Here is a 238,867-nt window from a genome sequence, read left to right on the forward strand (position 1 = left end):
AAGTAAAATTGTACACAAAGAAATTGACTACCAAATTGGCAGAAATGGTAGACGCTCATTTCGCGGAAGTGCATTCTGTGTCATTCAAGGGGTCAATTAACCGATTATTCAATTTATTAAATCCAAGAATTTGCCAGGGAGAGTCAACAACAACAAAGTAGTTGGAAACCAACAATAGGAGTATTTATGTATAGCAATTGTATGGCTTTTTGTGATTATTGCAAGTTTTAAAACAATTTGCTAAGAAAAGGGGGTGGTTGAGTTGTCAAGCACAGGGGCCGTCTGGACCCCGTCCCCATGATCAGCCCCCTGGCACTGGATCTTAATACACAAAAAGTGCAGACTGGGTATTTTCCCTAAGAATTTCAGCTTTGATTTTCTGTGTTTTTTAACAAATTGTTCAGAAAAACAAGAATTGATGTACTGGAACAATTTTTTGAAAATCATTAGTTTTGTCATGGAAAATGCTTGTTTGTATTTTAGACAAAAATGTTAGTTATCATTCATCACATTTGTATTATCGTTATAATCTAAAACTACGTTAAGACCATTATTATTTAACAAATTATTATTTTATTGGATTTTTGTTTTTCTTTCTTTTTGAATGAATGAAATGTAAATAAAGTATACATATGCAATCACATAAAACTTTCCTGTAATTTTTTCCCTGTACTGAATACAAATTTCACTTTTAATAACAGCCAGAATAACAAAACAATTGTAATTGTTCTGTGGAATGTGTTTCTACATTTTCAAAAATAATCAGGAAAGTTGAATAACCTTTATTATTTGCCAATACAGCCCAATAAAAGCAATTCCCATTGAGTTATAAGCAAAGTTTGGGGATTTTATTATGGGGATTCAATGTGTGGTGAAGAGGTTTTCAAGTAGTGGTTTAAACCCAACGAGGCCGGGTTCTTGATAATTTTACCGAGACGAAGTCAAGGTAAATTATCAAGAACCAGGCCTCGGCGGGTTTAAACCACTAGTTGAAAACCGATTCAACACACTTTGATTCCCATTCATAAAGACCTTTTTGGTCAAAAAACATCAATACTTTTTGGTCAAAAAGTAAAATAAATGCAAAAATTATAATTGTTCAATGATTTCTTTCAACACAACACCCCTCCAGCTATGAAATGGTAAGGCCCTCGGGTAAACAACTCCTTATAAGGGAATGCTGTGTGCGTATCGTGTGATGTGGCACAACTGTTTCAGCCGTTGCTCTCGACCAATAGGAATGAAGAAACTGTCTTGAAAGCACAGGTGCAAGCTCGCGTGTCACGCCCATGTTTTTAACATTTTTTACTGGTCATAAACAAAGGTTTATACACACCCACATGATGCACTCTCCACCAATAGGAATAGCCAAACTGTCTTTTATGAAACATATTCATGAATATTATTTTAAACTTACTTGTAGATGAGGGTGTGAGTATGTTATCTACAGGGGTTTCTCCCATCATGTTCAATTTATAGGAACAAAAATGGCTGAGTTTGAATTGCTGGAGTAGCAAGAAAAAGCACAGAAAATATATTTTGTTGATAAAGAACAAAGAAAGAAGTATCTCACCAGTAGTGACAGTTTTCATTTGGGGGCCAGATAGGCAAAGTTGGTTGTGCTTTTGGGAGCTATTTTGATCAAACCATTCCTTGCTCTATAATCAAACCATATATCCATGCATTTTTAATCTCTTTTTCTCTCGGGGAGGATGGAGGGTTGGTCTGGGTGGGCTATAGGTTCCGGATGGTGGCCCATATAACCACCCCTTCTCTTTTCCCCCCACTGTCTGTCACAAGTCAATTGGTGCGTTCGTTCAGCTGCCCTGGGTCGACCCCGGTGTGTGGCGGTTTTTTTTTGTTCCAGGACGAGTGTGTGCAGATAATTACCCACGTTCGTCCTGGTCAAAAAAAAAGCCACGCACCGGGGTCGACCCAGGGGAGCTAAACGAACGCACCAAAAATCTTCCAGTTGAGGGCGTGCGTAAGTTTATTTCTATTTTAAGGAATTATCTGACGTCATCATCGTGACTTGAATATTCATGTAATCCTAAATTTCAACATGGCGGACAACACAGCTGTAGCAGAATCGGCTTCAGCCAGTGGAGGTGATTTGGTCCCAAGCGATTCTGCAGTGGCCGAGAATCAAAATGGACAGGTAGCCTTATTGTTAAGATATGACGGAACACATATGTGTTCTTTTGAATAGATTCAAGATCTTTTTAGGGGTAGAAAAGTAAATTTTAAATGCAAATGAATTACCGAAAACGACTCGATAAAACTGCATGATGATCAATGCATTGTCATGTGTGCGTGCGGGCGGCATGTGCGTGTGCCTGCCCGCATAATGAACGGGTTTAGTTCAAGTTCTACTCTGCTGGGAGTAATTGCAGAATTTGGGATCATTGACCAGTTCCAGATCGCTTCGAGTTTGCAATGACCACACGTCTTCTCATATTACCAATTTCTGTTGATGTAAATTAAAATTGCAATAACATCAAAAATACCCCCCCGGCCCCATCCCCCGGCCCCACCCCAGAGTTATATTATAAATAAAAGTGCTAAACACCATCACATAAGAAATATTGTTGTGCCCAATTCTCACCTTTCAAATTTCAAGTTTGAAAGCCAGGGCGAAAAACAGTTGAGAATAAGGGAATCAATGTGTGGGGAAGAGGTTTTCAACTACTACGTGGTTTAAACCCGCGCCGAGGCCTGGACTTGATCATTTTACGGAGACGAAGTCAAGGTAAATTATCAAGAACCAGGCCTTGGCGGGTTTAAACCACTAGTTGAAAACCAATTCAACACACTTTGATTCCCATTCATAAATACCTTTTCGGTCAAAAAACGTCAACACTTCTTGGAAAAAAAAGGTAAAATAAATGCAAAAATTGTAATTCTTCAATGATTTTTTTCAACACAACACCCCTCCAGCTATGAAATGGTAAGGCCCTCGGGTAAACAACTCCTTATAAGGAGATGATGTGCGCGTCGCGCGTATCGCGTGATGTGGCAGAACTGTCAGCCGTTGCTCTCAAATGCTCTCAACCAATAGGAATGAAGAAACTGTCTTACAAGCGCTGGTCCAAGCGCGCATGTCACGCCCATGTTATAACACTTTTTACTGGTGTTATATCATCCGTTCAAACAACCCCTCGTGATGCCCTCTCGACCAATCAGAATTGATAGACTGTCAGATATTTATGAATGTATATTATAACTATATTAGAAATATTTACTATGATAAGGCCACATAACAAAAAATTGTTGATCGTTCTTTTTTTTTTTCGGATAGGGGAGGGAGGGAGTTTTTTTTGTTTTTTTGTTTTTTTTTTATATAAATTTTTGTTGACATGCCAAATATGAAATCTAGAAAAAAGAAATCATCACAATCAATATAAAACAGAGGGTTTAACAAATTTAACTCCTAGATGACATTTTCTGTCAACTTTTTCAAACAACTAAGCATAGTGTAGCCCAAGTAAATATTTAAAGAATTGTTCTTGCTTTAAACATCTTTTCAAACCTGTACATTTTGAAAAAAATATCAGCTGAAAAGGTTGGGGTTTTTTTTTTTTTTTGTGGTCTAATACTGACCTGAGCAGTCATCCTGTGCCTGTGTCCCCCCCAACTCTAAAAAAAAATATATTAAAAAAAAACCAAGACAAACAAACTGACTTTGGTAATTTTATCTCCTCAAAACTAACCACAGTGTGTTTTTTTTTAGGAGATAAAATTACCAAAATAAGTTTGTTTGTTAGTTTGTTTTGTTTTGTTTTGCTTTGGGTTGGGGTTTTTTTTTTTTGGGGGGGGGGGGCATAATCATAATTTAGTCTTGTGAGTGATGCAGGATATATAAAAAAACGTAAGTGGGTGCCTCATGGCGATTTCCTTTCTTTGCTCATGACATAGGGTGCAGGCCAAAACAAAATTGCAGAAAATCTTTATGCCAACTTGTGTAATACATTTAGTGTAAGCGCAGAACTATAATAATAATAATAATAATAAAACAGTATTTATAAAGTGCCAAATTGCCAAAGGATACAAGGCGCTGAGAAGGAAAGAAGAGGGAAAAAGACAGAACAAAGATAAAGATGACCAGCTACGAAGAGGCAAAAAGGTGGGTTTTGAGAGCACGTTTGAAGGCTGGGACACTGTTTGAGCTTCTGGTAAGGGTAGGTAGAGAATTCCATAGTCGGGGAGCAGCAATTGAAAATGCCCTATCACCTGCTTCCGTTAAGTGCTGATTCTTTGCTTATGGGGATGATAAGCAGAGCCATAAAATTGGGCCCTGTCTGTGCTTGTGTTAATTATTAAAGCTTGAATATCTCTTAACTTTTTGCTCTATTATAACAGGCTGGTGCACAGGAGCAGGCACCTCCTCCCCAACAGAGCACATGGCAAACCGTCAAAGGTATGGCCTTCCGTGTCTTTGTTTTCTACATGGTTATGAGCTTCTTCCGCAAGTCCGCAGCTCCTGCTGAGAACACAACCACCACAGAGGACGGTAAAGCTGTAGTCAGTTCCAAGTTGGCCGGTAATCTCTTCCCAAAGGGGATGGCAATGGTATGTATACATCCTTGTGTTATCCCCCATCTTTGATGACGAACAATAGAAACATACAAACGCATACAATCACACCCGCAACTTGCAAAGCCCTCGACCAATGTCAGCTCTTCCTTTGTCATCAAAGATAGTGGTTTTGAGCTAGTGATGTTATGTGAAATCCACCTATTGTCCTGATAAAAGCAACTGCAAAGCTATTTACATATTTGTTTGGAGAGCTTGAATTAAAAACTTTGTTTTTCTCAAAAGAACTCGCTTGAGTCTGAAGGATTAGAACAGTCCATACTTGTGAAAGAGCCTAACAGAGGAATATTGAAGTCTACGATCAGGGTTGTAGCTAGTCCACCAAGGGGGAGCGGATCAACAATATTATTCATCATTGGGCAGTCATTGATGGAGTGCAGGCTTCAAGCATGATGCCAGGTTTCCAAACTGTTCATTTTATGGGGCCATGCAATAAGTTGAATGTCCTTTTGACTGTGATCTTTCTATGTGACATTTGATACTCCTTATCATTAGCTGTGTCTCAGATCAATGCACAGTGGGCAATATATTAGATTTATTTCAGGGGAAATCTATGCTGGGCAGCACAGTGTATTTTTGCTCAGAGTTCTGGGCGAGTCCTTAGCAGGCCCACCCAGCACTGCCCACTGTGGCTTTCTACGATGTGTGCTCAATTTGTCAAATTATTTTTCAATTCATTTTGCACTTGATAATGACCAAATGTACCCTTCCCCTGAGAGAGCTGACAATGGAAACACTGCTCTGCTAAAATCTCCATCGCTGTTATTGCCTAATTATTAAAACGATGAGTGGCATCCCCTTAATGTGATCCCCTGGCTGCCGCTTCCCAGGCTGTATTGTAATTTGGGTTTGATCCCTGGCTACACGGCGGTTAACAATTAGAGGGCTTCTGACTGGCACCCCAGAACAAAGATATTGACAAAATAGGAATAGGGCTAGTTACCTCAGTTGGTAGAGTGCCGGCACATTAATCTGGAGGTCGTTGGTTCAATTCCCACTCTAGTAAATTTGTCTTTGTTCAACCCCAAGTCATCTAATTATTATCGTTCTTCTTCTTCTAAGGATCTTCGTATTTACGTGACCGACCAAGAGAAGTTCACACAGTTCAATGAGAGTCAGTACATGTTTTGGGAGCTGACGGACCTGGAGTATGGGGACTGGTCTAGCGGTCCCAATGGGGACGGATCATACGAGTTAACAAACTTTGTGGAAGTATCGGAGGTAAGCTTGGGCAGTTATTACCAAGTAGTCACAATACCGCAATATAAACAAAACCGTAGCCTCTATTAAAAAAAGCTTATCTTTTAGGCCGTAAATAAAGAGAATACTAAGCCCAATCATCCATTACGAGCAGGGCCAAATTTCATAAAGTCTGTAAGCACAAAAACTTGCTAAGCATAGAGAAATATTGCTTAACAGAAACAGGTTACATTGTTGTGACTGACCCAGGCCTACCCCATTAATGTTTTTGAATCAGCTCTGCCTAATACACCCTCGCTGAGCATGTTCAGAGTCAAGTTTTTGTGATGCAGATATAATATTTGCGCAATATAAATGTAGAAATTATTCTTAATCTTGACTCTCTGTTGCTGTTTCTCATACCAGGAAGCAATGAACAATGGTTCCTTGTACATCCACATCTTCTTCACAAAGAACGGTTATTCCCCAGATCCAAGACAGAAAGGAAAGTTTGCCAAGAGATACACAGTCTCAATGAGTAAAAGTAAGTCACATCTGCACTGCTCTTTTGCCCAGAATTTTCATTTTAAGATCAAGATGTAATCTGGATTTCATGTGGAACTTATACCGAGTTCTTGATGTATATAATAATAATAAACAAGGTACGAATAATAATAGTTTAACATCTATTATATCATTGCGGTACATGCTGCCAAAACATAGGATTCGAACTGCCTCTAGCTGCCGGGCAACCTCGGTAGTCTAGTTGGTAAGACACTGCTCTAGAATTGCAAGGGTCGTGGGTTTGAAACCCACTCGAGTAACATGCCTGTGATATTTTTTCACAGGACTCGGGAAGTACTGAGTATACAGTGCTAACACACATCGGTGTATGGGTAAAAACCAAAATTAATATTCTTTATCCCCGATGCAAATTTAACATCTATTAAATAACAAAAACATTTAAGGTTTTAACGTTTTGCTTTGTACAGACATGGTATTCTTCTTTCTTTAATTTTTTTTTATATTTTTTGTTGACCATATGAAAAATAAATGGATTGCAATTTTTATGTACCATTTCAGATTTGCATTTTACTGTTATACAGTCTTCACTTATTGTTGTACATACGATTGTAATTTTAGGACTGAATCGATTCAAGAAACGTCATTTCACCAAAACAAAGAACCTACTGACAGGAGAGACTGAAGCCAGTCTAGAAGACCTTAAGGTACTTGTATGTTTTTATTTTAAATTTGACGTCACAATTTTAGGCGGCACACACACCATGGCCCAATTTCATAGAGCTGCTTAAAGACAGTGGACACTATTGGTAATTGTCAAAGAATAGCCTTCACAGTTGGTGTATCTCAACATATGCATAAAATAACAAACCTGTGAAAATTTGAGCTCAATCAGTCATCGAACTTGCGAGATAATAATGAAAGAAAAAAGCACCCTTGTCACACGAAGTTGTGTGCGTTTAGATGGTTGATTTCGAGACCTCAAGTTCTAAATCTGAGGTCTCGAAATCAAATTCATGGAAAATTACTTCTTTCTCGAAAACTATGGCACTTCAGAGGGAGCCGTTTCTCACAATGTTTTATACCATCAACATCTCACCATTACTCGTCACCAAGAAAGGTTTATGCGAATAATTATTTTGAGTAATTACTAATAGTGTCCACTGCCTTTAAGCAGAAAATATTACTTAACAGTGTCTTGCTTAGCAGAAATAAGCATGATATTAGTCAAAATCTGTGCTTAAGCAGCGCTATGAAATTTGGCCCATATATTTATGTACAATTGGATTTCTAAAATGGCACACCATGAACAGATAGTGGCCATGTCAGTTCAAAGGGTCAGTGTTTGGATAGTCAGTATATTGCATTATGTTTGCTTAAGGCAAAACCTGATAAGAAATGTTTGAGCAATCATAACTTCTTGAATGTGGTGTTGATTTTCCAGAGGGCAGAGGAAGAGGGTCCAACGCAGATTGTTTCCCACTGGCATCCCAATCTCACTGTTAACATTGTAGACGATCACACCCCATGGAGGGCTGGCAGTGTACCTTCGCCGCTGGATGAATGTAAGTAAAAGAAATAGTGTTTTGAATTCAGTAAGCCATTTTGAGATATACATGTAGTGGACACATTGTGCGCTGTTGGTTTAGGTACATCTTTCTGTATACACCTAATTCCTATTGTGTTTGCCATATCTCAAAATGACTAATTCACCCTGCAAAGATGGCAGCATATACCTTTAATTCCACCCAGATGTGGTTACTTTTGGCTTATAACACGACTGCAAGCTTCATTAGACTTTCGGCAAGCTTCATTAGTTTTAGTCTATGTATTCCAAACTTAATTTATCTTTTTTTTTTTCGTATCTCAGATGTCAAATTTCACGTGTCTGGTGATTACTACCCTATGGTTTATGTTAACGATTACTGGAACCTCAACAGTGATTACACACCCATCAATGAGTCGACTCCGTAAGTTATCTCTACTCTCTGGTCTGGTGGCTCGAAGGGATCTATCATGTCACTGCGACTAATAAAGGGAAAGAATGTTATAAAATGAGATTAAAAAAATAGGAATTTATTGTAAATACTGACATGGCACTAGCAGTGATAAAAATCAACCAATTTTTCATGTTCTTATGAACACGTTACTATTTTGAATGTAATTCTAAATGAAGCAGGTACTTCTAAATTTAAAACACATCTCAAAAACTCATCTATTTCAGAAATCATAGCTTTGGGCTTTGGTTGTCTTCATGTGTAAATAGCAGAGTCACAGGCGTGTCATTCTTGGCAGAAATTGCTCCATCCGTTATTATCCTTGTTATTATCATTGGATATCTCTGTGATTGTTGTATAAAATCCCCCCGATTGCAAGATGAAAATGTTGGCAGCACTGCGATAGAAATACCCTTTCAATGTGTGAATCGTCTTCTTTCATCTTTCCTTTCCTCAAGGCGCCTTCCTCTCACCCTGACCTACACACCCATCTCACTGTTCAAGCTTCAATTCTACGCTGCTCAGTCTATGCGTAATCAGTGGACGATGATCATGGGAGATGGCGGAGGTGGGGAGGACGATGATGAGCAAGACAGCTTAAAGGTAGGTGTCTCCACACAGTCTCCATTAAACCTGAATTGATTGATTTATCAACTAACTTCTGTAAGGCACCAGTCTATTTAGAAGTTATCCTCACTGTGGCTGTGTCCCAAAACGGAAACTTCATCTACAGCTATGGCTAATTCAGCGTGTCTGTCAGTGTTGAAGAATAAGCAGACGAGCGCGATCTAGCCGTAGCTGTAGCCGAAGTTGCTGTTTCAGACACGGACTCAGATTCATAAATACTTGTTTGTAGAATCCAAGATGTCATCGGTAATACTTGTTCTTGTTTTCACTGTACAGAGAGCTATGCTGGAGACCAACCCATATCTCTTGGGACTCACCTTCATCGTCTCTATCGTCCACAGTGTCTTTGAATTCCTGGCATTCAAAAATGGTAAGGAGTTCTTGTGTTCTTTAATCTTTTCTGTAAATTATTTGGGGTTGAACAAAGAAACATTTGTAAGAGCAACGACCCCGGATTAACATGCTGACACTCTTCCAACTGAGCTATCTAGCTCTATGTTGGTTGTCTCCCTATTATGTAAATATCTTTGATTTTTCGGGGGTGCCAGTCAGAAGCCATACAACCTTTCACTGCCGTGTAGCCAGGGATCACACCCAAGTTAACGATTCAACCTGGGAAGCGGCAGCCAAGGGGTCACCTTCAGAGGGTGCAACCTTTTTTTGTTAACTTACAATAGTTAAGTTTTATATTGAAAAGGCTCTTGTACAAATTGTGAAACTAAATTTCATAGGGTGCATTCGATTAGCTTCCCTGAGTTGACCCCCGACTGCCCCCGGGTACGTTCGAATAGCTTTGACGTCATTCCAGGTGCTCACCCGGGTCAGCCCTCAGTGCCCTGCTTGTGGAGCGGGTCACTTGGGGCTGGCCCGAGGTGCATGACGTCACCACGAGAGCGCTAGTTCGATCGTTCGATTAGCTCTTGTCAGGGGGGTCACTCGAATGAGCATCACGGGGAAGCTATTTGAACGCACCCATAGTGTCATCAGCGTTACGATTAACTTCAATAAACAAAATAATGAAAAGGAGAAGAAATACTCCCTTTCACATATAAAAGCTTCCTGTGAGACTTCAACATGTTAATATTGTAAATGCGATTTTTGTATATGAAACATATCTGTGAACAGTTGCTGTAAAGAAACATTTCAAGTTTCAGGTAACTCCATGTACATCGTGAAATCTCTCTTATGGGTTGTGGTATTGACAAGAAACCTGTGGTGTAAAAAAAACTGGGACATTTTGATCAGTGTGGACTTATCATCTTCAGGAAAAGAATTGTTTCAATTGACCACACTGAGAGGTAGTGAAATCACATAAACAAGGTGTATGCAAAACAAAACCCGGCATCAATCCACCACCAGCATCCGGTTTCAATACAATTCCCTTGATGCCTTACAGATATCCAGTTCTGGAATAACCGCAAGTCCCTTGAAGGCCTGTCTGTTCGCTCTGTGTTCTTCGGTGTGTTCCAGTCGCTGATTGTGCTTCTCTATATCATGGATAATGAGACCAACTTTGTCATCAAGGTCAGCGTGTTCATTGGTCTGATCATAGAGGGATGGAAGATCACCAAAGTTGTCAATGTCAAGGTGGGAGGCTATTTTTTGTCCTTGTTTGTTCGTTTTTTTTTGTTTGGTTTTTTTTTTTTTTTTGAGGGGGGTATTTTATTTTATTTTTGTAGACGATCTTCCCATCAAGGGAACTTGGCAAACTCCCACAAGTGGGTACAAACACCAAACTGACAACAGCCAATCTCTCTCACATGCTTGTATGCTTCATTTTTGAAAGGGCAAGGGCACCAAGACATTCTCCTTGTGACATTCCTATTAGGAAATTATAAATTTCTACTTGAGCACTTGAAGGGCACCAAGGCAATGACCAGGGGGCATGGAGGCAATTGCCTTTCTTGCCTCCGCGAAGTATTAGGCCTCCTCGCATACAAACATTGGTTAAATGCCCATGATTAAGAATTGCTCAAATCAAGAAATTGTGATTCAGTAACTAGATGACAATACTAATTGTAGTCATCGAAAAACCAGCGGTTAGCTTGGTAGGATTTGAACCCACAACCTTGGGATTGCAAGTCTTGCAGTCTAAATACTTGACCACAGAGATGCTAAAGTGTGTAGTCCTTCCAGTGTTTAGATAAACTTTCTTGAGATTAACACTGGGTCGACCACCAGACCCAAGACTAACGATTTTAGCTAAAACTTAAAACCCTACAAGTCCGGCGGGCTTGTGTTTTTGAAAAATAACACCTCACTGTATTTTTAATTTAAACTGAAAAATAAGATTAAATTATTTCAATTATAAAGAATGGAAGTATAACCCCTAAGAAAAATATGATAGACCTGTCTTAGTGCTTGTTCCAAAAGCGCTCAAATGTGAGTCTATAGATAGTTTTCTTCTCATTTTTGTTCCTGCTCCAGCATTACACCGAAACCAAAAGATACCGACTCAGCTCGCCAAGAACACAACAAAACCATATCTCATAACTTACACTGCATTCTAATTTATCGGCTGATTTGATTTTTATGTTGACAGTTTGACAGGGAGAATCCATACCTTGGATTCATCCCGATACGGTTTGAAGATAAATCCTCCTACACGCAGTCCTCTACTAAGAAATTTGACCAGGTGAGTAGTTAGATCTACAAATCAGGGGGACGAAATTAATCAAATTGGTAAAGTGGGACTTCCTCTGGTGACAACCCAAAGGTGTTGTTGAGGAAGGGGTTAGCGAGGGCTGCAACGACACCATGTACGTGGACTGCAAGCCAGGCCATACCTCTTTGGGCCCCCGTGCCCCCTTTCATTGCGCGGTCTTCTGCGTTCCAATCAACATGGAGTGGGGGATGGGGGACAAAATGTTTATTTGTCAGGGGGAAGTGGACATGGAAGGTTTATTGTAACATTGCAAATGGGTGGCCCAAGCATTTTGGCCGGGATTGTAGTATTAGTTGTTGCACCACCAACTGCTAGAGATATATTTCATGTGCATGGTGTGCACCCAAATCATCACCAGAAATAGAAATTTTATCAAATTACCACACTTCAGACAGAGAGTGCTCTCTTTAATGCTTGAAATTTCACACAAAACGCGTAAAAGAAATGTCATTTTGATTGATATGTAAAATAGTTGTGTGTTTTTTTCTGCAGATGGCGTTTAAGTATCTGTCTTGGTTATTATTTCCACTTCTTGCCGGATACTCAGTCTATTCAGTCATATATCAGGAACATAAAGGCTGGTACTCATTCGTCCTTAACATGCTCTATGGCTTCCTGCTTACATTTGGTGAGTAAACGTATGGCTGGTACTTTGCATTGCCTTCGTATCCAAACACATTGTTTACAAATATTGAATATATTGATACTTTCAGGGTTTCTCTTATTTTGTTCAGTGACTAGCCTGCTGGTCCAGTTAGCTTGTCAAGTCACAAGTCAACTACATGTTTCACTGGTTAATATTTTAAATGAAATAGGGATGCTTTTCAATCCTGAACTAGCCAGCCTGACTACAAGGAGTGAAGTTTGACTGATTCTCTGGTGTTTTAACTGCCATTTGGCCAGTTGACCACTGTTAAGCTGACTTAACAAAAAGCTGGCAAATGTTGGTTCTGTTGACGCTTTAATAAATAGAGAATCTGTTGATACTTTTTACAAAAATTGAATCTGTCTACACTTTTACAATTATTTAATCTGTCAACACTGAAATTAGAAATATCAAATTTGCCAATGTTTTCACAAAATCTGTTACAGATTTGTGCCACAGTGTCATGTTTGACAGACAAGGTTTCTTACCTATGTACACTGTTATTTCTCCACAGGTTTCATCATGATGACACCCCAGCTGTTCATTAACTACAAGATGAAATCAGTGGCTCACCTTCCATGGCGTATGCTCACCTACAAAGCTCTCAACACCTTCATAGATGATATCTTTGCCTTTGTTATTAAGATGCCGATGCTTTATCGTATTGGATGTTTACGTGATGGTGAGTCAACCCAGAGCTCTTACCAAACTCAGAATCTTATTTTCTTGCCTGCATTCATCGCACTCCATTAATAATCAACCCTTTTGAGAGACCATAGCGGCCACCAGGGGCTTGTACTAAAATGCCCATAGTCATAGGAGTTCCATGGGCATAAATAATAATAATAATAATAATAGTAATAATTGTGGCTTCTTATATAGCGCACATGTCCTTCACTCAGTGACGCTCCTGGTGCTGTAACGTACAGTATTTCCTGCAAGATGTACGACTACGTTTAAATTATGAGACCTAATCCTTAGATAACACCATGTAATGGTTTACCAGGTGCTGTTGTGCATTTTTTGCTGCCGATCAGATCAGGGACACCGGGGCAAACCCCCTTCTCTTTTTGATAAGTGCACTGAGTTCTTTTACATGCATTATACAACACATGGGACCAACCAACGGCTTTATGTCCATCCGAAGGACAAAGCAATGGTTAAGTGTCTTGCTTAAGGACACAAGTGTCATGGCTGGGGACTTGAACCCACACTCGGCTGATCAGAAACACCAGAGTTTGAATTTGGTGTCAAAGTAAAAGTCACGTCTGGATATGAAATTTTCCAATTTAGTATATGTAACATATGTAACATACCACATTGGAAAATTTGTACTATATTATAGTATCCCAAATTGTTGTAATCCTCACACTGATTTGCCTGTTAAACTTTTAAAACAATTTAAATCGCCCTTCCTAGTTTGGAAGATTTTAATGAATTTTGTACGGCTTTGGTTAAAACAGTCAGTTTTTGAAAAAAAATTCCAGATAATACCTTTGATTTCTTAGAAAGATTTTATGAACTTGGCGTCACCGCAATCCTTACTGGACTGTATAGCCACCTTGCAATATTGGTTGTTTTCTTTCTACTCAATAAAATCAACGTCATTAAAATTAAATTATTCATAAATGATATTTACATTTTTTATTCAAATCAGATGTGGTCTTCTTAATCTACGTCTACCAGCGCTACATCTATCCAGTAGATCTGAAACGAGTCAACGAATACGGCACTACGGGTGAAATGCACATAGATGCAGACACCAAGAAGCTTGGAAATACCCCGGGAGAGGATCCCAAAGCAATAACCGCCGCCCCGAAGACAGAGGAAGAAAAGAAGAAAGACTAAAACTGTCAATTTGGTACACAAAGGCTTGCAGGTTAAAGCCTAATAATAATCTACGCGTACAGGATGCGTCAAAATGAAGTTAATGATTTAAAATCAAAACAACAACCGACACCAACAAAAAAACAGTGAAGCATTCTTTCCTGCTTATCTGAAGAAAAAAAAGAAAAAAATTTCCAAGAGAAGTTATGTTTTAGTGAAAGCACTCATGTATGTAGCTGTCCATGGAATGTTAATGCTTGATTGGCTCTAAACATTTGAGTAAGTAGCAAAGGGTATAAAAAAGTATTCCGTGGACAGCTTGCAAAATGAGTACCTTTATTAAAATAGACAATGATTAGGAATGATCTATTTCTTTCATTCATTTTTTTTTCTAATGAGCAGTAGGAGAGAGTGCTTGTTAAATAAATGCTTTTCTGAACTTCTGAGTGTCATTTGTTTGTTTTGAAAAATGTCTCTAATCATAATAGATGTTAAATTTGCATCGGGGATAAAGAATATTAATTTTGGTTTTTACCCATACACCGATGTGTGTTAGCACTGTATACTCAGTACTTTCCCGAGTCCTGTGAAAAAATATCACAGGCATGTTACTCGGGTGGGACTCGAACCCTACCCAAGTAACATGCCTGTGATATTTTTTCACAGGACTCGGGGGAAAGTACTGAGTATACAGTGCTAACACACATCGGTGTATGGGTAAAAACCAAAATTAATATTCTCTAATCATGGTCAACTTCTATTTGACTCACCCTGTATTGGGGTGGGGTTTTCCTAATAAGCTATAATGGTAAAAGGTGTATTGTTTCTGTGTACTTGTGTATATGTTGTCTTGTAGTAATGTGGGTTAAGCCATGTGTGAATTGGTGGCTACGGTTATGGCTGTTGCTAAGTATGTTGCTATGGGTGTCCTATACTTCAACACATGTTTAAGTGAGGGTCATGAAGCCACTGCTGCAGCCGCATTTTGAACACGGCCTTTGTCAGTCTATTTCTTATATGCAAAAAATAATACCTGATTAAGTGTAATGTAATTGACAGGATTCTATCCTTGTGGCTGATGGCAGTCAAACATTGATAACAAACTACTTGATGCATGGCATCATTTTGCCGCTGTGTTCCCTGTTTGTATTGTAAATCAACGAGAGACCGGCAGCCAATTAAGGTTTTAAAGGCAGTGGACACTATTGGTAATTGTCAAAGACTAGCCTTCACAGTTGGTGTATCTCAACATATGCATAAAATAACTAACCTGTGAAAAATTGAGCTCAATCGGTCACGAAGTTGCGAGATAGTAATGAAAGAAGAAAAAAAACCTGGTCACACGAAGTTGTGTGCGTTTAGATGGTTGATTTCGAGACCTCAAGTTCTTAATCTGAGGTTTCGAAATCAAATTCGTGGAAAATTACTTCTTTCTCGAAAACTATGGCACTTCAGAGGGAGCCGTTTCTCACAATGTTTTATACCATCAACCTCTCCCCATTACTCGTCACCAAGAAAGGTTTTATGCTAATAATTATTTTGAGTAATTACCAATAGTGTCCACTGCCTTTAACACCTTTTTAGTTGGACAAATGAGACCAATGAGAACCACTCTGATTCAAAAATACATTTTTATTTGAGTTGTCACAAAACCCAAGTGGCTTTCCTGGGCGCAGTAATGCCTGGTCGCAGTATTATCATTTATCAGTAGGTGTTCATTTACAGATTTTCTTCAGAGACCTTGGGTTTGTATATCAATATAGATATACCTAATCACGACAGATTTTGATTATAAGTGTCCCAAAGCAAAACACATGGAGAACTGATGGGCTGTATGGTACCATGGAAGATTGTTTGTTTATTTGATCTTTTTTAGTTGACTGGAGGTGGGTGATGTATTGGCCTTGATTTTTCAAGACGAAACAACATGATCAGTTCACAGTTTGTTCATTCATTTTCTTGGATATTCCTGGGTTTTTTTAATAGATTTAAGTATGGTCATCTTTCACTTTAAAAACACTGACATCAAGTAAACTTAAAGATTACTTTTTTGTATTTTATGCTCTACTCTCTTTTGCCTATTTTGTTCCTATCTCCAGCAGTTGTTAACGGCAGTGGACACTATTGGTAATTGTTAAAGACTAGCCTCCACAGTTGATGTATCTCAACATACGCATAAAATAACAAACCTGTGAAAACTTGAGCTAAATCGGTCATCGAACTTGCGAGATAATAATGAAAGAAAAAAACACCCTTGTCACACAAAGTTGTGTGCGTTTAGATGCTTAATTTCGAGACCTCAAGTTCTAAATCTGAGGTCTCAAAATCAAATTTGTGGAAAATTACTTCTTTCTCGAAAACTATGGCACTTCAGAGGGAGCTGTTTCTCACAATGTTTTATACCATCAACCTCTCCCCATTACTCGTCACCGCGTAAATTACCAATAGTGTCCACTGCCTTTAAATTCCAGAATGAGATCAAAGTCTTCATCTATCTTTCATTTCTTCTCCCTAGAGTGTTGATGTTAACCATTGCTTCACAAACACCAGTTAATACGATTAGAAATGAGGCTTAAATGACCCCAAACCCAAGTAGCCAAGTGGCAAGTAAATTGCTTGTAAGAGTCGATCCCATTCTACGCTGCTGTAAATTTCATTGCACTCTATACACATTTAGTAAATATACTTCATTCCCGGTCCCCGGCAGAGTCCATAAAATGAAATAAAAACTCCAAGGAGCAATTATAGTTAAGTGTAAAGTGACAGAACCAAGATTCAACTCGCATTATGATACTTGCCCACGAATTCGGTGCACTATACTTCTCAGCCATGATACGTTATAATAGGCTCCTTCTTAACTCTAACAAAATCCAACACCATATTTTACCTCAACATCCAAACTGTTGGACTCTGATGATGGTGTTGCTGTTCCCATGAAAAGCACTCCGCAGTCCGACAGAATCAAACAAAATGTGCACTTGGATTTTGATGGGTTAGGGGTGGTTAGAAATTAAAGAAAGAAAATGGCAGAATAACCTGACAGATACCAATTTGAGATGTAACCCGCATGTGTAGTGAATCCCCTAATTCGTCTTTATACCAGTCATTGTTACTTAATGTTGTGCTCAGGCATTTAGTATTTGTACGTCGTAGAACTATATGTTAATTGTAAAACATATCTGTAAAGTACATGGATTGTTTATAGCTATTTTACAATGATAAAATTAAAATTGTGTGATTTATCCCTACAGCATCATGTCAGATTGCAGAGCATAAATCCAATTCCATACAACTGCTCCGGCAAATAATATTTCTCTCTAAAGTTTATATGCTGAGCAGAAATAAGCCAGGAATCATCACACAACATTGTGATCAGTATCTGCTAAGCATCGTTTTGTAATTGCTTAGCATGTTGTATGCTCAGCAGCTCGTTGAAATGAGCCTTGGTTTGTTGGACTAGCATAATCAGGGAAAAGAGCTGTTTGGGTCTTCTTCTTTTTGTAGATATATGCAAGAAAAAATAAAAGATGAACTAGGAGTTTGCTGCTAGGCTGTTGTCTAGGGTGCTAAAAAAAATGGTGTACTCTCAGCTTGCCTTGGCTGTGCTGAAATGTGATCGGTTGCCAACGCTATGAATGCATTTAACAATGAGTGGAAAAAAACACAATGTACATGCAGCCCTCTGTATGCCCCGGACATGGTGGGGGAGAGGTGCTAAATCTGTTGATCATGCATAGTGTTATGGAGTGTCAATAATAGGTGCGCTGTGCGCTGTTTTGATGCACTGTCTACCGTTTCATATTATTATTATTATTATTATTATTATTATTATTATTATTATTATTATTATTATTATTATTATTATTAAGCATTTAGGTACGCTATTCATGGTAAAACCATATCACAGCGTTTACAAAGAGCAATAAATTAAACATTATACAAACAAACAACAATAGAACAAAACAAAAAAAATCATTTAGGAAAGAGGTAGGTTTTAAGAATCTTCTTAAACACATTCACTGTTTCAGCAGATTTAATATAGGAGGGAAGTTCATTCCACTCTTTAGCTGCTGAAACAGTGAATGTTCGATCTCCCGCCTCACTGTGAGTCATGGGAAAAGTAAGGCGAAATGGATCTGCATTGGAGCAAAGATTTGTACGCAAAGGTCGATACAACTGAATACATTCATTAAAATACACTGGTGCCTGAGTGTGAAAGAATTTGTAAACGAATAAAAGAATCTTAAATACAGCAAATATTTCATATCAGCAAATGTTCTGTTTTCCGAGGGTACACTATTTTAGACGCCATAAGGAATGACTTGGTTACAAGGGTGGTTACTGTTTTAACTTATAGCAGGCATGGTATTCTTCCTACTTAAAGCCATTGGACCCTTTCGGTTCAGAAAAAAAAAGAATTATTCACAGATTTACAAATAACTTACAGGGTTTACAGAAGGCAATGGTGAAAGACTTCTCTTGAAATATTGTTCCATGAAATGCTTTACTTTTTGAGAAAACAGCAAAACAATATAAATTCTCGTTAACGAGAATTACGGATTTATTTTAAACACGCCATGACACGGCGAAACGCGCGGAAACAAGGGTGGGGTTTTCCGTTGTTTTCTCCCGACTTCGATGACCGATTGAGCCTAAATTTTCACAGGCTTATTATTTGATATAGAAGTTGTGGTACACAAAGTGTGGGCCTTGGACAACACTGTTTACCGAAAGGGTCCAATGGCTTCAAGTCTGTTTTTGCATTTGGAAAAGTTAAAAACATTGCCTAAAAAGTCCTCTAACGCATACATGTAGGTCACCAATTGTACTTGATGAAATCTTCTTACCATTTTTCTGAACCCATATATCATGCCTGTTATAAAAAGTGGCCATTCTCTGATTTATTTCTATGACTGAAACTTAATGATCAGTGAAATTAAAATGCTTCCTGCTGAGGGACTCTTAAGTTCTGAATGCTGGTAATTAATTATATGATTTGTGTGTTGTGTGCTTGTATGGGAATGTATGTGAATTTGTAGTCTTTGGTTTTAGACATGGGTGCGTTATCGGTATTCGTAGGGCCACATTGCTGAATTCCAGGGCAAATCCTTCTCGTACAACTTGTGCATTCTCCTAAAGACAATTCAAGCAAGGTGTATTGTTCAAAACATCGTTGTGACTGCAATTCAGAACCAACACTTATTTGTTATATTGCCAGTGGGTTGGTTAGACTATTAAGCAATTTGCAAGTTACATTTATACAACTTCTGGTGCAATGACTTGCCAAGTCACACTGCTTTGGTTCGGGGCAAGCTTTTGTGTAGTTGCATACAAAAAAAGCAGTGGACACCTGAACGAATGTCTAAATGGCACATTGGTACCAGGGTTTGCTCATCCAAAGGCATACAAAAGCTTGCCCCGATACAATTCATCTGTCGACATCAACACAGTATTCTTTGCTGCACCATTTTGGACTTATTTTCTTTGCTTGTTGTGAAGGACACTATCATGTTAGGCATTGGCGTGCAGGTAGTCACGCGCCATATTTGAACATGCAAATTGACTCAAAAAATGTCAGGCCAGGCACTAGATAGACAGTAGCCAAATGTGACCTGAATGCAAGGGTTCAAAGTTATGTGTGTGTTTCGGACTGACCATGTCTATCAAACTGGAAACAAACATAACTGTTGTGTTTGTGTGCTGAAAATGTTTGAGTTGAACAAGTAAATGCTTAGCACTAGTTATGTCAGCTACACCTTGATTAACCATTCTAAGCTTCTAGCAAAACACACATTTATTTCCATAACAAACCACCAAGAAACTCGTACAAAGACAAATTTGATTTTGTAATTTGTTTTTGTTTTTCCAATCTCCCTGCACAGGTACAAACTACAAAGCTATTTAAAAATGTTAAGTTTATAAAAGAAGATATACCCGTAACATATAAATACAACTATCTGAGATACACACTTTTTATTTTTAAAAATGCTAACCGTTTAGACATATTTATAACAATTGAGGGGCTAAAATCATTCTTACTTGCTGCTGAGAAGCTGAATTGCAAAAACTACAGCATGGTTAAGTGTAAAGCATGTAAGGACGCCTTTGCCAACAAGTGTTAGGTGAAATGGTAAAACCTAAATTACATTATAGCAAGAGGTGTTTTATAAACCTTATTAAATAACACCCAAGCAGATCCTTGACATTTGATTGGAGGATTGTCCGTCACATGATAGCAAATAAAAGTACTACATCACTCACCGTGCATCTTTTGTACCATTCACCATGCATTTTTCGTTCCATCCGAAGAAAAATATGGAATGTTCCATTCAACTCGGCTCCGCCTCGTTGAATAGAACATTCCATCTTTCAACTCATGAACATATTCGCACCATTGCACTCATAAACAATCATTATTTGTATGTTATTTCCTATCAGCTAGCATAAATAATTTTAATTTACTCTTTTAGCAATAGCAATTGCACATATCAAAAATTATATCAATTCAATTTAGACCTCCAGTAATTGGCAATCGTTAACTTGGATCCATCATATCTCGATATTTCTTGGAATAATAGTGATCAGACTCCAGTTCTGTCTTGGATGTTGACAGTTTGACGTAGACTGTTTGACCTCTGACCTCAATGTGGTGGGTTCGCTGCTTGACCCCCTTTGACTTCCAGCAGGGGGGTTTCTTTCTATCATGTGGGTCTGGGGGGGGAAAGAGTGTAATGAAAAGTACAAATGGTTAAAAGTTTATTTAAAGGTAGTGGACACTATTGGTAATTACTCAAAAAATAATTATCAGCATAAAACCTCACTTGGTAACGAGTAATGGGGAGAGGTTGATAGTATAAAACATTGTGAGAAACGGCTCCCTCTGAAGTAACGTAATTTTTGAGAAAGAAGTAATTTTCCACAAATTTGATTTCAAGACCTCAAGTTCACAATTTGAGGTCTCAAAATCAAGCATCTGAAAGCACACAACTTTGTGTGACAAGGAACGACCAATCGAGCTCAAATTTTCACAGGTTTGTTATTTTATGCATATGTTGAGATACACCAAGTGGGAAGACTGGTCTTTGACAATTACCAATAGTGTCCAATATCTTTAAACTGGTCTTTTAGCTGATCTTTTCTAGCAAGTGCAAGTGCTGCTGAACTGACTGTATAACATTGCTGGGACGCTGGCAGCGCAAGGTTTTGTACGAAATGACATGGAAAAACTGTCATATTTTGAATTTTTTATGTGACTTGAGTGTCTTTCTCAAAAATTTACACAATTTCCCTGACAGGGCAGCTTGACAAACTGATGTAAAATACTTGTTGAGTAATTGAAACTAAACAGAAAGTGAATACTGAAATTCTGTCTCAAAAACCTTGCTGATGTAACACTTCTTACACCTCACAGTAAAGTTTCTTACCAGACTAAGGTTACCAGCCAACCATGTAACATGTATAATTCTCAACTGGTACTCTGGAAATTTTGTGCTAAGCAAAAAACTCAGTAGCAATATTTTCTGCTTAAGCAGCTCTATGGAGTAGGGCCCAGCTCTTTGAATAGGGCCCTGCTCTATACATTTACAAGACTTGAACCAGTGGGCCACACACTTCAGGGACAAACCTGGAGTACATTCTTTGGAATGACAACGGAGCAGATTGATTACTATCTAAGGCTCTTACCGATGGACTGATAGAATCCCTCGCCTGACCCTAAGCTGATCTTGTACTTATGCCACGGACACACGACGCAACTTACTCCATTTACTTCCTACAAAAAAGATACAAGATGGTTTGATTATTTCAAATTCAGTTTGGTTTCAGAGAAAGTGTCACATACTTAGAAATGTACATGTAACTGTTCATGATTATTTTACCATCTTTTTATTAATATTGGTAAGACTAAAGAAATAATTGTTCACAGATTTGCACATAATATAGTTTACACACCAGTGTATCGACGGGTTCGACAACCCTATGTTGAGGTATGGTTTTTTTTCATGTGTGGAGATGGCAAGTGCAATAGACTAAATAGAAGTAGATTCAAAAGTTGGCTTTTGAAGATCGCTCATACTGATAGGGGCTGTACCTTATATTCTCGGGTATTCATTTTCAGGGAAGATTAATAGAAGAAAAAAATATTTAAAAAAAATCACTGATGACGTGCCAGGGCTTCATTTCAAAGAGAGATTGCAAGCCTCCAACCAACGGCACCCACAGCAATTGCCGTGGTACCCTGTTCTTTTGCCATGTGGTGCCCTGTGCAAAGTTCAAATACAAACTTACGTCTTCCCTATAGAATTTGCCACTCACCAGGTGAAATAGCTGTGCCGCTTCAAGATCGAAGTTCAAGGACTCGGATTGGACTGATAATTTGTCTTAAGATGATTCTTAGTGTTTTGTGAAAACTAGACAGTAATTTCCTGACTCAAAGAAACTAAAACCAACCTCAATATTTCCAACATCCAGTGGTCCTCCGGCATCTGTTGGAGTAAATCAAACAAGAAGTATATCAAAGAATATAGGAGGGAATATTCATTTCTTTTGACTGTCATCTGTCGCCCCATCACTGAAGATGGTCAGGGCACAATAATCTAAATTTGCTTTTTTGAGAAAATTACCATGTGGCACTTATGCAAATATCCCTCCTTATTGTTTTTCAAACTTACAAAAGTTTCTAAAGGCATTGGTTTCAGTCCCTATCTGACTGAGGGGTTTTCCCTGAATAATTCTGTGGTTTTGGGATCTGATATCTAAAACTTCAACTTCCTTCCTCGTCTTATCTCCATGGGGTTCTTGGCTAAGTAGTGCAGTGATTAAGTTCACTTTTCTTAAAGTCCTTGGCTTCACAACCCAAATTATTAAACAAAATGAAATGAAACAAAATGATCTGGACACCGTAATGTATTCTTCCTTGAATGGTATTTGAACTTGCAAGCACTATTTCATGAAGTTCCAGAGCAGACAAAAACGCTGTCCAACTCCAGGCAGTAGTAAACTGCACTTTCTCTTATCTCCACAATTAATCCTACAATCTCATTAGCATCTTACAGATCCTCATCCAGATGATGAGGACTATAATCAGAATAAAAACCATGTCTGGCATTCCAGATCTTAGAAACCCATCTACATTATACTCACGGTAGCAATGGAAATCCAAGACATAAAACCTGCCATCTTGAAAGAAGATTGTGACCTTCCTGTCCGATACCTCCAACGTTTTCCTTCTCTTCTCCTTCAATTCTGCCTCTTTTCCCACGGCAACCCATTCCAAGGATTCAGATGTAGACTGAGATAAGATTGATGATGCTTCATCCATCATTACCGATATCCCAAATCTGTCAAGTGAATAATTGGGGGAAATTCTTGGTCGTTATTCTTGCTGGAGGTGAACTAGCCCACTTGTTTGGCCAAGTCTAGCTGAATCTAGGATCCAGCTAGCCTTTGCCACACGAAAAAACAAGCGGGGCTAGAGGGTGAACATGGGTTTGGAGAGCTTTTCATCAGAGGGGGATGGGGGGCTGTCATTGGCAATGTTCCCTTATTGTGAAGTTTTATCAAGGGTTTTTATTGCATACTGCGAAATACATTTGTTGTGCCTATAGTTTCTTTTTAAAATGCTTTCTCATCAGTACGCAGCAGCAGTGTCTGCCATTGTTCCAATGTTGTTGGTAACTTGATAATGCATGCATATCTGCTCTGAAAAACCCAAAAGTTTCTATTTTTACCCCCTGTGGGCGTCGATTTCATAAAAAAAATCTGTTCTTGTAAATAATAGAAACTCGCAAATTTGAGAAGATCTGTATTATTTGAAGAACTTGTAAAAGCAGGGTCCACCTTAAAATCAATTGTTAAATGTACTCACTGTGCTGTGGGCTTGTGAATCGAATTGGGCATGGGCAACCCAGAAAACTTACACCAGTTACTTCATAAACTAACGTACACGATAACTTGTTGTTCATTATCTTTAGAGTCAACAGTTATCCATTGTTGGAACGTGGCTTATTAAAAACTATTATAAGTAACTTTCAGTATCCTGTGTCGGCACTTTTTCATTTGTATGAAATAAAATAAAACAAAAAAGTCAACACGATCAGTCAGATATGAGATAGGGCATACTCCTTTTTGTGAAAATAAGTGAACAAAGTGGTGGGAAATTTATCTCAACTGTACTAAAGTGAAACAATTGAACAATATATCTAATGTCCACACAAACCATTCACTGCGTGGATTTGTTTACTGCCGCGGCCATGTTACTTCCGCATAATTTTCGCGCGACAACCCTACATTTGGCGCAAAAGCCCTTTAAACTTGCGCCCTCATCGTCGACTTAAATTTATTTCAACGACTGTTTTATGAAAATTGTGCATTGCACATGCAACGTTTAAGACAATAGTTAATTCTTCCAATCATGATGCATCTTGTTGTCACGTGACAATACACCGCCAAGCTCAAGAATGACGGTCTTTAATTTTGACTAGTTAGTTCTCCGTTTCTTTTCTGATTTTTCGTGAATATTCAGCCAATGTTAAGATTTTAAAATGGATCGGCCGGAACATTCCCAAACTGAGTCGTTACTGACTGCACAACGGAATTTTGAAAAAAGGTAAGAAGAAGTGAAAAGGCTTCTGATTGGTCACGGACCTACGGCGTTTGTGTGGTCGAGGAAGGAATTCCAGCCGTCAAATGCGTTGAGGTCACGGATCGTTATCAAAATCATGCATGTCAATGTCATAAAGCTGAATAACTTGTGTTATGTAGAACAAAAACTGCTTAACCAATTTCCACATGTTGTGGTATCAGTCGGGCATCAGTCGCAACAGTGGGCTGGTTACCTTGGCCCAATTTATTTTATTGTTACTAATTATTATAATATTAAACTAAAAAAGATGCTATGGGAATGGGGGGATGTCAGATTTTTTGCCCCAAACATTAAAAAATAGAGTCTAGAAACTATAAGGCTCCCCTGTGAGCCTTATTTTTGTTATAGGGGTCTCATATTTAGGGCCTTTTTAACGCTATACGTTTTTCAAATCAGCGTTGATGGGTGAAAGTTTTGCGACCGTCAGTAGGGAGGCCGGCACTTTTCATGTTTTTTTTTACGAACCCCACAAGTTTGGTACCATTGTAAAGAGAATTTAAAGAGAAATTCAATGGTGTAAAAATCAGCTTCATAGCTGAAAGTATAAAGAAGTTATGGTAATTTAAAGTTCAAAAATAGGCGTTTTCTGTCTGTAAGATTTTCATGACGCAAATCCAAAATCACAAAATTGTATGTTGGGTGGCCATAACAAAAATAACTTCAAATTCATCATACATGAACTAAATTACCTTAAAAAATAATTTGGAGGTCTCCTTTTCTGTAATCTTCCATTAATTGGTATGTGTACAGCTGCTCGTCTTCGTCATATTTGATGTTGAACCAAGATGGATATCAAGGGACCTATTAACAAAATTGTTATTTTAACAATTTTGTTAAACAAGAATGTGTGCTTACATTGTACCAGCCTTTATTTTCGTCAATATATGCTAGCCACATGGAGTCTTGCTCCTCATCTGATATATCTGACTCCGACATATCTGTATATCTGCATATTAATTGTACAAAAAAGGTAATTATTAATTGTACTTGATTTGTCAGGGCCCTTGAAAAAGTTCATCATAAACCATAGATGGGAAGCAAATTCATCCTCTTCTAGTCTAGAGAAAATAAATAAAACAAATTATAAGAAAAATTTAAGTTTGTTTTATTTATTATTGAATTAAATTTAAATGTTTATCATCAACAATGTCATTAAATGGTAAAGAAATTGTGGTATAAACAATGTAAACAAAAAGTATAGGCCTTACAACACATGCACTGTGTTGACTGTTGTCAACAAAGCCTGAATAAAATTCCACTCACAACTGCAACGATGTTTTTTGCGTTTGCCATTAAGGCCGAGTTATAGTCGGTCGCGCGATGGTCGGGCGTCGGAAATCTGGACGCGCGATCATAAAAAGACACGGTTTTTAGGCCTCAGTCTTAGGATTGCGCGCAAGATTTCCGTCGCGCGACCGACTATAAACCGGCCTTTTAGACCTCCCCATTAAAATCGCCCATGCGACCATTTTGCGCCTTCGTTAAAAAAAATAAAAAAATGTATCCTTTATTGGTGAATGTATAAGTGTTCAGAAAAACATGGTTTCATATAAGTTTCATCGACTCCTGATGTGTGTATTTTGGAGTTTTTTAAGTAAAAAAATGGTAGAAAACTACCTTTTTTGGCCTCTTGCAAACAGTCTTGTTAAGGAGTCACCACATTCGCGAAAGTTGGCATGTCACACATCAAACGAAAGAGCTTGCTTTCTTCTACAAAATGATGACATCATCTATGCAAACCCCCCTAAATCTCGCGAGATCTAGCCTAAAACGCGAGTTGGCATTAGGACCAGAAATCAAGATGGCCGCGCCCAAGAGTTGACGCGTCGTAAGTCAGCGCTGATTAAGCGGGATTTTCTTGAAATAATCCATCTCATAAATCATACCCATTGGGACAAAAAATAACACAAATGAAAAGATAGATCTTTCATCTACTGAAATATTGTTTAAATTCCTACTTTTGATGAATGAAAAGGTCAACAAACGCTGATTATAAATTTTGTTTTTTACACGCTTACATATAAATCTGAAAACAGTCGTTTCACTGGCCTCCCTACCGTCAGCCAGCCAGAACTGAAGTTTCAATGTGTACCAGTACTGTACACCTAAAGCATTCCCCATCCTACTCCATATACATTCATAATGCTTGTATTTCCCTTTTGTTGAGTTACGTTCAATAGTTTCTTCAAAAAAGGCAATTTTCTACTCGGTACTTACTATTGCTGTCCGTTGCTTCGTTGTCGTGGCGCACGTTCTGTCACGTCGGGGTCACGTCTGTGACCTCTCGCAATATGTTCAACGCTTTAGCGCTGTGTTCGCTGGTATCAGTCGATGACCTCACGGCGCATGACCACCGATCGGTGTGCATGACAACCCAACGAGGTGGGACAAACCATTCTGTGGAAGGGGTGTTACAAGGCTACTACAACACAACGCGTTGGACAGGTGTCAAATATAATGCACTTTTATGTGTGTACGTATGCGTGCGCTCTTCTCGAACGGCACAGCCACGTGTGGTGAAACTACGAATTATATTTGACACCTGTCCAGCGCGTTGACCCACTACTAAAGCGTTGAACATATTGTGAGAGGTCACAGATGTGACCCCGACATGACAGAACGTGCGCCGCGACAACGAAGCAACGGACAGCAACAGTAAGTACCGAGTAGAAAATTGCCTTTTTTGATGAAATTATTGAACGTAACTCAACAAAAGGGAAATACAAGCATTATGAATGTATATGGAGTAGGATGGGGAAAGCTTTAGGTGTACAGTACACATGAAACTTCAGTTCTGGCCGCTGGCTAACGGTCGCAAAACTTTCACCCATCAACGCTGATTTGAAAAACGTTTAGCGTTAAAAAGGCCTAAATATGAGACCCCTATAAGGCTCACAGGGGAGCCTTATAGTTTCTAGAAGTACACCCGCTCTAACGAAAAAAAGTTTAACTTTTACTTATAATGGTCAGGAACCATGACAAATATTTAAAACGTTTCTTATAAAACACATAAGAATTGGTCACGTGATATATTGTCGGGATCCCGGCAAAAACTAATTTTGAACACTTTATTTCACTGAGCACTACTAATAATTGGCGGATTTTTTTCGAGCAATGGCTCAAATGAAAGCTTGTAACTTTCTCGACCCCCATCAAAATACCTATTGAATTTTAAATCTAAATTTTTGGGTCAAATCGACCAAAAATCTGACATAGCATCTTTAAGTAGGTGATTGTCAGGCTTTGGAGCTATAGTGATTGAAAAGTGCTTTTATGGTGCATTGGTTGCATTGCAGTACTAGAAATATATAATAATAATAATAATGGAATTGATGTTTAACTTTGCCAGATTTAGTTGCCCACTTTTTTGTGGAACCTAGACTGAAATTAATTGGTTGTGTCAATTTGTCATTAGGTTTTAGAGATGTACTAGCAATTTAAAAGTTCTTTTATGAATATGAGGCATCCTTTGTTTCTTTACCAAATAAAATGTGTAAAGAAGAATGAAATGATGTTGATTTTTCTCCTTTCCAGGTTTAGCTGCCCAATTTGCTTGGAACCCCGACTGAAAATGGTTGTGTCAAGCTGTCAGCACAGAATCTGCGCAGAATGCCTCTACGACAAACAGAATAAACTCTACAAGGCGATGGCCAAGTGCCCAACGTGTCTGAGAGAAAATGTTTATCCAGCTGAAAGGTAAAACAGATATTGCTTTTTGGTGAATCTTATGAGTTTGAATGTTATTCTTTGTCATTTTTATAACTGCTGACTTGTTGAACTAAGGTCGTGTCCGAATTGGCGACTTTGGCTACAGCTACGGCTAGATCAGCGCGTCTTCCAGTGTTAGCAGACGCGCGCGCCCTAGCCGTAGCTGTAGCCGAAGTCGCCAATTCGGACACGGCCTAGGACAGTAAAGTAGTTTTTTCGACCTCTTGCAGTGTAAGGATGATCAAGGTGGAAAACTTCTCTCTTAGTTTTTGAGATCAGTAAAACAATTTAGCTTTGTACTTCTGAGTCCAAAACGTGATGTTATAAAAACACATTTCCCCCCCCCCCACTAAATTTTGGGGGCTTCGATGACCAATTGAGCTTGAACTTTTTGGTTTCCCTGTATTATATTGGGTCACATAAAGTGCATTTATACTGGTCTTTGACATATGTTGTGTGATTCAAATTGCTAACAGACATTTGAAAAATCAGGAACTTAGTTGATGTCTTTGATATAATGCATGATTATGTCCTTAGCTTTTATATGATTGGAGTGAATTGAGTTGAAGTGTGATAAAAACAAAATGTAACACTAAAATCAAATGTGTGTAATATACATGTATTGGTAAAATTGTTCAATTATCTTGAGGAGAATGAAGACGAGCAAAGTACACTGTTCCAAATGTCTAGAAACACCGGCTCTTCTCAGAGTCAACACTCCCACAAAAGAGATTTAAAGGGAAAGTACAGGTTTGGTAGTTACTCAAAACAAATATTAACTTAAAACTGACTTGGTAACGAGCATTAGAGAGCTGTTGATAGTATAAAACATTGTTGGAAACGACTCCCTCTGAAGTAACGTATTTTTTGAGAAAGAGGTATTTTCTCACTAAAAGACTTCTAGCTAGAAGTCTTTTATTCTTATCTGAAAGCACACAAATTCGTCCAACAAGGGTGTTTTTTCTTTTATCATTTTCGCACAACTCCGATGACCAATTGAGCTCAAATTTTCACAGGCTTATTATTTTATGCTTATGATGGGATACACCAAGTGAGGACATTGGTCTTTGACAATTACCAAACATGTACCTTCCCTAATAAACATGGTTGTATCGAAAGTTCACTATTTATTTATAGTTTTTGTACAGGTGATTTTTTTAATGATGTTTTTGTTCTGTTTGAACTATTAGACCAGACATACCTGAAGACAACATTGAGATTCAGCGGCAGCTCGGTGTTACTCAGTGTCCCCTAGATGGCTGTGACGTAGGACTCTGGATATGGGACGTTGAAAAGCACATAGAGTAAGTATTGCAGGCATGTGAGACTTCCTCTTTTCAGCTGATTTCCTCTTTTTGGGGTTTTGACTTTCCTCTTTTTTTTCTTCACTTTCTGTTTACAAAAGTATAGGAATAGTATCTTTTCCTCTTTTTGTCATGGACAGGTACTCACATGCCTGGTATTGACACCAAAAGCCATGTGCAAGTTATATTTTAAATAATGTCTCGGGCCTGATACTACATGAAGGCGATTCCATGCCCCCTGGTCAATGCCTTCCTACCCTTGAAATGCTCTTGAATTACCAATTTCCTCATCCGCCCTCTACATTGTACCAAGGAGAAAATGCCTTGGTGCTCTTGCCCTTTCAAAAACGAAGCATGTCTAATGTCTGGTACAATAGACCGATCCAGTAGGCTTCGCCCACGACGTACGTGTGAGCAAGAACACGTGGGGCTCTCCAATGCCTTTCTGCACAACTCTGCCGTGCCCGCCAAGATATGCGCACGCATGTCGGACCTTCGTTGCGTTGTGATTGGTCATTACACAATGGGGCGGAGCTTAGTGGATCGGTCTATTACTTGAGTAGTCACAGTGTTTAAGTTTGAATTCATCAGGCTATAGAGACATGCTGTGTCAAATGCTTCGGAAAAGCTTTTGTATAGCAACCTCCAGATGAGCAATTACTGGTACCAGTTGGGTCTAATGTATTCATTCAAAATTGTGTGTGGGTGCTCACTGTCTCTTAAGCCCACTGCGTTAAGCTTTACCCTGAACCAAGAGAAATAGCAGTGGTCTTTGTTTGTGATTAAGTTTTGGTAATTGTTGTTATTTCAAAACCAGTGGGCAATATTCTTGAACAATTTTCAAAATTTAATGTGCATGAAATTGGTTTAGCAGGCCATCCAAGTAATGGATTTGAAATATTAACAGTTGCACGTCTCTTTTTCGGTCAGGTCTTGCTCTTATGCTGTGGTTTCACCCAAACCAGGATCGAAACGAAAACGAGTGCAGAAAGCCATAACCCAGAAAGATTTGCCCATCTCCCCCAAGTATAAACATCCGAAACAGGAACCCTCATCTCAGTCCGAGTCACCTGTTAACAAAACCCCGCTACAACAAACAACAAACAAAGTAGAGAACAAGATCTCCCTGAGACCACGGCCCCAAGTCAGAAACACACCACCGAACAATCGTTGCAATAGGCCCAGAGAATTGTTGCCAAGCCCGAGAGACTTTCACTGCAACCCGGCAAGAGATTGGTCGCCAAGGGGACAAATTTTCAACCGTGAGAACCTCGATGCTACCAATAGATATCAGTACCTGTTGCGTTCACATCAAATGCAAGGCCAGCCGTTTCCCTTTCCTGTGTACCGTCCGTAAGAAAGCACGACCCGGAAGCTTAACTGGTATGCGGAAAGGTGTTTTTGAATCAATGAGAAGGAAATAAAATAAAGGAAAGGTTGTGGGACAGGTAAGTTCTCAACAGAGTCCTGTCTGGGAGAAATTACCACAGAGACCAAGAACTGTTTAAAGATTCATTTTAAAGGCACTGGAAACTGTTGGTAATTACTCAAAATAATTGTTAGCATAAAAACTTACTTGGTAACAAGCAATGGAGAGCTTGCGGTAACACCATGATATGACTATCTCTAATGAGTTGGGATGGTTCTGAAAAGAACAGTTGGTTTCAGATCGTCTTCTGGAGAAAAGAGACATTACATGGTGTTACCGCAAACCTTTCTATATCGTATTTCCACCATGCAAAGTTTAAAATCCTACAATGGAGAGCTATTGGAGAACATTGTGAGAAACAGCTCCCTCTGAAGTAACTTGGTTTTTGAGAAAGAAGTAATTTTCCACTGAAAAATTTGATTTTGAGACCTCAGAATTAGATTTTGAGGTCTCAAAATCAAGCATCTGAGAGCACACATCTTCGTGTGACAAGAGTGTTTTGTCTTCCATTATTATCTCCCAACTTCGACGACCAATTGAGTTCAAATTTTCACAGGTTTGTTATTTTGTGCTCGGTTGAGATACACCAAATGAGAAGACTGGTCTGTGACAATTATTACCAAAGGTGTCCAGGGGTGGATTTCACAAAGGTAGTCCTAACTTAGGACTAGTCCTAGGCAATGCTAAGAGATAGGACCAGTCCTAAGTTAGGATGAGTTACTGGTCCTAACTTAGGACCAGTCCTACCTCTTAGCATTGCCTAGGACTAGTCCTAAGTTAGGACTACCTTTGTGAAATCCACCCCAGTGTCTTTAATCTACAAGTGTAAGTGGTATGAACATTTCATAGTTCTTTCTTAACATTATGTTTTCGGGAGACTGTAACAGTTTGGATTTGGATAATGTTTCACACCATAACATTTGAATCTGAGAAACGATTTATGGATGAATTATTTCACTGATTTCTGAGGGTTGGTGTCCGTTTGTGAATGTTGCTGCTAGTGGTGCGGATCCCCTGTAATCTCGCTAAACATAGATGGATTTGACGTGCTAGAGAAAATACTGTGACATTAGAAATTGTATTGAGCTGAACTTTCACAAGTGAACTTTGTGTTGTATCTCTCTTTATCGGCATTTAGGCCTAGGTGCTGAAAGCCAATCTATGACCCTACCGTTGAGTGTATTCCAAAATGTATATTCCTGGCTTTTTTAATGCTTTATGATGTTAATGTTCAAATATGTTGGGGGGGGGGGTTTCAGATCGTGTAATTATTGTATTGATGTATATAGGGAAAAAAATGAGGTACTTAGTCCTTGAATTCGGAATGAATATTTCACATTTATTCAAATCAAATCAAAAAGAGTAAAAAATCTCTATGTAATATCGTGTACAGTTTAAGTTTTTTGTGTGTAAATCCTTAATTGTATATTATTTGTCTGAAAGCCAGTAACTGGTTAACTTTTTCTAGAAATAAAACACACTTGATTTTTGGCCTTTCTTGAATAACGATACTGTTCTGTTTAGTAAGGTTTGCGTTTTGCACGAAATCTCTCAAATTGTGATGGTTCTGAAAAGAACCCGTGTGGCAGGAGATTCGGTCCCCCATATTGTAAACGCCCCACTGTATAAACTTCTTCTGATAGAAACAACCCTGTTAATTTTCCATGGGGGACAGATGTGGGGGATAGTTTTCCCCAGGACACGGGACCAGATTTCACAAAGAGTTAGGACTAGTCTTATCTCGACTTAGGATGAGTTACTCTAGCTAGCTATGCGTTAAGTTAAGACTAGTCCTAACTCTTTGTGAAATCGACCCCAGATGCGTTACAATTTGACGATTACCAAGCAGACAAGCAAGAACTGAATTTCATGCACTACACGTACATGTATCTTAGTGCAGGTCTTGTGACATTTATATATTGAGTAAGCCCTCAAGTAAGACTCTGCTGGGGTCAAAACATCAGGCCATTAACTATTTTCTTGTATTTGTACCATCGGTTTTTTGTGGTTGGTAAGCGTTGGCAAGCAGTTTGCAACAGCTAATTCTGTTTTCTTTTACAATTTGAGTCGTTAATTAATTGAGGTATTTCATGTTGTGTCTGATTTCATTACAAATGTATAAAAATTGTATATTGCTTGTAAATAATGGTTTATGTGTGTATTTGAACAGGCCAGATACGGCATGACACGAAACACGGTAAATAGGTTATGGGTTATATGAAAAATCTAGTTTTAAAATTGTGTCACCAATTACTTTTAAAGCACAAATGAGGAAAATGTTCTTGATTACCTTTTTTATATGAACAGAAAATTAATAGAATAGAGTTGTGCCACTTTTTAACTGGCAAAAAGAATGCCTGGCACATTATGTTGGATCTTTCATTGTGAAAATAACAATGGGCCACCAAAAGAAGTGAATTTGGAACTACACATACCATGCGTTCCTCTGTGGTTGAACCAAGCTCAACTTTTTGTGAAATGAAAGTTTGATGTGAATTTCATTTAGTTTGCATCGGAAATAAAGAAAATATATTCTTTTTCTTTTTTTCACAGAGCTGTATAAGCACAAGCAGCTAAGCACACAGCAATGTTGCTTACCTTATTAAGGTTTACAGCTAAAATACAATGTCATATGCAAAACATGTCACAGGTATTCTGCAAATTTTTGCTAATAACAGAAAGTTGTTTTGTAATAGTTTTTGCTTTTCAAGCAGCTCTTTGTATAATTGGCCCCCTAACTCGACTGCAGTGTGATCTTTTCGACAATGAAACGAGAAATTGACAAATCAGCCCTCTTCAACCAAACTTGGGCTCAAGGAAACTTGACCCATACTAGAGTTCGGGGTGGGGTCAAGGTACATAAGGTACATGTAAGAAAGGTCGTTTGTCTGTTGTTTTGTTAGTCAAGTTCAAACTGTACCTCTAAGGAATGTATTTGAAGCAAGTAGGCTATGCATTATAGAGAAAGGGCCACAGAAGGAGCTGCATCTTTCTTACTTCAGAGGAAACACGCCCACTGCCACATTAGCCCACTCTGTGGATGCTATCCCTGTTGCCTCAGAACTCTCCACACAGTTTTGTCATTCAAAAAGCATATCGAAACTCCTCTTTTCCAGTAGTTCAGTAAATAAATGTCACTATTTTCATCCTCGCAAAAAAAAGTAAGTGGACAGACATTTCGACCCTAGCCGAGTCTCTGCTGCCAGGGTTTAAATGTCTTGCCCCTAACTATTTTTTTGCATTTATAACATACATCGTTTTGGTTGGTAAGCAGTTTGCAACAGCTAATCATTTATATCTTTTTGCTAAGCACCGTGACTTCGAAAAAATGGCACTGTATAAATCCAGTTACAGTCAACCTTCATCATAAAAAGCACCGTTATAATGATGTTCTGCTTATGAAGAGTTCATTCTGGCCATGAATCTCATTTCTGTTTTGTGTTTCTTTGTTCTGCTGTCCTCTCATAACAAAATTCCTGTTTATAAAGAGGTAATTTAGCCATTCCCAGCGACCTTGTTATATCGAGAGTGGACTGTGTTATTATTATGACAACCGAAGGTTTACATGATTGATTAAAAAGAGACAAGGAATGCTCCCGACAAACAAGTCATCAACCACACTCGAGCCGTTCTTTCGTGTTCATTCATATTTATTTCTCGTATTGTTACCTTATTGTGCTGAAAGTCAGTCAGTGATCAATCCTTCGTTTGTTTGTTTTTTTTTGTTATGAAAATTATTATACTTTGGAATGTATGTAAGCAGTTGCATTAAGCACCACAGTGGTCAAAATGTTCTATAGTGTTTGTTTAATCTCAAATACAACACCCAGCTCTGCTGAGCTATTAAAACACATCCATACAGCTAGGCATAATTTAGCTGAAACAGTTCTATACAAATCATACTGATAACATTATTTAAGTGTATTCTCTTTAGTTGGTTATTTTTTCGCTGGTGTTAGTCTAACACAAGGTGAATATCTATCTGGCTTTCATTTAGAAAATAAAGTCCAGCAGTTGGCGAGTGAGTTACTTAAAGCCGATATATTATTTCATATAATATATTATATATATATGAAACTGAACAATAGAAAAAATGGTTTAAGGGTCCTTAACGATACAAACATCTCATATAATCATATTCATACTTAGTAATTTATTATAAATCTGTAAAAATGAAGTCAAATACACAGGTGACTTTGTACTGAAAGTAAAAATAGCAAGTGTTTCTTTGCACTTGAAAGGGAAGAAGAGGCTTTGAAACTCAACTTTACATATGACATCACAACGTTATTTTGTCTGCCATTTTGCGAGTCAAATCGTACACAAAGGAATTGACTCTTATAATAATAGAGGAATCGATAGGCTTGTTGATGTAACATTTTTTGCTCATCCCATAAAACAAGTAAGGCAGGCATAAATTGTTGTGAAACTTCAACTAATTTGTACTCCAATCTTGTGGGTAAACAATTAGGTTGTGCTGGTAAAATTCACTTTTCCAACTTCCAATTTTCCAACTTCCAATTTGTAAACTCAGTTTGTTTCACATGCCCTATGCCTTATCACAGCTTCATTTGGTCACGCCAATGTCTTGTTAATTATTGTTAATAAAAGACTACCTTTCATAGAAAATGAAGTTTCTTTGTGTGCTTATTTAAGACCAAGATGTCAGATGGAGTGCTCTCTCATTAACATTGTAAGATTTTTGAAACAAACATAAAAATGCTACATAATGTGAGAGTGGATTTTTAGATTAATAGTGATGTACTCTTTAATCTACTATATAGATAATTCTGTGCTTATCTGCAACTTTACTTGCATCATCATCATTCAAATTCTTACTGACCTCCATTTTGTATCCTTTGGTTTACAAGTTGTACTGGGAAATGGCCAAAGATTCTGATAATATTGGGGTTTTTTTTGTAAACAGGGTCAATGCATTTGTTAAAAAGCACTAGGAACTTTCATTTCTCCATGTTCTCTTCATTTCAAGTGTTGGTGGTATCACCTCTACGAAATTCCACAGAACCAAATGCTAGGCACTAAAAGAAACGTGCCTACAGGTTACCAGCTACAAATTCTAAGTGACATATAGAGTTTTTGACTGGTTCCGATTCCTCCTACAGCAGAGATAGTTGTAAGCAATCTTTACTGTTTATGACAATTTGGCATAGCTTTGGTGAGAATAAGCACTATCAAAATAAATACGACAGGTTCATCTTGTAAGCAATGATAGAAGCACAAACTCTCTTGCAAGATGATCAAAAATATACACCAACTAAAAGCTCACGCTTTGTACAGCCTACAAGAACAGCAAATCACCCTTTAATTTCATGTTACTTCAGACAGAAGTTTAGAAAGTGTTTTACTGGTTGAATTGGCCAATGCCTATCTTTAGTTTTAACCATTATTTTGACAGGGACAGAAGCTTATTTACAGATAAATTCACATGTGTTAACACATTCATGGTCTGAAGTTAAATAGTACCTGGGATTTTATCAGTACACCAGAGATGTTAATTATGTTTGAAGCTTTGCATGGTTCGAGTAATAGGAAGAAATATACTTGGTAAAACTACGGGTACAATTAAGTATAAAGCTCTTTTGTGAGAACTGTTGGCTCTCAGAATCACTGATCACGTTTCAACCAGTCTCTGGTCGTCTTATTTTCTTCTGAAGACCAGCAGAGGATACTGTCCAACTTTAAGACCACGTCGGTTCTTCTCAGAGCCAACACTTTTAAACATGGTTGTACTTGCAAGTTTACTACCATAGTTTTTCTCAGAGCGGTCAAGTTCAAAACCTTGTGTCTTGCAAAGCATTAACTGAACATGGAGAGTCGAGTAACTAGTTCTCGACAACACATACACATCCATGGTAAAGTCTGTGCTCTGATTTCCAAACACTAAAACCAAAATCTTGGACACTGTTCTTGTGGAGAAATATACCTGTTCCCAGTCACTTTGGTCCAAATACTTGCATGATCTGCAAACTAGAGGGCTGTGTGTACATGTCCCTATTTCAGACATGATATTTGGTCCTTGAGGGGGGGGGGGGGGGGGACGACAAGAAGGAATTTTGTTTTATTGAGTACATGGGCTGACACACGTGGTGTAGGCTTTGATAGAATTTACAGGCTACTTACTAAAAATTTTGCTTCTTTTTTTGATGGACAGAAGTGACAAAATATCACGCCTGCTTTTAAAACTACACTGGACACACGTCAAAACACACTCCGCAACAGAATGGTTAAAATACAGACTGCTAATTTTGGGAGTTTGAAGTCAGCACTCCGTTAAAAAGCTTAGAAGACGATGTCACAACTTTCATGTCTTGTAGCGACGACAGTGGGTCAAACAAGATCAAACTTTCTAAATTTGCAGGTATCTGTACAATGTTACAACATAGAGTAAAGAATACAAGTGTAATCTGGATTTAACAAAGATATTATTCTATAATAAAACAAGGTATTAGAAATAAATTTGTTAACACTGGCCTGTAAAAACAAACCTCTCAATATTAAAGCTATCATTTAATATAAATTTAACACGTTTACATACACAGCTGTCCAAATACAGTACTGGGTTTTTTTTTTTAGTTTTTTTTAGCCGTACCTTAAATTTTAAATATAGTTTCTAATCCAATCACCTCCAGAAAAAAAATCTCTGATAAAATATTGTCCTCCGATTTAATAATAGAAAAACCAAATAAACCTATAAACTTGAAGTCATTTCTGGCTTGTTTAGATAATTGAGTGCAATGTGGAAAAAAAAGTGACGCCCAGAAAGTTCTTTTCTGAAACACGAGTTCAGTGATCCATACAATTCTAACGGTGCATGTCACAGTCAGCATTTGCATAACCTTATGTCACTTTTGAACGCATTCCAAATCAATTTGCACAACACATTCAAACAGACTTCAAGTATCTACTTTCCATCAGTCAAGTCAGTCATGTGTTTCATGACAGCACTAGTCAGTCCTCGCAAACAGCCGCTCAACGACTTAGATTAAGGGATTTGCAAAAGCTGGCATTTTGACATCCCGGTTTTAAAAGACGACGGTTCCAGTCAGGGTTTGAGTCAACAGGGTAACAACTCTATGTGCATTATGGAATATGAATGTGGTTGTTATAAAGTCTGACACCCGATCGGAGACCATCAACACCTTCATTTTGGAAGAAGATTCCAATCGAGGCCCAATTTTTGGGCTCTGTTTACCATAGACAAAGAATCAGTGTTTACAGAAGAGGGAATTCCGCAAGGGCATCTAGCATATTTCACAGGTAAGCAGGGAATGTTTGCTAGTGTGCATGCGTAATCCATGTTACTACGATTCTGCGCTTTATACACAGCTAGTGTAGGAGTTCGGCACTTGCACAGTAAGCGGAGGATGGTGATCGTCAGTGGTAACCAGAGCCATGAAATCGAGCCCTGGTTATAACTATAGCCAAATCTAGATAGTATAGGATAAAATGTTCCTTGAAACCGGAAACCCATGCAGATAGACTTATCAGACTTAAAGATGGACTTTAGACAAATGAATATCTTGAATTAACCAACAGTACCCACACCAATTGCCACGGTGCCCTGTGCTATTGCAGTGGTGCCCTTTTGAAAGTGCCAATACCAGAGCCCCTTCAAGAGTGAAGTGCAAGGCCCTGCCTTCTTGAAATGTTTCTCCAGACATTGACTGATCTCGTACAAAAAGCTACCTCACCTACATCCCAGAGAGTTAGTTAGAAGTTTAATTGATAATATCATGAACCCAAAACCTGCCACTGGAATTCTTGATTTGTGCTCTTCTTCTAAAGGCGACCTACATGGGTGGTAAAATGACAAGCTCAGTTAGTGAATAATGAACACAATATTGTTCAAACACTAAAATACAACTGTGAAAAATTTGTATTAAATAAGGATCCCATCAACCATTGTATACATAGAGCATTTCATTAGCTACACATTCATTACGGCAGTTGCTTTTGAAGAAACAAAAATTACCTCACAGGTTTTTTCCTTCTTAATCTTAATCATTCAGATACTTCTTCATCAAGTGTGTTAAAGGAACACGTTGCCTTGGATCGGTCGAGTTGGTCTTTGAAAAGCGTCCTGTAACCATTTGTTATAACATCGATATGGTTAGAAAGATGTTGTAAAAGTAGAATACAATGATCTACAAAACAATGCCTCGAAATTGCGTGGTTTTCATTTAACCTCGTCGACAAACACGGTCGGCCATTTATGGGAGTCAAAACTTTGACTCCCATAAATGGCCGACCGTGTTAGTTCGCAACGTAAAATGAAAACCATGCAATTTTGAGTGATACTTGTGTGGATCATTATATTCTACTTTTAAAATATCTTTCTAACCATATGCATTTCATAACAAACTGTTTCAAACGCTTTTCATAGACCAACTCGTCCGATCCAAGGCAACGTGTTCCTTTAATAAACATCCTACTAACCGCTCTATTACAATAAACTCATCAATAAGTATTCTTCAATCTTGAAAATAATATCTTTTGAATAACTCTGAGATAAGTAGAATATTGACATCGATTCCTGATAATTTTCTAAGATACCAAATACGTTTGCAAGTTTATTGGAAATAACAATTAAAATTATATTTTTGGTTCTTTTAAGATAATATGTACAAGAATAAACCCAGATATATATTTTTTTTTTCTATTTTGAAAACTTTGTGAACTACAATGGGAAGGGATAAACTTGATTTAAAATAACATTAATGAAAAAAACCACTCAACAGGAAATCAAAATATATTTTTCCCTTACATTTTTTTACAAAAAAATAAGATATTTTTATTTTGTTTTATTCATGAGACTGAATATGAATTTATTTTGAAACAACTTTTATTGACTGTTCAGAGTCTGTAGGCAGTGTTTGCTCACAATTTTATTCCGGTGGTACATATGTGATAAATGAAACATTTCTCACAGACTTTGTTCAAAATTATATATTTTTATTTTGCATCAATGCTTTTGTTTCAAGCATTTTCCTTTGTGTAGTTTCTGAGGAGAGAGGGGTTAGGATTGACAAGGTTGTAAACTTTGTAGCCTCATGAAATAATTTCCTTGACAATTACTGATTTTTGTTAAAAAAGACTTTTGAAAAAGTTCTGACTTTTCCAAACAGGAAGCATTATAAGTTGCACGCCCCAAAATGGCTGGGCAACCCAATAAGCTTGTAAGTTCACTCACTAACAGCGCAGACAAAGTGCACACACTGGAACACACATCAACAAAGAAGGTCCAACAAACTAAATAATCATCAAGCTCATTATCTTTCCCTAAATTGCGCTCATAAATTGCTGTGCGACAAGCGGTAAGCCAAAGGTGGTCTACTTACATTTCAATATCACCCAAAAAATCACTGTGATCTTTGGGCCAGGGAAACCGTATTTAGAACGGACTACAAAATAAATTCACATTCAGTCTCGGACATTCTCACTAGCAGGAAGCTGAAAAAAGTTCCATCATGTCGCATGCATACCACATTTTGTATAGTACATATACCAGTATATATATCTGTGAGCTGCATAGAGTACACCTAGTTTAAAATTTACCTAATCACAATGAGCGGCAGTTGAACATCACACTTTCTTTTGCAAAGTCTTTTTTTCTTTTCTTTTTCTCCAAAGAACACGGACAACATTGGTAAAGTTTGAATGTCTCCCCCTATTTGCTTAGCAGTGTGAAAGGGGGGGTGGGGGTGAATGTGATTAAGCCTCTATCCATTTTTGTTCAAACAATATTCTTGAGAATCATTTGCTCAACAATAATTCTTTGGTAATAGAGAATTTCTTTTCCACTTGATCTTTAGTCACTTTGGAAGGAGAGTATCTTTAAAATATATGCCCATTCTGAAACAAATTTAGAGCATAGTATTTATTTTGTTATCTCCCAAACCAAATAAGATTTGTTTCTTTGCATATCTTTTAAATCTTATACCACCTGAACCAAAAGAATGAATGATTTGTGTAACTAAGCTCCTTGAATGGGTGAAAGAGGCGATTATGAGATAACCGTGCCTTTAATCACATCGCTAAGAGAATTCTGTAACACTAAAATGTTTATTTGCCTTAAGAATCAAAGAAGAAAAAAATTGGCTTTGACTGGATTTGAATGCTTTGCTGTACCTAGCTAGCTTTGTCTTGCACCCAGACTGCAAGACAATCCCGAAAGCATTGAGTTCCCAAGACAGAATACCAACCACAAAAGCCTCGCCTTCAATCACATTCAAATAATGGTTTAACAGACAGCTACAGCATAATGCAAGTATATCATTGTGATGTTCAACTGCTCGGTGAAAGGTTCGAACCCTTCTATGACCCTCCTCCTCATCCTCTCTTCCGCCAGGATTACACTACTCCTTTTAAAGCCGCACTAACTCCAACAACCAATTAGTGGTATACGATTTACATTTTTTTACCAAAGCCCCCCATGTTTTTTCATCCACAGTACTTCCTGCATGTGGAAACTCGACTGCCCCCCAAATTCTATACAATCACAGCATTGATTTGGTTTTGGGTATTTTCTCTTCTTTGGTAGGGTAGCAAGGTCACTCACTCGGAACCTGTGTTGGTAGTTTGTCTCGTATAGATTCTGGTACTCTCTCGATGTAGAACTGATGGTTGTTGAAGGCTGCAATGACGCCACCCGTATTTTGATGCTCAACATCTTTGTGATATTGATAGCTGTGATTGTGACAATCTGTCAGTTTACCTGGAATTGAAAAAAAGGGAAAAGGTTTTCAATTATCAGCAGCTAGTCTATGTGTATGCCTGCTTATTTGCCAAAATGCCAGTAATTTGGGTGGCATTGGATTGGCAATATCCGTCCCCATGTGGGATCTGAAAGACCATCAGCCAACCAAAGGCTTTTAGACGTCCTCCATAAGGATAAACAGACTTCAAACAAAGCTCTACAACCAATGTGGTACAATGCTATGAATCGGACTTGAAACACAACTAGACAACCAATGTGGTACAGTGCTATGTTTCAGGCTTGAAACATAACTAGACAACCAATGTGGTACAATGCCATGATTCAGACTTAAAACAAAACTAGACAACCAATGTGGTACATGCCATGATTCAGACTTGAAACAAAACTAGACAACCAATGTGGTACATGCCATGATTCAGACTTGAAACACAACTAGACAACCAATGTGGTACAATGCGATGTTTCAGACTTGAAACAAAAGTAAGCAATTAATGTGGTACAATGCCATGGTTCAGACTTGAAACACAACTAGACAACCAATGTGGTGCATGCCATGATTCAGACTTGAAACAAAACTAGACAACAATGCCATGGTTCTGGTTCAATACTAGACAACCAATGTGGTACAATGCCATGAACGTCACCTGAAATCGAAGTGAGTGTTCTTGTGTCACAGTCAGAAAAACAGTGGGTGCCGACTATTGCTTCACCAAAATTTGCTTTGCTTTCGTGTGAAGTAATGTATAAACTGCAGTCCAACTGTTGTTGAAATACTTATTCCACATTGAACTTACCCCCAACAGCGTGCAAGATGGCCTCGGGTGCACAAGTGTCCCATTTCTTGCAACCCCGACTAGCGAAAATGTAGGCACTGGCTCTACCTTCCAACAGCAAAATCACCTGCAGGAATAAATGGAATTTGTCTTCAGGATTTACTCAAACAAAAAACAAACTGTAACAAAATGTTATTGTCTCTGCACAATAAAAAAAAAAAAAAAAAAATGCTGTCATCTTTGAGAAAAAGTGTGTTTAAATCTAACTCTTACTATCAGCACAGAGCAAGGACAGATTAAGGACCACTCTATGCTATGCAAATTCATTTTTACCACAAAAAGAGGTCACTGCAAAAGAACCCCCAAACTTTTCCGTTTTCAATGAGATTCAAAAAGAGGATGTCGCCAGATCTGCTGGAGATACATCTTTGACTAGAGCGGGATTGAACCAACGACTTACGGATTAACAGTGCCAGTGCTCTACCATCTGAGCTATCTAGCCCTATGTTGGCGGTCTCCCTTTTTGTCAAATCTTTGTTTTTGGGTGCCACTGCCAGTCACAAGCCATAAAGCCTACTTGCTGCAAAGATGGTTATGGAAGTAGGCATCTTGCAAAATTATTTCTTCTCAAGTGCCGATTGTTGATAAGAAATCTAAACAATTATGTTGTAAAATTTGAAACTGTGTCCGGTTGAATTTGTGGCTGTTTGAATACTGTCCTCAATAATAGCCAAAGAAGTGATCAATTCCTATTGTCACCTCTTTTAACATGGATGGATTTGACATTCTTGATGCAAAAAACATGACAATTGTTGCTGTTTACCTGGTGAGTAGGTACTGTATTCAACTGAAACTTTCACATGTGACATTTATTGTATTTTTCTTGATAATTTTGTCAGTATAAATCAGCATGACGTCGACAAAAACCAACTGAGGAAATTTATGTTCACAATGTAAACCTCACATACCTTGTGCCCGGCACCTCCAACCCTCAGGATCTCATCCGGTTTCATGGCATCTATCGTCTTCTGTACGTCCTCCGTTAGGTGTGACCGTGTCGTCGTAATCACTCGTTGAGGTAAGTCTTTGTGCTCGAATCCGAACCCGCCGAGTCCGAGAATACCCCACATGGTACGGCCCTGCTCAATTACTGGTTTCTCTTTGTAGTTGAAGTACGGTTGGTGGATGACTCCAGCCACAGCGATTCCTTTGACGGCTACTCCTATTAAAACGGTAACGTGGTCCAAGAAACCTGTACACGCAAATATAGAGCGATAATTAAAAATTGGTAAATGACAGCACTGGGTGTTTTAATAGGGTGGTTAGCTCAATGGAAGAGATAGTGGTATAACTGCATAGCACCATTACCCTTTTTGAGATATGGTGGACAATATAGGAGTTGCACTGTGTAGAAAAGATCTTGATAAGTCATCCACCGAGCGCATTGTACATACTTTTGTTTCTTTCCATTTGGATTACTGCAATGGGTTATTAGCAGGTCTTCCAAATACATGTACTCATCTTGCTCCTCTACAAAGAATACAAAATTCCGCTGCCAGATACATCACCCTTACGAAAAAATTAGAACACATAACACCCATCATTCGCTTTCTCCATTGGCTTCCAATTCACCAAAGCATCCACTTCAAAATTCTTCTTCTTGTGTATAAAGCTGTTCATAATTCGGCTCCGGTATATCTCCAAGACCCCATAGCCCTTCCTTCTTCTTCACTTTCATCAGGTACCCGACACCTTCGCTCTTCTTCAATCGCTCATTTCCAGCTGTCCCTGGGACCCCACACCATGACACGCTATGGTGATCGGGCCTTTTCAGTCATAGCTCCAACACTTTGGAACACCACCGCCAGCAGTCCAGCATTCTCCTGAAGACGAGCAGAGTATACTGTTCGAAACGTCGAGACCAGACCGGCTCTTTTTAAAGCCAACACTCACCTTAAGAGATTTACACATGGTTGTACCCGCAAGTTTACTATTTATTTATAGTTTCTTCTTACTTTGGAGCAAGCTACCCACCCACATTCAAGCAGCTCCTTCATTGGACACTTTTAAATCTCAACTTAAAACCCATCTATTTTGTCAATCTAGTTATAGTCAATCTGGTAATGGCGCTTAGAAACATCCATATTTAGTGCTCTATAAATGTTTTTGTTTTTATTATTATTATTATTATTACTATTATCACTGTTTGGTTTGGGTGTATAAAGACAAATGTACCCAACCTAATAATAGTACCATAGTATTATGTGCACCATATCTCAAATTTTGTTCATTGGCTGTGGTCAGTAATTGGTGGCTTCTCTGGTTGGACATGATAGGGCTCCTTAACATGAAGAATGCAGCGTTCCAAAGGGATGTAATACTGGGAGTCCTGTAAAATTATGTAATGCACACAAAACACCCAGCGTCGATTGTTAAAGACTCGTCTTATCTTGAGATAGGACAAGTTGCTAGTCCTAAGTTAGGACTATCTTTGTGAAATCCAGCCCATGACAATTTCTCTTCAAAGAGAAAAGAGGGGGGCCTGCACAGTTATTCCTGGCTGTGCTGCCTAATGTGCCCTCTTCTAGTCTCTATTTTGTGGGGCGCTCATTTGAAAATATCCATATGGAATTTGCGCCATGAAAATAATTTAGTTGCCCCATTGCCCTGCGTACACATGCCACGAGTATGCACTTAATCAGTAATTTTGTGCACTACAATAATACACATACAATAGCCTTGGTTCAAAGATGATAGCGCCCTCTAGTGACGAGCGGTTTGTGGGGTGATAGCCAATTAGAGATAGTGATTAGGTTTTCCCATGGTTTTCCAGACTGCACAATTACTGGAGCATATTGGAACCAAGACTACACGTACAGCTGAGTTTTTTTTTAATTTTATTTACATACATTCCACTTTTGACTTCAGTAAAAAGCTGCTCTTTCATCATGCTTGATTTGTTTTCTGTAATGATGTCTTTTATTAAGATGGCCTCTCGTTTATGGCTATGTGACTTGAGGTTCAAGAGGTTGCCTTCGGTTTGGGTGTTTGGGCTTTGAAAGGATTTGTTATGAAACTAATACAGTTGGAAAGGTATTTTAAAAGTAAAATATAATGATCCACACAAATATTCCTTGAAATTGTGCGGTTTTCCTTTTACCTTATGAATTAACACAGTCCACCACATTATGGTTCTACAAAAATGGAACAACATGTTAGTTCACAAAGTCAAAGGAAAGCCACATATCTTCAAGGGATCGTTGTACGACACATTATATTCTACTTTTAAGACATCTTACATACATACCAACCATTTTAATTTAATGACAATCGCTTTTATAACCCAAGACACCCAATTTAAACGCAACCTTCCCTTTAATAAAATCTACTCTGAGAAACCAAAAGACCTTGGAAAGCTCGGCGTATATTATTATTTGATATTCATTTAGCAACCTTCAATACAGCAAATTAAAAAATTATTTGTTTCTTTACCCCGAGGCAAGAACTATTAATCATAACTATATGAAACTTTGATTGCCCAAAATTGAATGTGTTGTTGTGGCTGCATTGTGGCTTCCATATTTGACATTTTTCTAATTTACAACACAGGAAATGTACATAATTTTTAAGAGAATGTTTTGGGGTGTTTTTTTTTTCCCCATTATCTAACTTTCGATGAACTCATTATGCAACCAACCAGGCAAATTCCAAGAAAAAAAATTGGTTCGTGTTTAGCCGGTGACATTATTTTGATTGAAGCAAAATTTTGTGATTTGTGAGGTCTTCAAGTACGGGTTGAAAACTCTTACCTGACAAAAAGGTTTAAGATTAAGACCTAAATTTTAGGAAGTGTGTTGAAATAACCCATAAGAGTTATAGAATCGAAGAGTTGAGCTGGGAACAGTACCTTTAACGCTAAAGATATAAATCAGAGAGCAGGATTTCTTATCTGAAAATAGTTTTTTTAAGTGTTGGGCCAGTAAACAAAAAAAAATTTTAAGGTCTGAACTCTTTTAACAATTGGTCCTGTATAATTGCAAACAATTATTCATAAATACCTCAGACAGTTTCGCTATTAGCGCATCACATGGGTGTGTATAAACCTTTGTTTATGACCAGTAAAAAGTGTTGAAACATGGGCGTGACACGCGAGCTTGCACCTGTGCTTATAAGACAGTTGCTTCATTCCTATTGGTCGAGAGCAACGACTGAAACAGTTGTGCCACATCACGCGATACGCGCGAAGCGCACAGCATTCCCTTATAAGAGGTTGTTTACCCGAGGGCCTTACCATTTCATAGCTGGAGGGGTGTTGTGTTGAAAGAAATCATTGAACAATTAAAATTTTTGCATTTATTTTACTGTTTGACCAAAAAGTGTTGATGTTTTTTGACCGAAAGGGTATAATAAATGGGAATCAAAGTGTGTTGAAACCCGCCGAGGCCTGGTTCTTGATAATTTACCTCGACTTCGTCTCGGTAAAATTATCAAGAACCAGGCCTCGTTGGGATTAAACCACTATTTCGAAAATTATATTCTACTTTTCAAACATCTATCTAACCATATGCATTTCAGAACAAACGGTTTCAAACGCTTTTTCTAAGACCAACTCGCCCCATCCAAGGCAACGTGTCCTTTAAGCAGCGTTATGAAATTGGGCCCTAAATGATTCTTCTCACCCTGAGTATATTCTGTAGTTCCATCGACAGGATCCACCCACACAACAACCTGTTGACAAATCAATTCATGTAGATTTTAGTTGTTTGTAAATGAATCTTGTGAGAGAGATTATATTTTTGTTAACCCTGGCCATCTTAAAATGAATTGCTTCCCTCGGTGCCCCTTGAAATGTTGCAGTAGAAATTATAATTTTCCTAATAGCAGGTGCCCCCGACTGAGGAAAAACTGGCCAGAACCTACTACTATTATTATTATCCTACATTTCCCGTCATGAAACCAAGGATGCCCCATAAGTTAAATTCATCACTGTAGCTTGCAAGTGCTTGCTCACACTGGTGTGGCAGTTTCATTCTTCCACCGTGTTCAGTTTTCCGGGACTCAGTACAGCACTAACAATTGACTACTTTCGCTTGCTGTGCGCAGGCGTCGCATCAATTGACTACTTTCGCTTGCTGTGCGCAGGCGTCGCATGAAGTAATGTTACCGTATTTGGTCATTCGGAAAACTGAACATGGCGGAAAGTTGAAACCGCCACACCGAGGTTAACCCTACTCTTCCAAGTAAAGTGTTCTTGGTTCTTGGGCATATCAATCCTAGCACACAGGACAAACCGGCTTAATGTCCGATCCAAAGGACAAAGGAGTTACAAGAATGCATCTTGCTCAAGGACACAAGTGCCACAACAGGGACTGGAACCCATACTCTGCTGATCAGAAACACCAGAGCTTGAGTCCAGTGCTTTTAGCCAATCCACCACGACACAATATAAGTTTTCTCGGTCAATTTCGACAAATGAGCAGCCAATTTAACCACCAAGCTATTCTATTTTGCCGAATGGCCGAATTCTGAATTTGAAATGCAGTAACAACTGGAGAAGCAAAACATGAGCTTTAATTTGAACACATAAAAATGAAATTGGCTGCTCATTTGTCGAATTTGACCAATAAAACCAATAGTATTCAGATTACAATGATAAATAATAACTCTCAAATCTTTTTAGGGTTACGTTTATTGTAAACTGGGGAAATCTATAAGACGTACATCCTTAAGATCGATGTCTTGATATTGAGCAGGACACTGCACTCCAAGAACCTCCTCCGATTCACCCATCTCAACTTGCCTGTCTTCTATCCTCTCTTTCTCCAATTCCTTTAAAATAAATGTAACCATACAAACAATGAAACAACAAGGTTTTGAAACAGAACCCATAAATTTGTATGTCTTTTTCTTATGATTCACCTCACTCAAAAATGTGTCTTTTTGCTAGCAAAACCAATTCTGTAATGTTCCTTTAGTAAAAATAAAAACAATTTACATTTGAAAAATTGTAAACAATTATGCCACAAATGGCAAAGTAAGTTGTTTAATTGTTCTTAAAGCCTATAAGCATAGAAAAAAAAATTGCTATGCAGAAAAAAAACTGCTTAACATAATCTGGTTACCAGCCAAAATTCTGTTAAGTTTTGTTGTTGCAACTGGTTCCCCGTTCATTTTTTGCTTAGCAAAGAAATTTCTGAGCATATTTTTCTGCTTAACAACTTTATTAAGTTGTGGATTTGGGTTGGAAGTAAGTGGGCAAGGGGCATCATGGGTAACTATTACCTCCTCTCCAATAACAGTGATTCCGGGGAATCTTGTAACCAGTGATGCCACGATGCAATATTGGGCTCTCCTGTCTGCCTCCGTCTGAGGATCAAAGATACCCTCTCCTCCCTGAAGACACACACAAATATAAAAACAAACGTTAGCCATCATTTAATTTATCATTTTCTTTGAAGGTTATGCACCTGGATAAGACTCTTAAATGATTAATTTTTGAAATTTGTGTGGGTAGTGATAAGTTTCCGGTCGTAGGGATGTGACCAAGAGCTATGCTTATCACAGCTTCATAGAGATATGGTATTGTAAAGTTTGCTGCAACAGTTTGGAAATCTCTCAAACAAGCTACATGTAAGTAGGATTTGAAACTTTGCATGTTTGCGGTAACACCATGTAATAAAAATCTATAAATGAGTTGGGGTGGTTCTGAAAAGAACCATTGGATTAACTCGAGCTACATGTAGATGGTCCTCATATTTCTAATTGATCAAACTTTGGAGAGTAGGGTTGTTCATCTCAATTCTTTTCCTACAAAATTTGTGATTTCCCGTTAACCATTTATACATTTCTAATGATTCAAATCCAGATTCAAATCCATATTGAGCATTGAAACTATGAGCAACCTGTAAAAGAAGCAGATGTCAACAAACTTTGCAGGATACAAAGTAATGCACAATTCTAAACCCGGTCTTGACATCACAAAACCTCAAACCACAGTGTGGTGGCACATCACACCTGTGTGCTATTGTTTACAGGGTACAAAGAAAAATAACGAGTTGTATAACAAATTGTAGGGGATTGAATATGTTGTAATACACATTGTAGGGGATTAAGATTTAAAACAGGGGATTAAAAATATTGTATCACAAATAGTAGGGGATTAAGAATTAAGACACATTGAGTCTGACTGGACTGACAATTTATGTCAATCATTCTTCCTGAAAAGTGTCTGGGACAATCCCATTTTTGTTATTCTTTTCTGCTTTGTTTATATACATGAAGGGAATCTGTAAATGGATTTCAGCTTGTTACGGTTAAAGGTCCCAACCCTAAAATGAAGCTTGCAAGCCAAGAAAACAACAATGAGCCAATCAATGGAGACAATCTCAACGACACCTATCATCTCTTATGCTGTTTCTCATTCCTGACATCAGATAATAGATGTAGGCAGGTGTTAAAGCTTGGTGTTCTGTATCCATACAGCAATCACGAACACTGATCTTCATAACGAACAGGGGCCAGACTCTTTCCCTTGCACTGATTTCAATAAGAAAAAAAACACCTTGAAAACAGCATAATAAAAGGCTCATGTCACATGAGGCAATTTACAGACAACCAGTTCCATGCAATCTCAGAAGAAAAGGCATTCACATTTGAATGTTTACTCATTTTTAGAGGGATGTAAGACTTTGCTTGGAAAGTAACTAATGTGCTACAGATGTGTTCCTGTAGCATGCACTGCGCTTGGTTGCCTCCAAGTTGCTGTAAAAGTTGCCTCGTGTCACAGCCATCGGGACAACAAAGTCACTCTGCATTTTCTTGGGGTGCTGTTCGCGACTATTACTGTTGGGCAACATGTCCGCAAGCTAACATTCACGCTAGCTATACAGACTGGATACGTACTGTCATGTAATTGTACATGATATACAAATACAATAAACTACAACACATGGGGAGGACCTGTGTAGTTTTATTATTATGAATGACACACACAAAGATCATACGCAATTCAAAACTAAACAGATGGATCTACGATTTGAACTTCTGTTATTAGCGTCACAACGTCCTGGATGGTTTCTGAATTGTAAATATGTACATTCCAGGCATTTTGAAAACCGTTTTCGGGCAATAAATATTTACAGGAGCCATGAAAATGTAAATAAATTAAAACGAGTGATGACAAAAATGTTTTGAAAATCACTCCTCTAAACTGCTATGAGGTCATCCCCTTTTTCTTATCATACCTAAAGGCTTGGGAAAAACTTCAAGTTTGCTCATATGTGCATTATGTACAAAATACTAAAATAAAAATCATGCCTACGTGAATGCTCTTCCTGCTTTTTACGATGCTGGGAAAAAAGAACATCATGGTAAGATGAGAAGACGTAAAAAATGTCTTCAGTTTCCTTCTGAAAGTGACTTGTACTATGGAAAGTTTTAACGTTGAACCCTGGTGCGGTAACGCAGAACCCAAACTCAAAGAAAGCCGTTTCGATTGAAGATGGCAATCGCTTCCTACAAATCAGAAAGAAAATTATTAATTTCTGATCTATTTTTAGGCAGATTCTCGATGAAGGTACCACTTTTATGAACTTTGTTACTTTTAGTGTACATCAACAATATCGACAACATTTTTTTAATTTAACGTCTTTGTCTCTATTATTTTAAAACTCTCAAAACCAAACTCGATATTTTCGATACTACCCCACCATCTCATCGTACTAACATCATCTTCATATCTTTCAGCACTACATATTACTTTTCTGCTCTACCGGCTAAGCTTCGAATTGATGATACCCAAGCCTACATTCGTATGGACTGTGAAAGGGGTAACCCTGTTTCAGCCCTAGGAGTAGGTGGCAATGGCCTCTGGAAACAAATAATTGTAGCCCACACCTTGAAGTGGCCTTCAGGCCTTGTGTGTCAGGCGACTTGCATAAAATAAAATTAAAATAAAAAAATAAAAAAATACACATGTGTCGAATACTGAACAAAGTAATTTAAAAGGACACAAATTTGAAATGTGACACTATCCCCTAGCCATGACAAAACGGCATAAACTTTTGTTTTGACTAAAAGAGTTACACATGAAGAATGCAAGATCTGATACTTCACATAAGGTCATGATCAATTGTCCAAAATCATTTCTTGTGTGTCCTTGGAATTGTCCCAGTACAATTTTGAATTTCCCACACTTGCCCATCCTCATGCAGTATCAGGCCTGGACAGTACATGGTATCAAGCACATGGAACACGCACCAAGAACACATACATGAACGTGCATCTAAGCACTTCTCCAAGAAAAGAAGAAGAAACTAAATCAAAACCCAGTACTTCACTACACCATGCTTTGATAACTAACCAAATAAAAATAAAAAACTACAGTTCTTAAAGAATTTTCAAATACGGCCCTGACTATATTGGAATATATGAATACTACAAGGCAATCAAGGCTGTATGACAGGCGTCATGAAATGAGAGCTGGACAGGTGATGACGTACGCAGTGGCAATGGCAGGTTAACCGAGAGTCAGGACGATGAACTTGTGATATATCCAGCGTTAACTCACCACTGATTCATGGGCTATCACTGCCGCTATATACGTAGGGACGTTACGAACGCTGTATATGGCTTGCTGAATCTGATCAATTCTCATTATTCAAATGAGTAACCAATGGTACTCCGCTCGATGACGTTTTACAAACGAAAATTCCATTACTTTACAACTCATTATTATGATATATATTTTTTTCTTTCTTTTTTTTTCTTTTTTCTATTTTGCATGCAAATTGAATTATTGAAATGCATGGTCATTTTTTTTCCCCTTAAGAACGTGAAAAGAAGTCAGTTTCTCTTTTTCTTGGTAAGGCCTGGTGCAGCTTTCATCGCAACTCAAAGTTATTTTGTTTTAATAAATGCTGTTATTTATAGTATTATTATTTTAAACAACTCTTCTTTGTGCATGGAAATTGCCACACTACATGCATTTAGATACCATGTAATGCCTAGGTAAGTAGAAATGAACATCATGAAATTGTTAATGTGATAACTTACTTTACTTGAATGAAGGGAGCAAGAACATTTTTATTCCCGCCAAAATATTGTTTGTACAATAAATAAAAAAATCGGCCGATTACAACCTAAGTCCATCTTTTTCCAAATATTGATATAACTGTATAAATATTCATAACTTGACAAATGACCAGTTTTGATTTGTTTGAAGAGTAAATTACATTAAGTGGAGCAAATCTTGCCGTGACCTTTGTTTGGCTGCCATGTGATTTTCTTTTATAACATCAAACTTGAGATTTTTGGGGGGGATTTTTTTTTTTATTTGAGATGGCTGTTTTTATATTTGGGTTACCCCAGCTCAAGAATAACGCAGGGAACTTAAAAGTCTGTCAATCATTTTTGGTAAGTCAATGCCTTTTCAGCATTACAAAAAATAACATTCACATTAATATTTCCCCTCCTAAAATCTAACCTTGCCCCAGATGTTGGCCAAGATTAATAGTGCTGCTGCTGTTGGTCTATAAATGCCCGCAAATCATACTTTCTATGGTCATACTGGTGTATCTACACATCATGTGGCACATCATGTACTGTCTCAACAAGGAACTACAAGCTCCAATTGTATTGCAATCATTTGCAGTTTTCAAGTTATTGTTGAATATATGTGTGCATAACGGCATGTGTATCGATTGCAGGGAAAAAAAACACCTCATTCCTCAAGTCAATAAATAACTGTATACAGTATGAGGAAAAACCCCAAATACGTTTAATGCATTGGCACAAATTGCTTTTATAGTGTTCGTTTGACCCTTTAAGTTCATGTGTCTGCAACAATGAAACAGCCTTGGAGAACTACTCAATAATTCTGAAGACCCAGCATCGATGCTGCACTAACAAAAAATGTATTAGGCCTAGAACATACTTGACATCCAGAGCTCTATTCAACTTGCCATCTCTACTGTCAGGGGAATTTAATGTTCAATTATATGGCATGACGTAGTTAGATAGAACATTAAATGAAGGAATAACACCTTGGCAATGGCAGTGTAAACACTACTTTCAATATGCTACACACATCCATAAGACAACAGGCTGAAGGGGGGTGTTGGCAACCAGACTACATCACACAGCAATACAGCATAATGAAGCTACTGGTACTAGACAATGATTCACATGACTAATAAAGACGAACTCCTGTGACAGAGAGAGAGAGAAAGCTGCAAGGACTGATGCAACTCTACACTGCTGCTGCGCTAAAAATAGATGCTGCATTGAGGGTTATTTATAGATGCGCTATGAATAGAACCGAGATGGTTGAAACTAGTCAATGGAGTGTTCTACTACACACTGTGGCACATGTGTCATATCATACAGCGTAAATGCTAGATTTTTTTACCAAAATCATCAGGACAGCAAAGTCTTTGAATGGAATTGATGTCAAATGTAGAAGATGGGGGGCCTATACTGATTTATTTTGAACAAAAAGGTTTCTAAGCAGATTTTATTCTTGTATTTTCTGACGTAAAGAGAGAAAAATGTCATGTACAATGTACCAAATATAATGTGTAGTAAATATAAGTTTTCTGGTTCTTATCATGAGAAATATCTTGTTCACTTATTTAAAAGACTTTGTGACAATTGCAACATTTTCAACTGTGTACTCCCTAAAGCTTAAATCCTGAGCAATATTATTCGTGTAACATTAACAACTACTGTAGGCAACAGCTTTCAAGCGACACATACTATTGAACGAAAATGAACCATGTTTAGATTAGTATTAACTAAAGCTCCGACTGAATTGTTGTTTTTCTTTCTGATGTTTCTAATCTTAATAAGGAAATGAAATTATGCTCAGTTTAATTTATGTCTATTTATTTAGTCAGATCTCACCCAAAAAAAAGACAGAGTCCAACAGATAAAACCTTTTGCAAAGCATCTAGTACTTCTCCAATTCATTAGTTTTCCATGTGTCAATTAAAAAATGCTCAGTTTGAATTAATGTGGCCCATCTCTTGTTATTTACGCCGTCTACAAGATGTCGTATTTCTTTCTCACAATCCACCCTCCAAGACTAATATTATAATGAACATAGTCTTATACACTGTCACACAACCCCCCCAATGCCAAACCATATAGTACATATTTATTTTTAGATGCTCGATACGCAACAATAATAGCACCAAAGCAGACAAGTTTGCGTGGGTTGATGATATATGTGCATACTATGACCAAATATAGCATAAACTTGGAGATGAAAAGGGTTCTACTCAAAGGGGAAAACCTTTGGGAGAATAGCTGGCCTTGGCCAGTGGTTGTTAAAGAGCCATGAGACGGGGTCGTTATTTAAAAAGAAAAATCACAAGCATTTCTCTTGTGGGTTTCTCACTCCTTTTTTTAAATGCACAAAAAGATCGTCAAGGTTATTTATAAAGATTTGAGATGTGAAGTTTCTGTCCTTTACCAGGGAAAAGGTCCTTCCTTTTAAAGGGAAGGTACACGTTTGGTAATTGTCAAAGACCAGTCTTATCACTTGGTGTATCCCAACATAAGCATACAAAATAACATGCCTGTGATAATTTTAACTAAGTTGGTCATCAAAGTTGCGAGAAAATGATGAGAGAAAAACACCCTTGTTGGACGAATTTGTATGCTCTTAGATAGAAATAATTTAGTGAGAAACTACCTTTTTTCTCAAAATCTATGCTACTTCAGAGGGAGCCGTTTCTCACAATGTTTTATACTAAAAACAGCTCTACAATGCTCGTTTACCAAGTCAGTTTTTAAGTTAATATTTGTTTTGAGTAATTACCAAACGTGTACCTTCCCTTTAATCTATAAATATTTATCTTTTAACAATGACGAATGATTTGGTGGCAACTTTTTGACCTTTCATTTCATTATAGTTACTTATACCAAAATACCAGCCAAAGTCTAATAAAAAAAGACGATTGATACAGACAAAATAAATACTCAGGATACTAATTGCAAACCTGCTTTGATGAAATTTAAAACTAACAATTTCTCATATAAACAATATGTTTTGTTTAAATTCAGTAGATTCCGAGCTTGACTTCCATTTTTAACTCCGACCAGGAGACTTTCATAAATGGAAATTTTATTTAGATGCTTGGTCTTAACTCCTCACAGGTTGCATCTTAGAGTAACAATTAATTACACGGTCTTGTGCTCCATTCAGTGTGACCATGACCCCTTTAGAAGTGTCTTTAGCCTTTCATTCCAAAAACTTATCAAATCATATAAAACAAAATTTACTTGTTTCATCCATCCTCTTTAATTTCTACAAGTGAGTTGTTTTTGTTTTCTCTCCAGTCAGTAAACAACATCAACTTCATTGCTTGCATTCACCAAGCATAGTACCCCCCCCCCTCTTCCCTCGCCCCCCCCCCCCCAAGAATAAAAACAAAAAAGGATATTACCCCAGGCCTGGAGTGACACGCAGGCCACAGCCTCGGTTGCTCATGGTCTTGGTGCCCTTCAAAAGTTACCCATTGACTTAAAGATTTTCTCATAGAAGTGCCCTTTGCAAATGGAAATGGCCTTGCCCTTTCAGTATGTTCAAAAATGAAATTCAAGGCCTGGCACCCGGACTACTTCAAAAGAAATTAAAGGTTTGGCAGGGGCGGCCCGCGGATGAGCACCATGCTACTAGGTAGTCTTGACTCCAAGTGAGTACTATTGGTCACGTTTTCTTGAGACATCACTGCAACAACTGAGGGTGATGAATTAACAGTCAGTTTACGCTTCTTGCCGTGCCAAGTGTTTTTCCACTTTCTACAGTAAGTGTTAAAAGTTTTTTGGATGTGTTTTTTAATTAAATGGGTGCACTTTCGCCAGTCGGGCGAGGATGCTATGCAACTTTTACATTCACAAGGCATTGTCATCACAACACTTTGCTCATTACATTATAATTAATTACATTATTACATTATAATAATAATACACTGTACTTATATATTTTATAGTACCTCACACAAATGTCCTTTAAAAAAAAAGATAAATTAATTAAAGAAGTGCATTACTCACATTGTTATATGGAAATTACAACGCGATTTCTTTTCATTGTCAATCAATTCTTCAGTACATGTAAACAGAAATAAAAATGTAAACATGTATTGCATGCACCATCAGCAGAAAAATATTGTTGTAAAAAACTTTAAAAAACTGTGAGTTAACCGTACACAGAATTGAAAAAAATATTAGCATTATGGTGAAGATACTGTGTCTGTAGTCACTGTTACATACAGTATGATGTTGAATTGCTGCCCAATGAAAATAAATATGTACTGCTATTAACCACTTGAAAGCGCATGAGTGAATTAAGTATCTGATTATCTCAGTACAGACTCTTCAGTGACTAAGGAATATGGTCACACTGTGCATCTCTGTATACAGTCACAACAAATCATACACTAAGGTACTTTAACACAGCTTGTTTTAAAATACATGATGTGTTTGCATACCCTGCAAAGACAATCACAACGAGATAATATATTGTGGAGGAGGGTTTATGTTTCCTTCAATTAAATGCCTTTTAATGGTGCCTTTTAATGGTGCCTAACCTATTTAACTGTATATGGTTCGCTATTCTCATCAGATTCAGTTTATGCGAAACTGCATTCTGCTACAGCAGAGTACACCAGTCTAGTGTGGCAGCACATGTTGACGGTGAACTTTTTCGAATTAGATCCTGATAAATAAAAAAAATTCACATGCATCAGGCAGAGACACTGTGTGGCATAATATATTTAGAATGTCGTAACGTAATTCATAATCTGCAAAGATGAACCGAAAGCAATATATTTATATCATGCAAATGATACATGTACACACTGCCAGCGAAAAGATTTGAGTAGCTAACCACTCCTTGATAAGAGCACAATGTACATTCATCATCTGCAAACCACGTTATTTCCAAAAAAATGAGGTGCATACATGTATGCCTGAATATTGGACAAAAGATTCCCGCCCAAACTTGTCATGGGATTAAATTGCAGAAATCACATTTTAAGACTCTTTTAAAAACCAGGGGCTGGAAAGAGCACAAAATAAAATGGATGCAATTAATGACCATGCCCGTGGCGATGTCTTCCACACCACATTCACAAACCAGATTCCGATCCCAAGATCTATTTTTGACTATTATTATCTCTCCCGTTCTTATTTTAGCCGTAATTCTAGAGCCCTGGTGTTATTCCTAGCCATTGACGTCACACAGTCGCTGTTGCCCTAGCAACAAGCAATACTTGTCATCCAGAGGAGCTCCCATGCCTAATGATCGACACTCGGAACGCTGGAAATATTTAAGGGGGAATATATGTGGTTGTGTATGTGTGTGTGTACGTACATGAACGTGTGGTCCAGGGATGCTTAAAGCCTTGCAATATTACTGCATTGAGATCTTGCAGGGAAAAACAAAATACAGACTCCAAAGAATTACTGCATTTGCATTCGTTTTATCAATTACACCATGTTATATAATGCATGTAGCGTTGAAATATGCACACTGATGCAGAGCCCAAATAATTCTTAGCACTGAATTTGAAGTAGAAATTCAATCCAAAATGAACAATATGTCAGTCTGTAATGAGTGTAATTATTTTATTGCCTTGACTTGACATGCACTCTAAATCCTCTACTTCATGACAATAGTTTAAGCTAAGCTGAAGGGCTTGTTCCCAGCGCACTATCCCGTCATTATATGATATTTGACATTGGGATCAACTAGAATCATAATCATGATCATAGTCATAATCATATCCATCTCCAAATCTGTGTCTGTGTCTAAAAGAACATAATTTATTTATAGATATAATAAATTTTCAGCTCTCTTCAACTCACCAACCCCTTTTCTCAGCTGGCCCATTTTCATAGAGCTGCTTAAAGCAAAACAAAATTATGCTCCAGACCAGCATAAGGTTAAGCCAAAACATCATGTCACAAGTACATTCTGTGCACGGTATCTTGCTTATTTTTGCTACACGGAAAATAATAAGCAACATATTTTGCTAAAGCAGCACTATGAAATTGTGGGCCCTCTGGATCTAAAATTTTCATCAAATGTTTGTCCAATAGCTGTGTTCAAGATGTATTACATTAATTTGTTCTTTTGTTTATGAAAACAAGGTGAGATTAGCAAAAGGGCGTTTTCTAAATTGTCTAATATTTGTGGGAGCAAACAATTTTTTTTTTTTCTGAGGATGTTTTATACAGTCTGTAAAAAAACAATTTCAAAAATCTTTTGCAAAATAAATAATGAACCGCCCATCTATTCGGCAAAAAATATACATATTATTGCTTTATTCTAGCCTTCGAGAAAGACTCTAATAGGGTCAAAACATTGCTCTATTAACTACCATTTCTACCATACATTGTACATGTAGGTCCTTTTGGTTGGTAAGCAGTTCGGCTAATTCTATTTTCTCAAAAGTCTCCATACTCAAGAGCAAATCTTGCCTTAAATGATGCATATCAGAAAACTCCAGATAACTAACAAAAAACAACGATTTCTTTTGCTTTCTACTTTTAACTTGAGGGTGTTCTCTAAAACAAAACTCATGTTGTGCACTATGTAATTTGTGCTCTATATACGTAAATAGTGCTGAGCTGTGTTGCACATTACGCATGTAACACGCCCATTGGGACCAAACCTCACATGGACTCAGCAATCCGCTCGCAAACGAAAGTCCCAAGCAGTACATTTTGCCAACAACATGAGCTCTCTGTGGGAAATATTTTGATCAACGTTCTCTTGGTGCAATAGTAAATTAAAAAATTTATATTCAAAATATTTTTTGAAGGAATTTGGAAAACAAGTTAAAAATATTTACATGAGCTCTGACTAAGAAGTAAGATAAATCCAGGCACCTCTGATCAGCAAAACAACTGCCTGTGCAACACAACATTAAAGTTGAATTGTATTTTGCAAATGACATCCTTGCTTAAAATTCACAGTAAATATTTTAAAGAAATGTTAAACTGTTAGGTTTGGGATTTATTTTTGTTTTGTTTCCAAAAAAGCTTTATACTGCTTTAGATTGTTATTGGAGGCCTATAAGATTATCTGGCAATTTTTTTAATTTTTTTTTTAATCAGCAAAAATTACTTGTGCTCAAACAGAATGGGGGGGGGGGACTCTTCTACCACATACCATTCATGAATCAGCCGTGTGATTATTGATACAGAAAAGATGTAATCAGTTCGATTCTCCAAACCCTAATCAGAACATGGGAGGCAAGAAAGACTTTGCGAGATAACTAAAAAAACTCTGAGCTGCTTTTGTCATTCTCCAACAACGGTGGTGTCTCATTTCATCAATTTCTTTTTTTTTCTTTTTTCTTTTTTATCTTCTCTCCCTCCAGGGGCCTTCACACCATTGTTGTAAAACACTGACGTCATCGCCTGAGCATTCCTGAAGGGGACTACTGCTAAATCGGATAAGGAGGCAGTCTTTATGGGTCAACGAAGGAACAGGGTCTCCTTTCTCCATCAGACGTTGGGACTCTCCGCTCCGTCCGTGAGAGTAATAGACAAACTTTGCGCATGTAGCAACTATGACGTAGGCAACAGTGGAGTGTCTGACCATATATGGAGAAATCTGTTTTGATTTTGATCAGGCTGGAGTTTCATTGAACCAGGGCTCTCTCTCTCTCTTGCTCTGTGGATGCATTAAGGCAGCCGGACATATCTATGCCCACCAGCACTCACAGAGAATCAGTATGGGACTCAATCAAACCCATTCACAAAATCCCTTCACGTGTCTCCTTTTTAGTTTGGACCTAATGATATTCATATAATTGTCACTTTCTCTCAGTTTGTCCTTATTATCGATTTTCCTTTAGACTGAAATATATTGAAAGATGTAAAGTGTACAATGATTTTGTGTTCCCTTTCAAATAGCAGTTTAAGTTTTGGCCAAGCATGTTGTCATTCTCACTATCTTCAATAGATAATAATAAAGTTTTTTTATTTATTTATTTATTTATCCGATGTAAAAAATTCATTAAAGTAACATAAATTATTGTGGTCTTTAGAGTAAAATGTATAAAAGAGTTGGAATAAATACCTTAAGCGGTTGTTTAACAAATGGCAGGGTCATGGGCTTGTAGTATTTGGCTCAGTCCTTTATTGCATGGCCACAACCCAATCAAGGTTGTAAATGGTCCTATGAGACCACATCACTACTCTTTCCCTTTTATAAATGCCCTTTTTGTTAATAAGTAGTACTAAGTCTGCGCCTCATTCGTTAATTACTTACTATTTTTCCCCACCTCTTCCCACCCTTGATATTGTCCTTTGTGTTTCCATCTTCTTGTGGCCAAGCCAGTCCCTTCCTTTCAACCCCCCCCCCCCATTTGTCCCCCTATTAATTGTTTACCCCTTGTTTTTTTCTGTATGCTTTCTAACCCACTTCATGTATTTCCACTTCACTGCTTATGTTTCACTTAGTTACCTGTTCATGTTTGTTGTGTTGTCATTTAGTCTTCCAGAAAGACTCTGCTAGGGTCGAAACGTCAGGCCATTAACTATTTTTTGCATTTATACCATCGGTCCATTTAGTTGGTAAGTTGTTTGCAACAGCTAATTTTATTTTCTCAAGTTTAGTAATATGCGTAAAAATGTAAAACTTTTCTAAATCTCATTACATTTTCAGGCAGCTAACAGTTCTGACTGGCTCCCCTGTACAAAGATATTGTCTCAAAGTTGGTAGAGCGCCAGCATGTTAAACTCTGTTTAGCTCTTTGGTTCAAATCCTGCTCCAGTAAAATGTTCTTTATTCAACCCCCAAATCATTTAACATTACGAAAGTCAGTTTCCCTCATTGTTTATTATAAAATAAAACCTAGTCATCTAAGAGATGCAGACTGCAGATGAGTGCATTTTGCGTAATGATTATTATAGAAGCTGTCATCAATATTGCGGGCGGCCCATTCTCAACTCAATTTTTCCTCAGGTAAACATTTTGTTGTTGTGTAACAACACGAAAAGAGACAAATAACAATAAAGATAACTTTGAAGACTCGGAGAGTTAGCAAAGCAGTATTCTTTGAGGTGTGAACAATTGTCAGGAAGGCTCGTAAATCAACAGCGAAATTTGACAGCACTTATGTACAATTTGTACGCTCCACGTCAGGCTACGACTTTGAAACAATGCAACATGCTGCGTAGGTATTGTGAAACAACAGCACAGGGTTAAGCAGTGCATACAAAAAAATGGCAGATGTTTCAAACTGCAATAATAAAACAAAATTATGTTTTTTTTTCCTTCAAAATGACAGAGCGAAAAATTCATCATATTTTTCCATTTTTATAACCCTAGCCTTGAAAGTTACCATTGAACTTTTTTTGCATCCCCTCCATGATACAAGTATATCAATATTAAATTTACATAGACATACGCGGTATAATCTTCCATTGATATCTCGATAGTGGAGCTTGTTTGCAATACTGAACAGATACAGATACCGTAAAGCAATTGTTTAAGCCAAAATAAAATCAGTTATTCACCTGCCATTTATAGTTCTACCTTAACGCTCAGATGAATATTTCAGTTCAATAAATAGCAAGGATGGATAAGTTACCACAAAGTCGCATGTTAATAAGTGTTGCTTTTGAAGAATTTGGGCAAGAAACATCTACATCATTTCACAATACAGAAGGAGAGTCTCAACATGTTAACTTTAGAATTGGATGCCTGAAAAACCTGTGCCGTCAAAATGTACATTTAAGCAAATGTGTGTAAATATCAATAATTTTTCTATATTAGAATATAAATGATAGTGTAGGTGATGAGTGTTTACATTTTTATTTCATTCATAAATTCAAGTTTCTTGGACAGGCAAAATATAAGTGGGGCACCAGTCGCAAAAGTGCAAAATGTTTGGAACTTCTGTTGGGAAAGATTTTCTTGTGCTTAAAGGATGTTTTTGCTAAGCACAGTAATATCATGCTCATAAAATAAGACTACCAGGCAAAATACTGTGTCGCATGTTCCATTTGTGACTGACATCCTGCATGTGGCTTAGCTGAAACTTTTTAGCAAAATTGTTTGCTTAAGCATGTCTACAAAGTTGGACCCTTGTATGTTTTTCTACTCTCGGCAAATGTGTGTGATCATCAGATACTGGATACATACCACAGAGGGGGAAGAGTACACGTTTGGTTCTACATACAAAATGATTCAGCAAAGATCATTATCCTAAATTCATATTTACAGAACAACTCATATGTACCATGTAAGCCCTTGCCACAAGAGAAACCTGATAAAAAAAACTGTGCACTGCACAGAGTCTGCACTCATTGCAAGGCAACCTGTATTTTGAATACCTCTGTGGGTCATTTTTACTTTATTATGTATTTTTAATTCTTGGTGCAATTTTTGTTTTATATAAGATCTTGTTTGGATTCTTTGTATTTGTTCGCCTACCAGCCTGTTTCAGCTATTTGCCATTACAATTAACTTGACTTACTTTATTCATATTCTTTTGTGATCATATATTTTAACCCCATACATTCCTCATAGTTTTTAACATTAAAGGGAAGGTACACATTTGGTAATTGTCAAAGACCAGTCTTCTCACTTGGTGTATCCCATCATAACCATAAAATAACAAGCCTGTGAAAATTTGGGCTCAATTGGTCATCCAAGTTGCGAGAAAACGATGAAAGAAAAAACACCCTTGTTGGGCGAAATGGTGTGCTTTCAGATAAGAATAAAAGACTGTTAGCTAGAAGTCTTTTATTATTTTAGTGAGAAATTACCTCTTTCTCAAAAACTACGTTACTTCAAAGGAAGTCGTTTCCCACAATGTTTTATAACATCAACAGCTCTCCAATGCTTGTTACCAAGTCAGTTTTTAAGTTAATATTTGTTTTGAGTAATTACCAAATGTGTACCTTCCCTTTAATTGGTTTTATTATTCAATGTTGTTCAAATTTATCAGACTGAAAATCAACATTTTGAACAAACACACAAGGCCGCTGGACTTGTCCAGTCTTAATTCTGCTGGTCAGATGCTAAAAACAACTATGTAAATTTAGAGCCCTGATGAGGGCATGGTTATGTTGTCACTTGTTTCCTTTTAACTTGTACTGTTATTGCACCACATTTTGTATTGATCCTCAGCCTAATAATAATTCATTCAAAATATTGATACTAATAGACTCAATATCTGGTGACTGAGACGTATTAGTGTGGGTTCGAAGCCCGGTCGTAACACTTGTGTCATTGAGCAAGACATTGAATTTATTATTGCTTCCCTTAACCCAGGAGTAACCCATCATAGATACCTGTCTGTGTGGATATTTTTTATGACTATGACCCCATGTGCCCATTTGACTGTCAATGCTACACAATTATTTATCACACATCCAATAACCAAATAATTGCCAATAACAGAGAAAGAATCTGCTAGGGTCAAAACGTCAGGCCATCCGATTTTTTTCATTTTTTTTGTTCATTGATACCAAAATGTCCTTTTAGTAGGTAAGCAGTTCCCAACAGCTAATTCTATTTTCTCATAACAGGATGAATATGAAACCAAAAGAACTGCTTGGTTTTGGATGTGGGTGGGAAAACCTACACAATCCGGTAGGGACTGAAAACCCAATCCAGATGCAAGGCTCTGATCACCGAGAGAAAAACCACTGAGCAGTCAGATCCCTAGACTTGACTCAAGTCCCAATCCTGTGAGAGTCCTTTTTATTTTCAGTCCCATTGCCTGATGACAGAAAACTTTTGCGTGGTCGGAATCCCCCAACCAGTTTGAACCTGTGCCCATTCTCGGGACTACAATAGCTCAATTTTGATGGTGAGGGCACACTATGGCCTGTTTGCTAGTTGGCGCGATACTATTAGGGACCTCTCACATGAGAACGGGACTTGAATCAAGTCTACCTGATCCCTGATAAGAGATGCTCCAAGACTTCTCCTCACATCACTCAAGATCATTCTTTAAATTAATTGAAGCAGTTAATGCCATCACTCCACATCAACCCACTTCATTCTGCCGCATTTTATTACTAAACAGCAAAATGCATTGCAATATTTCTCAGCTAAACGTCCCGTCCGAAGGACAAATAGCAATATTTCTCAGTAAAAAATGCCACATGGTAAAAACACTGATTCTAAACAACATGTTAATGTCTGTATTTACTTCATGGTATTTTTCCTTGTGTGATATACTTTCCATTATTAATGTTATTTTTTGCTTTACATCTCTGGTGATAAAACCAAGTATTTCTATATAGCTCCCAGGCATGAGGGACACCTGTAAACAAGGGTGCTTGCAAAGAACCAGAAACACCAGGGTTAACCCCTACTCTGGCTTTCAAAGGGGCCATCCACAGCGAACATCCCAACAATTTCCATCATGTAAAAATGAAATCCAAACATAATTTCAGTTCAGAAAAAAATCTTGTTTGGCAGATACATGTAGACATGCATGCACCTTTTAATAATATATTAATAAATACCCCAGACAGTTTCGCTACTCCTATTGGTAGAGAGCACGTCACGTGGGGGTGTTTAAACGGTTGTTAATCACCAGCTGGAGCTGTTTATAACTGGCTGGATTCCGCGTGTCGGGCGCGCGCGTAGGCCAATATTATCACGCGGAAGCCAACTAATAGCTATTATTAACAGCACGTAATCTATTGCGTACACACAACCCACGCGCATCAAACAGATTCTTCACAAAGTTTTTTTTTTTTTTTTTTTTTTTTTTTCGAATTTTCAAGTGTCAAAGTGTCTATAATTGTATTTTTTCACGTTTTTTAACAAAAGGGCATTAATGAATGGAAATAAAAGAGTAGTGACTCGTTCTTAAGCGTCCGTTTAAAACCATGAGGGCCGTTTAAGAACTTGTCGCTACCCTTTTATCCCTTATTTATTTCAATGAAGCAGGGTAATCGTAGACATTCTGTAAAACGAAAATTTCATCGCTTACTCTTGTGAGAATACAAAAGATGAAACTGTCTATATGGTAGTAATCCAAGTGAATCATTATTCAGCACAAAATAGGGAAAATGTGTTTTTTTAAGCTCCAAAATTTCATTATTTGTTTCCGCAAAAATTCTACTCTCCTGATTTTTAATTAAATTCTTGATAACAAAAACATAAAACACAATCAAACAATCAATGAAACAAAACTAATCAATGATGAATATTGGAAATTTTGTTTGAGTTTGTACGAACTGAGTTCATTAACCTTTTTAGTCAGTAAGATGTAAATGAAAAACAATTTCTTTTTTTTTTTATGTTGTTGCTGTTGCAATTGTTGTTGCTCATTTAGCATACCATGTGATATATGATTTAAGATCTACTACAGCAATGTAAATGTACATATGGGATATTTGTACACTTGCATTTTGTATTCCAAAACCTCTGTGTTTATTTTTGTTTCAAGGGGGTAGATTCCATTAATTTTGCAAATTTTCTAAGACTGCTAAAATGTTCTGCACTTTCAAAACAAAACTAAAATAGTCACAACTTTTGCAGTTTTTATCTCTTGTTAGAGTGATTACATAACGTACGATGGTTTGTTTTTTTTCCTACAAAGCCAAATCTTCAATTTTAAGAGAGAACAAAATCTACAAAAATCTACAAAAATCTACAAAAAATTGTGTTACATAAAAAAATTAATTGTTTACTCCTTACTTTTTTGCTGTGTGCTTTCTGATTCTCTCTCGCATGTATTTATACTTGACTGCATTTTTACCTGTTCATGTATATTGTGTTGTATTGTCAATTAACCTTCGATAAAGACTCTGGTATGTAATGGTTGATACAACAGGCTATTAACTATTTTTTTCATAAAATAATTCACTTGATTTCAACAATTGATGTAAAACGTTTTCAACGATGTATGATTTCTTAGAATAACTCAGGTGACTGATAAAAGGGCTTCCAAATTCCTACCTTAAGATCATCAAACAGTAGCTCCCAGGTTCTAATGATGGCATTAACTACTTTTTTATAAGGTTAAGTTTCTTTCAAAAGAAACCTTGTAAAAAAAAGTGTTTAAATAATAGCCTTTAATAGACATTTATGATTTCCACTGACGATAACAAAACAATTTTTAACCAAACTACAATTGATCTGATTACAATTTCACATCACATAGTTTCTTCATAGAAACTATGCAGTTTTTTCTCCAGTAGACTTCCTTTTTTATTTGAAGAGGCTGTACTTGGTATGATTGTCACTCTTAAAAAGATAAGTCAAATATGAATTGGGTCTCAAAAACCTGATGAATTCATCACTGCAAAACCTATCTTTCTGAATGTTTGTATATAATTATACTCAGCGCCTTGAGTACCCTTGTTTGGTAAATACGTGCGCTATATACGTAAGACTTTGATATTATTATTATTATTATTATTAATGTGCATGTAATTACATACAGGCTACTTGTTTCTTGTTTTGGGTGTTAAAAAGATCTCAGTGGTCTAGTTTGGTAAGACACTGCTCTAGAATTCGGTTCGGATCCAAATCGATTAATATTAAAATGCCTGTGATTTTCAGTAAAGTACCGAGTATACAGTGCTAACACACGTCTGTGTACGGAGAAAACCAAAATCAATTTTCTTTATCCCCGTTGTAAATTTCCATCTATTAAAAAAGAACTTGTAATAATTCTCCTCTATTGTGATTTCAAATGAGAGCGTTTTTGCCGTATGGTTCTCTTTGTCGGGGAACTGTTTCTATTGTTTTAAGTCCTTCAATGAATTTGGAAAAACGGTGTAAATTTTTATCCTGATGTACATAAGATAGCCCACTTTGCTTTAGACTAATGTTTGGTTCAATCAATCGCAAATGTTGTTTTGACCACTCCACTCCGCAAAAAGAAAAACACTGACTGTACAAGTACATCACACGCGTCTTCCGTTTCAGCAATCTAAACCAGAGCTTGGTCGTTCTACCTCCCTCCAAAATCATCCTGCCGCTCATCTTTCCCGAACATCCTCCCCCAATCATCATCATCATCATCGTGTAATTGCAAATTTGCAATTAAATAAGATAGATTAGGTAGGTCTGCCTCTGCCCTGCCTCCAGCCTTCCAGGGTCCGCTAAGCTGTTGTCCTTGACCCTTCCTTTTACATCCTCCTACCCTCACTCTTCCACTCCCGATCTTCAGGCTTTCCTAAAGGATCATTCTTTATCTCTTCTTCCATTTCTAAATGGATGCTGCTATACTCCAAGACAGTCTATCCCCTTGGTACGAAGAGTTACGTACTTCCGGCTCTCACAAGATAGGGCAAGCTAACCATGGACTCGTACAGGCTGCCTTGGATATGTACACACACTGTATACAAGCCACGTCTGTTAACTTGCATTACATTTCTGGCCACTGTTATCTTACTAAAAAAGAAGGGGAGGGCTTCAACAAAATATAGATAAATTCTAGTATCTCTTCTTTGATCTAAAAACACCAAAAGAAATCAGATTTAATTTTAACATTCTTAAAATTTAAAAGTGTTTGTATTCCGGTTTTGCCTAGTAAACTCAAACTTATTAACCCAATTAAAAACAAAGGTTCATGGAATTATTATGGGGAATGAGATAGGATTCTCTTAGTGCTTGTTCAATTAAAAAAAATTTATGAGTTAAAGGCAGTGGACACTATTGGTAATTACTCAAAATAATTATCAGCATAAAACCTCACTTGGTAACGAGTAATGGGGAGAGGTTGGCAGTATAAAACATTGAGAGAAATGGCTCCCTCTGAAGGGACGTAGTTTTCGAGAAAGAAGTAATTTTCCACGAATTTCATTTCGAGACATCAAGTTTAGAGTTGAGGTCTTGAAATCAAGCATCTGAAAGCACACAACTTCGTGTGATCATGTTGTTTTTTCTTTCATAGTTATCTCGCAACTCCGATGACCAATCAAGCTAAAATTTTCGCAGGTTTGTTATTTTATGTATATGTTGAGATACACCAAGTGAGAAGACTGGTCTTTGACAATTACCAATAGTGTCCATTGTCTTTAAACTGTCTAGAAAGCTCTTTCGCATAACGATGATCGTCTATTCTATTTCTACTGGTTCAAAATCTCTTGGAGACACATCTCTTTCTATAGCTGGTCCCAAACAGTGGAACTCTATCCCCATCAATATAAGGAAAGCTCTTTCTATCACCTTATTCAGGAAATGTCTTAAACCATTGTTTTTCATGTCACCCCAGTCTTTGTCTTCTTGTTTCTCGCCTTTTCCTTTTCAGTGCTTCAATAATTTTTGTAAAGGCGCTATATAAATACATATTTATTATTATACATATACATGTATTATTTTTATTGAGAAATGAATTCTGGTCCAGTAAACATTTTGAGCTACAAGCTCTGTGGTCTTGTGGAATTTTACCCCAAATTCAAGCCTTGAACATGTTTTTCGCAGCTTTGTGTCTTCACCTCCTAAGATCTAATTCAGTCTTGATATTTTCTATAATCCTATAAATCCCCAACACAATGGCTAAATAATAATTGCAAAATACATTGCAGCAAGTAGTACACGATGCACAGCGCTAATAAATACACCCCTGAATTCTGACATTCGGTATGGGGGGGGGGGGGGGTACACAGGGACAGAGCAACCACTGCTGCTTCTGACGCCCCCTTAAACTGAGTTGTTTAATACAAAGCCGCGTACATGTAGTCGTGCTTTCAGAATCAATTAGTATTTGTGCATCTTTAATGCTGTTGTCTGTGGTGGTGGCTGAATGCTTTGGGCAATATCATCATCAAAGACAGGCCGTTTCTACCAAGTTAATTAATGTGCACACATCATGATTATAGGCCAAAGAAGACTGGGTTTGATACTACCATACAGCCTCTGCCAACACACGGGGCCCTAAGAACCACTGCATGAACATGCTATTATTAGTACCAGTTTGACAATACTTGCTGTACATGCAGTATCATGTCATTGAAATTACTGTAATTACAATTAGGGCGTAAATTCTACAACTGAAACAGCCATTTTGTTTTATTTACTAGTGTATTATACATGGCAAGTTGTGTTCAGGATAAATTGCCTTATTTGGTTGGCTGTTATTTATTTTGTTAATTAAAAATTTATTGAATTCTTGGCGGGTATTTTTGAGAATAACTGTAGTACATGGTACTTTCAGGTTACCAAAGGATCCAACAGCAATCAAGCCATTGCAAAAGACAACATGAAAAGAACTGAAAACTGGAAATATAACACATTCTACAAGTGCCAGAGTGTTCTCATTTATGTTTTGGGTTTTTTATTTTTTTAGAAATGAATCAATCTTAGCGTCCAGCGTGACGTGGTCGAGCAAATAAGAGCATCGGATTCGAGCTCTGGTGTGTCTCATCAGCAGAGTGTGGGTTCGAGTCCCTGTCATGACATTATGTCATTTTAAAGCAATACATCCATTGCTGTGTCATTCTGATTGGACATAAAGCTGTAGGTCCATGTAGAATAACCCAGAGGAGTTTTTAGTTTTATGGAAATTATTTAAAAGGTCTTATTTTGAAGATACTTTTAGATTACATGTATGTTGTCCGAAATGAAATATAAATTGAATTAATGTCAGTCTTAGTCTGTCAACTTTCACCTGATTTTGATATTTTCTATTGTGTACATGGACCCAGTACAAGACTTGAAGTTTAACTCTGAACAGTCTAATATCCTTGTACTGCTAAAGTGAAGGATTCAGAAGGACTGGGGCAAGTAGGCCCAAAACAACAACAGCTGAAATCACAGGGTCAGTTACATGTACCAATATTGTCTAAAAGTCCAAACGATTTGATGTGGAGTGACATAGGAGAAGAGGATAATGGAGGAATTTGGCCACACGCTAGCCAATAAGCCATTTTGAGGTATGGTGTCAGCACATAATGTAATAGGGCACTATTTGATTTGGGTAAATTTGTCTGAATATACCCAAACCGGTGTACTCTCGCTTCATTTTCACTGCGTACGTAGCACGTGGACCCTGATTTCTCAAAGTCTGCACGCAGTCGCAGTGAGTATGAACCGGCCATTATGTCCACCATACCTCAAAAAGTCCAATACCTGCAGGAAGTGAATACACGTGACAGGAAATTATAAAAGATACACAACTTGTATGGTAAAAACACAGGAACAATTAACATGCATGTTGAATGTTGAATGTGTACTTCATCTTTCAAAATTGGACATAAACAAGATTTTGTTCAAATAAAGCAACTTTAGCAACAGCTACGACCATTGGCCGAGACGAAAACGTTGGAGTTTTGGACTTTTCGGCATTCCGGCCAGAGCTACTGCCATCAATTTGGACTGGATCTTAAACTGAATATTAAATGCAATTCTACCATTTCACTTCATTTCATTTATTCTGGTTGTGAAGCCAACGACTCTCAAAAAGCAAAATTTATTCCTGTACTAGCCGAGAACGATTCTTAGAACCCAATGGAGAGAAGACAAGGAAGGAAGTTTCAGTTTTAGATGTGGGAGGAAAACCTTCAGGGCTTGAATTTGACACTGGACCCCCAGGCCTGAGACCAGTGATTTTAGCCTTGGGCCTGTAGTGTAAACTAAGGCAATGTTTAACATCTCTAACAGAAAGAAATGATGTTCAAATGTTGACTTTGAGTCTAGTAAAACAATGATGTTGACTATCAAAACATTCTAATCCACAACATAAATGAGATACTCTTGGTGCTTGTTCAAATAAAAATTGTACATTAAGTAGCGTGTTAAAAATCTGTGGAAAGTTCCTTCTTCAATGAAGATTTTGGTCTTGTGAAATAAATTCTTGTCCAGTACACATTTTAAGCTACACGCCCTGCAATCTTATGCCAGAGAATTGTTCCAGAGAAAACCAGTCAGGTAGGGACTGAGACCCCAATCAACATACATGTAGTGCCCGAGACCCAAATCAACATAGTGCCCACTAAGACTTAATGCCCACTACATCGGTGGGATTAGAACCAGTGTCCTATAGACGATGTGACCTATGCTTACATTCAAACCGCCCTCTGTTGAAAACAAAACACTGTATACGTCATGTTTCGCCGGGCAAAAAGACACGTAGTCATGGTAAGATTGCATACACTTTCTAGCTGGCTGCCAAAACACAGGTTTTGCCCGGAGGTATGCGCGCGAATCATGTTATGGTTTTCGTGTGATGTCAGGGGTCACATCGTCTTTAGGTGGAAGAAGAGGAAAGATACCACTACGCCCACCCAAGCCCGACCTCGACTACATTAATGTAGAGTAGTGGTAAGAGAACCTCTGCTTTATTGCTGGATACTAATGATACCCAGACGCCCACATCTTGTACTCATTACCCAAACAAGTTTCTCTACATTTTAATGCTTGATTTGTACTGGTACCTGCCACTCACTCCACCGCTGAGAAACAGATTTAAGTGCAGTATTGCCACAAAACAGTGCTTTGTACAGAAATAAAGCCAGATAAAGAAGGAAAAAGTCAGCAGAAAAATGGTTTTAGAAAGTATAAAATGACAGGGCTAGACAGCTCAGATGGTCAAGCGTTGGGATGTTAACCGAAGGTCGCTGGTTCAAATCCTGCTCCTGGTCAATTCGTCTTTGTTCTGATGAGGAAGTTGTTCTTATTCTTAACCTGATAACCACTCTGGTGTTAAAAGTTCTTAACAGGTACATGTACTCTATGCAGTAGTGGTTACTCTTCGGGAATGTTGCTTTTTTAGAATATTGCTGTCACATTCAAACCCTGACTAAACGATACAAGACATCATATAAGTGAACTTAATCACTGTAAAAAAACCTCATAGCCTTGACTTTCATCTTTGAGAGGGCAGGGCCTTTTTCATTTTGCAAAGGGGCACTTCCAATAGAAAACCTTAACGTTATGAAAACTTTTGAAGGGGCACCAATGCCTAGGCATGAGGTAATCTGTATGAAGGGAGCTTGCTAATAATATGTGAACCAGCAATGCCAGAGATAAATTCCCTACTCAACCACAAAGTGTTCTGGGTTCTTTTATGAGCACTACAGGCGATCCTAGTAGATGAAACCTACCTGCTTAATTTCCCATGTGAAAGACAAAGCAATTACAGAGCTGCCAGCAATTGCATAAATACTAGCAATCCGGGAGACTTTGTATACTTGTATATTGTCCAAACCAACAGCAGACGAACTGCCAATTACAGGACAGAAAATATTATCCATGACACTTTTATAACAAAAGAAACAATGGTGGTCATGTACAGCATGCGAGCTGTTACCCTTCTTTTCTGCAATCAAGCGATTCTGGTTCAACAAAAATGCATTTATGACAAAAGAGTGCAAGTTATCATTTAGCCTAACATGTTTTTTTCTTGTTGAGTTACAGTCACAAACAAATTACTTTTTCTTGCTGGCACCAGGCAAAATGTTTGTCTGCACTATAATATATTTATTTGCAATTTAGAGATACAATACATGTAGATAATTAGTATCACTCAGAAAATCTGAAAACTTAAAACCAGGGGTGAGAGTCATTACTAACGAAAAAGTCTACCTTTTGGTAACCCCAGGGGGTTATAGATTCCATGGAGCTTTTGGAAACACTATCCAAAGCACTAGAAAAGTAGACCAATGAGCAGGATTTCTTTATTTGTGGAAAAAAATATTGTCTGATTTTTTTCACCAGGCCGACATAAAAAGTCTGAATTCATCCAAAAGTCTGAACAATCTCATCCCTGTAAAACTTAATAAGCTGCATGAACCTGATACCTAGTGACAAACTCTTAACAATCCATGTCAAGAATATAGAGTATTCTGTGTGTGTAAATGTCGGTGTCACATTGATAGTGTCAGGCCGAATCCGAATCGGTGGTTACGGCTGCGGCTACGACCGTTGCCAGGGGTGTTGCTAAGGGTGTCCTATACCTCAATGCATGATGACGCGACGATCCAGCCGTAACCGTAGCCGTAGCCGCCAATTCGGATCCGGCCTCAGTCACTGAGTGTCAGTGTCGGTCACAATGAAAGTGTCACTGGGTGTCTGTAACTAAGGCCGCAAAATCATCAGTCTGTTGTTCTATTTTATCACGTGATAGGAAAGCCCCACACATTGCCAATACGCAGAACTACCTCTAATTCTTCTTAGCCCTAGCCCCATACATAGCATCAGGCACAGTGATAGCCTTTCAAATGAAAACTCGCTGACGCTGTTCAAACAGGAGTAGTTGCCAGCTCCAAGATTCTTCAATACCAAATGGAGCTTGCATAATTGTTTTAACGTACTCTCCACTGGCAATGGTTAGTGGTAAATGGGGGGAAATATTTGCGAAAAAAACACAAGTTTCTAAAAAATCTAATTGAAAGATAATCACAGTTTCAGATGCTACATTAGTCAGTGCTGGGACTAGGGCTAAGATTAAGAAACAGTGAGATTCCAGCGTATAAAACCTGTGTATTATTATTATTATTATTAATGCCCATATTAGACCTTATCATGAATCCACCCCCCCCCCCCAGCTTGCTGATTTTTCTCAAGTGTCGAAAGGCATTGTGGGGAGGAACGGGGGCATTGTTTTCTCTGTATAATGGCACTACTGACTATTCTAATCTTAGTACAGAGTGTAGGCCGCCATGGGCTCAGCTCCACACACTATACCAATCCTGGACATTCACCACCAACCAAGATCAAAACACAAAATACATGATTTATGATGGCCAGCTTGACACAACAAGTTCAATTCAAGGCATGTCCATAATAAAGTAAAAGTATTGTGATAATAAAGAGGGAGAATACTGTGATAATCAGAGTATACTTTAGTGTTACCAGTCATGCCATTGTACTGTAGTGTTAGTGTTAGTGTATGTTTTACCAAGTAGGAAGTGTCAAGGAAGGTGACCGTTCATGGAGGTAGAATTTGAATTAAAAATGGGTTTTATATTTAACTCCACGATACACAGAAACTCCCACTCCCAGACAATCACAGCACAGACCCAACACACAGCAGTGCCAGTTGTAAAGTAATCGGGTAATCTTATTCATCTTACCTTCTGGACAATATTCAGAGAACCGTCCTTCATGATTTTTCTGATGATGCTCCCCGCTCTGTTGGCAATTGCCACAGAGGCCGAAACCAGCCGGACTATTAACGGTGTTGCGCTACTGGCTGCCATTTTTCCTCGGTCTTTTTCACTCAGCTTCAGCTAGATGAACTGCCGAAGAATAGGAAACTTTGCTTGCCCTCAACACTCACTCCAGTTAGCTAACCAACCTGTATCAGCTCTCTGCTGATGATCAGGTGCAAAGTCGTGTTTTTATAAAGTCCCTAAATCGCTGGTACGCGTTCTGACGGTACACGTGAAGACATGTTCAATACGGTTTCATTGTTGTAGTACCAGCGTATCTAAAGTTTTTACTTTTATTTTGTACCCAAAGAGGGCGGGCTACAGTCCATGGTAGCAGCACGGGCGAGTATGCACATTTTGCTTTTTGGGGGGTTTCCCGTCAATAGCTTATGGTTTTTCCATAGAGTAAGGACTCACTAATTGTTCTGAATCAGTGACATACTCTAAACTATATTCATATTATTTGGAATCAAAGTTTGTCATCAAATATATTTTAAGGCAAATATTTGATTTCAGAAAGAATGAAGTTGTTCGTTTGATGTGCTTTCTCATTCCGAAACGCGCGAAACTCTGCACAGTCTAGTACTCAGGTCACTTTCTTATACCATAACATTCTTAAAGGGTAGAATTAATCAAGTTTTATCGTTGCTATTTAGTAGGCTTACAACTACTGCAATACTAGTTACGGTGTGCTGTTGGTGGAAAATACGCTTTTTAGGACGGTGGTCAGGCCAAGGTCGATTATCCGCTGGACACTTTACACCCTAGACTAGTCCGCTAGTGTCTCAAGGGAATTCCCCATTGACTCGTACACGAACGAGCTTTGGTCTGTCTTGAGATAATAAAATTATTTCGTTAAAACACCTGACCCCACCGGTATATCCGTGGATCTGATACAATCCCTAGTAGACCATCTAACTTGACGACTGGGGTTGCTAGGTCAGCTGGTTTCTCGGTATAAATTATGACTAGTTTATTGAGATAAGCATTACAAGTTCTTAAACAAAACAGCAGGATTTATTTTAAACTTCCCATATGGACCCCCTTGTGCATAATACGAGAGTATTCGCTGAGAATGGACGCATTGTTCAGCCCGCAGCCGCCACGAAACTTTTTGCTCCCAAAAAGCCACATTTAATTTCTCTTTCCCTCAATTTGTTTTTCTCGAGGTTTACACAAAAGGCGACCGACCGTGTCTTAGCATGGCTCAGTCGTTCTATAAACCCTCAGAGGAGGATACTCCTGCCGTCGGCCGGGAGTAGTGTTACGTTATCGCAACTAGGCTCAGTCAGTATTAATGCTCACATGCAGCCGTAGGCATGCGTCAATGAGAGACTGAGAAAGGGCATCTCAAAATTATGAGTTAGTTTGTTTGTCTGGATGATCTCTTCCATCAAGGGAACTCAAACTCACGCAAGGGGGTATAAGCGCCAAGCTGTAAACAGCCAATCTCTCTCATACGAAATTGTTTGACGTCTGTTGAATGAATTGCACACATCAAGAAATTGTGATTTTAGTAACTAGACGACAATTTTTTTTCTAGTCAGTGAAATCAGCAGTTAGCTGGGGGATCTGAACCCACAACCTTGTGATGTGCAAGTCCAACAGTCCGAACTTGACAACCGGATATGCCCTAAGGTTTCATAAATTATGTGACTTGTTGGCACATTAAGTCATCATACATGCTATTGAAGAAGATGAAGGGCCAATGATTGTGAGACCACGGTCATATATAGGCCTAAATAATGGCATTTCATTTATTTTCTCAGTTAAAGCTTTCAAGTACCTATTCATGTATTGCTCTAGTAATTTTGATTCCGAAATGTGCACAAATAAAGAAGGAAGGGAGAAACTCTAATAAACACTGACAACTAGCCCACCTTTTTTCTGTCATCAAAAAGAACAGAGCCATCATTCTCTTTTGACTTTGCTCTTAATTTTTTAATTTTTCTTGTGTATAAATTTTCTCTCTGCTTTTTAAAATGTTTATATTACAATGTAAATCTGTATTTTAATTCAGTCTCAGGACTGCGACAAGCAGATGTTTTTACAATAAACCAGTAATAATTCATAAAGGTTTGAAACTGACTGTAAGGCTAACAGGCTTACATGCGGTTTTGAGTCCTCCTCCATGTTTTGACGAAGAAATTGTTGTATAGGGCGAACACTAATTATTAATGTCCGTAAAAAATTATTGACTTCATCTCCAAGAAACAAAAAAACGCCTTTCGTGAAATGAAAATGAGAGCATATAAATATCTTTGGGTTATTTGAAACTGTTTCCACTTTTGTATATAGCCGTTTCATGGCCAGGATTTGAACCTTCATTGGCACCTAGGTAACATAGATGAGTAATTGAGTAAGGGGATGGGACTTCGATTTCTGTACATCAAAATTGCCACTGCCCTCGTAGTGCTTTTCAATTGGGAAATTTTGTTCTTCTTAAAAATAAAAGTCGATCCAAAAAAGGGATTTTCCTTTTTTTAAATCAGGATTAATTTTTGTTTCAAGGTAATTTTACCCTTCAGGGACAACAGATCGCGGACGGGACGCGCTGACGGCCGCCAGCGCTAAAAATTATATTGACAAATTTTGCAACCCATTAATTATAAATAGCGCCCTCAGAGAAAGTGAGAAGAGCGCTTTACAGTCTTGAGTCAAACGTCGTTGTATGTTGTGTGTATGTGCTGATAGCAAGGCACCAGAGGGTAGGGTTGCCAATGTAAACTGAGCTGTGTAACCAAGAAGAGTGAAGATGAGTAGATGTGTGAGATAGGGCTCAAAACATCGTCAGCAAAACCCACCAATTCCGGAAATTGCCATGGAAAGAAGGTAGGAATGATGATGTATTGTTTGTTCTATTTTAATTTGTAATAACATGATAATAATTCGGCAGGAGGGTTACCATTATCGCAACCAGATAATAATAATAATAATAATAATAATAATAATAATAATAATAATAATAATAATAATAATAATAATAATAATAATAATAATAATAATAATAATAATAACTAGACATAAGAATTTGTTTGATAACAAATTCGAGGTGTTCGGATTTCTGGCCTGAATTAACGAGCCATCACTTTTTAAGTTTAGTTGACTGGGGAGATAGTGAGCTATGCTGTGTGTTATTGTGAAAACAAAGTGAATAGCTATTAAATAACCTTTTTTCTAAGCGTTTTTTGGTTTCGACCGGAAGTAAAGGTCAAATGGGGTCACACCCTGTGTAAGATTTGTTTAATACTTCATGACCTTTCATATGGTGTAAAGATCACGTATGTAGCATATCTGATTCTGGAGATATGAGTATTTTAATAAAAAACTTCAATTTAATATAATGACGTCATCGATGACGTCATCATTCCAAATTTTGTTCTTTGTCATATACACGCTTTGGTCTAAGTACGTGGTAAGTTTCAAGTCCGTACATGCTGTATTTTTTGAGATAGCAAAATAATTTTTTTTTCGACCTCGTGTACCATTTTCGTTGTGACGTAGCTATGACGTCACACATTATATTTTTAGAATGCTCTTGAGTTTAAAAAAATTTTATGCATTGGACATTTTTTCATATTTTTATTCACTTAGGCTCTAGAGCCCAAAATAACATGATTTGTTACTTTAACTTCCGGTTTCGACCGGAAGTAAAGGTCAAATGGGGTCACGTTGTGCACCGCATTTGTAGATCTTTATAAGAGGTTTTATGTAAAAAAAGAATCTTGAACGTAGCTCTTTTGGTTTTGAATATATGATTTTTCTAATTATTTAAGGTTTATTTCACGTTTATTTAACGTAATGACGTCATCAATGACGTCACCATTCCAAAAAAGTTGCGGTGCCGTCTACTCACCGAGGTTGATGTTCATGAGAAGTTTCAAGTTCATACAAGTTTCAGTTTTTCTCAAAATTGGCGGAGAACGTTCAGGCAGAAGAAGAAGACGGAGAAAAAAAACCAAAAAAAACTAGACATAAGAATTTGTTTGATAACAAATTCGAGGTGTTCGGATTTCTGGCCTGAATTAACGAGCCATCACTTTAGTTTAAGAATGTCACTAATAAAAGACAGAATAATTTAGGAATTGCAGTATGGTGATGATGTATAATTAATTTTGGTGAAGGCCTACATGGTTATTCTAAGAATGTCAATAAAGACAGAATAATTTAGAAAATGCAACATTCATTATTAAAGTGCAGACCTCGCTACACTACACTTACACGCGTCGGCGGTAAATCGCTAAACATTTCACTGGAACTCCCGGTTTGGACACAAAGAAGGGTTAATAAACGAGGTCACAATAAATCACTTTTAGAGCAATTTGAAAAGCTCAGTTGAGGGGAGGTCATTACTGTGTGCAGGTTTTTTGTCTTTTTGTGCTATGCTGACGGGCGAAATATTTATTTGTACTTTTTTATCTTTATGCATGAGGGTTTGTCATATTAAACTTCAACTTCCAGTTTGACAGGATGTAAAGGTCAAATGGGGTCACACTTTGTGCATAACATCTAGAATTGCCAGAGAGCTCAAAATTGATGTAATAATTATTAACGTACCACGTTTCATTAATAAAATACACAATTTTGAATGGAAATTTTTTCATATTTTCATTCACTTAGGCTCTAGAGCCCAAAATAACATGAGTTGTTACTTTAACTTCCGATTTCGACCGGAAGTAAAGGTCAAATGGGGTCACGTTGTGCACCGCATTTGTAGATCTTTATAAGAGGTTTCATGTACAAAAAGAATCTTGAACGTAGCTCTTTTGGTTTTGAAGATATGATTTTTCAAATTATTTAAGGTTTATTTAACGTTTATTTAACGTAATGACGTCACCATTCCAAAAAAGTTGCGGTGCCGTCTACTCACCGAGGTTGATGTTCATGAGAAGTTTCAAGTTCATACAAGTTTCAGTTTTTCTCAAAATTGGCGGAGAACGTTCAGGCAGAAGAAGACGGAGAAATGAAGGTTTGTCATATTAAACTTCAGCTTCCGGTTTGACAGGATTTAAAGGTCAAATGGGGTCACACTTTGTGCAAAACATATAGAATTGCCAGAGAGCTCAAAATTGATGTAATGATTATTAATGTACCACGTTTCATTAATAAGATACACAATTTTGTATGTACAAACTTATACTTCCGGGTTCGACCGGAAATGAAGGTCAAATGAGGTCACACATTGTAAACATTTGTAGAATCGTCGAAGGGCCTTAAAATTAAGTTATTATATTAATACACAAAATAATATTATTCAGATACGATTTTTTATAAAACAAACTACTACTTCCGGTTTCGACCGGAAGTAAAGGTCAAATGGGGTCACACCCTGTGTAAGATTTGTTTAATACTTCATGACCTTTCATATGGTGTAAAGATCACGTATGTAGCATATCTGATTCTGGAGATATGAGTATTTTAATAAAAAACTTCAATTTAATATAATGACGTCATCGATGACGTCATCATTCCAAATTTTGTTCTTTGTCATATACACGCTTTGGTCTAAGTACGTGGTAAGTTTCAAGTCCGTACATGCTGTATTTTTTGAGATAGCAAAATAATTTTTTTTTCGACCTCGTGTACCATTTTCGTTGTGACGTAGCTATGACGTCACACATTATATTTTTAGAATGCTCTTGAGTTTAAAAAAATTTTATGCATTGGACATTTTTTTATATTTTTATTCACTTAGGCTCTAGAGCCCAAAATAACATGATTTGTTACTTTAACTTCCGGTTTCGACCGGAAGTAAAGGTCAAATGGGGTCACGTTGTGCACCGCATTTGTAGATCTTTATAAGAGGTTTTATGTAAAAAAAGAATCTTGAACGTAGCTCTTTTGGTTTTGAAGATATGATTTTTCTAATTATTTAAGGTTTATTTCACGTTTATTTAACGTAATGACGTCATCAATGACGTCACCATTCCAAAAAAGTTGCGGTGCCGTCTACTCACCGAGGTTGATGTTCATGAGAAGTTTCAAGTTCATACAAGTTTCAGTTTTTCTCAAAATTGGCGGAGAACGTTCAGGCAGAAGAAGAAGACGGAGAAAAAAAAAAAAAAAAAAAAAAAAAACTTAACAATAACAATAGGTTTTCGGCTAAAAGCCGAACACCTAAAAAACTTAACAATAACAATAGGTTTTCTGCTAAAAGCCGAACACCTAATAATAATAATAATAATAATAATAATCTCATCTCATCTCATCTCATTGACATAGCGGTGCCAGGTGATATAAGGGTAGCTTCGAAGGAGATTGAAAAGATCGAGAAGTACCAGGACCTGGCCAGGGAACTTCGTAAGATTTGGCAGGTAAAGGTAAAAGTAGTCCCCGTGGTGGTTGGAGCACTTGGCACCATTCCCAAAGCACTGGGGAAACATCTAGATGAAATAGGGACAAATGTGAGGGTAGATCTATTACAGAAGGCAGCGCTTTTGGGAACAGCGAGGATCCTGAGAAAGACCCTTGAGATCTAAGGCTACGGGACGTAGCCCGGCTCGAGGAGTTACCGGCACAAAGGAAAATGAGATCTTTCTTTTGCATGCTGTGATAAAATGAAATAATAATAATAATAATAATAATAATAATAATAATAATAATAATAATAATAATAATAATAATAATAATCGGATAAATATGCCCTTGTTGGATGAATTGAAAATACAATTGATAAGTTAATATTAATCATAATTGTCTGTTGACCTGTGTCCAACTGATTGGTTTTTCTTCCTCCAGTTCCAGTTCTTCCATGATATTGTAAAGTTGTTACAATAAATTATATGACTTTCTAAATCAAATTTTCTTGTCCTCCTGCCGCCATGAATAATTTTCTTTCTCCATCGGCATCGGGTGCATGTCCATCCCTGATCATCATCATGAACAATACATAAGTAAACAACTGACAATAAGGTTTATCGCGATTCAGAAACGCAATGCATTGTGGGAAAGAATATGGGGCGATTTCTATGCAGTTTCTACGACTCATGCACGCAACGCCTATACCTTTGTGTGGGTTCAACAGCGCCCTCTCTTGATATTTTGCTATTCGTGATAAACCTTATTGAAAAGGAACTCGCCTGTAATTTCTTTTTGTTCTGCTTTTAGTCTTTCTTTCTTTTCTTTTTTTTGGCAGACTTATGGGATGTATTGTGCCAACTGAACATGTGCAATGACCAAATTTTAGGTCTAAATTTAAATTTCAGAATTTTTCTCTTAAAAAAAATCCATCGTGAGCCACAAATCAGAAAAAAGAAAAAGGTTTTGATCCCATATAAAACATAGAGTAAACTTTATATTTACAATCATCTAAATAAAAAAGGAATGTTTATTACTATTATTTATTTGTTGGAGATGACTGTGGTAGTGAGAATTTAAATTCAAAAGGTGTTTAATTAATAAATGACGGCATTCCTCCAAGTAGTGGTTGAAAACTCCTGGAATTTAATAGTATATTGGCTACTCATTGCTTTTTTTTAAAAAGCGCTATAGTATAGTGTAAAGATTGGCTAGTCTCAATTGTGTTTCAGTAAAACTTTGTACTAGTGTTTGTGCCATTGGGGATTTCGTCCCCAGAGGTGAGTGTGTGTCCCCACATACAGTAAACTAACATGGGCTAGAGGAAGTCAATTCAAACGAGGGCATTATCTGACAAAACTTCAACACAATTCACTTTATTAAGGGGCAGATTCTCAGGGTGTAGGGGGGGGGGTGGGGGAGGAAGAATCTCCTTCCAGTACCAAACCAGAATTATATTGATTTTGGAATAGAGAAAATTAATACTTTTTATTGTTAGGCAATAAACTAAGCCTAAATACAACATAATTGCCATGTTCCTAAGTATCAGGTTGTTAATATATGGTGTAGCGCTAGGATGTCAGTCTCCCTTGCACTGCAACTATTTAACAACCCCCAGCGCTTTTCTCTTATTTAATATCCTGCTTACATTTCCTTTTGCAGGAAAAATACGTTCGACCCTTCATCATGAGTAATGGATTTTTGCAGCATCCCATGAATGTATGACCTCTGACCCATGATGGGAAGTACACCGAGCTCAACGAAGAACCAACAACTCAAGAAGAAGGCAGGGGAGGCTAATGGGACGATGAACAATAACAATGAAAAGGGAACAGTGGATCTGTCCTCGCAAAAGGCGGCAGGAGATGGAGATGCTGACCTGGTAGGGATTTTTTTGTACATCTTAAGTCAATTTGAGTCTTAATTAGATCTGTTAGTTTTGCATCGGGATAAAGAATAAGTTTTTACCCTTAGACTGATTATACTCAATACTTTCCCATAGGATTTGAACCCATGACCTTTGCATTGCTAGGAGCAGACGTCTCACCATTAGAAAACACAGCTAGGCCGGAGCTTGAGGCAGTTTGAAAAATCCTGCGGGGATCTCTTTAAAGCCCGGCCTCTGGTCCACCTTGTGTCAACAAAAAACAGACGGCGACTGACTTTTCAGGATTACATTACGCCTGAGCTAAGACCATTGGGAACTTTTCGGTCGGCGATTATATACGACCTGTGCGTAACTGCGATGATTTTAAGACAATCTGAAACAGTCGCTGCTCAAAAAAAGTAACAGTCGCACGAGTAGAACAATTTCAACTTGTACGTGATGCGGATGGTCGGGAACCAATGCAGGCGCACGATTTCTCAGTTGTTGTGACCTGAGCATATTTTGTCTGCGCGTTGCCGACGGTTTGTTGCGGGTGCAAGAAAATCTTAGGTCGACCTGAGGCAGGCTTAGTAAGTTTGTCACATTTTGTGACTACCTCACTTCCTCTGGAGTCGCCTGGAAGATCTTTTGACTATGAATATATGTCTAAGATTAAACTACATTAAAAAATACAATTAGCCATTGTGTGGTCGGACTGTCTAGCTCCTTTAGGGACTGCTCGCTAGGGCAACTATAAAAAAAATCAGTCAGTGGTAATGTGGGCAGCTGTTTGGAGGGCAGCTCCACACTCACAGGCTGGACTTGCAATCAAGCCCATCCAGAACACATTTGCCCCAAATCGACCATGACCTCTAGGCATCTATTTAAATCGGCACTAAGCTGCTCTGGGTAGGTGACCTCCAAGCAGCTTGTGGTTTGGTTTGAATAATAATGGGTTAAAAAGGGGAGGTTGATATTGGCAAAGCTATTTTATACGAATATGTTTGGTTTAATTCCACAGGCCGAGAAAAAAGAAGAAGGAGAAGAGGCACCCGATGAAGAGACCATCGAGGATAAGATAAATAAAATTGCCGAAGTCGTGTCTTACTTAAAAACTGTGGATGACTTTGCAGCAGAGGAATGTTTTAAGAAATTTGCCACTCTTGGAAAGCTGTCATTTGACAGAGCAAATCGTCTCCAGCTGGGAAAGTATTTGGTCGAACAAGGTTTTGGCGAACTGTACCTGACGATTCACACGAATCTATACACTCATGATTTATTCAATAAAGAGAGCGAGGACCCCCAACGTAAGCAGGCGTTGATCAACCTGAAGAAAATGCGGATGTCTTACTGGAACTATACCGATAGCGTCGAGGAGCTTTGTGTTGTCCTCGGACAGACCGGCGCTTTAGAAGCCTCCATTCAGGAACTCTCCAACCCTGCTCTGAACTACGACCAGTTGAAGAATGAGAGTAGGAGGCACGTTGTACGAGGTGTTCTGGGCATACTGAGTAACTCCATCCGGTTGTGCGGAGACAACCGTGAGATTTACCGCAAGGCAGGAGCTGTGGAGATCCTCTGTACCCTCATGAAGTGCACCTTCCTCATCGTTCGTGTTCAGTGTTTACTCATCTTGTCTTACATCATCACAGAGGAAGAAAGTGAAAAGATCACGGCTACGGATGGCTCCATTGACTTTCTGCTGACTTTAGTGAAAGAAGCACTGAAGACGAAAGAACACAAGACCAAAAGGTAGGTTTATTACTGAATAATGTAAAAATTAACCAGCATTAGAAAAAACTTTTAACAATTTGGACTACATTATAATACGCACATCCCCAGAAAACTGATTGAGGAACATACAAATAAAGCCAAAAAAGGATGGCACAAAAGTGCAGAACAAGTGAAGAGAAAAACTAGCCAAACAATGGGACTTCAATTCCCTTTTTAAGATATCCCAACATGTTGTTGGAAGTAAGTATGTTGAGAAAAGGTTGTCAGAAATCAATTAACACCACAATGAAAACTGACTGGGTAAAGTTTAAAATGGTTTGGGGAAAACAAAAATTGGCTTGAGTGGGGTTTAAATCAACGACCTTCGGATGAACGACTAGCTCTACCAACTGAGCTATCTAGCCCTAATTTTTCAGAGGACAAAACTCACTTCTGATCATAAATAAGCTTGTCAAGTAATAAAGCACAAGGGAAACTGATCGAAGAAGTTTTAAACAGTTTTAGGTTCTAGACATCAAAGAAAAAATTGCTTGTGGGGGCCTGGAACCAATGACCTTCGGATTAACGTACATGTACCAGAATAAATAAGTTTGACTAAATTATTATCACTGAAGCTCTACATTCTAAACTTTTGTTTTCACCCAGATATGGTTTCACTGTCGAAGAACTCATGATTGGCATAAACAACTTGGCCTTGAATGATGAGAACAAGGTGAAGATTGTCCAGAAAGGAGGACTGGATCCACTGGTCAAGATGTTGACAGTCCACTTCTCAGATACTGAACAAGAATTGGCTGCTGGCTTAGTGTGGAAGCTGGCATTCGTGCCGTCCAATCGGGCCGTCATCAAACACAACACGCCACTTTTTGAAGGTAATGCACTGATGTGACTCACCCCAACCTGTGTGGTTTATTTATAGAGAGGTGTACTTTTGGTACAATTATAACCATAAATACTTACATGGTAAGAAGCACTACAGCTGTTGATAACATGTGACATTTTCAGAAACAATTCCTTTCAAAGAATGTGGTTTTAGAGAGAGGGATTCAAAAATATTTTAATTTGAGAAACATTTCTGCATGCGATATTCTTCTTCAGTGTAAACTGTTCAAAATGCGATAACATTACAATTGGTTTTTTTTCCATAGACAAAAATCCTTCCACAGGATTTTGTTCTACATGGCTGAACTCACAATTTTACAAGTTATAGTTAAGTTACTTCCTATTTTTGACACACATAACTAACTTATAACACTTTTTTTCTGCTCCAAAGCTCTGACTGAACTAAGGACATGTCACAACGCAGCCTTGAGAGAAGCTTGCACAGGAGCATTATGGGAAACTACTGAGGGGAAAATCGATTTGCCGGGGCACATTCACAGTGAAGGTGGCTCGTCACACGAGGGCGTTACAGTCAGCAACAAGCATATAATGATTAGCTACCAGTGGGATGTCCAGAAACGAATGATCATGTTGAAAGATGAATTGATATCTGCCGGGTACAATGTTTGGATGGACGTCGATAAAATGGGTAGGACTTTCATTTGCTCTCAAAAAATAAAGCAATTTTCCTGTAAATATTGGCTGACATCCCCAAGAGGTTTCACAAGTTTAGGGATATAAAATGGAGAATGCATGGACACTTTGTGTCTTCCTGTAAGGTGTTACTGTGGCGTTCTTGTTTTGTATGCTCTACTTGGTGCGTATCATTAGCAATGTGCCTTATGCAAGGGGGTCTATTAAATCTACACTGATGAGAATGTGACTCTATGATCATTAAATATTTTTTTTTTATGTTCAGAGGGCGATATTCTTGGTGCGATGGCAGAGGCAGTAGAGAACTCCGCTGTGGTATTAGTGGCTCTGTCCCGCAAATATAAAGACAGTCATAATACACGAACAGGTAATTTATTACTGAAACATGCAAGAAACTATGTAGTGTAAAACACTCCACTGTGGAGATGGGGGTAGAGCGATTTTCATATTTGTGACGGAGGGAACCACAAGAGCTATTCTTGTTCCAGTTTCCTGACTTCGTGTACCATTGAGCTAGGCCTACATGTCAGCTGAACCTTTTCTGCAGTCCTTCAGCAGCATACCTATTGATCTTGTTGTTGAAGGGTTGGGAGCATCAACCTCTTTCCCGCTGTCTCTTCTTTCACAGTAAATGTGCCACCAGTGTGTCTGACCTGGTTCCTCCTACAAGATGTTTTGAGCGTGAAACCAGACTTATGTTTCTTCTCACCCATACACTCTTGTGTTCCTGAGATTGTAAAACAAAGAGGCCTTCCAACAGCTTTATTCCCTGTTTCCCTCCATCCAACATATCTTTAGCAAGTTCCAAACAAACTTGTTTTTTATTAAATTTTTACCAATTCATTGACTTTCTATTTCTTAATTTTTCAACAGAAGCAACATATGCCTACAAGCAGAACATCCCCATTGTTCCTCTACTAGTAGAGAAAGATTATTCAGCTGACGGATGGCTTGGCGCACTTGTTGGCACACTTCTGTATTTCAAATTCTTTGAAGACGCCCAGTTGGAGCAGAATTTGCCGTATTTGGTCCAAGAACTTGGGAATCGTGCTAAGGAAGGTGAGATAAATTGATAAGTTGACAGATATTGAGGGTTTTCCAAAGGACTTCAGAAATTGATGAGCTATTTTTCCTTCAGTGAAAAGTATGTATGGTGTACCTTCAAAGGTGCAGTAATGACCCCAACGAACAATTGTGTAATTATTATCGCAAGGCTATTTGTTATAAAGATGGTAATGGTAGTAAGCATCCTTCAAAATTATTTTGTCTGAAATAATAATAATATCGAAGTTTTATATAGCGCACGTTTCTACCAAACAAGGTACTCAAGGCGCCGAGTATGAAATGCCCCCTGTTGATTAGAACCCCCCCCCCAAAAATGTTCATGGTGTCTAAAGATGTGATGCGTACCTGTTGTCACCTCGCTAAAATGAATATACTTTGACAGTTTCTTGAAGTTTTTCAATAAGTAGACATCCTATTCAGCTTAAACTTTCACAGGTGACTTATATTGTATCTTCATTGATAATTGCTTATGAATCAGCATTATGTTGACAGAACAAACTTTAAAAATTGTAAGTAGTTTTTTGGAATAATTTCTTTGATGAATTTGTGAAAGTGAAAAGTGGTTTGCTTTGTGCCACTTCCTTAGAAATATTTCTCAAAACTAGAGCCAAAGTTCTTCGAGAAGGACTGTCTTTCATTTTGTCACCATAGGCTCCTTTCCCTTTCTACAAACAAATATGTCCTCGTCTTAACAAGAGGTAAACATTATTTTATACCTCAGGGGCGATTGTTGAAAAAGGCATCGTCCAGGCAACCAAGGCATCGTTGACAGCAAGCAAGCCAGCGGCTTCCAACCCCACCAAAGTCGGACGAGCGGTGGTTGCCACGTGGGAAAAGGACCAAGTCCAGAAATGGCTGAAGGACAATGAGCTGATGGACGCTCATAAGAAAATGCTGCAGTTCAACGGAGAGCTGTTGGTGCAGATGTACAAGCAGTCGCAGAGAGCGCCAGAGTTCTTCCACAGTAGCCTCCGACAAGAGTTGGGATTGGATTTCCTAACTATTCTGAAGTTGACAAGCGCGCTGGATAAACTTATGATATGAGAACTGCCAAACCATTATGGTTTTCATCTGATGGTAGTGTCAACCTGAAGCTAAACTGAGATTATTATGTATGCCTCTCAGGACATTACAATATCTATTTTTTTTTCAAGTATTCGACAAGAGTTCTGTCACAGCACTCTCCGACGGAAGTTGGGATTAAATTTTTTTTTTATTTTGAACTTGTATGAAAACTAGAAAACCATTAAGTATTCCAATATTGACAGTTTCACACAAAATGTATGTAAACTGAGATTATATATACTGTATGCTTTATCACATATTTTTATATCAGGACACTACAGTAAAGTATTTGACCCATAATTGTCAACTTTTTTATCCCCCCCCCCCAAAGTCAAAGACAATGTAAATTTTCAAACTTTGATAGATGTTAAATTTGCATCGGGATTTAAAAGAATATTAATTTTGGTTTTACCCTTGCACCGATGTGTGTTAGCCTGTATACTCAGTAGAGTCCCTGAGTTCTGTGATGAAAGATGTTTACAGGCATATCACCCAAGTAATGTGCAATTGTGATGTTTTTTACCAAACTCTTGAAAGAACCGAGTACATAGCGCTAACACATATTGGTGTAAGGGTAAAACCAAAATTAATATCAAACTTTGGTTCCATTTCCTCAAAACTCCTAATTTTCTCTTCAAACAAGCACTTGGACAAATAAGAAAGTATCACGGTGTTTTTAAAGGAAATTTTGAGTTCAATGTGATACATACAAGTGGCGTTTTTCTGCATTGTACATTGGATTGAATATGTTTTGTAGACACAGGAGAGGCTGATAGTTTTGAAAGTATTTTTGTATTTACTTCACACTTATATGAACATGTTATATATTATTCTTTTGAAGTGCTTTCTTCATTGAAAACACAAGTTTTCAAAAAAGGGGTGGGATTTTGTAGAAGGGTTTTTGTGCAATAGAGAAACTACTTATTTTAATCAATGGACGGAAGTAATTAATACGTTTAATATTTACATTTACAAGTTGTAAAAGTGGATTAATCCAAAGAATTACACTGCTTTCTCCTCAAGTAACTTTTCTTTTGCATTTCACCAAAAATATATACACATTCTGTAAAATTCAGAGTTGAATGATCTCAACTTTGTTTTTACAATTATTACAAAAATATAATACAGAAATATCCCATGGACGGATTCAATAAGGAACATTAAGGCTGAGTTATAGTCGGTCGCGCGATGGTCGGGCACTGGAAATCTTGACGCGCGATCATAAAAAGACACGGTTTTTAGGCCTCAATCTTAGGATTGCGCGCAAGATTTCCATCACGCGACCATCGCGCGACCGACTATACACCGGCCTTTAAGGAACTGGAAGATTTTCACACTGTACATAGTTAATCATCTGATCAGTTGTATACAGTCGACTCTCGTTATATCAAGAGCTGGGTCTGGCCAAATTAACTTTATACAACAGGAACGTGAATGGTTGTTATCAGAGGACAGCAATAATTCATAAAACGATTATCATTACCCGTTAAAATGGCCGACTTTGCACTTTTTTATGTCAAATGGGAACAGTCTATATGACACTTATATTGACATTATTACACACAGGCAATATCTTGAGGATGATTGATGCATCATTGTAATGATCTTACAGTTTTGGAATCCCTTGATGCTTAGAAGTGATCTGATAGTCTGGTGTCTGTCCTTAGTCTTTGTTCTAAAGCCATGTATTTGTGAGGAGCATTCTCCTTGTGCCTGTATTAGGAAGAAGAAGAAACAAAATATTAACATGAAGTTATCAAAACCGTCAATAGATTCAAATTATGTTCGCTTGTTTGTTTAAATGGTTTGGGTACTTCTTGTACGACACAAAACACAAAAGTCCACAGATCAACATTAAACTACAGCTTGAAGATAGTGATGATAGAAAGCATGAGGTGGTGGGTGTAGCTTTTGAGAAATGCGTAAAACAGTTTCACAAAAATTGTTTTCGTCTCAGTGAGACAACAATTATTTGAGCATGTACAACAGATTGCACAGTGAGTAGGGATTCATCGTCTTGGCTAAAAACTTGATCAACAAAGAAACCAAAACCCTTTTAGTAACCTTTTCAATAAGGGAACTCGTCAAAGCTCCCTCCCACTGTTTCAGACTCTGTTTGATGTTAGAAAAACTATCAAAAATGTACACTTCTCTAAAAGTTAATAGTAAAACCCAAGCAAGAGCACGAGCCTAGGCTTGGAAAAGACCCATGGGGCTTTTCTCAACTTTTCTCGGCTTTTTCACGCCGAAAATGCAGGTTAAGGCCGAACTGCGTACACAGCGTGCAGAGCCTAAGCCTGAGCCGGAGCCCAAGCCATGGTTTGAGAAAGGCCCCTGGTGGGTGTCGCCCTTTTTTTCTGCAGGCACTGACCTGTTTAGTCTGAGCTCCAGGATGTGAATTCTAAACATTGCTTCACTACAGAAGGCTAGGTACTCTTCCTCATCATCCTTGTGCATGTTCACCTGGTTCTGCTGGTACCAGTTCTGCTTCTTCTGCAGCTCGGCGGTCTCCTAAAACACAGACGATTAATAGATTGGGAGATGAAATAATAGTCAAAACTTATAAAGCACACAAATCCACTAAAATAACAAAAATATCGCGTTGTACATGTAGAATAATTATAATAGAAACTTAGACCAAAGCTTATAGAAATCCAGTATACAATACAGATAGTAAAGAAATACAAATTAAAATAATACACAAACACACGTAAAAACAAGCAATTACTCAAATACTTGATTGAAAAGATGAGTCTTTAACTTTATTTTTAATTGGGTTAAATAAGCAGATTCATTCATTCATTCATTCATTTTTATTAAAAAACCAACTGGCAGCACGAAGCTGAATAATGTGATGGTTACTTAATCAAACTGCATACTGGTAACCAGTGAAACTCTTTTAAAATAGTCGAAATAAGGGACAATTTTTGGGGCACAGTAATGACGCGAGCAGCAGTATGTGAACCGTGAGATCAGTCTTACAAAGTGGGTCCAACTGCTGGTAAGATTGTTAATATGTTCTGGTAATGAGACCAAAGATGCCTCATAAGTGTGTAATCACTGTAGCTTGCAAGCCTGAGAAAACCTGTTAAAAAGGGTGCTTGCTATGTGAACCAGAAACACAGGGGTCAACCTTTACTCTTCCAAATAATTTTCTTGGGTTCTTTAACGTGCACTCCTAATCCTACTACACAAGACCTACAGCTTAAAGTCACCTGGAAATATAATTTTTTTTCTTTCAAACATAAGAGTATATGTTTATGAACAATAAAACAATTTTTTTAGTAATTGTTTGTCATGGTTTATATGTTTAAAAAATACATATAGTTGTTTTGGGGGCTGACTCCGCCTACCCCTTTTGTGACGTCAATCGAGGCAGACTTTGCCTGGTTGCGTAGAGTAAATACACGTGCAAAGTACATGTACGGTCTAGGTCGTGAGTTTGTACGTTTCAAAAAAGTGTTTTCTGCATTCAGCAGCATTACACCTGGTCGGCATTGCCAGAAAAAAATGCAAAAAACTCTTTTTTTGAATCGTACAAACTCAAGACTTGGACCGTACATGTACTTTGCAAGTGTGTTTACTCTACGCATTACAGGCAAAGTCTGCCTCGATTGACGTCACGAACAGCGCCCTCTCGGGTCGGGGCTTACTCTTAAATTTGCAAATAACATAATAACTAATTTTTTAAAACCTTAGTTAATTGTTTATTCACATTCCACTCATCAAAACACATGTATTAGTGACAAAAGCTTTATTTTGGAAAAATACCACTTCCAGGAGACTTTAAAGTCCCTTCCGAAGGACAAAGGAATTACCGTAAAGAATTTTGGACAGTGCCACAACCTACTGAAATCGGGCCCTGAGACATTATCAGCACAAACCTTTTCAAAGCGTGCCTGGATGAGGTTAGCCTTATCAATAAGTCTCTGTTTGAGATCAGCTAAACAGTCTTCTTTCAGCTTCAACGCTTGCTGTCTCATTAGTTTCTCTGGATCCCCAATCTGGGCTAAGAATGGCGCCAGGTAGTCCAGCTCCATCTCCTCCCGACGTTTCTTCTCTTCCATCTGAAGACGTTCCTGATGGCAAGAGGAAAATAGTTAGCATCACAAAGTTATTTCTTAGATGTAGGTTTTGCATTGATAACAATAATAGTACTTGTATTTAAAGATTTTCACAGCTAATTTATAAATAAATTGTAAACCAAGTTTCTTTAGTCTTTGACTTTTTATTTGGTGATGTATTGTTTAAAATAAACCAAAAATTTGATTGAAAATTTAATTGAATTTTAATAAAAATATATTTATTTTTACACATGGCTCATCAATTTCATTTGAAAGTGAGTGTTCCGTTAAATCAGCATTCAACAGTCCAAAGGAGTCAACAAATTAAATGTCACCGGTTAAGCATTCACTGGTCAAATAAGATCATTTAATTTCACTAGGCCGCAAGACTCATTCAATTTTGTAAAACCCAACAAGAGCTGGTCAACCATTCAATTTCTTTAAGTGTAATAGGAGGTAAAAACTCAATTTTAGAATGGTCAAAGTAGTCTTGAATGCCCATAACATGAAATAGAATGACTGAAACGAATCTGAATGAGAAAAACGAAATCGTGTGTGCCTCAAAACGAAATTGAATGCATTTATGGCTAAAAAGGGAACTAATGGTCAAACTTACTCTTTCCACTCTGTGCTGTTTAGCTTTCTCATTGCGTTCTGTGTCGTAAACAGAGATGTCTAGTTCTGACCGTGTTTCTTCACTTATTCTGTCATTCAAAATTTCCCTGACCTGAATTCATAAGAATGGAAGATGCAAATATGTAAAAAATTACCAATACTATAGTGAGTTTTAAAAACACCAGTTCACATTTAGGAGAAAAGATGGCAACTTTTATATTTTATAATAGATGTAAATAAATGCGTCGAGATCAGGAATATCAGTTTGTATTCTTTTCTACCGTTACGCTATTTATTAATGCTACACACGCAGTGGGGACCTGACAACATAAAATTTATTTTAATTTTTGAAATGAGATATTGCCCGACTCACAAGCCCGGACGACCACTTTGACGTGAGGGCTACACTTAACTGATTTGGGCTATCAACCCAGATCAACTGCCACCAGAGGCACCTTGCCACTTACTGCTGGGGCTGAAACTGTGTTATCCCCTTCACTGTTGTGAGGATGTAGGCATGGGTATCATCCACTAGGAGCCTGGCTGGTAGAGCAGAATGCACTACTTTCCCAACTTTTGAAGAAGCCATTGTGGTTAAGTTAGGTGCCTGAACATGTTCCTGAAACTCTTGCCAAGGGAAATAAGGGTCACTGTAATGTGGAGAGACAACTCTCAACTTCACCATTTCCAAGTTATACATATACACACGGTTAAAGTCAAACAACACAAGTGTTCCCAACAGAAGTTAACCAACCTCTTCTTCCGACTCTCGCACACTTGCGATTGTCTTATCTTCCTGATCAACGAGTGACACCAGCAGATTGTAGACGTAGAGGTCCTTGGCCGTCTTCTGATGAGGATCAACCTACAAAGTCCAAGAATAGTTGGTATGTATCAATGTGAATCAAGAGAGAACTAAGAGACAAGGATAACAACTTTATATATATGGTTTGCGGTAACACCATGTGTATCTACTTGCCAGGTAGAGTTTGTTCTTAGAGAACACCGCGGAGTAGATGTGGGGGTTTGGGAGACTTCTCAGTTCTGAAAAGAACTGTCCTGCTTTTTAACTACTACCCGGGCGGAAGGTATAGAAAGTTGGCTGGGACTACTACTTTAGCTTATAGGATCGTAATTTACTGTACTACTGCGGAGTCAGTTCTTGAATTGGTCTCTAGCTTGCTCTTGCTCTAGTCATCGCCTCAAATACTAGATAACAGCTCTATCATGGAAAATTTGTATTAGTTTTATTGCTATTGCTTTTATGTCTTTCTGAAAAATGGAACCAATGGAACCTCATTAGTGCCTTGCACTTAAACCTATAGGCCAGAAGAGATGAAGAAATGTGACTCAAGAGAGAACTCAGAGACATGAAACATTGAGAAATTATTATTATTGTAGCTTTCGGGGAAATGAACACAAGGGAACCTCAAAAGTTACTAACACTGTAACCTGTATTCCTGGAGATACCCGTGTAGGGAAGATGATGAAAGAATTCCCAGTTTTCGATGTGGGAGAAAAAACCCAAATAGGAAATACCCTAGCAATCAGATAGGGACTATAACCCCAATCTACATGCAAGACTCTGCCAGGGATTCGAACCAGGGTCCATAGAAGGGGGCACTACATTAATTTAGCTTTCAGTCCCTACCCGACTAGATGGGTTTTTCCTGGAATAATTCTCTTGGGTTTTCCTTCCACATCTAAAACTGAAACTTGTGTTCTCTCCATTGGGTTCTTTTGTTGCTAGTACAGTGATTAAGTTTGCTTTTCTAAGATTCCTTGCTTCACAGCAGAATAAACGAAATGAAATCTAGCTGCAAATTTTGATGCGCTTTAAATACCATGTTATTAAAAAAAATACACATACCTGGAAAGTGGAGGTTATATCTGGAGAGAATTGCAATATAGTTCCCTTGTCACTAGCGTTGGGTGGTTTGATGAAGTCTCTTGTGGAGGCGGTGATCTTATCATCTTGATGGTGGAATGTTAACTGGATTCGATCCTCTGCAATCAGAAAGACAAGCTCAGCGACATCCTCCGAGGCGGACTTGGCTGTGTTCCGGTGGAAACGATCAACAATTTTCTGTGTATAAAATTACACTCAAGTTATTAGGTCGAACAGTGGAGACATAAACAACCAATTACAGGGGAATCGTGACCACTGTGAGCCAGTGATAAGACTGTAAGACTTGCAAACACTGTAGGTTTGAATCCTACCAAGCTAGATGCTGATTTCACAACCACTAGAATAAGTAATATAAACTGCCAACATTTGAGTTATACAGCCTCAGTTGGTAGTGGGCCGGCAGGTTAATCTGGAGGTTGCAGGTTTAAGTCCAACTCTAATCAATTTTTTCATTGTTCAACTCAAATATATTTAAAATTGTTAGTCCCATGCAGGGTTCTTGTCAAGATCATTCAACCTTGTAGGGCATTCTACAGCAACATTTTACAACTTTGGTTGAAGCATGCTGAATTGAATCAAGGTTCTTAAAATGTATTTTTTTAACTTGACGTTTATGTTATTTTGAACAGGATGATTTCAAACCAATCTTAAATTAAAGTTTCTTAAATACTATTTCAGCCTACCAGAATTGGTCTTGGGTTTGAGCTGGGCAGGGTACTTGCGGGCTCCAACTTTCGCTGTCTCTTCCCATACTGGACGTGTCTGTAATATTGGAAGTCGTCTCGTTCTAAGAAGTGTTCGGTCATTTCCAACGGAGTCTCTCCGCGCTTCACCAAGCCGTCCACTCGAGCATGATGGTGGAATATCATGGTGCGGTCAGTCTCAGCACCTGGATTGCCAGCTTTGTAGGTATGCTCTGGAAGTTAATAATACTTGATTTGAAAATGTTTCCTTTCGTTTAAATATTTTACTAGATTCACAGGTAAATACATTTGAACTACAAAAAATTTACATACAAAACATAAGGTTAGAGATATATAACAAAAAATAAACAGGAGATTAAAGAAGACAAGACAATGACACACCTGAAGAATTACAACAACGTATTTAAACTAAATGACCAGGCCTGATGCTTCACGGAGGCAACGAAGGCGATTGCCTCCGTGTCCCCTGGTCATTGCCTTGGTGCCCTTGAAATACTCCAGTACAAATTTGCAATTTCAGCATAGGGTGCCCTTTACCAAGAAAAAAATGCCTTGGTGCCCTTGCCCTTTCAAAAACGAAGCATACAGCCCTGAATGACTGTCCAGTTGTTTTACCAGAGACAACAGCAACATTGCAAAAACAACTTTAGAAAACAAGGAATTATGTCTATAGTAAAAAGATGACAAAAATAACTTTACTAAATATGCAAAGTAAATTTTATAGAAGGTTTAAAATACAATCTATGTATTGCACAAGCATGACGGTAGAAGTGAAAAAGACCCTACCCCAAATTACAGGCCACTAGTGAGATAATGGTCACGGAGACGAGATTTAAATTGAGAAATAATTTCCAAACTTCTAAGGCCAGAAACAACTTCGTTCCAGGAGATTGCTTTAAAAAAGTTTTGCTTATTATAAACCCTCAATTATTCGTAACCTTTACCAGTTAACCAGACATTCAAAATTGATCTCATTCAAATGCCTAGAATTCAATTCAATTCAATTCAATTCAATTCAATTCAATTCAATTCAATTCAATTCAATTCAATTCAATTCAATTCAATTCAATTCAATTCAATTCAATTCAATTCAATTCAATAATACGTTTATTCCATACTCTTGTTGACAAAACAAAAACAATTGTGAGAATTAAACAGTACATAGAAATTTAACAAGTCTAAAGTGAGATAATTTTCTATATGGTGTACGTGTAATAACTATTCAGAGAACTATCAAGTGATATCATAATGCATGCTGCGTAGTGCAAACATGATGTCGTTTGTAGACTACGTGGTGCATCTACGATTGAAAACCCACTTTGGATGATCTTGAAGAGTCAAACAGTAGGAGAGCTTGATTTGAAACTTTGCATGGTGGAAATACGATATGGAAAGGTTTGCGGTAACACCATGTAATGACTATCTCTAATGAGTTGGGGTGGTTCTGGAATCAACCGTTGGTTTCAACTCGACGTTTCGATCAGTATGCTCTGATCGTCTTCTGGAGAAAAGCTCTTCTCCAGAAGACGATCAGAGCTTACTGAGCGAGACGTTGAGTTGAAACCAACAGTTCTTTTCAGAACCACCCCAACTCATTAGAGATAGTCATTACATGGTGTTACCTCAAACCTTTCCATATAGTAGGAGAGTTATTACCGTAATTTTCGGATTATAAACCGCGCGGCGTATAAACCGCACTTCCTCAAAATATACAAAAAAATATTTAGATGTCGGCGTATATGCCGCGCGGCGTATAAACCGCGATCAAAATAAAAAAAAAAACATGAAAAAACTAACCTCAAAACACGGAAGTGAAGTACGCAAACCTGCCGCGTTACGGGTGATTTTTTATCTCACACTATCAGTCCTGAGTTATATTTTTTTTCCATCAACAACCCTTTTCAAGAATTTGAGATTTGATGATCGGTTGTGTTGGCCATGTTTTGTGAACTTCTTTGGCAACAAACTCCGTGAATCAAAGATCGGTCGACAACGCACACCGCGCCGAGAAATAGTTGAACTTTGCCCTGCATCGCATCGCCCTCTGTTGACAAAAGTTGTTCACGTTTGATTAGACTGGGCCCCGAGCCTCAAAGCGTGGGTCAGACGTTCAAGCTCCCCGTTGTACAATGGGCAGCCGCTCTACTCGATCCGTCCGAAGTCTAGCCAAGATTTTATGAATGGAACTATCACCGGCCAATCAACAACGGCCAATCATCAAACGGCATGCGTGAACACTTGGGGGCCATGCTTGTTTGCGGTCCTCATTGGCGATGTGCAGTGACAGGCGGGCGGCACATCAGTCAGTCTTGTATAGTTGCCGCAATGTGGGAGTTGCGTCGTAATTAAAGTGGAAATGTATTGAAGTTTACACTATTGATCGTAATTAAATGATCTATTATAGGATAGCATTCTTTTTGTAAGCTGGCAGCACCCCCTTTGCGGGACCACATAATTGTTTGTGTTGGATAATTATTGATGAAAGTTACAACTGAAAATACGTTTATTATTGTGATACTGAAAAAATCCAATAACAATTTTAAAAATTTACAAAGTTTAATCCTATTTTATTTGTAGGTAAGTGAGTTCGTGTTGCTTGCAATAAAAATTAACTTCAGACAGTGCGTGGCCGTACCATCGTTTTAACATAGGATTCGTCTGCAGAAGCAGTGCGTGATAAAGAAACAGTGCGAAGACTTATATCCAAGGAATCCTTTGCCTTCCGTTTTGTTTAAATAGAAAAAAGACAAAACCAAAACCAAACGGTCCTTTTCAGGGCTACCACAACAAAAACGAGAGTATTGTATATGACTGTTGTTTCTGTTTACAATGTATATAGGAACATTTTTTAAACATGCAAAATTCCTTTATAAAATATAAAAGAAATAACAATGGGGACGGCTAAAGTTTTTCCCTCACTTTTATTGTATAGCGGTAGTAATGAAAAAAAATGCGCTACCTTATTCTTTGCGTAATCACAAGGACAGGGGATTCACTTTTATTAAACATCGGAGTAGACAGGAAATAAGGTTGAAATGGGTCTTTCAATAAGGGAATTAAAGTAGGGTGGTTGGCCGGTGTTTCTCCCTCCCTTTTATTGTAGTCCCACAACGAGGATCCACACAACAGATTATTGCAACGACGGACGGGCGGACGGACGTAGCGTGTGTGTATGTAGTAATGTATCATGCAGCGTGCACATTAAGCACATGTACACACATGCGAGTTCGTAAAGCTAGCAATCTGTTAATTGCGCTGCTCAATCTCGAGATTGCACAACCGATGTTGGTGGCACCGTATTGAGCGATGTTCGCCGACGGGTTGCGCTACGCCCTCGCATTTGCGCCGCCTGGAAATAAAATTCCCAATGTTACTGGACTCAACAATCAGGGCAGGTTGAAAACGTTTTGTTTGATCCCCCCGGAGCGGCATAGTTCTTTGCGTACGTCCATTCACCATTCTGCTGTTGCGGTGTGCGTGGTTGAGCTGAAGAAACCGCTGGCTGACACGAGTGTAGCCTGGATGTCTGACGTCAGTATATAAAGATCGTGGGAAAAATAGACAGGGGACGAGTCTATTTCGCTGAGACACGAGTATAGCTTGAATGTCTGACGTCAGCATGTAGAGATCGCTCGGATAAATAGACGGGCACCAGTCTAGTCTAACCCGAGTTGCGCTGAGAGGGGGAGCTAGCTAGCTGAGGGCGGTTGATAAACGTTTTACAAAGGAAACATGGAATACAATTGTGGTGTGGTGGGATTTTCAACAGGTTTTTGTCATCACACAGGCAGGTTTTTGTTCTCGTTTAAGAAAAAGAAAACATTATTTAGAATTTTTTACAAACGATCTTTCTTTTTAAAAATGCCGTTTTTTCTCTTAAATATTTATACGTCGGCTTACAAGCCGCCCGGAGAATAAACCGCAGGAGTTAAAAAAAAATATCAAAATCAACATATAAACCGCGGTTTATAATCCGAAAATTACGGTACATTTTTGTGTGTGTACCTTTAAGGTGCCTCTGTCTGCCCTGCTTGTAGTACTCAGTATTGACTCCTGTACGGTGATTATGAACCCTGAGGTCCAACATGTCTTTCCGATGAGAGAACCATTCCTTCACTTGAATCAGATCCTTCACTGTACAACAAAAAGACATTCAGACTTCAGGTCAGAGAGGAGGGGAAGGTCTGTGCATCTGCTTTGTATAAAGACTCACTAAATTTCACTTCTCAGTTTACAGTCTAGTTCTAAGATAACTCAGAATAGAATTTTAAGAAGAACTGTATTTTAGAATAACTTGAATGAAAAAGAGTGCTATTTGTTTATCCTGGCCGTCTTAGAATGGATTGTTGTCCCTTCCTCTTCCTTCCTCCACATCCCGTACCTGTCCTGTACCCTTTTGTCTAATCCCGCTCCTCTAGTTACCCTGTATTTAAGTTACCTTTTTTGAAGTCTTATTATCCCTTGTTTTACTTGTATGTATTTGTTTTTGACACTGGCCGAATAAATAATAATAATAATAATAATAATAATAATAATAACACTTAATAACACAATAATAATATCGAAGTCTTATATAGCGCACGTATCTACCAAACAAGGTACTCAAGGCGCTGAGTATTATACAAATTTTCAGAAAGATAGGTTATTGCAGTGATGAATTTTGAGACCCAATTATTTAGCACCTTATAAGGGTTTACAAGGTGCTACGGCGCATACAGCAGCCATAGCCAGGAGCACTGGGGCGAACCCCTTCGCTTTTGAAAAGTGCACTGGGTTCTTTTACATGCGTTACACAACACATGGGACTAACGATGAAGATTAATTCTAATTTTTAATTTAGTTTTCTTCATGATTTTCTTCCCCTATTTTTTTTAAAACTTCTGTCATTTAATTGTTAAATAGCTTTAGTCATTGTAAACCATGCCCAACAGACTTTAAAAGTCTTGGCATATTCGAGAATTGGGACTCGTTGAAGTTCATATGTTTGTTTCCTTCATGCGGGAAAGCAATGTATATGGAACCAAAGTGTCATAAAATGTTCAATAATCAATGATACTTGCACGATCTCTTTTATAAGTTTCGACCAATGATATTAAAGGCAGTGGACACTATTGGTAATTACTCAAAATAATTATTAGCATAAAACCTTACTTGGTAGCGAGTAATGGGGAGAGGTTGGTAGTATAAATCATTGTGAGAAACGGCTCCCTCTGAAGTGGAGTAGTTTCAGAGAAAGAAGTAATTTACCACGAATTTGATTTTGAGACCTCAAGTTTAGAATTTGAGGTCTCGAAATCAACCATCTTAATGCACACAACTTCGTGTGACAAGGGCGTTTTTTTCTTTCATAGTTATCTCGCAACTCCGATGACCAATCGAGCTCAAATTTTCACAGGTTTGTTATTTTGTGCATATGTTGAGGTACACCAAGTGAGAAGACTTGTCTTTGACATTTACCAATAGTGTCCACTGGCTTTAAAGTGAGACTCACATTCTCTATCCTGAAAGATGGATAGCCTGGTGACCATTCCATCCCTGAGGAGGTAGTGAGCAAACTTCTCTAGTTTGGCTCTCTTGTACATCAGCGTCTTCTTGCCCTGGGGGCATCTGGACTGGAAGTCATTGAGGGATAGCTCCAGGGCACTCACCCAGGACGGGGGCATGTCCAGGCTCTTCTCTTCTTCTTTATCGTCATCCTGAGGAGGAGGTAACATCTTATCAAATACTGTTCCTTATTCTCACCCATACACTCTTGGTTTGCCAAGATGTAGAAAAAAAGTGCCATTCCAACAGCTCACATTTCTTTGGAACTCCTTGCCTGGTGCATGCTTCCTTCCATACTACAATCAATTTTTCTTGGTTAACAAACAATTTCTTTAATAAAAGAATAGTACCTTGATCGTTAAGACAATTTAATTCATTTAAATCTATCCAATGCAGTTAAGTTGCTCTGTACTCATTGAAGAAGGGTTCAAATTGATAATTCACACACATTTCTAATCCATCCCAGAGAAAGCGGCAACGTTCGGATCTTGGGAGATTTTGTACACATATCAAGGAGCTATTTAACATTCAAAATAGTAGAGACTCAGTTTCCATAACCAGGGAGATTGTCAAATTTGTTCTTCAGAACATGGAAAGATAAAAGTATTTTAGAGGAACACGTTGCCTTGGATCGGTCGAGTTGGTCTTTGAAAAGCGTTTTTTAACCGTTTGTTATAAAATCGATATGATAAGAAAGATGTTGTAAAAGTATCTCGAAATTGCGTGGTTTTCGTTTTACCTCGTTGACAAACACGGTCGGCCATTTATGGGAGTGAAAAAAAATGACTCCCATAAATGGCCAACCGTGTTAGTTCGCGACGTAAAATGAAAACCGTGCAATTTTGAGTGATACTTGTGTGGATCATTATATTCTACTTTTAAATCATCTTTCTAACCACATGCATTTCATAACAAACGGTTATAAACGCTTTTCATGGACCAACTCGTCCGATCCAAGGCAACGTGTTCCTTTAAGGGAACTTTCTGCCAAATAAGGGATAGTCAACTGTACCTCATCGTCTTCCAGATCCAAGCCGTCCATTTCAAGTTCTGGGATCTCCAAGACTGGCTTCTCATTAGTTGGCAGCATGAATTCCCATCGAGCACAATCCCCAAGGTCAAAGATCAGATCCTAAAGATGAAAAGAACATCGTAATGAGAGATTAGACATGTCAGGATAATTACATTAGGCTGAGGTAATTCATCCATCAATAGACCCTTCCTATGAAATCTGTAAATTGGACATAGCGCGTGTGCACTAACATTTTGTTTTGGCAAAGTGAGGGAACATCCCGCTGTTTTGTACACGGCCAATGGCTGCGTGATGCAGACACGATTGTGCGCCTGCTTAGTGCACAATTCTATGGCGTTTGCCAACCAATAGTGTCCGTTTGCATGCGTGAATGTAATTAGCATATTTCATGGGAAGGGTCCATTGTTACTATAGTCGTATATATTTTCATGGGGATTAACTGTGCAAGTCTTGGTGTATGAGATTTCCTAATAACACAAGGCTGGACGGCCACTTCGGAGAAGGACTAATTGGTTTGGGCTGTCGGCTAAATTAACTGTTAAAAGGGGCACACTGCCACCTACTAGGGCTGAAACAGGGCTACGCCCTTCAGGGTTGGTTGGCAAGGATGTAGGCATGGGTATCATCATAGAGTTATATATAAGAACTAGAGGGTGCATGGGTGATGCTTCTTGCCCAAGATGGGACCGCAAGGAGACACGGGCACGCATTATGTACGCGCGTTGAATATGAAACACACATTGGAGTTGGTGTTTATTGAACACTATGCGATGCTGTTTTGTTCAACTTACAAAATGGCCGCACAAACACATGCTGTGGGACGCCAGTTTTGTCAACTTAGAAAATGGCCGCCTGCGCACATACCGGAGCACGTATATAGGCCAGTGCGCACTCTAGTTCTTATAATAACTCTATGGGTGTCATCCACTAGGAGCCTGGCTTGTAGAGCAGAATGCATTACCTTCCTAACTTTTTACGAAACAATTATGGTTCAGTCAGTGCCTTCCTCAAGAACACAAGTGTCATGACTGGGATTCGAACCCACACTCTGCTGCCAGACCTGGGGTCTGGTGAACTTGATTGGTCGGCCACCTCAGGCCACAAACAGTAAACATTGACACCAAAGAATTCCTTTTGCATGTTTTACATTTGGTTGCCTTCACGTTGCCAATTAAAATTGTCCCACGGGAAAAGGCCTTTGAACAGCGCTAACAATTTGTGCGACAAGCTTTTTAAATCCTTGTAAATTATGTCTGTCAATCTTACCCTGCAGCCATTGGAGCAATCCTGCATGTTGACCCAGTAGTTGTTATTATTCCACAATGACTCGATCCCAAGGAAGGATTCATCACTGGTGGGAAAAGAGTTCCCGGTTAGAGGTTCCATGAAGAAGTTCTCTGGGACCTCACGCTTACCGGCTAAGACCAAGACCCAGCAGTGCACACGAAGGCCGAACAGTTCATCTACAGGTGGCTTCTCAAGTTCCTTTGGGTAAACAGATTCAGGTGTTTAATAATCCTAGAATAACATGGCCCAATTTCATAATGCTGTTTAGCAGAAAATGCTGCTTAGCAAGTTTCTTTGCCAAGCAAAAACAGAGTGGAGTATAAACTTCAAGGAATGTTGGCTGATAACCAATTTCTGCAAAGCAAGATTTTTCTGTGCTTAGCAAGTTTTTTTTGTGCTAAGCAAGTTTTTGTGCTTACAGACTTTACCAAATCTGACCCTGGACTGATGCCTTGGTTTTGAACCGATAAGAGCACCAAGGCCTTTTCTCCATGGATAGAAAAGTGACCTATAAGAGAAAAATTTTAATTTCTATTGGAAAATTTCATGGGACACCAAGGCCATGACATGGGGTAACGGAGGCAATTGCCTCCATGAGATTTAAGACCTAAGACAATACTATTCTTGAAGACATTGAAGTCCTGAATGGAAGACAGCAGAAGCCTTAAGCCCCTGTGCCTCTAGATTAGGAGCCCTTATGATATTCTTCTTAAAGTCTTGTAAACCACATGTATCTATTACAAGCTGCACAAGACGCTACCAAATTATTTATCCCTGGTTGTCAGGCAAACTGTGAATCATGCCTTTTGTTTGAATTGTCTTAGAATTTGATTCACCAACCTCTTGTTTGATCTCCTCCTCCTTGCGTCTTTTCTCCTCTTCCTTCTGCTGAGCCTCAACCTCTCTCGCTTCCTGCTTTAAGATAAACTTACTGCGTAGGTCCTTGGGAGGTTTTACTGTGTACTTCTTGGCCTCTTTTTTCTGTTCTGTCTTCTTGACCTAAAGGTGAAATGGATGTTCAAGATTCCCATAAGTGTCAACAATTTTATTGATGCAGTGAAAAACTTCCACAAATTTGAACAAATTATTGCGAATTTGCGGGCGAAGTGATGCGCCACATCCTGTTGCTAGAATAAATTATGGTGATGTATTGAACACAAACCTTATGCTGTGTAAATAAATAGGAAAGCCCAACTGGGTGTGCTCGAGTATCCTGCCTCAGGGGCCCAACTTTATGGCACTGCTTACCGGGGATGTGAGTTTTACAGGGAACTGTGAGTTTTACAGGGAACTGTAAGCACAGAAATTAGGTCAGGATCATGAAAGGGCATTGCTCCTACAGCACCTGGGGTGAACTTTGTGCGACATTGATCTGACAAAATTACCGCTCACACTGGCTGATAACTGGATAGGAGATTATCCAGGTGCGCTGGCAGGATGTGTCTAATTTTGGCGCCCACTTTTCTAGTGATGTTTTACATGTACTGTTGCAGTTTTGATGTTGTCCGTGTGAGGACGTCAATAAAGTTGGTTGATTAAACATTGTTGGCAGGCCTCAAAATAACCCATGGCAACCACAACGTTTGCCGTGATGCCCTGTGCCTGTGCTTTTGCTATGGTACCCTTTTCAAGGTTCCAATACCAAAATTTTTCTCATAGCAGTGCCCCTTACCAGAGAAAAATTGCTGTGCCACCTCAAAAACGACGTTCAAGTCCAGTTTGGAGTTTTGCTTCAGTAAGCTAAGGTTCAGAAAGTACATGCTACAGAATTTTAAAAAGTCCCCATTCAACACATACCTCATTTTTGGTCTTGAGCAGAGGGCATATCTCTCTGACTTCATCACAGAGTGTGGTCTCTCTGGTAGCATAGCCGCACACAACGTATGCGTCGTATCCAGAGCCCAGTAAGAGCGAACACAATAATGTACTGATCTCGAAGCAGTTGCCTCTCTGCGTCTTTAGAACTCTGGTTGGTGAAATCATTGCTTTGGGCTGAACAGAAAAAAGGGATAAGACAAATTAAAATGCCACAGGAGTTTGGGTACCTTTTTATACGACATAAAACACAACTGTCCACAGATTTACGCGACTCTCCTGAAAATGTATTGCTTTGAGATTTTTTACTGTTTTTTTCTCAAAAACTTGACAACTAATGAAGCTGAAACTTTATGTTGCAAAATTGTATCAAAACTATATCACATACATCTTCATTCACAGTGAGTAGGGATTCATGTCACGGCCAAAAACTTAGTAATCACTCTGAAAACTCAATTCAACCTTTGAGACTGCTTTTATTTATAAGTTACAGGATTTTGATGTCACAAGCTACTGCTATCTGCCAATGTTCTGTCATATTGTGAGTCAAAATGCATGTGTAAAGATACAGTGTTTCACACTGCACAGTAACACACAGAGATTCCAACTCCCAAAAAACACAACAAAGATTTATCTTGGGTGATGACCTAACGACTTTTGGAACGCCAGGTAGCAGCGGACTTACAACTTAAATTCATCTTCGGCAATGTGCACAGGCTAACAACTATGTAAACACTGGAAATTTAACTGTTACGTCTGCTGCCACCTAGCAATATATCTCATTGGGTCAATTTACAAAAAGGATTCCGCCAAATTTAAACAGCTACTAACCAGCTCTATTGGAGGCACAAGCGGATCAAAGGTGATATAATCAGACACGAATTCAGCGCATCCGTCGTAGTCATATAATTCATTATACGGCAACTGGGTTGGCCGAATGGTGGTGCAGACAAACTTCTCGACTCCGCATTCGTTAAGAGGATTGAGTAGAAGCGGCTTTCTGTCTCTGTACAGGTGAACGTATTGACGGCGGAAGTTTTCGGCAAACTGTAGAACAAGTTTCTCTTTGATGCTGTTTTCTTTGTACGTGAATGGTTGGTTCTCATCAATGGGAGCAACAGTGGGTATGCTGAATTAAGTTTAAAAACACAGAATAAAAAAATCAATGTCATATAATATGTAGGCTATTAATGATATAATTTAATTTATTTATCAAAATGTAAAAGTCTGATTGGGGTTCTTGCCATAAGATTTATTTCAGAGAGGGAAGCTCTGGATAGAATAATTTTGATTTTCACAATTTACTTTTGTTTTGTGATGACAATTTTAAATTTACACATAAAACATAAACAATTACAAGGCCCTGTGTGATTAACTGAGCTCAACCAAGCACAATTGTTTATCTTTTCAAACACTAAAAATAAAATGCATCTTAATAAGTGTCGTGGCCAAGCGGTTAAGGGCACCGAATTCAAACTCTGGTTTTTCTGATCAGCAGAGTGTGGGTTCGAATCCCCAGCCATGACACTTGTGTCCTTAAGCAAGACACTTAACCATTGCTTTGTCCTTCAGATGGGACCATAAGCCGTTGGTCCCATGTGTTGTGTAACGCATGTCAAAGAACCCAGTGCACTTATCGAAAAGAGAAGGGGTTTGCCCTGGTGTTCCTGGTCCGATCGGCAGCAAATTGCGCTACAGCACCTTGAAAAGCATTACATGGCGCTATCAGAATTATGTCACATAATTCAAACGTAGGCCCACATCTGGCAGGAAATACTGTATGTTAGTGTTACAGCGCCAGGAGCATCACTGGGTGCAGACATGTGCGCTTTATAAGAAGCCACAATTATTACTATTATTATTATTTTTAACAAACTACCCACACGAAAAACTACATTTAATTTTAAATCAAATTTTCAAAAAAGTTGTGATTATTTCAAATTGTTAAATAATAATAACACTATTGCAAATTTCACCAAAAACAAACTTGGAAGTGGAATACATACATGATCCTATTCCTATACAAAATTACAATTGTTATTATTAATATTAATAATAAACAATTGTAAATAAATAGTGTGTGTTCATGAAGCATTCTACCAGGCTCTTAACAATGTTAAAACTAATACAAATAGTAAAAAGGATACACGAACGAATGTTTTTCTTACAAATCAATCTTTGGAGGTTCCACCGTGATTTGGTCCATCTCTTCCATCATCTCCTCGACCGCCGCCAGGGCTTCGCTCGGGACGGCCGACTGCCTGTCATCCTCGACGCCCCCTTCATTATTTTGATCCTCAGAACCTGACTCCACCACAATCGACGGTCCTTCGTCAATATCCTCCATCGTATAAACAAATCTTTTCTATAAGAAGTAGGAAATGTATTCTGAATTCACCAAAAACAACGATTTCTCTTGTTGCAAATGTGCATAGAGTTGTGCAGTGTCAACTTGAAAACGATGGTGCCGAACAACACACTGAAACTCTTTTAAAATCCCTGCCCGTCCTAGCAACATATTAAAAGTAGTTCTCCATTTAATTCAGTTTTTTTGTCAATTAAAAACCACAAAATCTTTAATTTTTACGTTATATATACATTTGATACCCAAATTTGGAAAATATGTAACAACTATATTGAATAATTATCTAAAACTGTTTTAGAGTAGGATTTATGCGGAACGATATTAAGATTTCAACGCTCGTTCGGTTTGCATAGAAACAAGAGACCTCACCTTTGAACTATGAACTTTTCGATTTGCATAATCAAGATGTCTGCGCCCACGAACACGTGAACTGACACACTTCCTGTGTTTTTCGATGTAAACCAATAAACGGCGTGGTGTAAACAAACGCAGACCGTATACATATTATTAGACATAGTCATTGTAATAATTTCTGAATAAAGTAAGTTCATAGAGGTATTTGTGGACTACACTACAGTACTGTATTGGTGATTTAAAAATTGTGACACAGTGACACAGTGACAGTGCACACTCAACTCGGATTGGCATTGGCTTGCACGCGACCGAGCGAGGGCTAGCCAGTGATTGATTGGTGAAAGTAACGTGCTCACAATTTGCATTCTCGTTATCTTGGTACGGTTTTATCGTCAGCATGGCATCGCCCCATTGGAAGGATCTTGAGATCGTCCTTCTTGAGCCCAGTCATTGTAAACTGCTCTCAGCAGAATCCTCATCCTGTTTGAAAGAAATCGGTAAATCAAATTTGCTTTTGAGATAGATTGTTTTGTTTTGATGTTTGCGCTTTTATTTTATATTAATTTTCAATATCAACCACAAGGGAAACTGACTGGGTAAACTTTGAAATGATTTTATCCGGAGGTCGTTGGTTCGAATCCCACTCTAGTCAATTCTTTGTTAAAACCCAAAAATTATATTAATTTTCATCTTCTTTTTGTGCAGCAATTTCATGTAGACTTTGTCAGGTTGTTGAATAATCTTTATGCTTATTTTTCATGTTGTTCTTTTTTTGCCACATGGAAAGGTTTTCATATCCTGCTATCACTTTTCACTAATTTTTACAAGCAAGAGTAAATATGTCATAATTTAGACAATTAGAAAATTTTGAAATTTTGTCATTATCGGTCGTACAAAACAAAAGTTTGTCATAAGTACAACTACAACCAATAAAGACAAAATTTTGAAAAGGGAGTACAGCGCCCCAGTTACTGGGTCTAGTCATATTTGGGTTAATTAGATAATATTTTATTTCATGTGAATGGTAAAGTGGTCACGTGGCAGGATGGATAAAGACAATTTGTCTAAAATTGTACGTACTTTTGTTTGGGTTAGTTTTTTGAGCTAGATTAGAATAGTAAGGTGAGGTTTGTACTGCTATTGTCTCCACATGGAGATTGATAGCAGAACAAACATCATCCACCTTCATTTGTTGAACTGTGTTACATTTCTAAATGTTTTTGTTACTGCTCCAGCTTCAAATGATGGCAACCTTTTACTCTGCGTAAAATCTATCATCGATGGTGACTATGAGCAAGTTCTTTTGGGAGAAGTCGCTATGGCGATATTAGGCTCAGGGGAGGACGACATCGGTGATGCCTCTGATGTCGTTGACTTCATTCAGAAAAAGGTTGAAGCATTCATCCAGAAGAGTCAAACCAAGGATGACAATTCAAGGTAGGCAGGAAACTAGTGGTGTAACTAAACCCAGCTGGGGTACAGTACTCCTTTAAAAAAATGACATTACATGTGAAATATTTTATTTGGTGGGAGCTAAAGGTAGGAATTGATATTCCTCTTAAAACAGATTGTAGGATAGCGGAAAACTACTCGTAGAACTATTTCGGTTTCGTCCGGCTATCGTCTCTACTTACAGGAGACGATAGCCGGACGAAACCGAAATAGTTCTAGGAGAAGCGGAAAACATGCACGGAGTTCCAAAGTGATGAAGCTTTTGAAACCGAAATAGTTCTAGGAGAAGCGGAAAACATGCACGGAGTTCCAAAGTGATGAAGCTTTTGAAACCGAAATAGTTCTAGGAGAAGCGGAAAACATGCACGGAGTTCCAAAGTGATGAAGCTTTTGAAACCGAAATAGTTCTAGGAGAAGCGGAAAACAGGCACGGAGTTCCAAAGTGATGAAGCTTTTGAAACCGAAATAGTTCTAGGAGAAGCGGAAAACATGCACGGAGTTCCAAAGTGATGAAGCTTTTGAAACCGAAATAGTTCTAGGAGAAGCGGAAAACATGCACGGAGTTCCAAAGTGATGAAGCTTTTGAAACCGAAATAGTTCTAGGAGAAGCGGAAAACATGCACGGAGTTCCAAAGTGATGAAGCTTTTGAAACCGAAATAGTTCTAGGAGAAGCGGAAAACATGCACGGAGTTCCAAAGTGATGAAGCTTTTGAAACCGAAATAGTTCTAGGAGAAGCGGAAAACATGAACGGAGTTCCAAAGTGATGGAGCTTTTGAAACCGAAATAGTTCTTGGAGAAGCGGAGAACATGCACGGAGTTCCAAAGTGATGAAGCTTTTGAAACCGAAATAGTTCTAGGAGAAGCGGAAAACATGAACGGAGTTCCAAAGTGATGAAGCTTTTGAAACCGAAATAGTTCTAGGAGAAGCGGAAAACATGCACGGAGTTCCAAAGTGATGAAGCTTTTGAAATCGAAATAGTTCTAGGAGAAGCGGAAAACATGAACGGAGTTCCAAAGTGATGAAGCTTTTGAAACCGAAATAGTTCTAGGAGAAGCGGAAAACATGAACGGAGTTCCAAAGTGATGAAGCTTTTGAAACCGAAATAGTTCTAGGAGAAGCGGAAAACTTGCATGGAGTTCCAAAGTGATGAAGCTTTTGAAACCGAAATAGTTCTAGGAGAAGCGGAAAACATGCACGGAGTTCCAAAGTGATGAAGCTTTTGAAACCGAAATAGTTCTAGGAGAAGCGGAAAACATGCACGGAGTTCCAAAGTGATGAAGCTTTTGAAACCGAAATAGTTCTAGGAGAAGCGGAAAACAGGCACGGAGTTCCAAAGTGATGAAGCTTTTGAAACCGAAATAGTTCTAGGAGAAGCGGAAAACATGCACGGAGTTCCAAAGTGATGAAGCTTTTGAAACCGAAATAGTTCTAGGAGAAGCGGAAAACAGGCACGGAGTTCCAAAGTGATGAAGCTTTTGAAACCGAAATAGTTCTAGGAGAAGCGGAAAACATGCACGGAGTTCCAAAGTGATGAAGCTTTTGAAACCGAAATAGTTCCAGGAGAAGCGGAAAACATGCACGGAGTTCCAAAGTGATGTTGTACAGGTAATGCAGCTTTTGGAATGGCATTTTGTTTTACATTTTGGCAAACAAAAATGTACGGTTGAGAAGAAGCAGAAATGCTTGTTTCATGCTCAAACATTCTGTTAGGAGGAACTTAGGTAGGACACACTGGGGGTAACTCCAATATCATTTTTCTGCGCCTTGAATGTCTGTTAAGATTGATTTGGCGCATTAAAAATACGTACTATTATTATTATCTTTCTCCCCGATTTAACATCTATTAAATCGTTTGCAGTACCCGCTGCTAAAAAAAAAAGGATTCGAATTGTCTCTAGCTGCCAGGCAATCTCGGTAGTCTAGTTGGTAAGACACTGCTCTAGAATTGCAAAGGTCGTGGGTTCAAATCCCACCCGAGTAAAATGCCTGTGATTTTTTTTCACAGGACTCGGGACCGGGAAAGTGCTGAGTATACAGTGCTAAAACACATGGGTGTATATTGGTAAAAACCAAAAATCAATATTATTATTATTATTATAAACCAAATTGTTAATTTTTCAGATGCAATCAGTTCAATGTTTTGATTTGTTTTTATTTCTCCAGGGAGCTGTGTGTATTGTGCGTTGGAGTGGCTTGCCTGCAGCTGTTCATTCAGAGCAATTGGACAGGACCACCATGTAAAGTCAACCCTACAGATGTACTGCCAAGAAGCCTAAGTCAAGACGTTGGTATTAAGGATCATTTATAACAATATTTCACATCTATTAAATATTTGACACTCTTTTGTACGAGTTCCAAAAAAATATTGTTTTGTTGCTTTGTGGATTATACTGATATTTTTTAGTGTGGGTCGGTAGGTATACACATTCAAACCGGGGACCTAAATAAAAGAGGACAATTGGGTCCTCCGTTTGGTGAGCGTTCCCAGTTGGAAAGTGTGTACAATTCCAATGGGAGGTCTTGCCAACAAGATGGATAAAAGGAGGTCTTAGATTGCAGATGTGTTCTACACGCTTGGTTGTTTTAACACTACATATGAAGTGTAGACATTAGAACAAAAGAAACCCACATTATGTAGGGACTTGAAACACTATGTGGACTTCCACACGTCCACACTGGTTTTTTAAGTGTTGAAGAACAGGATTTTCCTTAAGTGTACAGAACAAAGGAGCTGTTTAAAAGTTGATTGGTCAAAGCAATTCAGCACTATAACAAAGAGAACTCCTTGATTGTTTCAAATGCCCAGATACTGTTGATTAACTGTGAAGTGAGTTCTAACAGCAACCAGTATATTCTGGCTACACTATAGACCATATTGAATATGACGTCACGCGGCTCAAATAGCTGACCTACAAGATGGCGTCTGTGCGTGTGTGTGGGTGTGTGCGTGCATGTGCATGGATTGTTCCAAATGCCCAGATACTGTTGATTAACTGTGAAGTGAGTTCTAACAGCAACCAAAGGATATTCTGGCTACACTATAGACCGTATTGAATATGACGCCACGCGGATCAAATAGCTGACCTACAAGATGGCGTCTGTGCGTGTGTGTGCGTGTGTGCGTGCATGTGCCGTAGAAATCAAACCGGGAATGTTGCGTGCAGCGTGCTTCGATGATGTATGCGTTTGGATGCGCATACGGTTTGCCCTACAAGATGCAAATTTTCATAGGAAAAAGGGGTTATTCAATACGGTCTATAAGGCCCGATTGTTCATTCTATTCGGGAAAGTCCATTTTACCAAAGTGAAGGGCACCTCTGCGAATTTGAATTCCCCCTTACACATGTGTTTGTGTATTTCATTGTCTAATTGGGAAAATTAAACAAACTAACTAAAATATTTGTTTCTTCTTCTTGCTAGGCCAAGACATTTCATGACTCAACAATGTCAACTCTGAGTCCAGATGACTCGGCAATTTACTCATTGGTTACTCATCCTGAGTTTCTCTTGATATCAACTGCTATATTGAACCGCTGTAAGGCTTCTCTTGCCACTTGCGTAGTGAGTATTATAAAAACCTAGGAGTCATCAAAAAGTGCCTTGCACTGTAACAATAATAATAACAAATTCTTATAAAGCACATTTTACAATAGCTCTATCAACACGCTTACAATATTTCCAATGTCAATGGTAGTAAGCATCCTGTGAACCTACTTTGTATAAAGTGCCTCCATTGATTAGAAATCAATCAAAGTTATGTCAATAAATATGAAACTCCGAAGATTGTCTAAAGGTGACTTTTGGAGATTCAAATAACGTAGTGTCCATTTGTAAAAGCTGCAGCCAGAGGTGTGGTTGATATTCGCTGTCACTTCACTCAAACTGGATGGATTTGATGTTTTTGATGGAAATACAGTGACAGTTTTTTCCTGTTTTCTCAACATAACTGTATTCAACTAAAATCTTTTGTGATAGTTTTGCTTGTAAATCATCATTACTTTAACCAAAACTTAACAATGAATGACCATACCTTTAAAATGTTTATTCTTGTTTCGCTAAAATGGTTACTCTTTTTATAACATTTTTTTTCTAATTTTAATGACAGACTTCAGATTGGTGGAATTTGAGATGTCTGTGGATTCATCAGCAATGTCTAGATGAGAAGTCGCCAATGCTCCATGAGGAAATACATACATTAATGGATTCAAGTAAGTACAACATTACAAAGGGTCAATTCAGGATAACCAATATTTAAAAATTCACTGTTTTTTACCCAAATTTCTTTGCTGAGAAAAAATACAAACTTTATTTTATGTTGGCTGGTAACCTGTTTTTGCGAAGCAATATGTTGCTGTTGTTAGAAATTTTGTTCGCTTACAGGCTTTATGAAATCGGTCCCAGGACATACATATACAATGTTAGATCGTCGGGTTTAAGTTTTGATTAATTTCTTGATTTCGCAGTTAGCAGTAACGAAGCTCTGATGAACGGCAAACAGTACGTTGACCTGTGCGTCATACACCATTTGGAATGCAGCCATATATGTCAATATTATTACGAGTACACAAGAGGAAAGGAGCACCTTAACACAGCAAAGAAGGTCGCTGGGTTAGAGGTCAATCTAACAGGTAATAAAATGAGTACCATGATTCCCAGACAATATTTACAGTTATTATAATGACAATAATAACTAGTTTTTATAAAGCGCTTTATTTATGGCAGGCCTTTAATGTTGTGCTAAAAGGGGCACAGCAATGACCAACCTTCTTTTGATCTCCAGCCACGGTCGCCCAACCGAAATGACGTGTTCCTACGGTCTATAGTAGGTGGGGGGGGGGGGAGGGGAGGGTACACCATGCCACACGATACGCACCAAATGCCAGATCAAACTGACTAAAATCAGTAGGATTTGAAACTTTGCATGGTGTTATTATCAGGTGGGGTTTGCAGTACCAAAATAATGGTTATCATAAAACCTTTCTTGATTATGAGTAATGGGGAGAGGTTGATAGTATAAAACATTGTGAGAAACAGCTCCCTCTGAAGTGACATAGTTTTTCGAGAAAGAAGTAATTTTCCACGAAGTTGATTTCGAGACCTCAGATTTAGAATTTGAGGTCTTGAAATCAAGCATCTGAAAGCACACAACTTCGTGTGACCATGGTGCAACAAGGGTGTTTTTTCTTTCATTAATATCTTGCAACTTCGACGACCGATTGAGCTCAAACAATATGTTGAGATACACCAACTGTGAAGACTAGTCTTTGACAATTACCAATATTTTCCAGTGTCTTTAAGAGTAGTTTGGGTTCTGAAAAGAACTGGTGGTTGACCATTCAATGTTTCGATTAGTATGCTCTTTCTCCTGGAGACGATCAGAGCATACGGATTGAAACACTACTCAAATGAGATTTACACATTGTGCTGCTGCAAAATTTCACCTAATTAGACTAAAATCAGCCGTATGAAAGCCTAAAAACATCGCACACATAATTCTTTTAAACAACACTCAACCTTATTCTTGACTCTTCCAGCTGCGCTTGGCAAAAGGACTCGGTTCCAGCAAACAGACAAGGCCCAACTCTTCTTGAGAGTCCGTCATGAGGATTCTGGTGAGACACCAGCAGCCCAAACAAAACATCAACTTGTCAAGGGTCTCCCAGTGGTAAGAAGAAACGCATTCATTTGCTTTATCCTGAAGTTGGTTTAAATTAAAGTTATTATTTTGTTTCACTTTAGTACAAAATATACACCCTCTTTCACATTGGAGTAAATCTAGGAAGGTGTGATATTCTTTCCTACTTCAGATTTTCTTAGTCAGATTTCAGTTGGGTTTTGTTTGCCCTTCGGGAAAGTGCCTGAAAAATTCTTTTAAAGTCTTCTCCTTGTGTGTATGTAGATCAGCCTTTGTTCTCGGTAAAATAATCCGACCTTTTCCCAAGGACCAATACCATGCCTGTCTCAGGCAAGTTTCATAATCAAAAGTTTCCTAATTTTGTTAATACCTAAAAGTTTCTGTGATTAGCTTTTCATGTTTGATATAAGTGCAAATACTATTTTTACAAATGTTTCATAAAAACAAGATTATATTTCAGTCAAATATTGTGCCGCTTTCTTCTAGAGAAAAAAGGGAATGTCTCAGGTTTAAATACTCTGAAGTTGTGATGTTGATATAAGAAAGTTGTTAATGTGTTCTTTGAAGGATCTGAACTTGAATGATGAAACAGTTCTTGACGCCATCAACTTCAAAGATGCTGATGTCAATCAACTTCCTGAGTTGTCCAGCGCTGAACAGGCGCTGGTCTTGGCTCTTTGGTAGGTCATTTCATTTTCTCCATTATTTTGGACAAGTTGCTTCATCGAAAACCAGCAGTTTTTATGATTAGAGAGAGAGAGAGAGTTGATATTAAAAATGTTTAAAGAAAATCGCTGTCAATGTTAGTATTTCCAATTCACAAGTTTTTCTCACATGAAAGCTGCTATGAAATTTTCATCACAAAAAACTCATCTTCCCTTTGAGAAAAGCAGAGTATATTTTTTATAAAATTTTGTTCACAGTGTGTGTATAAAATAGTTTTATAATTTGGAGTTATCAATGGTTCTTCTGTGAAACACAAAGGGCACCATCCAGGAAAAAACCTTTCTTAGTGTCGTCATTTATGTGTGCAATATGCATCTAATAGTCCTTAGTTCTTATGATGTCACATTTGCTCAAAGTACCTGTCAGACAAACGTTTCAACAATACTAGCTATCTCATGCTATAACCACATTTACGCACCAATCGCAGTAAATAAGCTTGGATGTGTACTCGTGTTTACATGTGTGTGAACCTTGAGTGTGTCTGAAATCCGTGTGGTGAGTTTCTGTTTTTAGCATTAGTCCAGGGTGCTGTTCATTATGTGATCATTATAAAACTTAATTTGTATAAACCAATTTGTATTAAACCAAAGAGGATTGGTGAGAAATGACAAAACTGAACTAATGGAACACTTTGATTTCTCATGGCAGTATACGAGAGAAAAAGAGTAGACCAAGGGAAGTACTGATACTAGAAGAACTAAAGGCATATATTGTGGTGAGTTATTTTATAATAATAATAATAATAATAATAATAATAATAATAATAATAATAATAATAATATTAATTTGGGGGGCTAATCATCCTTACTCGCAGCTAAGAGCTGAATTGCGAAGGACGCAGCTACAACGTGTTTGAGAAGCAGGCATGCAAGGGCGCCTTTGGCTGCCAGCCACATCAACCCATTATGACCACGGAGCACAGCCAAGATCGAAAGTGTTAAATTTTTCCCGAGGGAGGAAAACCGGATGGTCTGGAAAACCTTCGTGGCACAGCAGAGAACCAACGCATAAACTCAACTCACATATGGCCACGGCCGGGAATTGAACCAGGGTCACCTTGGTGGGAGGCGAGCAATTTACGCACAAGCCAACCGTGCCACCCACTGCTATTTCTTGCAAATAGCTTGGACCCGGTTAAATTTTCTTTACTAACTTTTGCCCTAAAACTCGCTGTACACTGAACTCAAAACAGCGTGTTCACCAGACTCTGATTCTCCAAACCCAAACAAGGGGGCCGTACACCAGACCCTAAAAACGGGTACACCAGGCCACAAAATGCAGGCACACTGAATCCTAAAAAGGGTGTACACCAGACCCTCAAGACGTGAGAACACCAGACCCTGAGAAAGGGGTACACCAGGCCCAGTAATTGCTGGATGTATGCCAGCTATAGTTAACCAAAGATATTGTGTAGGCCTACACCATGTTCACTTTACCTCCATGTTTGTATAATAAATACCCTATGGTGGTACAAGGAATTGTTTGACACTAAAACAGAGGGAGGTTTAGCTGCTTTGTACCTACCCAAGCTTCTGTTACGTGCCATTATGTGATCAATATAAATACATCTTACAATGAAGCTAACCTTTCCAATTAACACTCGGAGAAATGACACCAGTAGGCTGACAAAACTTCTTGTTTCCAACAATTGACTCGTAGGCAGTATTAAGGCAACCTCAAGTATGGGGAATTCACACCTTGGCCCTGATGACAAGATGTCAACTTGAGAAAGACGCTGGCAGGACTGTAGAGAGAGCCATGATGCAAATGCAGGTACGTATTTCCATGAGCAGGCATGATATTCTTCTTCCTACTTACATGTAAAGCCATGGACACTTTCGATAAACAGTATTGTCCAAAGGCCCACACTTCGTGTATCACAACTTCTATATCAAATAACAAACCTGTGAAAAATTAGGCTCAATCGGTCATCGGAGTCGGGAGAAAACAACGGGAAAACCCACCCTTGTTTCCGCACGTTTCGCCGTGGCATAACATGTGTTTAAAATCAATCCGTAATTCTCGATACTGACGGGTTGGTAATTGTTTTAATGTTTTCTCAAAAAGCAAAGCATTTCATGGAATAATATTTCAAGAGATGTCTTTCACCATTACCTTCTGTAAACCCTGTAAGTTATTTGTAAATCTGTGAACTTTTATTTTTTTCTTTTCGTTCCCAAAGTGTATAGTAGCTTTAAGTATGATTTATAAGTTGATTTTGCCCTAGGAAAAATTAGATAAATTGTGATTAAATAGCCTGAAATTATGATTTCAATATTGTTTTTGTTTTTAGTCTCTTGTGGATCAGTTCAATGGCTTGGAATGTGCTGTGACTGACCGAATGGAGTTATTACATGCAGTAGGCCTGCCACCAAAGTGGACCATGGAGGTTTGTACTTTATATGGCTAGTGCATTGTTATAATAAAAGCACATTTTGTATCGCATGCATGTACTGTCCTTAACCACCCATAACCGATTTTCTTATGGACTCCTTGAGCCTTAACATTTTCCTAAAAGAACCAAACCGCTTAATACCAAAGAGAGAAATAAATATTCCACATTGTGTCCAAACCCTTAGATTTGTATTTCTGCTGACGTACAGAGTCGGTACTGAATCGTAATATATAAGAGGTTCAGGGTCTAGAATAATCTAGGCCCAAAAGCTATTTTCCAGGAATTGTCAACATCAAATCTCATCTCCAGTATGATTTAAACCATTGTATTGTATTATGCTATGTAGTACCCACTGCCAAAACATAGGATTCGAACTGCCTCTAGCTACCGGGCAACCTCAATAGTCTAGTTGGTAAGACACTGCTCTAGAATTGCAAGGGTCGTGGGTTCAAATCCCTCCTGAGTAATATGCCTGTGATATTTTTCGGTGTATGGGTAAAAACCAAAAATTAATATATAAATTTTGTTTGTACTTTATGATTGCTGCTAATGTAAACCTCCTGAAACTCCTGGAATTAGGGGGAACCCCAAGCCCAAAATGCCCTTTTTTCAGGAATTTCCACATTTGTCAAATATTATCGTTGGTATCTTTTTGAGGGTGCGTTCGTTTAGCTTCCCTGGGTCATCCCCGGTCTGCCCCGGTGCGTTAGAATAGCTTTTGACGTCATTCCAGGGGCTCACCCAGGTCAGCCCCCAGTGCCCTGCTTGTGAAGTGGGTCACTGAGGGGCTGGCCCCAGGTAAACGACGTCACTACGAGAGCAGTGAGTGGTCGTTCGTTTAGCTCTTGTCAGGGGCTCACCCAAGTGAGCACCGCGAGGTAGACCCAGGGAAGCTAAACGAATGCACCCTATATGATGTATGATTTCACCCTCAGAGTGAGTTAGCTAGCCTGTTAATGAGTCTTGGTGTAGTGACTGCAGCCCTGGAGGTCTATGTCAGGCTAGAGTTGTGGGAAGAGGTTATTAAATGCTACACATTACTTGAGAAACCTGACAAGGTGGGTGACTTTTCTCTTGTATTTATTGCTGGGTTTTCCTCCTATTTTCAAGAATTTGTTTCTTATCATTATATATTTCTGGTAAAAAGAAAAAAAAAAAAAAAACTACTTCAGTACCAATTCAAAGAGATGTGCTTATTAGACTCTGAATTGGACCAAATTCAGCCAATGAATAATGGTATTAGTATCTGTTACAAAACTGGTAGTTCTTCTCGACAGAAAATATAATTTCAACCAAACAAAAGGATAAACAATTAAAATTTCATGTATTTTAGCCAAAAGAGGGAGCAATTAAAAAAATATGAACATTCAGTGTACTGCTGTGTTGCACTATCAAATTGTTTGCTTGTTCTGTTTATTCGATTACTCTTTGGGAAAATGTTTATGTAAACAAAAAAACTAGTCTTCTTCTACTACAAAAGTATAATTTTCGTTAGCGAAAGTCCAAGAGGAAGGGCAATTGTTTGTCGAGTCAGTGATGACACTTTGACATTTCAGTCTTTTCAGTACCCCCGATGCAAATTACTACATCTTTTAAATTGTTTATTTTTTTTCCAAAGGCCACAAAGATAATCCGTGACCAGCTTGCCATCAAGGAAACGCCCACTCTCTGGTGCATGATGGGAGACTTCAAGAAGGAGAAAAAGTTCTACGAGAAGGCATGGGAGTTATCGGGACAGCGTAACGCTAGGGCCATGAGATCGCTGGGACTGTATTACCTTGAGGAGGAGGAATGGGAGAAGAGTATAGAATGCCTGGAGATGTCACTCAAGAAGAACCCACTTCAGGTTTGCCACTCCACATTTTTTTATAGACTCCTTTGCACAATGCGCAACGCACCTTGATCTGAAGAAATTTTAGTTTAAGATGTGGGAGGGAAACCCCAGAGAATTATTCCAGGGAAAACCCACGCAGTTAAGTAGGGACTTGTAGAGTCTGTAAACCCTCTCAAATGTAACATCCTGTTAATTCAGGGGTTTTGTCGCCAAGGTATGTGGAGACTGTTATAGAATTTTCAGGATTTATCTTTTTCATAAAACTTCACGCCTATATAAAGGCCTGGTCCCACTAACAAAAACGATAACGATCACGACGCAAAGAGAACGCGTTTTATTGGTTGAATTGCTCCACGCAGAATATGCACACGCTCATTCAACCATCAGAATGCGTTCTCTTGCCGTAGTTATCGTTATACTTCTCGTTATCGCTGCAGTGGGACCGGGCCTTTTTTTTTTAAAGAATAACTCAATTTACTTTTATCTAAACATTAGTGTGTTTGAGTTTCTTGTGTCCTAGTAAGGAGAGTCTCTTCAACAAAAAAGTTTGTTTTCTTTCTGCCAACTAAAAATGTTTCACCACACCAAATTGATAACTTTGTTATGTGTACAATTTTTTTTTAGTACAATGCTTGGTTCTGGCTTGGCTACTCCGCTAATAAAGCTGAGAATTACGAGATCGCTTTGAGGGCGTATCGGAAATGTGTGACCTTGGAGAGCGATGTAAGTATTTAATTCAATTAAATTCATATGCACATTTATTTCCATACTTCTATGAAAAATATCGACATGTACATGTTACTATGGATTTTTTAAATTTTAGTATTTAAAATTATCAGATCATCATGGGAGAAGGCTTATTTTGGGACATTATGTGACTTGTGACTTGACTTGACTAGCAAAAATTTGATTTGTGCTTTGACTTGACTTGAGCAAAAATGACTTGTGACTTGACTTGAGAAAAAAATTACTTGGTTACAGCACTGTGGCTTCACTGTGGGAATGTGGTGGCCGAGCGGTTAAGAGCACCGAATTCAAACTCTGGTGTTTCTGATCAGCAGAGTGTGGGTTCCAATCCCCAGCCGTGACACTTGTGTCCTTAAGCAAGTCACATAACCATTGGTTCGTCCTTCGGATGGGACTTAAAGCCGTTGGTCCCATGTGTTGTGTAAACGCATGTAAAAGAACCCAGTGCACTTATCGAAAAGAGAAGGGGTTTGCCCCGGTGTTCCTGGATGGATTGGCAGCATATTGCGCCAAAGCACCTTGTAAACCATTACATGGTGCTTAAGGATTAGGTCTTATATCTAAAAATTCGCCCCACTCCTTGCAGTAATAATACCTGGCGCTTTGTATCCTTTGGCAAAAGGCGTGTTATAAATACGGTTTATTATTATTATTACTCTAAAAAAGTTTACAACAGTTTAAAAAATTGTCAATGTGACAAATTTGATTGATAACAAATTCGAGCTCTAAGAATGTATTATTTATTCTTTCTATTCAGAATGGGAAAGCATGGAATAACTTGTCATCAGCTCTCCTCAATCTCAAACAAAAGTAAGTTTAGTCGACAACCATGAGAATAAAATCTAGCGAAAGACAAGCAGAGTATAGACATCAAGATTGTTTAAATTATTTTTCTTCTTGGATCCACTGAAAAAAATGAAAGTTCATCAACCTGCATCCTTCAGCTTCTTACGCCATGCAAAGCTTCGCATCGTATTTAAGACCTTTTCATGTACACTACAAAGTATGCTTGGGCCAGAAAAGTCTGTCAACAGAGAAATTTGTATAGCACAGAATATCTTGCTTAGTGAAAAGAAATTATGACATAACTTCTAGGATTTCATCACTCAAGACTTTCTAATCTTGTCACGTTTTTGATGTCACACTGTCAGGCCGAAAGCATTCAAGACTCTTCAAGAAGCCATCAGGTGTCTGTACGATTCCTGGCAGATATGGGAGAATTACATGCTGGTAAGAAGATCGACTAACTCGTCAAGTACTCACTTTTGTAATGTATTCATTTTTGTATATTTGGTTTGCGGTAACACCATGTGTGTATCTACTTGCCAGGTAGAGTTTTGTTCTTAGAGAACTGTCATGCTTTATTCTACTGCCGCGGAGTAGATAATCGGAGGTTCGGGAGACTTCTCAGTTCTGAAAAGAAACTGTCCTGCTTTTTAACTATTACCAGGGCGGATGGTATAGAAAATAGACTGGACTACTGCTTTAGCTTATAGGATTGTAATTAACTGTACTGCCGCGGAGTCAGTTCTGAATTGGTCTCAACGTTTCGACTAGCTTGCTCTAGTCATCGTCAGGAGACTGAAAGTATTATGTACCTTGGAAGTATTTATGTAGTTGTGTTGGCACCAACTTCCTGGTGTTGTGGTTTTTACACCAACCTATTCTCTGTGTTTTTCCCCTGAAATCTTTAGAGTTACAATGTATGTCCGAAGATTAAAATAAATATATCCTTCGATGACCTCCAATATAAATCCTTTCCTCCAATCCAGGTGGGTGTAGATATAGGAGAGTTCAAGGAATCCATGAGAGCATTCCATCGACTGCTTGAAATCAAGGAGAAGTATGTGGATGAGGAGGTGTTAGCAATCATGGTCAGAGCGGTTACTCAGGATTTACCAGACGCTGATGGCAATCCTTGTACGTAAACAGTCGTAAGAGTTTGCAGTTTTCATATATTTATTTATTTATTATTGTTTTTTGTTTACACGTTCAATAGCACAATTAGTGCCATAGTAACAGGATGGATAGGAATCAAGAAGAAATGATAAGAATGTGGGAAGAAAACCCCACTGAGAAAAAACCCATGCAATCAGGTAGGGACTGAAAACCCAATCCATATATAAATAAAAGGCTCCAGGTCTGAGGTGGGATTCGAACCGAGGACTATAGAGGCGAAAGGCAGGGAAAGAAACCACTGAGCCAACCTGATATAGTGCTTTATCACACCCAATGGGGACCTCGGATCAATCAGAACTATGTTTGAGATATGAAACCCAGAAGGTGGTGCAGTGTCATCTGCTGCAAACCATGCCAGAAACGTCGGGGAAACCCAAGATAAGTGTACACGGTTCTTTTACATGCATTACACAGCACAAAGAACGAAGCAGTGCAAGTGTCATGGCCGAGCGGTTAAGAGCACCGAATTCAAACTCTGGTGTTTCTGATCAGCAGAGTGTGGGTTCGAATCCCCAGCCGTGACACTTGTGTCCTTAAAAGCAAGACACTTAACCATTGCTCTGCCTTCGGATGGGGCATTAGGAAGTTGGTCCAGTTTGTTGTGTAATGCACGTAAAGAACCCAGTGCACTTATCGAAAAGAGAAGGGGTTCGCCCCGATGTTCCTGGCTGGATTGGCGGCATATTGCGCCACAGCACGTAGTAAACCATTACCTGGTGCTATGTAAAAGGAGTAGATCTCATTATTCAAAAACTTAGTCCCAAATACCTTACAGGAAATACTATAGTTTCAGCGCTTTGAGACGCCCTTTGGGTGTATAAAGCGCTATATAAATATCAACTATTATTATTATTATTATTAGTTATTAAGTAATAAACTTTATAAGTGATACTACTCTTTTTGTAAAATATACTTTTTTGTTTTTCACCCTTAACATTTTATCAACATGTGATATTTTCTCTTGAAGCTAGCGCTATCAAAGGCAAACTGGTGGAGTTATTTGGCAGGGTGACAGCCAATGTTACGACCAACGCCAAGGTGTGGAAGCTGTATGCTCAACTTCATGGTAACACATTGACGGACCTCCCAGAAAGCAACGACAAGGTCAGATTCTTGGCTTGTTCCTGTTGCATTTATTTCAAAACCTGCCAGTGCTCTTAATTGCTTGGCCTCGATACGCTAGAATGTATTAGTGAGCCATCTTGTAAAGTTTCCTGATTTCTTAAACATGATTACCACAAAGGAAGGTTCAAAGTTGATTTGTTTTAAGGGAAAAGAAATTGATGCATTTGTAGACTTTTAATTGATGAGTTCTCCAAGGTTTGTCGTCCTTACTTGCAATTCTGTTTGTTATTTCTAAAGGCATTGCAGTGTCTTCAGAAGGCCCATCGTCTTAACACACAAAGCCAAGAGTGGAGTAAAGATGTGAAATCTTGCAAGGACACGGTGGAAGAGTCAATACAACTTGCACAAGGTAAAGATTGTCAAATGGAAATAGATAGTGTTATGGCCAAGTATCAACGAATGGGAACGGGTGGTCATGAAGGTTGTTAATATTGACTTTAAAGCAGTATGTAACAGACAGTTGAAGTCACTAACGGGGCTGTAGCGCAATCTGCAGCCAACAGTACTAGAAATCCAATCTCTTAACGATAAGTGTACTTGGTTCTTTTGCGTGCATAACACATAGGATCTATGACTTAACGTGCTATTCATAGGAAGAAGCAATAATGGTTAAGTGTCTTGCTTAAGGACACAAGTGTCAAGAGTGGGAGTTGAACCCACACTCTGCTGATCAGAAATACTAGAGTTTGAGACCAGAGACCACTCTGCCACAACCTGCCATGTTGATCCACCACCATGCAAAAGCCTCAAATCTTTCAGTTCGTAAATTTATATCACTGTATGCAAATTGAACTGAATTCAAAACTCATTTGATGTTAACTATCTTTGTAGCTTATGAGACGTGCAGCAAAAGTAAAGTCAATAACGGAGAAGCAGCCCAACTTCTTTCATCAGCCAAACTCATGCTGAAGTCGATCATCAGTAAAGCTAAGGTAGGTTTTACACGTTCAACCTTTCAGAGACAACCTTATTTGCACTGATACACTTCCGCTCCACCAACAAATAAACTAGAGAATATTGTGTTTTGTTTTACCCATACACTGGTGTGTGTTGTAATAGATTCAAATTGCCTCTAGCTACAGAGCAAGTTCGGTGATCTAGTGTTTAGACACCTACTCTAGAATGGCAAATATCAAGGGTTTGAATACTACATGTACCGGAGTTATATGCCTGTGGATTTATTTGTCTCAATATAGCTGTGGACTTTCTTCACAAGACTCGTTGAAAGTACCAAGTACATTGCTCAACAAATATCAGTGTATGGGTAAAAGAAATCAAATCTTTACGGTTTGTTTTGTTTTAAATCCCACTGATCCAATTTTGTTCTCATTTGGTTCTTTTTTTTTTTTGAAATTTTTCTTTGATCAAAATAAAGCTTCCTTTTAAAAATAAATCATATCCAAGTACTTTTGTGGTATTTAGTGAAGTTTTTTATTTTGCAGAAAGAACATTCGGAGGGTTCATCGACCCAAGCTGAGCTCTCTGACCCGTTAGCTTCAGCAGAAAGTGAACTTCAAACTGTGGTTGAGCTAATTCAACAAAGGAAGGAATAGAAAGGACAACGGAGATGAAAGACAGTCACCAACCGTTAGAGGTTACTGCAGAAATGAGAAATTTCAGACTTTTATCCGAATTCAGTCTTTTTTATGTCAGCCGTTATTTTTCCCATGTATAAAGAAGTCCTCCTCCATGGTCTACTTCATTGACTGAGGATACTGTTCAGGGTTTGCCTTGTATTGGAACCGAGTCCAGCCAGCGGGACCAATTAGCTTGTTGTTTCATTAGTTGGCCGGCTTTTTCAACAGTTCATATTTCATATTAAACAGGGATGCTTTACCAATTTTAAAGGGATACGTTACCTTGGATTGGGCGAGTTGGTCTATGAAAAGCGTTTGTAACCGTTTGTTATGAAATGCATATGGTTGGAAAGATGTTTTAAAAGTAGAATATAATGACCCACACAAATATGCCTCGAAATTGCATGGCTTTCCTTTTATTTTGCGAACTAACACGGTCGGCTATTTTGTAGAGTAAAAAAATTGACTCCACAAAATGGCGTGCCATGTTAGTTCACAACGTATAAGGAAATCCGTCCAATTTTCGAGGCATTTCTGTGTGGATCATTATATTCTAATTTTAAAACATCTTTCCAACCATATGCATTTTATGACAAATGGTTTTCAAATAATTTTCATAGACTAACCCGCCCGATCCAAGAAAACGTGTCCTTTTGAACCAGCCAGTCGAACCACTTGGAGGTATTTGCGACTACTGCTTTTTAAAACACAACAGCAACCTCAACCCTTGCAGGTACCCATTTATACTCTTGGGTGGAGAGAAGCAATTATAGTGAAGCATCTTTCTCAAGGACACACATGTCACGACCGGGATTCAAACCAACACTCCAGTGACTTAACCACCAGAACTTTGAATTTGATGCTCTTACAAGCAGTGGACACTATTTGTAATTACTCCAAATAATTATTAGCATAAAACCTTACTTGGTAACGAGTAGTGGGGAGCTGTTGAGAGTATAAAACACTGTGAGAAACAGCTCCTTCTGAAATGACATAGTTTTCGAGAAGGAAGTAATTTTCCACGAATTTGATTCCGAGACCTCAGAATTAGATTTTGAGGTCAAATCAAGCATCTGAAAGCACACAACTTCATCTGACAAGGGTGTTTTTCTTTTATTATTATCTCGCAACTTCGACGACCAATTGCGCTCAGATTTTCACAGATTTGTTATTTTATGCATATGTTGAAATACACCAAGTGAGAAGACTGGTTTTTTACTATTACCAATAGTGTCCTGTGTCTTTAACCGCTCAGCCACGACACTTCACTGTGTAGCAATGCCATGAACTTGGGCTCTAGATACAATCAGTTTATAGTAATTGTAAAACAACTTTGGCTTGGTCAGTTTTCAATGCGTTGTCTACAAAGGGGACAGCAGCAAAAAGTTGCATCTATGACTGGAACACACACGCCATGCTTTGACTTTTCAAGCTGAACAACATGCAAGAAACTCATATTTGCAATTCCAGAACATTGGTTAGTGGAAAGAGTTTATTAAATGGTGAAATAGAATTATTTCACGTTACTACATCTGTTATAACTATAATTACTCTGATATAATTGCTATTTTGCATAAATCCAAGTTTTTTAATTTACAGAGATGAACTTCATAAATGAAGGTATTCAGAAGAGAAAATGTGAGAGGAGTAAATAAAACAAGAGCAATTGAAAGCCGAAATTTGCCGTACAGTTAAAATGGCACACAGACTCAAAGCAGATGGGCCCAGATAGCTACGTACAGAACTTAATATTGGTGTAGCCATTCTGTTTATACTTCATTAAAATCAATGTAATGAAATAAATACTGGTTGAATAAACTGTGGAATTGATGCCTGTAACTTCATACAAAGAATATGACTACATGGTGCTATCAGAATAAGGTCTCATAATTCAACTGTAGCCCCACATCTGGCAAATACTGTATGTTACAGCGACAGGAGCGTCACTGAGTGACGGACTTGTGCGCTATATAAGAAGCCGCAAATATTATTAATTATTATTTTAAAAATAGCTGCCACTGTGATGTATGAGGAATGGGTATTGGAATTAACTCAGGATAACTTTTTGTATAAATGTTTGGATTAGATGATCTTCCCATCAAAGGGACGTGGCAAACTCCCACAAGGGGATATTGACCCCTTGCACGCGCGTCACACGCGGCGACTGCTGCCACGCTCACCATGTTGGTGGTCAATAGGTTTTCGTGTAAACACCACATCACCTAAAAATGCGCACTTCACTGAATAACACACGTTGACATTGACCACCAAAATGGCGCATCAAAGATTATTCTGATGGCGACGTCTGGTGAAATGGGTCAACAAACACCAAGCTGTCAACAGCCAATCTTCCTCACACAAACATTGGTGTAACATCTATGACTATGAATTGCACAAAAAAAAAAATTGACTCAGTAACTAGACGACAATAGTTATTCTAGTCATTGTGAAATCAGCCATTAGCTTAATAGGATTCGAACCCACAACTATGTAATTGCAAGTCCTGCATTCTCGCCACAGGACCACCGTAAATGAATGCAGTAGCAACTGTTCAACACCCTTGTTTTATTTACTGGTACTCAAGATTTTTTTTACAATACCCAAGAACAGAAACCCGCTTTGAACTTCTCGCTCCCATATAAATACTTTAAGAGTTTTGTACAAAATGAAAAGCATACAGTGACAACTCTCCCGTTCATGGAGCCTCGCCAATAAGATTTTCTAGTTCAATTGTTTGAAAAAATAATGTATACAGTGCATATACAGAACTGGGCCCAATTTCACAATGCTTAGCAAAAATTGGCTACCAGCCAAAATACCATACAGTTACCATTGCTGCGACTGGCATCTCCACTCAGTTCTTGCTTGGCAGAGAAGTTTGCTAAGCATACTTTTTTGTTTACCGGTATCGATACTAGCTTTATGAAATTGGGCCCTAGTCATCGAGGCATATCATTCTTCCAACTTCTTCAACCTCCAAGCAGTTCAACAGGCTTTATGTTCCTTCAAGCATTCCTTGGAGCAACCTTGAGAATTTACATTGAGCCCGGATTTCAATAGCCTTGCTCAAGGCAGTCGAATTATTCACTCCGAAAAAAGACCGCCGATGTATAAAAACCCACCCGTATTCACTGTGCATAACATCGCACGACACCATGCCCCATACACTATCCGCATGATGGCCTCCGCATGCGGTTAATGGTACGAGTGCGGATGACTTGTGTGCACAGTAGTCGTACGATGTGTCAGTGTGTATACGGGTGGGTAATGCGGTGTGATTACACGCACCACGCACAGTGTATATGGGTGGGTTTACAGCAGCGTCTTTTCGGAGCGAATAATGCGACTGCCTTGAGCAAGGCTAAGATTTCAAACGAAACTGGAAAATGGAAAGGGCAAAATTTCCTGCTTAGCAACCTGGAACTCTACGGTGGACTACCGAGAGTAAGCACCTAGATTAGGGCAAGAAGGCTGAGATTAGCAGGTCACTGTCTCAGACATGCTGAGCTGGCAGTGAGCAAGCTTGTGCTTTGGGCCCCTACTCAAGGTCACTGTTCCCGAGGTAGACCACAAACCACCTATGTGGACACATTGTGCCGGGACTCTGGACTGCGTCGGGAAGAGATGCGTACAGCAATGGAGGACCAACGTGTTTGGAGGGCCATCATCCGATACTCCGCATCGACTGAATGAATGAATGAATGAATCCTTCATGAAATGGGACCCTAGTGAACCTGAAACCTTGTTAATGCGCTATTCTGCTTGTTTGTCGTTCCGATTGTTTAGTCCTAGTTCTTTTACCAAAAAATAAAGTACACAAGATACAACTGCTTCTACTTCTACAGTACATCAAATAATTACTACTGCGAAAGCAAATTCCATGAAAAAAACCTTGAAAAATGTGAAATCTAAGATTTGACTTTTTACCAGCATGGATATTAAAAAAAGTGTTGTCCATCTTCAAAACTGACAAGCGATCCACTTGTCACGCTATCCTACTATTTATAACACCCCACCCGGTCGAGAGCACATCACATGATTAATATTAGTTGTACTGTTTTGTCGAGCCAATGCAAAAAGACCAGACTGTTAGCAACCTAATAACTAGGTTGTTAAGCACTTTTTAGGTGCATGGTACTTGGGGCATGGGGGTGTTTAACAAACAAATATTGATTGGTTTCACTTGTAGCTTAGTCAAACTATCCCTCTCAGTGATCCCTGGAACATCTGATTTCCCCATGGCTTCACCCCTAATAGGAAAATGGTACGATCCACATACCACATCGGGAGGATAGTTTCACTAAGATTTTCATAACCAGTTAAGATTTGTAAGCTAATTATCAAGCAATAAATACCCTGCTTACTGAATGAACATATCTGAACACATTCGAACATAAAGCAAAATTTACTATTTTTTCTATATCTAAAATGAAAACTATTTCAACAACTTTAAAGACTTATTATCTCAAGTCCAAGAATACAACATTTTGTTTGTTTTTGAAGATTATTACTGGATTCGCACTATATCTGGCAATAGCTTGATTAATTACTTTCTTCGTTAGGTTTGTTTGTTCTTAAACAGGGATTTATTATGGGTTTTACGGACAAATACTTTACTGTTGTTTATATGGATAAGTTACAACTTTTACTATTTTATTACGCCTTTACTGCAATCATTCTATTTTAGCAGCCATTAAAATTGCAATGGGTCTCCCATATATTTGTATATACTTTGTCTAAGCACAAAAAAATGATCAGCAAATCTAAGTGTTGAGAGAGAAATTTTCTGAAGGCCAAAACTACTGAACGAGTAGGGAAACTGGAATAGGACGTCTCATACTTCAAAAGGATTTGCTTGAGGTGAACTGTGGCCATATTCTGAAAATGTTTCGCTGCCATCTCTGCATTGACGTCACGATTTGTTTACATATTGACATTCACAAAAGTATAAACTGACCGTAAATAACGAATAAGATTTTGATTTCATCTTTTGATTCCTTGCAACCACGACAGCGCATCTCAACACGCAAAACATGCATGCAAAACATGTAAGTCTCTGAAAGGCATCACGTGAACACACAACGTGTTGACGTAGCTGTAATGTATATGTATTCGTAGCCTTGCAAAACCACTCTTATCAGTGAGCTTGACGTTTAATACAAAGAACATTTTTTGGGATGAATACCAATCCTATATTTTACTTACATTTCTCATCTCTGCACTATTTCCCAAGTGAAGTTGATCCTCATGCTCAAAGAAAAAAAAGAAGAGCATTACAAAAACACGCTATGAAAACAATCGTACAATCCTACGCCGAAATCAAATGACCGATCCATTGAGCTCCACCCCATTGCGTATTGACCAATCACAACGCAACGAAGTACCGACAAATAAGGTCTGACATGCGTGCGCATATGCTTGGCGCGCGCGGCAGATTGTGCAGAAAGGTATTGGAGAGGCTCACATGTTCTTGCCCACACGTGCGTTGTGGGTGGAGCCTAATGGATCAGTCTATTGTACAATTCTACTCCGCACACACTTTGAATAAATCCTGAGATGCCACCATCGTCCCCCCAAGGCTAAGGCCGTGTCAATCAAATAAAAAGATCATCGTCTCATTCAGATAAAAACACCAAAAAAGCCAGGCTGAAGGTTTGAACAGCAATTTGGGAAAAAAAACTTTTCAGTGAAAATAACAAATGTCTCTGTGCTTATGTAGATAAAAATGAGTTTGTCCATAGACCTTATGCATATGAAGTCATTTGAGTAGAGCACCTTTGCCTAGAGGTAAAAAGGACTTTGTTAATTTGCCACTCCTGTGCGCTGCGCATACAAATCTGAGCATTTTCCATTGTTTCACCATTGGTTTACCTCTAAGATGGTCACTGGATGACGTCAATGCATAAGGTCTACCCTCCACCAGCAAATTGTGGAAAATATTGTGAGCAGGAATGATCTTTTTGTTCAGATTCTTGAATTATTAGTAATACCACCAATTTTACGAACACCTTTTAAGAGTTGTGTGAGCTCGTTTGCTTTAATGACAATGTCGGTGTAACACCTTTTAAGAGTTGTGTGAGCTCGTTTGCTTTAATGACAATGTCGGTGTAAAAAAAAACAAAAATAACGAAAACTGGCAAAGTACAAAATACTTTTGTGTCGAACAAGGAGGGTCAAGGGTAGCCTTAATTCAAGACCCTTTTGTTATTACTTTCTCTCTATGATCCATCGCCACAAGAGGGCGCACTCTCACCATAGAACGGTATCATAGACCTTTTCACAAATACCCATTGCGCAAGCCATAACTGTTGAATGAGGTGCATGTTGGTCTAGCTAGGGATCAAACTTGAGCCTAGCTAGACCAGCATGCACCTCATTCAACGCCTACACCGCGCATACCAAGTATTTGCGATAAGGTCTATGGGAGTTCGCTTTAGCTGTGCTCTGTGTGATAGCAGTCCGTTGATGATAGTGCCCTCTATTGGTGACTCTTTCAGCGATGGAAACTAGACGCAGGAGTAGTGAGATAATAAACAGGAGCGCCTTGAACAGAGACTAGGTCAAGGGTAGAGAACGATCACCAATCTGTGAATGACATGGCCGTATAACGCATCTTTCAGCTCATTGTGAAGGAGGCAGAAGCGTAACTTACAGAGCTTTCTCTCATGCTCTTGCACTGGTTGGATTGCGCATAATTCAGGAATTTTAGCGACATGGTACGTCCATTCTGAGTTTTCAGGGTGTGGATGGCCTGTAGAGAAAAAACGGTTAAAAAAAAGGAAGAACTTAATTTCACAAATAAAATAAAAAATACTAATAAAACTATACCAAAATACATAAAGTGCACGAATCATGCTCTAGGACACATGTATATGAAGAAATACACTAGATAAGAATGTACCAATAAATGTTTGGACAAATTAATATACATTAAGATAAATGAACTAAGTTGGAAATAAGAAATTTGAATTAACATTAAACCTAAAGGAAGATAAAATGAATTACTGAAAACTAAAATTTACCAATATATTGGTGCAAGGATAAAATACAGATCATAGTAGACACTAAATCTTCAACCAATGGTTATTAAAGCAGGCTAAAGTGACACATTGCATATTCACATTAAATCTATTCATAAATACCTCAGACAGTTTCGCTATTCCTATTGGTGGAGAGCGCGTCACGTGGGTGTGTATAAACCTTTGTTTATGACGGGTAAAAAGTGTTAATTCATGGGCGTGACACGCGACCTTGCACCTGTTCTTATAAGACAGTTTCTTCATTCCTATTGGTTGAGAGCAACGGCTGAAACAGTTGTGCCACATCACACGATACGCGGAGGGGTGTTGTATTGAAAGAAATCATTAAACAATTATAATTTTTGCATTTATTTTACTTTTTGACCAAAAAGTGATGATGTTTTTGACCAAAAAAGGTATTTATGAATGGGAATCAAAGTGTGTTGAATCGGTTTTCAGCTAGTGGTTTAAACCCGCCGAGGCCTAGTTCTTTATAATTTACCTCGACTTCGTCTCAGTAAAATTATCAAGAACCAGGCCTCGTTGGGACTAAACCACTAGTTGAAAACCTCTTCACCACACATTGATTCACTTATATAAAGGGAAGGTACACGTTTGGTAATTCTCAAAGACCAGTCTTCTCACTTGGTGTATCCCAACATAAGCATAAAAATAACAAGCCTGTGAAAATTTGGGCTCAATCGGTCATCAAAGTTGCGAGAAAATGATGAAACAAAAAACACCCTTGTTAGACGAATTTGTGTGCCTTCAGATAGGAATAAAAGACTCAAAAACTACGTTACTTCAGAGGGAGTCGTTTTCCACAACGTTTTACACTATCAACAGCTCTTCGTTGCTTGTTACCAAGTAAATGTTTAAGTTAATTTTTGTTTTGAGTAAATCCCTTTAAGCATTCGATAAAAAAACATTCAGCAATAAGGTTTAAGTCCTTGCTTAGGGACACAAGTGTCAAGACCAGGACTCGAACCCACACTCTGCTGTTCAGAAACACCAGAGTTTGAGTCAAGTGCAATTTAACTAATTTAGCCCTGAACATCTCACTGAACACAAACATGTACCTGCTTCAGAAACATCAAGAACGATAATGAAATGAAGTTACAGATTGTATAGGATAAATAAAGAAAGGCACCTCGATAATCAATGCCAATTTGGAAATAGACTGAAGATAAAACAGAGCTTGAGATGTAATTCCCTACACTAAATGAGACACAATAGAAACCAAACTGGGGGGGGGAGTACAAACAAAAGTAATGAATAAATGTTTAAAAAAAGGGAAAAGAGTGAAATCATTACTACAGAGTAATTATTATAGTAACCCATTGTTCACAAACTGTCTGCTTAGCAAAAATTAGAATGACACCACTCACAAAAGTTACATGGTGACTTGGCATTTTGGCTGGTAACCTTTTTTCAGGAAAGCATAATTATCTTGCGCTTAGCTACTTACATTAAGAAGAACTGCTATGGGATGCCTTCCGCAAATGGTGTTTCCATGAGTCTTAAGGTAACTACGGAAGCCAGATGGGTCTAGGTTCTCTATGATTTGCATTCCCTGAAAAGGACAAATCAAATATTTATTTATTTGTTTATTTATTTATTCTTCATTTATACTGGGTTAAAATCAGCTCAGAATGAAAGCTGTTTTCCACTGATACCAAGATGTACAACTAAAACAATACAATATCACAAACATATAACAAATAGCAATTTGAAAATCGGCTTAGGCCTTGTCTTCATTTTGGCAGCTTAGGCAGTAGCTATGGCTGATTCATACAGCCACAGCTGCAGCCGCCCTTTACAAAGAAAGCAGCACCACCAACCATGATCTCTGTACTTATGACATCACAGGGTAAACAGCGCCTTCACCGACGTCAAATAAAGACCACTCATTGGCTGATAGTTGTGCATGGTACGTACACAAATTTACCTTTTCATTAATTGTCCACAGCGACGGCAGCCCATGCAATTGGGTCTGGATCTATTGTCAGGTGTTACAAGTATTGTGATGACCAAATTGCCAAAACTACTTACCATTCTATCCAAAGTTTCTATGGACTGGTAAATCTGGCACTCTGGCTTGGAGGAATCGTTGTATATATATTTATAACTGAATCTATGACCTGAAAAAAAAAAAAAATTATAATTCAATTGATAAACAAATTTTGAGTTCCTTTAACCTTATACCATTTCTTAATCATTAGGTGAGGTTTTGCGATAGCACCATGTGTACATCCCTTTTGAGTAGTGATGGGTCGTTAGAGTTATATATAAGAACTAGAGGGCGCACTGATGATACCGCTTGCACAACCGTGGCGGGACCGCAAGGAGACACGCGTGCCATTCTATACGCGCGTTGAATATGAAGTACACGTTGGAGTTTGTATTTATTGAACGCTACAGGATGCTGTTTTGTCAACTTACAAAATGGCCGCACAAACACACGCTGTGCGATGCTGTTTTGTCAACTTAGAAAATGGCTGTATGCACGCATGCCGGGCCGCGTATAACGGCCAGTGCGCCCTCTAGTTCTTATAATATAAATCTCTGGATGGTTCTGAGAAGAACCGGTGCTTGACAACTCAACCAGTTTATCTCCTACAAGGCAGTACTTAAGCAGCATCCAGAGACAGAGTCCAGCATTCATCTGACAACGATCAGAGTATACTGATCGAAACGTTGAGTTGTCCACCAGTTCTTCTTAGAACCAACACTACTCAAAAGAGATTTACACAAAGTGCTACCACAAACCTCACCTGTTTGTACTACAACTGGCAAAGTTACAAATCCTTCTGATCAATATTTAACCATTTAGTGCAAGGGTTGCCCCGTGAGATGGGTAATTTTTCGGAACTGGTGAAATAAGTTGGTTTTCAGAGTATCATTGTCAGAATTAAACCCCAACTAAATAAAGTGAGATCCACAAAGGTTCCCCCAAAAATGCACATATTTGCCTATAATTTTCAGTGAGGTCTCTAAAAACGCGACCCCTTTGAAATGAAGTTTAACAGGTCAGTTTTATTGTATACATCTATATTTTTATAAGATTCAAACAAATGAGCGGTTAAAAAAAAAACCCAAAGGTATACTTTGCCTTTAACATTCTCATAGAGCTAAGCTTATTTTTCAACCTGTCTAAAGGCAGAGTCACACTGCAGCGATAACAAAAACGATAACGATGGCAACGCAAAGAGAGTGCATTCTATTGGTTTAATGAGCGTGGGCGTATTCAGAGTGGTGCAATTCAACCAATAGAATGCGTTCTCTTTGCGTCCGATTTGTTATCGCTTTCGTTATCGCTGCAGTGTGACTCAGCCTTAACTCACCCCAATGGCAGAAGTCCGAGGAGATAACAAATAGGTTCTCAGGTTCAGCCAGATATTTACTGAAGAGTTGGCCGTACATCTTCTCCCCGTTCTCCTGCAATGAGCCCACTAGAATAGGCACTATGGTAAACTCACCCTGCTTGCTGTGCATCAGGAGATCAAGGAAGATTACTCATTGTTATCATTATTTATCATGGTTTATTCAAATTCAAGCGTGTTGCCAACATTTGCATCTTGAAATCAGGGAGATCTTTTCATTTGTTTCATTACATTTAAAAAACAGACTATAAAAAATTTAAAAAATCAAAATCAAAGGATCTACAAGAGCAAACAATACATTAGTTTTAAGGAGAAAATAAACAAGGTAAAAAAAATAGTAAAGTATTGAGGAACCCGGCTTGGAAACAAGTATGTAGGTACAACCTCCAATGGGGGTGGTAAATTCAACATAATATTGAAAACACCGATGCATTACGCTCTGCCCAAGGCTCTCCAATGCCATTCTGCACAACTCTGCCGCACGTGCCAAGCATATGCGCACGCATGTCGGACTTTATAGTGTCGGACTTTCGGTTGTGCAATGGGTTGTGATTGGTAAATACGCAATGGGGCGGAGCTTAATGGATCAGTCTATTGCATTAAAGAGAAAAGTTTCAATAAACAAGGAGAATTTTTTCTTCATCTCAACATGGAAAGATTGGGTTTTTTTTTTCAGGGAACCCCAAAGACATGTGCAGTCCAATGAAGAATATAGCCTTCATCTAATGACTATGACTTAAGAAAGGCAGAAAACTTGAAACACAATTTTGCACAGGAACTGTTGCCTTGGATCAGTCGAGTTGGTCTTTGAAAAGCGTTTCCAACCGTTTGTTAAAAAATATATATGGGTAGAAAGATGTCTCACAAATATGCCTCGAAATTGCATGGTTTTCTTTTTACCTCGTCGACTAACACTGTCGGCCATTTATGGGAGTCAACTTTTTGGCTCCCATAAATGGCCAACCGTGTTAGTTCGCGACATAAAAGGAAAACCTTGCCATTGTTAGTGATACTTGAGTGGATCATTATATTCTACTTTTAGAACATCTTTCTACCCATATGCATTTCATAACAAACGGTTTCAAACGCCTTTTATAGACCAACTCGTCCAATCCAGGGCAACGTGTTCCTTCAATTGCTTTGACGCCCTTTCCCTGGTAACTTTGGACAGACCTACCTCTGCATTGCCTTTGCAATATAAGGCAACTGCATCTCGATGCTGTGTTCCTCTTCATCAGTACGAAGCTCCATCAGATCAAAGTGACCAGTTTTATGAAGCTCCTCGGTAACTGTCAACGTTAATCATGTAAACGGTTTGAGCAATGAATGCGTCTGAAATTGTGCAGGCAATTTACAGGCAACAAGTTCCATGCAATCTCCAAGAAGAGAACCCATTCACATTGGAATGTTCTCACAAATTGTTCTTATAGCATTGACTGCAGTTGGTTGCCTCCAGGTTGCCTGTAAAAGTTGCCCTTTGTGATTAAGGGCCATGTCACGTGAGGAAATTGACAGGCAAACACTTCTAGGCATTCTCCACGAAGGACTAAGCAATTTTCTATACGATAGATAGACACTGTTTCTTAAATGTCTCTTGTACACCTGAAGTATTTCTTTTGCACAAGGTGCAGTTGGTTGTCTCCAATTTGCCTGTAAAAAATCACCAATTACCAAAATAGTAGAGCACCAGCACACTAATCCAGAGGTCAATTGTTCAAACTCTGCTCTAGTCAATTGTTCATGAGTCAACCCAAAATCTTTTCCATAGGTCATTTCGCGGGAACATCAGCGATTCGGTCAAAGTCTACTCGTTGGCCCATATCATCAAAACAGAAGACAATAAAACAAGTTAAAAGTAAAAATTATAAATGTTACCTTTAATATCTACAACTAGATTGTATAAAGGAGTCTCGTATGTTTTGCATCTAGTAACAGCACAGCCTGGTAGATGCATATGATGAGATGGTCCTAGTATAAAGATTCGCTTTCTGTTGATATCAATGGAAAGGAACAGTTTACATTATGACAAAAACACAAGTCAGCATCAACCAACTTGGGTCAGATTCAACGCTGACAAAAAAGGATTGAAAGTAGGATCTAGGTTATAATAACTAGTTCTTTTGTAGCGCATTTTACAATAACATATCAATACGCTTCACATTGGGGCCCTGGTCATTGGGCCAATAACATTAATTTAAACTTTCTCAGCTCCCTGGGGAGTGTAAAGCCCTGAGCTGCCGAGGCGCTCTGAAGGCCTTTTTCATACATAATATCAACCTCTACCAATCGCAGGTACCCATTTAGACCCCTGTGCGTAGAGAAGCAATTACAGTAAAGCATCTTGCTCAAGATCACAAGTGTCATGACCAGGATTTGAACCCACTCTGATGACTTGACCACAAGAACTTGAATTCAATGCTTGAAGCCCGGTTCATACTTCATACTTCATGCGAATGCAAATGCGAAAGCGAATTTTACGTGAGTTTGACGTCACAACCCTCCTTTCGCAGCGATATTTGCAAGTGAGTTGAGTTGAATTGAACTGCTGCGATTTTTTTCAGTGCGAATTTGTGACGTCAACATTCGTATCACATTCGCATTCGCAGGAAGTATGAACCGGGCTTTGGACAGCTTGGCCATGATACCCTACTGGTTACATTGAAATGATGGCATATCCCCCTTTTAGTTATCCTCAGAGTTATAGATTTCCAGGAGCTTTTAGGAACAGTATCCCTTTCACTTATTAGAAACCCTCGAGTTGGTTTCCTTACTAAAAGTTTCAAACTAAACTCACATATTGGTGGGATCGATTTGCTTGTAGGCATGGGCACCGCATGCTCCACAGTATGAGTATCCCGCATGCCTGTAAATATAAAACATCATTGTTAGTTGACAAGTGTTGGTTAAGACGATCAGGAGCAACTATAAAGAATCTTCAAGACATGCTGAAATTCTGGAATTTTGTTTGTTTGTTTGTTGTTTTGATGATCATTCAATCAAGGGAGCTCGGCAAACTCCCACAAGGGGAAACACCAAGCTGACAACAGCCAATCTCTCTCATACAAACATTGGTTTAACGTCTTTGGTTGTGAATTGCACAAATTGAAGCTCAGTTACTAGATGACAATACTTATTGTAGTCATTGTGAAACCAGCGGTTAGCTTGGTAGGATTCGACCCAACAACCTTGTGATTGCAAGTCCTTTAGTCTCACCACTGGACCTTAGTTTAAGGAAGTGTCTCAAAAGTCCAAATGTTAGGAACGTTCTAATTTGTACATCGGTGCTCTCCAACTTTGAATATTAGTTGGCGCCGGGGAGGAGGCTATGCAAGAACAAAGTCTTTACATTGTGAGGGTCAGGGCCCTGAAATTGCCGCTGTACGTCTGTGGTGAGCTAGAGTGGGCCACTTACGGTGAGATGATTGCTCTTGCTGGCCCATGGTGGGAAGACTCTGCATCATTCAGCCACGCCCCAAGCTCATCAGATAGACATCGCTCTACATTGGAACATGAACGAAAATATGGTATTGAATCAGATGAGTCTAGGGATAAAGATGCATTGTTCCTCTTGGTTCTCAATGCATACAACATTTAAGTAAAAGTGCGCATTTGGAAGGAGATACATGTAAGTGCAGACAGACGGCAAAGTATTGACCATGATTTAAAAAAATAAAACTAGGGGGCCTAGGCCTACCCTGAATGTTTATAACTTCTTTCAAGATTAAACAAAAATAGCTGTCTAACTTTAGGTCAATCAGCCAAAAATTTAACCTATTGGCCTATGTATCTTTAATCAATATTGTTCTCATCAATTAAAGATTATTTACTAAATATTAAAGATATAACAATTCAACAATTTAACAAAAAACAAGATCACACAATACAAACAGCAAATCATACTTGGCTTTTTTATGAAAAAATAAAGCAAACTCTACAATAAGTTAGTAACACAACCAAACTACAAACTAACCTACCCTTAATGTATTTTATAATGAGAAAATATTTTTTTTTTAAATATGCAGTTGTTTTGCACAAAATTGTACACATTGGGTGTCTATACCTTTTAACATAAATTGTGAAAATACATATTTTTTTATTGATAATGATAAGGAAAGAAATGTTCAACAACCCAAACAAATTAAAATAAGCCTACACATTGAAGCTTGTACAACACAAATGATCATTGCATTATTTATTGTTTTATTGTTTAGGCCTATATTGTAAGTAGTTTTTTTTTTAGTAGTCGTTTTTACTTGCACTTATTTTCTAAGCACAACTTTCCACCTGTTTCACGCACACCTAGTCTTCACCTCAGCTTTTACATCCAGAAGTGGACTTAGCTGAATATCAGCGCAGATGTAGATCATTTGAAACAAATCATAAAGTGCTGAGCTTCGGTTAAAAATACAAAATTGAGACAATGTTTTCCATAATTTTCACATTTTTTCTGAAAAAAATCTATGATTGGTAGTGACACTACTGAACTGTAACTAAATCTAAAAAATGAATAGACCTTATGCATTGACGTCATCCAGCCTCCATCTTTGAGGTCAAACGGTGACGAAACAATCGAAAAGCACATAGATTGGCCAATGAACAACCTCCTTTTGACCTCAATGCGGGGGCGCCGTACTGAAATGACGTCATGTGCATAAGGTCTATTGGTCATCAATTGCAAGCCTTCCTTCAAGTAACCTTAGGGCTTGACCTTCAACACTTCTAGACCCAGTGACTGGGGCGCTAGTAGATTTCTTTTTTTTCAAAATTTTGACATTATCGGTCATTTAGAAAATGTCAAAATTTCGAGAAAAAATAGAATCTAGCACCCCAGTCACTGGGTCTACGACACTTCTTCTTTCAAGTTCTACTCTAGATTTCTTAATTTTAAAATGAGGTCCATGATGCGGCAAGTTAATTAGTGACAGTAGCATACCTTCCCTATTTATAAACTCAAGTTACAACACAAGAACGAGAGGCTTCTAGTTAAATGACGATAAAACTTAAAAGTCAGCTCATGGATGAAATTATTCACTCCAACGTTTTATTTTATGATCGTAATCTGTTGATTTAATCATGGAGGTAATTGGTTTCACAACACATTTGTTACAAATTTGCAATTGTTTATAACAAAAATTCTGTACACCTCATTCGTCTACAGCGAACTTTATGAACAAAGTAACATCATCATCACTTCGCAGGCTCCCTGATAAGTCATCATGATCAATTCCAAATATTTCACGATTTCTAAATAAAAAAGAATTTATTAAAAAAAACACGGAAATCAACACTAATTTTGGAATGATCCTGACCTGAATTACTGTACCAGGACCCTGCATGACGAGCACGACGAACAGACATTCTCGAACCTATCTTGGAGAGTTTTTCAGTGGTATTGTGGACGTCGAAATGATTTATTTTCTTTTTGTTTATTGGCGAGGTTTCCCCTTGTTGTGGTTTTCATAGACGACCCTTCAGCTGACGATATGATAATCGCGAATTACTTCACACACAGACACAGCTGATCATCAGCGCATGTCCGACTTTGAGATAAGTGTCAACAGAGGGCGCTTACAATAACAGACGGTAGACATTGGACAAAGCTACACGCGTGGTGGCGCTATTTGACACCATCAGTTGGGTCATTTTTTTGCAAAAATACTGTCACATTTATCACCTTTTCCTACCTCCATGTTGAAGTTCTCAGCATGTTGAAATTCTGACTGGTTAATTTTTCTCATGCAAAAAATTTGAAAGTGATGAAATAGACCGATTCGTTAGCCCCGCCCCATTCTGTATTGACCATAGACCTTTTCGCAAATACTGGGGCGCGCGCGTAAAGCTTGGAATTAGGTACATTGTGGTCTAGCTGGTATCCAAATTTGATCGATATCTATCCCACAATGCACCTCATTCAACAGTCTGCGCTTGCGCATTGGTATTTGCAATAAGGTCTATCACAACCCATTGCGCAACAAACTAAGGTCCGACATGCATGCGCGTTTGCTTGGCGCACGCAACAGAGTTGTGCAGAATGGCATTGGAGAGGCTCACGTGTTCTTGCTCACACATGCACCGTGGGCGGAGCCTAAGACCGGTCTATTAGCCCTAGGTCAAATTTTCCCAGGTCCCAAATACCCCCCCCCCCAAAAAAAAAAAAGGTAGCCTTCCTTCCTTGTAAACTGTTGTTTGTATTAAATTTGTTATCCTAAAAACGACTCTCGGTATCGTTTTGACCAAAACTTATTTCGTCAAATCATACAGCAAGACTGCTCTATGGTCAAATGAACATCAGATCGAGGGTTCAAAATGACTGTACAAAATACAGCAGCCTACTGCTGGGGTGGGGGGGGGGGGTGGGTATTGCTACCTTGCATTCAAGTAAAAGGTAGTCTTAAAGTGAAAACGGTAGTTGTTAAGCGCGATGCAGTTGGGAGTGTGGTGCAGTTACGGGGACGGTACACACACCGATGATCCCAGTACGGTGTGTGTGAGGTGTGAGTCAGTCGCTACCTACGACCATTGCATGTGTAGCTAATTGCACTGTTACTGTTGCAAGAACGGCAGAATAGTAACATAGGCAGCTTGTCATCAAGTCTAAGTAAAAGGGTGCACACAAAACATAATACTCAAAAGTGAAAGCAAGTTGATGTTTAAAATCTGTACTTTAATATTATTTCAAATATTTCTGAACAAACCAATTATTTATTTAAATTTGTCTCTAAAGAAAAACTCACAAAGATGGCTACCAAGTGACAATAGAATTGTATTTATATCAATTAACTTGTTATTTTTTCCAACTAAGTCTTCCGATAACAAGTGACAGATGAACCAGATCTATTTGGCGCACATACACCATCTCAAAACTGTTATGAATCCACCAATTTTTCAAGGATTGGATGAAAGTTTAATCTTACCCAAGCAAAACAGCACAGTGGCTTCAACACTGCCTTGGTGGACACCATACCGGTACTTGGTAATAAAAATTGTATGGATTGAATGAACCAAATGGTCTTTTTAAAACGACAACATTGTTGACATTTTGGGCAGAAATACAAAGGCTTGAAATGTTTTCACCAACAGACAAAATCAAAGATTTTAAAATCCATACCTTCATGTTCACACAATGAAAACCAATCAAATAGGATCTGCCTTTTGGGGTAATAATTTCTACTTATTTCTGATTCTTGTTTTTTTTTTGCGAAGCCAATGGTTGTCAGAAAAGTGAACTACAAAAAACTGAAAAAGACAGAAAATGAAAAGAAAATTGAGCAAATGGCAAAAAGATGGGTATCTTAAAAAGTTGTAATTCAGCTGTTTACAATCCAGATGTAAAGCACTAAGATGACTGAATTCTTACTATCTTTCAGGATACAAAACTACCTTCCTTTCATGGTCTATGAAAGAAATCTTTCCTTGGGGACAGTCCTCCAGAGAGAAATGTTTCATTTAATTGTAAAGAACAGTCGATCAAAATAAACACTGTAACAATGGTGTACAATATAACACCATCCTATATAAATAAGGAATAAGATATGAAGTATCAGGTATTATAATTTGAACAGGCCATGGGTTGGTCATTAACGGGCCAAATCTGTGAAATTGGGAACTTATGTACCAGCTTATTGATGCAAAAATAAATTACATTGTTGTCTTATGTGGTATGATGTTACACTGGGATTACACAACAAAGCAAACCACTCAACCTAAAAACATTTCAATCATGCAGATTTGTGTCTTTCTTTTCTTTGGTAGTAAATTGCACATTTTAAACTTCTGAAAGATTAAAAATAAAAATGGCAAAAACCCACAGGTTTTGAGACTGAACTATCCCGATCATTGTCAACAGGATCAGGAAAGTAAAGCACCTTTGGTTGCGCAAATCTCTGTTCTGGCAGCTAGATTCAGTTTACAATTTGCACCAGCCATAATGCTCTCTTAAGTCTCATTTATTCCTCAGGCTACCAGTTCCATCTACTTGCATACTAAGCTCAGGCTTTCAACTAGATGTAACTCCATTGTTTTCTTCTCAACTTCTTGGGATGTTAAAGGCAGTGGACACTACTGGTTATTACTCAATGTAATTATTAGCATAAAACCTTACTTGGTAAAGAGTAATGGGGAGCTGTTGATAGTATAAAACATTGTGAGAAACGGCTCCCTCTGAAGTGATGTAGTTTTCAAGAAAGAAGTAACTTTCCATGAATTTTATTTTGAGACCTCAGAATTAGAATTAGGTCTCGAAATCAAGCATTATTATGGCGCAAATTCGACAACCAATTGAGCTCAAATTTTCACAGGTTTATTATTTTATACATATGTTGAGATACACCAAGTGAGAAGAATGGTCTTTGACAATTACCAAAGGTGTCCAGTGTCTTTAACTTTCACTCCCAAATGATCAAGTGTTTACTAGCTCTACCACTCCATAATAATGCAAGACAATTATTCCCCGATGAAAGCGCCCTCATGCAGTGAAAAGTATAGACAATTAAGGAAAAAGAGAGAGAGAGAGACGAGTTGGGATTGGGATGTTGGTTTAAACAAGGTGACCAGTTCTGCTTTTTAGGCAATTATCAAATATTTGTTTTTTTTACTGTAATACTGTGCAAGTAAAACCAGCTTATGCAGACCCAATAAATAATCAATCAATGCCACACAGTTTGTGTGAGCTAGGAACTAACAAGTCAATTTTAAGAAAGGGACTAATGATCGTCTGCATCACCACCCTGTCTATGATTCTACAGGTCTAGGAGAAGGATTGTTGGGTCCTCTACCGCTGACTTGATCTTCTTGAGGAAGGTGACAGCCTCTCTGCCGTCAATTAGCCTGTGATCGTAGGTCAGGGCAACGTACATCATCGGCCGGATTTCAACCTGAGAAATGATTGTGGAAATGGACAAATTTAACAATGATGCTAGAAATGAGGAGATTATAATATAGATGTGACCTATGTTTACATTCAAACCGCCCTCTGTTGAAAAAACACAGTATACGTCATGTTTCGCCGGGCAAAAATACGCGTAGTCATGGTAAGATTGCATATACTTTCTAGCTGGCTGCCAAAACACAAAGGTTTTGCCCGGCGGTTTGCGCGCGAACCACATATGGTTTTCGAGTGACGTCAGAGGTCACATCATCTATACCTCAGGGAATAAAAAGGGTCAGGCAAATCTCTATCTTTCTCTTGAAACAAGAAATGCAATGTCATTTTGTTTAGGAATTAGTTAGTTCCCATCATCTAATTGTCACACAAAATATCATCAAACTATTATTTGCAAACATTTAAAAAACAATTTACAGGTTCTCCTTACTTTTTCTTCTTCAAAAATCTCTTATTTGCTTATAAAATATATCTTGCTGAGAGATATTTTAAATTTTTTTTTTTTGAGTCATTGTGACAAAACTTTAGCAGAAATCATTATTATTATTTTTCCAGGTGACTGACATCTGATAACTTTACACAATTTTATCAGTTTTAAAATGAGTGAAACCCTGATAACGTCTAGAAAGAATCCAGCTTGACTTGTTGCAGAGAAATGTAAACCATGTCATTTGAAACATTGATATTCTTCCTCTGCAGAAATTTCACTCCCTCCCCACACATAGACAAACAAACGACTAAGCTTGGGCGGTTCCAAAAATTTTGGGCTCGGTTCCGGTTCCGAAAAAAAGCTCGGTTCTGAGTCATACCCGGTTCCACTCTATATAAAACATACTGCCGCCGCCCGTCCCAAGCTCACACACAAACAATTGAGCCGATCTGTTTTAACTAAAAATAACCAAGTTAATCAGACATCGTTCCCGAGCTCACAAACACACAATTGGAGCCGATCTATTTTTAACGAAAATACCAGAATACCCACCCCAAGTCAATCAGACATCGTGCCATCGAGCACCTATTCTCCCTGCATAAGGTTTATCGCGAATAGCAAAATATCAAGAGAGGACGCTGTTGAACCCACACAAAGGTATAGGCGTTGCATGAATGGTTTACACAAAGATGAAACACCTTGTTGGGGTATTTGCAAGACTCGTTACTGAACTTCTTGTCTCAATATAAAGTGGATTAAGATCAGTAAGTTGCCTTGCTTGCTTGAAGTACAGTGTCAATTGTTTGTTCATACAGTAACACAAAATGCTAATTTTGGCACATTTGATTTGTGTCTCTTTCTCACTCATGTGGCCAAGTCCATCTACATGTCATCATTGCAAATGTGGTATCATTTTAAAGAGGAACACTTCAGCTTTGCACTGATATATACCACTTAATAAAAACAGAGTAATAAATGATAAAAATATACTTGATTGAAAACAGTTTCCTAACTTCTTGTGAGCAATTTAATATGTCATCCAGATGCCATCTTAGAGGTAAATCAATGATGAATAATGGAAACGCACAGATTTGTACAAACAGCGCTCATGGCTGGCCAATTAACAGCCTCTTTTTCACCTCTAAACAAGGGCTCCCTACTCAAATAACAATATACTTGATTGAAAACAGTTTCCTAACTTCTTGTGAGCAGTTTAATATGTCATCCAGACGCCATCTTAGAGGTAAATCAGTGATGAATAATGGAAACGCACAGATTTGTACAAACAGCGCTCGTGGCTGGCCAATTAACAGCCTCTTGTTCACCTCTAAACAAGGGCTCCCTACTCAAATGACGTAATGTGCATGAGGTCTATTTTGAAGCCATACCTTTCCATTGATAGCAACTGGTCTATCGTTAGTAGCATGCATTCCTAAGATGGCCGACTGAGGGGGGTTGATGATAGGAGTACCAAACATGGAGCCAAATACGCCACCATTACTGATAGTAAATGTCCCTCCGTCCATGTCCTCAATAGCTAGGGTACCTGATCGAGCCTGTGGTCAAACAAAGAATCTTATTGTTATGGTCATAATTTTCATTTGAAACCACTTCAGATGATCAGCTGGGCTCCATTTCACAAAGAGCTAAGATTGTTTTTTGACTGTGTATCAATCTTAAAGGCAGTGGACACTATTGGTAATTGTCAAAGACTAGTCTTCTCACTTGGTGTATCTCAACATATGCATAAAATAACAAAACTGTGAAAATTTGAGCTAAATTGGTCGTCGAAGTTGCGAGATAATAATGAAAGAAAAAACTTACTTGACACACGAAGTTGTGTGCGTTTAGATGGTTGATTTTGAGACCTCAAGTTCTAAATCTGAGGTCTCGAAATCAAATTCAAGGAAAATTACTTCTTTCTCGGAAACTATTGCACTTCAGAGGTAACCGTTTCTCACAATGTTTTATACCAACAACCTCTCCCCAATACTCGTCACCTAGTAAGGTTTTATGCCAAAAACTATTTTGAGTAATTACCAATAGTGTCCACTGCCTTTAATCGCTAAGCAAAGTGTGAAGTCACAACACAAAAAGTGTGAAGTCACAATACAAATCACTATGGCCTGTTTCAAAACCACACCATAGGCTTTGGATTCCGCTTCAGACTCCGTCCTTTTGTCTGAAGCCCGGAGCGCGTACGCAAAGCAAGTGCAATTGTTAAAACAAAAGGGCCTCTGATAATACTGACAACTCATCTTAAGCTGAATCTTATCTCTTTGTAAAATTGGCCCAAGAATTTTTCAAATTTTTGTTATGGCAGTAAAACAGAACAATTAACAGAAAATCTGAAAAATTCCATGCTTGCAAATTTCATTAAAAGTTAAAATTTGAATTCATACAACAATAAATTTGGTTACCTTTTCTCCAAGTTCACTCAAAGCTTTCTCGATCTCAGCATAGTTCATACCGCCTACATCACGCAGTACTGGTACAACCAAACCCTGTGTTCAAGATAAATGTATTGACCAAATTCACTTGACATCATCATAAAATATATCGTCACTGACAACATGAACTGACACATTGTGAATAAAACCACCTTTTTGTTGTTTTCATTTTTTTGTACATGTTTAAACAATATTTGCCAAGGCCTGCAATTGTAGGAGCCTTCAACAGCCTTTACGTAATTTTTACTTACAAGAATTTTTATGCATTGCAACCTTTGCCCGGGAGTGACTGTTTTTGTTTACACGATTTGACACACAAGTTATGTTTACCATTGTAATGCACGGTCCGTAACAAGCTCAAATGTAAAAGAAAACATTTTCATGAACTGACACAACCTTGTGCATAGCTTGCACATGTATCTAGCGCCATCTTTATGAAGTGACACACATGCAGTATTGTAATACACTGGAATGTGTCACCTCGTGAAAATGCAAACTGTCTGTTCTGCTTTAGAGGCAGAAAATATTGCATAAACATTTTCTGCTAAGCAAACTAAGCAGGATACTGGTCACATGATGTACATGTGTGATAGTACTTTGGGGAGTAACCTTACTTGTTGTACTCATCACACACCTTTATGAAATCGGATCCATGTTTCAAGACCAATCTCTAGACAACACAAAGCCATATCTAATTCTTACCTTTGGAGTTGCAACGGCAACACTGATGTCAATGTAATCACGGTACACAATTTCTGCCTCATCAATCACTAACAACAAAACAGAAACAAAGAAATACAAATGGGCATAGTCTAATTACAAGTTGTCACTTAGTTTGTTAAGAAAATCTTTGTGTCAGTGCAACAACTTTGTTTGCATTTGTCGAGTATAAAAGTGCCAAAATGTGTATCTTGTTTAAAATAACACAGATAAATTTCCAATAGTAGCATTAAAGCAAGTCTGGAGGTACTAAAACATCGAGTCTCGCTTAAAATATCCTGGATGTAAATATGTATCAAGATCCCTGGCTACACTAGTTGAATAAACATCTGACTGGCACCTCCGAACAAAGATATTGACAAAATAGGGAGATGCCCAACACACATGTAGGGTTTAGATCACTTGGTAGACTACCAGCATGTTAATCAGGATGTTACAGGTTCATGTCCCACTCTAGTCAATTTGTATTTGTTCAACCTAAAATTATTGAAAATTTGCTCAGTCACATTCCCTTGCTTTGTTAGTCAATTTTGTTCTTTAAAAGACCCTCGCGAAGCACAGAGTATACAGTAGTTATTGCACATCATGTAGAGGTAAAACCAAGAGCACTTACTTGGTCATAAGCAATGCACAGCTGTTAATAGTATAACACATTATTAGAAATGGCTCCCTCTGAAGTAACATAGTTTTTGATAAAGAAGTAATTTCTCACTAAAACATTTGAATTGATTTCGAGACCTCAGCTGAGGTCTCGAATTCAAGCAGCTGAAAGGACACAACTTGTGTGACAAGGGTGTTTTTTCATTCATTATTCTCTCGCAACTTTGACAACCAATTGAGTTCAAATTTTCACAGGTTTGTTATTTTATGCATATGTTGAGATACACCAAGTGAGACGACTGGTCTTTGACAATTACCAAAGGTGTCCAGTGTCTTTAACACTATACAAGTGTTGCACGCTGTGGCGGGGTCCATGGCATTTTGTACACCCAAGGGGGAACATGGCAACCAAGGCGAAGCCGAGGGTGCCATTTTCCCCCGAGGGTGTGCAAAACCCATGTAACATGATTATTCCTCTTCTCAAAGTTATGTCGTCATCTTCAAACATTCATTACGACGAGTATGCAAAGTTTAATAGCAGACGAACAGTAATACAGTAGTTCAAACAAGAAACCATTCTTCACTGTTCCCTCGAACCCGCGACCGTTTAGTACTAAGCACTGGAAATCTACCAACGCTGGGAATGTTCAAGGTGATGTACACTGGTTAATATCACTCATGTTACACGCCGCGCTGTGCAGCCATGGTACCTGCGTATTTGTTGCAGGCACGTGACTGGTTCTCGACCAATCAAACTTCACAGTTTGTTACCCAGGTATAACAAGAATCTTTGTGAAATCGTCCCCCAAACAAGTAAACCTACCTGCGTTGACTTCTGGCATAGTGCTCAGGCCATGTGCAGCTGCTTTGATGAACGCTGACATGAACCCTAGCTTAAGATTATGCTTCTTCTGAAAGTCTTCTCTGTGCTTCTTACGCATCTCAATGATGTTGCTGTAAACAAAAACATTATCACAAATGAGAACTTGGAAAGGTGGCAGCTTCTTTGTGTGTTTGGAAATTAAAATAGTTCATTTCATTTCATTCACCAGCAAACATTTACAATCAAACGATCTACAACAACAGACAGTACACTAGTTTTTTTTAGAATATAAAAGTGTAAAAATATTTAGCAAAGTACTGAGCGACCCTGGCTGGGCAGGCAGATTTATGTAGGAACAACCTCCAGTGAACTCAAACAATAACAGACAAAACAAAAAACAGGGAAAGCCAATCGTAACAAAGAGTCATTTTCAACATTTTCTGAAACCAGCAGGGCTGTACCTGCCATCAAGTCAAGCCAGGCACCTTAGAACAAACAGTCTTTACAGAATGCAGAACAATAGTTTTGATTATTCTTATGCAATTTCCATGAAGTGAAAAAACACTTCAATGCCACCCCCCCCCCCCCATAATGAGTGGAACAGAAAACTCTTTTAACTAAAAAATCCAACGAGTGTTTAGGATTTAGTGATGTTTGGAGTCAAATTGAAAACCAGAAAATAGAAGGAAAAGATAGAAACCAATCATCATTACCTCATGTCAATCTCATTGAAGGTAGTCAGCATTGCTGCAGTGTTCTGAGCATCCTTCAATCGCTGAGCTATTCTCAGACGCATTCGGGACATTTTCACCTGAAATAAATATTATGTGAAGACAGATGTTTTGTTAAATTTTGACAAAACATTCTAACTTATGGTTATATGTTTTAAAGTCCAACCCCTCCAAACAGCGCGCCGTGGTCGAGCAGTTAAAGCCATTGGACACTTTCGCTAAACAGTATTTTCCAAAGGCACACACTTTGATTTAGGCTCAATCGGTCATCGGAGTCGGGAGAAAAAAACGGGGAACCTCACCCTTGTTTCCGCACTATTCGCCGTGTCATGGCATGTGTTTACAGTAAATCCGTAATTCTCGCTATCGAGAATTGATAATTGTTTTAATGTTTTCTCAAAAAGTGATGCATTTCATGAAATAATATTTCAAGAGAAGTCTTTCACATTACATTCTGTAAGCCCTGTAAGTTATTTGTAAATCTGTGAATTTTTATTTTTGTTTCTGTTCCGAAAGTGTATAATGGCTTTAAGAGCGTCGGACTCAAGCTCAAGCAGAGTGTGGGGTTGGAGTCCTGGTTATGGCAACTGTGTCCTTGAGCAAAATACTTTACCACAATTGCTTTGTTCTTCAGATGGGACATTAAGCTGTAGTTCTAGAAATGGTAGTTCGAATAAAAGATCCTATAACACTAATCCTGGAAAAGTAGGGTGAACCCCAGTGTTTCTGGTTCACATAGCAAGCAGTTTAGCACCCTTGTTAGGTTTCCTCGGGCTTGCAAAATACAGTGAGTAAGTTCACTTATGAGACGTCTTTCGTTTCATTATCAGAAATATCATACACATGTGGACTGGCAATGAGGTCACAAGAGCACATCTATCCCCCCGAAGCCAAAGGCCTAAGGAAATAAGTTCCTCTTGTTGTCAAGTGTGGATAGATGTGCACTAGCGGCCAAATTCTGCCAGTCCATATGTGATTCATAACACACCTTAATCCATAATATAAAATAAGAAAGAAAACAGTCTCAGGGTTTTATTACTAAGCTGCTCCACCTCAACAGTTAACTCATGAGCACTTAAATCATATGCAGTTCAACAATTACAGGAATGTTTTTAGTTTCCCTAGATTCAGTCTATTAGTTGCTGTTTACTGGTCACATCATGAGAGGGCGCTGTAACCAGTCACCAATGTTTAAGTGTATTGCCCGGCTCAGGAACAATTTTGCGCAAATTATGTGTGTGCGATGTGTTGCCGCGGCTCTTGTTCGAGGTGTTGAAAATCTCATGCACTAGGCTATATTAGTTAACCCCATGTTAAGGTGTTTCAGCCAACCAGAATACAGAACTAGCAAGAGGTGTTTTATAAATAATAACTCAAATTACATTGCTTTCAACTCAATCTGAATATTTGTGTGTGCGCCAGCTAAACAAGAAAGTTTCTTTGACAGAAACTTTTTTTTTTTTTAGGCAATAGACCAATCCATTAGGCTCCGCCCTCGACGCACATGAGAGCAAGCACACGTGGGCTTCTCCAATGCCTTTCTGCACAACTCTGCCATGCGCGCCAAGATACACACACGCATGTCGGACCTTATTTGTTAGACCTTCGTTGCTTTGTGATTGGTCACTACGCATTGGGGCGTAACTTAATGGATCGGTTTATTCGATGGGCTGGTGTAGCTTTTTTCTATTGTCGATGTTATGTTTGTTATTTTTATGCACTTATGCTTTTATACCTAGTCGCGAAATGAAACCATGAAACCAAAACATGATTTAAAATGATGCATTTGAAATGTTAAGACCATAAGTTTTGTTTTTTGTTGTGTTTTTGGTGGACTCAGTATCAAGCCTGATGCTTCCTGGAGGCATTTGCCTCCAAGCCCCTGGCCGTTGCCTTGCTGCCCTTTGAAATCTTACAGCACAAATTTATGTTTCCCCTCATACAGTATGCCCGAACTATGGATAAACCGTCTTGCAGAACAAAGTACCATGCCTGCAGTTTTCTTGAAGCTGGCAATTCAGACTGAATACTTCTCATATTCACAAACATAATTTCAGTAGCCACAATATGTTGTTTTTTCCCCCAATGGCAATTATGTATAAGAATCATGCACCACTACTTATCCTTGAAAAAAAAAAATACTCTACTATTCCCCAAAGACCAAGCGTTTACATTTCAACACTAATCTGCATTTTGCTACATTAGAATAATTACCCACAATAGATTGGGAATCACTTAAGGGCAATTATGTATCCTCATCCAATATTGCATCACTTTTACTTACTCTTTGTTCTGTCCTGGCTGTGGTAACAGGTGCCCCCTCTACAACAGGTGCAGCCATTGGAGTCACTGATGCAGCTAAAATTATCAGGATGAAAAGAGAGGGAAAAAACAGTTTAGTAAAAATTGTGTCTTGTGAAGCACGTTGACCTCAATAAGGCTTTAGAATCGTGTTAAGAAATTCTAAAGAAACAGACCCATTAAACTAACCACCAAAAGAATACATAGTCAAACAATCTGCTATGTTATTACCACTATCTGTTACCAGCAAACAACTTTTTACTAGACTTTTGAAATTTATATTCTGTGCATTAAGGAATTCTAAAGAAACAGACAAAAAACAAATCTGCATAAGAATACATTATTAAACAAACAGTAGTTATCATACAGGTTATGACCACTATCTGTTTAAAAGAGTTAGAAATAAACCACAAGGTAAACTAACTGGGTAAACGCAAAAATATGACAGTGCAGGGTGACCACCATCATGGGGCTTTGTAGTTTAATTGGTCATGTGCCAGGGTGACAGGAGATTCTGTCAGCCTATACGGCAAACTGTATACAAACTTCTTGTGATAGCGCCCTCTTTTGAGTCCTCCTCCTTCAGGGCATATTAATTTCCCATATGGGGGGACAGAACCTCTGGAGGACATGTATCCCTATGACATCAGCACACCAATCTGGAGGTGGCTGGTTCAAATCCCATTCTTCCATGTAACTGCATCCACAGAATGGAACAAAATACCTTCTTTCATTAAAGCCGCAAAACCCACAGACCAATTTCAAAAACTTCTGAAAACACATCTCTTCCCTGTTTAAGCTTTTCCCTTTTTTTTCTTGCTTTTCAAACATTGTGTATGTAGCTTTTCCGATAAGATTTTGTTGTTTATTGTGCATTTTCAGTTTTGCGCTGTGATTATACTATGAGGAGCGTTTCTAAATACCTGTTATTATTATTATTATTATCCAAAATCAACCCACGTACACTGATTCTCAACTTTTGCCGTTGACTGTATTAAGAGTTCCTGCCTGTAAGAGTGTACCAAGTGGTGATTCATGGGTTCTCAGATCTTCTTCTAAAAAATTAGAGTGATACATCATCATACCAAACGAATAAATCCAAAATTTTAGTTTGCTGACGCTTTCGGTTTTGGAGTTACCAGTTATCAAAGTTTCGGCCTAAAAGCCCTCAAGAAACGAATAGTACATTCCCTGTAAACACAAAAACGTGCGCCAAGGTCATCCCAGAAAAAGTAAAACAATTTTTGAAACCTCCAGTTGGGCTCATAACAAAAGTAAAATAAAAAAATTGGGATCTCGTGGGCACATCATGTTACGCGCACCTGAACCTTTGATGAACAGTGCCCTCGTGCCATTTTCATCGCTTCATAACTCAGCGCGCCTATAAGATCCCATGAATTAAACAAGTTCAAATGAAAGAGCTTGCATCCCTAAAACAAATTTAAGTGCAAAGTGAGTGGGATCTCGTTGGCGCAGAGAGATAATAGAGGTCAAAGTTCAAATTTTACCAATATATTGTGTTTTCGCACCTCCGTAACTTCGCGCGCCAACAACAAAAAATTGTTTTAATGGCAACTGGGTATTGGAACAGTTTTCATCTAATGACAAATGAAAACAAAATCTTGGGATCTCTGCAACTTGTATGTCAAAAGATTTTTTGAAAATTTTCTAAAGTATTGTCATTCCACACATTTTGGCCTAAATTGGCACAACATTCACTTTTTTCATCACTGTAAGTATCTATGCCAACAAGATCCCATCAATGTTTTCTTGTATTTAGTTAAGCTGAGTGTTCCTAAACAGATTTCAATTGAAAAATAATTGGGATCATGTTGGCCCACCAATATAACAAAGGTCAAAGGTCATATGAAACTACACTACTGCCTATTTCGGGCGATTTTGCGTCGTCTAGAAATCCACGCGCCAATATGATCCCATTAAGTTGTCTGTGTTTTATGATTATATAGATTCTCAGCAACACATAAAAAGCAAAAACCAAATGGGATTTGAGTGGCGCTAACAAATATTACAGATCAACATGCCTATACTTATGCATTGCATGTGGCAACCGAAAGTGAGAAATATCCCCCAATTTCAAAATGTTGGCAAACCATGAAGGGGATAGGTCTCCAAAACGAATTTTGGTCAAGAGATAGACTGGACTTGTTTTTACAAATGGTGTTAGTTTAATGTTGGTTGGTAACTGTTGCCAAGGTCAAAGGTTACAAAGAATATGGGTGTTTTTTATATTTCTGTCAAGAGCCAACTTCAGAGCCTTTTCAAGATTTTATTTAAAGAGGCTCTATCCTTTCAGTTTGGGACAGCCACTTATAATATATAGGCACATATGGTTGTCCCTAATTAATTATAGAGCCCTTCCTTATTTGATAAAATGTTGACAGGGCTTCGAAGTTGGTTCTTGACAGAAAATCCTATAGGCGCGTTGAGTTATGAGGCGTTGAAAATGGCACGAGGGCACTGTTCGTCAAAGGTTCAGGTGCGCGTAACATGACGCGCCAACGAGATCCCAAATTTTTTTTTACTTTTGTTATAAGCCCAACTGGAGGTTTCAAAAAATGTTTTACTTTTTCTGGGATGACCTTGGCGCACGTTTTTGTGTTTACAGGGAATGTACTATTCGTTTCTTGAGGGCTTTTTGGCCCAAACATTGATAACTGGTAACTCCAAAACCGAAAGCGTCAGCAAACTAAAATTTGGGATTTATTCGTTTGGTATGATGGTGTATCACTCTAATCTGCGAACCCATGAATCACCCCCCCCCCCCCCTAATTTGGTACATTCTTACAGGCAGGGACTCTTAAAGCGAACATGTACTCACCAGGTTTAGATGTCATAGGTGCAGTCGGCATTGGAGGAACAGGCGGTGGTGATGTTGGTATAGAACCCGCCACTGACTGAGTAGGTTGAGGTGGTGGTGGTTGGGGTGTAGGTGCAGCAGTGGGTGCTGCTGTAGATGGAGCAGGTGCATCTGGAGCCTTTGGTGGTGGTGCATCACCTGTTTAAAACAAGATGATAGTTAAGTAGGATTTGAAACTTTGAATTGCTAGAAATACGATATGGAAAGGTTTGAGGTAACACCATGCAATGACTACCTCTAAATGAGTTGGAGTGGTTTAAACTCGACGTTTCGCTCAGTATGCTCTGATCGTCTCCAGAAGACATCAAGATGATAGTTAACGTTATTGTTGGTGTGGGTCTCCTAATGTTAAATACTACTTGAATGTTTTAAAGAAGATGGTAGTTATCTTTATCATTGGTTTGGGTCTCCTGTATTGTTAACAAAATTACTTGATTATTATTATTTTTGTTTGATATACCAACAAGATAAGATTATTTTTGACAGCTGATTTTGTCAAATAGTGTGGCTTAAAGAAAAATCTTTACTTAAGTTTTGTGACATAAAATATTCTCCCGTTGCTCAAAATGAGCAAATTTGTGATCCTAAGGTCCTTGTCACAAGAGGCAACTTTTCCAGGCAACTTGGAGGCAACCAACTGCAGTGCATGCTACAGGAACACTTTAGTTCATATGAGTAAAATGTTCAACCAATGTCTTACGATCTTTAAGAGTGATGTGTGAACATTCAAATGTGAATGCATTATATTCTTGGAGACTGCCTTGAATTGGTTGCTTGTGAATTGCCTCTTGTGACATACCCCATTAAGATATCTTAACAGATGAACTCCAGGAATGTGGACAAATGCATATTTTGTTTATGCTTTTACTTCTTTGTGGATTAATAGAATGAAATTGTATTCTTGTTCCTTGTGCGAACCTTCCACGCTTTTAAAAACTCTTCTATCTTCGGACTCCTCTAAAATTCTTGAACACAAAAAACTAATCATCATAACTGTAAGGCATCAAATGAAAAACAAACAACAATTATTACCCAGTTAAGCATATTTAATTGGATTTTCCCTGACCACTAGAACTGCCTACATGCATATCGACTCAAGACTTAATTAAGTCATTGGAAGTTAGTTGCAGCGCATCCCTAGAACCACACGTGAAGGCAGTTGTTGGCAGTTTCTGCTGGTACTTTTAACTGCAGACGTAGAGAGGTAATTTGGTTAGGACAAGGTGATTAAAGTGTCTGTAGACAGCCTTAAATGAACTCAACCAGTAATTTTTGTATTTTATTGGTGGGGTTTTTTCATTGAGGATTTTTTTTCTTCTCATTTGATGGGATGGGAATGAATTGTGGTGAATAGTACAAAACTCACAGAGATCAAATTACAATGAAAAATAATTCCAATTTCTTAAAAAAAAAACCACAAGGACAAGAAATCCTGGTGTAAGTGTCAAATCGAAAAAAAATACAAATCTTCACGAATAGCACGAAAGAGAAATTACACAACAAAATTATCCAAATATCTTTCCTGCCAAGAATCAGTAACCTGTTTATCTGTTTGTTACATTTGTATCTGGACGGATTGACCAGACTAGTGTTAAGAAGGGAGCCCGAGGTTATGTTGAGAATACTATGAACAGATTAAAAGGGGCACCACCAGTAAAATGCAATAGACCTTCAAGTGTGGGTCACTTTTTTTAAATGGTAGTTAACTGCAGACATGAAAACCAACAAGGCCTTTCAGGAGTATCCTCGTGGAAATTAAATACGCTAATTTTTACTTGGTAAAAATAAATAACAAAGAAATATTTCCTACAAGACACATGCATGAAATTTGGTCCAGAGACGAAATACAGAGGGGAAAGGACTTGTACAAAATGAACGAGTCAACTTGTCATGCAAACTTATCCCATGGCATCACATGGTACTATCACCCGGTGGTTTGTTTCAACTGTGGCTATAAGGACTCCTTGGCCCACAATGGTTGCCATCAAACATTTTGTGGTATTTACAAGGCCACTAATTTGGTGCAAGTCTCCAATTCAGATTTTGATCATAGTTTTATTTATATTTACCCGGTAGCTGTATAGACTACTACTCATCCTAGCATTGTGATTCGCTTCACTACGCGATTTTGTTTTCTTTACATGTTAAAACAATAAACATTGCAAAGTATCTCCAAAAGCTTGAATACATGCTAGTCTTGCTCAGTCCATTCCCTTTCTAATAACGTACAGTGTAAGTCTCATTCGTAATCAAACAATTTTGAGAATATTTGGTTCCCACAATGATTTTGGGAACTGTAATGTGGCACAAATTTCAGAAATCTGTTTTAATATTAGTACTTACCAGATAGCTGTACTTTAAAGAGTTCTTGTCCAGCGATGACAGTGTCCCCGTCCCCTGCAAGGAATTCTACAATGATGCCACTTACTGGAGAGGGAACAGGTATTGACGTCTGTAAGACAAAAAACAAAGGACATCAGTTCAACCGGGCTTACATTTATCAACTTTAGTTTAGTTTTAGTTTTATTAGACTTTACACTGGCATGAAAATATAAATATACAAGACGATACATAAAGAAATACTGTATCAACTACCAAAACATTAGTCTTGGCTTTCTAAGGGCCATGTCACATAAGGCCAATGCAAAAGGCCACTTGAAGACAACCAATTCCAGAGCATCGAATTCAAGTTCTGGTGGTTCAGCCATCGAGGTGTGGGTTCGAATCCAATCATGGCACTTGTGTCCATGAGCAAAACACTTTGTTATATAATTGCTTCTTTGAACCAAGAGGTGAAGATGGGTGCAAGGGTATAGGTTAATATTGTGTTTGAGAAATCATTTAGAGCACCACGGCAGCTAGGGGCTGTATACTCCCCAGGAAACTGAAAAAGATTACAAGAATATTACTGCCCAATGACCATGGCACTAATGTAAAGCACATTGATATATTATTGTTAAATGTGCTATAGAACGAGCTATTATTTTTTATTAATCAATAGGAACACATTGGTTTCACAAGAACTGAATCAAACAAGAGGCATTAGTCAAATGGCTTCTTACTGCCCAAGAGAAAATGCTGTGAAAATTGAAATGGATTGTTCTTGCTCCTTTGAGAATGCTTGGAACGGTTACCTGTACAACTGCCTCATATGACATGACTTTACAAAATATCAAAGTAAACTTTCTTTCGATAAACTGAGAAAAAATGAAAGAGATAAACTCAATACGTATGAGTACCTCAACAAGTAATATTACCTTATCGGTTTCTATCTCTCCGACAACCTCATCTTCATTCACATAGTCACCAACGGCTGCACAGAAAACAAAGAAAGAATGATAGAAATACAAATCGTATGAAGGAATATGTGACAGATAGAATAAACAGGAGGCGCTAGGTTACAAGACCAACGTATGAATTGGTGAAAAAAAGAGAGAGAGAAAAAAATATGATCTTCCCATGAATTGTGGAAGTGTCGTGGCCGAGCGATTTAAGAGCACCGAATTCAAACTCTGGTGTTTCTGATCAGCAGAGTGTGGGTTCGAATCCCCAGTTATGACACTGTGTCCTTGAGCAAGACACTTAACCATTGCTTCGTTCTTCGGATGGGACGAAAAGCGTTGGTCCCATGTGTTGTGTAACGCATGTAAAAGAACCCAGTGCACTTTATCGAAAAGAGAAGGGGTTCGCCCCGGTGTTCCTGGTTGTGGCTACTGTATGCGCTGTAGCACCTTGTAAACCCTTATAAGGTGCTAACTAATTGGGTCTCAATATTCATCATTGCAATAACCTATCTTTCTGAAAGTTTGTATATACTCAGCGCCTTGAGTACCTTGTTTGGTAGATACGTGCACTATATAAGACTTCGATATAATTATTATTATGAATAGAACTCGGCAAAATTCCAAAAAGGAATATAATGTTGAGTGAGCATATAAAAGATTTTTGAGTAGCAACTGACAAGTTTAATGCAGCATTTTCCTATTCTATGCAAGGGAAATTGTTCATTGCCTTTACATATATATGTATGTATAATATAGAAGTTCATAGTCATTGCACCATAGCTGAATACATAACTTGAAGAAAAATAGTTAATGTAAAACATACCCCATATGGTAGAAAGGTTAGTGGAAAGTGCACAATGCAAAGCTACATTATGTGGAGAAGCACATGTTAACCATATTATGCACATAGTATTCACACACAAAAATATTAACACTGCAGCTTCAGCCAATATAAGTGTCCTCACTGTTTATCAATTTAAGAAGCTTCTTTGGATATTGAGAACCTAACACCATTAAATATCGCTTCTTATACAGTCCTACAATTAAGTTTATCAGGATAATACTTCCAAAAGTGAAATATGAGTAATTAATCATCCCTCAGATCTCATTGTTGAAACACAAACTCAACATCTCATGTAGAATATAGCAGATGCTAAAATAAGAGCCACGGCAAATTTATACATCTTCCATGTCAGGATAAGTTTTAGCACTCATCCAAGACAGCTTGTGTTTCCCGATAGTGTTACACGACCACATGTGGTTTTGACGTAAGTAAGCCCATCCCCATCTTGTGTTTGATATCGGCCTCCACGTCTTATATAACAAGAGAAGGAGCGACATGGGGCCAGACTACAAGATGAAAGTTGTCAGTGATACCTGTTGCTCACAAGATGGATGGAACAAACAGTCTTTTGGATCTGCCTGACTGATTTTGAGCATCCTCGGTTACAAGCAATTATTCGATTTGGTTTCACGACCAAGATCATCTTTTATTCTTGCTTGGTCTAGTTAGCTTATTGAAGCCTTCGGTGTTGACAATAAATCTAATTTCTTATTTAGAGCTGATGAAAAGATATATGAAAGAAATATGACAGGACAAAACGGCTAGTATAACATGGAGACAGAAATTTAATTGGCACTAAAAAGCAAATTTACTGTTAGCAATAGAAATAATATTGGAGTCTTATATAGTGCACATATCCATAAACAAGGTGCTTCAGGCACCTAAGACAAGTTTTTTAAGACAAATTTTAAAGATTTTATGAATTATAACACCAATTTATATGTAGCACCTTAAAAAAGTTTATAAGTTGCTGCTGAAACAGTGTAATTAGTGAGCCCACTTGCTCTTTTTCAAGAATTACTGATAAGAGTTTGGACAAAATCTCTGGAAAAGAAAACTTTACTTCACATTTCACATCTACAGATTTTCATCTCCTCTGAACTCCCTAACCTCGTTGGAGGAGTGCAACAAAACAAAACCAAATTCCTCAAAATGTAATGTGGTTAAAAAAGAAATGAATTTTTTTGTTCACGGCAGGAAATTAACTACCGATGTGGCGTTTATTTGATTTGATCATGCAATGCGGTTTTCACATATGAATCCACCAAATGAAACACGCTTGACCGTAATAAACAGTCAGATTTTATAAAACTGTGATTTACTTTCACTTGTTAGACTTATATTGGGAAGTTTGGTTCAGAGCAGTACAGACACGTCTCCTCGATAATTTAAGGTAGAGGTAGATGTAGATCGCAGCTCACCTCAAATATTTTGAAATGAAGACCTGGGGTGGATTTCACAAAGGTAGTCCTAACTTAGGACTAGTCCTAGGCAATGCTAATAGATAGGACTGGTTCTAAGTTAGGATGAGTTACTGGTCCTAACTTAGGACTCATCCTATCTCTTAGCATTGTCTAGGACTAGTCCTAAGTTAGGACTACCTTTGTGAAATCCACCCCAGGGTTACTGGCAATAATGGTGTAAATGTCCTGAATGGATCAAGAATGAAATAAATCACTTGTAATATAATGTTAGTCTGATGGAAGAAAAAGTTGTAATGCATTTAACAAAAATACTTTTTAAATTGATCTTCGATGACCCTCTATGGTTCTATTCTCTTTGCTTGAGTATACTTGTGTGCCAGCAGTTTCTTATTCACAGGGTGTGTACCACTACCTCTCGATTGGGAATGAATATATTATCATTCATCCAGATAATATATCTTACGTGGACGAGGAATCCTATTGTTTGATATTTCACCTCATTTTTTTCTTTATTCTTAATGCCCCGTCCCCCACCCCCCTCGGGCATGTCATTTAGTTGTTCAGATTTCATTAAATTGATAATGACAGATTTTGACTCAAAAGACCTTGCCTAATCACGAAAAGTAAAGCAAAGATGAGTGGGAATGTCTCACCTGAAATATTATCTCCAGGTTAATTGCCTTCTAAGGCCCTCCCGAATACAAAAGAATATGATTGATGGGCGATCTCGGCAGGCCATGGGATGAGAATTATCTTTTGTGTGATAATGAAAAATTGAATCAATTGTCCGTTTATGTGAAGAGTTTTGATGAATAGCCCTGACTTTCTTGCAAAAAAAAAAAAAGAGATTATGGGATGTCGGAGTTGCTCACCCTTTTCCCACCTGACGTCCCCTTCTGAAACAGACTCTGCAAAGGGAGGCGTCTGCACTGTTTGTACCTCCTCATCTGCGTTTAAAACAGAAAAAATAAAGCATCTGGTTTAGACATCAGCTATCAACCAGATATTGTTTTTAAAAACACGGCGCAAAACAAGGGGAAACAGAAAAACAAGGAAGTAAGACCAGGTAAAGCTGAACTGGGTTTCCTTAAATAAATAAGGGCATCGGAACAACCTCATACTACCAATATCATTTGTTCCATCAGAGAACACAAACAAAACCCAAACCACAATCAGAATCAACCGAAGACCACCACCCCCTAAAAAGATGTGAATAAACTTGGAAATAGTCTTCACTTACAGTATACGGTAGATGTTTGAAAACCTCTAGCTGCTGGGTTGGCAGTCACGATGTGAGGGTAACTTCTACACAGGGCTCTTGGCCTGAAGAAAAAGTAAAGTTCATTTACACTTTTAATAATAATAATAATAATAATAATAATAATAATAATAATAATAATAATAATAATAATAATAATAATAATAATAATAATAATAATAATAATAATAATAATAATAATAATAATAATAATAATAATAATAATAATAATAATAATAATAATAATAATAATAATAATAATAATAATAATAATAATAATAATAATAATAATAATAATAATAATAATAATAATAATAATAATAATAATAATAATAATAATAATAATAATAATAATAATAATAATAATAATGAATGTGCAATAAAGCAGAGGAGACTGTATTTCATATTGTTAGCGAATGCAGTAAGATGGCCCAGATGGAGTACAAAGGAAGACATGACAAGCTGGCCAAGGTGATTCACTGGGATCTGTGTAAGAAGTATGGTGTCAAAGTGCTTGCGAAATGGTACGACCATGTTCCGGAGAAAGTTGTAGAGAACGACCAGGTCAAGATCCTATGGGACTTTAACATTCAGACCGATCACGTTATACAACATAGGCGTCCGGATGTTGTGCTATTAGATAAGACGAAGAAGATGTGTCATCTCATTGACATAGCTGTGCCAGGTGATATAAGGGTAGCTTCGAAGGAGATGGAAAAGATCGAGAAGTACCAGGACCTGGCCAGGGAACTTCGTAAGATTTGGCAGGTAAAGGTAAAAGTAGTCCCCGTGGTGGTTGGAGCACTTGGCACCATTCCCAAAGCACTGGGGAAACATCTAGATGAAATAGGGACAAATGTGAGGGTAGATCTGTTACAGAAGGCAGCGCTTTTGGGAACAGCGAGGATCCTGAGAAAGACCCTTGAGATCTAAGGCTACGGGATGTAGCCCGGCTCGAGGAGTTACCGGCACAAAGGAAAATGAGATCTTTCTTTTGCATGCTGTGATAAAATGAAATAATAATAATAATAATAATAATAATAATAATAATAATAATAATAATAATAATAATAATAATAATAATAATAATAATAATAATAATAATAATAATAATAATAATAATAATAATAATAATAATAATAATACATAGTATTTGTATTGCGCCATATCCACCAAATTAAGGTGCTCAAGGCGCACCAGAGGGAAAGAGGAAAATCAGAAAGAAAAAAGCAATATTGCACAAGTTAGTTTTCGCACTAATCTTAAAAGTTTAAACACCAAAAATATTATGAATTAGTCATTCCAGAGAGTGGGTCCAACATGCGAACATCATCCCACAATTTTCAAAACATTTCTTTTCTGTTCTTAAGAACCAAAATTAATATTCGTTATCCCGATGCAAGTTTCCATCTATTAAAACATCTAGCAAGCAAGTATTAGAAGACCAAAGGGATTGTACAGGAATATATGGTATAACCAAAGAAATAGTACATTATAGAAGCGGAACCACATGCAATAAAAGATAAGCAACAGAAGTTTGAAAGCAATATGAAAGTCATGTTGCCATGTGACATTAAAAAAGAATTTCAAAATACCACAAAGTGGTTTAAAAGGAACACGTTGCCTTGGATCTGTCGAGTTGGTCTTTGAAAGCGTTTGTAACCGTTTGTTATAAAATGCATATCGGTAGAAAGATGTAAAAGTAGAATACAATAATCCACACAAACATGCCTCGAAATTGCACAGTTTTCCTTTTACCTCGTTGACTAACACAGTCGTTTATGGGAGTCAGATTTTGTACACCAATAAATGGCCAACCGTGTTAGTTCGCACAGTAAAAGCAAAACCACGCAATTTCGAGGCAAATTTGTGCGGATCACTGTATTCTACTTTTAAAACATCTTTCCAACCATATGCATTTAAAAAAAAAAAACGGTTACAAACGCTTTTTATAGACCAACTCATCCGATACAAGGCAACGTGTTCCTTTAATCATTCACAACCCAGCCCAAGTTGGAATATGAAAAAGAGACAGGTCGGCAGATGAGAGTTGGCAAATCTTTAGTTTGTTTTTCAATCTTATATTTGGAGCTAGATAAAAAATGTACAGTGAAAACAATAAAAAAACAGACATTTAAAAACCAAAATATCAAATCAAGTATTATTCAATTAATGGCAAAAAACTACATTACAGGTAAGATACTAAATCTTTTTGTAAGATACATCTTACCCCAAGAAAACCCAAATCTTTTTGACCTTTCAAAAAATGGAGCAAACAAATATGTTATGTGAATATTAAAATTAATGATGCTAAAAAAAAGCCTTAAAAAGAAATATAAAAATATAAAACACCAGCAAGTTTAAAGCAAAACAGGCACCAGACAATTGAAACAAGTACTGGTCAGTATTTACTACATGTTTCTTGGGAGTCACTGCTGGACCAGGCAGTTAAAGCAAAACAGGCACCAGACAAGGTCTTGTAAATGATGGCAATAATAAAAAGAAGAGTAATAAGATATAGAAGAGGTTTCAACACGCATCATCAAGTTCACTTCCGCCTGTATTTCCCGCCTTCGTGCATCACCGCTGATCCGCCGCCCAGTACTTAAGCAGCATGCGGCATCAGAGTCCAGCATTCTCCAGAAGACGATCAGAGCATACTGACTGAAACTTCGAGTTAATCCAACGGTTCTTTTCAGAACCACCCCAACTCATTTAGAGATTGTTATTACATGGTGTTACCGCAAATTCTTCTATATCTTATTTCCACCATGCAAAGTTTCAAATCCTACTTAAGAGTAATAAGAATACTTAATAACCGGAATGATTTAGTGCCAAATAAAATATATAAAAAAAACACAAACAAATAGAAGCTGTTGCAAACTGCTTACTTTATGATGGTATAAATGCACAAAAAAAATCGTTAACTGCCTTTCCTTAAAACCCTAGTAGATCTCAGCGGCCCTCGCCACACCCCAACAAAAAATTATAATACTAGTACAAGGAGCTAAGAGAATAGGGCGAGACCAGTATTAGTCTGAACCTGTAAGAGGTTAAACAATAGGTTGGTCCTGAGAAAAGTTTTGAAAGAAAACACAACTTGGCTTCAAATGATGCAATTTACTGCTAAAAAAAACCTGAACAGTCGGAATCATTTGCTTGTTCAAAATCAAATATAGTGAGTTATCATCGCACTCAAATAAAAGATTTCGGGCAACTACCTTTATTTGGTTAAACAAACAAAACCTAAGGGAAATTACTACCACCAAACATTTAACAAAACCTCTTTTTTTGTCTCCTTGGACAAGGGACGAAGAAAACAAAAAAATTGAACGAAATGATCCACAGTAATAACCAATTCAGCCAACCCATTACCTCTGATTGGCTCAGATGGCACAATAAGATAATGCGCCAACTGTCAAGTGAAGGGCTTTAGATATGGCCAATATAATTATAATGGATAATGCACGAGACGACCCGGTAGTTGGCTTTTCTCATTGTAGCATTCTCCTTCCATCAGCACTTAAAATTAATGAAGTTTACACTGAGGCAAAAGACACAATAGCTTCACAGTCTCAGGAGAGATAGTACTAGACAGTTTCCCATACCGAGACCACAACAGGTAATACTTTCATAGTACCGGGTACAACAAAATATTAGTAATTGGTTTTTGTACAGATGAGTCAAGCAATAATTCTTAAGGACAAACACACACCATCTTGTTCAAGTTTACAATCTGCAGTGATGTGAACATTTATATTTTTTAAATCGCTTTGTTCTTATAATAATGGGTAATGTTTTCATAAAAATAAATGCACGCTACAAGGAACAGAAATTTGTAAAAAGCAATTGTTACAAAAAAATACAAAATTACCAATAAGCCACATTGGACCGTTCGTTTGAAACAAGGGCTCAATTTCATAAAGCCTGTAAGCACAAAAACTTGCTAAATACAGAAGAGTATTGCTTAGCAGAATCAGGTTACCTGCCAAATTACATTAAGTTTGCGTTGTTGTGGCTGGTGTTCGACTAAATTTTTGCTTAGCAAAGAGAATTAAGAAGTTAATCAAACACATTTGTTGGTGCCCCTAAACTAAAAACAGACTTCATCATCATCCCTTTTTTGCCCAAACTGTTTCAATTGAGTTCCCATGTATGCAATAAACACAGGGGCTTGAATTATCCATAGCCATTCTCTAAATTTGAGATGTCTTGTAGAAAATTGGCAATATCATTAGCTGCCGATATCATTTCTCATCCTGTCTCCCATAGAGATGGCATCTATTGTAGTCCGTTGTATGGGGGCCCCGTCTTGCCACAAAAGGATAAATTAAGTCGTTCTCCTCATTGGTCGTTTGTTCTCCATAAACGTACTGGTCTCTTGGTGCCAGTGTCTCGGCTGGAGACTGAGTCGTGATGCCCTGGGGCGTACTACATTACCTTGTCTGTTGGTGATGATTTATGAGTTACATTAACATCATTACAACTACTAAGTCTTTGAAACCCGCCCCCTACATGTACACAGCATCTTCAAAATGAAGGTTTCTGCACTTTAATACAAGAATGACTCAAGCGATTATTTCATTTAGTGTTTTTTCCTTGACTACATACTAACAAACACACTTGAAAACCTTATTGTAAATTAATCTCCTTGAGCAAACAGCAAATATGGGGGGGGGGGTATGATTTTTGTATTGTGCATGTATTGTATAAGAACAAACGCAACGATCTTCTACATCCTATTGTAATTTAAGGAAAATATCAGACTCTGTAGAACCATCAATGACATGAGCCAGCAAAATTAACAGGAACCTTCTTTTGTAATTATGTATCAATTGAAACCAATGGTTAAAAAAGTATCTATGTCACTCTAGTAATAAGTCACACAAAAGAAACAGCCAAGATTAACGCAAACGAAATTGTCAAAATCAACACAAATTTGTTATTAAGCCGATAACAAACTTTCAAATGGTAACAAAAACCCAAGATACCAAATATTTTCCTTTATATTTATTTTAAACAGAGAAATCGTATATGAACAATTCCCAAGGAAAAGCCAGGTCAGAATTTTTTGTCTGCCAGCTCCTTTCCTTCTGCTGCTTATACAGAGGTCAACTGTGTAAAGAAAGCCTGTTGCTGCCGCACAAGGTCACAATTCACTTTTATGCCTCTTTGAAGGAAAGCGGGATGAATGGAAAATTGGCAACAAGGACTCAATAATTCAGTTGGACTTACTCCACACATAAAGAAAGATGTCGTCTAGAAGCCGGTAGTTACTGCTTGAGCAGCGATGCAAGACCAGCCCATTAATCAGCATTCAAAGGGTCTTTTCTGCATTTACCCCCACGCCACATACACAAAGGAAGTAAAATTTCTTTAGTCCGGGTCATGGGTACACGCAAAATACTATTCATGAGGATATTTTCTTTAGGAGCCCCTTGGATTTCGGGAACAATATCAGAGCGGCGAATCTACAGGTGCACAAAGTATGTGCATCCAAGTGAACACACTGCTCCTTGAGGAGTGATAACCCCTTTGAAGCTGTTCATTTCCACTTGGCTTGCGCCATTAATCATACATGAAATATTCTGGAACCATAAAGAACTTGGGTGTTTGGTGAACACTTGTTGAGTGTGTATTAGTATTACTAGCTATGTATACTATACAAATTGTGAGACATCTCAGGTCATTTGATATTGTAAACCTTGATGAATTCATTTCACTCTGTAGTTTTTTTGCTTCGATACAAAACACAAAGCTGCTTGTTTCTTTACAAGATATAGGGGCCTACGTGATACATTTTATACACTTTGCCTCGCATATTCATTATAAATGAGTCCACATTAACGGCATTTTTAGTGAGAAAACCAAAAACCCAAAGAAGTTTCTATTCTGCCAGGGATTATGTGTACGTTCATATTAGGCTTGTTCCAGATGCGGCTTTCAAAATAAGCAGTAAACCACTAAATTCAATTCTCAACTGAGACAGTAATTAAGACAGAAATATATTTCTCTGGAGGATTGGTACGAGCATGAACTTAATGTGGCAAGCATTTAAATTGAAGTTGATCCAATTGTTTTTTTCCCGTTAATTACCAATACAACCCTGTACGCTGCTTTTAAGGCATTATTTATGATTAATTCCTGGATACGTTGCAGGTGGTTGGCTAGTCTTGGTGCAAGACGTTTCTTGTTTTCCTTTCACGCACACCGCGGCCAATTCACCAACAGCGCCCGAACCGACTCACCTGACTTAGTCCACTTTCCGCACAGGAGAAACGTCTTGGCCCATTTGCATGTTTGAGTTTATGTGACCTTATATACATATTCAACGTGTGGGTCAACAAAATACTACGCACGCGCACAACTGGAAACAGATAAGCGGGCCAGCCTGGTAACTTGAATGCACCCGTTGACGAGTAAAAGCCTCGCTGCATGCTACTACGGCGGGTTTTGTTGTGCATGCAAAGGTTGCAATCACTGATCTGTGTTATTATTAATTAGAGATCAGCGGTTGCGATCGATTGATGGAGGGAAGAAATTAAAACAAAAAACGTCTTGCACCAAGACTAGTGGTTGGCAGGTCTATTGGTTAACTTTTTTTTAAAGGTTCACCGCAGGCTTCGGCAAGTGAGTATGCCTGCACTTAAAAAATTTATTCTTCACCAGAATGGAAAAAAAGCAGCATAGACATCTTAAATTTTAATTACCAAAGCAGGCTAACTACCCTTCTAATGCAACGTGCAGAAATTTTCTCCTTGATCTAGCATATAATATTGCAATGCAGCTTCTCAAGTTGAACTTCGTACCTAGTAATCAATTTAAACCAATCTTGATCACTTTTAACATTCATGTTTCGGCGGTAAGTGTCCAAACTTTCCACTGAACACCCCCTAGTTTAGTATTCACATAGTAGTCAGCTCCCAATGCTGACAGAAAGGGAGTTTTGCTGTGAACACCTGTTGATATTTTCAACCGAGTACAGAAAATAGTCAAATAAATCACATGACTGAATCCAGTTTTAAATTGAGTATTTCGGTGTCATAGTGAATGCTATTATTTTACCATGGCTGAAGAACTTCATACACATTAAATTAAATGGGTTCACGCTGATGTAAGGTTATACCACAAATTCATTGACACCATTTCTCCCACAAAAAAACTGCTTAAAGGCAGTGGACACTATTGGTAATCACTCAAAATAATTATTAGCACAAAACCTTACTTGGTGACGAGTAATGGGGAGAGGTTGATGGTATAAAACATTGTGAGAAACGGCTCTGAAGTAACATAGTTTTTGAGAAAGAAGTAATTTTCCACGAATTTGATTTCAAGACCTCAGATTTAGAATTTGAGGTCTCGAAATCAACCATCTAAACGCACACAACTTTGTGTGACAAGGGTGTTGTTTCTTTCATTATTATCTCGCAACTTTGATGACGGATTGAGGTCAAATTTTGACAGGTTGGTTATTTTATGTGTATGTTGAGATACACCAAGTGAGAAGACTGGTCTTTGACAATTACCAATAGTGTCCACTGTCTTTGAAATGTCATCCTGCGAATTGTCATCATCTTTTAAAAGAGTTACAATATTGGGTTATCCACATACATGCTTCTGTATCCGGTCAGTACGTGCAAATTTCAGCTGGTATGCAAACAACTTATTATTTTGATTAATATTGCTATTTTTTTTTTTTTGATAAAAATCAACAAGAGACAACCGTATATACATGTAGAATGCCCAAGCTTGTACAGTAGGGCATTTACAACCAAGATAAAACACCTAGTAGAAAGATTCTGAAGATCTTGTTTGAATTCAGCGTGCTTTGGCCAAACTTCCAAACATTTTGGTCTTGATTGCCCCACAGTTCTAAACAATTCTGGGATTTAACCCAATTGATAATCCACAGGTACACATTTACCAATCATGTTTATTTCTAACAAATTATAATGATATGGTACACAGCACATAAATTCCATTAAAAAAGGAAATTGCAGATAAGATTAAATTGCTGGAGTTTAACAGCTCCCCTAATTGTTGTTTGAAATTATAAGGCATACACAAGTGCCACAAAATGCTCAATAACGATGGTGATGATGATTTAAATAATAGATGTTAATTTACGAGAAGATCAAAATGGTGATTACTCCCTACTGGCTTCTTTGGTCCATTGTCAGCGCTGCCTCGTAATTGTTTTTCATAAGACTGCTCAAGAAAAAGATGGATAGCCGACGCTACACATGAATAGCCATCTACCTGAAATTAAGTCTGCTGTGCAGAACACAATGGGCCATCAATTGTGCTGCGTCGTTCTTAGAAAGAACAAAATTCATGGTGTATATTTATGGATCCGTCACGCCATTATAATATTCTCTGCGATGTATATATATTGGGTCTACCTTGGTCATTATGAAAATGGCAAATTAAATCCTTTTGGCCTCATATAATGTTGAATGCGAATCTTATTAAATTGTCTGCGATGCGTTTAATATTATGAGCATTTAATAACAATGTTGAATTGAATCTCTTGTCTTAAACTTAAACTGTTGCTGGTTTGTAGACAACATCTTTTTGCAAAAATTAGCAGAGAACAATAGATGACAAATTTACAGCAATTAGGGATGGGGGGAGGCTAGTTGGAAAAACATGCTTGGATAAGTCAAACGGGTGAAGCCTTCCTTAGGAGACAAATAAATATAAAAAACACAACAAAAACACAACAAAACCACAACAAAAACACAACAAAAACAAAAAGGGCACAACAAAAACAAATCAAGTTTCATGATAAAAGATACTAAAAATCAGCATACAATGTATCATAGAACATTACATCAAACTTCTTGTGGATGAGCCCATGTGTGGGTTTGAATCCCGGTCTTGACACTTGTGTTCTTGAGCCAGACACTAAACTATAATTACCCGGGAGGTAAATGGGTAAATATGAGGGTAGTTATTGATGTGAGTGATTAACAGCCTGTGCACCAATTTGGATGCGGGTGCTGCAAACTCCAAAGGAATAGAACTAGATGGAGACCACAGCGGCCATGGACTCTCTTGCCCTGGTCTTCGCTTCAGTGCCCCTACAATAGTGCCCTTTGCAAAATGAAAATGGGCTTGCCCTTGCAAAGATGAAGGTCCAGGCACAGGATCCATCTTTTGAAATGACAACTTACCTACGCCATAGTTGTGATATTTCCCTGTCGTTAACTGCTTGCGTTTTGGAACCTGTAAAAATATAAAGGTATTAAGTAAGGTTAACCAACAAGGACAATAGCTTTTAAAAAAATTACTATAGCAGTGCAGCAAGTAACAATCACTGTCTAATAAAACAGAAATCCAAAGCCATTTGTGTAGTTCATGTATGTATTTCAGTATTTTCTTTCATTACAGTATTTATTGCTTTTAGGCCCCTATATCATAGAGCAGAAATAGTAGCAAATCACAATATAATCTGAACTAGAACAGTGAAACTGCCAATACGGACACTAACATACATTGCGCAGTGACCTACCGGTATATTATTATACTAATAGAAAATTAATTACTGATAAAAAAACAATCGTTTGATCAACTGATTCATGGGTGGGGACATTAAAAACAAGTTTGCACTTGACCAAGACTTGGGTTGAAATGGGAGTGTCAGATGGGCTCAGGGTGGGGGTGAGAGCTGACTGGGAAGAGAAAAAATAGGCAAGGAACAAATAATAAAATTCATATACATACCCAACACTTTGTATACATTACATGTATGTAGGCTATAATGTGTTTGAAGTGTGTGTACATAATTTATAAAACGTTACCGAGCCAGAAAATAATTGCTACTACATGCACTGTTCTTTGTTGCAAACTGCTTATACACCGTTCACACAGCATTACGACCTTAGGAAGATCATGCCAATCACCCCGATCTCAAAAAATTATCAAGTCGGGGCATGATCGCCGTTAAAATCCAGCAATTTGGCAAATTGAAGACTCCGCCCAACTTTACTTCTTCTCCGTAAAAAGTGTTTCTGTCACGCTACCACAACAATTACTGGCGATTACAAGACCAGTGCCGACCAAGCGGTTTTCTACTTCTAAATGATTGCCGACGGTGATAATCCCATGTAAATCATAATCAGTTTACTAATGTAGTCCTTATTTAGTCCATCCACTAAACAATGGTCCAACAGAATTGTAAAAAAAAACTTGTAGTTGGCTCTGGATGAATTGGGAATTGTTAGGGTTGTACAACTTTTAAAAATTTGCAGTTGGAAATGGATTCATATTACATAAATGCATAAAATACATTATAAGTTACTAAAACTTTACAGTACCTTCATGTGAAAAGTTCCTCAGAGCTTGACAAGTCTGGAAAAAATAAATACAGGAAAAGATAAATTTAACGAGAAATAAAGACTGTTAGGATGCCTCCTTGCCCCTAAGCTTTCCCCTTAATATTAGAAATAAATTGTATTTGTGGAGTTTTGTGGCAGAGCGGTCTAGCATGCCAGGCTCAAGTTCTGATATTTTGAGAGTGGGTTTGGTTCCCAACCCAATCATGGAACTTTTGTCCACAAGCAAGACTTTCACCATTATTTCTTCTTCCTTCGAATGGATTGCCAAGCTGTTAGTCATTTATGTTGTGTGGTGCAGGTAAAAGACCCCCAGTACACTTTGTGATATGAGAAGAGTTTACTGCCATGGTTGGCTGCAGATTACAAAGCATCACCTTGCAAACCTCTTTCAAGTTACTATAAAATGGGTTGCATTATTTAATTATAGATATGAATACCTGGTGAAAAAATAATGAGCCCTTTTAGATGCCCATCGGGTGTGATAAAGTGCTATAGAAGAACTGATGTGTAGACTTGTGCTTTATTGATGAAAACTTTTCATACCCACTCCATGATATTATATTTTCATGATGGCCTCTCCTTCATTATGCCTGACCAACTGATCAACTGAATTTTGTAAATGATTTATTAACAGGTACAACAAAAAGGAATAGGTTGTTGCAAAGTGCCCACCAATTAACATGAATTTTGGTATATAAATAAAAATGTTGCTCATTTATGTGTTTATTTATTTATTTAAAACCGTATCTAAGGGTGAGCTGTTTGGCACAGGTGATCATTTAGGGGCTCTCACATTATTAAAAATACATCAAAGAAAAAATACTGAAATGACAAGACTCTGGCAGAAAGTGCATTAAAAAGTATTTATTAAATAAAATTTCTTCTTCAACTAAAAATTTAAATACAAATAAGTCACTGAACATGGAAAATTGCATACTACGACAAGGGGAAATTACACATCAAAAAACACACCATATCAGCCCCCCCCCCCCCCCAAAAAAAAAAAAAAAAAAAAAAAAAAAGAGAAATAAAAAAAAACACTCATAATACAGTAATAACAACCTAAATAAAAACAATAACTGACCTAATGTTTAGACTCGAGGCTTGAAAAAAGGTCTGCTTGTGCTAGGGTCGAAATGGATGTCATAACAATTAACCCATTTTTAATGATAATAATCACGTTTAGATTAACAAATTTACCAAAATCCAAAAACAAAACAACCAAGTTTTATTACGGCGTTATGTAGGTGCAGGAATATGAAGTCAACCATTTTGTGTCTATTCTCAACAACCAAAAAAAAAAGATAACTTTTTGAGTAAAATCTGAACTGGATGTCCAAAACAGACCTTGAGTGACATATTTTGCACTATCTGCAGATGGGGAAATATTGTGAGCAATATGCTACTTATGCAACTCCGTAGAAATCACAAGCAATTTTTGACATTAGTTAAGATTAGTTAAAACTTCTTTCTTTTTTTAGACAGAATCATACCACCATATTAACAGGAAATACCCTGTGTAACACAGGTGAGTTTAAATCATAATGGTAACTCAAACGGATTTTGGAGTAGTTTGTTGTCACTTTCATTTTAGGGGGAAGGAGTGGTCTTATCTCAAGCAGATGAGACTCAATGGCAACCAATGCTACACAATGCACAGAAAGAAGACAGTGATAACCCCTACACCATGGGAACACAATAGTTGGGTGTTCTAAGTCAACACCTAGCAGTTGAACTACAAAGAGAGAATAAGCTGGAAATCCAATTACAACTGTTGACTCTAAGGCAGGACTGACCCATGGCTTCCTGAAGAGGAATATTGGTAACCCAAACTAGAACTTTTAGAAGCAAGCTTACATCCCTCAACTAGAGTATGCATCAGCCACATGGAATCTTTTCCAACAATCCTTTCAAACAAAACCAAACAGACACACACACAAAAAAGATTCAAAGGAGAGCCATTTAATTCATCTTTGGAAACTACACTACTAGTGTGACCTCAAAAAGACTAGTGTGACCTCAACTAAAGTATGTATCTGCAATATGGAAAACACACTAGAAAAGATTCAAAAGCCAACAAATTCATCTGTGGGACCTACAAAAGGAATGCACTGGATTGACACAGCCATCAGACAGGACCTTGGCCATCCCACATTGAGAGGAAACTTGCCATTCGCTTTACCATGCTCTACAAAACACCAAACAACCTCTATCTATCTTCAAATGAGTACATCCCTCCAGAGGAGTATAGTCGTACTCATACCTCATTTCTATCCCAAAGTAACTTAGCACAGCAACATAATCCTTACCAGATTACAGGGACACGTTGCCTTGGATTGGGTGAGTTGGTCTATGAAAAGCGTTTGAAAACGTTTATTATGAAATGCATGTGGTTAGAAAGATGTTTTAAAAGTAGAATATAATGATCCACACACATGTGCTTCGAAATCGCATAGTTTTACTAAATACATTGTGAACCAACACAGCACTAATTTTTGTGACTCAACTAAATGGCCGACAGTGTTGGTTCGCAAAGTAAAAGGAAAACCGTGCATTTTCGAAGAACATTTGTGTTGTTCATTATATTCTACTTTTAAAATATCTTTCTAAACCATAATGCATTTTATAACAAACGGTTTGCAATGCTTTTCATAAACCCACTTGTCCATCCAAGGCAATGTGTCCCTTTAATAAAGAAACTGGACACTATAGGTAGTTGTCAAAGATCAGTCTTCTCACTTGGTGTATCTCAACATATGCATAAAATAACAAACCTGTGAAAATTTAAGTGCAATTGGTCGTCAAAGTTGCGAGATAATTATATTTAAAAAAAACACCATTGTCATACGAAGTTGTGTGCTTTCAGATGCTTGATTTTGAGACCTCAAATTCTAAATCTGAGGTCTCGAAATCAAATTCGTGGAAAATTACTTCTTTATCAAAAACTACGTTACTTCAGAGGGAGCCGTTTCTCACAATGTTGTAAACTATTAACAGCTACCCGTTTATCGTTACCAAGTAAGGTTTTATGCTAATAATTATTTTGAGTAATTACCAATAGTGTCCACTGCCTTTAAGTTTACCAGCCAAAATACCATATTGTCTCTTGTACAATTTGTGACTGGTATCCTGCTCATTTTTGCTAAAGCAGAAAATAATTAAGCAAATAAAGTTTCTGCTTCTAAAGCAGCTCTATGAAATTGTGACCAGAATACAAAGTAGCAAACAGCATGTTTAAGTAATAAATGTTTACTTTGTGCTGATGATCTAAAGGTTTTTCGTCAGATTGGTTGCACAGCCGATACTATTTCTTTGCAGGCTGACTTAGATAGAATTCTTGACTGGTCTAAAACATGGCGTCTATTTCTTAACGTTAACAAATGTAGCATTTTAACCCTGACTCTTAAGAAGAAGCCTGTCAAATTTGATTATACCTTAGGTGATAATATTCTTACTCGTGTTGATGTCAAAAAAGATCTTGGTATTTTTATTGACAGCAGACTCACTTTCAACTCGCATGTTAATACTATTATCAAAAAAGCCAATCGCATGAGTGGTTTAGTATAGCGTAACTTTCGCTCCTTAAAGAATGAGCATGTTTTACGTACCTTGTTTTGTTCTCTCATCAGACCTAATCTTGAATTTTGTACCATTGTATTTAACTCTATTTCAGCCCATCAAGCACATAGACTAGAGGGAGTTCAGTTTCGTTTTCTCAAATTTATTCATAGGACACTACATAATGGCACTGTTTATAACTTGGATTATCTTGACCTATGTAAAATGTACAGACTTCCACCCCTTAGACAGAGAAGAATATTGAATGACTGTCTATTTCTATACAAATCTTTCCACAATCATTTTAGCAACACTGAGTTCAACCCCTTTGCCTTACATGTTCCTAACCATAATACTAGACAGTCTATTAAACACATCTTATATGTGCCAAGGAATCGGGTAGATGTGACAAAGCGTGGCTTTTTGTCAAGGATTTCCTCCACATACAATAGTATCCATGGTTCTTGTGATGTGTTCTGAGCCCCTTCTCTTAATTCCTTTCGTGGTCAGGTTTTGAGTGCCATATCCTCTTCCAGTAACTAATGTATACATGTATTTACAGTGTTTTGTTTTATTTTATTTGGTATTGTTTACATCCATTTTTTTTTTTTTTCCCCTTGTCTTTTTTATCGTTTATTCTGTTTATAATTTATTTTAAATATATTTTCACAGTGGTTCATGGTGGTCTGTTTCTGTTCCCTATTTTATTTTACTTAATCTTCAATGTATGCTTTAATTTTCTTTCCTAAGATGATTCTATTTTAATTGTTAACTTTGTACATATCAGATTGATTTTATATAGGCTATATGAATATTTCTTATTGTTTTTTTGGTATCCTTTCCTGTAATTGGCGGCTCGTCCGCTGTTGGTTTGGTCAATAAATATATAATATATATAAATATATATCACTTCATGCGGCTCAACTCGTCAAAAAAATACGAGCGGAGCTTCTGGCCAAGGACACTGAGAGACTGGGATGTGCATCCTCAGAAAACCACTGAGCTGTCCACTGTGGAGCCATCAATACCGTTTAAAGAGACACACCGGCTTCAGTAGACTACAAATAGACCTCAACTCGAATCGGACCATTTTTGATGAGGTAAACTTCCTCTTTTTATATACAAATAAGAAAAAGAGGTTTTTAATATTCATTGAAATACAGAATCATTTCATAAAAAGAGTATTACTAATTTTGGCCAGGGTCAAGGGCTTAAACTATGATGAGGTTTGTTCACCATCGTCTCCACGAACCTCATACTTGGTTAGTCTAACGATTAACGTCTGTCCCATCTGAAACAGGCTACTATATAGAGCTATGAGGTTCGTTCCGCTATTGTCTCTAAGTTCGCGGAGAGGATTGCAGAACGAAACTCGTAGAGTTTTCAAGGAGTAGATCCAGGCAACGCTTTTTTAACAAACGAGGAGAACAACCCTCCCTGAGCATGGAGACGATGTATTACGATAGCGGAACGAACCTCTCTGCATATGCCATAGTTCTAGGAATGCCTGATAAATGTATAAAAAGTTGGGAAACTTTCCGTATCCCTGCTTCCACCACTCTTTCATTTGTTATAAAGTAAAATAGTTCGGAAAAGTTTCCGTATGGCGCCACCACTTTTTCATTCGATATGAAATAATATAGTATCTAATTATTCCCTTAAATGAGATATTCGTTTTTGTAAAAAAGAGAGTTAAGAAAAATGTATCAATATAAAGTGGTGGCCAGGGGAGGGTGGCGGGAAACAGAAAGTTTTCCACCCCAAAAGCATGGTTTTTTGAGAGAGATTAACATACTCAGCTCTCAGCACTCACTCAGGTCAACAAACATGCCCAAACATGCCAAACATTATCATTAATGGTCAAGTGGGGAACCCCAAGAACAACTGATATCAGTGATACTTAATGAGTCAGGGCCTCCATGAGTTTTGGCTGGACATTAACATCATAACATGGTCAAGTGAAGTGAAGTGAGTTACAAGAAACGCCTACCCCTGGCCCTACACATTATACACATTTAATACACTACTGACATTTATTACTGTGCCCTGTGCCGTGGAACATTTTTTTTAAACAAGTGATATTTAAAAGAAATATGCCATTCCGTCAATATAGAAACCTGCATTTCATATTCGAGACCTCAAATACCCACCCGAGATGAGGATACATGTCGAAAATTAGGCAGAATCCGTGGAAACCTGCCAAAAGTTTTGATTGAAGCCAACATTCTGAGCTCACGGAACTTGCCGGGGTCACCAAATTTTGTCAAAGTGAGGCAATGTGCAAATAACTGTTAAATATAATGTTATAATTAAAAATAAATAATAACACATTTTTAAAACAAGCGTAATTAAAATAACTTTCTATGGTATTAAAGTATTTAATTACAATGTTTTAACTCAACAAAATAATTAAAATTACACTTTAAAAACATTTATATATACCATTTTGAAAGAGCCTGAAGGTTATGAGTAAATTTGTCGTCTGCCAGCAAAATTAACAGTCCAACTAGATAGCCGTGGTGTGTGATTGAGCAGTGGTGCATCGCGCCTCTGTGTGTTGAAGGAAGACATTGGCATTCATGGGTAAGAAGACAGTTTCAACAGATTTTTATCTTTCTAAGTCTTTTGATATACCTAAGGCAAGTGGGTTTGTTTCGAAAATCTAGGGCTAAAGGGTGGAAATATTCTTGAAAACAGCATCGCTGATGAGCCTACACAGTACACGACGACGACGTGTCGTCATATCAATTTTTTATCATGTGTGATGTAGACAAGTTCACACAGCCGCCTGTCATGCATGTCGTCATCAGCGCAGCCCACACACTAATTTTGTTTGCATTGCCATTGATATAGTAATAGTAATTAGTAATAGTGGATGTCATCATGCATCATCGATGTTTATGATCGTATGTTGGAAATCTACTACTTTGTAAGTTTTCTGTGAAGTTCCCTGCCTGTGGGCGTGCAGATAGATCATAATATTTAGTAACAAAATAGTTGCCTTAAAATAACAATATTGTGTTGTGTACTACTAGTACTACTACTGTGTCTCTTTGACTTTTCTAATGAACTGCGTATCCGTATGCATTTTTTGACATATATTTAGTAACAAACAGAAAAACTCATTACTACATTAAAGATTAAGTTTTTATAAACTCTGCACTAACTGTTTATCTCAAACCATGCACAGAAACATGAATGTTTAAACACTTATTTTACATTACAAAACAAAAAGGTTTGAGGCCATCATGTATGGATTGTAATGTGCACTTTGTAAAGTTCTGTTTCCCCTAGACTTCCAATGGAAGTACCCTTTGCAAAATGAAAAGAACCCTGCCCTCTCAAAGATGAAATTCAAGGACTACTGGCCTTCTTCTCCACTTACTCCAGTGAAGCACGATTAACCAGAGCCGGGGCTTGTATGGCTTATGATCGCATTCTACCACAAACAAATAAAGAAACAAATAATGTCAAAAATTTCTAATCAAGAACAAATATTGGCTTCAACTAGTGAGGCGTTGTTCTTCTTCTGTTCATGCGGGGAATCCCAACTACTTGAGCTGCTTTATGCGAGCAGTTCACGCTTCAATGTACCAGTATTCGTTAATTACAATAATCTTAGTTGTGCCGTTTGGGAGTCAAAGTACCTTTTCAAATCCACGGCTTCGACTCCGGATTTTGCTCAGAGTAGCTTGGCCCCGCGGTTGTTTTGACAATAGCGCATGCTTTGCGTACGTGCTGAGGCCTCAGGGCTCCAGATGAGAGGACGAAGCCTGAAGCCGAATCCAAAGTCGAAGCCGTGGTTTCGGAAAGGGCCATAGTCCCTGCTTGTTAGGCTATACAGTGTAGTTCGCATTTTTTGCACCATGGCATTTACATCTCTACACCACCTAAGTGATGACCGTGTGTCACAGCTGCCATGTGTGACACGCACCAAAGGGGGTCAGTAGGCAGAAGTGGGAATAAAAGCGTGAAGAAATAAGTTTGATAAAGACTTAAGGCCTGGTCCCACTGCAGCGATAACGATAACAATAACGATAACTACGCAAAGAGAACGCATTCTATTGGTTGAATGAGCGTGTGCGTATTCTGCGTGGAGCAATTCAACCAATACAATGCGTTCTCTTTGCGTCGTGAGCGTTATCGTTTTCGTTATATATTGTGGTACACTACAATCAATCTAGAGCTGTTGTGCTCTTATTGACCTAATTCACCCTGATGTCATCATCCCAGTAATCTTGATCGAACCGTTTTGGGAGACAATATTCTTGTGTGTTATACCACCATGGTTATAGTGTTGTGCACATTTAAGGTGGTGTGGCCTTTATGCTAGCTGTTGACTCTTAAAAAGTTCAGCATGACAAAGTCACTGCATGTGACATGCGTGCAAGGGGTCAATAAAATGTTATTTTGCTCTCTATGGGTTATGTAGACAGTACATGTAGTTGATGATCGCCCATCCCCCCCCAAAAAAAATAATAATAATAATAATAATAATAACAAATTTTTTTCCTGAAAGTCTACTTTTTATAAAAATGGTAATGGTGGCAAGCATCATGCAAAAGTGTTTTGTCTGAAGTGAACCCATTGTTCAGAAACTAATAAAAGTACACTGTTTAAAAAGTGAATCTTCCAAGATTGCCTAAAGGCGTCTTTTGGACTAAAATTTATGTGGTGTTGTGAATGCTGTTGGTTCTTGCTGTCACCTTGCTAAACGTGGATGGATTCATCTTTCTTAATGAAAATACCATCATCTCCCCCCCTGCACCACCCCCTCGGTCGATGAGGAAATTTGAAGACACCTGTTGAGCTTAAAATTTCAATGAAGTAAAGGGAGACAAGAGCGCATATTTGTATTTGTAAAGTTCATCGTTGTGTTCCTTCTTTGGTTGTTGTGACCCCCCCAACCCTTCCATCAAGTACATTGGTAGTAATGTTGAGCGTCAACTAATATAGAAACCCAGGTGCAAGATGAACTTTCTACTTTCACTCTACAGCCAAACAGACTTCCAGGAAGATCAGTTTCACTAGAAATACATCATTTATTTTAATTTGCGATTATTACAAACAATTTATTTATTTTTTTTTAAAATCTAGCTGGCAAAGTTCTTAGAATACATTATTCCACTGATAATATTAGCAATCACACAAGCTTGAGTAGATTGCGGACATAGTCGCACTTTTACGTCCCACGAGCGCATAAATGTGTGATAGCAAAGTTTATCTTCAAGGAAACTTGAGGTCTACAGTAGTAGCTGGCAGTATGCACAGTTAGAACAGGGTTTGATACATGCCGTGCAATATTATATAGGTTTAGATCAGATTCTAGTTGCTATGTATCGACCAATCAGAATCCAGGCTTTTAGTTTGCCTGAAGATAATTTGCATTATTTGAGCAGGGATTGATGGTTGACAACCAGAAACGGATTTTCTACACGTATTAAAATGTTCTGTGCTAGACGCATCTGGCAAATTCATTGTTGCATTTTGGTTTTTGAACTTTTTTAAAAGTTCACACAACCCTGGATGCTTTTAGATAGTTATTTATTACATGGCAGATCAGTGTGCTGTACATCTTACAAAAGTACATTGGCGTATTGCAACAGTTGTTCTGGAGTACTACACATGGTTTGATTGACATTCCAGACACCAACAATTTTGGAGGCCCTGCCCTAAAATTCAAATGAGCAATCATATGGCACTGAACAGATATGAAAAGTGCAGATGGCTTTTCAGCCTTAGGGTATGAATATAAATGAAATTATATGATTTACCAACTTCTCAATTACAGTTTAATTTGTAATTTGTTTTCAATTTAGTTGTGGTCTGTGGTGGAGAAAAGATCATTTCATTTTGTAAAACTGATAATATTGTGTTGGGGGCGGGGTGGGCCGGAAGGGCAAAGGAATGGTCTGCACCTCCATAGTATCAATTTGGTGGAAGTTATGTGATTCTTGACCTGGTTCTTTCAGAACATTGTTCTTTCAGAACATTGTTCTTTGAGAAAATTGTGTTCCAATTTGTTAAAATGTTTTTCATACAAAATGTTTCTTGACTCTCTCAACAAACATGTTTTTAGGTATCCATGAACTTGACCTAGATGGCCACTGTTTAGCACATGTTCATACTTTAACCCTGCAGTTTTGAGGATTATGTTTTTTGTATCCAGCTTCTGTTTAACAAGGACATACAATGAATCCTGTACACAACGAATTCCAGTAAACGTTTGTAGTTTGTATGATTATAAAGCTCAACAAAACAATCTTACATGGTGTAATACAATGTATCAGCTACCCTGCTGACCTTGCTGTACATAACATGTAATCTATACTCTGACATTGACTTGAAGGCTTTGACCATCAAAGATTTGTAACATCCCCCATGAGTTTATTGTCATCAAGTCACTGCTGATTTCAGTAACCCCTGTAAAAAAGCAAAGTATACCATTGTTTTTTTTTAACCACCCAATTGTTTTAAAGCCAGTGGACACTATTGGTAATTGTCAAAGACTAGCCTTCAGAGTTGGTGTATCTCAACATATGCATAAAATAACAAACCTGTGAAAATTTGAGCTCAATCGGTCATCGAACTTGCGAGATAATAATGAAAGAAAAAACACCCTTTTCACACGAAGTTCTGTGCGCTTAGATGGTTGATTTCGAGACCTCAAGTTCTAAACTTGAGGTCTCGAAATCAAATTTGTGGAAAATTACTTCTTTCTCGAAAACTATAGCACTTCAGAGGGAGCCGTTTCTCACAATGTTTTATACCATCAACCTCTCCCCATTACTCGTCACCAAGAAAGGTTTTATGCTAATAAATATTTTGAGTAATTACCAATAGTGTCCACTGCCTTTAATAGATGTACATTTATACACACACAAAAACTGATTGAAGATTTCATTGGTTGCCTTTTTGAGATATCGCCGAAAAACCAGAGCGAATATGTCCACACAGAAAGAATAATCCAATAAGAATACCCAGACATGAATTTAGGGCATAGGCCTAAACAACGCTTTACACCATAATTGTGAAAAGTTTTTCAAAATGTGTTTACTATCAAATCTGTTGTATGCTTCTAACCAACAGTTTGTATTTTGTTCTCAAGAGTGATTACGAAACAAATACCTTCCCTTCAAAGTAATTTGTTACATAACAATTTAGTATTATATTTTAAAATGATTCTTATTTGTTAAATGTGTTAAATGATAACTGACAATTTATGAATTGCACAAAATGTAGATTTAAACAAGCTTACTGTATTTGAGGATGTGCTGCACTGAACCTTTTCATGTGAACTTGAGATTGTGACTCATAGAACAACAGCAAGGCTCATAAATTCACAATCTTACCACTTTGGAAATTGTGCCAAGGATCTATTATTTATACACTACACATAAAATGCAATGAAATTTAAAGATTAACGATCGCTAAAATCTTCACAATAGTAACACATGTCTCATTTTATTTTTCGCCTTGCGCCTTGACTCCCAGGCAAGGCATATATAAAAAAAGTGCAGGGACCCGACCTTCCAACCTGCTACGAGTGACGCACTATGAATTCAAGTTCTTAATTGTTGTTCTTAATGCACTACAAGACAGTGTGTAGTGATTAGATGCCGCCATTGAAGGAAAGTGCATTGTTGGGGTCATGCGGCTTTGCTGATACTATTCACTTCATTGCTGCTATACAAGAAAAGGAAATGATTTCTACCAACTAAGGATGTGTACTACTTTGTACCTGTTATTTTTTTTTCCTTCTTGAGCTAGCTGTTAATTATCAACCAAGTACATACGCTCACTCATCTGAAGATTTTCTATGGTAAAATGTTTTGCAAAATTAAATTTGCGGGTCAAGTCACTTGTTAACCAAGCCTTGAAAAGGTACAGGTTTGTTAAAATGCAGAATACTTCATTTAGCCAGGCATTAAGTTTATCAACAAACTTTCACCCAATTAAGTTGTGCTGGATTCTAAAACGAGGTCAGTTAAACAAGTTCAGATTTTGTCATTATTCTTTTCTGGTAATTCATGTAGTTGGAGGATTAGCCAATCCGTTTGTTTGTTCATTTTAATGAAGTGAAACAAAGGTTTACTAGGTTAATAACAACATGCATTTAACTTATTATTTAAATCCTGCTCTCACAAATATTTGTTGAAAATTACTAAATCGATGACCAAAAAAGTCAAAGCACAAGTCAAAGTTCTTTTTTAAAGCAGCCTACTGAATAGGAAAATAACTTTCAAGAATATTTAGGTATCAATGAAATCAGAGTTTAAGCTTAGGTTTCTAAAAGATTTATCCATAATATACTTCTGGCTTAAAAATTCATTACATGTAATGCACTCTACTTGTACCCCTCCCTTGCCTATTAAAAGGGCAGTCCTTAAAGCACCATGTAAATTGTAGCAATCATGAAGTTAGTGTTTAGAAACCAATTAACAGTTATGATGTTACTTTTGATTATTAAAACCTGGTATATCCAATTATATTACTTCAACTAAATTGTTCAATTTAAACGCTAATTTTTGAATGCTATTACTTTACAATTACAGTGCTCTTTAGACTGTCCATTTCAGTCCAATTTAATACAGGAATGTTATAAATATTCTGAACGTAGTTTACTAATATTTATAACAACAACGTAAGAATGTGCAGTTATGATCCATTTCATTGGTGTACAGTAGCTCTAAACCCCTTACTCGTTCAAGGAGCACGTTCATGGACATTATTTGGTAAACCCCGTTCATTCTTTGGTTCATTCAAAGTGACCAAAAAATCATTTCAAGACATGGTCATTTGGCAATAACCCGCATTCACACCCGATGGATTTTCTGATGCGTTTGAAAACAAAATTCCCTCGGGTCTTAAGGGGGAACGGGGACAATGCAATAACTGCTGCATGACAAGGCTCTTGTTATAGCAGTTCCCAACAATCAATATAAATCTGTATCTCTTGTCCAGGCGAACCAGACTGTGCGAAATAGCAAGCCATTTGCATACAGGTTGATCAATATTCTTACTGTGTGGATATTGCGTTTTCTTACTTGGCTCCCAGTGCCAAAGTAATAAGGTGCTATTATTTCATTAAAGCGCGTCTCAAGTACCTACCTTGCGCTGTAAGGTTGGGAAGGACATGTTATTATTTAAGACATGGCCAGTTAGTGAGTGACTGACGATGAAATTACAGCAATATTGGAGTGTTTAGGGAGCGGTGGATATTATATTGTCATTAGAGCTGGAGGCGGTCCTTGCTTTCTTTTCTTTTTTTTTCCCCTTTCTGTTGTCTCTCACTCTCTTCCAATTCACAGCACACGGTGTAAAGAGCACAATTGTGGTCTGCCTCCCACGGTCAGGCTCTTTTCTTGTCTTAAAATCTGAAATCAATTTCTGGCCAAGAGCAATTTCATATTGATCTGCAGGTGAGGAAGTCTTGTGTTGAGTTGAAAATGGCTGCATGGGATTTTGTTTTTAATGATTTAGGCCTAGTTAGTGGATAAAATCTGTGGGGATTGGGAGCAAGCTGTTGAATGAAAGTGGTTATGGCATCTCTGAAAAACTTATCAGTCTAATTTTCTAGTTATTCCTTGTAGTGTATTTCTTTTCTTTCGTTTCAATGACATTTTAAATTATTATTATTTTGCCAAAATCATATTTTTTTTTCCAGTTATAGAAAGACTATATCAGTTTCATTTTACTGTGATATTGTTTCTGATCAGTAACAAAATGAGGTTGTCAGAGGCACTACAAGTGTGTTATTTTTAGAGAATAAAGAAAAAACCCACCCACACCCTGTTTTGTCAACATCACCAATTCTGTACTTTCATTCCAAACTAAACTCCCTGTTTGTAATTTGATAGGAATTTGTTTCAACCACTGTCTTCTGTATTTCTTACTTTTTCTCTCATACGATACACCCATTTATAAAAATCAGTGTTGTTTATGTGTTGTTTTATTAACATGGTATGGCAGACATGAGAGAACTTATTGAAATGTTCTGTGATGTTCATCATGATCATTTTTCAATCTTTTATACTTATGCTCCAACCGATAATACATCCAAATTTAAAAAAAACTCTGATAAATTTGATATTTGTTTATGAATGTACAAGAGTGGACATAAATGAAGCATGTCAATAGTTTAGCTTCAAATTTTCTTTGAACATAGGAAGAGGACTTTGTTGTTTTTGAAATTTTATTTATCTATTTGTATCATTTGTTTTTATTTACATTGTTTATTGTAAATTGTTTATTATTTTTATTTGTTTATTATTCTTAGGGAGATTGAAGTGTTAATGTATGGAGTCAGTTGAGCATTTTCTTTAGATTCGGTCTTCTAGAATGCGGTAACAGTGTGTGTGATGTTTACAAGACATTTGTTCAGATAATTGTCCTTGAGTGAAAACATATTGGTTTTCAACTCTGGTTAAACCTCAAGAAAGTCTGGGTTACATTTAGTAGTGAGCGAGCACACAAAAAATGTAGTTGAATTTGTGACATACATTCTGCCTCTAGAGTAAGCTTGATGAAATTGGGCCGTGAACTTGTCAGCTTAACACCTTGCTGTTTTTTGAACCACATCCTTTTAAACTCCATTCATTTCCCTTTGTTTTGGGGTTCAACAATTTGTGTCAAGTGTTTAGGCTCATCTTTCCTTATTTTTCCGGGTGAGTGTTATCAGTGCAGAAATGTATTTTCTTTAAAACTTTAGGGAGTTGTTTTGTTTTCATTGCTTTATAAATATCATTCCTTTTAATTTTCTGGTAATTATCCTGGGTGTTTTGTTGGGGTTTTCGTATTCCCTTCACTGACTCCCGATAGCATGATATTTACTCACTTACTGACACTCTACAGATGCCTTTTTGTTTGAAAGTTTTGCATTTTATGGCATCAAAATTGCACTGTCTTTGAAAATAATGTGTACTTTTTTTGCTGAGCTTTTTTTATGGTACTCTTGATGTATTCTGAAATGCAAATTTTGAGGCTGTTGTAACTTTAACTACCATAATTAACAACTTTTTTTAACTGTTTATTTGATGTTCACTTATTTGAAGAACAACACAGTTTTCCCTGGCAGGCTAATAAAATAAAATTGGTATTTGTGCCGGTAATGCTGGGCACATTTTTTCCTTGATTGCAAAGTTTTTATCGGAAAAATACACAATAGAGCATAGGAACACTTAGATGACATCATGTTTTGTTTTAGGAGCCACACCCATCCCTAACAGCACCGACGAAGCATTTTAAACAAAACATTCCTTGCTGTTTTCTCATCAAAATGCTCACTTTATACGCCAAAGCTTTACCGCATACATAAAATATGATATTTCTTGAATGAATTTGTTTTCCAAACAATAGTCGTGTTCCCTCCCTGATGCTGTATAACCATCATCACTGAATGACTGTGATAATTAAAAAAAGAAAATATGATTTACTATTCAATCAAGGAGCACTGAAGCATGGAGAGTGTTTTTAAATGATACAAATATTATGCATCTTAATTTTAATATCAATATGACACTCAACCCACATGAATCTCGTGTGTTCCAAAGACGGCTGGGTTGGTGATGGCAGCGCAGTATGCAGCATCTGCAGAGGTGCTTTGATAAACCCTGAGGCCTACAGACAAACATCGAACGGTGCCTTCCAGATGTTGCATATTGAAATAACGCCATTGCAGCTGTTTGCAAAAAAGAAATTGCCTTACAATCGTTCCTTGTTTTTTTTTCTGATGATGTTTCTTGCAAAACCACTTGTTTGCTAATTTGCCACAGGTCATCATTTTCCCATAATGCTTAAGAGATACAATGTACACACATGTGGCGCAGCAAGGTGTTTGTGTTTAACTTACCGTGACTGTCAGCGTAAAGCCAACAATTAATAAATGAATAACTGTCTTGACTAGAACTGTTGACGTTGCTTAAAGAAATTTAAATAGTACTGGACAAGCAGCATATACATTTGTATCATAGTTATCATAGTGTTGCTGTGTTTGTACAACTCTTTTGTTCCAGTTCGATTGAAACTGGAGCTGGAGTTATATTTGAAGAAGCCATTTTGTTTTACCCCATGTGATAATAAGTATATGAATCCCTCAAAAGACATATTTGTTTCTGCTGTTTAAACAAAAACATCTGCCTTGCATTCAACAATAAAAGTAAGTTTCATCTACAAAAATAAAAATTTATGACAAGACCATTGTGGAAGTAAGGTGAAAATAGCAAAGTGCACTGCAGAGTGTCGCTGTGAATGTACAGAATACTACAAATGTACCTGCACTTTATGTTGTCCTTGGGCCATTCTTGGCTATATATTTCCTCATCTTGGGATGCGTTCAGCTTACAAATGCTTGCACCAGCTTTATTTTTTTTAAAGGTTGACATTTATGTGAAAGCCACAGACATTAATGTGAACATTTAATATTGGCCGGCAGGTCAAGATGATGTACTGAGAGTAAGGCTCCAACAGCATAACTAGCGCCGGTAACAGGATAAATAGAAAGTAAGAAGAAATTTTCAGTTTTAGATTTGGGAGGGAAACACATGCAACCAGGTAGGGACTGAAAACCCAATCTACATGCAAGGCCTTTGGTGGGATTGGAACCAGGATCCAAAGAAACCACTGCCCCAACCTGATTCCCCATTTAATGCAAACAAAAATGAAAAGGACATGCAGAGACTTAAATGTTCCTAGTTCAAGCTTAAAAGATATTTATTTAGTCTGTCATGCTTCATATCATTTGTACTTGTGCTGGTTTGTTGTAAATAATTAATAATTTTGATCGCCATTAGCAAGGTTTTATCTTAACTAGTGTAATGGGAGAGATATATTCCAACAGCTTTATTCATTGTACTTGCATCTCTTTAGAACTCCTTGCCTGATGCATGTTTCCTATCGGCCTATAATCTATAGACTGGAAAATCAATTCCTACCGTTAGCTTCTCTGAGTTCATCTTTACAAAAAAATTCTTGAAGCCACTTAAAAAAGTGGCTTAGCATGGTTTGGTGTGAGCTTGCAGTTAATGTCATCTGTCAAAATAAATAATGTACCTCAACATTTTTCAATTAGGTTCAGTACTGCAGTAAGTAGTGACATGTGTTCTTTTAATTAGCATTCATAGCTCAAAGGTTTTAAAAAAAACACAAGGAATTTGTCTTTCTCTTAGTTTTGATTTAGTGGTTAATTTATTGATCCTCATTGCTTCGCCATGGTTTCAGACCAAAGATTTTATTCACACTTCCCCTTTCGGATCGTGGCACCCACACTCGAAAAGGTTCTCTTTTGCTTCTGAACGTAACTGTACTGAAGTACTTCAAAATAACAAAATTCAGCATCACTTTTTTGGAAGTTTATTGAACCGAATGTGAGTGACAGTTGACAATGTCAGGAGTTAATTCTTGTGCAATTTTCAAGAATGAATTGGTTCCTGAATTATTATCCAAGTTTTGATCTTCTGGTACAGTCTTTTGTTTTGTGTTCACACCCGCCCTTTGGTACTGCATGCGTATCCTTTATCCTTGCTTTATCAGCTAAGTGCAGGTCAAAGTATCAATATCTTAATACGTTAGCCTGGTGGGATTGTTCTCTATCTCGTACTTAAATTGTTGTCCTTCCTCTCATCGGTTCCTGTTCTGTAGCAAGGAATGGTTATTTGATTCTTATTCTTTGTTTGCTCAGCGTTTATGAAAACCTAAAGCGGACGGCCGTCACGATCTGTTCTCTCCTTCCCCCTGCCTGAATAGATCCTTCAGTGCTGAGGGCCCCGGCAATATGGTATTCAATACACTTGAGCTGTTCATCTTGTTATAACGAGACATTTATCAGACTCAGTAGTAGTCTCTGTTGATTCACTGGTGTTAATTTGTTTCCGCCTTGGTGCTGTCGGAATTTACATTTCGGGTGATTAGTTGTCTTATTTCAACTTATCTCTTACGGGGCTCTGGCCATTTCACCGAAACTCCTTTCATGGATTTGGAAAAAATACGCACAGCAGATGCTTTATACTTGAAAGCAATTGTTTGGCGACACAGACATTTTGGTTTTCAATTGCCCCTTTTTCTTTTTTTAATTAGATCTGTTGACAGTCCTAAAGAGATTGAGAAATGGAGCTTGCAAAGAACCATTTTAATGAGATATTATGACACTGTCTGGACCAAGGCCTCCTCGTAAGATAATGACAGTTCTCTTATTAAAAAAAGATAATCTGTAACTAAAACGGAATTTAACACAGAGAGAAGGTCACGTTCAATTGAATGCTTTCAATGCTAAATTAATACGCCTTCAATCCTCCAACCGCAAAATGCAAGACACTGCAGTAAAGAATTTTCTTGAGTCTGCTGCGCAAAGTTTTTTTATTTGGAAACCATGTAAAGTGTACACTGGATCTATATAATGTGTACGTCGAAAGCTTCTGGTCGTATAATCAAGCTGTCACTTATAATATCTTAGATAATTAAATCCATTAAAATATCAATACTTGCTCAATTAAAAATATTCTCAGCTACTATATACCACCTGGCAATGCAGTGGAGTGGTTTCTAAGACGAATAAACGGGAAGTGTACTTAATCATTTTATTAATTGATAGCAAGATATGAAACCGAAAGAGCAGTGTGTATAGGCCCTATGATTAAACAATAGACATTCGGTAGCCTAATTCTTGTGTTGGCCTAAGAAACCACACATCCATTGTGGCGTTTTTCTATTAAGACTAAAAATGGAAACTAAAGTGGGTTGTTTCAGACTTCTTTTCATCATCATTGTCATTTGACATAGCCAATCACCTCTAGACATCTTTTTACTATTACTTGAACTATACTTTGTTTTATTCATGGCAACAAATTTTGTATCCAGCTTTCAGATATTTTCACTGTTTTGTTTTGGGGGTTTGGTTTTGGTCTCTACTATTTGAGAGCAGAATTCAAGAATGCAGCTTTGGCATTAAACTCATGTGCTGTACCTGCGATGTTAAAGTAGTAGACCTTTAGACATACATTCAATTGATTTTGATGTCGAATTTAAACAACCTACTTATATTGGTGTTGTTATTCCAATTGATTTAAACAAAATGAAATAAAACAAAATAAAATATACATGAAAAACACAAGAACATACAAGAAATACTGTAACTGCAGTTTTTCTTCTCTAATTTGTATCTAAAGAAATTTGCTGTTTCCTTTTCACATTAACTGTACAACATTGAGGAAAAACAAACACAACCTACTGAGGGGTTCTCCCTATCGTGTGGCAGTCTCGTTATCACCAATTGAATTTCTTTTGTTGTTGTTGGATGTCTTTTAAGAATGGTGGTTGTGATAAGTAACCCATTAGTTTTGATTCTTTATAGTCCTTGAACTCGTTAAGGTGGGTCCTTGTTAAACAAAGAGCCATTCCAACAGCTTTATTCCACGTACTGTATCTCTCTTTGGAACTCCTTGCCTTGTGTATGTTTTTCTTCATCCTTAAATCTAGGCTGTTTTAAGAGGAATATCAATGTCTACAGTCAGCTCCCCTGAGTTATTTTCATCATAAATGTTGTCTTCTTGTGGCCCCTTACCGTAGAGCGGCTTTTCGCCTTGTTTGGGGTGAACTTGAATATAATTTTTAATAATTTTTTTAATTAGTAAGAAGAAACAAATATGGTTTATGGCTGGTTAACTTTCTGCTTAGCAAATATTTGCTGTGCTTAGTTGATTTTGTGCTTATTAAGCAGCTCTACGAAATTTGTGTACATGAGTTGATAGTTTCTGGACCCTCAGGCCAAGGCTAAGATGTTTGTTCTTTAAGCTTGACACCTGATAAAGATAAGTCTCTATCAATCTTAGTATTTCTACTCCGGGAACCGATACTGTAAATTATGTCATCATTGTCATATGGAGCTGTCATTCAGAGCTTTACTTACACTTTCATAGACTTCCTAATTTGTTCATTATTGGATCTATCAAGATCCACAGTCATCAATCCTTCAAGACAAGATAGTCTGGTCTAACCGCCATGGTCTGATGAAGACAATAATGACCGTGCAGCTTTTGTAGACCAGTATGTGTATCCCAACATATGCATCAAATAAAGATCTTTTAAAATTTGGGCTCAATTTGTCATCAAAGTTGCAAGAAAATAACGAGAAAAAAACACCCTTGTTGCATAAATTGTTGAGATGCCTAATAAAAGGCTTCATACTTGAAGTCTTTTATTATTTTTTGAGTATAATTACCTCTTTCTCAAAACTTCGTTACTTAATTCAGAGGGAGGCATTCCTCACAATGTTTTATACCATCAGCAGCTCTCCGTTGCTCATTACCTAGAAGTTTTTTTTGCTAACAATAAATTATGAGAAATTGCCAATAGTGTCCAGTGCCTTTAAACTGTCTCTTCTGTTCTAATATTTTTCTTTTGAAAAAACCCACCTCCTCCTCATAACTCAGAGAATACTCAGTTAATGTTCTGTAATTGGAGAACCCTTGGGATTAGTACCACCTTCAACAACAACTGAATAATTTGACAACTCCTTGCCAACGTGTGAGGTTGTATAATGGGGGAGGCTAATTGTCAAATTTTTGTTCATTTATAAACACCCTAGGCAGTGTGGATAGTCATGAACAGTTTTACTAGACTATTTGGCCCCGATATCACATATTTTAAAAAATAAAAAATTAAACACTTTTTAATGTTGTCACTTCCTTCTCTTAAAATAGGATTTTAAAGAAACTGGACACTCTTGGTAATTGTCAAAGACCAGTCTTCTCTCTTGGTATATCTCAACATATACACAAAATAACAAACCTGTGAAAATTTGAACTCAATTGGTTAGATGTTGTGAGATAATAATGGAAGAAAAAAATACTTTCAAATAAGTTCAAATGTTTTAGTTGAAGATTCTCGAATTCTGCGTTACTTCAAAGGGAGCCGTTTCTCACAATGTTTTATTCTATCAACAGCTCTCCATTGCTTGTTACCATGTAAGTTTTTTTGTGCTAACAACTATTTTGAGTAAATTACCAATAGTGTCCAGTGCCTTCTAAAGCAGGATTGAATCCATCTTAAATTACTGCTTAATCATAATTATCCTTGCTCTTTTACTTTCTTTCATAATTTGTTCTGTGAGCATTCATTTCAATAATCGTTTCATTCCGTTTGCATAAAGAGACTGTCATGTCAGCTATAGAGCAAGGTCTACATGTGACATGCCTACTGCCCTTAACTAATGTAAAATCATACGCTAATGATTTGGAGGTCATCGTGCTTTTGAAATTTGTGTTTAACATAGAGACTATTAACGTGGTATGTTTGACTATTATTGTGTCAATTAATTCAATTTTTTCGATAGCTTTTGTTATAAAATTTGCATAAAGGTTTAACTCTCAAAGAATCACATGAGTTCAATTTTAATTGTTATACCTCTGTACAAATTGTGAAGTTTGATTGGTCGAGAACCAATCACGTGCCGTGCAACTAATACGCATGTTACATGGCTCGACGGGCCGGGTAACATGAAAGGTGATGCACACCGGTGTACATCACCTTGATCGTTCCCAACATTGGTCGATTTACTGGACAATGAAGGTTTAATAATTCCTGCAGAGTGTTCCATTTCGACTTTAGCACTCTTTTAGCACTCCTTTTGAAAACTGTGACAAATTATTTTAAGCTACAATATTGCGGTCAGAGCAGGTCTCGAAATCAACACTACATTTTTAATGTAAATTGATAAATACGATTCTGTATGCTTGTATAACCCACACAAAAATGAGATAAATCTTCTCTTTGTGCTTGTTCTTAAAACAGCTCAAATGTGAAACTGTGCAGATAATGTCTTCTCATTTTGATTCCAGTCTGGTAACAAATTCTCTGGTCCAGCAAAAGAGTTGAGCTACAAGCCCTTAGTCTTGTGGTTCCCCCCCCCCAAAAAAAAAAAAAAAAAAAAAAAACAAGAAGAAAAAAAAAACAATTTGGGCTTTACAAAGTGTTTTTTTTAATGGCATTTCATCTTTCGATATGAAATAATTAAACCACATAATATTTCTCTAATATTCTCCAGACCTATAAAATGACTTTCCCCACACCAACTTAAGATTAAAATCCACTGGCATTTCATCTTTCGATATGAAATAATTAAACCACATAATATTTCTCTAATATTCTCCAGACCTATAAAATGACTTTCCCCACACCAACTTAAGATTAAAATCCACTGGTCAGTTTTGAGGGTAATTTATGCAATTTTATGTGGGTGTGTGTGTGTGTACAATATTGCTCTCATCGGTAAACAAGTTATTGCAGTCTCATTTTCTGTTGTTATTTGGTAATTTGTTAAAAATGCAGAAACTGTCTTGAAGGTCACACTTATAATCACACTGATATGCATTATTTCCAGCCAATAGGTTACTGCAGGACTGGAGTATATGTATGTTTTATTGATCAGTTTGTGTATAGTTTGATTGTGTTTCTTGGGGTGTTGCTCTGAGATGCATCTGTTGTTATATTCGGCTCCTTTGCAGTAGGGAGTTGTAAGTCATTAAATGAACTTGATGTTTCCTTCAAAACGCCACACATTCTCATTATAACTGTACACATTGTAAACAATGGGTATTAAAAGTAGAAACGTCAATAGTGTTTATATATATGGAAAGAGCACGTGGTGCTTCACTAACAACAGCTTTTTCAGAGAAAATTTTGTGCAGTTCAAGAAAAAGATTTTTTTTTATTACTATTTTATATGATAAAAGTAAGCTGGGAAAGGTTATAAATGCTGTAGGCACATACTCCTTTTCCTTCAGCCTTATAATTTGCCTTTAATGTATTTTAGGCAACATAAATAAGCTCCCTTTTCTTCAGCCTTATAATTTGCCTTTCTTCAGCCTTATAATTTACATTTCTTCAGCCTTATAATTTGCCTTTCTTCAGCCTTATAATTTGCCTTTAATGTATTTAAGGCAATCAAAATAAGCTGCAAGCATAGTTTCCAGTATAACCAAATGTGTTGATGCAGTCAAATGACCAAATAGAAATCATGGTGAAAATTATGCAAATTTCGTTTGACCTTTCAAGTCAATATCTCAGCAGTCAGCATCAGTGGTCAAATATCATTTCACAATATCATTCGGAAGAAAAGAAAATGTATGTTTAGGCCACTTAACCTTTTTTTAGAGCAGCATTTGTTTGAAAATGTATATATTTAGGACACTTTATAACCCAACATTTTTAAGAGCAGTCTTAGTTACTGTACTGTCTTGAGTCATTTGTCTTCCTGCCTTGATTCCATTTAATTCTCAATAACAAATAAATTGTCACAAAATGCAAGCATGTCAAGTACCTTTTACCGCTTGAAACAAAGAAATATTCAGCACACACACACACAAATCAAATTTGTTAGAAAGGTTTTGTCTCTCTTACAAAATACAGTTCATCCTACTTTACAAATTGATGCTTTAAGTAAATCACAGATTAAAACTAATACAACTTCCTCTTTCGCGAGGCTCAAGATGACGGGTATTTCTGATTGTTCACACGGACCTCGAACTGCACTATCCTCATTTATAACCCTCAGTCTTATCGAAGACTTACTTGCAGCTCGACACCCAGATAACAAGACAGGTGTGACATTCCAGCCTCCCCACAGTAACATCACCTCAAGACTAACTCACTGAATTAAAAGACAATTCTTCAGACTCCCGCATCCCAGTCAGAGATCCCTTGGAATTTTTATTGGCCATTAGGAGGTATTTGATCTTAAGGTGATGTCCTGTGCACACAAACTCTGACACACACTGGTGGAGGAGGCTTTGATTTGGCCATTAAAAAAAAAGGTAATTCAATCAGGTGGCTGCTGACTTATTTGGGTTTTTGATTTAATTGTACTTTGGTGGCTGTTGCGAGAAGCAGTTGTTGATGGAGGGTGAAGGCAGGTACTTGCTTACTTTAAATTGTATCGTAGACACTAAGTAGAGGAGTTGTGATCGCACCTTGCTACAAAACATTCCATTTGTGTTCAGCCAAGGAGCTGAAACTTCAGTGTCTCTGGGATGAAGAAAAAAATTCATGAAGAGGTAACAAACTGTGCTTTTTAAAATTAGCAATTTGTTAATTATTACATTCATGTTTCTGGAGGTATTGATGGAGGGAAAAGAATGACCGGATAGAATTGAGATTGTGGAATTTTAAGTGATGATAAATGGATTGTTGTGTTGTTTGTTAATGATTGTTGAGATACTCTGGTGTCAGTATGTCAGTTGTTCTTGGAGGGCTGAAATCGGTATTATAATAGGTAGGACTTGAAACTTTCCATGGTGGAAATACTAACTATAGTGAGGTTTGCGGAGACACCAAGTACATCACTACCTTTGAGTTGTGTTGGTTCTAAAAAAAGGAAAAAAAAGAACTGCGGTTTAACAACTTGATGTTACAATCACTATGCTCTGATCGTCTTCAGGAGAATTCAAAGATGGTCATGAAGATGATCAGAGCAAACTGGTCGCAATATGGCATTGTCAACCCACCAGCTCTTTCCAGAACCACCACAACTCATATAGATAGAGTTTACATACAGGTTGTGTCTGCAACACGAGATGTTTTAAACACTAAAACCCGTCCATGCATGATATAATGATGCTTTCTTAATTGGTCTTTTGGGGTAGATTATTTCACGAACTGCGAGAGACTCACGGTAAGAATAATGATTAACGCGGCCAAAGAGCCCCACCCTCCATTTGTAGCCACAAGTCTCTGTATCATCATCCGTACTGTTACAAGTACCACAACTCGGTTAGCATAATATGCAGATGAGCTAGTTATATACATGGGGAGGGAAACATCTGTTCTGTAGAGTCTTTTCACCATGCTTTTATCCAAGAGAGATTTAGTATTGACCGTGCAAATTAAATGTCTCAACCTTAAGACATGACGTACCATGTGAAACCAACCATATGTCATTTCCAGTCAATATTCTAATGCAAGATTTACGTTCGTTTTGCCGCACTCCTGATCAAGCAGGTCCGGGTGGTGATAGAAACGTGGGGATTTTTTTCTTCTTTCTGTTATGGGGGTTTCTTTTTATTTTATTATTAGTCAATTTTTTGCGCGACGTGGCCGCTGAATGCTGAAGCGATAGTTGAGCATTGTGAACGGAGAACAGAAGCACTTTTCAAATGACTTCAGTCCATGGTGGTAATCTGAAACACAATGAGTGAGTAGCATGAACAATTCTTTTTATTGTATCAGGTAATTTGTGTAGAGCTCTGAGTATTGATTCCTGTACTGTGATCTCCACCAGGCAGAGAAATTGCTGCGACTACAAATGCCATGCCCATTTGATAAAGATATTTAAAATTATTAAACATATAAGTTTGACTGTGAATACAGTTTGACTGTGTGTCCTTATTAATGATGATGAAAAAAAAAGTAATTGTGTACCGTAAGTTTGTTGCTGGTCCTACCTGAACAAATCATCAGATGTCTGTATTTTAACTTGTTATTCTCTCATTTCTCTAAGAAAATGGGGAAAAATCACCAAGATATATATAAAAACCATTTCTTTTAAACGTTTAAAATATCTTCAGTGATGCATTGAGAAAAATAAGAACTCAAGTATCCTTATTAATGATGAAGCAAAATTTACTGGTACAATTTTGTTTTACCTCCAATTTGCTTGCTGGCCCAACCTAAATGGATCATCGAATGTATATTTTTTTAACTACATGTAGCCGTTCCCTGCAATTCTCTAAGATACTGGTATTTAAAAAATAGTCTTACCATGCACCGCATACGTTTTCTGCATAATTCATCCATTTTTTTCCATTAATTATTTTGCTGGTAGTGTCTCTGCTTTTTAATTGCATGTAAATTGTGAGATAGGCAGTCACAGAACCAGTTGGGAAATGTTTGTAGGACTATGATGTACTGAGATAATTAAAAGAAGCCAGAAGCCTGCCCCATGTATTTCATTTGTACTTTTTTTTGTAAAGCTATAAAAATAGACTAATTTAACTTGTTATTTTTTCACATTATCTGGAAACAACACGTAGCTTACCAGCTAATGACCCATTCAAAATATTTCTTAAGCGTGCATTTCAGTTCAGTCAAAGAAATGCAATAATTTTAAACAAGTAAAAATAACTTGTATGATGATAACAACAGGCAGGCATGCACTATAACTGGTTCCTGAGAACTAAGCCCTAAATATTGAAGACAATCTTCCTCCCCCCTTAACAAATATGAAATATAAAAAAATTAAATAAAAATTATAAAAAAATAACAAAAACAACAGCAACACATGAAAGAAATTGTTTTTAAAAGTGCTTATGATTACTAATTGTTTTCAAAAATTTGCAGAAATTATTTACAAAGTAATATTTTGGACATTTCAATGTAGTTACGCAGTAACAACTAGGTAATGCAAACTGAATGTGTACGTGCTTAATTAAGCATGACTGTAAGTTAGCGCCAGCAGTGGTGTTTGTGTTGCTCCTGTTCATGGGCATGATGTAGTCTGGAACAGTGGTTCTAGAAGACTTGTTGAAAAGGTAGAACAGGTCCATGTGCTACTTAGGTTCATGTGCAATGTACATCAATAATAGTCATTTTTTGGTATTTGTAATGTTATAAGCATTGTAAAGTCTGTGCCTTCCCCCGAATTCTGCTGAATCCCTGCCACCACCCCCACCCCTGAGTATTACACCTGTTGACTACTTTTTTTTTCTCAGCAAAACTTGAGAATAACGAAAAATAATATCCTGTATCTCTAATAAACATAATAAACATGACAAGAAAACTCAAAAACGCTTTTTACTACTGGTAAAACATAAAGTAAATGACTTCTTTATCTAAAGAAGAATGAGAGTTATTGAAAAAAATTACAGAATACCTAAGTATTTAAGAATATAGAAGACAGAATTATTGAAGTAATGTTTTATCATTGTTGTTTTGGGGGAATTTAACACATTGTAGGCCTACTGTTTTCAGTTGCTGTTTGAAAAACCGTCATGAATGACAAAATCATCAAACTTTGGGTATTTTTGTGTTATCTGTTAATAAGTTGTGTTTGTAACACAAGATTTGATATGAGTATAGGCCTATGATAGTGAAAACACATTGCAGTGTAGTGTAATGTATTCAATTATAGACACAAACACTTTACAGTGTAATAAAGGTGTAAAGGTGGATGTGCATGTAATATAGCATTACTTCAAGTCGCATTTAGTTTTATAAAATATTAAAGATTAGTCCTATGTCTTGCTGACTTATCTTGATAAGCGATGCATTGTTGTCCTTGCTCTATGGTTTAAACAGTCAGAGAAGGTTAAAAGTTGTGTGCTTAGCAAAGTCCCTAAGTACCCGCCAGCCAACTGTCCAAGGTTCAAGATCTGAGCAAGAGACTTAAAAAGATATGCTGATAATAACTTGGATCACCTTGGGTTGTATAAAGTCAGCACGGGGTCAATCTTTACAGACCTCTCGCCAACAAAAGACTACCATCTACAAGTGCAAACGACGTCACCGGAACATTGTTAAACTTTTGGTCGTCAGGTAGTGATCAAGCACCCTTTACCTGTGCATTTCTTATTGCATGCAGGTCAAAGGTACTGTATTCTTCCTGTGATATCCCGGACAGAAGTATTTCCAGCGCTCGAGACAAGTTTGCAGAATAGAAAGAATAATTGGTCTTGCCCTGTTGACTCGTACGGGTGTTGAAGAGTTCTGAGGGATCCACAAAAGATCTTACTGCCGTCCTTTGTTCAGCAAGTTTGCAAAGGCAACACGGTCGTTATTTATTTTGGTGGCTGCGTCAACCTCAAGAAATATTCTAAAAATTGATAAGTGGTTTGGAATAAGGTGAGATTTTGTTGTTCTGTTGGTCATATAGTTGTGGTTCAGTAACTTTTTTGAAGGAAAATTTGACAGTCATTCTTCAATCATTTATGGCTTTCATGTGTAATATTGTGTATACGGTGGAATTTGGATGCGCCTATCTTTGATCACAGAAAGGTACAATTTTGGAATTTGCAAAAAAGGCAATGTGAGTTTAGTTTACAGGGCGAAATGGGCTGGTAGAGAATCAGATCCCGTAAGTGTTTCTCATTTCCATCAAGTTCACTTCTACATGTCCGTAGTTTCACTATGTACTCGGACTAAATGCTCAAGTAGAATGGCTTCTAAACTGCCAGTTTCTTAACAATGTTTTCATAGAACGACTACATTTTTATTAACATTATGGGTGCAACTTCCTCATTGGTAGCCCAAGTCTGTAAACTACTGGACCTAGAGTTAAATCACGCATAGTAAGGCTTTTTGTGTTTGCACTTTTCCCAATAATGACCAAAGCCCATGACATCTTCTACAAAAGAACAATATAAAAACAAAAAACTAAGCATTGAAACAGTCCAAAGAATTAAGCAAATTAAAAAAAAAACACCAATGGATCCTTTAAAAAAATTACTAAATTCTGTGTGTATTTTTGGTTCATCTTGGTAATAAATATCTTTCAACAATTGATTTAATTTACAATTATTTTAGACCTTCTAGTCTGGCTTCTAGTTTGGCATAAAAAATAAACAGCTCATTTTTGTTTGCTTAAAAACCCCAGGACAATCAACTGGTGTATTTTTCATTTTATGTGGCCTTACTCTTGAAAGATGCAACTGAAGAAGAGTTTTAAATGTTGGTAGACAGTTGCAGAGAGCAGCAGCCAATTATATAAAAAAAGCGTTTCTGGCCATAATCGTTGTGATGTGGTGCTCATGTACCTTCACATTCTACATGGTTGTATTGTACCAATACAGTATGAGATCAATAAGCTCATAATAGGTCTAACTGCAAATTAATCAGGTCATTAAAACAGGTGCTGCTACAGTTAATCAACAAACACTGGACATTCTTGTTCAAATTCCAGGTCACAAAAAGCACAATCAAGGCTCTTCAAAAAAAGAAAAAAGGTGGGGGAAGCCGAAGATAATCTGGTCAATGGTTTAGAGGAGTGGATACATGTATCACCAGTAATCCTGTTATTCAGCTCTTTGTGATGTGACCAATGTTGCTTGAGGGTTGTTCTTTTGTTACCATCCTTGGGCCATTGGTTTGGTTAATACTTCGGCACACACACTCTTGAGCCACAAAATACGGTTTATCTGGCATAAGAAAATTGAGTTGAAGTTGATACCGTGCTTTTTATAAATGTTTATTTTCGTATACTTAAGATCTAAGTATAAGAGGGGAGAGTTTAGAATTGTACTTGATGATGATTTCTTGAAAATACGTTTCTTTTCTTGTAATAGTGTTGATTGATTTAATTGTGTATTGTGTGTCTATAGTTTGTGTGATCATTGCAATTAATTGCTAAGTGTTTGTTATTAATTTTGGCTATTTTGTTCTTTAAGTATATTGTTTAACAGTATTTGACATAAGTGTATAAGACCATTCTGAACATGACTTTTCTACTTAGCGTGCTTCTTGTAGTAATAAGTTTCTAAGCAAGCACAGTGCAGCCTGTTTATAAATGGTTTATGATACATGTTCATTTTCCAGAAATGTCTTCGTTTATTCAAAGCTATTTATACCAATAAGTGTAATTTTATATTCCCTATGCTACATAAATATATCAGTTTAAATTTCAGAGAAGTTCAAATTCTCTAGGAGGAAATATTTCAGTATAATTTATTGTTCAGTCAACCCTCAGGTGTGTGTGTGCCAGGCTGTCCCGTAGGCGCAGAAGTTTTTACTGAGAAAATCCAGGATATCCTGGTAACTACACACAAGGAGACTCCTGTGAGCTTCTAAGAAATTTATCCTGTGCGGAGTTAATGGCTAATACACGTGTGGTTTAATGGATTTTGCAATGGTTTTTTTTTTTTCTTCTTCCCTGTTTGCACAGGAAATTAATGGTATACAAGATTAATATAAATCTGTCTGTCGATCTTAGTGTTTAGTTGAAATGGATCAGTTAAATATTGGATTGTTTTACTAAAAGAAGATTCCATCATTTACACTCATGTGATACTAAAAAATACACAGTGAATATTGGAAAATGCCACGTGTATTTCTTAAGATTAAAATGTTTCTTGAAGAAAAATGGTAGTAAAACCATAGTTATATTAGTTCATAAAAAAATCTTAGATTTTGAAAGAGTGTTTAAAAAAAAAACTTGCGGACACTCCAAATTTAGCATTCTGAATGGTTGGTCACTGATTTGTTTTGCTGGCCACTAAATGTTTTTTTTTATATATTTTTATATATATGCAACATGAAGGAGAAAAGGTTGAACTTTTTTTGTCCTTGTTATTGTCATGAAATAACATTATCCTCCAATACACACACACACAGGAATGTAATTTCACGTTAAGTTATTTCTCAACCACCATAACCTGCAACACACAGTACAAGGAACTTAAGTGATATTTTGTTCTTGGCAAGTGGTCCAAATTTCTTAGAACCATATAAGTCAAGTTGGTTTAAGATCTCTCCTGAGTGTCATTTGTTGCCTTATCTGGTCATCCCATATCTCATGGTGACAACTGTGAACTACTCCAGTTTCCTGCTCCAACAAGTCTTGGAGACTTCCAGTGTTTCTAAAAGAAAGACAATCCTTTTCCTGGTTGGTGCTCATTTCCTCCTTACAAGTACACACCTTGGGTTTGGGGAGAGAGAGAAGGCTAGTGTTGCAGCTTATCTTTTTCCTGCAGACTTGCCTTCCTTTTTGGTGGATGTCTGGTGTTTTTTTTTTTAGGGTGACATCAACTTTTTGCAGATGTTAGCCTTGGGGGTTGTAGACACCTTCCTTAGTGGTGTTATGGTTCTTCTTCAGTCAAGTCTTATTGGAGGCACATGTCTGGTGTTATTCAGTTCTCATCTGGGTCTCTCGCTGAGTTCATGTTTGAGTTGTTCTGATATCAAGTGTATGTTCTAATAATTGGTAAGTGCAATTATTTCATAAGTTGTTACAGGATTTCTAATTGTGCATGGTATGGATGTATCACTTTGTATTGTCCATGCATAGAGCAATGGTCTTACTGATACCATGGAGGAAGAAATCTAATGTTCTTCCTCCATGCTGATACTAGAGTAGAGTGAGTAACTTTAGATTGTTTTGATACTCCTTTATCATTATTTCAGACTAACTTTCCTAACAGTAAGATAGTAGTATGTACATTTATAATAAACTATGTCTGTCATAAATAACACTCCTGGCGCCGAAATCTCAAATTTGGTGGAGCTTGTTAAGAATGATTTTATGAGTCCATAATACAACACATTTGTAAGGTATACAAGGCCTCTCTCTCTAGTCAGCCGAGGTCGGATTCATCTTAAGATTTGCCCATTCTTGTCTATCCATCATTAAGTTGGGGGAGATCAGCTGGAAGCGCCCCGATGTCCCTGGCAACTATAGCTGAGCTTTTGTCTTCCCCTATTTCTCCTTCCATGTTTAGGTGAACAGGTGATAAGCTGAGAAACAGGTTCTTGATGTTTCTGTATGAGTGCCCTGAGAGTCTCAGACAAACTGTTGTATTTTAGTGGGTAGTTTTGGTTGATTGCCACTTATTTCAGTATTTGCCATTGACTCCAGTGTACATTGAAGCATTTTTGCAAAAGTTTTTGGTATAAAGGTATCGTCAGAAATAAAATACATTTTACTCAAGTAATTGTTGTTAGTTTTGTTATAGAGATCCAGACACAAAACATAAATTTTTGGAAAAAGTAAAATATAATTATGTATGTTAGTGTTTATCTTCATGGACACAAAATTATACCATGAAGCATTTTTATATGAACCTCTGTGGCTTAATAAAGGTTAGATTTATTTGCACAGAGGATCCTTTTTAGTGTTTTCTTCAGCAGAAAATCATTCAGAATGTTTTCTGCTCAAGCAGCTCTAGAATTAAATTGGGCTCAGCTTAGCGGAGTGGAGAGCAGTACAAAATATTTAAAAAGTAACACTACAATCATAAGTGTAATTGGACTCTCTATCCATGATGAAAAGATAATTTTCTTTTCTCAAATCTACACTTTGCAACAATTTGCAAGAAAACTGGAAAAAGTCTTTCTCAAGCCGGTTTTAATACTTTGTGAGATACGATTGATGACTTGAAAATGATCTTCAGATTTCTTAAGTGGAAAGTTTGATTCTACTTGACTGGCAATTGTGATAAATCATCCGTGTCGCTGTGTATTTACTTTTGCATCTTGCCAATTCCCATCCCAGTTTTTTTTTATATCACATCCTCCACCGACCATCATCCGCACACTGAAGACTTTTGATTTGCAATCTCCCAGGGCCATTAAGGAGTTAGGGATAAGGAGGAGGGGGAACTGTGTTGACTCTGATCAGTGCTGAGCTGCGTTATTGTTCCCCTCCTTTTCCATCTTAACATCAAAATGCTTTCTGGGCTGTTGACAGAGTGCTGGAGATGTCAGCGAGAGTCTCTTATAAACCAGACAGCTCTCGCACTCAAAATTAAGGATATTTACTCTCTTCTAAAGACTCTGTCATCATGTGCTTCGTAGGGCATCATGAAACTTCAAGTGTTCTCTCACCGCAAATGGCTTTTTTCCCGCCAGCCAGCCGTACACGTTTAAGGATATTTGCTTGTCATTTTAAGACCATCTATAATTTGTGTGTGTTCAGATTTTAGTGGCCACGTTGAAAGTCATTTAGAGATTCTGACTTAGTGTTGACTGAGTGGCCTATTTTAATAGCTTTATGTCTTGTGATAGCGCTAATATTACTCAAGCTTTCAATTTACCGATGCATTCAACTTTGTTAACGTGAAGGTCTGTTTGCACCAACTAAGTACATGTACATTGCTCTAAAATTAAGTACAAATTTGGTATATTCCCGTAAATTACATAGAACAGTTTTTAGCGAAATCATCAACGCGGACAGATTTATTGCGAGGACTTTGACTGACGTAATTAGATTGAGGTTTTAAAGGAATTCAACGAGATGCCCTCAATTTTAATAAAAATATTAGTAACTAAACATATTTGCCTAAGCACTGTCAAAGTCTTAACAACTTGAAAGTTTCCCTATTGCGTCCAATTTGATGGCGCTGCTTAGTTCTGCGCTTACACCCATCCTAGGCTTACAGAAATGTGTGCTCTACATTGTGCTGTAAGTGTAAACCTCTTGGATAGTCAGCACCATAAAATTGGGCCCTGTATTGTAGGTCAACATTTGGGATGAGGTTGTAAATTAACTGAAGATTGAATGCAGCATTAGCCTGTGTGGTCTAAAACTTGTTTGCTACATTTGTCTTTATTCTTGATAATCTTCTGTTTGAGACTGAGTAACGCTTAGTTTTAATCCCACCCCTCAGCCACATGCCATCTGATTCGTTGAGATCCAGGTGGTAGCCACACCCACTTGCAGGTGATGCACTGACGTACTATTGCATCACCCACCATTAATGTATTATCAGTACAAGCCCTCATCCACAATGTATAAAATGTACATACTATCATACAACACAGAGCTTATAAATCCTGATAACTCTACACTGAAGATATCATTTCAAGAAAACTAGAAGTGAACAAATCCATAATCTCCTTGAGGTCCCTGTTATCAAGATGGTTTTTATTTCACCCCTAGTTAATGATTACCAAGTTTGTGAATATCCAAACATTTCCCTATGGAGCTTAAAGAACCGCATTATCTGGCCCAACAATGTAGAAAGCAAACTAATAAGTAAGCCCCAGCTGTCTTATCAGAATAACCAAACACTGGCCAGTTTACTTCACTAGTTTTGAGTGTCATTAAGGAATTCTAGTCAGAATTCTTTGGACTATTTCCAGCAGGAACCTTGTATATATATATATATAGGGGCTCACTTCCTCATGATTGGAAGAGAAAAGCTACAACCACTTGAATCTTCCGTAGTCCTTTCAGCATTTTGTTCGAAAAACCTAAGACCAATTACTGTGGGTTGACGGGGCTCTTATCTACACGTGTTACCGTTCCCCCACCCCCCATCTCTCAGCCTGTTTCTCACTGTGTTTGTCTCTGGCTGTGTCTGCATCTCTGGTACGGGGAGCCTTGTTTGCTCAGGGTATCGTGTGCAGCTGTTGTCTACGATGGCTGGAGATCAGTCGAGCCTAGCCTGCACAATTGGCGCTCCTCACACACTTCAAGGTTTACCCTTTGTTCCAGTTACCTTCATTCTCCTCATTTTTCCCCACCAGTACAGCCTGCCAATCCAACCAACCTATATTTTTACAAGTGGAACAATGCGTGTGTTTTGTGTGCAACTTTTAATATGTGTTATATTGAAATTTGCTCCTTTCAAAAGTATAAGGAACTGATGGTCGGTTTGGCCTTATGAAAATGTGAATGGTTATATCAAGGCTATAAAAATTCAAACACATGCCGGATCTTGGAAGCAGAAATGAACATACATAAATTCCTATAAATGCTCAACCATTTTTTGATCTACCCGGTACATGAATGACTCTGTCTGCTCCATTTCTTATATTTCTTTCCCCAACTTGACCGGCTACATTGACATGTAACAACAAAACTCGGAACAGGCTGTTCTTGAACTTTGATGACCAGATAAAAATAAAGGCAGTATGAGTAATGTGAACTGCTGGACTGGAATCCATAAATAAATTGGCTGTTCATTTTATTGTAATCAACAGGTTGGCGCTGCGGCTCATGTAAATGTATAATCCATTATTTGCGTTCTTGGGGGGAGTCTTTCTATGGTCTAATGGCTATTTCCCTCAGTCAGTAATCCTTACATTTAACATCTTGATTGTTCCCACAGTTGAGTACGCAAACATACTTAGCCATCCATGTCCCCTTGCATATTATCTATTAAAGTTTGTTTACTTTCATATGTACCATTTTGCTGTCTGGTGTGGCTGATGTCTATTTAGCCATGCGTGTATTGTATACACTCAGTTTGAACGGTTGTGGTATACGAGAAAAGGCACTTGCCATTTTAATAGTTTAACTGCATGTTTCTTTGAATGCCATCCCCGTGACCCAAAATGACCAAGACTGTCTATTATGTGTAGAGGGCCTTTGTGTTGCTCCTGTGGACCCAGGTAAACAGGCAGCACTTCCAAGGTCAGAGTGGTTCCTTTGTTGTGGTTCTCTTTTGTGACATCACAGTCTTCCTTATTCCTGCTCAGTACTCCTTGAAGTAAAGCCCCCCGTCGCGACCAATGGGAAAGGAAGTGAGCGAAAATCAGGTTTGGGTTGGGCTTTAGAATTTCTCACTACGCATGTTCGGGGGTGGATACAGGTGTGTTTATTGCACACAATGAACGTCTGCTGGCCCTCGTGGGTCATCCACACCGTTTTGATCCAAGACATTTCATATACACTTCAACACACAATGCCCATCTCTTGATGATAATGGTGTACCATATTGCTGATTGGTTTAATGTGGATGGTGGTTTTGTTACAAGGTGTGGCCTCATCGATAGAGTTGGTCGATGTACATCCACCAGGCTCTTTTTTTGTTGCACTGAGGCTCTTTAAGCTTGATTGATTATTAGCAGCATATGGCAAGTCCTTCAGCCAGCCCCCTGATAATCTGAGATCCGGGATATATATAGTTACAATACATTTATACAGAGTCACTTGCATAAAAGAGGGCGGAGAGACATCCAGATCGAGATCCAGAGAGCTCGGGATAAAGGATATACAGGGTCACCAACCAACTGTCCTGTGGTCCAGATCCAGGTGATGACACTGGGTGTAGATTTTGCCGCGGCAGTTCTGCAGCTCAAAGTTCAAGTCACGTTTGTTTACCAAGGTGAGATAGAAGTGGTACTTGGCCACAACAGCTGGCATAGGAAGAAACATGACGTGTCTCCAGCATGTGTACACATACCCACATGTACACTGGTAGACACAGTGACTGCCATGCCAGGGCCAGCCCACTCTTTTTATTTTTTATTGAATACAACCTATTGAGTATTCTGCTTTTTTTTTTTGCTTTTTTTTTATATTGATAATCATCTGCCTTCCTTTACAAGCGGCCAGCCGCAGGGCCAATTCACCTTGAGCCACTGGATCACCGTGACGTCTCTCATTCTCAGTTCCTCTCTCTCTGGGTCGCACTGCGCTGGTGAATCTTCTTCACATCCAGTCTTTTTTTGTTTTAGATATTTTCTGCTCTGGAAAAGAAATATATAAAGGAAGTGCACAAGTTGGTCACCATTTCCTGGTTTGGCACGACCGACGCAGTTTTGAAAAACAGGAATACGGGGTAAGAATTGAAAGACATTCACACCGGATGGAAGCTGAAAAGGAGCCTGTGTGGTAATCTTAGTTTGCTTAAAAAGACCATGTTGATTCTTAGATTGCTTTTTCTGATACTGGTAGTGGGCTGAGAGCTTGATTAGAATTGTGGTCTTCGGCCGTGAGGCGGGTCTACTGTTAACACGTAGGAACATTTTGGCCTTTGTGCCCCATTAAGGTGAATGAGTTTTTGTTTGACTTGAAACTGGCTGAAGGAATTCTCAAGAAAGGAGACTAAAGAAACAGGTTTGTCTGTCCGTACAATTGTGTTGTCGAATAATTTGAGATTTCGAGGTACACAATACACTGCACATTATGTGTTTTGTATGTAATACAGCTTTTTGGTCATATGTTACACTTGTGATTATAGTGTGATGACATACTACATAGGGAGACTACCTTGCTTACTCACTTTTTAGTTTGAAAGTTACAATTTGAAAGTGATCACTCTTGAAACATTGTGATTTGTGAACAGAGATTCAGTAAGATATGCATTTAAGGCAATCTAATGTGTGGAAAAACATTTTAAGGTTACGTGGCTTGCACAGACTGTCAATTTTCTATGAAATCTATGTCCTTACGCAGCAGTTTTCTTTTTTTAGGGAAATGTGTATGGTTGACACCTGTATGCATTGTTTGTATTTGTGTTGAAGTTGACTTTGTGGTTAGTTGACTACTGGTGCATGTCACAGGAAAGTCACTACAATGTAAAGCACCAATCCATTTATTCATTTAGTAGAACTTCAACTTTTAACTTTGTTTTTAACATCCCATGTATCATGTTCTACACATGTTTCTGCAGTATCTTTTGAGCTTGTTTTGTGAGTTACTTTTTAATATTTTAGGGGTTTTAAATCATGGGCTACGAGAGATGTTAAATTTGATCAAGTTGGGACAATAGCCTTGTACATGATGCATCAACAAATGGTATTTTCCCAGAATATACGTGGAACGGTATCATGTGCATTTAGGTGTTGTGATATTCCCTGTTCATGTGGTAGAACTGTTCCTTTTTTAAACTTTTTTTTTTTAATATTGTAAGTTTACAACAAAAAGGTTGTGTTGATGTCATCAGTATCACTTTGACGTAAATTGAAGAAGGTTTTTTTTTTCAGACTTGAAAGTTAAAATTCGTTCATGAGATTATTTGAATTATGTCAAAGATTTCAAAGAAAAATTTATTTGACTTGGTTTTTCATTTTAGGTAAAGATGGTTCAATCAAACCATCAATTTAAAAAACAAACATATTTTTTTCCAATTGTCAAATGTTTCAGGTTTTATTCACATTTTGCACGTCATTTGTTTAACAACTGGCTTCACATTGCATGTAGTTTAAAATGTTTGACAACAAAATTCAACGATGGATTTTGAAACTGATTTTGTTCAAAAGTCTGGCACAAAACTACTCTAGGATCCATAATTAAACATATTTCCTGTCATTAGAATCAATACAGAAGTATGAAGAAATATCTTACACAAATGACTCACCATGAGTTGTATTTGTTGGGTTTTTGTTATGTTTAAATTTATGTCATATGCTTAATTTTACAAATGTTGCCAACAAGTGCAATGATTAATTTTCTTGTATGACTTTGACTTGAGTATGACTTGCAATGCAACTATTTAAACTTGTGAATCAAACTTTTGAATCATAGAACATTTATTTGTCCAATATTATCACTGAGCACTGATATGTCACATTCTAGTTCCTTCGCTATAAAGTTCGCAGAAAATTTTGAACAAATAATCAAAACCTAATATGCAAATGTTGATTTGTTCTCCAAGAAAAGAAACTTCCGATCATCTAAACGAATCCGTACCATGTGGTACCTTTCTTGTTTGGAGTTATGTTACAGGAACAGTGTCTTAATTTAATGACCTCATATGTATCTTTTCTCAGTAAAACTCTCAAAGTTTCCTGGTTACTTACTCAAAAATGTGAAAGATAACAACAAGCTTTCCATTTTGTTTTTTTTGTACCTGCAGATGACGCCAACAACAAGATGTTTCTGAGTTAGTTTCCTGACAAAGAAGGAAATACACATTCCACGAAAAAACCCATTCCAATCAACTCGACCAAAACTCTCGTGCAATACCACCACCAGGACTTATTTTAGTAACCACTCCAACAAAACCCAATGTCGACAGAGGTGGAAGATTACAATTCTCGTGCGTCCAAGAGACGGCGAGTCGATGTGGGCGTCCCGAGAGGCACTCATGCTCACCACCAGAACAAAATCGGCGCAGTTGTTACAAATGGTGGTATTGCTTATGAAACAGACAACTCTGATGTGTTACGAACTTTGTTGAAGAACAGCAAGAAAAGCCAGAACGGGACAGTGACACCGCCGTTGGAGAATCCAAACGAATCTCCTCTCATGATGTCACAACTACTCAAAGCAAAGGCGAAAGAGTTTGAAGAATTTGATGCTGCAATGGAAAAGAATGCCGAAACCTCAGAACATGACGAGACAGAACTGTCCTCGGATGAATTAGAAACAATGGATGGTAGTGCCAATGATGCATCGGCTATCCCTGACTGCTACTCGGCCAATCGGGTTAAATGTAACGGGAACAGCACTATGAGTCCGGGCAGCATGAGTCCAGGGAACATGAGTTCAGATAACATGTGCCCGGGGGAGGTCAGCCCGAATCCCTTGAGCGAGGATAGTGTGAAGGCAAAGAGAGCAAGAGTAGAGAACATCATCACCTCAATGCGCCAGTCACCATCTTGCCCCCAATCCAGCCAGGGAGCCAACCCAGTGCCAGAACCTACTAGAGCCAAACGCAAACAAGCCCAACCTCAACAGCAGAAATCCTCAGAAGCAGAGAGCAACCAGACCAAGCAACTACGGCGCCAAGAAAGACGTCGCCTCAAGTACCTCCTCGGACATTTGCAGCAGCAGCTGGACGTCTTGCAAGAAAAGTACTTTGACCTATACGAAGAAGACAACAGCAGCCTATCAGATGCCTCCGATGATCTCGATGATTTGAACGAACCAATCGACACAATGTCTGCTATCCGCAAATGTGAGAACACCGAGGCACAAAAGACAGGCCAAAAAGTCCATCGAAAAGGTATGAATGGCTCAATCCCAAAGGAAAGCCACCAGAAACTCCGCAACTCTCTTAAGCAACAGTTGACAAATGCCTTGTCCACCACGGTTGATTCGGTGATTGATCGTTTTGCAGATGTCGAAGACCGACGGGGCATTAACAACAATAACAACAACAAGCTTCGCACTGCACTCCCCAAAAACCTCAGTCCTGAAATGTCCACTTCAGTACTACAACAAGCTGCAAGAAACGCAACTCTGATTGTGCCCGTACCAGCCAAGCGGCCTACAAACACCTCATCACAAGGCCATCAGCATCATCGCATACAATCACAACAGCAACAACAGGAGCAACTTGAGCAGACCGAAGCCATCTCTCTGGTCATCCCAAAGCGTAGCCGCAGTAAAGACAGCGAGTCGGTGCTACGCATCGGCCAGCCTGATGACGTGAAACAGGATCACGTCATACCGACGATGTTACCGACATCAGTTGCTATTCCAAACCCAAGTCTGTATCCATCCTTTCCATCCATGATGATGACGCCACCAGCTTATCCATCACTGCAGGACAAGGACTCTCTTCTAGACGACATGAGGTGAGTCTTTTACACATTATTTCTTTATCAAATTATGCTTTGAAGTTACCCCACACCAATGCATGAATAAAGCATGATGTATCCACAGTATGCACACACACAAAAAAAGGCACCACGGACTGAATTCATATTTTTTAGACCTTCCATGTTCAGGTGCCTTAATTAACACACCACAGGGCATAATTTTGCAAATTGCCCAATTAGACTGATTCTTTTTTAATAAATGGTTTTATCTGTGCCCTTTCTACCAAAGTCTGCTCATGTTTTATCTTTGATGTGCTTTTATACACTTTGAGGTGTGCTGTGCCGAATGGCTCGCGCTTTATGAGATAAAATAGTTTAAGTCTTTGTTCCACCTAAAATCAAAATAGTTTATGTTTAGTGTTTGTGGGTTTTTTCAAATAAAAGCACAAGATATTTTAGGTTGAATTAACCTCTGTCGATAAATACACGTAGAAAACGTTTCAGAATTTCAAACGCTTTACAGATGCTATGTCAGATTTTTGGCCAATTTGACCCCAAAATTTTGGTTTAAAATTCAATAGGTATTTTGATGGGGGTTGAGAAAGTTACAAGCTTTCATTTGAGCCATTGCTCGAAAAAAGTCCGCCAATTATTAATAGCAGTGAAAAAAAGTGCTCAAAGAAACGTTTTAAATTTTTGTCATGGTTCCAGACCATTAAAAGTAAAAGTTAAACTTTTTTTCATTAGAGTGGGTGATACTCTTTGAAATACCATTCACTCACAAAAATCTATTTTTTAATGTTTGAGGCCAAAAATCTGACATAGCATCTTTAATGGAGTAATATTTATCTACTGGTAGTAGTTAATAAGCAGGACATTTCAGAACTAATTAGCCTTCTGAATCCCTAAAACCTACTCCACGGCAGTAGAATAAAAAGCAAATCTATTTCTCGAAGAACAAAATCTACACAGCATAGTAGAATACACACATTGTCTAATACCAGAAACTGAATAATACACAATATTTATCACGATTATGTAAGAAGAAAAAAAGGAAGGATCAGAATGAAAAAGGTCAGTCAGGCGTAAGAACAGGCCCATTTTTATTTCAATGCCCAAACACTAATTAGTACTTTGGGAAAGTTTTTATATAAGGAACTTTAAACTGTCAGTAAGGGAATGACTAAGAAGTGGTAATTTGTGCCGTCGCCAACGATAAGATTATTTATTATGGCTAATTAAGATTAACTCCTTATGACAGATTTCACGCCCTAATTTTTCTGATATAAACTAATTTTTGATGTTTAGTTTTTTTATTCTCATGGTTTCCTTACAATAAGAAAAATTTCTGAAAGCACAGCCCTTTAACTGGATGGTTTACTAACTAGCGATTCACTACTTTTTAATATTTATGAACCTTCAGCAAGTAATTTCAGTGGGCAATTAATGCTTGGCTTAGCTTAAAAAGGCAGTGAGGGCAAAGCGGGATGCAGGTTGCTTATGATGAGGTGACTTTTTTGCAGCGGTATGAAGCGAGGCTTTGTGAACGAGGGCTGTCACTCTCGTCTGCCAATCATCTTAGACAGACGACTAAAATAACAAGCCTGAAATGAATCCCTCCATTGCCACCAAAGAGGACACCATTCAGCCACATCAAGGCAATAATTACAGCATCTAATCGTCTCAACTCCCTTGTTGTCAGGACCGACTGACCAGAAAATCTCTTGTCAGTGGGACACAAACAAAAAACGAAGAAGAAAAAAAAAAGCCCGCTCTGCACAAACCGTTTAGCCATCCCCGGTCCAAATTCATTTCGCTAATTTGGCTCTGAAAGGGGGTAATTCCCGGCTGACTTGTCTTGGGGAATTGGCATTATTGAGGGGGAGTCTCGGAGGTGGGACGGACACGCTCTAAGACAGCTGTTGGTAGATGCAGTGCACACCGGGCGTGTGTTACCTAGACAGGCCCCTCTCTCTGGTATTGTTGGGGGGTAAAGGCTTGACGATCACAGAAGAGCAAGTTAAAAAAAAGAAGGGGGGGAAGGATACAGCCTTGGAAGAGACCTTCTCTCTGTGTGTCTCTCTGTTTATCTTGGTCTAAGAGGCTAGTAGGTTCTTGTTCAACTTGGACTGCCATCTGCTGTTGTTTACCAAGGGCCCTTTCGCTAAGTGAAATAATGGAAGGAGGATGTTGTTTCTAAAAAGGGGGTTTGAAGAAGGGAAAACAACCAGGGACAGCAACCTAACTGTGATTTCAAAATGTCTGCTTGGAGATGAGTTTTTAGATCAAAAACACTGAGAATCAGTAAACCACTTTGTGTTGTGTAAAAAATTGGTGAATGTTTTTGCAAAGGAGTACCTGTGTGTGGAAACTTTCATATTGTTCGAATAATGGAATTTTTAATTAAAAAATTTTGCAAACCGTTGAAGCCGCTATAATCTACCAATTACCATATGTTTATTATAATTTTTTATTGCCATACTATTGACAAACGACTGTAAATAGTATGTGTATTCTCCATGAACCCAAATCCATGTAAATGGTGTAATTTTGTTCGTCAGAAATAAAAAAATAAAAATTATATTGTATTTCAATACCTTCACTTTCGAAAGGAAAGAGATTATTTTTGTCATAATAGAATTAACATAGTTTCTATAGAAATAACATAGTTTCCATAGAAATAACATAGTTTCTAAGGGTCCAGTACTGCCAAAAAGTGAGGAGACCTATCTTGCTGCTTTGAAGTGCCACCCTGGGTATTTTAACTACAATATCTCAACCTCACTGCAAAGATTGGCCAAAATGAAGGAATTACAAGTCAGAAAAAAATTAGATCTTTGTATGAAGTGTTTCCTAGACTTCTATAAATCAATAACTGGATCTGTACAAATGTTGTTGTTCATTTTGTGGCTTTGCACTCTACCACCAATTTTATTTTGACCACAATTTTACTCAGGGGAAACACCGGTACATATGTCTCCTTCATGTACTTCTATAAATACAGTTTGCACTATAATAATACCAACTCTGTTGCCAACAACATTTTTTTTTTTGTAATGTATTTTTTTTTCTCAAAAAAGGAAGCATCACAGACCCTATAATTCTGACGGGTATTTGATATCAACACAACCTTTACACCAAGTTGATACATTCAGGTAATATACAAATTTCAAAAATTCCACAGCGTTTTTGCATGGCCTCCCTCTCTATACCCGCTTCATTCTACCTCCCCGCTTTAAAATCCAACACAATCCTACATACAGTTCCAATCCAGCAACAAATTCCAAAACAGCTATTGATTTCTCGGTTCAGGGATGGTGTGAGGACAAATCAAAGCTGTCAGATTTTCCTGGAGAGTCTTACGCATTTTTTCTCCCCGACCTCTAGGTATGGACAGAGCCCTCTATTGACCCACTCTCAGCAGACCTCGATTTCCAACCACGGGGGAGGGGATCTCGGCGACGTTCCCCACACTATCAACGATGGCCTGTCATATTCCTTTATCAAATCTGAAGATAGCGATTCCATGATGAGAGGCTCACCGGGATTGTCTGATCTGTCGGGCTACTCACCAGCTAACGGGACCATATCCTTTTTATCACAAATATTGTTTTCCTTTTGTTCACACATTTACCATCCCTATTCTGGGCTTAATTTCATAGAGCTGGTTCAGCAGAAATTAGCAGGGTACCAGTCACAAATTGTACAGTGTGACAGGCACTTCGGCTGGTAACCTTATTCTGGTAAGCGTAATTTTGTTGTGCTTTGCATCTTTTTGTGCTTAAGCAGCTTTGTGAAAATTGGGCCCAGGTCTTGAACTTCATTCTTGAAGGGAAGCAGCATGTAAAATTGTATTGGAACTTTGCAAGGGGCACCGCAGCAAAAGCACAGGGCACCATGGGTGCCGTGTGTTATTTCGAGGCCTGCCTTATGTGTGTTCACTTGTCATAACAAATATGTATTTCATATCTGTATTGAACCATTTTTAGATGCGGGGAGTGGAAGCTATAAAAAATGCTGAGTATTTTTTTTAAAGAGTGTACAAAATGAACGTATCATGCCCACTCTTTTCAGAAGTGACTTGTTTTCATCACCGTTTCCTGTTGTTTTTAATTATTTATTTAGATTCCGAAGAAAACTATGTGTTGCACATAGTTGCTGCTGCATTATGCACTATATTTAAATGTCTTGTATTGTTGTTACTACTGTTGTTATTAAAACACGCCCTAATTCCATCCAGCTGTTTAAGGTGCATTAATATTCTTTAGCTCCGATACATACTAGTTTTCTTTGCAAACACATCTCACCAGCCAGAGTACCACCAGTCAATGTGTTTTTCACATAGAGAAAAATTATCACTTTCTCTGGTTAACCCATTACTTTTTTGCTAGACGTAAATTGTCTGCTGAACAACTTCATGAAATTTATCCCAGGTGTGTTTGTAGTGTATTGTACTCGACACCTTTTCAACTGTCTTTGGTGGGTACACATTTACTTTATAATGACCCTAGCTTCAAGCAAACTGACTAATGATCCCAACAGACGTTATGTAATAATTCTTGAAAATGAAAATGATCATCAGTGGTTGACCCCAAGCCCCGTGATTACTATTGTTTCCTGAGCGATTTGTGTGAAATAGCTCGTTGAAGGTTTCTCAGCCCTCGCGGCCGGACACTGAACAAATTCTTAATCAGTTATCCGTCAAAAACAGTGCAGTATCATTTAGTGGGAAAACAAAAGGCAACAGCTATTGTCTACTAATGGATGTTTACGTTGTAAGCTCCAGTTTCTTTTTCGACAACTCAACTGTATTGAAAAACTAGTGGTTATTATTTGTTAGGATTGGGTTTGCAGTTAAAGATTTAGACTTTAGAGTTGCACTCAAGATTTTTACCTGAATTTATTTGAAGTCAAGTGTCCAACTTTTTGTCAAGCTGTATTTAATTGAAAGTGATGTAGAATTTCTTTAAATTGCTTTTGAAAAGCAATGCTGAAAGTTTCCTGCTAAGCAAAAAACAGGGAACAAATAGGTACATGTATGTCATTTTGGCTGGTAACCTAAATCTGGTGCATTGTTTTGTGCTTAGTTACTGTTTGTGCTTAAGCAGCTCTGTGAAATAGGGCTGAGTTGATGCGTTCACCTTAATAGGTTTACCAATTTTTTTCTGGATACTTAAAGATAGACAATGGTGAACCAGTCAGATTTTTTGCATCATTCAAAATTAAGTACATTTTTTTTTAATCAAAAAGTCTGTTTATGAGATATTCAATTTTACACCATTGGAAAGATCCACCATTAAGGGGATCATATCTGAAGTTTTGCTTAGCTTTCTGTAATTTTTCCTGTTAAATTGTTTTGTTATGATGCCACAAGTTTTCACCCTAAAGTTACCCCCTCAAAAAGTACATTCACTCGTAGCATGTTCCTAAAGCAGTCTTGAACTTTGGTATTAATTGAACTTTTAAACAACAAAAGCGGCAAGATTAGGACGAGTGTTTGGTGCCCGTACAACTCTCCCTGCCAATCAATCAAAGTTGGCAATAACAAGACGCTAGCCATAATTTGTGTAAAGCCCGCCTTTTTCTTGTATGCTGGAAAAACTCGCGGGCTAAAAAAAAAAAAAAATCCCCGAGATAATTACACGGCGCGACCCACACCACATGGCTAGACTTCCGAGCTGTGGGGGGATATCTTATTGGGCTTGAGGGTTGGTGCCGTCTCGCTGAAGACAGGCCATGGAAGCTAATCCCCTTGGGCTGGGCGACTTCATTGAGATGATTCCATGCATGTCGGCAACTATTCTTCACACATCCTGTATTGTCTTCCTCACTCCACAAAGAGCTTGCCATTCAGGGCGGCTGCTGCGTCGTTCCATGGCCTACCTCTCTCTCTCTTTTTCTCTATCAGTCTTTCTCGTTCTTCGTCTAAATTGAGCTCCATCGGTGATGAATCGCTACTGTTGCATCCATTGCAGGTGTTGCCTAGACCCTCGTCTTTTAAAAAAATGTGACACACTTTTAATGAATATTGTTTTCTTGATTGATGTGAGAGAGACTGAGATGGGCAGGGGGTTGAGAATTTTCCTTTCACTTTTTTATTTTTCTTCATAAAAAAATGTGAAAATCATCTTTTCCTTGAAAAGTAAGTTGGTACTTTACTGATTGCTTTGTAGCCAAGGCTACATGTTATGTTGGAAGTAGGATTTAAAACCAGGAGCCGAGGTATAAATTTATAATTTCCTTTTTGCTAACTCAACCAATACAATCAATTTCCTGTGAACGTGGCGAGAGATTGTACTTAAAAGGCATTGAATAATAATCGACTTCAGAGAAACATGAAAGGCATTAAACTTTGTTTAAACATTGGTGTTACCATCCTGTGTTTAAAATAGATTTACTTTTTTTCCAGAACTAGTATAGACACGCTATTTCTTTTTTGGATTGTTATTTACTGTACGAAAATAGCTGCCCTTTCAAGCTGTTACTTTCCTAGAAAAAGAAATGTTGTGATTTTTTTCCAGCTTTCCAAGATAACCAAACTTAAAATAGCTGCAGTTGAATTTTTGTGAACCAATGTATTCCATAATTTGTCATCCAACAAAAAATAAACACTATTTCAAACAGAACGCTACTAAAGAGCGTGACATGATCACTTTCTTTCATCGAAAACTGTCCCCAACTCCTTATATAGACAGTTTAAGTTTATGGATAATAAAAAAGTCCCCCAGAAAAAACACCCTTTCAAACAGATTCACTAAGTAACAAAATGCATCACTTTATTTCTTTAAAAAACTGTCCCCAATTACTTATAAAGGTGGTTTAAGTTTATGACCATGTATAATGAAAGTGTCGTCCAGAAAAACTACCCTTTCAAACACAACAACTAGTAGGCATGTGTGCTTGCGGCTTAAGTCTTATTCACGATTGTGTTGCTGTTCAGAAAAATCAAACAAATTGTGATAAAATAGCATTAAAACTCCATTAAGGGCATCACCATGTGTACATTTAGGTCAGCCCTTGTACTCAACGAAATATTTCTACTTTTTTTCCGAGGAGCAAACATCATGCCCAAACTACGTATTGCAATGCATCACTTTCTTTCATAAAATCTCTCCCTAAATCCTTAAAAAATGTTGGGCAATTACCAATGGTATGTGTATCATATAAGAACACACAAAAAAACAGGGTTGCAAAATGGAAACAGCTTTCAGTAACTTCAGACAACAACAAAATCCCAAGCCATTGTTACCACACAGAATAAAAAGTCTTCACAACTATTTTTTTTTGCATTGCATTGATGACCTGAGAAGTCCTGGTACTTTTCAGTGGTGTTGTCTACCAAGCAGTTTTACAATGCCTGTGTGTGTGAACGGTGAACGAGACAACCATATGTTCTTCAAGTATACAGCAGCTGTAGTGGAGTAATCATGGGCCAGTCTATTCATATGCAGATTCACCTTCCTTGTGTCGTTTTACATGTTTGTTAATTCAGTCATCCTTGACGTAAAAATTCACCAAGGCTGTATATTCTCTAAAATTGTTTTTTGATGTATAGATTATCGGTTTTTGATTGACTGGGTTTTTGTATCATGCCTCTTGTAAGGATGATTTGGGGGGGGGGGTGGATATTTATTTATTTATTTATTTCATACGTGATTCACCACATGATTGATAATTTTAAACTTCTTCAAAAGGAACGAAAAACGCTTTTACTCAAATGATTTTGTAGCCCTCCTTATTTATAGTCTGAACTCTTTTTTCTTGATTTGAAACTAACTTTTTGAGAAATCACCTCAAAGCTACCACATTCATAAAAAAATTGTTTGTATCAAGGCATACTGTTGATCCTCCAAAAATAAAAGGAACAAGTAGTGAAATGAAGGCTTGTGTATGCCAAATATTTCCATTAGCAAAAGCTACATGTAGGAGAAACTCAGTTAATATAAGTTTTTGCAGTCTTCAAGAAGACTAGAGCTGCTAGTATTGAAACGTCAGGCCTTTAACTTTTTTTGCCATTAATAGCGTAGGTCCTTTTAAGTTGGTAAGCAGTTTACAACAGCTAATTCTATTTTCTCATAATAATATACATCACATAGTATTTTGCGTGGTAACCTTAATGTATTTTATAAATACAGACACAGGTTGTGTCGTCAAAAGTAGGTAGAATTACTGTCAAGATAATGGTGTGTTTTAGGGGACAGTTATTGGTGAGAGAGTTTGATCTGGGGCTCTGGGTGACAGTCCAGGCTATTTCTGCCCTAATTGCCTTGCCGGGATTTTCACTCGGGAAAAGCCTGGTTTATACTTCCTGCAAATGCAAAGCGAAATTTTGACGCCACATGGCTGTTTTCACAGCAAATTTTTCACAGGAGTTGAGCACATTTCAACTGTTCTGAACAATGTGTTGTGAATTCAAATCACATTCGCATTCGCAGGAAGTATGAACCAAAGTTACAAACAAACTGCGAGTTTAAATGAGAAAGCGTTTTTTTCCTTAACTGCTTTGTACTCCCTGACATCTACACTGACTCCTACTCACCTACGCAAGGCCAAGTTGATGTTCTTCTACACACGGTACCCCAGCTCTGCCCTCCTCAGACAGCACTTTCTGGACGTTAAATTCAACAGGCACAACACTTCACAGATCATTAAGGTAAATAGAACTATCCCGCTATAGAATTATGTCCCACAGTTTTTATAAAATGCGCTATATAAGAACCAGTTACCATCAGATATCTCTAAATATAACATTGCTCATTATTTAACCCATTTTAATTGTCCCACGGTTATTGTTAAATGCGCTAAATAAGAACTAGTTATTATTAGTTTTTCTCTAAATACAACATTACTCTTGTCCGATAGTAACTCGGATTTGTGATTTGGTTTCTGGTGTTAGGGGATGGTGGTATTCTGTATGTAGACGTGTGATTTACTGCGTGTTAAGCCATTTAGAACAGGTGAACTTCTTGAAAGTTTGTTGAAATGTTTCATGAAAATTGACATTTCAATGTGATACTTGGCCGTATTTACTCAGATTTTTGTTATGGTGTTGCGGGGGTGTTCTGAATGTACAAGTGTAAGTTTCCCTCATGTTAAGCCGTTTAGAGAATGCGAACATCTTGAAAAAGTAATGTTCCTTGAAAATTGACATTTCAATGTGATACTTCACCTCTTGAGTTTCCAGAAGCACTTTAATAAACCAGCTGGTGATTATCCCCTTCAAAATGTGGAGAACTTGTTTATTACAAATCTACAAATATGTTTCTTGTATGTTTTTTTTTTTTCTCTCTTTTTTTTCTTCATGTATTTCTACTTCACTACTTATGTTGCACCAAGTTACTCGTTCATGTTTGTTGTGTTGTCGTTTAGCCTTCAGAGAGGAACTCTGCTAGGGTCGAAAACGTTGGGTCAAAGTTTACTACTTTTTGGTATGATTAACAAACAACTTGTAGTTAAAGAAGTTTTAGATCATGGCTTGTTGAAATTCTTCAAAACTTACACTTGTTGATGATCAAGTTGCCTTCTTTTGGCTTAAAAGTATGCTAAGAGTTAAGCTAAATTTGTAAACTCAGAAATCAGCAAATAATTTTGCCTTTCAAGGAATATTCAAAACTGGTTTGCCATAAAACCTAATGAGTCTGACCTGTAGGTATTGAGGGATTGTGTTTTTTATGTATTGTAGAAGAATAGCTCACCATGCTCAGTTCTTGCAGTTGCTTGGGTTACAGTTTTGTCATGTTTTTTCTTATTGATTTGAAAGTTACTCGCTTTTGGTCATTTGTTCATAAAACCCGACTTTTGGTTTCACTGTTGTAATTGATGTTAACACTAATGTGAAGCCGATAAGTCATTTCTGTAACTTTCTGTTTTCTTGTCGAAAATGGTGCATTTTTGGAAGGCATGGCTTGCTAATGCATGAAGCGCTTGCCTATCACCACTGTGGCCCTGGTTCACTCCCCAATTAAGGCAATATGCATTGATTCTCCTCTATATGCCATAAGGGTTTTTTCTCCAGGCCAACAATTTTCCTCCCTCCAGAAAAATCAAACACTTAAAATCCCTGGCTGAGCTCCGTGGCCATTTATTGGTTGATGTGGCCAAGATGCCTGAGGCTCGAACACATTGTAGCCATGTCTGCTACAAATTCAGCTTCTCTGCTAGTAACGACGATTAGCCACTCTAATAATAATTTATAACCGATATTATTTGTCAGTTAATTTGCTTTTTTGTCTTTCACTTTCTGAGACTTTTTTGTTTAAACATAATTGCTCTCGTTCTGATCATTCCTGTTGTTTTTCTGCTCTAACATCTTCGTTCTTCTCCGCATTCACACTTGCAGTGGTTCAGCAACTTCCGTGAGTTCTACTACATTCAGATGGAGAAGTTTGCCCGACAGGCCATGAGCGACGGAGTGGACAAGAGTGAAGACCTTCTGGTCATCCGAGACATGGAGCTGTTCCGTACTCTCAACATGCATTACAACAAGAGCAATGAGTTCCAGGTAAGGCTGATTCCTTCCCCACCCCACTCCCACTTCCCCACCTCCCCCTCCCACTTTTCCCTGCAGATATTCCTCAAGATAAGAGAACATTTAAAGGCACTGGACACTGTTGGTAATAACTCAAAATAATTGTTAGCATAAAAACTTACTTGGTAACAAGCAATGGAGAGCTGTTGATAGTATAAAACATTGTGAGAAACGCCTCCCTCTGAAATAGCGTAGTTTTTGAGAAAGAGGTGAATTGTTTTCACTCAAACATTAAAGGACTACAGGCCTGAAGCCTTTTTTAGGCATCGAATAAACAGAAATAACATGCAACAAGGGTGTTTCTTCTTTCGTTATTCTCTTGCAAATTTGATGACCAACTGAGACCAAATTTTCACAGATTTATTATGTTATGCATATGTGTGGATAAAGTGAGAATACTGGTCTTTGACAATTACCAAAGGTTTCCAGTGCCTTTAAGGTTGAGAATTGCACTAAAGTTACCTCACTGCAAGACTTGAAATCATTCTGGATCAAACTTTGCTCGCCAAGACATTTTGGCAATGTCACTTCCCTGTTGAAGACTTTATTTGTTTGCCAGAACCACCACTACAATAATCTAGTCAACGCTTCCGTGTGGGACAGTACCCAAAAAAACTCCTTAAGCTGTTTCTACATCTGATTAGATCATTTCTTGTTGTGGATTGTCTTACATGGACGTTGCACGTTGTAGTCGATAGCACTCATTGGGTTTGTTATTTAAAAGCTTGTTTTATTGAAAGGCAATTTAATAACCTCGCATAGAAATCAGAATTATTGTGTGAACTTGTTTCTCATTGTCTGCAACTCACGCAAAACAGCTCTAAAGCATGTTTGTCATGTATTTGTATTGACTTGTTTGCAAGTTTAATGCTGAGTTTGGTACCCAATCGTGAAGAAACTTTCTACTTGGTTTCCCTCTGAAATTTAGTGCAGCCATTTTGTTTAGGAAGTGCCTAAATATAATGTGTTTTTATTCAATGTAATTACAATTTTAAACAGATGTATTGAAAGTTGTTGGACTGTGTAGTTTGCGATGATGTTTCTCAACGTGACTAGAACTGCTTCGTTATCATTGTCTGTTTTGACAACTTTGTGTTGAGGACAAATAGACGTTAAATTCTGAACTGGTGCTCTACGTCACAAGTCCTTTATACCCCCCCCCCCCCCCCCCCGAAAAAAGAAGGAAAAAAAATTTCCCATACTTGAACTCTTTTTTTCTGTACAGAAGTAACCACCACCCCCCTCGCCCTAAAATCCTGTAAAGGATTCCTGGTAATCCCAAAACACAATGAAGACGGGGAGTAGGGTACACTATATCACATAAAGAGCACCAAATGCCAATAATTTGTTGGTTTGCTGTAGTCTGGACATGTTGTATTATGTGTGAGAGTTGAAATGAAACAAATAGACCAATTACGTTTACTTGTTTTATGAAACGATAATGTTAATTAAGACCATTAGACTCCCTCACACATCGCTAGCCATTAACTCATTTAAGTTGATAATCAAGGTAGAACAAGTTGGCCCCCCTGCCACCTGTTCCGTGATTTTATAATTACCCATCATTCATCTTCATAGCTCTGATGGGTCGTCTTTAAATGGTATCACCCTAACCCACCATATTTTATTTCCTCGACACTCTTAAAAGGATTTCCATCCCATAAAGCTTGTTTACGATTCACAAAAGACTGTCTCAAACTTTGCAGAGTTTTCTTTTTCGCTCGTTGTCTTTTGTCCCGTGTCGCCTCCAGCAACGTCACTGAAGCAGAACAGGCACTTGGAACCTTCTGAAATCTGTTATTGCTTGTTATGCTTCATAGTTGGTTTGGCATGCACACACACCACACAACAAAAGAGGAAGTGGAAAATAACTTCAAGAAGAATTCTTTTAATTTATAGAATTCCTACCGGAGCGACTTACCAAAACTAAGCCCCTTTGACTCAAAGCCAAGGATCCGTTTTAGATAGAATTCCCCCCCCCCCCCCTGAAAAAAAAAGCCCAACCAAACGCACCCCCCAAAAATGTAGTTGTTTGTGCATTGAACTTCACAAAGACGCACATTGCATGAGTTTGGCCGGCGGCATGTCTAACGATGCAGAAACTCCTTTGAAAGTTGTTGCCAAAGCGGCCTGAAAAGGAAAGCACACATTCAGAGGAGTTAAGTGCTTCTTAACACTTGAGTGGTTGCACGCAATGGTGGCACAAGGGAACCACCATGCTTTCTTTACCCCATGTCTAGGCAACACCACACAACAGGTCTTATAATTATATCAGAAACTCATATATATTTTTTGAGAGCAGCGTGGACTTACGCTGACCCCCCATGAGCTTTTGGCTTTAGTGGGGCGCAAACGGTCATAGAACAACCATCTCACTATTCCATCCCTCGTACACAACTAGTGACTACTTGAAAAAGGGAGTGACCAATTGTTTGACATGTACATGTATAGGTATTCCTAGTAAAACAGCAACAAGAAAAGCTCCCTTAACTTGTTTGTTACAAATTCACCCCAAAATGTTAAAGTTCTTTCTCCAACACAAATCAGACTTGTACATTTCTACGAAAACTGACAATAACATCTTAAAAGAAAACCACAACTATTCAAAACTCGGACCACAACAACTTTGAGACGAAAAACAAAAAAAAACTGGATTTCACCCTAAATACAAAATTCACCATAAATACAAAACTTGTTGTGAAATTGAACATGTTACATTTGCTCACTGAGTACTTTACCCAAGCAACCCGTTAAAAAGCAACTGAATGTGTTGTCTACCTACTATACCTGATGCAGCTGGCATAATCGCAAACATAACCATCAGAGACGGAAGACAAAAGCAATCAATAAATTCAAGTACCCAGCAAGTTTTTACCAGCCATTACATTTTAAAACACCAATCCAAGGACTGTCACTGAAGCAGAACCTTATTAACTTTGCCTCCACACTCCCCCCCCCCCAAAAAAAAAAGACACTAAATAATAGGAATCCAAATGTTAATTTCAAAAAAATTGTTTTGCAGTGTGCTTCCAATGGGGGTTATCCCTTTGTACATAAGGTCAAGCAGTGTTGGTCTTTTTTACTCCAGGTCTCCACTCTGTCTAGGTTTTGTTGGAGAGAACAAAACAGAGACCTCCGTCTCACTCCAATGATCGCATCGGAGTAAATTGCTGTCATTAAACTATTCTTACTGAAGGTGTTGTTCACGGTGTTACTTGGTGTTCATCTAGACACCGACAATATGGACCTTTTTTATTTCATCATCTGTTTAGGAACTGTTGTTGAGCGTGTGTGTGTTAATTTCTTGTGTCATTAATCCTAAGGATCTGGGCTTGGTTGGGGGGGGGGGATGGTTTCATGGTCTTTTCCCTCCATTTTGATGCTGAATATGTTCTTACAAGACCTTTCAATTCTCAAATCAATGGAAATATTATGTGTGTTTTTAGGGGTGTTTTTTTGAAAAATTTGCAGGAAAGTGATTCTTGTGTTGCCATCTTAGAATAGTAACTCTCTGTTTTCCCAGTAACATGGTTTTTGTTTCTGTCCAAATGGTTTTTGTTTCTGTCCAAATATTATTTTTACCTTTACACTGGTGTGTATAAACAACGTTTACATTTTTTAAGGACTGTTTTTTCTTCTCTGATATGTTTATTGAAAACTAGACATCTCAAATGGATGTACTCTTGAGAAAGAGAAAAGGGGAAAAAATGGTATGGCACCGTCTCTTTGAATCTGCTGGTTGGGTGGGTGTTTTAAAGATGGGATTTTTATTTCAGATATGTTTCTTGAAAAATGCATGTACTTTATAAAAGAGAAGTTATTGCTGGTTGAGCAGTGTTAGTGTCCCTCCCTCTCTCCCACTTTTCAATAGCTGATTGAGGCTGGTTGGTGCTCACAAGCTTCCTGCCCATGCAGCAACGGACCAGACACTCCCATAGCCCCTGGCATCATGATCCAGTGACTGCTCACTAAACCGTAGTACAATAGATCCAATCTGCTGCTGGAAGGATGGTTCTTAATCCACGACCAATTTGCCCCAGTCTGGTATCAAGATATCGCCCCCAAGGGGCAATTACTCTCAGACATGATATTTAAAAGCACCAGTCTCGTCCCCTGGTGTCATCATCCCATTAGGTAGTAGTAACAGATTGTAGGTGCATCTCCATAAGGCCAAGTAAACAAATAAAATACCAGTTGATTGTCCACTGGTTTTTCCAAAAAGGGCCTTTTTGTTTTTGTATTTTCTATTTTTTTCAAAGTTGGTCGCCAAGCATTTTAATTTAAACTGGCCACTACTTACTTTATGTAGTTGCAAGTTCTTGACAGATTAGTTAGGTTAGAAACACACAGAAAGGTTGTCTTAAAAAAAAAAGTGGAAAAAAATAATAATTTAGAGGTCAAGTCAATACAGTCGGATAATAGAGCAGGGACAGACATGGTCGGATTCAGTGCAGAAATAGAGCCATCCTCCGCATGTCTGTTTATAGAAACATTAATATAGAAGTAATACTTGGAATCAAGAGGTTATTTATAGAGCGGGGGATGTGGAGATTTGTTCTTGACTTGTTTCTAAAAGAGCAACTTAAAAGGGGAGATTATTCCGCCAGTAACCACATCGATTAGCCTGACAGCCTTGTTATTGTCACTCTCGTGTCACCCATTTAAGCAATTTTGAAACTTACTTTTACAGTGTTAGTTAAGATGGTGGAGCCACCCTTGGTCTTCAATTGACATCTCTTAAACCATTCAATTAAATACAGGCATTTGTAGTTTTTTTAATTAGGCAGGTTTGTAAGTTTTGGCTGCAGCGATTGTGTAAGAAGAGTGTAAATCTCCAATTAGAGATTGTTGCCATTCTCTGATTCAGTCGTGCTAGCTGGTCCAGGATCTCACATGAAGGTTGAGTATTTTAATATCTTGCTGCGTGACTCAGTAACATTACCTAGTCTTAGGTCTGTCTGTAGACACGACGACACCGCCGCATCCCGGGGCTTTACGGGTTCTTAGAAAAACTGGGATACCAATCAAGGCCGAGTAAAATTGAGCAGATTCTGTAAATGAACGTGGCGAGGAGGCGGCGCCTTTTGTGTGCAAGTGTGCTCCAATTTATTTAATGTATTTTATATGTGTTTGACTGTAAACCAAAACCAAAAGTGCATTTAAGTTACTTGCACTTTTTTTTCCCTCTCTTAAGAATCTGAGAGAGAGAGTGTATAATGCCACCAAGGTCACGATCCTCGCCGCTGATATTATATATAATAAAAATTGAAAAGAAATATTCAGTGAATAGTCTCACCTTGGGAATTTCGCATGAAAAGAAAAGAAAAACGAAAATGGAAAGTCATCAATCATGTGAGATTCCTCAAGACACGAACAAACAGCAGCGGCAATTACCGCTGGCCATCCATCTATATAAACCCCAGGATGCCATTATTTATTCTCATACCCTCTTGGAGTATTTTAATTCGGGACCATATAATCAGGAAGTTGTCAAGTCGTCATTGGATGGCTGTCGCCCGCTGTCTCTCCCCTCGCTCATACACCAAAGGTCACCCGTACTTTGTGTTCCTTTTTTTGCCTAACTCCTTTGGATGTAAGTTGTACACGGTACCCGTGTTTAGCAAGTCACCTATAATACCACGGTGTCCTTAATGTTTGTGATTTCTGCCACATCCCTTTGATCCAGGCACACTACCGATTTCCTTCTTAATTGACCTGCCTCCTGCGTGCACTATTTCAAGGTGCTGCTATTCTTCCCAAGTGAAGGCCGAGTACATTTTTACGACCACTTGGAGTGTATGAATTTTTATATGTATATATATATTCGTCTTTCATGTAATTACTTCTTTGCATGGTTGTGTTATAACCTAAGGGTCTATTCCCATCTGGAGCAGTAGTAACCCTCAATCTCTCCAATAGTGCAGTTTCTTTAGTTTCCTTGGCGATATTCAGACTGAAGTGAAACCAGTATTCAAGGTTATTTTTTCCTGTTTGGTTGTTTTTCTTATTGTGCTATCTAAGTAGTGGACTCGGCCATTGAATCATTTAATAGCCAGTCATTGTTTTACAGAGGAAATGACTCTCCCTTTGTCAGAAACGAAATATTAATTGCCTTACCAAAAGTATCTTCGATATTTTGCTGGAAATGACATTTGTAAAAAGCAAAGTACCTGACCGTACTCAAAACTAAGTTTGTGGTTAACCCACGGAACGGGGTGTTTTTCTTGTAGCAATCTTTATTGAGCTCTGAGTGGGACCCATTTCCTACGAGCATTACTCATGTATTGTGTATTTGAATCACAAATATTAGCTCATGTGAAGTGGTAGCTAAAATATGCCTTGGTGAATGTACTGGCGTTAACAAAGATGAACCATGTTCAATGATGAACAATGATGAACCATAAGCTCAGTACTAATATTCTCACTTTGTATCAACTTGGCAGGGCGACACTCAGACCTTCGAAAAAACAAACTTCTCGTACATTTGGCTTGCGGTAACACCATGTGTACATCTATTTGCTGGGTAGTAGATTGTATTCTTATATCATAGACAAACTTCTTTTCACCATTCCTTCAAGTTCTAAATCCCTCGTTGATAGGTCGTTCACAATAGCTGGCCTTAAACTTTGGAACACTCTTCCCATCAGCATCAGAAACTCCCACTCTCTTTCTATTTTTAGAGTCTTAAACGATAACACCCAAGTTAGTTTTCTAGTCTTATTCAGAGTTTTTATCTCTCTTGTAAAAGATCTTTACTTAAACACTTTCATAATATGCTACCATTCGATTGATCTTGCTATAGGAAGAAACTATAAATAAATAAATAGTCAACTTGCAGGTACAACCATGTATAAATCTCTTTTGAGGGAGTGTTGGCTCTGAAAAGAGCCGGTTTGGTCTCGACGTTTCAGAGGTATACTCTGCTCATCTTCAGGAGAATGTTACTCAGATGCAGCCTACAGCTTTCAAACAGTTTTGTTGATATTTAGCAAATCTCAATGGTTTATCAACCACCTTCCAACGCCATTACTGTAGCGTACTGCATTTATTCCCTGATGCAAAGCCTCATCAAAACATGGATATTACAATTTCAGGGTTACTACCACCATTGGGACTTTACTTTCATTGTTTAACAACCATTGTTGTGCAAGTCATTGGGTTAAGAGAGTGTCAGCAAACCAAATTGACAATCAAAAAGTTTCAATTCCCTTCTCTTAAAGCCATTATACACTTTCGGTGAACAGTATTGTCCAAGTCCCACACTTTGTGTATCACGACTTATATATAAAATAACAAACCTGTGAAAATTTAGGCTCAATTGGTCATCGGAGTAGGGAGAAAATAACAGGAAAACCCACTTTGTTTCCACACGTTTCGCCGTGTCATGACATGTGTTTACTATAAATCCGTAATTCTCGTCGTCGAGAATTGATTATTGTTTTAATGTTTTCTCAAAAAGTAAAGCATTTCATGGAGTAATATTATATTACCATTACCTTCTGTAAACCCTGTAAATTATTTGTAAATCTGTGAACTTTTTTGTTTTTGTCTGTACCGAAAGTGTATAATGGCTTTAAAGGCAGTGGACACTATTGGTAATTACTCAAAATAATTAATAGCCTAAAACCTTTCTTGGTTATGAGTAATGGGGAGCTGTTGATAGTATAAAACATTGTGAGAAATGGCTCCCTCTGAAGTAACGTAGTTTTCGACTAAGAAGTAATTTTCCACGAATTTGATTTCGAGACCTCAGATTTAGAATTTGAGGTCTCCAAATCAAGCATCTGAAGGCACACAACTTCGTTTGACAAGGGTGTTTTTTCTTTCATTATTACCTCGCAACTTCGACGACCAATTGAGCTGAAATTTTCACAGGTTTGTTATTTTATGCATATGTTGAGACTATTCTAAAATGACATTGCCAGAAATAAGAAGTTGTGTCATACAAAAGCTGTTATTTCCTCTTTTGATTTGTTTTATTTCCCCAGGTTCCAGAATCCTTTATGAGTGTGTCAACTTGCACCCTGCGTGAATTCTTCGAAGCCATCAAACTCGGCAAGGATTCCGAACCCTCCTGGAAGAAGACAATCTACAAAGTGATCGGCAAACTGGACGAGCCGCTGCCCGATTTATTCAAGTCGTCCAACTGTTTGGAGGAGCTCGAGTAAAGACGACGGAAAGAGAGGAACTGAAGATTACTCCATGCATTCCAACACCTGTTGATTCCATGAATCACTGAAGATAACTTAATCTTGGGTTTCAAATTAGATTAGATATCTATGAGAAAATGTTCCCTAAAGCCCCTTTCACACGAGAGCAATTTAGTAGGGGTGCCTTGCTAAATTGTGGCATGGTTGTAAAATTTTACAAAATGTACCTCATGTGATAGGACAACAATTGTTTCTCCTGTCCAAGTTCTCTTGCAAAATCTTGTCAAACATTGCTACAATTTACAGCCATGCTAAAAATAAGCAAGGGACCCCAGTTAAATTGCTGCCATGTGAATAGTGCTATAGTTCTTTGAGACTGGTGACCTGTGATGAGAAGTTTAGCTCACGTTTGCCGATAAACTCGAGGAGATATCTGCCTGGTCTAGAAAGCAATTAGGTGATGTTTGTAGCCGTATCTCAGTCAGGCTTAAGAGTCGCACTCGAACACATGTACCCCTTTCTGCAGGTACTGCATCTTAATTGTTGCTGGCTGTTGCAAATCAGGTTTCTTAGAATCAGTTTATTGTTAGCAAGGATTTTCTGGCGACCAGCCTTATTATGCCAAACTATTACTAATAACATATGGTCACAATACATACTAACAACTCACAAGTGGAGAAGAAGATGTGTATTTTGTACACAACTCACCCACTTAAAAAATTATACAAAAAAGTACTTCTCCTTTTTATATATAAAAAAGAAATAGCTGCATGCAACTGAAGATTTGATACACAAGATAACATTTATAGACATATTTAAAAACTCGTATTTGGGAATTTGAAAAGTGCCATAACAGTGTATTTATGATTAAGAATATTCTATGTACGTATATCTTTTTACCGATTTTACCAATTTGCTTTCATTGAATAATGTACACTTGTACACAGAACTATGTGCCTCAAAGTCTTTTGTGTACGGGGGAAAAGAAGTATAGTGGTTGCTTCTTTCATTTTTTAAATCATTTATAATGACGGTTAACAAACAAAAAGTGTGTGGATTTCAATTCATCGTCATTCCAAATGCAGAGAATAGGCTAATTGATTCTTCCTGCTAGGCGTTTGGTCATCTTAATGTCACAAGGATAATAAGATAGGATGTCAAACAGGGGAGCTGTATCCTCCAGAAATACCTACCCCCCCCCTCCCCCTTCCTTAGAACAAGGGCAGGAGCGGGCAACTCAGAAAGGTTAAGTTAGACCTGAACTAATTGCAATTACATCTATCAAACAATAGCAGCCAAAAGTGCCATTCATCACTCTATAGGCGTTCCACGTCAGTCTTGATCCATCCCTTCGAGCCGTTGATTCTATATGCTGCACGTCCTGGTTAATTGTTCTTAAGAGGGAGAGACGCTGTAGTATATAGCCAGGCTGAGGTATTTGGTTGGAAATCAACGGCACACTCTTAACAGCCTAATGGAATTCATCAGTAAAACAAAGAAAGCAAGAGAGGTTTCCACGTAATGATTTCGCTCAAATAGTACTAAAATTAGGGCTTTATAGTGACAGCATAATTAGAGTTGATATTTATGGTCATCTGATGTGACAGTCATCATCCTTCTTTCTCTGTTCTCAACATTTTGATGTTTTACGGGTCGTCTTGAGGGAGCCCCATCGGTGACATGTCAGCGCCGATGAGTCCAGCAAGGGATAAAAATCGGTGTCATTTCTCATAATACAGAAACTAAAGCCTACTGATTGCCGGAAGCTTCCATTGTGACTGTCAAGACGAATTAACCGTATTATCCTAAAATTATTGGCCAGAGGGGGCTAGATTGAGATATAGGCCTAACCGGGGGTAGATTTCTTGCCCAGGCGGGCACATCGCTGCTAGCGTTTAGTTCTTTTTTTAATACTTAATTCCGACGATGACCAGTGTACACAGGTCGAAGAATTGTGTTAATTTCATCTCAAAAACGCACAACTCAAATATTACGGTTATGCCATAACATTTTGTGATGGCAAACGAGTGTTTTTAGATCCAATAATGTAGTGGTACAATGGGATAATTGGATTCAGCAGAATTTGACTTAAAATACAAAAAAACAGACTGAATACCAGTCCTGTTGGAAATGATTTAAAACTGCTGCTGTGAGGTATTTCTCCCAAACATATAAATGTCTATTTTTTGTACTGTTTTTACAACAGTGTTTGATTGCCATTACTTACCACAGATGCCAAAATAATGTTCAACAATGAGAAGTACTATTGTTCTAAATTTTAAAAATGACAACAAATTATGATTAATGTTATATGTTGAGTTACAAATAATAAGCACACATCTGATGTGTGTATGGTGTCTTTATAGCCAATGATATAACACACTCGTTTAAGGTAGTTCTTAAAAATGTTCAGATAATGAAATAAGAAATCTGTTAACAAATTCCTCGCAATGGGTTTGATTTCAAGATGGGAAGAAGTGAACCCAAGTTGGCTTTCATATTGAAGAATGACCCAAATCTAGGGATGTTAGATTCATCTTTGTCAAGACATCTTTCCCCTAAGCACCAGATGGGAAATGTCGACCGACTAGTAACTGCACTTTACAGATTTCTATAAATCAAGTAATTCACCAAGTCAAATCTCTATCATCCATCCATCATTTGTGACAATTCAAAGCAATTTCTTGCCCGGTCTGCCCCCAGTTTTAAGTTATCAATTTTGTGAAGAGGACAAGGTTGCACATTTTTTTGTCTAAAACAGAGAGGGGGATAATTTTGTTATGCCACAAGTGCCTTGTGAAGACCACCAATAATAAAGTACAATACAATTTTCCAGTATAATAATGAATTGCAGCACTGGATTTGAAACTGAATTTATAAAGGGGGAAATTTTACCAGATGACGATTGTATTTTAGTAAATGACTTTTGTAATGACGTAAATCATTGTGGGTATTTTGTCTTTCTCCCCGTTCCCCCCCCCCCCCCCTTTTTTTTTTGTCGGTGGTACTTTGTGGGTTTGTAATTTTTTCAAAACTGGATTTACAGTTTTTGTTTTTTCCAATATCATCATGTAAATATATTTTGTAGTTTGAATACGATAGATGGTAGGGAAAAAGAAGAAGTTATATTTACATAGACTTCTTACAACAGTTATTGTTATCAACTCGTTGCATACAATTAGTGCCTTTGTTGTTCCAATGTGGCCTGTTGTTAGTTATGTATGATCAATTGTTAATTATGACCAATTGCTAATTATAACCAATTGCCACAATTTTTAATTGAACGCTTTATCAGTACACAATCTAGAACAACTCAAAAACAGAATTAAGAACAAAATAGCATTGTTGAGTCCCAACAGTACTGCTTGCTTTTTTTCTTCTTCAGGAAAATTGCTGAAAATTCCTAAATTAAAATGACAAAAGTAGGGGGTAGATAATCATCTGCAAACAGCTGACATTTTATCTGAAATTTAAATTGTATAAATCATAAAATTATTAAGGAATCTGACTCGATATTGGTTTTTATTATATCAACCATGTGTTTTGAGTAATGCTTACTTTGTTTTATAGGTAGAAAAAAACCATATTAAGTGGAGATTGAGTTAAATTCGTTAAATGTTATTTTTTCCAATTGCCTGAAGGCAGTCTTTTGAATTATGCCTTAGTTATAAGGATGTTGTGTTTAAGTCATCAAAAAGTGTTTTTTGTATCTAATATTACGATGGTTTTATCAATCATTCCATTTCTACAATTATTTCCTTCTTTGTTTGCCAAAAGCAATATATATAAATATATATATAATTTGTAAATATTCTTACCAAGCTAAGATTCACTTATATCTGTCTTGGTTGTTTCAATGGGGGGGACAATATTGCCCCCTTTGTTTTTGAAGAATTATAATTGTTCAGTCGGGATATTTTACCGCCTAATGTTTTAATTATAAATTTTATGACAACATGTTTGGCCTGTGCCTGTTTAACCCTGTAGTATGTTTAGAATTCAGTACTTGCGAAATAATCAACTCATCTTAGCCTAATATGACACAAATGATGTCTAATCAATTTTGAGTTTATAATTGCAGTAATTATTATGGTAGTGTATTAATTGTTAACAGGTGAATGTTAGGGAGGTTTTTGTTTTGTTTTGTTTCATGCATTGAATACAGTGAGTTTCTTGTCTGAACTGATTCTGAGTGTTGGTGTGATGAGATACAGATGTTAACATACAGGGCCAGTTGGTTCAATGGTGGAACATACGCTCCTTGGAATATAGTGCAAAAACAAAGTGCCTTTATCAATTTAAGGAATTCCTATTTGGGATTTCTTAGATGACCCAATTGAAACTTATTGGTAACCTTCATACTAATTGGTACCCCAAGTAGGAAACCTGAGCTCCCACAAAATGAAATTACCCAAGCCGTCAATGATCATGTGAACACTCCAAACACATACAGAGTTCCTTTGTTTTCATACACTCCACTGTTTGACCTCATGGCAGTTGTTAAACAAACTATCTGATCAACTCCTTAACTTTAAATCAGAAGAATAGTAACCACTTTTTCAATGCAAGAAATATTTAGTTAGAGAAACTGTTGATTCATTGGCACTGATTTCGGCCTAATTATGGCTTTTATGAATCGTATGACAGGCCTATAAGTAGATTAGTGAACAGGTTATTAAATGCATTACTAGTGCTGTTCTGGCTCATCTTGCAATTATATGTATGGCCACATTTACATGTGGCAGAAGTCAGGAGCAAGCAGTCTCTATAAACAAGAATCCTTGGGGAGTCACTACACTATCACTGCAACAAACATTTAAACACTTGTCCACAAATCTAACCTTTACCCCTTCTATTGCTCCCTTTAATTGTTCTTACATTCCATCTCTGTTATATCTTTAGTGTTTTTAGACATTTCTACATTTAAGAGAAAATGTAATCTGGCAAGTGCCTGGGATGTGGTTTTTGTATATGTAAGCCTGTATACAAAAATATATTCCGATTTTCTTTTTTAAGAATAAATAAATAATTGAGTTGGTGTAAATGCATCAAAAAATGTAAGTTTGATGCCTTAAATGTAATACATTCTGTTCTTTTTAAAACAACCATTTGCCTCTTTAAGTTTGATGCCTTAAATGTAATACATTCTGTTCTTTTTAAAACAACCATTTGCCTCTTTTACATTGATGATTAAAAAAAATTTAAGTCTAATGCATGGCATTATTTTATTTTAATTTGGTGGTACAAATGAAGGGGCCTTATGTTTGACCGTTTTCTTTTGAAGACATTTATTTGTGATCTCTGTAATTTATGCACACAGCCAAGGGTTTAGGGGAAGCTTGTTAACCCTATTCTTATCAGGTGATGTTTCGACCCAATTCACATGACACCGCCTTCATCACTCACAATAAACGTGGTCATCCCAATTTGGAAGATCTATTACCAATGAGTTATTACACAGTGCACATTTTAGTCAACGTGTCTTTATATGCAATTTGACTTCCCAAATAACATACAATAGTAAGGCAATAGCAAAGTGTGGTGTCATATTAAAACAATGGGTGGATAACGTCTACTGTAAACGTGCAGTATGTGAATCTAGTTAGTTTTGCAAGGGGATTAAATGAAGACAAGTTTAACAAATTACCAGCTGCTAAAAGTACACCAATTTACTAAGCATAAATATGTCACCGGCCAAAACATCACATTATGTATAAACAAGTGATGCGTCTGGTTCCCCTCCACTTTGGCGCTCAGCAGATTTATTATTCCTGCTTAGTTGCTTTTACTGTGTAATGTTTGCCAAATTTGCACACAAGCCTGACGGATTGTATTGCAATTCCTTAACTGTATCAGGTCAAACAAGTTTATATAGTTTTGCATGCAATATTTTATACTCCAGACCTTTGGCAATTTTAAGCAGGAATTCATTTATATATAATTATATATAATAATGAACGACCCCTTATAACTATATATAAACAAAATGTATCTTGGGTTTTAATTTCCATGTACAGCAAACTTGAATTCTAGGTTTTGTGTTTATTTCTGTACTTTTATTAATCACTTCTTGCTGTATTTGAGTTTCAATTTTTGTGTATATTAAGACCGATTTTTTATTTTGTCTTTCATTTTTGTTGAGTTATGAAATCTTGTCAGAATACCCGTATACGGGCTCGCTAATCTCTGTAAATTTTGGGTTCATTTGAATAATTTTATTTAATATTTTAAGTTCTGTGAGGTTTCTTATTGTAAGATCCTTTTAATTAGTATGCATTTTCAGTAAACATTTGAAGAAAAAAAAAGTAGATTTTAGTATTTTAAGCAAACAAGCAGTTTGTGTGTTTACATTACTTCAGTTCCAGGTGAAGCAGTTATGGCCTAGTAAATCCTTTATGCTTTTAGCCTTTAATTTATGCCGTTTTAATATAATGAGTGATTTGGTTGACTCGAGATAGATATAGGAATCATAAATTTTGTTTCAAAAATACTTTAAATTCAAAAATGTAGGGTGAGGGATTTTGGGGTAATTTGATTAATTTCTCATTGAATAAATCAATTGCTGGTTTCTTGAACAATGTGTTAAGAACTGTTGTCATTTTTGTGTTGTCTTCTAAAAGATTTGCTGTTGTTTAATTTATTTATTGTATTTATTTATTTACACACGCAACAGTACAATGAGCACCAATAACAGGATGGCTAAAAAACAAGAAGAAATGTTCAGTTTTAGATGGGGAAAACGAACGCAATCAGGTAGGGACTGAAAACCAATCCACATACAAGACTCTGGTCCAAGGTGGGAGCTAACTATTGAGGTGAAATGCAGGAAAAGAAACCACCGAGCCAAATGTGATCTCCAAACACGCAAGAAACATACTTGTTGAAGGAATCTGCGGCACACAGGGTGATTGTTACTCAAAATCTCACACTATGAGTTCCCAATTCACGCCATCTTTGCTTTGAGTTGCGTCAAGCATCGAATTGTTCTACGCAGCCAACCTGTTAACCGCCCAACCATGGAGGAATTGGATACAAAGGCCAGTCATGCCACACACAGTGTTGACGGGAAACAGATAGTTGTGCGTTAAAAAAAATGACTTGTTAGTCTGTAAAGATAGCCGTCTTTACACTAAGTTGACAACAGGGCCAAATTTCATAGAGCTGCTAGGCACAACAATTTGCTTAGCATGAAATTTCTTCCTTGATAAAAACAAGATTACTAACCAAATTTCCATGTGATTTTCAGGATTTAGCAACTAACAACTGAATACCAGTAACAACCAATATGCAACAAATGGACATTTGGTTGGTAATCTTGGTTTTATCAAGGAAGAAATTTCATGCCAAGCAAATTTTTGGGCCTAGATGGGAATTTATCTGTAGAAAGACTTTTAACCCAATTTGAGTTATTGACTGGTTCTCTGTTGGGAGACACTTCTTCGGGTGACAAAACTGTGCAGCCACATAGTTAGTTGGTCTTGACACACTCTAAAATAGTTCACAAATATTTCTACACGTACCTTCACTACAAAGAGTCACAAATATTTCCACCTTCACTGAAAAGAGAACTATTTCCTTTGACAATTTTATGAGATTTGTACCGTAACAGTGGGCCGCAGTACTTAAATGGAGGAATGTTTTTGTATATCAGTCACTCTGCTGTAAACCCATGACTAGATCACAGAGGCAAGGCTACAATACTTGTTCCCTTATCAATAGTATCAATAGCCCAAACTTTAATCAGAGCCTAGTTTAATAATTAAGCAGGAAATACTGCTGACAAATTTCTTTACTAAGCAAAAATTGAGCTGGACATCAGCCACAACAATGCAAACTTAATATAATTTGAACTGGTAATCTGATTCTGCTAAGCAATACGTTTCGATGTTTAGCAAGTTTTTGTGCCTGCCCTACAGTCTTTATGAAATTGGGTCCAAGCTCACACATGAAATCTCAAATCTTGTCAA

General features: G+C 37.8%; 10 protein-coding genes across 10 annotated transcripts; 5 read left to right on the forward strand and 5 right to left on the reverse strand.

Annotated features, from left to right (window-relative positions):
* Positions 1-2,062: 2,062 nt before the first annotated feature.
* LOC117299828 (cleft lip and palate transmembrane protein 1 homolog) lies at positions 2,063-14,155 on the forward strand. Its single transcript, XM_033783375.1, has 14 exons — positions 2,063-2,158; positions 4,360-4,569; positions 5,656-5,814; positions 6,199-6,316; positions 6,916-7,001; positions 7,739-7,859; positions 8,165-8,264; positions 8,750-8,894; positions 9,195-9,288; positions 10,315-10,505; positions 11,461-11,553; positions 12,076-12,211; positions 12,744-12,911; positions 13,887-14,155. Exons 1-14 carry the CDS (start codon positions 2,063-2,065, stop codon positions 14,075-14,077), a joined length of 1,908 nt encoding a protein of 635 aa, XP_033639266.1. The 3' UTR covers positions 14,078-14,155.
* A 4,608-nt stretch (positions 14,156-18,763) lies between these two features.
* LOC117293945 (Rieske domain-containing protein-like) lies at positions 18,764-24,338 on the reverse strand. The gene is made up of 5 exons (XM_033776448.1): positions 24,273-24,338; positions 23,198-23,394; positions 22,505-22,539; positions 21,740-21,827; positions 18,764-20,767 (listed from the first exon to the last, which is right to left on the reverse strand). The coding sequence occupies exons 2-5, from the start codon at positions 23,376-23,378 to the stop codon at positions 20,592-20,594; spliced, it is 480 nt and encodes a 159-aa protein (XP_033632339.1). The 5' UTR covers positions 23,379-23,394; positions 24,273-24,338; the 3' UTR covers positions 18,764-20,591.
* A 169-nt stretch (positions 24,339-24,507) lies between these two features.
* Positions 24,508-31,280, forward strand: LOC117296574. The gene is made up of 4 exons (XM_033779594.1): positions 24,508-24,662; positions 28,233-28,394; positions 29,597-29,710; positions 30,641-31,280. Exons 1-4 carry the CDS (start codon positions 24,598-24,600, stop codon positions 31,065-31,067), a joined length of 768 nt encoding a protein of 255 aa, XP_033635485.1. The 5' UTR covers positions 24,508-24,597; the 3' UTR covers positions 31,068-31,280.
* Positions 31,281-39,533: 8,253 nt separating this feature from the next.
* Positions 39,534-74,890, reverse strand: LOC117288632 (3'(2'),5'-bisphosphate nucleotidase 1-like). Its single transcript, XM_033769556.1, has 7 exons — positions 74,664-74,890; positions 48,933-49,043; positions 48,372-48,479; positions 47,330-47,378; positions 43,619-43,902; positions 42,672-42,777; positions 39,534-41,874 (listed from the first exon to the last, which is right to left on the reverse strand). The coding sequence occupies exons 1-7, from the start codon at positions 74,787-74,789 to the stop codon at positions 41,711-41,713; spliced, it is 948 nt and encodes a 315-aa protein (XP_033625447.1). The 5' UTR covers positions 74,790-74,890; the 3' UTR covers positions 39,534-41,710.
* A 6,118-nt stretch (positions 74,891-81,008) lies between these two features.
* LOC117288648 lies at positions 81,009-88,600 on the forward strand. The gene is made up of 8 exons (XM_033769557.1): positions 81,009-81,055; positions 82,701-82,920; positions 83,927-84,657; positions 85,285-85,511; positions 85,913-86,170; positions 86,441-86,542; positions 87,049-87,234; positions 87,962-88,600. Exons 2-8 carry the CDS (start codon positions 82,774-82,776, stop codon positions 88,282-88,284), a joined length of 1,974 nt encoding a protein of 657 aa, XP_033625448.1. The 5' UTR covers positions 81,009-81,055; positions 82,701-82,773; the 3' UTR covers positions 88,285-88,600.
* Positions 88,601-89,545: 945 nt separating this feature from the next.
* Positions 89,546-107,720, reverse strand: LOC117288664 (dynein regulatory complex subunit 7-like). Its single transcript, XM_033769558.1, has 15 exons — positions 107,445-107,720; positions 106,108-106,405; positions 105,259-105,453; positions 104,302-104,460; positions 103,441-103,659; positions 102,154-102,273; positions 101,089-101,293; positions 99,603-99,731; positions 95,577-95,809; positions 94,855-95,070; positions 93,739-93,849; positions 92,986-93,096; positions 92,190-92,384; positions 90,677-90,816; positions 89,546-90,018 (listed from the first exon to the last, which is right to left on the reverse strand). The coding sequence occupies exons 1-15, from the start codon at positions 107,621-107,623 to the stop codon at positions 89,937-89,939; spliced, it is 2,592 nt and encodes an 863-aa protein (XP_033625449.1). The 5' UTR covers positions 107,624-107,720; the 3' UTR covers positions 89,546-89,936.
* A 341-nt stretch (positions 107,721-108,061) lies between these two features.
* LOC117300545 (tetratricopeptide repeat protein 27-like) lies at positions 108,062-125,792 on the forward strand. The gene is made up of 21 exons (XM_033784223.1): positions 108,062-108,492; positions 109,231-109,432; positions 111,614-111,734; positions 112,871-113,011; positions 113,556-113,658; positions 113,914-114,078; positions 114,985-115,115; positions 115,653-115,765; positions 116,460-116,526; positions 117,471-117,584; positions 118,105-118,200; positions 119,142-119,264; positions 119,825-120,052; positions 120,665-120,763; positions 121,545-121,597; positions 121,939-122,017; positions 122,560-122,707; positions 123,714-123,850; positions 124,109-124,220; positions 124,703-124,803; positions 125,314-125,792. Exons 1-21 carry the CDS (start codon positions 108,393-108,395, stop codon positions 125,422-125,424), a joined length of 2,544 nt encoding a protein of 847 aa, XP_033640114.1. The 5' UTR covers positions 108,062-108,392; the 3' UTR covers positions 125,425-125,792.
* A 6,014-nt stretch (positions 125,793-131,806) lies between these two features.
* Positions 131,807-141,391, reverse strand: LOC117300574 (protein MEMO1-like). Its single transcript, XM_033784234.1, has 9 exons — positions 141,160-141,391; positions 139,263-139,347; positions 138,645-138,713; positions 137,726-137,838; positions 137,028-137,139; positions 135,812-135,954; positions 134,520-134,608; positions 133,936-134,040; positions 131,807-132,199 (listed from the first exon to the last, which is right to left on the reverse strand). The coding sequence occupies exons 1-9, from the start codon at positions 141,206-141,208 to the stop codon at positions 132,065-132,067; spliced, it is 900 nt and encodes a 299-aa protein (XP_033640125.1). The 5' UTR covers positions 141,209-141,391; the 3' UTR covers positions 131,807-132,064.
* A 2,767-nt stretch (positions 141,392-144,158) lies between these two features.
* On the reverse strand, positions 144,159-178,624 carry LOC117298327 (dihydrolipoyllysine-residue succinyltransferase component of 2-oxoglutarate dehydrogenase complex, mitochondrial-like). Its single transcript, XM_033781514.1, has 15 exons — positions 178,523-178,624; positions 172,794-172,827; positions 171,651-171,702; positions 162,457-162,539; positions 162,089-162,163; positions 158,922-158,977; positions 158,008-158,116; positions 155,626-155,802; positions 152,770-152,843; positions 150,468-150,565; positions 149,755-149,885; positions 148,314-148,381; positions 147,582-147,665; positions 146,550-146,717; positions 144,159-144,723 (listed from the first exon to the last, which is right to left on the reverse strand). Exons 1-15 carry the CDS (start codon positions 178,595-178,597, stop codon positions 144,589-144,591), a joined length of 1,419 nt encoding a protein of 472 aa, XP_033637405.1. The 5' UTR covers positions 178,598-178,624; the 3' UTR covers positions 144,159-144,588.
* A 27,279-nt stretch (positions 178,625-205,903) lies between these two features.
* On the forward strand, positions 205,904-231,172 carry LOC117307306 (prospero homeobox protein 1-like). The gene is made up of 6 exons (XM_033792026.1): positions 205,904-208,117; positions 210,593-212,258; positions 215,610-215,808; positions 220,732-220,875; positions 222,562-222,723; positions 230,739-231,172. Exons 2-6 carry the CDS (start codon positions 210,745-210,747, stop codon positions 230,916-230,918), a joined length of 2,199 nt encoding a protein of 732 aa, XP_033647917.1. The 5' UTR covers positions 205,904-208,117; positions 210,593-210,744; the 3' UTR covers positions 230,919-231,172.
* Positions 231,173-238,867: the final 7,695 nt, after the last annotated feature.

Source organism: Asterias rubens, chromosome 1 (genome assembly GCF_902459465.1).
Source record: "Asterias rubens chromosome 1, eAstRub1.3, whole genome shotgun sequence".
In the NCBI taxonomy this organism is placed as follows: Eukaryota; Metazoa; Echinodermata; class Asteroidea; order Forcipulatida; family Asteriidae; genus Asterias; species Asterias rubens.

Bases quoted from the DNA above. Each gene is read 5' to 3' on its own strand.
- LOC117293945 (XM_033776448.1), bottom strand. From the start codon at position 23,378: ATGATGGATGAAGCATCATCAATCTTATCTCAGTCTACATCTGAATCC. The intron at 21,828-22,504 runs GTTGGTTTTAGT...TCTTTTTTGTAG, and splicing joins TGGATGTTGGAAATATTGAG to GAAGTAAATGGAGTAAGTTG. The intron at 20,768-21,739 runs GTAAGAGCCTTA...TTCCCCCCCCAG, and splicing joins GGGATTCTATCAGTCCATCG to ACCCACATGATAGAAAGAAA.
- LOC117288648 (XM_033769557.1), top strand. From the start codon at position 82,774: ATGATGGGAAGTACACCGAGCTCAACGAAGAACCAACAACTCAAGAAG. The intron at 85,512-85,912 runs GTAATGCACTGA...TCTGCTCCAAAG, and splicing joins CAACACGCCACTTTTTGAAG to CTCTGACTGAACTAAGGACA. The intron at 86,171-86,440 runs GTAGGACTTTCA...TTTTATGTTCAG, and splicing joins GATGGACGTCGATAAAATGG to AGGGCGATATTCTTGGTGCG.
- LOC117299828 (XM_033783375.1), top strand. From the start codon at position 2,063: ATGGCGGACAACACAGCTGTAGCAGAATCGGCTTCAGCCAGTGGAGGT. The intron at 8,265-8,749 runs GTAAGTTATCTC...CCTTTCCTCAAG, and splicing joins CCCATCAATGAGTCGACTCC to GCGCCTTCCTCTCACCCTGA. The intron at 9,289-10,314 runs GTAAGGAGTTCT...GATGCCTTACAG, and splicing joins ATTCCTGGCATTCAAAAATG to ATATCCAGTTCTGGAATAAC.
- LOC117300574 (XM_033784234.1), bottom strand. From the start codon at position 141,208: ATGTCTGTTCGTCGTGCTCGTCATGCAGGGTCCTGGTACAGTAATTCA. The intron at 138,714-139,262 runs GTAAGTGGCCCA...TTATATTTACAG, and splicing joins GCAAGAGCAATCATCTCACC to GCATGCGGGATACTCATACT. The intron at 134,041-134,519 runs GTAAGTAGTTTT...TGTCCTTTTCAG, and splicing joins TAGAAACTTTGGATAGAATG to GGAATGCAAATCATAGAGAA.
- LOC117288664 (XM_033769558.1), bottom strand. From the start codon at position 107,623: ATGGAGGATATTGACGAAGGACCGTCGATTGTGGTGGAGTCAGGTTCT. The intron at 95,071-95,576 runs GTAGGCTGAAAT...TTTTATACACAG, and splicing joins CAAACCCAAGACCAATTCTG to AAAATTGTTGATCGTTTCCA. The intron at 93,097-93,738 runs GTTGGTTAACTT...TTATGAATTCAG, and splicing joins TGCGAGAGTCGGAAGAAGAG to GTCAGGGAAATTTTGAATGA.
- LOC117307306 (XM_033792026.1), top strand. From the start codon at position 210,745: ATGTCGACAGAGGTGGAAGATTACAATTCTCGTGCGTCCAAGAGACGG. The intron at 212,259-215,609 runs GTGAGTCTTTTA...CCCGACCTCTAG, and splicing joins TCTCTTCTAGACGACATGAG to GTATGGACAGAGCCCTCTAT. The intron at 220,876-222,561 runs GTAAATAGAACT...TCACACTTGCAG, and splicing joins ACACTTCACAGATCATTAAG to TGGTTCAGCAACTTCCGTGA.
- LOC117298327 (XM_033781514.1), bottom strand. From the start codon at position 178,597: ATGTTGGCTTCAATCAAAACTTTTGGCAGGTTTCCACGGATTCTGCCT. The intron at 171,703-172,793 runs GTACTGTAAAGT...ATATTTTTACAG, and splicing joins GAGGAACTTTTCACATGAAG to GTTCCAAAACGCAAGCAGTT. The intron at 147,666-148,313 runs GTAAGAATTAGA...TCTTGAACACAG, and splicing joins TTGCCGTTGCAACTCCAAAG to GGTTTGGTTGTACCAGTACT.
- LOC117296574 (XM_033779594.1), top strand. From the start codon at position 24,598: ATGGATCGGCCGGAACATTCCCAAACTGAGTCGTTACTGACTGCACAA. The intron at 24,663-28,232 runs GTAAGAAGAAGT...TCTCCTTTCCAG, and splicing joins CAACGGAATTTTGAAAAAAG to GTTTAGCTGCCCAATTTGCT. The intron at 28,395-29,596 runs GTAAAACAGATA...TTGAACTATTAG, and splicing joins AATGTTTATCCAGCTGAAAG to ACCAGACATACCTGAAGACA.
- LOC117300545 (XM_033784223.1), top strand. From the start codon at position 108,393: ATGGCATCGCCCCATTGGAAGGATCTTGAGATCGTCCTTCTTGAGCCC. The intron at 113,012-113,555 runs GTGAGTATTATA...TTTTAATGACAG, and splicing joins CTTCTCTTGCCACTTGCGTA to ACTTCAGATTGGTGGAATTT. The intron at 115,116-115,652 runs GTAAGAAGAAAC...TGTTCTTTGAAG, and splicing joins TTGTCAAGGGTCTCCCAGTG to GATCTGAACTTGAATGATGA.
- LOC117288632 (XM_033769556.1), bottom strand. From the start codon at position 74,789: ATGGCAGCCAGTAGCGCAACACCGTTAATAGTCCGGCTGGTTTCGGCC. The intron at 49,044-74,663 runs GTAAGATGAATA...GTGTGTCTTCAG, and splicing joins CTCTGAATATTGTCCAGAAG to GGAGGAGAGGGTATCTTTGA. The intron at 43,903-47,329 runs GTGAGAAGAATC...TTGCGTGTACAG, and splicing joins AACTACAGAATATACTCAGG to GTTTCTTGGACCACGTTACC.